The sequence below is a fragment of the Fringilla coelebs genome (assembly GCF_963513975.1).
Source record: "Fringilla coelebs genome assembly, chromosome: 1".
NCBI classification, from domain to species: domain Eukaryota; kingdom Metazoa; phylum Chordata; class Aves; order Passeriformes; family Fringillidae; genus Fringilla; species Fringilla coelebs.
In genome coordinates, this window is record NC_140028.1 from 129,921,260 (window position 1) to 130,209,617 (window position 288,358).

General features: G+C 37.4%; 5 protein-coding genes across 14 annotated transcripts in view; 2 read left to right on the top strand and 3 right to left on the bottom strand.

Annotated features, from left to right (window-relative positions):
- GATAD1 (GATA zinc finger domain containing 1) overlaps nt 1-502 on the bottom strand; it is a 4,754-nt gene extending 4,252 nt beyond the window's left edge. The window contains exons 1-2 of the mRNA XM_084221790.1: nt 207-502; nt 1-91 (exon numbers count right to left, since the gene is read on the bottom strand). The exon at nt 1-91 is cut by the window's left edge and continues 35 nt beyond it. Of these exons, the coding sequence (XP_084077916.1) occupies nt 1-91; nt 207-422 (307 nt within the window). The 5' untranslated portion in view covers nt 423-502. The remainder of the gene's footprint in view (nt 92-206) is intronic.
- A 4,350-nt stretch (nt 503-4,852) lies between these two features.
- Nucleotides 4,853-93,081, bottom strand: ANKIB1 (ankyrin repeat and IBR domain containing 1). 6 transcript variants are annotated; one of them, XM_084218959.1, is made up of 20 exons: nt 92,684-93,081; nt 60,115-60,380; nt 46,960-47,260; nt 40,699-40,881; nt 34,730-34,847; nt 31,084-31,292; nt 28,782-28,870; nt 26,935-27,079; nt 25,496-25,662; nt 21,183-21,271; nt 20,039-20,169; nt 15,903-16,037; nt 15,258-15,344; nt 15,031-15,097; nt 14,518-14,663; nt 13,747-13,925; nt 13,151-13,202; nt 10,102-10,213; nt 8,466-8,509; nt 4,853-8,027 (listed from the first exon to the last, which is right to left on the bottom strand). In XM_084218959.1, exons 2-20 carry the CDS (start codon nt 60,300-60,302, stop codon nt 7,275-7,277), a joined length of 3,195 nt encoding a protein of 1,064 aa, XP_084075085.1. In that variant the 5' UTR covers nt 60,303-60,380; nt 92,684-93,081; the 3' UTR covers nt 4,853-7,274. The 6 variants fall into 6 exon arrangements, with proteins under 6 accessions (XP_084075085.1, XP_084075084.1, XP_084075080.1 ...); XM_084218958.1 differs by having other exon boundaries at nt 8,376-8,509; nt 10,102-10,195; nt 92,684-93,078; XM_084218954.1 differs by having other exon boundaries at nt 8,376-8,509; nt 92,684-93,078.
- A 107-nt stretch (nt 93,082-93,188) lies between these two features.
- KRIT1 (KRIT1 ankyrin repeat containing) lies at nt 93,189-114,499 on the top strand. Of its 4 annotated transcripts, XM_084215425.1 has the most exons (19): nt 93,202-93,265; nt 94,361-94,685; nt 94,760-94,816; nt 95,356-95,477; nt 95,759-95,918; nt 96,995-97,087; nt 98,019-98,148; nt 100,249-100,492; nt 100,772-100,887; nt 101,316-101,459; nt 102,579-102,735; nt 103,002-103,109; nt 104,724-104,880; nt 107,008-107,159; nt 107,870-108,036; nt 109,890-109,977; nt 111,673-111,879; nt 112,186-112,302; nt 112,760-114,499. In XM_084215425.1, exons 4-19 carry the CDS (start codon nt 95,376-95,378, stop codon nt 112,826-112,828), a joined length of 2,211 nt encoding a protein of 736 aa, XP_084071551.1. In that variant the 5' UTR covers nt 93,202-93,265; nt 94,361-94,685; nt 94,760-94,816; nt 95,356-95,375; the 3' UTR covers nt 112,829-114,499. The 4 variants fall into 4 exon arrangements, with proteins under 4 accessions (XP_084071550.1, XP_084071551.1, XP_084071549.1 ...); XM_084215424.1 differs by lacking the exon at nt 94,760-94,816 and having other exon boundaries at nt 93,189-93,246; XM_084215423.1 differs by lacking the exon at nt 94,760-94,816.
- Nucleotides 114,500-116,875: 2,376 nt separating this feature from the next.
- On the top strand, nt 116,876-128,613 carry CYP51A1 (cytochrome P450 family 51 subfamily A member 1). Its single transcript, XM_084206645.1, has 10 exons — nt 116,876-117,125; nt 118,186-118,284; nt 119,275-119,451; nt 122,905-123,031; nt 123,922-124,096; nt 124,276-124,395; nt 124,866-125,061; nt 125,645-125,740; nt 126,633-126,801; nt 127,460-128,613. Exons 1-10 carry the CDS (start codon nt 116,952-116,954, stop codon nt 127,636-127,638), a joined length of 1,512 nt encoding a protein of 503 aa, XP_084062771.1. The 5' UTR covers nt 116,876-116,951; the 3' UTR covers nt 127,639-128,613.
- Nucleotides 128,614-128,937: 324 nt separating this feature from the next.
- AKAP9 (A-kinase anchoring protein 9) lies at nt 128,938-233,918 on the bottom strand. 2 transcript variants are annotated; one of them, XM_084214815.1, is made up of 51 exons: nt 233,768-233,918; nt 209,413-209,667; nt 201,337-201,381; nt 195,146-195,199; nt 194,574-194,744; nt 191,994-192,149; nt 190,887-191,084; nt 187,790-190,213; nt 186,013-186,226; nt 185,157-185,236; nt 183,389-183,515; nt 182,879-183,000; nt 182,260-182,365; nt 181,527-181,725; nt 180,892-180,988; nt 179,958-180,050; nt 178,238-178,609; nt 177,443-177,673; nt 175,711-175,851; nt 175,076-175,179; nt 174,158-174,363; nt 167,303-167,514; nt 163,026-163,188; nt 160,019-160,231; nt 158,786-158,824; nt 157,363-157,595; nt 156,586-156,705; nt 153,362-153,538; nt 153,149-153,253; nt 152,591-152,743; nt 152,148-152,327; nt 148,101-149,189; nt 146,953-147,093; nt 146,102-146,587; nt 145,635-145,698; nt 144,805-144,923; nt 143,831-144,022; nt 142,834-143,022; nt 142,052-142,196; nt 141,073-141,292; nt 139,936-140,086; nt 138,363-139,031; nt 136,432-136,631; nt 135,437-135,545; nt 134,408-134,593; nt 133,647-133,847; nt 133,018-133,250; nt 131,957-132,042; nt 131,179-131,254; nt 130,187-130,326; nt 128,938-129,553 (listed from the first exon to the last, which is right to left on the bottom strand). In XM_084214815.1, the coding sequence occupies exons 1-51, from the start codon at nt 233,813-233,815 to the stop codon at nt 129,510-129,512; spliced, it is 11,778 nt and encodes a 3,925-aa protein (XP_084070941.1). In that variant the 5' UTR covers nt 233,816-233,918; the 3' UTR covers nt 128,938-129,509. The 2 variants fall into 2 exon arrangements, with proteins under 2 accessions (XP_084070941.1, XP_084070942.1); XM_084214816.1 differs by lacking the exon at nt 158,786-158,824.
- Between the last annotated feature and the right edge of the window lie 54,440 nt (nt 233,919-288,358).

Below are 288,358 nucleotides of genomic sequence, written 5' to 3' on the forward strand. Positions count from 1 at the left end.
CCTTCGTGGAAACCTTCTTCTCCGCGGCGGGCGCAGACTTGTACTTGGTGTTCCTGAGCCGCGCGGAGCGGCGGTGGATCTCCTGCTTGCTCTGCGGGGAACAGCGGGATGAATACGAGGGGGGCGGCCCGAACACCCCGGCCCCAGCCCCGCCCGGCCCCGCCCGGCCCCGGCCGCTGCATCGCCCTCGCCCTCAGCCTCCTCACCTGCTTCCCGCCGCCGCCGCCTCCGCCGCCGCTGCCGCCGCCGCCGTTGCTGTGCTGGGCGGCGGCCGCCGAGGTGGTGGCGAAGGCGGCGGGGGGCGGCGGCGCCGAGCGGGCCGTGCAGTTGTTGCACAGGATCTCGCCCTGCCCGCCCTTCTTCCACATGGAGGAGGACGTGCTGCGGCACACGCTGCAGGTGGGCTTCAGCCCCAGCGGCATCCTGAGGCCGGCGCGGGGCCCGCGGGCCCGACAGCGAGCGGCGGGAGCGCGGCGCCCACAGCGGCCCCGGAGCCGGCCCCTTCCCGGCGGCGGCGGATGTGGCTGCGGCGGGGCCGGGAGCGGCGGGGCCGGGCCTGCCCTCTGCTGGCGGCGGCCGGGCCCCGGCCCCGGGGACAAACGGAGCGCGGCCCGCTCAGGGGCTGCTCTCGCCTCGGCCGGAGCCGTGGCGCAGAGAGGGGGGTCCCGGCGGTCCCGGCGAGGGACGGAGGCGGGCGGGGGGAGGCCCGATGGTGCAGCTGGGGTTGGTCAGCCTGGAGAAGGTCGTGTGGAGACCTCGCAGCGCCTTCCAGTATCTGAAGGGGATCTACGGGGAAGCCAGAGGGGCACTTTGTCAGGAACAGCTTTGACAGGACAGGGGAGAATGGGTACACATTGAAAGGTGGAGCTTTTATATTAGATGTTAGGAAGAAATTCTCTACTGGGAATGTGGTGAGATACTGAAACTGGTTGCCCAGGGAAGCTGTGGATGCCTCGAACCTGGCAGTGTTCAGAACTGTGCTGATAAGACCTGGTCTAGTGGGATGTGTCCCTGCTCATGGCAGGGGGTTGGGACTAGATCTTTAAGGCAGCTTCCAGCCCATAACGTTCTGTGATTCTGTGCAGCAGAAGCTGCCTCTGGTGCTGTCCCTGTGTGCAGGGGATGCCAGGTGCTGTCATTCAAGGATTTATAGCTGTCACTCTTCTGACTCAACAGAAAATCAGGGGACAGGAGATGGATTGCAATGATTGTCCTGATTCAGGAGAAAGTGTTGGTGGATATTACCATCAACATATGCCAGTTTTGGCCTTCATTTAGATTAAATATTTGGAAAAAATCCTCTGCTTTGAAGGTGGTGAGGTACTGAAACAGGCTGCCCAGAGAAGTTGTGGATGCCCCATCCCTGGAAGTGTTCAAGGTCAGGTTGGGTGGAGCCCTGAACCTGTTCTAATGGAAGGTGACCCTGCCCCTGGCATGGGTGGTTAGAACTAAAGGATTTTAAAGATCCCCTTCAAACACAAAACTCAATGACTCTATGCCCCTCTTACATGAAGCCTCAGTCATGTTTCAGTAGTTTAAAAGGTTGGGGAATGAACTTGTGCCTTTGTGAAACTTTGAGACCCAAATGTAGGAACCATGGATCCAACAGTGCATCCTCACCTACTGCCACTCACGTGGCCATGGGCCATCCCATGTAGATGTTTTTGTAGTCAGATGTTAGGAAAGAAATGCCCAGTCATGAAAGAGGATTTGCAGTCTCTTAGTTCCCATATTCAGTTTCCATCCTTAGGGTTTATTTAAAGCTTTGGTGCAAATGAAATTGATTTTTGTCTTGTCCTTAGTGGACAAAAGGAGACATAATTTGCAGGGATCTATTAATAGATGCTCCCCTCATGCAGCCTGCTGTGGATGCAGGGTGTGCCTGGGTTGCTACTGGCTCATGGACAGCTATGTTTCACCTCTTGCATACCTCTTTCCCACCAAATTTGACTTTCTTTTCTCAGATGCCAAATTTATTCCTCAATTTTGATTTAAATCCTGATTTATCCTCATCTCTTTCCAAGCTGTTTATACTTACCGGGTGCATTTTTTTGTTTTGTTTTGTTTCTTGAATGCATCTCTCTGTAGTTGTATTTTGCAGATCAGTGATCTCTCAGAGCCCTTAAGCTCTTCCCACCACTTTTTTTTGCAGCTTCTGCCTGCTTTTGTTCCCAACCACCCACCTCAGCAATCCTCCACTGCTGGGCCCCTCTCACTGCCATCACGTGTGCATATCTTCACTAGTCTGCATAGAAACAGGCTAGAAATGAGTGACAATGTCCATTTCTGTCCAGATAAGTATCTAATACTTTGTGAAGGTTTTTATTTTGTGAATTTTTATAAGATTTACTGTTAATGGATAGCAAATAAATATTGCAATAGTTGTTTCTTTCAACTCCAGTTCTACCATCTTCCTGACTCCTGGCTTCTAAGCCCTTGGTCTTTCTGAATCCATGTGCAGGATCTTTTCTGTCACAAATATAGAATGTGTGTGATTTACATGTATGTGTATACTCTTAATTAAATATGCTACTGTATAATGTGGATAATTTACCCACTGTGATTATTCTTTCTTTTAAATAATAACTTGAATAAAAAAAACCCCAAATGAACAAAGCTTAAGCTTTAAGAAACCTAATCTGAGGTGGTAGTTTAAGATAATTTAAAAATGGTTTAGACAACCATTTTTATGTTGTCAAAAAGTTTTAGTTTAGTATTTCTTGACAAGTGTGGTTCTGTCATTTCAATGGAGCCACAGTAAAACAACACCTTGAAATTACAGTCTTCTTGGTATGATTATTCTGTTGGCCTTGTGTAAGAACAGAGAGAGGCAGGGATTGCTGTCAGTGCAGTCTGATCATCCCTACCTCTCTTGGAAGGTGACACAAAGAACAGTGGTTATGATGTTCTGTCAGAAATTACACCCAGCATGTCTTTTATCTTGGGCAATAGCTGAAATGTTCTGAGAGTTGCTGAATACCTGGTAGTTATGGGTAGGAGAGGTGAGGCTCAGGACTTTACTTAAAGTACCCTCTCTCCAGAGGATCTCTACCCTTAAAATGTCAGTCCCAAATTTTGAGCATCCTCTTCAGTTTCCTGATTCTCCTTAACAGAACTAGCCTCAGAGCTGGAGTGGGTTGACTCACTCTGAGGCCTGACTGGAAGTGCCTGATGCAGCTGAGATATTTTGCACTGTGTAAGCTCAGCTAAAGTTGCAGAGTAAATGTTTTCTTCCAATTAATGTGTATTTCCAGTTTATTTTTTTTACCCCAGTAAGAGGAAGGGCTGCCCTTGGGAGTTATCAGAGCCCATTCCCGCTCTGTGAAACTTCCAATGTAGTCTCCACAAAGAAGTGGAGGAAATAAAATGTTGGCTTCACCTGTGGAGGGCGGGGACTGTGTTAGACACACTGGCTGTCACTACAGAACCGTTTCTCCTCAGGAGCTCTCAGTGGGAGTGGTTTTTATTGGAAGTGATGCAAATCCGCACACACTGCTCATTTCCTGCTTCAGTAGTTGAATTGTTCTGCAGTGGATTTAATTGCATTGCTTCCTCCTAGCTTCTTACTGCTACCCTGCAGTCAGCTGGCTCACAGCTGAAGAATCCTTTATTCTTACTATGTGTGTGTCACTGTTCCACAGTCAGCTGCAGGGGATGCACATGGACTGCTTCTCCAGAACTATTTATGTTGTAAATGCCTGAAATTGGGTGTAAATCTGATGGACTGGTGCACTCTGCATTTCCACATGGTTCTGTTCTAAGGTTCTATACTTAACAGCTCTCTTGTGAGAAAAGCAGCTCGTATTCCCTTAATTCCCAGAGCCACAACTGACGCTGTTCTTGAGGTGTGTTGCACAGTTATTACTTGCATAAGTAACATGCATCTGTCTTTGCAGCTTTTGGGTCATGATTACTCATTTGAGGTTGTAGTAGAGCCAGGAATTCACCCTGGATTTTGTGAGGTCTTTGGTTTTTGGGCCTCATGAGGGACATGGGTAGGTAAAGCAATGGCAGAGATGACATAAAATGACCACGAGTACTTGGTTCTTTCAAGGCATGTTAAAGCTGTCTCTTGTGCCAGACAAGCTGTCTCTAGAGCTTGTAAAGAAACATGGCTATCATTGTGTCCATGTTTTGGCTTCCATTGTCACCACCCTTCCTGAGTATTACAGTGGGATGCCTTCTGTGAGGGTGATGAGGCACTGGAACAGGTTGCCCAGAGAAGCTGGGAATGCTCCATCACTGGAAGTGTTCAAGGCTGGGTTGGATGGAGCTCTGAGCAGCTTGGTGTAATGAAAGGTGTCCCTGTGCATAGAAGGGGGATTGGGGATTGGAACAACATGGTCTTTAAGGTCCCTTCCAACCCAAACCAGTCTGTGATTCCATGATCTTGGCATGCTTGGTGGAGGAAGCTGATGACATTACTGTAACAATGAACAAAATAGTTTAGCGCTATTAATGTAACAGAGGCACTCTGGAATTTCCAGGTAAAAATGGACAGTGGATATTAAGTGGCACTTAAGTAACTTAAGCAGCACTTAAGCAACAGTACTTAACAGATCTTTCACAAAAATTAGCCCCCCCCTCTTCAGCAACACTACTCATAGTGACAAGGCATTACTCTACAAAGAACAAGTGCACAATATGGCTGTAGCAATTAAGACAAATTCTATTTTAGATTTTTTTCAAAGCTTAATGGTGGTACTTTATATTTACAAATCAAAACATTCAGCTTACTATATGGTGTCCAACTAATCTGGCACAGTACTGAACATACCCTAAAAATGTCTGTCAGCAGTCTCAAGGACCTGCTACAGTAAGTCTAAGATGTAATGAGAGAGAACGGAATTAGTTTAAGTAATAAATGTTTAATCAAAGAATTTTACATATTATTAACAGCATTCATTTGGCCAAACATCTACATGGTTGTAGTATCCTACCTGTATATAAAGTGGGAATGTATCAAGTATAGACTATGAAAGTGCAAATAACAATTCAAGGTTAGAGTAATTTTTTTACATTATAAAATTAACAGGTTTACAAAATAGTCTTGCCAAACTTTTATTTTTGAATTGTAAAGTCAATGACTATGGTGTTAAAATAAGTACCAAGAAAATACAAATTTAATAAGTCTAATTTCATGCTCATAAGAGTAACACGGAAACAATGGATATACTGCACAACCTAACCAAATTACATAAAACCAGAACCCACAAACTTCACTATCTTCACAGAGAGCACTCTTACATATCTTACTGCAACTTTGCAAGACATCTCAATGCAATACACAATCTTCTTGTGAGAATCTTTCTAGTCAGAAATTACCATTCAAGGAAGCTATGTGAGTTAAACAACTTTCAGACCAATTCATGATGACAGTTCATGAAGGACCATTTCAGCTGAAGGACTTTATACCTATAGGTATTTTTCAAAGGCTCAATATTATGTCAGAAGTAGGGTGGCTAGAGGAAAAGTTGGAAAATTATTTAGACTATTCTAATTCATTCTCTCTAAAGATGCTTGAAAATGGACAAAGTTTTTATGGGGCAAGGGTAAAATATTCTTATTTCATTTTTTACTAATATGAACCTTGTAACTGCAAGGTTCCAAAGCTGGATTTGCATGAATTAGTTACCAAAACACTCACTTGAACTCACAGTAATCAATACATAAACTTTGCTATCATGACACTTGCCTATACACACTCAGTAGTAATAAACTTTTATATCATATCAACAAATCTCTGGTAACAGTTAAGCAAAACTTAAAATGGAGTGTATGTAATTTGCTCATGTTATGAAAAGTTTTGATTATATGTAATTAAAACAGCCATTTGAACAACTTATTCTAGTTGTAATTACATATTGTACCATTGTATCTCACTAACTGTAGATTGATGCTTTTAAGCAAATCTAAAACCAGTATTTTTGTTTTTCACGGTACAACAACTAGGAAAAGGTTTTTTTGTGTTTTTTTTTAATTTTATTTTTTTCTTACACTAAACAGTAATCACACAGCAAATGAATATTGTGCAATTGAACAAATACCTAGTAGTGTTTTGTATATGCAAAAACACTGACTGAACGTTTAGTTATTTACTGTAAAGGCAAGGCCATGGGTGGTTTTATGGAGGTCTTTGCAATTAATAGCATAGTTACTCCAGAACAAACACTGAATTTGAATTACTTGTTTAACTGTGGCAACTATCCAGTTGGGTTAGGCAAAGGCACCGTAACATGTTGAGCAGGATGTGTTATCTGAACTTTTAATAGTGGGACTGACTAATATATGAAAATTCTGTATTCCTATATTTTTATAAAATGTTATCATTAAAAGTAATTGCACTATTAGTGCATAAAATGCTTTGTAGAATTATGAAAACAAAGAACTATGATTGCACTTCCATTAAAGTGTCTCTTAAAATACAGCATAGCTGTTGCTAACTCACTGTATTTTAATATTTAAAATAACTGTTTAACAGCAGCATTAGGTTTTATTAACTTAAGATACAGGCTACATTTAATTAAATGCAGTCACCATGGCAATATATGCCAGTTAAATTTGGAGATGCAATGCTACCCAGTGGTTTCTTCCATCGCTAAGAATTGTGGGATTAGTTGGATCGAGTAACACTGCTCTGTTTCATTAGGCTACTGCCAGTTAACTTTTCACAGTTTGGCACATTTGGACTGTAAATAGACATGAAAAAATCTTTGATTTTAAAGGGAAAGAATATCCCCTAAAAATTGTTCCTGGAGCAGTACTACAGAGAAGCATTAAATACCTCCGTTCACACTGCTAACAAAAATGAAAAATGACTAAGGAAAAGTTATGGAAAACAAAACCAAAATGCAAATGAACTGCTAGATGTTATTTTGGTGAAATTACGAGTTCTAAAAAATGGAATAAACTATTTCTTAGGAAAACCAAACAAAATAATCAGTGTAAGCCTTTAATCCATACTTTCAAGTTAAGGATCATCAACCTAAGGCTAAACAGATGCTGCATTGTATTAGGAATGTGGAATACAACCTACTTATTCCTTTCTCTTGAGAGCAAAAAGGCAAATACTACCTAATTAAATGCAAAGGATATTCCTTGAAAGGTTCACATCATTATGAAGAACTGCAATTCAAGAGAACTCCTAAATATCCGTTGTTATGTCAGTGGTTACAACTGAGCTGCAATTATGTGGATCAAAGCCTCCATAATGCTTACTCCACATACTGTACCATCTGTCACTGCCATTCTTTTACTCCAGATTTAGTTTTTATTCATACCAGATGCACATGTTCAGTCCATTCACTTGAGGTTTGAGGAGTCTGACTTGAACTATCTCCTAAAGTATCTAGGGTGCTTGTTACCTCCCTGTTATTATCACCAATTTGTGATACTGTTTCACTTGGAATAATATTTTCTTCAGAAGTGCTTTCCTCTGTTTGGGTTCCTCTGCCTTCGTTTTTGAGTGCATCCTCAAACAGTGCATGCTCTTCCTGAGGCTCCAGCCCTGTGTCTGTAAGATTTGGCTGCCCTGCTGACCCATCTTCAGTGCTGGGTTGCTGTGACTCCTCATCTGTTTCTGTACTTGTTGAGGGGATCAGGGCAATACTCTGTGGATTCATGTCATGAAACCAGGCCATAATATTTCCAAGCAGATTTTCATTGGTATTGGGATCTTGACTGCTGGAATCAGCATCGCTTGAAGTTGAGTATAATCCACTTCTTGTCTCGCTGCAGGGGTGGGAATGAAGACGATCGGCTGAGAAGGGATCACTGCCTGCACCCAGTCTCATCAGACTGTCACCAAGTTCTAGCAGCTCAGAGCTGCTCAAAGCACCCCTTGGGTTGTCTATACTTATGGGAGCAGAGTCCAGTCTTGTAGGCAAAGAGGTACCTATTGCTCCTAAAGATGCCTCATTATTTAGAAAGTCTCTAGTTTCTTCATCTATGGCTAAGCCAGATTCTTGTAATGACAGCTGAATAGCTAGCAGGATGTTTGGGTCATCTTCATCCAGAGAACTCAGAGCCTGTGGAAATACATAAGGATGCTCTCAGAATAAAACTTGCATCTTGTTACATATTTTGGATAAAAAGCAATTTTGGCCCAAATCTGAAATTCATTCATTATTCCTACATGTCCTTTATCAGAATCAATTTTTACCAAGAGAGCTGACAACACAATTTAAAAGGTAACAATCGTTATGTTAGTGATTGTTTAGCAATTCTTGCCATTGTGAATGTATAATTTGTTGTCCTAGATTCTCCCTTTCTCCTTGAAGAATTAAGAAAATTTGCAGAGACAAAATGACACAGAAAGGCAGAGCAGAAGAGAGCAAGCAAAGCAGAGAGAATGGAAAAGAGATTAGGGGAGATACCTGAAGAGAATCCTGGTTTTCAGAGCGACTGACAGGGGTATAGTCATGAAGCGAAGAGCTGTGCAGAATACCCATAGAAGCTGAACTCACCATGGAGGTGCCATGTCTTCTACTGCTGCCACCTTCCTGAGTGTCTGTTTGGGCAACCAAAACAAAAGCAGTTGAAGAACCAGTGAGGAAGCCTCCTCTACTATGATTTACTCATAGAATCTCTTCCTTCCTTTCTGGATTCTAGCTGTGTAATTTTACTCCTTTATTCACTCTGAACAAAAGAATCCAAACCACTCCTTCCCATCAGCTCTTACACAGTGGTGAAACACCAATCCCACTGCATTAGGAGTGACTCCCTGCCTCATTTGTCCTTTCTGCCCTCAATACCCTTCTCTGTGAAAGCATGGGCTATGCCATTGGGAGCATGGGCAGAAGGGGCAAAGTGCTTCTAAGGCACATACACGATTTATAGAAAGCCCTGAAAATTACTGCATGTGGACACAAATACAGGATGCACTTACAGGCGGATTACAAATCACGTTTGCCCGTTTCTCTGTTCTTTCAAAGATAAAACTTCAACTATACTGTTAACATTATAATAATCTTTACTGTAACATTGCAGCACAATTAAGAGTAGAGTTGTTAGGGAATACTTCAGCAATTACTGACATTGCTATTTTCTTAAAACCAACAAAAAATAAAAGATGCTGCTTCCAGAAAAAATTGTGCTGTAATAAAAATAAATGTAAATATTTTGAGTTTGGAAAATGGAATTTTCCACTTCAAAACTCAAAATGTGATAGACTGAAATAAAATAATCTCTTGCATGCTTTGACAGTGTGCTCTTGGCCATCACTACTATATCCAAAGCATTCAGTCAAAATCTAGTCCTTGAACTAACAAGATGGTTTTGTATTTTATTTGTAATAGGGAAGAACCAAAGTTCACCAAAATTTTGATTACTTTTTCTAAAATAAAGGATGCATGTGATCCTTTCTCCTCAATAAAGGGTCTCTTCTCTTGGTTTTAAAGAACAAGCTATGTGTTAAGTTCCTGAGACATAGCAATGAGAGTTTGTGCAGCATGGCATGAAGAGACTGAGCACACAGACTGGTGTCTTTGCAGAAACAGTGTCACAGTATTATTTGGATTCAAGCAATTTCTGGACCTGTGCTAAGGTTCTGGCAGAACTGAGCCAGCCCAGACAGCCAAGTCACAGAGAGACCTTAAAGGACTGCACTACCAGCCCTCAGAAGAGCAGCACTCTGGAAGTCACAGCTCAGGCCAATTTTTTTCCTAGCTGCCTTTGCCAATACAGCTTCTGAGCAGAGTTTTGGAATACAGCCTTAGGATGCTCTTCCACAGGCCTCTACATGTATGCCTCTACATTCTATGCACAATTGGTTCTTTTCATTGGTATAGAGGACTTGTGTATGTATGAGTGACCTTCAGCATTTCTTCAGAAAAGCAAACCTGCGCTGGACAGCTGAGAAGTTGTTAGTGGGAAGATCAAGGCATTTTTCTTTTAGAACAGCAGCAGCCACAGTGAAGTCAACAACACTTCTAAGATCACATAAAAAAACTGCAGAGACAAGCCTTTATGTTGTATCCTGGAAAATACAGCAATGTATTTGAAACTTCTTTAAAGTGTATCCACAGAAGAAGAAGCACCGTGGTCACTACTAGTGATTTCTGAAGCAGGAAGAGAAAGAAGCCAGCCCAGAGAGGTCCGTACCTAATGTACTCTCACTGGGGTCATCGGGGTCTGGAGTATTACTCAGCAGACTGTGCATGTCTCCACGTCGACGCTGTCTGTGCCTCCTCCGATACTGAAATTCAGCATATTCCTGCATAAACCAAAGGTTACAAAACACAGGGCAGCATGCAGCACTATTTTTCTGAGTAACAAGCACCACATTTTTATCAAAAATGTGTGATTTTATACGCTTTTTATAAAATCACCCGCTTTCAGAAAAATGAATTGCAACTTGTATCATGCGACGCTTAACATAAATAACAAAAAAATCCAAGGTAATCCTAGATCTATAAAACAATGAATTAGCAAAAAAAAAAAATTAGATGTACTACTAACATTTTAATACTTGCAATCTCCTTTTTTACCAATTCCAGGAACACATTTCTTGTTTAAAATCTTTGATGCCAAACTTTATATATGCACCTATTGACACACTTCTAAATAAATGCATACTCACTGATTTTAGAACATAAAAACAATTGATGTGAATTAGACCAACAGATTATCTCAGAATCTCTGCCAGCAACTGGCAGTAGAAAAGAACCTTGAAAAGACAACAGAAAGCTGTTAGACATACACTGGAACTTGATATATTTTTCTGAGCTTCCAGGACACTATGGCTTCAGAATGTCTTAAGCCACATCTGACACTCTTCTACTGGACAGTCTATGATGGATTTTTATTCCATGGATTTTTAAATTTTTATTACAAATCTCCTCTACTTTTGCTTAACTTGAGCTGCTAATGAGCCATACCATATGGATTTGAACTCCTGCAGCCTGTATTTTCTCATATTGTGTGCTTAGACATTTCATATAGCATTTATGGAAAAGACTCTTGACCATATCAAGCTAACATCCTAAGGGTTAATTATCTTAATACTTGGATCAATTTGCCTATCTTTCCTAATATGAAGGAACTAGTTTTATGCTTGAAAGGAAATTTCCAGGTATCTTTTCTGGTATGTGCAGCTGACACTGAACCTGTGTAGGTAGCACTTTGTGTAATTTCAGTTATTCCTACACACAAGGCAATAAAACTATGCACACAGGTACTCGCTCTCCTCTTCAAAAGAATATTGTTCTTTATTTCTGTGAGTTCCCAGTTGGGAAATCTGTAATCCAGAGGATTCACTTGGCCAAATGAATTGGTAAAGATAACAGTACCATTAGATTTCCTTTTCTATATTAACTCTTCAACATCTAAAGCACCTAAAACTTAAATCCAGAAGTGTTATTTCTCTTACACAATGACCTTATTAGTGTAGATGGTATTATGAGAGTATGTTTTCTTCCATGAACTTTCTCAGACCAAGTGCTTACTCATAAGGACATATGCAAGACAAAAGGAATAGTCACAAAATCATAGGTGTGGGCAGATTTTAATCCATGGAAATTGTGAGAACGTCAACAAGTAGCTTTATTGGACCAGACAAAAGGTCCATTTAGCCCAATATAATGTCTTCAACAGCAGTTAGTAGTACATGCTTGTTAGTCTGTGGAACACCATAAAGAAACAGGGCAAACATGAGGTGATTCTTCTCTAAAATGCTCTTCCAGCTTTTAGGGATCTCAGGGATTTTCTAAATGCAAGGCAGAGCCTCAAACAACAGAAAATCAAACCTTGATATAGAATAATATAACTGAATTATTCAAAAATATATAATTATATCACTCTGAATCAGAAAAGGAATAATGGGAAGTGATCGTTGAACACTAAGATTTATTCATCATACCAGATCTTAGCTCTCATTTTTTTGCAATAAGTACAGCTCTATGTAAAATACTTTGCAGTGAAATTCACTAAAATAAACAAAGATGATCATTATTAATTCTATACAATTCCTTTAGCATAGGTGGTTGCAAGTATTCGTGATAGCTACGTAGCAGAGAAACCAACTTGCATCACACAGTGCCACATTTAGGCAAATCATAGAAACTCAGAAGCAGATCATCTAAGCACAGCTGCAATTGCACCTCCTGCTAAACAGCTTTTCAACACATTTCTTACCAGCTTCTTCTCATAGCCAGTTCCACTGTCATCAGTAACATCACAATCAATCATACGGTAACATCACAATGAGTTTGATGTGTCAGATGTGGGATTATTTCAAAAAAACTAAAGGAAGGAACTGGACAGGAGAAGCAGCTGATTTTCTGTAGAGAAGCGAGCCATGTTCTCACCAGCGTGACGCTCACCAACAATAGCAAAGGAAATATATGGAAAAAAGTACATGGAGTTTTCTAGGATGTTTAACAATGACTAGCTAGAAAGAAAACAGCAAACAAGGAAATGTTGAAATGAAGTTTCCTTCCTGACTGAATGCTTTAATCTAATGTTCTCAAAACATTAACTAAAAATTAAGATGATAAAGGAAATCTTTATAGGAATCTCCTCCTTTTTTTGAGCAGAGTCTCAAAAACTACTTACTCTTTCCCATATACAGATCATAGAATATGAATTAAAAAATTATAATTTTCATTCTTGGTAAAGTAGCAGAAATTAATGTCACTCGAGTATGCAATTTCCATCCTGCTTTAATACCTAACAATAAAAATAAATATTTGAAGTATTTAACAATATTTAGGAGTATGACTGCATGTTTTTGTTGGGATTTTGACAGAAGATGGAAATTTCATAAACTTTTTGTCAAATTCTGCTGAACTGATATTGCATTCAAAAGTAATCTAAATAATTTCATACATTTATTACTTTAAGGCTCTCCAGCACACAGACAGCAGTTTATATTCAATTTTAAAACTGCTTTTGTACTTGGAAAATGAATGTGAAATAGCTTGTCTAATGCCACCTTAGATAACTACATCCATGTTAGAGGCATTGTTTATAGTCATTGCACAATTAGCTACGAATATATTTCCTTCTATTGTGAAATAAATGAAATGGAAAGCTTAACCAACTTGAAATGCTTTGACTCAAGATAAGGAAGCTCTTCATGCAGATTGTGATCATACCTGTGTTTCTAGCATATGCAGAACTAAGTTAAAAAAATTAAAAAGAAATAGTTTACCTCAGGGGATGCAAATCCTAAATACTCCCAATCCCATGTTCCACCAGCAAAGCTATAAAATGGAAAGACACACCATTAAATTTAGAAATAGAACAAATATGAAAAACATCCAGAGCTTCAAAACCTATTGAAATCTGAAAACTAGTGCAACTGTAGCTCTCTAAACTTAAAAAGTCTTCCCCCTTAATTCAAAATTAATTTTGAAAACCCTACAGTTAAGTTGTTGACTATTCCAGAACTGCCTGACGTGTTTAGCAAATACTTAAAAGATTTTTGAAGTGTAGCAGGGATTTATTGACAATCTTGATGGAAAAAAGTAAAACGGAAGCCATGACATCTAATTATTACTATAGCACAAATGGGGAAGCAATTTAGGTTGCAACACACATAGCAGTGATCCTCGAAAAGAAAAATATGTTTTTCCCCAAAGGCTGTAATTCCACAAGGATGGAATGCCCAAGAAAGTATCACTATCACAGTGATTTACCACCATCACACTCAGCATCTCCCTCATAGTCAGAGAACAGCAGTGGATTCCCCCACTTTGGCAGCTACCAAAAGAACTTCTGCCTTGGGCAGCGTTCTGGGCGGATTACCTGCGCCTGGGTGCTTCTGGAGAGTCTGCAGGAGCAACGCCCCGGGCCACAGAGGCCAGGAACTCCTGGCGCTTCTGCTGCACCAGGCAAGCGGCTCGGATGATCTTATGGCGAGGTGTCCGAAGGTAAGGCCTGTTCACTTTCTGTGCAAGGTCTTCAGTGACCATTTCTAGGTCTGTCTGCAAGAGTTAATAATACAGAAAAAAGAGTTTTACAGGGAAATGCAAATCAGGAAGAGCTCTTCTCCATAAATACTGATGGGAATTATATCCATTTTCCTGAAAATACCTTATAAAATACTGAAATACCCCAAAATATCTGTCCCATAGCCTACTCTTTTTCTGACCTACATTCTGTCCTCCAGCTTGGAGCAGGATTTCCCTGCACTGTGAAATACTGAACATCTTCAAGGGACTCAAGGGACAGCAAAGGAGGCAGCAGTCCCAGGTACTCCCCCTCTTTTGCTTCCTCCCAGATGTCAAGCACATCAGATGGGAAAGAAAGGAGAAGCTAGAGAAGGAGATGAAGACTGAAGCTAAAATGTTACCCTCAGAAGCAGATTAACAGGAAATTTTCTTACTTTCCCCTTCCATCTGTCCTTATCCTTTTCCTTTGCAAAGGGATATAAAAAAAATGCTACTTTTTCAAACTTGGTTACAAATATAAAACAGGCATGTCAGTTTTATACTACAGAAATGGCAAAAAGACACTGAAAACTAATATCAAAAAAATAAAGTGCCATTAGGAAAGTAAAATATATCCATGTATTACCTGCATAAGTTCAAATATTTCTTTCTTTGTGCTTTTAGGCTCCAAAAAGAATCCATATGGATAAGAACACTTAAGAATGCGGCGAGTTTTTAGAAGTTCTTGCACTGCATCTTCAATGAATGTGGTATCAGGACAGCCTCCCTCAGCTGCAATATGAAACAAGCATTGGGAAAGTATTTTCCTGCTGATGTCAGCATTACTTTTGTGTATATCAGTTAAATATTTTACAAGTAAAGAGCAGCAAGTTCACAATAACTGCACAGTGTTCTTAGGAAAAGAAATAAGCACAGAACATTAGCTTCTACCTTACTAATGCTACTTCCTCCTTGAGGCTTTGGAACAGTTAAGATTTACTGAACATTTAACTTTTATCCAGTGTTTACAAATTCTAGTACTGGAGGGATGACATCACACAGCAGACTTGATGTGAGCACTGTCCAAAAAAGAACAGTTTAGCCATAACTGTGTTGATGTGATTTCAAATCAAAGGCACAGATCACAGCAAATACTTACTTCCACTTAGAGCTCTACTCAGCTGCTCCATCTTTTCTTTGGCTGTTTTTAGAAGGCGCTGCTCTAACTAGAAAAAGAAAATAAATAAAATAAAATAAAAAAATTATTTTTGGATTAATAAAACAGGAACAAACATCAGTAAAAATGGCTTGAGAAAATAAATAAAATAAAAGAAAAGAATTATTTTTGGATTAATAAAACAGAAACAAACATGGCTTGACCCACACCTGGTAGCTAAGTTCATGGTTCTTAAATCTTGTATAATAGTGCATAAACCTATCAAGCTCTTGAAATCTTCTATGCTTCTTTTCAGCCTGGAAAATAATGGAGAGACAAAAGAAACCAAAATAAGTCTTATAATTTAATACAACAATCACCATTAAATATAATTAAATAGTGAACTGTTTCTATTCAGACTATATTTAAAACAATGTGCACAGTGTTTACTGCCATGTAAGTAGAGAGGCAAAATTACTTTTTGACATTCACAACGCTGCAAATACTGCACCCAAAGAATTGATACACTGACAGTCCCTGCTATTTAAAGCAACTTTCCAAAAGCCAAAATTAAGGCATGTCTTCTGTAGTGCACAGCAGCTAATTGCAGGAGCAGCATGCTCATTTCACAAAAGGAAACCATGTCACAGAGAAGTAAAATGACTGGTAAAGTCACCAGTGGTTGTTAACAAAGTCAAAAGCAGAAATCTTATGCATCCACCAATAAGTAGTGCTTTCTTTCTGTCTCTTTGGTATGTTTAAGGTTGTATTTTTCCATTTGGAACTCTGGTTTGCAAGAATTTTGATTACACTTATCCTGAATGGAGAATTGCAACCTTAGTGCTACTTTTCAAATACACACATTCATTTGTTACCTCTACTGTCATCTCCTTGGACTGCTCCTCTACATGCTGAATAACTTCATAGCGAGTGCATCTGTAGTAGCCTCCAGTGGAAGAGCTGTGCTTCTTCCATTCTTCTAAGCATATCCAGCAAAAGTCATATTTGCACTTCAGAACAAAACACGAAAAAAAAAAAAAAAAAGTTGAAATGTCTTAGATTTGTAGTTAGGCATCATCATTCAACTATGGACAACTTAATTAACAGCATTCTGAGTGTAAAAAAAATGCTGAGGAGCCTCCTTCCTATTTTACTTAGTCAGGAGATCTGTTTATCAAACCACATCAAACTGTGTCAGTCATCATTTTTGTTCCTTGGATCATTAGACTGTGTTGGATGTACATGTAAAGTTTGAACGGAGGAAATAAACCAAATGGTAAATACAGCTGATCAGGCCTGTTTTTTTGTTATTGTTAGAAAATCAGTCCCATTTCTTTAAGTAACATAGAAACTATTCATGAGAAAGAATTATCTTTTTTTCCCCTACTATTACTTAAAAACCATGATTACCGGTGTATTTGTCATGTGTTGTTGCTGACACAAAATATTAATAACAACTACTAAAGCAAGAGAGAAGAAGTCTGAACATAAAATTTGATGAGTGATTACTTCCAGGTGAGCCTTTTCTGCACTGACTGAATAAAGTGCTTTCAAAATAGGTAAAACCTTACAAGGAAGTGTAAGGGGACTTATTCAGGCTTCTCTGCATCAGAGAAGATCAAAATGTGTTAAATATTCTCAATTCAGCGGTGAGTGTTCAGCTAGTTGATTTCAAAATAACTGGAAGCTATTTATGGACAGATAAGCAAAAGACTTCACAATTTGGTGAACCATGTTTATCTGTTTTATAGATGAGGAGAGAAAATTTACATTAATTAATATTAAGCCTTGAGTATTATTAGTGGCATTTGATAAATTAAATTGGATTTATTCTCTCTTTGGTAATTTTAACCTTTCCAGGAATACCTACTTCATTCCACATGTGTTTGTCTGTAGTTATTTCATACAATCACTTAGCTGTATTACAGGAAGGAATGAAATCCAATTCTTGCACTATACTTTTGCTTATTTTGTCTCAAAAATCAGTAGGGCTGATTTTCTTCTAAAAAGCAATGAAGACTAGAATATTTCTTCTTGTTATTGTGCTGTTGCACAACATTTTTTAAAGCTGCTGGCTTATGAAAAATGTTGAGAAGTGTTGAGAAGGAAATGCCAGAAGACCTGTGTATTAAGTGTTAAGTATCACTGAATCATTTGCCTACCATTCAAACCCATTCATATTCATTATAAAAAAAAGAATCCTTACAAAATATTTAAAAGATCATATAAAACAAGATGTTTCACAAGCAACTGAACTAATAAAGCTCAACTTCCTATTATTTTATGTATATATGCTCCTACTGCAACAATCTCAGCTCTCCCAAATTATCTTCCATCTGACCACTCTATTATATTTATCTTTTAATATCTCAAAGCCTCCTCAAAACCCAAGATTCACAGAGTGTGCCCAGACCCTCCTCCCAGTATCTCAGTCTCATGAGACATTCAAAACCACATCAGCTGTTTCTACACACCTCCCAAACCCAAAATCATTTTCAAGAAGGGTAAGAAGGACAACCCTGAAAACCACTGCGTGTCAGGCTCGCTTCAGTGCACGGTAAAGCCACGGAGAAGATTACTCTGGGAGGTACTGAAAAACACCTGGAGGACAATGCAGTCATTGGTCACAGCCAGCACAGCTTCCTGAGGGGAAGTCCTGCTGGTTGAACCTGACCCCCTTCTGTGACAGGGTGACCCACCCAGCTGAACAAGGGGAGCCAGGTGATGTAACCTTTCTGGACTTCAGCAGAACTTTTGGTACTCTCTCACAGCCTCCTTCGGGACAAAACATCCAGCACAGCACTGGATAACCGTGTTACACCATGGCTTCCCTGGACTCAGGACTTAAAAGAATATTTGAGTTTGAGTTTGTGTAATTGAGTTTGTGTAATTGAGTTTGCACTAAATTGGGAGGAGCTGTCCACTCCTTCGAAGGCAGGGAAAGGTTCTTCACCCACAGGGTGGCTGGGGCCTGGAACAGGCTTCCCAGGGAAGCAGTCACTGCACCAGGCCTGACAAATTTCAAGAAGTGTTTGGACAACGCTCTCAGGCACATGGTGTGACTCTTGGGGTGTCCTGCACAGGGCCAGGAGTTGGACTTGTTAATCCTGGTGGATCCCTTCCAACTCAGCATATGATTAGCTATCTATGATTAACTCCTCAGCTCTGTTGTATTTGTCTTTATGATCACTGTATCATCACTACCTGGGCTTAACAAATCCCATCTGCTGCCTGGCCATGGTCTGAGCCAAGCAGAACAAGTAACTGCGGAGTAACTGGGTCGGTATTTCAGCCTCTCTCTTGGTGGCAGTACAAATGAAGTCTCTGCACCATACAGCTACCAAGTTTCATGAAACTTGCAGCAATTTATTATCTATGAACCTCCTCCTGTTCGTTGAAATCAAAGTATCCATAAGCTTAAAAAATTACTATAGATAGTGGAGTGAGAGAGCAGGACTGTGTAAGCCTGCCTCATTAGAAGCTGCACTCATAAAACAACAAGAAAATGCCTGCTTAAGTACAGAAAACAGGGTTTTATGAGTAAGGAGTCTTCTCTACACCAAGGTGCATGCTGGATGCTAAGAAGCAGCCATAGCCCACCATGTAGTGAGCTTGAGCTCAAAAAAAGGCAGAAGCTCCATCACCAGGGATTGTAACTTCAGCAGAGGAAGCAACAAGTGAGGTCACCACTATTCCTTGTGTCCAAGCCCTGCAATGATCTTGAGGATGCCCTTCCTCACCTTCCTCACCAGGCTGAGGGGAGGCAGCTGCTGTCTGTGCAGAGATTTCTCCATGACAAAAGAACCAGACTGTTTTAAGGACACTTCAAGCTGCCTATAACCATCAAAAAGCAAAAGAGACCTCTGGTTGCCAGCTAGTGCCTTAGAATGGCAAATTATCCACATTCATCAGTGTTTATTGGCCAAAGCCTTCTCCAGCCTGAAGCCACAACTGAGCTCACTGGCAACAGCTGCAACAAACGTACCTTATAGAGTTTTTAGAAGTATGGAATCTATGAGCTCTTTTTAAAATAATTTAAGACAAAAAAACCCAAAAAACAGCAATCTTGGCATAAATCAAAGTGTAGGAGAATGTTCTCTGCTGCCAAAGATACCAAGAAAAGCCCCAATCTTCAATTTGTATCACAGAGAGAGAATATGTGACTACACAAAGAAAATGGGATCTGCACAGCAATGGAGAAAGACCTGCACATTTTCAGAAAAATAAAGAGAATTACTTTTTAAATCTGTTAGCCTTTTATTGTAGGCCAACTATGTTAAGTATTCACTACTTTCTTATTTTTAATGATGCTCCTCAAAGAGGTAATAGTTGTAGTTATCTAAGGTATTTCTGACATAAAGAAATGCCTAAATATGCTGCTTTTAACTAACTTGAGTGAAAAAGCATTTTCAAATGATACTGAACTCATGGCAAAAATATTTTTTCTATTTTGGTAGCACAGTGCAAACTTGTGACTAATTCTCTGGCTGCTGTCATCAATAAATTTTCTTTGGAATCACTCTGCTGTCTTTTCATTCCTACTGATTAATTCCTGTTTACAGTTTTCCACCTAAACTTCTCTGCTTTGTTGCTATGTTAGAGAAATAATGCAAAAGAAAAATATAGTAAGGCAAAACCTTCATTAGACCTAAGCCTTCCTTAAAATTTTACATCTGCCAGTTAAAACTGTTCTTTCTCTTCTGCATTATTAATGATGATTAACCCATCAATTATTTATTTCATACTGTACTGGTAATTATTCTTAGGTTTTTATGAAATTTCAATCATTATAAAGTATACCTGTCAGCCAAACAGATTTCAGTAAACATTAAAATATTTTCTTTATACATGGAACCTGCCATTTGCTCATTATCTAATTCTTGCAACAGGTTCCACTAGCTACCAGGCATGACCCTTCAGAGGTTTTGGACCTCTGTGATCCTAAAATATATACAGGACATACAAGGCTGAATCTGATTCCTCAAGAAATCCCACGATGGGTCCTTCTTACCTTTGCACACTGCATGTGGTTGCAGCCCTCGTTCTTCTGGATTGGGGACTTGCAGTTGGCGCAAGGTTTGGAGTTGGTCAGTAACCACAGGCAGTTGGCAGCGTCCTCATAGGCCTCACTCACTCCCACAACTTTTTGAGGGTGACAGGAGGATATGGAGCATGCAAAAGCAGAAAGGTTGAAATTGTACTTGTGTAATCTTTTGTGAGAATCAGATTAGGAATGATGCACATTTCCCTGTTTCTTGATAAAATATTGAAGTTTCTCACTATACATATTTCTCACATATATTTTATTATTACACTTTCTAGTTTATACATATACAATATTAATACTTATTATTTCAATGTATTTCCATACATCTATTTTAATACAAATTTATATACAGTATATGTGACAATTACAGTATATAAAGGGCCAAATACATATATGAAAGAAACAGGTATAGTTTCAAAAAGCAGGGTGTATTTTGCCTCTATATAAAATTTTTTATGCTTTCCAGAATATTTACAATACACTATGGAAAGGCTCTGAGCTGTGGTAACCAAGACAATATGTATTCGAATTGCTGTCATCTTTACTATTTTTGTTAATGTTGACTAAGAAAATACCTGTCCTGTGTAAACCCAACCTTTATTAGTTTTTTTTAGTAAATGTTACCTATCATTAAGCCATTTCCTACAACTCCCTTGCAGCTCCCCCCCAACCTTACTATTATTATCACCTATTGGCTTGAATTAAGCAATAAAAATCTTCATGGAACACTACTCAATCACAAGAGCAGATTGGGCTAAAAATCAAAATTGGACAGGGCAAATGAAGTTATATGCAGGAATAAACTGAGTAGTTAATAAAACAAAGCTTTAAAAGGAAGGGAAGGAGTTTTGCATACCCTGACTGAACCACGTATGTATTTGTGGGGAGGAATGTTCTACAAAGAAGAGTCTACCATGGTGCTGCAAGTAAAGTGTAAGCAGCCTCTCATTTAAGAGTATAGTTTTCTTCCCCTTTTACCCTATTTTTCAACCAATGCTGAAGCCAGTTTTTACTTTATGCAACTAAAAAAAAAGCCTGTCTAAAACCAAAAGATCAAAATGGCATCAGAAGAGCCACGCCCTCCCTGTTGGCCCTGCATGGCTCTTACGTTCTTCTGGTTTCATTTCAGATATTTTCTGCAGCCAGTCCTTCCAGGTCTGGCAGTCACAGGGTTCGTGTGCTTCACCAAGGCATTCCCTGAAAAAGAAGGTATATACACAGTTACTTATAACTCAGAGATTTAGAATTAAAGACAAAATTGGCTCAAGCTAAAAGGAAAAAACCAACACTCCTCTGCTCCCCCCCAACCCGCCGCCGAAAAAAAAACAACAAAAAGAAACATGTCCAGAATTTAATTAAGTCAGGAAACCAAAAGCCAGCTAAATAACATTGTTTTAAAATACACTTAGACTACTTGCTCACAAGCATAGATGACTATTATTGATAAAGAATTTAAACGGGACAGGAAAGGAAAGAAGCTTCTTAAAATTACAAACTGAAATCAATCAGCTGGCTTGCAGTTTGTTCTTATACCTGGGTATTATTTTAGTGCCACAAAAGTGCTCGTATAGTTTCTTTGAAAAAGGTAAACTAGATTTCAGAGTTTATCCATAAGTAGGTAGCTTGCTATAACAGAAATGTATTTTATGTACAATTTCTTGCATCTGTTCAGTTGCAATAATCAACCTTTAACTAGATTCAAGCTTTTAATCTAGAAGAAGATAGAAGCCCTTCAACACCAGCACTAAGTATTTATGGATGTTTACTCCTTCCACCAGAGCCTCCTAAATGGGTGCTTGAACTTATTTAGATGGACACAGTGGAGTAATGAGTCCCTTGAGCTTCTCCTGAAGTTCCTACTAGGATTAAGGATGGCAATCACTACTACACAGTGGCAGCAGATATATGGCTTCCAGATGGTGCTGCCGTGTGGATGTGTCAATATGCACTCTGGATTTGTAACTCCTTTTTTCCTACTGGAATGGCTGCAAATAGCCTCAGACATCTGCCATATCAAAGCAAATAATTTCAGAGGGGCACCAGCTGCATCAGAGCCTACACAAGTTTGCTGCAGATCCAGTGTGAACTGCTCTCCTGCAGTGCAGGTTCAGAAGCTACATCAATACTCTTCTGATTGCCCTTGTCCACATTTTAAGCAGGAATTCACAAAGAAAGAAAAGGTTATGGGAACAGTTTTGAACTTTTTCTACCCTCAGCTAGTCTGCAAACAAAAAAGCTTAAATTTGGCACACGTGCATCTCTGGTTTGGACTTAAGATCTTAGCTGGGAAAGACTGTACTAGAATGAATAACTGGTCTGTAATAAGGTGATGTCAGCCTTGGTTGAAAGTTAACACCTTTCACATCCGTGGGACAGTAGGACACTTATATCATTGACTTCAACAGTGCCAAGACCCTCTCACAGTATATAGTATTAGTTGCCAGAAAGGACTGAAATAGCACAGATTTAACATTGACAAGCTCAGTTTTAAGTTAAAAGCTGATTGATTAGTCAATCTTTTATGGGAGGTGGAAGGAAAGTCATGTGTCTTTGATGTGTCATGTGTCAAATTTGTAGATTTGTGGATTTTTAATGAAGTTCAGTCATATCTGTATCTAAACCTTTATATCTGTATCTATCTATATATGACAGTTACAAAAGTTGTTCAAAAACAACTCCTCATGGAAGAAGCTCTTTCCTCAGCCCACCCCAAAACAAGCATTTGTATGCTGGGATGTCATTTTACTAGAGTAAGAGCATTGAGCCTATTGTTCATGAAAGTTTTTATGGAAGTTGTATTTTGGATAGACTTCCTGGCAGCAGGGGATGAAAGGAACTAACACGAGCAGCTGTGCCAGTTAACAGCAGGAGCCTCCCCAGACGCCTCGCTCCATACTCAGCAGGATGATTTATATGACAGCACAGTACATACTTATTAAAATCCTAGCAAGTTTCAACACAACAAGTTAAAATTCATGGAAGGGCTACAAGAAGAATGTAATTCTGGATTTTTTCCCTCTCATGATCATGTACTTTGAACCAAAACAGCAAAACACTGTTGCAACTTAAAACTGGCATCCCAAATGCACCTGAGGAGTTGTCACTCCTGCAGAATGAGACTGTGCCCCTTGCCCTTACCTCGGGTGAAAGGAGTGAGGACTGATGGTACAAAACTAAGTGTGCACTGCCTGCTAAGACTATTTTCCACAAGTGTCTGCTTGCTACAATTCCTTGTGCTTCTGAAACTGCATGAAGGGGGTTCTAACATGTTGAATGGATCTGATAATAAACTGATGTAGGATTTGTGCACAGTTTTAATGTATGCTACATTTAAATAATTCAGAATACTTTTTCTGAAAGGGAATCAAATTTTGTATTTGCCACAACTGATTACATTTTGTTGAAGATACTGTTAGTGGTGCAAAATGAAAACCGAGTAAATTCCAGGAAACTCTGCATTGAAGAGGAATATTCCTACTTCCACACTAAAAAGAGAAAAAAATGCTCAATAGACTCAGAGAACTTTCTTGCTTTTATGAGCAGGAAGGCTATAGATATGAAAACAGTGATTATCTAGGGGCTGCTTTCTAATACATAAATTCAGAAGAATCTCATACCTAATGCAGTATCAATTACTAATACAATGTCTAAGCTGTAGATTACTGGGGTAATACTTGCAGAACTGACAGAAATATGGGACTGTGAGATGTGCTGACTGAAATTTAAAGAGACAAAGCAAGCTCCCTTTAAACACACAGTAATGATGAAAACTCTTGAACTGAGAATACATTTTTTCTCCAGAAAAACATCCATGGAACTCCAGGAACACATTCATATATCGAGTTTTTGTACTGTAAGACTAGTGGGGTGTCCTTAGCAAATGGTTCTGATTTGACGTTCTGCAGGATGCTTTCACTGCTAGCAGAACTTTCTTGCCATTGCTGAAACTCTCCATTCACTTTTGTGGGGATGAAAAAAAAGGCTTTGGAAAGGCCTTCTTGAACATTTTGTTGATAACTTGAAGTATTTTTCAAGACATTAACCATATTTGCTTGTGCAGTTTTTCAAAGCATTAATGTAAAAAGAATATTCAGAAATATTATCAGGAAACATAAAAACCCCATTTCTCCTAAAAAATAGTCATTCAGAGGACATTTTCATTCTCAGAGAACATTCTGGGAACGCCACTACATTCAGTCCATGTAAAGGAAGCAGAAGCTGCCATTGTCTGAAGGTTCATGTCAGTATGACACTGAAGTGGTGTCAGGTTCCTTCAGGTTAATGGAAAAATTGATTCTCTACCATCAGAAGCTAGGCTGAGAGGATGATACATGCTTGTGGAATAGCATTAAGTTTTATTGCATGTTCACTGGTAGAAAACATATTCTGGTTTGTTTCCATGGGATTTGCTTCTTTCTGAGTTGTCCATCCATTGTAAATAATCTCTTCCAAGGAAGTAATGTTTTCTGGCTTTTGTGGTTGTTTCATTAGGTCTGTTTTCTTTTTTCTCCCTTCTTCCTTTCATCCATATGGGAAAAGAACTAAAATCAGAAGCATCTTTCATGAAGAATTATGGTACTTGGAATCAAGCAGATGATTTAGGATGTCCTTGTATAATGGTTTCAATTGAAAAATGAGAAGAATTGCTGAACTTGTGTGAATGTCTGTATTTTGGTTGACCCTTTCCCATTTTCCAAAAACACAAAGATGCCCCACTACAATAGTCATAAATTGTCAGTCTGATAATGTCAAGGAAAAATATGCCTTTTTTTTTACTTTTGTTGATGCTCTTACATCCTTGTCTAGGAAGTGCTGAAGATCAGCAAATCTGAGGGATGTTTTAAAAAATATCTGGCTTTTTGTTCCTTCTTGAGCTTGTTTTCATCTTAAAACCCAGGAGAAGAGAACAGGAAGAAAAAATGCTGAACCTCAAGTGACACAAAGATTGGGGTGATGTTGCAAACAGAACAGCCATGTGTGAAGGAAATGGTCCTTCATGGCCCCATTTCAACTCCAGCTTCTTTGATGTGATTCTAGCAAAGTTCAGGAAGAGCAAAACATTGCTGGTTTTCTACACTACAATAGAGAATGTGCCATGGTTTGATTATACAGCTATCCAGACACAAAAACCCCTGTTCCAGTACCCACATTTCCTCTGTTCCCTCAGAACAGAACATCACAACGCTCCATGTTGTTGTTTTGCACCTAACAGAGACAATAATGATTACTGGATTATAAATCTTTGCAGTGCCCCAAAATACTACAGTGTTTGTGTAGTGCATGGATAGAGGATAGAACAGTCATTTACCATTCCATACTAATTTCTGTTGCACTCCTGGTGCCATGTGGGACTTTTTATTAGTCCCTGGAAGAGCAGTGACTGTGAGTTTATGTGGAGGCAGGTAAGTTTCCAGTACTAACCAGCAGAAAAGATGTCCTTTTCCACAATCTACTGCAGGGGCTTTTAGCATAGGGAAGCTAAGAGTATCTGATCCTGTGGAATTTGACCCTTGTCTTGTCAGCCTTACTGCTCTTTCACAGCCAGGTATAGGACACCATTTAATAGCAGGATTATTTTCAACAAAGGCCTGTGGGGGAAAAAAAAGAAAAAATTTTACCATGTAAGATCCGATTTCATCCTTGATATAAAACAAACTGTATACATAGTCCTCCTTTGAAGGAACAAAGAAAAAAAACTATAAGGACTGTCTTGTAGCTACAAGGATAGACTTTTAAATATAGTTATAGAAAGGGAGTAATTGAATTTCCACTCTTTTTTTAGTAACAACAGTACTTCAGACTTACACTAAGAATGAAATTACTTACATTTCAAACAAATGTTCAATCTCTGCAAGTTAATTCCTTTTGTTATGTGGCTTACAGTAAGCTACTATATACACTGGCAATACACTCATTAGCAGAACTGATTCTTTCAGTTGGAAAGAAGGAAAACCTTACTGATTAAATAAAAATCCCCCAATAAACCAGAAATCAGAACTAGACTAACTCAGTGATTTATTTCCCATCTTTTTGGTTAATGTAACAGGCCTTATTTTGTAAAAACTGTATCTAAGAAATGAGGAGAAAAAAGGAACTTAGACTACTTTGCTTCAAACCTATTCTGATCAACAGCCACTTAAAATAAAATATGCAAAAGATGAGTCAGATCTGGTAATTTAATTTTGCATCTCACTGTGCAATAGAGACTTGTTGCAGAGAAAGTACTGTACTGTAAATGAAAAAGATATTCCTCTACCTCTGCCCTGCCACCACTGATAAAGTAGCACATTTCTCAAGACTAGTTCATCACTACACTAGTATAAAAGAAAGCTGAATTAAAAGATTGCTTTTAAAAATAAATTGCAATTATGAAAACAAATACATTAAAAAACCCAGGAAAACCAAATCAAGCTTTCCCACTCCTCTATCCATATACAGCAATCATATCAAGCATTGTACTAGGAAGTTTTTTAAAAGGAATGCAGTAAAAACAATCTGAAAACTTTTAAAATTTCAGATTGCAAACACAAACAACTCTGACTGATTAAAACCTTCATATCACATGTTACAAAAATGAGTTTGGTCAAATTATTTTATTAATACCGCTTTAGGCAACAGACAATGGAAATATGGCTTTTCTACTTAAGCAATACATGAAATGTTCTTTCTTTTTTTTCTCTGTGGTACAGCAAACATCGATATTTTGGTATAGAAGAGCCAATACATATTTGCACATATTTGTTTATGAATTTCTACTTGGAAAGTTACAGTTATATTGCAGCATTTCACATAGAAGCTTTAAGTTACTTTTTATAAAATGGAATAGAGTTCAAGGGTACAAGAACAGTTTGATAATTTACCTTAATGTCAAATTGAAGGTATCGCTTGTCCATCTCCTTGGAAACCACACTTTCTATGATGTCTACAGGCACAAGCTGGAAACAATCATATGCTGGGCAAAAAATGTTGTGAGCTTCACCCTCCTGAATTTTCAGATTCAAAAATCTGCCAGAATTTTGCCAGTCAGTATTTGTGAATAAAAAGTAAAAGTTAAAAGTCTGTTGAGTACTTTGCACTATGTTCACAGGTATTCACAATGATTACTTTTCAAATAGAGAAATAGAAGTACCCCTTTCTGCTTAAAAGAGCTACAAATTTGATGAACAGCATAATTAAAAAACATAACACTGTCATGGTTCAAATGTGAGCATCATCAGCAATATTTAGCCCTATGTTTGTGGTTGCCATCCTTGCCATTTATCACAAAGCTCTGTATTGTTTAATTAAATTGAGCATTACCTCTACCTTAAATCAGAAACAGAATATGTAAGTGTAATTAATCTAGGAAATAATTAATTTAATATGCAATTATTTTCTACAACTGTGCTAATAAAACTAGGCCTGTTTTTGGACATGAATGTCTGAATACAGAACAAGCTGAAAAATCTGCTGAAAGCTGGACTTTAACAGTTGTTGTTTAGTTTCAAAGCTGTAACAGGCTTATTAATCTGACAAGGATGATACCATTCTAATTTAATCATTTAAAGGATAGGCAGTTATTCCAAGGCAGTCACCTGAGATCCTTTAATAGTTAAGGTAGAGATACCTGTCAATCCATCCCATCTTAGATTCGTATCTTAGAGTTGGGTAACCCAGTCCTGGCTATGCTCCAAGTGGCTTAGGAATGACTGGCTCAGAAAGCTGAATTCCACCCTCAGTGTGCCACCACAAACACTTGCCATGGAACTGTGGCTCTGAGCCTGTGGCTCTGAGCTGGCCCCTGTGTCCTGCACAAAGGACACACAGTCCAGCAGCCAAATTAGAAGCACCACGTCAAACCAGTGATCTCTGGTAACTCCTACATCCTGCCCAGGGATTTGCAAGGCAAGAGAAGCACGACTAACAATTTTCTTGCCACCAAAAAGAACTGCCTTTGGAAAGCTCCTATGGAAAAGAAAGTTCTCTTCCTTAGCACCAGGCCTGGGGGTTCATAGGAATGGGGCTGATTGCAGTAGGAATAGCTGTGCAGAAATGGTGCTGTAACAAGACACGACAGGGGTAGAGATCAAGTAGTACAATCTCCTGAATGGGGACACAGATGAATACAAAGCACTGCACACAGATATAATTATTGCTGGGAAATATGATTAATATTTATACTACCATAATTATGCATGTCTGAGTTTTTCACTAGCATGACTACTCTGACCTATGCAGTAACAAGAGCATTGGATTAACAGAACTTCTAAGTGAAATCTACCCTTCAGTTATTAACCTTCACCATAAAGAAATAATTTAAATTGCTTTTCTGATTGGGAAAGGATTCACAATGCCTAAGTTTAGTGTGCTAAACTCAGAGATGGAATTAAGCATGTGCTTAATTTAGAAACTGTAAACCCCAATGCTGCCAACACCACACACACACTCTGATGGAATCAAGAGTAGGCTTATCTATTTACACACAAGCGTAAAACAGTTGATTAAGAATTTTGCTTAGTCAGAACCTAAACAAACATTACATAAGCCTAAACCAGCTGGTAACAGTTATCTGAACGACAACTAAAATGTTCCATAGGTTCAAACCAGCAACTCTTTGAAACCCAAACAGTACTTCAGCATTAGCTGTTTATTTATGGTCTCTGTTCTTTCCTCTTCAACACAGCAAGTATGAAAGTTTCCCACATGATAGACAAGTACAGATACTCACGCCTCCCAGCAAGCTCTGCAGAAGTCATGTCCACAAGGCATATCCACTGGGTCTTCAAACACAGAAATATTACACATGCAAATGTCACACTGTAAATGACAAAAATGCTTTTGATTAAGAAATACCCTAAAGCTTTTTGTATTGTTAGCAGAATGAGTTAGGCTGGAAAATCTCAGCAAAAATTCAAAGCAGCACTCAGTAAGGGAAAACAATCAAGTTGTATCCAGAAAAAAAGTTATTTCAGCTATAGGAATGGGAAAGATTTGTTATCTCTGTTTCTATAAGTCCCTATGCAGAGGGCATATTTTGGGCTGCTTTTTGCAGTGTCCTTGAGCTCAGGAAGTCCTTCACCCTGCAGAGTGTTGGAATCTCAGAGCTCTAGGTGCAAATGGAGCCGTGTTTTTCATCAGCTTCACACACAGGTAGAAGCGAGTTTGGAGATGATAGAGGCTACAGGAAATGTTTAGCATCTCACACAGTCAGGTCTGAATCAAGGTGGAGCAGTTTGAGTGTGCAGCAGCAGCAAATACTTTTAAGAAATTACCTACATATATACAATTTTTTAAAAAAGACTTTGAGGTTTTTGATCAAAATGAAGAGTAAGTTACACTACAAATACTCCAACATAAGATATAATTGCCGAATTATACAGAAGTAGGTACCAAAAGAAAAATAACACTGAATACTGAGACCCTTACTCTGAAAGAGTTTAAGAGTAGGGATGAAAATACTTACTGTTTATGGTTATGTGTGGAAATAACTACCCATGCTCTTCAAGAAATACAAATGGATTTTTCTTTTCATTGAAACAAAGATACCATGAAAATATATTTCAACTTTCAATGCATTAGATATTATATACACATAGGACATTTTCAGAAAGTTAGCCTGTGGTATGCCATTTTAAAAGCACTTACAGCCAAAACAAAATCGAACAAAAAAATAAAGGCCTTTTAAGTGTAAAACTCAGTGAAGATATGTATTATTACTTCATTCATTGAACCTTGTTGTCTTGCCAAAATTAAATATTTTAGAAGTTGACAATGCATTAAAAAATAATCTCTTAAATTTATATGAGCTGAAAATTTTGTTTAAAATGTATCTTTGAAGTAAGGAATTTAATGAAGCCCTGAGTTAAAACATCAAATAAAAACATTTACTAGAACTGTTTATAAAGTAAAATGCAAATGTAAATGTTTATATTGTAAAGTGCAAAACATGTAAAGGAGCTTTATACCTTGTGGCTTTATTTTATCTATTCCTTTTAGTTTTCATTTTCCTGGCAAAATGAGATTTGATAGTTCAGACAAGATTCTTAAACAAACAGGAACATTAAATGTGTAACTCTGGACTTGGATTGAGACACACTAGATCTATAATGGCAATCATCATCCACTCCTGCATTCCTGATCTATGGACCATCAATGGAAAACAAAACACACAATGTAAAACTGAGGATATATAATCTCCTGTTCAACATTTTAATTAGGAATTATTCACGGACAATATTTAACTGCTAATGGAAATTAATGTACAGTAACAATATACCTTCTATACAGCTCCTTTTACAGCGCTTCACAATTAAAGAAATAAAATATTTCTATGCAGGAATGTGAGATCTTAATTTTAATATGAGATTTAGGGGTGATCCATCTAAAAGACTGCATGTAATATTCTAAAAAAAATGCTTAGATCATGGAGCAATAGTTTTATAATGCTGCAGCTGTGGATTATTAAAAAGAGAACTCTGTCTTCCAAAAGAGCCACACTGATTTTAATGAAAGGCGCTTTCATATTTCAAATTTGCAATAGCTTTGTAAACGGCTTGAAGCAGCCCACACATAGTAAAAGTAATTATAAGCTTACAGTACACTAGTGGGCTGACATTTCAAAATGCAGACAAAGACAATTTTGTTTTCTAAAGAAAAAATTTTCAAAAGGCAGGGTTCACAGAACTGCGTACATTCGGGGAAATGGATACAATGAAAGTGAACATCTTGATAGGGATGAGATGAAAAGTTCAAAAGAGCCAAATGCACTGATGTGACTGTAGCTGTCTAAAATGAGAGTTTGTGAATGACAGCCAAGGTAAAAACAGAATGGTTTGTATTTGCCAGATGCTCAACTGTTTTATCATATAGAACGTTTAAGGTGTCAACTTCCCTGTTCACCACTTTTGGAAAGCAAAACATTGTATACTTTCACAAAGGTATTTTTGGCAGCTCCCCTGTCTACACAGGTGCACAGTGTTTAGAAATCAGCTGTTTAGCCCTGCTGGTTTAAGATCTATTTATAAATTTACCACAGCTGTCTCCATGTCTCCTGGTGAGGGGCTGATTTCATCAGGGGAGGTGACAGAGGAGCGAGTAGTGCGCGGCGTTCGCGGAGAAGGGAGCGTGTCCCACGCGTTGTATCCGCTCGGAGGGGGGGTTGGCATCTGAACCCCCGAGCGCTGGCAGCAGTTCTCTGGGTTACACATCCACGCTTCGAGCAACTTCTCCCTGTCCCAGTCTTCAATAAACAAAGAGATACAGAAAATGATGCACCTGACAGTCTTTAAAATATATTCCTAACTGCACCCTCAAAAGAACACTAAACAAAACCAATTAAAATAAATAACTATAATGAAGTGTGATTGAATGGAACTTTAGCCATTACATTTCAGAGAACAAACTCCAAGATAGTATGTAATGCAATGCATTTTTGTAAATAATTGCATCTCTTTTCCCTGTAATATGTCTTAACATTATTTTTGTTATTTATTTACAGCAGTTGTAGTAACTAGAAGACTTGGTTGAAAACCAGAACTGTACTGACTATCACAGATGAAAATATAGCAGCCCTCACACCAAAGAATTTTCATTATTTTTTCATTCTATTAAAAAGTAATTATTTAATATGGATTCCATTTTATCTGTTGTGTTTTTGTTTGTTTATTTTTTAATGAAGCCAGGAAATATAGGAAGAAGACTAAAATTACAAGAAGATTTGTGACTTAATGAGTTTCCACTCCTTATATATATGCATATAAATGATGTGTTTCTAGGGGGGGAAAAATACATCTGAGTACAAAGGAAATTTCATATATTCTCACTACATTTTATTCTATAATTGCTAGTGAATGTTTTACTTGTATTCATAATTAACACTGCCCATTTATATACAAAAAACAACTAGTGAAACAACATATAGTATCTTTAAACTAAATCAAATTTTTCTTCACAACTGTTTGAAGTGCATTCTGTTTCTGATTTCTAAGATTAATACTAAAGATATCTTCAGAATAGCAGTTTTTTCTACCAAAAATATGAAAAAGTTCTCATTTAAGTATAAATCTATCAAATTTCTATACCAATTCGAATCAAAACTCATGAACACTTCATGCATATCAGACAAACTCGAATTGCATAAACTATTAGAAATTTCCCAGTTTTTCCTACTGCTTTAAATAACTATTTTAAAGTTTGGGGATTTTTTTAAGTGCTTGGTACTCCCAAAGAAACATCAATGTTACTAACAAAAGATATTTTATTTTTATTTAGTTTTATTTTCATAAGGAAAAGATAGTTCTCTTACCCTATATTAGGGCTGGCAAAAAAAGATATGTGTTCTAAGCACCAGACTTAGTAAAAATATTGCCTCTATAAAAAAATTCTTAGAACTGTAGATGATTTATTGATCAGATCCTTACTTATCTAAGCTAAAATATATCACAGATTAGTTTAATTTAATTTGTTTAAAGATATGGACCCACACACTTACACGTCAAAATTTCCAAATTTTATCAGCATTTTTCTCATATTACCCTGAGTTTATAACCTTTCAGAGAGGGGCTGACTGATGTTAAGATACAGATAAAATTTGTTTGACATTTCCTTAACCTTCTTTGTTGCACTGTATCTTTAAAATAGGCAAGGGATAAGACATGTCACTAAATGGATCCGCTTTGCTCTCTTCACCAACTTATGAATTTTAGTAAAACTCAAGGTATATTTGTTGAGTTACCTATTTTTTATCCTGAAATCCATTGCTGTATACTGAATTAGAAGAGAAACAATGTTGAAAAAACACTTGTAAAAAACTGTAAAGTTATCTGCTTTTCTGATTGCCACAATAATATTTTTTAAATCTTGGTTTTAATACTACATACTTCTGTCTCTCAAGTAAAAGAAAAAAGGAAAATACACTCTTAATGTCTGTGTCAATAAATTGATATAGTTGTACAATAAAAGAAAGCAAAATTTGGTGGATTAAATATATGCCTGTAAACTATTAAACTTAGTATATATGTATGATCTTTCCAAGAATTTAAAACATGCTTTTCATACCTTGTGTGAATTAAACCAAGATTTCACATTATTCGTTTGTGAATTTCAAGATTTAATGCAAAAAAAATTACAATTTGTCGTTAGATGTTAACTCTCTAAACCTCTGTAAATACCTGAGTTATTTCCTTTACTAAGCTGAATCAATACAGCTACAGACAAAATAGTTGACTTTCTCATGACTTGCTAATTGTCCGTGCTTCTTTCTGTGCATTGGCCAATTGCATTAAGTTACCAGAACATCACTAAGGCAACATCAGTAGAATGACCTTTCCAACACACACTGATTTCTTCTCAATTTTCAATTCCTGCTTGCTAGATGCTGGCAGACATTTCTCCACCATTTACATCAATCTCACTGATTTTCAACTAATTGCAGACTGAGCTGAGAGTTTGAACAGTATTGCCACAATTTTCCTCTTCAAAATATCTGCACAGGTTACGGAGCCTACTCAGTCAAGTATTTATAATTTTTAGCCTTACTGAGACTATTCTGGGAATACAACATAGCATTCAAATATTGCACATATTTTAAATACAATATAAGAATTAAACAAAGAATCAACATCAATTTATATGCAAGGACTGTGCCTTAAATATTATCATACTGGCACATGCTCATGTTTACTTAACTCAATGTTAAAAGGAACACAAACACCAGCTATGGAAATAATGTAAAAGAGATGAGTTTCAGGTACCACAACTCCTCATAAAAGTGTACTAAAAGCTGTGGGTTTAAAATAATGTCTTTCTATTTCACTTTTCTCTCTCCCATTGACTTTAACAAGGAGCCCACAAAAATAAGAGGGTATGAAAGCTTGATCCAGCAACACAGTGATGAGCACACAGACCATTAACTGCCTGAGTAGTTCCTTTGGCATAAAGTAACAATGCAGATGCTTCAGTAAGCATAAGTTTTGAATCATTGAATCAAAGCCTAAAGCTTACACCGTGTTTCAGAGATACTTTTGTCTTGAGAAAACACACTGAATCCAGTATATGCGCTTTCTGACAACCCCAGTTTAACTTTAACAAGAATACAGACTTATTTCAGTGAAAATAAACGAGTTACAGATATGCACATGGAAAAGCATACCCTGTATGAAAAGTGTAACTATAAAAAATCCTCCAAAGGACATACACTCATATAATTCAAACCCCAAGGCAATTTCCAACCACTTATTACAATGGGCAGACTGCTTTTATTGCAAGAAAAAATAAATTTTAAAATGTTGATTTGGTTTTATACACAAATACATAGTGGCAAAAAAGCAATGGTCAGACAAAACCAGGTTTGATGAATTTGACTTTTTTGACATATAAAACCATGTAAGTTTTACTCCTGTGTCTCTCACCAAAATAGGGTGGTTCTGTTTTCCACACTGCTTAAGTTAAACTGTCTTCAATTATAATTCCTAGTTTGAATGACTTTTCTATCATCTTCCCTGTCTGCCTCAATGTTTTTTGACATACTGCAGCTGTATTTCTTTCTGAAGTACTGTGTGGTCTGTTTCCAGCTATTAACCATTACTTCTCTTTTCCTTGGAAATAAAGCGCAAACATAAAACTGTGGTTTTGAATTTGCTGAAAGCAGTTTTTTTAGCCTTTAAGGTTTGGGATTACCATGTGCCCGAAGTAGAGCCTCTGCAGTAAAGAGTGGGGCTTGAAGCATGTCAGCAGATTCCACGATCAGCATGTCCTTAAGCCTTCGCAGGTCTTGAAGTCTAAGCCCCTCATATGGCTTGAGAAGAAGAAGAAAAAAGATAATTTATGTCTAATGTTTTCAAGTTAGTCTCTAATACAATATTAAGAAGAAAGCATTCAAAGCACTGTTACTGATCACCACATACTGTGAGGCAGTATGGGACAAAATTTGTTCACCATGCACACCAATGACCATGCAGAGCTACATGGAAACACTGTCATTTTGTAATATTTATAGTATGATTTTTGTAAACTTCAAAATCTAAAAACATTTTTCCAGGTATAATGGAGAACTCTCTAAAGTTCTCCATTATAGCAGGAAGCATCTTCAAATGATGAGCTAGCCTAACACTCTCACTCTCTCTCTCCCCCAAGGAAAAGCGAGATTTTCACAGAATCTTGATGAACTTTGATTCAGTGATTAGGTAGGCCTCAGGTATTGTGGAACAGGTATGAGAATGCATGACTAGATTTGAACTAAGGATTTAGAGAAGAGCTAGACAAAGGACAGGTTATCATGCATTGCATATAGATTCTCTGACTATACATTAATGGAGACCCGTTAATTCTGAATTGGTTTGGAGGAGGATACATTGAGACATTAGACAGTGAGAAGTTTGTGAGCAGAATCCAGTATCTGGATCTTCTGAGGCAATATCCACCCTTTCAGAAGCACAGTCAGTCCTGAATGGGACAGATGAGACATGCAATTAGATGATCATAGAAACACTATGAGGGTTGAGGTTGGAAGGGACCTTCAAATGTCATTTGCTCCAGCCTTCCTCCTCAATCAGAGTCAGTCAGAGCCAGCTGCCCTGGACAATGCCCAGATGGCTTTTGGATATCTCCAAGGCTGGGGATATATTGTACATGGAGGTACCAAAACTTTTTGAAGTATGCATGCATACATAGCCAGAAAGCAAGACTGGTTCTGTCCTTGGAAGGTTACAGTAAAAGTCTGCTGTCCCCTTTAAGGATAACAAGCCAAAGGCAGAAGTGATGGAGAGAATGAATACCCTGGGTTTCAAAATGATTTTGTTCTTTTGAGACACCTACCCTAAAAATGTAACTTGCTTCCTGTATTCCAGACATCATAATTAACTCCACAATGTATCTAAAACTTATGACTGACTCACATCAGTTCCTGTTACCTAATCAGTGAAATAAAGAGGTGCTTCTCCATACTAGGAACTTTGTCATCAGCAAGAGTAATGCTCCACAGACCTGCACTGGGTCTCTGCTCTTGTTGAGAAAGCAAGCAAAGCAGAAGAAAAATGACCTGTGAATGTCCTGACCTTATCTTGATTGCTCAAGTTCAGGCAGTTTCTCTATGTCCTTCCAGTGCTGATCATGCATGACTCAGTAAAGGACAATCTGAACGTTAATGGCTTGCACTGAAATAAATCTGGGCCACTTGGATTAACAGCATGCTGGAATTTGACTGACCTTCTTAACTCATTACAAAAGAGATAATTTTTAAAAAACATTTCAGAGAGACAGGGATAGAAACAACTGTGTGCCAGAATGATTATAATTGTGCTGCATGTACAGCAAAAAAAAATAGAAGCAGAATGGTCATGACTGAATCTGAACTCCATTTTGAATTGCAATTGTAAAGGAATCAGCTGTGTCAGCACAACGGTACTCAATTCTTGAAGACTATACACATCATAAGAAAAAATACATTTTCTGTTAAATTTGCAACATATAAGCACATTTTAGGACTTGGTATTTTATCCTAAAATGCAGATATGTTCAGAATTATATTTAACTGATTGGTTATAGGTCAAACACTGCCAAGTATCCCCCCCTGAGTAACAGACTACTATATTACCTCAGCTGGAGCATTCCACAGAACCTAGCAGGGAGCTTTGGATCTTCAGTTTTTAAGAATCCTAATTTTATCTTTTTAAGTAATGAGGGAAATATTCCCTAAGAATGTGTTTGAAACATCAGACATTTGTTTCATAAAATAACATATGAGCCCACAGAAGAAGCTCTAAGTAAATAAATTTTAGACTGGCACTATTAAGGAGGTTAATCTGGAAATTCCAGAGTGAAGACTTATACAAGGGGAACCTTAAAAATGTAATGTGTACAAGACAGTCTTGTAGAGATTTGTGAAGATACAGTCTTTAGTTATGAGGATGCACATCCAGGATGTAATATCACAGGTTTGTTTTTAACTACTTTGAACACTAATGACTTATCTCTGCAAGGCCATAAAGGATTGCATCCATGTAAAGGATTTTGATTACAGTTTATGATGCTTGGTGACCTCCTTTAATGGTCATTTATGGAGGAACTCTTTATTGGCATTTGCTGCGAAAAATACATTGTTCAATATTAGCATTATTTAACTATATAATGATTTTGAAATATACTATAAGACTTACTACTTTAATGTATTGCTGAGCTTCTCACTACAGATTGCAACACTTCTGTATTTTCAAAAGCCCTTCTTTGAAATTCTTTTCTTCTCCAATTCTTACTACTAACATTTAGATATCATAAATTATACTTTTTTTTCTCCTGAAAGTACTTTTAGTATGTAAGCTGATTATTTTAACACTTCATTTCAAACGATTATTACCTTCTTCACTTTTAAAGCCCCATTAAAATAGACAGGGGCAAAGTAACTCTGCTACAGTGATGACTGTATAATTAAATGGTGACAAAACACTTCGTGTAAACATCCTTCCTTATGGGTGGATGGAGTTCTGCAGTTAATGGAGTAATATATTAAAAAATTACTTATACTCCATTTAACTCATTCAAGTAAAATTATATGCACTATATGTATATTGAGACTACATATATCTTAAGAAAATGTAGTCCCCTTCTCTCCTTTCACTTCATAAACCATTCTCTATCTGTAGAGATAAAATAAATTTGAATAATTTAAGATAACTCTTTGTACTAATCATATTTATATTACTTATATATTTATGTGACATCAATTCAGGAATTGGAAAAATCATTCCAATTTTATACACTCAGTAAATCTATGATACACTCACTAGCAGTGTATTTCTTCAGTATTCAGTGGAACATATGAATGAAGAAATGAAGAAATTATATATTTTGCTATTGCATGAGGTAATTCACAGGTCTGACTGAGAGCCAAAACTGTTCTGGATGATCTGCTCTGAGGTACTGCTCATTCCCAGGTGTTTCTTATATAAATTTAAAACATTACAGGATTTGTTTGAAAGGAAGGACCCTTTCAGGCTGAGCACTCCCAGGGATACATCACCAAGACAAATATGCTCTCGTGCTACAACAAATCGCAATGTAAAAGACTGCGCAAAAGAACAACCAAAATCTATAAAACCAGCTTAAGAACAAGCACTTCATGTCATATTATTTAGTGGATCTTCAATTAGATTTAAAAGATAGATTTAGATTTTACATAGCAAAGATTTTTTTCTGAGATTATTCAACAAACTAAGAGCAAAGAATCAAGTAAAGAAGGATTGTATTCTCCTGTAAACATGGCAGGCTCTGAAGGGGAGATACTGGGTACTATCATTCCAGAGACTACTGTGCAGATCTTAAACACTGGAGTTAAGCCCATTTAGCTGTTCTGCCTAGGAAGAAATCCTATTCATGGCTTTCAAATGTTTTATCTTTTCCTGTAACCTTCATTAAAAAGATGCAGTTCCTTTGAAAAATGCATTTCTTACAGTTCAAAGTTTTTTAATTATTCATGAATGAATATTTTCTGTTTTGGAAGGATGTTGAATGGCAACAATTACAAGCTGAATACTATGCTAAACAAGCATTTTGTACACTCCATCCCTCAGTGTTTAATAATATATAAAAGTGAAACAGAGAGAAAAAAAGTAGAGGATCATCCTTGAGAGGCAATTTTGGTGAAGCATCTGTGCTCTAGGGCTTTTGAGAGGCATCACCATAGGCAGTGGTAAGTGCAGCTGTCACTGCCCATCCCAGACATTTGTATACCGACTTGGAGGATGAGGACATGCAGTCATTTGGACTGCAGCTCAGTGCAACTCTTCCCAAGGCAGTTTTTTCAACTGGTTTTAGCCACTCTGAGGGCTAGGACTGAAAGATTAACTTCTCCTGGCTACATGCTCTTAGCATCTCCCTTGTGCCAGCACTTACTCTCTTAGAGATAAGATGTTAGAGAAATAACCCCACTGGAAAGTCATAAAGAAAGGGGAAAAAATCAGCAGGGAGAATGTGAAGACATAATTGCTCAATGTAAATCCCCAAGGTCATCAATTGGTGTACCAAATTCCAGGCTGACATTTTTTGGCTTGTGAACATTTAGAACACATGGGAAAGCTGCCCTGGTATGTGAAATGGACAACTGTACAGTCCCTTGTATCAAGGCTTTCAGCTGGTTTTGCTCAGCATCTACCTTAAACAGGCATGAGACAACATCTTCTCTTGCAGAAAAGCCTATTCGAGTGGCTCTTGATTTGTCCCACCCAAATTTGTTCCTTGTCTTCTTACCTGTGCTGGTATATATGCCAGCAAACCCCTGGTATAAATATGATGATAACAATTATTCAACTTAAATAATACAGTTACATATTGCCACTCTTTAATTTTTTTTTCTTCTTTTAAGCCAAAACATCACTATGATCCAGCTGAAAACATAACCCTCCAAATAGTTCCACTTGCATAACCAAAGGAGTGGCAAACTGCAGTTGTGGTAAGAAACTGCTGCAGACTTTTGAAATGTTTCTGCCAAGACAGAATGTAAGTTCAAACTCTCTTCTTACAATTTGGATGCCTCTACACGGAAATATTCAGAGAAATTAAAATGAGTTAATTACATTTGCTATTTCAATGTACTAAGTACATTAAACCTCATCTCTAAATGTCTCATCTAGGAATAAACTATCTAATTAAGGCTGTTTATAGTTGAATTTATCCAAGAAAAAATGGTTAAAAAATTAAATGGACACTACAAGGACTTTCTTACTTTCAAATAAAAGTGACAACAAGTGGCATTTTTCAGGGGAACAGTTAATGTGATCTGAGCCTATTCAGTATTTTCTTTTAAACATCATTAGGTCATAAATGGGCCCAGTTAGTAAAAGACCAAGCCACGCTATTTCTGAAGGGCGTAGCCATAGAAAAATCTATTGTCCTTTAATTTAAACAGAATTTGTAATATTTACTGAATTATATAATTTATATATGTATTCTTATTTAGAATTTTAGTTAACTAAAATCTGGTCTTTTAAATTATCTTTATGGAATCACAGTTGCCTTTAAGGCATAACAAAATTCAAGCCAATTTTCTGTCAGTGAATTGTCTCTCTCTTTCAAAAGTTTACTTGGAAGTAACACCACTTGTTATTACCTGTTTTTCATACAAACTCTGGTATGCAGTAGCTTCAGGCATCATTTTATAAAACAAGAAAGTAAATGCACTATGTTGAAGTCCTGCACTAGTCAGTTTTGACTGTTTTTTGTAACATTCAACCCAGTCTCAGTCCAGGAAGATCCAGGAAAAGTCTCCCCACCCTATTCCACAGATCTTCTCCTTTTCAGAATTTCGTTTGTCCTAATTTTTGAGACAAAAAGGCATCTTAAGAAATTTTTAAAAAATTAAATAATATTTGGTTTAGAGAAACTTTCTGAGCTTACTGGCCTCACTGTATCTCTTCCAGCCTCACAGCCCACAAGACAGTCCACATAATTAAGATATGAATAAAATTTCTGTTTACTTTTGACAATGCACTTGTTATGTTCTCAGAGCTTAACTTGAAAATTATACAGAGCTGTGCTAAAACTGTTTACAAAGTACAAAGTACAGTACCTACTGAAATACTTGTAGACTTGTGTCACAGTGTAACTGCTACAAGTATAAATGTGCAAAATACTTCAGAATTAAAGTATCCTCTGACCTCTTTTTTGTCTAAAGCAGCATACTCAGCTTCAATGCTTTCAGCTTCAGGATCACGTGAAAATACCATTCGAGATTCCAGGTTAAGAGCCAGCTCTTTGTGGTGCTGTTTCTCTGCACAGTCACATGGGGTATCTTTATTTTCATTTTCTGCAAACAAATCTCCACCATGTTTAACTAGAAGCTGAAAAATAAAATGGCAAAGTAAGCAGTTATTTATTAGCAACTCTAATATCACCCTGAAGAAAAGGCATGTGAGTTAAGAAGAAAACAAAAAAATATAACAAGAAGAATAGAACAATTATTACAATAATAATAATAATGGTCTTTAGAAACAATGATTATCTATTGTTATGAAATAAATTACTGCTTGCTCTCACACATAATTATATCTATATCCACAGTAATTCCACAGAACCACAAACTCTAAGAAACACATTACAAGGTAATGTTGCACAATATATTAGCTAGGTTTTAACGACTAAAATTCTGCTTTACTGATGTGGTCAGTGCCATACAGAGAATGAGGGGTCTGAGGCCCTCGAGCATGTGTCAAGATGGAGCTAAAAACACCTTTAAATATTCTTTCTACATGGGTACAACTCCACCATTTGTACACTGACAGAAAAGAAGAGATTCCTTGGGTAGGACAGATCAGAGGATACTCATTCACAGGGAGCACAAAATACTACTGACAGCTCTACTTTTTTTTGAGAACTTGAAAAAAGTGAAATGAAATAATGCTAATTCTGGCAATTCTAATACAGTGCAGTATTGTGCCATTTCACCAGCCTTGTTTCTTGCCAGTTGCCCTCCCAAAATGCAGTCTCCAACTATTAAACCTTTGTGCTGCTCTCCTTAACTTGCTAATTTGGTCTCCTGCTATAAACTGACCTGATGCAAGGACAGCATATGCAAGGACAGCATATGCCACAGATTTTAAAGGCCCAGGTGGACCATTCTGCTGATTTATTATGACACCTTTATATCATTACTAAAATGATTCATCTTGTTTCTAAATAAAGTCTATAAACATTATCTTGCCTTCAGAGCATGATGTCTGAAACAACACTATCCAGGGTACTTAAAAACTCAGGTTATAATTTTTGTACTTCTAAAAACCCCAAAGCTTCTCTAAAATTATCTCTTCTTCATATACACATTTTAGATCATGATCAGATTTTCCTTAATTTTTTCTTCAGTAGAAGAGAAAATTTCCTTCATCTCTCACTGCAGAATACAGAATGTCTTTGTCAAACCTGGAATCATTCTTGTAGATTTGGGAACCTTTCCCACAATCTTCAAAATAAAAAAAAAAAAAGCAAACCCAAAAGTACCACAAACGAGTGCAACTACAAGATTTAGTTGAGAAGATATTAGTGTCACTGTGTATTTGATCTTCATAGCAGAGTCTCAGGCAGAAATACAGAAGATACTGGGACAATAACCAAGATACACAGCCAACAGTTAACCTTTGTTCTATCTAAACTTCTTAACATTGCCAAAACTTTGTTAACCTGAGTATCATATTCTGTCTGTTCATTTTAACCCCTAAGAGAAATTTAACTGAGGCAACTGAGACACCTTCTGAGGAAAAAGAATAATAAATATATTTGAAAGAACATTCCATAGACTCATGCAGCTCAAAATCAAAACTGAAAGATGAGGAATATGTAAAGCAACAAGTTTTTAATAATGATGCCACATTTCTCTAGAAGCACTGTTAAAAAGTCTTGTCTTGCTTGAGTGAGATTAATAATCTAAACAATCATATTAGCAATTTAAACAATGTAAAAGTGCCATTTAATATTCCAAATATACTGTGATAATGTGGAATGTATCTGCATAAAACCAAATCTGTTCAGCACAAAAGTTATTATTGTCTATTCAGTAGTTTGAGGTAAGCACATAATTTTACCCAAACTATCTTTAGCAATGGGTTCCACACAGCTGTTCTGCTTAAAGATCTAACACATGTGAATGGAGCAGTATCAAGACTGCACATTTGACTATCCACTTGGAACAAGTCAAGTTGTAGGTACTTCACCCAAGAGGATCTATATTTGGGGTTTCCTTTTCTTATTTGGGTGTGTTGGAGATAGGCAAAGATACAGATCTGGGGTTTTTCTGAAAAGAGGTGGAAAGTAAAGGAGACAGTAAAAAGGAATGCTGCTCTGAAGTGAGAATAACCACCACAAAAAATGGGAAAAAGGCACTCCTGGGGTTCTAAGAGACCTTCAGTTTCTGGAGAGAGGGTGGACAGCTTGAGGATTAGGATCAGGTTTTTTGTCTCTCTATTTTTTTTTTGTTTTGTTAAGAATTTTAATCCTCAAATACTTCTAGGAACAAAGAGGTAATTGTTAAACTCCTTCACTCTTTTACTGATCTCTTGGTTTCAGGCTTGGTGAAGGCATGTAGTGTTTCTGTTCATAAACCTGTTCCTGCTGAAGGAGTTAGAAGGACTACAGACCCCAGACTGGAGAATTTAGGATATCTCAGATCCAAGGTCTTCTATCCCATGGTAGGGCAAATAAAGAAGTTTGAACTTGGGGGTGCACACTGCATTTTTAATGCAGAAACCTTGATTAGCTAGGACTACATAACTCTGGCCAACAACAATCCATGTGGATCAGACTATAAATTCTTCTTCAAAGACAAACTGGAAGCAAATTAGAGTCAGAAATGGTTTACTCAATTACAATAGGTATTGTCAAGACAACATAACCCATATAATTAAATGGGCAACTAGCAGTCTAGTACCTGGATTTATCAAATGAATCACATTACAGACACTGAGAAATAGAACCATAATTTGTAAAGAACCACAAACCATGAACTTTTATGAGGAGTTTTGACTTCAGTCTGCAGTTAAAAGCTGCAGCCCAGCTCCAGAGCCACAATTCACTCTGCAGCAGCTGTGACTCTTTCTAACATTACAGCCTGCCTGGATTTTACTGCAGGAGCCCACTTGCTTCAGGCTCTTGAAATTGAAACTTTTTTAACTGGTGTGTCTATCTCTAACACCACTGTATAGCACCATGCAGGGACATGAAGGCTGAAACAGGCAGAAGACTCCTTGCTCAAATCCCTTGTAAATCTGAAGTCTAAGTTTGTTAATACTAGATATTGAAATATGTTGTAAACTTGTTACTAAAATTTTCTTCTGTTTACCATTTCTCTACCAGAAACAACCTTTCTTATGTGAAATAATTTTATGTATGTGTTTTTCAGCAACACTTTTCAGAGATCATTTGATGCTAATTGCTATCTCCCATTTTCTCATATGAAATGCACATTTGTCCTCTATCATAATAATGTAAATAAAAATATGTTGAAAAGCAAGTGTCTCATCTTAAGGAAGGATAGGTAAAGCACCTGTGAGTGAAATGCCTACAGGCAGAATTTATCAGGAAGTTGTATCAAATAAGTGGCACTGAAACAAGAGAACATGAGCAACTTATATAGTCCTTTGCATTTAGTTTCTTTACCAAATCTGAAAGAATAAAAATTTGGCAATCAACATAAAAACAGTAGTAACACAGACCTAGGATATAGCCTGATATTTGTTTACAAATAAATTACGTCACAAGAGGCTCTAAATCAGTTTTAAAACCATGACTTATTTTGGATGAAAGAAAGAGCCAGACAACACTCTATGTCATTCAGTTACCATGTATATAGTTAACTGGGTCTGAGCATACTTCAACTAGCAAAGACTGCATGGTGACTTGCCTCCCTGGTGAAAATCACTAAGTATGTAAATAATTTCCAAGCACATGTTGTAGGCAAACTGCTGGTGTGGAGCTTGAGGAGCTATAACAACATGGGGCAGCAGAAAGGGAAGGTAAAGGGGCAAGGTTCAGGCTGTATTACTGGAGCATCCAACAGCAGCATCCTCTTAACTCCTCTCAGCACCGAGCAGAGAACCAGAGAGGCAGAATCTTAAATAATAGCATAGAAAATGGCAACAGGAAGCTGAGTTTTCATTCATTAGAAGCTCAAAAAAGTAAGTATGATCTGTATACTAACAGAATGGAAGAAGGGTTGGATATTGGAAATAAAAACACACTATCTGAACTTCTATAGAAAGGACTAATGAAAAACCAGAAGGTAAAGAAGAACAGTCAGTTCTGGCGGGTGTATAGCTGAGGCTGGGAAATTGAAATGACAAACTTAAATATTTCCAGACAATATCTGGAAACTTGGTAGAATACAATCAGCAAGCATAGTGTGAGAATCATAGAGAAGGTGATGCTATATACTGTTTTTTAAATAAACCCCAAACAAACTGATAAATAAACAAACTAACTCTATCAGGAATACAATTCTGTAATTAAAAGAAGAAGAAGAAGAAAAAAAAGGCTTTGGTGAATGACCTGACTAAAACCATAACAATAAAGGTAACATGGCTACTAAGAATAGAAGTGCTGCAAGGAAGAAAACACAAAATAAAGGGAGCTTCTGTCACTGCATCTCCCAAGTATATTTAGAAAATATATAAGCTAATAAAGGACTCTTAAATTAAAATTTCAGACTGCATAGGTGACTAGATAATAGACAAAACAGTCAGCAAACACATGAGAAGAGAAGCAACTCCTGATTTCATCCAGAGTAAGACCTAATTCAAAATGTTGCTATCAAAGAACCAATCACTAACAATTCCCAAGGATTCATTAAACTTGCAGAAGCAGTAAAAAGACAAGAAATCCACTGCCTACTTTCAAAAACTGGTACTAAGCAAGTGTGGAAAAAATTCCAGAAACATCAGAAGAATCTGTGAAGAGAGAAAAACAGGACAGAATTGTATGGAAAATAAGAAGCTGAAGTTGTCTCCAGATTAAGAATATGTAAAGAACAAAGTCTGGGAAAGGTAAATGCAAAATCACAATAAACAAGACTCTGACCGTTTTTTGAGCTGTATACCATATGCATAAAAATGCAGAATAAATAATTTTAAAACATCACACAGTAAATCTTTCAATGTTTTTGTAAAGTTGGTTGCTGGACAAAGTGTAAAAGCAATATCATATTACATATAGCAGAAAATTGGTATGAAGTGTCAGATTCTCTGTGGATGTACTACACACACTTTATGAAGGACATAAAAGAAAGTCTTTCAAATTGAAGTCTCAGCACAAGAGGTTCTAGAAAAATCAATAAACCAAATACTAATATAAATACCCAGCATCAGATGGTACTTGTATTCATGAGTCCTAATGAAACTCAAATACGAAACTTCTGAACTATTTATTAGAATATGCAGCTTACTGATTAAATCTCTCACGGTACAAAATTAGAAGATGGTAAAAGTAACACCAATACTTAAAAACAGCTCCAGAGAATATTAAGAAAGATCATCAGGTTTTTACTTCAGAGAGAGGTCACTAGTGAAGTCCCAGAGGTTCTGGGACATGACTGTTTAAGATATGAAGTTGTAATCTAGAAGAGAAGGTGAAAAAAGAGGTGCTAAACTTTGCTGATGATGCTAAGTTACTGAGCACAGTTTGAATAAACACGAAATTATGAAAAGAAGAAAAAAAAAGTAAACTTCACATGCAAATGCTGAACTCTGAAGTAATTGTTGCCATTGAAAAAACAAATCTTGATGTTAAAATAGGCAGACTTATGAAGATGTTAGGTGTTTTTGAAAATGTTAGATGTCTGCTCCTGTTCTTTATATCAAATTACCAGCACAATTAAATACTAGTTCTCATTACTTGATATAGTTTAAAAATAAATCTAAGGCAAGATGTTTGAAAGTCGTTCCAAATTAGTCATTACTATCCACTACTTTCACAAACATTAAAAAAGCTGGACACTGTTAATTAAAGACATCAATTCTGTTCTTGAAACATGGACAGCATTTCCAGTCTCATCTGCAAAGCAAAATAAAAAGAGCTCTAATTTTCTCTCAGGTTGTTATTTCACTTCTCTTTACACAGGATAGGATAGGATGCCTATGCCTACCTTGAAAGCTTTTTCTCCACTGTTAGAGTCATGTAATTAATTCCAATTTTTATATGCCTACATGAGTCTTCTTCATGTTGAGGAGTTATTTTCATGAAGTTAATGTACATGTAATCAATTTCTTTCATTTTTCTCTACAGTGTATGTTTTGGGATGTTTATCTTTGCAGTTTTTCCAATTAACAGTTAATTCAATATAACATAACAGATTCCCTCCCCTACAAAAAAAAAACTTTATGAAACATGGTGCATGTCAATTCCTCATAACATATATAAACTTATAGATGAACTTTTACCTCAACACAGGTTTTCATCCCTGAGGCAGCAGCATAGTGCAAAGGTGTATTTTTTTTGTTATCAACAGCATCAATGGCTGCTCGTTCATACTGTCCTTCATCCAGCTTTGCTCCCTTCCACTTCAGGATCATCTGCAGACAATCAGCTCTTCTGCAGTCGTCTTCTGAGGGTCGTGTCAGGCGAGGATGAAGAGCTCCCTCTGAGATCATGATCTGAGGTCCCATACACAGTAAGTGCATAGATGTCTCATTGTGCACATTCCTTTTATTTGGGTTACCATCTCGAACAAAAAGGAACGTTCTGCAACGGGGGAAAGAAATAGAAGAAAACGAATTAGCAAACAATTCCATTCATTTCCTTGAAGTGGGAATGGTGGATTATGGATTACTCTCCTTCTTGCAAAGATTTTGATCACCCACACTAGTGACAAATGTTCTTTAACAGAGAAATGTGACCATGATCGCACGGGTCTCAGAATGAGGGAAGAGATGAGAAAGTTGACTCCATGTTCAGAAGCCTTGGTTTATTATTTTATGATATATATTATATGAAAAGAATAGAAGGAAGGATTTCATCAGATGGCTTAGCTAAGAATAGAAAAAGAATGAATAACAAAGGTTCAGACTGACCGAAACAGTCCGAGACAGCTGGACTGTGATTGGCCATTAACTGGAAATAACCACAGGACACCAATCACAGATCCACCTGTTGCATTCCACAGCAGCAGATAAGAATAGTTTACATTTTGTTCCTGAGGCCTCTCAGCTTCTCAGGAGGAAAAATCCTAAGGAAAGGATTTTTCATAAAATATCATGGCTACAGAGAAATACTACTGGACAGCTCTCCTCCTTCTCTCTTAGGAGTCAAGAGCCAAGACCTGGATGAACTATTGAAATATCACTAAATACCATACACAATTACTTTGTCAGGATATGAGAAAGTTTATTCTACAATTCTGTGTTGCATTGTGATAAATGTTTTAAAGGCACAGGATTGATGAAACAGGTACTTTATTTCTTTTGCTCTGTCCTGAATAGTCGTGCATTTGGTAGTTTGCAAATAGGTAATGACAGAGCAATTTGTAAAAAATTCATTCTCCTTTGCCATATCTTTAGTCAGATGTAAATGCAGCACTTACTACTTAAAATATTATAAATACTATTCCTGCCAGCACTGCATGCATTCAGGAATGACTATTGACTTTTTCAATATGGAAGTACAACATAATGCAAACTCTACCCTATAAAGGTGACAGAAGCTGGCAAGAATTTAAATGTTCTCTTGAATACTTTAGAGCCAGTTCAAAGTGGACCAGCAAAAAGAATCACCTTAGGAATGAAAGGCTGATTCTTAGAATCACAACAATCTCTGAATCCTAACAACACCTGAGACAATGCAGCTCCCTTGCTGCTTCTTGCCAGCAAGCATTACAGAAATTACAATCCAGATCTGAAATGGAAAAAACTGAGACAAATCACACAAGCCCTGCGCATCCAAATGTGCTTTAGCTTTTTGAGGTATACAATTTTTTTTTTTAAGGGAGAGTAAATGGTAGGCAATGACAGAGAGGAAAGATCACCTCTTTGAAGGGCTGGGACTGGGGTCAGAGAGACAGCAATGGTAAAAGAACTCCATGTGAAACGAGGAGTAACAGGTATTGTTCCTGTTCCCTCAGGCTCCCAGGAAGTAATACCAAGATACATCTGAAGCATGGCACATACATTCAAGAAGTCACTGCAAAATGCCTGCACTGCTCCCATAAACCCCCTCACATAAAAAGCCTGCACAAGTCACTGTATGACTCCTCTCCAGGCTGTTCCCTGATTCCAAACAGCTTGCAAATATTAAAAAAAACCCAGTTATTCTGGAACCCCATTAAGTTAGTGCAGGGAACCAGGTTCCACCCTCCCTGACCCCACCCCTAAGACTAATAAAAACCAGTTTCAACCACTTCAGGCAGCTCAGCCACCTAAAAGCAGGTGCTGCCTACATACGAAATCAGATAATACTGCTTCTGGTGAACAGTGCTGAGAAGAACTTGACAAACTTACTCAATGTGACAAAAAAAAAAGTTATTTATCTCAATTATTGCCTTATGCTATAGCTACAAGTGTAAATACCATTTCCTCTTTCTGTTGTCCCTGCATACATACCACCTTTCTCTCTCTCAGAGTACACTCATGCTTTGTTCAGAACAAAGAATAATCCTGAAACTATTTTATTAATAAAGGAAGAGGCTATACAGTGTATGTGGGAATTTCCCTTTCAGACATTATTGAAAATAGTCTGGACAAGTATTGAGTAGAAAAAACTAGGCAGAGATGATCTGGTCCTGCAATGGAAGAATGTCTTGATAGCTGTTTGGTCAGTTGGGTTTCTGTCCTTTCTTCCTCCTGAAAATCTGAGCGGTTTGAATTTAAAATAAAGCTTATTATTAAAACACCATTCTTTTAAATATATGGCAACAAAGTATTCAGAGGAAAACACAAAACAGTCTCCTCTATGTTGCCCTATTTTGACAGCAAAAATGTTCCTTAGAGAAATCTCTCTTTCATTCCATGATAGCTGTCATGATAGATGCATTTTTTATGAAATATGAGTACACCAAACTTGCGATTAAAGATCTTATCAAAAAAAGTAACAGCATATTTTGTTTCCTTGAGTCTTTTTGTTTGTTTTCAGAGGCAAGGGATTTAGCTACACAGGCAAAATTCTTCAGAGTCAATTACATGAAATGGTAAGACTAACCAGTATCAAACACTATCCAAAGTGCATTTGTTTGCTTGTATTAGCTTTACAGGGTATTAAATTAGAGACTGAAAGAAAGGAGGGGAAGGAAGGCGGGAAAGTCAAAGACAAAAGAGAAATGAGAAGGAGAGAGAGAAGAAGATGGGGACAAGAAGATAGATTCTGTAGAGGCACTTGGATATGATCAGCTCTTCAGCATAAGGGGAAGTCAAGCCAGTCCTGAAAAGCCCAGCCAAACCCATGACTTAAAGTTCAGAAATTACAAGTAACCAAAAATGGGCAAATAATACATTTTACATCCACAGATTCATTACTCAACAAGGCTCCATTTTTAACAGTGGTATTTTGTGCATAAGACTTTCACAGAGCAGTGCTGTAGATCCCTGCAATTTGGCTCACAACTTCAGAGGCATAAGAAGCTAAATTTTGCCTGGAAATGTACTGATAGAGTGAAAATATGCATTGCCTATGGGAAATATCACTTAACCACAAGGCAGACAGACTTTACTCTAGTTGCAGTTTCCAGATTTTGCTGCAATCTGTAGCACTTTGCAGAATCCAAACTTGAGGTGACAAAAGTATCATAAAAGTGTTGAAAAAGTGACAAAAAGGAAAGGGCTATAACACTCACACCTACTACTATCTGTATTTGCAAAAAAACAGCAAGAAACTCAGGATCACAAGGCTGGGAACTTGAATAATAAACAACTGGGACATGTCCTCACTTGGGGAAACTAACAACACAACTATTTCTTCAGGTTTGGATAAAATCTTTGATGTTTGGGGCATGAAAACCACCATATTTACAGTTTATTTCTCCCTCTAAACAAATGCTATATATAGATACACATTGCTGGGACTAGATGATCTTTAAGATCTCTTCCAATCCAAACCATTCTGTGATTCTGTGCTCTATTTGTATGCATAAAAACATGCAAAAATACGCTCACGTGTGGAAAAATAAAAATTAAAAACTGGTGTAAAATGAAATTATGAAACTAGTTCTGACAGCTGGAGGCTAAAGCATGTCTGAATGCTCAAAGACAGTGAAAGTAACAATTTTTGAAAGCAAAACAGTGACACATACTGTATAAAGTAGACAGCCCTTGTAAGTACAGCTTGCTAAAGAAAGTTACGCTGCAAACTCCAGTGCAGGCATGAACTTAAAGCTCACGGCTTTAAGAGAAGCATTAGTATTAATAGAAGAATTTTAAGAGCATTAAGAGAAGCATGGGTAAGCCAAGAGTTAAAACAACACATAGAAGAGCCAAGTCATGTTATCCACTAATTTAAAGCTCATTTGCAATGACTTAATTCATACTATTATTGAATCATTCAGCTTTCAACACAGTAGGCCAATACTGATGCATTCAACTTGGAATAACTATGATTATTTCACTAAAAGTACTTTTCTCCCAAGTATACTATAAGAAAACAACCACAGTATACTAGTAACCACTGGAAGAAATCTTTTTAGTCATTACTGTTTTAAATAATTTTGGGAAGAGTACTGTTTTTTACCTGATACTGAAAGCCACATCCAGTAAATATAATTATTGTTATTCATTGTACAGAGTTAGAAAGTTCTTTATTAGTACTTCCAAGTTTCTTTTCTGTTTCACTAGGATTCTTAAGTATTTCTTACATTAATCCTTACATTTGTTATATTGCAGGCCAAAGAAAAATTATGCTTTACTTATGGTTCCTACATCTGTTAGGAGGAACAGCAGCATCAAAACAGAGATGAAACAATTCCTAATGCAAAAATGTATCAATTACTTCTGTAAGTTTCTTGTAACCAGAGCACTATTGTTTTTATTTATGAGTTACTTAAGTTTAGCATTCCCTTGGACAGTCAGGAATACTGTTTCCAAGATCCCATGCCTCTTCTGGCTTTTATTTCAATATTCTGAGTGGGATTTCAAAAGAAATAGAGCTGAATGCCAAATCAGAAGTGGCTTCCACTGAAGCTGGCTGCTTCCCAGCAGCTTTTGTGACAGTCCTCTGTAAAGCAAAATCTGTGTGATTTGCATCTCTTTCTCTGCCCTTTCTTATATACATCTCTTGATGGCTAGAACTAATTCTAGGTGCTATCCTTCCAGCCTTGTCTCCAAATCCTTCCTGTGAACACAGATTTTTTCTGAGACCATCCATGCTTAATTCTCTTCCCACATAAATGTTGCCTATTAGTTTTAGATTGGTGTCAGACAAATGTGAGATGAAATAATAAACATGAAACTTCCAACAAGTGTGTTCATTGTCACCTTTTAAACACACAGCTTTGTATTTCTGCACAGGACAACTATCTTTGTATCAGTTTGTAAATGACCTGGCAGTGTATGCTATCTAGTGTTGATATTATTTAAATAGCAATAATGAAGAAATTACACAGTGATTTGCATCATTTATATTTCTTAAAAACCATAAATGTATTACAGAAATTATCTCATCTTTATCTCTCCCACCATAAAAATGTTTTCAATTTGTATGTCCCCTTATCTTTAATGACATTATTTTCCTTACATGTCCCAATGACGTAACTTTATTACATTAAACAGAAAAAAAAAAAGTGTGAATTTAAAAAAATCAAATCATCCATGATCTGTACCTTGGCCAAAAGGAAAACTGCGCCTATATACAATGTCACTGAATATTTTGCTTGGATTTTGCAATTAGATATAAAAATTAATGAGTTATTTCTGGAAAATTTGAGCCAACAGATCTGTCTGGTAAGGAAGGCACATGTGCCTCTAACCCCAGGGTGAAGTGAAGCCATTTGACACAATGATCCAGTATTTACCAATCAACTCGACAGAGTCACAAACTCTACCTGGCAACAAAATTAGTTGAAATAAAGATGTGGTCATTCTGGTTGGCAAGGGCCAAAGCTGTACTCCTCTACAAACCAAACAAAATTTTACTTTGCCTGTGGTAAAATGTTCACGATGGCTCTACTAAGGAGAACAGACAATATAGAATAAAAAACCTTTAAGAGTGTACTGCATTAATAGATCTCATTTCACCAATCACTAACAAGGAGTCTTACTCTGCAATGTGTGATTTCCACCAAGGAAAGTAAAATTAGAACAGTTTCCTCTGGGTGCAAAAAAACCTAGCAGCAAGAAGAAGCAATAACACACTCAAGAGTGGCAGCTGTAACTGGAGAGCAAAGGCTCTGCTGTGAGCAACAAACTCATAAGCATCATGTCTCTTTAACCTACTAAGGTTAAAATAATCGAAGTCAGACAGAAAAAAGTCAGCTTTGAAACCTAAAAACACAGCAGCTGACTTGCTCTGATCTTTGCTTGTAGATCAGACTGTGATTAGGATAAAGTCTACTTTCTGTTTCGCATTTTGTGAGGAAGTCATGAGGAACGCCAGGGGAGATACCTTGGGAGGCCAGACACATCTGCTCAGTGAGAACTGCTTTTAACTGAGATTTTGAGCTCTAGGGAAAGGAAAACAATGAAGTCAGCCAGATAAAGGTCTGAGTTTTTCAGCCTGCCTTAGTGTACTTTAGAAGACAGTGCCCAACTGGGTGGCAGCCTTTGAGGAACAAAGCAAATGCTACTGCTGCTACTTCACATCTGCAACTGCTCCTCTAAGTGTTTCCTCTGGTTTTTCTGTCTTTGGCAGTTTTTTCCAGGATTTAGTCACAGCAAAAACCTGATCACTTTTAAAGGCTTCCTATTTATACTTTGTCCATCATCTTGACATCTTTTTAGAATGACTATGATGAAAATGACCTTATAAAATACTATTTTCTACCACCCAGTCAGATGCTCTGCTACTGAAATCAGGGCACTTCAATTCACTTGGACCTCCTGCTTCTTTATAATCATGCCCAAAAAGCCCTGAGAGATCATATTCTTCATTTATTATTCTCCTTCATCTAATCAAGATCTCCCTACAGTATTTCATATTCCAACGAATTTGAAAGGTGACCAAGACTTACAACAACACAAAATAACTAATCTAAAAAGGACCTTACAGAACCAATTCAGCAGCTGAGTGCAATGACAACAAAGCAATCTGATAAACACCTATGCTCCCACTTGGACAGATCCAAACACTGCACAGATCATTTACCACACACCAACAAAGGAAAACATTTAACACTGTACCACAAGCAGTATCTCCCACAAGAAGCATTCATGTCTCATATTGTAAAATCATCAAAGTTTTAAATTTACAACTTTACAGGTGCATACTATTCAATTTTACATATTTAGTATAATGTAGGATGAGATTAATCTTCTCAGCTCCAGTGACCTACAGTGCAGACAACTATAGCTGTTACAGTTCTCTTAAATTCCCTTTGAATCAATGGGAAGAAACAGGCACTGCTGGCACACCCTTAATTTAAAACACTTTATGGTCACCTTCACAATACATGAATTGTGCTGTTGCCTTCACTAATTATTCTGACTAGATTTATTACCTATTTCTATACTGACTATAAAGGAGATCTAGTAGGAATAATTCCAGTGGAGATATACTTACTTTTCTGAATAAAATTAATTTAAACAAAAGTATGTTTGAAATGGCTACCTTTATAATTGTTGATAATTAAAAACAAGCTTGCTTTCTGTTGCTCAAAGTGAATGATCTAGACAATGACATTCTAATAAATTATTCAGATGAAATAGTGTATCATACACTTTAAGTTATTAAACCAGAACAGAATTATTTTGTTATGTGGAAGAAAGGGAATATAGTTGGGAGGTTTTCTTTTATATTAAAATCAGAAGCCAAAACTTAAAAACCCCCTACTTTTAGAAGAGTAGCTTAGGCAACTATTATACCTTCATGATTTTTCTTCCAATGAGCTTTAAAATTGGAAAACACCAAGCAAATGTAGTAATTCAGAGAATTACTATGATGAACAAAAAAAAAAGGAGGAAAAAAAAGACTCCTCCAGTTGTTTTCTGAACCACCTACTTGGAAACATCCATACATTCAATACAAACTTCCTTACACTGGGATCCTGTAGTTTTGGTTAATAACCCCACATTTTTCCCATTTGCCCTTATTAGACAAAGAGCTGCTATGAAACTTATTATTTTTCTTTTGCTCAAATTTATATCAGAAGTACTGTAAGGAAAGTAGTGTAAAAAGGAAAACTAGACTTACTGTCAAAGCACTGAATAGATGTTCAGAAATTCAATAAAGAAAAAATATGAATTTTAGCACCTTTCTGAAGATTTCAGCATGAATCATTTAGGTCTATTTGCATCTCAAAGTTTAAATATTTACAGAACTTCTGTCTGTCAAAACAGTGAAGTAGCCTCTTGTTGATTTCCATCTCCAGAAAAAAACAATATCAAAAATTCAGAGCAGCTTCAACCTTATCAGAACACAAGCAACTACAGCACTTCTCTGAAGGCGGATGACCTGCAAAGAACAGGATTTTCATCAATACTTTTCCTTAACATCTATTTTTGCAGCATAAAAATCCTCTAATACCCTCTAAACTTCAGAGAAATCTTGTTCTGAAAAACAGTCTACACACATGTCCCTCAAAATCATCCAAAACTAATTTTCAACATGACTGCAAATGGATGAAAAGCCAACAAAACCTGGCATGGGAAGACACATTCCTGAATGTGCTTTGTCGAATGCAACATTCCCTTTGGGGTCAACAAGTTTTCTGGCAAATTCACCCTCCATAACATGCTGGAAATATCAGCATACTTTTTTGACTGCATTACAATTGCTTGGACTAGTCCTTATTGAAACCTCTTTAACAGGCAGAACAAAAGGGGACTGTAGCTGAAATTCCAAGAGATGCATAGCCTAGAGGAAACCATCACTATTTTGATGTTCTGTCATTCTTCTGAAGCAAAATTTACTTCCCAAATTATAGCAATGAAACAAGAGATATTGCTTATGGACAAATCCCAGGCACATTTACCAACATTTCTCTCTGACTGCCTTAGCTATGCCTTAATTGCCAGAGTTGCTTGACCACTATTACTGAACAGCAGACATCAAGAATGTTAAAAGAAGTGGGTTTGGGTTTGATTTTTTTTTCTTTAGTTTCAGCAATCACCTCAATTTCCAGAATCTCTGCAAGAAGAAAGGCTTGTATTTCTTGTTCTAGGAAAAAATCAGCTTTGTAAACCTGTCCTGTCTCCACAAAGTTCCATGTTTCTGTCATCTCTTCCTCCCCCCCTCTTCAGGCCAGGACCAGCAGCAACTGCTACAACAATCCACTTTTGGCTTGAATACTCACAAAGTGCTCAGATATAGCAGTATGAAACACACAATGAGGAAAATCTGTCACTGATCCAAAAAGCTTCCCAGCAAAGCTGCAAAACTGAAAGTCACACCACATATATTGCAAAATGACAGTTTATCTAAGGGGTTTTTTTCCCTTTCAGCGTCAAGCAAGTCCTCGTGATTTCCAGTCACTCCATCTCAAGCAGCCTCTGGAAAGTCTGTTCTCATGTCATAGCTCAGAGTGCTTCACCAACAGCCAGACTCCAGTGAGTAACTTTCCACATTGATAGCAATCCTTTCAAACTAAGCAGTCAGATGGTCTAAAACGTACCTTAGGCAAAAAAGAAAAACAAAAAGCCTGAGGGCATTGGATGTGTTTTATCATCTGAAGACTGCCTTTTCTAAAGAAAACATATTTCCATATATGCTTTCCAGACATGCTTAGTCTGTAATATTTTTATACACATTTGGGGAGTGAAATTTAAACTATCTTCTTAAATATGAATCTTCTGTCAAGACCTTAATTCATAGGGAAACATGAAAAATGTTTGTAGTGGGATGAGACCAGTGTGGATGTTGTATAAAGCTCTCAAAATCCCTAGGTGGAGTGCTTCATGAACTGCTCCAGTGTGGGCTCCTCCACAGGGTACAGTCCTGCAGAAACACTCAGCTGCAGTGTGGGTCCCACACAGGGTCACAGGTCCTGCCAGAAATCCTGCTTCTGTATGGGCTGCTCTCCACAGGCTGGGCAGCTCCTGCAGGAGCCTGATCCGGCATGGGCTCTCCATGGGCTGCAGGCTCCTTCAGGGCACATCCACCTGTTCTGCTGTGGGGTCCTCCAGGGGCTGTGGGTACCTCTCTGCTCTCTGTGGATGTCCAGGGGCTGTGGGAGGACATCCTGCCTCAGCCCAGCCTGCACCACGGGCTGCAGGGGATCTCTGCTCCAGTGCCTGCAGCACCTCCTGCCCCTCCTTCTCTGTCCTGGGGTCTCTGCAGGGCTGTTTTCCTCGTTTTATTTTTTTTCACTCCTCTCTCACAGATGCTGTTCAGCATTTTTCATCCTTTCCTACGTGTGCAATCACAGAGGTACCACCAGCATCACCACAGTCTCAGCTTTGGCCACTGGGGGGGCAGGTTTGGAGCTGGCAGACACCAGCTGTGCCTGGTGTGGGGCACACTGATCTCTTCTCACAGATGCCATCCCTGCAGCCCCCTGCTACCAAAACCTTGCCCCATGAACCCTTCTGTCAACTCCTCCTGACAGGTGCCACGGCTGGGGGCTGAGGGTTATCCTGTGGCAGCCTTGGGGCTTCTCTCTGCTGATGAGCTTACTGGTCTGAGATCAAGTCTTCGAAAATTCTCGTTTGAGCTAATTAGCTGTGGCCAGCAATTTTTGGTTTTTAAACATTAAATGCTATGTTAAAACAAACTGGTACGTCAGGTAAACATTATTCAGGGCTGCAGACCAAGTTATACATTAATGGAATGTTGACTATGTTTTGGTTTTCATTTCAACATTGCTAGTATACTAAAGTTTCCTATGATACTTATTAAAATGATCAAGAAACAATCCTAGCATTTTAACAAAATCTTGCTGGATCTTGTGAAAAGAAATGAACAACAAATTTTCAAATTTTTTCATCTTGATTCTATTTCTGGGCTGTAAATATTGGATGAAAAGTGCAGCAGCCATATGACTCAGATACTTGCTGCATAATAACTGTGCAGCTCAAAATCATTGAGAAATTTTTGTTGGCTTAAGTTTCTGCCAGTAGACTTCATGCTGGATTAAATCAAGTTTGTGCAGGTTGGCAGTTTTGCTTTGTGACCCTTTCACCTCTTCTCCAGTTTCTTGGTTCTTTCCTTTTGAGATCACTGCAGCAGGATGTCCCCAAGTCCCTTTCACTGCAAACTTGGTGCCTGTGCCTTCACTGTGCCTTTGGCCAGTCACACCACCCTCAGCACTGCCAGATAGGATATTTCTAAACATCCCAAAATATCTCTGTCAGTTCAGTCTGTAATGCAAAAGGTGTACCAACAACTGTATCACACTACTCTATTTTGAGAAAATCTCCCACAGTAAACTGTAAACACACGTCAGTTTATATCCACCTACAATAATACTATTGCCTATAATGAAAAACTGAATTATACAGTGTGCATGCAAGTAAATGCTACAGCTGGTAGTTACTGGTGCTACAGATTCCCCAATATTTAAAATGTTTTATGAAGAGAAAAACAGAAAATATTATACTACTATGGACATCTCATAATTGTAAATTTCTCTCAGAATACAAAGAGATTAATTTATATTTACATGCTGAACTTTATCAGTAAATCAAAGCATTCCTTTTAATAATCAGCTCATTTAACCCCTGCCATATCCAGGACTTTCTGCATCAAAAAAGAAGCAGCTTAACTCCAAAGCACTTGTGCCCCTCCTGCTATCAACTTAGCAAACAGACACAAGTAAGGCTTATATTTATTCACTTTTACTACTTTATTTAGATAAAAAGGTCACATTTATGTCCAGCACATCTTAAAGAGAAACCCTTAGAAAGACATCAGAAAAGTTAATAGTCAACAACTTCAGTAAGTTGTTCCTCACAAGTGCTACAATTCTAACAGTCTGGGTTTTCAGAACCAGACTCCAGCAGATAAAGGCACCTACCCTATGTTTAGGGACAAAAAATGTATTACAAAGCCTTGATTCAAACAAGGCAAAAGAATGATTCTTTTGATCATTAGTTTGCAATGTGTGAAAAAAATAGGTTCTCTTGTGAGACTTAGATGTTGAAGGTCCTATGCAGCTAGTAGCAAAATGGCATTTCTAAATGACTTTAAAAAAAAATACAAAGCAGTTATTTGAGATTCCATCATAATGATGCAATATGAATTAACTAATGCACTGCTCAGAAGTCAGTAATTATGACTATTTCTTTTCATATGTGCAATTTCACATGTCCTTTTTGTCTCAATGAGGCTATAATTTCTTAAGACCTATTTTCTTGAGAGAAATCTGAAAATCTCAGGAAAAAAATCACATGGAAAGTGTAAGTAAAAACTGGACACTATTTTAAATTCATTTTAGTTAACTCTTTTCTATAATTCAAGAATAAGGAATGGGGGAAAAAATAAACAAAAAAGTTTCAGTGATAAAATGAAAACAAATTAAAAATAGAAATACAGAATACATAGGGAAGAAGAGAAAAATATTTAGCCAAAACTGAGGTAAATTAGAAATTATAAAATAAAAATCTGGTTAGATGAATCTAAAACACTGAGGAAAAAATTATGGTGAGAGGCCAGAAAGCTAGTAAAGTTAAGCATACGAGGTACAAAACAAGCCTTATGACTACTACAGGCCCTTTTAGACATAAACACAACAATGAAAAGAATTTTACCAATAACACAGTTTAGAATTTCTTTCTGTTCTGTTTCCTAATATGAAGAAGAGGATATTTATGAAATTCTCTCTAATAGTGCTTGCTGAAGAAGAGGTTTAGCAATGTCTGCTTGGTCCTACCTTCACAAAATACTAGATGAGAATGGCTTGTGTCTGCAATGTCTGGATATGGGTAAGATGTTAATCTTTAATTGATCTTAGAGAACTGACAAAAATACAAAAGAATGGAAATAGCTAATATTAGGGATTGCTGTCCATGTTGACTGCAGCAACAATAAACTTACTTATTATCAAGATATTAATGTTCACTGTTATTATCCAACTCAAAAAATAAAAGCTGCCTGAATAACAGAAGAATAAATATATATTGTATCATCTAGAAGAAGTTACAATCAGCGTAATATCCACAAAGCTTTGCAAACAGATTATTTAAAGACAGGAAAACACATCAAGAATGGTGGCACAGTAACTATTTTCAAAGAACCACAGTACAGGAGTCTTCAGGAAGCAAGCTAAAACTGCCCAAGACTAATTTTACAAGAAAGGAACAGATACTGAAATAAAATGAAAGACTGTTTATCAGCCTGTGATTATAGACTAATTTGCATGTTTTCTATTCCTGCTTGAACTCGTTACAAATTCTGTCTGTGCAACACACACATGCACATATATGTGTACACCTATGCACACACACATCAGGTGTTTATAACCTGGCTGACACTCCTGCAGTTGCTAGGTCAGTTTTTCACAGCCAAGCCAAATTTCAATCACTGCTTACCCCAGGATACGATTCATTCCATGCCTAGCAGCATAATGGAGTGGAGTATTGTGCTGGTACGTTTCTCCATAAGAAGTATTTGGGTCAAGAGTTTCTTTCAGTTGAGGGTTGCTCTCATAGATTTGGCAGGCCAAGTTTTCATCTCCATTTATAAGAGCTTTGCGGAATTTGGTGGTTGTATTTCCCATGTTGCTATCCTAGCTATCAATGGCACTTCCTTTCCCCTTCATCCACTTGTTGTACAGTTCTGTAACATGCTTCACAGCCTAAAAAAGACAAAAAAAATTCCAGTTAGTCTGTAATATATTTTCTCCTTGATGAAAAGAAAAAATGCAGAGCACTGTAAATAGGCAGCCATTCTCCTCATGAATGGCTGAAATCTTTCTAGGTAAATGCACACAAATTCCCAATTCTTCACAGATCCTTCCACTGATAAATTGTGGATCTCCCTCCCTCTGCAAATATCTTCACTACCTACACTCTTGAAACCTATGGAAAAGAAATGGCAAATATCAACCTGTATTAGAAGACTGCCATGAACATTGAATTTCCAGGAATGAGAAATGAATTAAAAATTAGATGTTACTTCAAAAACAGAATAGATCTAAAGCAAAATTCTTACACAAGGAAGAAAACTTCTTCAAAAGTATGCAATAAAGCAGACATTAGTTTAACTTTTAATTAAAGAAAAGCATATTGAAATATGCTTGAAGCACCCGAGCTTGTACAGGTGGGTGTACACAGCACCCTTCCGTGCCAGTAAGACAAATGCCCATGAACAGAGGAATTACCATGGCCCCATCTTAACAGCTCTGCTAAGCAGACTGTTTTAAACACCTAGCCCCTTACACTTAGATCTACAATGAATGGGTCCATACAACATCTGGCATTTGTACTGGCACAAACCAGCTGCACCTTACGGTACTTTGAAATACTTTCCAGCTGCTGTGCTCCCCTACCTCTCACCTTTACCTGATGGAGGCACCCAGCAGATTATGCTGCAAAAAGACAGGGCAGACAGAGCGTCTCTGCTCATGACACAGGACAGCAGGAGCTTATCTGGATGCGCAGCTGGAGAGAGCACATGTTGGTTTATGTCAGGGCACAGACAGGGGAGTCAGCACTGGCTGCAGCTGGTAGCACAGTGAACCTTCTAGGAGGTCCCTTTTGTGCATGAGTCATTCCATCCACACTGCTCCATGCCAGACCTTTCACCCCACAAAGCACACACAGGGATCCAAATATGCCAGGCACAGCAGGTGAGGGGATGAGTCTATGTTGTGCACATAAAATCAGACAGGGCAGGAGCTACCCAGTACCTTATATTCAACTGGCTGGGACTATCTCAAAGCTACTGTTTCTATATTGGCATTCCAACACATTACTGGTGCCCCTCCAGCCTTGTAGACAGACAAAACAGAGGAATCCAAGGGATCTAGAACTGCAGAGAATCCAAGGGAATTAGGATGTGGATAAAATTCACACTAAAAGCAGTTGAGGAAGCCTGGTGAACAGCTGCAGTGACACTTTTGTTTCCCCAGAGCTGTTCTCACCAGTTGCCTCATCAGCATGGTCAGGTCTGTTCAAGAAGGAGGGAGGTGGCCTTGGTGGCCTTCATTTTAAACCTTTGTCCTACAAAATCGTGGTAAGGCAACCTTTATTTTGAGGTAGCAATGTTGTGAGGTAGCAATGACTCTGCTGTATCAGCTGCCTCTACGTACTAAACATGCTGTCTGAGACCAGAGTTACCTAAAGAAGAACCAAGTAGGCACTCATCCAAATGCAAAGGGACATCCTTCATATATCTAATTATATCCACAAACCAAAACCTAGATTATTCAATCACACCACAGATTCTGCAGCATTTTGTATCCTTCTGTCATTAATATATTTTAAAATACAAACATGCAGATACAACCCAGATATAATATTTAGATTCTTCAAGAAAGTCACTGCATATTCACATTACTATGTCACAACTCTCAGTGCCATAAATTAATTTGTTTTCAGATGCAAAATTAGTTGCATTACTCTACGTACTGGGTAGTTTCAGGCTTTAGTCTATGAACCCTTTAGTCTACGAAGAAAAGTTCTGCACTCTTTTCAGTCAGCCAGCAGTTCATATTACATTCAACAGACAGGATCTCAGGAATAACTTGAAAGAATGATTTCACTTAAGTTTAACAAGATTAGTTTGTGGTATTATATTATCTGTCAATCCCTATCTACCACCAGTAGCTCTCAAGACTATAAACTAAATTAATGAGAACAAATGCCTAAAAGATATCCGAATCGTCATGGAAATCAATAATGAAGATCCCACTAATGGCTGTAACACTAAGAAAAGCACAAATCATTTGAAATTAGAACGTAACAGCACTGATTTCCATGCATTTATTTCTGGAAATTAGCACACAGATAACTTGCATCAGCTGCAGAACAGGCTGCTTCTTGTCCAAACTGGAGCATTAAACAAACCTGGGTAGGGATGAATGAGAACACTGAGAGTGGAAGGAGATAAGATGGTGCCCCCAGGCACCTGAGAGAAATCTGGGACAGGGTGGTTGCTGAGATGTTGAAGATGAGATCCGAATGGATTTAGGCAAGGGTATGGAAATGCATGGGAGAAGTGATGGTCTCTGTGGGGGGGAGTTAAAAAGGTCCCCAAAAATGAAAACATTTTTGTGCAGAAAAGGCAAAAATCATTAATTCTATTGTACACTGAATAAACTTTATTTACTTTTGATGCAGTATGGATGGATATATTAGAATGTTGTACTGTCATCAGTGACCACGAATATAAAAGATGTAGGCACATTGCTTGAACTATTATGTACATTATCATATCATCCAGAAATTTTAGGAACATGCAGACTGCACTATGTAAGTCACTGAAAACAGCAGTGACATCTGCTTTCTTTAAAAAAGCTGACAGCTTATGTGTCCAATAAAGGGCTTAATATGATACAGACACGATACAGAAAGGTGAATGAAATAAAAAGAGTAAAAAACTTATTTGTATAGAAGGACCAAACTCCAAAGGAAATGAATCTCAGTCAAAGGAAAGGGAGAATTTGGAGGATTATGAGACAGAGCTATGATATGGCTTTGAAAAGACACAAGTGAACTCCAACACAAAACCAAGAATGAATGCAGAGGTATTGAAAATTTAGCAAAGGCTAATGTAAATATAGCCATCACATTATCAAAATAAAATGAAAGATGATAGAATGGGGATAGTCAATGAAGGCCCTTCAGGTGATGGCGAACAGCTTATATTTGATGTGATAGCAAGAAACTGATCTCTGGAAGAATGGAAAGAGAGAAGTGACAGGGTCAAAATTAACCCAGAAAACAATTCTCTACTTAAAACACATGATATGATAAACTGTATAAATGTCTGTCACCTTCATACAGTATCCACAAAGTTTTTCATTTTTAACACTACAACAGGCATTAGCTTTTTATGCTTTGGAAATTTGGTGGGCCACATGGTAGTATTTTTTGTTTTCTGAATTGCAATTAAACAGGTCAGCAGAAACACAGAAAGACAAGGGAGAAGCTGTCTCTGTACCCTGGCTCTAACAGTTGGCTCCCAACATGTTTGGAAGTCCAGAAGAAAGAAAGATGTGACAGCTGCTGCCTCTCTCAAGCTGTTGTAGTTGATGAGTGCCCTTCCGTAAAATATTCAAGATTTGCCCATTTGCAGTCATCAGTTCATCTTCCAGCAAACAGCCCCACTGTATCCACAACCAAAGAAGCCTCTGCCTCAACTGAAGGAGAAAAAGGACAAAATATCAGCTGATGCAACAAAATTCTGACCTGAGAAAGGCTGAAAGGGGCCCAGTCTGATGCCTTTTAGTGTAGCTATCTTTCATGAAGGGCTTCCAACCTGTTACATTCTCAGAGAATAGCAAGTTAACGAGCAAAGATGGAACCAGACATTCGGGGAAAGAAACAGTTCACTCCTTCAGTTAGTCATTTTGTGGTTTTAGAGGTGAAGGGCATATAATACATACATTTCCTCTGACAAAGGTGGCAGGGAAGTGGTCTGGAAGGTTATCAGCCAGTCAGCCTCAAAGACCTGGAGAGCTGAACTCAGGTGTGGCTAAAGCAGTTTCAGCAGCTCCTGGGCTCACATGGGTAGTGTGCAGTATCAGTGTCACTGGCCTTGCTTCCTTCATTGTATAAACCCAGCATTTAAAATCCTTAGCCTATTTTTTGGTGTCCACATCACAGTGGAAAAAAACAGACCACACAAACATGACAATATTCTAGTGTTTTATCTAAATAAAATGAGACGAATAGAATTTTATAGGACAAATACAAGATTATTTTTTTGGTAGGGAGATCTATTCACTGAATTGTCAAGTTCTGTGCTAACAGAAAGACTGTATCATGGCCTTTAGCATAACCTTAAACCATTTATCATAAACACAAACATCATTTTACACCAAAGAACTCAGGAAAAACTAAATGTAATGTTTGAAAAATATATCCCATATTATTTCTGAATTCCAAACATCAAGTTCTACTTTTGAAAGTATATTTATTACTGTATTGCCAAATAGAAGTTCCAGCCTAACAAAACCCAAAAACCACCCTAAAGTTTAGGGAAAGATTCATATAAACTCCATCAGGGCCATCACACTTCTCTGCCTTAGCAATGAACAGTAATTTCTATGGCTTTTTAGCAACACTTGGTATCAGAACTCTATAAAAATATACCAAAGAGACAGCCACTCTCATAGGAGCTTGACGATTGAGTACAAGATTATAAAAGTGGATAAAGAAAGACATGAGTAGAGCAAGGAAGCAATGAGATTCTGAGAGCAGTTGCACCAGCTACCCAGTTACTGTTGATTTTTCCATGGGCATCATCATAGAAGTGAGCGTGAAGAAGAATGGCAATGACATCATAGGATTTTAGAAGGAGCTCCTCCTTTCTAGGTGCTTGCTAGAAATTTGCCAAAAATAGTAAAATATTGCACAAGGGGGATCAGGTAAGTATTTTGGAAACATCATACATCTAACACTCATTTAGGAACCATTGAACACAAAAGTCTTTCGTGACACGGCACATCTTTCTCAATTTACATTTTAATTGCTTTAATACTAAAGCAGAATTTCTTACTGAATGGAGGACTAGCACATGTTGATGCAGCAACTATTCTAAACCTTAGGGAAAGAAAAAAAGGGAGACAGACTGTACTGCATCACACTGCTTAAAAATTTATCAAAACCCGTAACAAAATACTCAGGTTTAACAATGAGAAGAAAATGCTATATATTTCTTGCACCAAAAAAACCCTACTGTTTATATAATGAGCAAAGAACAGGACTGAACTAATAATAATGTGTAACTTTTTTTTTTACAATGTAACAATTCATAATTACACAGCTTAACCTTAAAAAGTTTAAGTACAATTTGCAGATTAAAAACCTTAAAAACTACTTCTTAAGTAGTTTGTCAAGAAACTATAAGAATATTCTTCTGGAAAAACTAAGTGAACCAAGATCAAAGACTATGTAGCTCCTCATATTTAAATCTTAATATTAGTAAAATAAAATACATTAACTAAAACTAGTGTACATTACATGGCTTCTAAACCCTTCAAAAGACAAGTGATAACAAATTAGTTACACAAAAAAGATAAAAAGATATCAAAAATACTAGTTTTTACCTGGCTTTTGATGAAACTATGAAGTAGTTTGAAATTATATTCTAAAAGCATCTTCTGTTTCAAGCACAGTTAGCTCAAAAGGTAGCTATTTTATTTGCTTTGGATACTGCAGTTAAACAGCTCATTTTTAAAAGCTGAGTTTCTAAACTGTTTACTCCAGAGTCTGTCCTACATTATAAATAATATTTTTTTTGCAGATGGGAACCACAAACAACTTAATGGTTTAGGAGAAAGCCTCATGACCTGTACGCTTAGGACGAGTGTCACATTATAATGTTGGCAATTTGTATCCTCACGTCTGGGACAGACTAACACAAATAAAGCAAGCCAAAAGTTATGTTCAAGAACCCTCAGAATACCAGGCTGTCTCCTAGAAACAGCAGAAAACCCCCTGGTTAGTGCTCTTCTTCCTGTCTTACCTTCTCCCCTCTACACAAAGTTAAAAAAAAAATAAAATCTCCCTTTACCAAGAAGACAAAATTAAGAGTGAAGCCTTCAAATGTGCATGCCTATTTTACATATGGATGGCACAGATGCCTGTAATTAAGATGCAGCAGAAAAAGTTAGGCTAAATCTAATTTTTACATGTTTATAGTCAAGATTTAAGATTTGTCAAATTTTAATTAATTACAAACTGTTCTCTCTGGATACCTGTATCTGGGGCAACTTTTCTGCAAAGTCTGAAATAACAAATGCGCTTGTAAAGCTTGAGAACTGGTTATAGAAAAGAGTGGTGGTGTTTAGGGGATTTTTTTACGCATTGCAATATGCTAAGGTTTGTGCCAAAAGTTCTAAGTCATCAACAGGAAATAATGAAAGCGTCTCTGCCACTTTAAACCCCTGTGAATAGGACTTAACATTATCAAACTCTTATTACATTTTACACATCAAAATGCGGAACAAAAAAAAAATTTGCCATGCCAACATCTCACCCTTCAAACAATGATCACCAATATAACTGTCTCTATGATTTAAATACCAAGGTTGGAAAGTGGTAAAAATGTTGAGAGTTGACTTGAATAAAACGTAGTGTGGGCTAGTGAGAGAATTAATTATTTCCTCATTTATATGCTTGTGGGATAGAGAGTCTAGCAACTTAGGTTACAATCTCTTTATGCTAGCATATGAACCCACAAGTTGAAGGTTAAAGTTATTGCTCAATTTAGTAATTTGAGACTTTGGCTTACTGACTCAGCCATAAAGACTTTCATCCAGGTGGAGTATTTTCTTTCAGACACTCTTCTTTCACAACTGTAGTTTGTGGATTAAAAGGATTTTAAGAATGGCCTTGGTTTTCTTTGCACTGTTGCATTTAAAGGGATGCAACTAGGCCAGCTGCAGCATAGACTAGAAGCAGTTTAAGAAAAAACTGCTTAGATGTAGCTAAAGTAATAGCTACATTAATTTCAACTGTGTTGTCTACAATACTTGCATTCATCATTTTAATAAAATGTGGTAAATTCACTGTGGGGTAGGTACATACACACATGGCAGAAAAGACAAGATACTGTGCAGCCAAATCAAAGGTACACTGTGATAGCTGCACAACGACTGCATTCCTGCAGGTAGTCAGGGAGAAAAAAAATCCAGCAGCACAAGTTAAAAGGTGGAATCTGTTGTGGTGTATACTTTTTTCTTCCCCTTTAGTGAACAGCAATTCAGTACAATGGAACAAAAGAATCATCATCCTATAATCATGCTCTGGAATATCCATTGGTCTCACCTGTAATTGTGAATTAATTTCAAAATTTTTTCCAGGACCTCACATCTGTAGATTTTTTTTTTTAAATAACAACAAAACCCTCAAAGTTCTGTGCAATTCAGATAACACTTTGGAGTTGTTCCCAATGCAACTGTCTGTCAAGACCTTAATAATCTTAGTAATTTAATTTGCTGCATTTTAGTCAGTGATATGAGAGAAATCAGAGAATCATAGAACATTTTGAAGGGACCCACAAGGATCATCGAGTCCAAGTCTCAGCCCTGCACAGGACAACCTCAGGAATCACACCATTGTTGAGAGTGATGTCCAAAAGTTTCTTAACTCTGTCAGGCTTGGTGCCATGACTGCTTCCCTGGGGAGTGTGTTCCAGTGCTCAACCACCCTCCAGGTGAAGATGTTCTTAATGGTATTTTTAAGTTCCAGACATAAAATACAGCAGAACTTTTTTAGGGCTAGCTCTTCAATCTTCAGGTTATGTAGACTACTCAAATCTAAAAACCAAAAGATTTGTACCTAGTCTACCAACACTAGCACCATAAGCCCTTCTCTGTCTAGATCAGAAGGGGAAGAAGCAGAAAAAGAAATGTTTGATGTTTTATTAGATTAAGTCAGTCTACAGACAGACATAGTTCTGGCATTTTAATCCCAAGCACACTGTTTTAGTATAAAAAGCTCACTGCAGACTGTTCCACTGACTAAAGTAACAGTACACTTTAGGCACTGTGCATAAAATATCATCAGTTTATTAAGGATCTATAAAAGTGACTTCTGTGTTACAGGCCAATGCTGATAGCATCACCTTTTCATCACAAAGAAGTGAACAAGTGTCACCCAGCACCTGTATAAAGAAGTAGCAGCAGCTGATGACTCACAGGACACAGCATCAGTGAGAAACTAAAGAATATGAACCAGAGACTGGTAATGTTCTTAATCAGTGCAACACCTCCCATGCTGGCAGCATGGGAACACACTTCAGTTACAGTGTTAACTCTCTGGTTTCTCCCTACCCTCACACACACATAAAGCCCACAGGATGGGAGCCTCTCTGCAAAAAACATCCAAACACACTTTGCTTAGCTGTGAGATGAACTGAACTGAGCTGGGTTGCTGCTTAAGACAAATGTGTGTTCTCTCTGAAATCAGATTCAATAGCCAAAAACTACAGAGAAACCACCACCAAGAGCTACAAGGCAACAGTTCACAGAGCAAGGGACAGATGGGACTCACAGACTGACACTGTATGGGGCAGAAAGTCTGAAGAAATTTGTGTATTTCTGTCAGACTGATCCGCCTAGAAAAAGTGAGAGTAAAGCCAATCTGTACTGGTACAGAGCACTGCTAGAACATGAAAGGAGAAATGAAGATGGCAACATAAAGAACCACAGAAAATCTCGTGGGGAACTTGACCGACCAATCTCTATAGGGTGCAATGTGCCTGGACCCTGGCCTTGACTGGATGTATTTTTCAAGTACATTAGCACAGGTAAACAAATTTGAAACTGCATGAGGGCCCAAAACCAACCTCCTGGAGAACCTCTGATAGAATCTGGCCAGCCAAAAGTTTTAATGCCAACTTCATTTTCAGTGGTGTTAAACTGACAAAATTGAAAACAAAACTTACCATCTGCCAAGGCACATCCACAGAAAGTGAAACTAAACAGGATGGCAACACAGGGATGCGCACGATGACACTCCACAGTAAAATCTGAAAATCCTTTATACATTTAGAAACCTTAGCATCTTCCTGAAGCAGAAGTTTCTCAGTTTGAGGAAGCTTTTTCATATGCAAGAGTATCACTTTGTAGTTTGTCATACTCTTGTAAATATGAAAGAGGCTCGTATGGTAAATCATCAAATGTAAGGATAGCTATACAAGGTCAGGCACCTGCAATAAGACTGCAAACAACAAGCATCATGCCTTCCAAAAAGCATACAGTCTCATTTGGAAAAAATGACTATCTAAAGTCAATAAATTTCAACATAAAACCTACTGGTTTTATAATCAGCAATGTATTTCAAATAAAGGAAAAACATGAAGAAACAAATAAATCTAGATTTTTCAATGTCCAATCTCATAACACATGCTGTATTTGAGAATGTCAGAGGAAAGCAACAATCACCATGTACTACCACTGACTCTTGGCTCATAAGAATACTACTGGGAGGACGAGTACTCTACATGTAGATTCTATCTGTGATAGTTTGATGGGTTGCATGTTCTGAATAAAATAATCAACACTTAGTGTATTTCCTCTATTATTACCCAAGTAACTTAAAGCACTGAAAAGAACACTGCACACCATTTCAAGGAATATGTCAGAGTTCCCTACTTACACTTAAGCAAGCTACACTTTGAAGACTAGACTAAATCTTTATATAGTGCAGTATATTAATAGCATAAATATCTCTGGATGAAATTTTGTAAAATACACTCTGATTACATGAAAGGACTATCTGTTTCCATGTTTTCAAGTGGGAGGTGAAGAAAGCACATTCAACTGTCTGAGACAGTTGACAAGCATTGTTCACAAATGTACCGGACCAGAAAGAAACACGCACATACTTTTATTGTTTCCTGGAGGCATTCTTACGTGCTGGTTTTGTTCCATGTAAAGCTAAAAGACAATGTGACCCTGCTGATCTTTCAAAGAGATCTTGATTTTTTTCAGATGAATGAACAAATCAATTTCCTTTTAACAAAGAGGTAATTTAACTCGTCAGCACTCCTTCAAAGCAATACATTCATTTAAGGTCTAAACACAGAATCTGGGAGATCATTGTGTGTCTAAAATGAGATGGATTCCTGTAACAAAGTATGTTTTCTACACAGTATTTAAGAAGCATTTTACAACATTTCTGAGAGACAACTTCAGGAACAATTTAACTCTTTTAGTCCAAGCACCCTGCTTATCATGGTGCTGACTCCCCAGAATCTTAAGAGTCATCCCTGCTAACTAAGAAACTAAGAATGAGCCATTCAGGTAACTGCAGTGACAAGGATCATCACTTGCATCTTATGTACAGCAGAAAATTAGGAGAACTGCAACTGCTGAACTTCTGATAAAATGTCTAATAAACTCACCAATAAAATTCTATGGCAGGGAAATGGTGAAAGATATATTGGATCTAATCTAAAGTTAATTTAAACAAGCACATAACTTGAAGAAGTATTTTTAACTTTTGCCAGAACACCTCTGCTGAAATATTTGGCTGGTTTTTCTACTGCATACAAACAGTTTAACAATTTACATAAAGGCCATAGATAACAAAATTTCATTATAGTACATCATATACAGTCTGTATTTAGGAAGATTATTCTTGACACCAGTGTAATTACAATGAAACACAATCCTGTTGTATAATGATTTTTGGCTCTAAGATGAGTATTAAGCCAAAGAACACAGAAAGAGAATAAAGATTTTAAGGAAATCCAATATTACCTGAGCTTGAATCACAGAAGGGTTTGTACTGGAGAGAATCTTTAAAGATCAAAATGTCAACCCTTCTGTCCTGGGCAGGGATATCTTTCAGTAGACCGGACTGCTCAAAGTCCTGTTCAACCTGAGCTCAATCATGGGGCATCCCCAGCTTCGGAGAACCTGTTTCAGTGCCTTGCCACCCTCATCATAAAATATTTCTTCCTTATGTCCAATCCACATCTACTTCTTAATGTTTAAAGTCAATGCCTCTTGCCTTGTCAAAACTGGCCTTGGTAAAAAGCCTCTATCTCTTTTATAGAACCCCCTTTAATTACTGAAATGCTGCAACAAGGTCTCCCCAGAGCCTTCTCAACTCTGCTTCTGGGCTGAACAATCCGAGCCCTTTCAGCATTTCTTCATAGGAGAGGTGTTTCAGGCCTCTGACCATTTTTGTGACAGTCCTCTGGACTCACTCCAACAGGCCCATTCTTGTACTGGAGACCCCAGAGCTGGACACAGTGCTCCAAGTGGCATCTCAAAAGAGCAGAGTTGAGCAGAGGGGGGTAACCTCCCTCGACCTGCTGGCCATGCAGTTCTATTACTTCTTTTATCAGTTCTTCTACTAACATAATCAACATACCTAGGGACTGATGCAGACACTATTACAATACAAATGACTGCTCTTCAGTGTAGAACTGACTGTTACTGACCTTTCCCATGTAAGGCAAGGAACGGAAGAAGGAGAAATGCAAGGTACCAGAGCACTTACTTCGCAAAATCTGACCTATTTGGCATCAGTATTACATTAAATTGAATATTATACAGGCTTAATATTAGAAAGATTTTCAAGAACCTGTCTGAAAAAAATACTCTGTTTTACCCAAGTAGTAAAAATCTTTATCATTTTAATAGAGAAGTTCTTCAACTATTTCCATGAAGCTTTCACCAGAAGTAACTGTACAGACACTGGGATCATAAATAACTGTACAGACATGATGCCTGATGCTTAGTGGAATTTTCCCTGTGATCACATCCAGGGGTCATGCTGAAGCCAGAGAAGACAGTAACAGCACTCATGCCATTTCTCCTACGCTCTCACTATTCCTGCTGGCAACCAGATAAGACAGTGGAAAAAGAGCAGCAGAAGTAACAAGCCTGGCTTAACTGTCAGGAACAAGAAAAATGCAGGAAACAAAGGAAAACAGCAGTAGGTTTAAAGGAGAAAGGACTCCACACAACTTTCCTCATCCATGGGCCATTGTCATGTGAGACAAATAAGGCAGAACTAGTCTGTGTTTATTTTAACTAAAGGACATATTAATAATGGGCCTACACAAGTAGGTGAATTGTGATTATTCTGACCAAACATTCCTTATTCTGGCTTTTTTTTTTTTCCTAGGAAAGGGCTGACGCTGCATAAGTATCTTATGATTATTTTTTTTTCTGCTGAATCTTTCTAAATTAGTATGTACCTATGAGGTTTATCAATACAATGCCCCTTCCAGTCAGGACAATGAAGTTTCCTTCAGAAACAAAGAGAAATATAAACTAACAATTAATATTACTACCCTTCCTGACGTCCAAGCTTAAGGAAAAAGAAATATTACAATGTGCTTTAAAGTTAATATTTATATGAAAAATCTAAGCCATAAGTAAAGAAAACAGATGTTCTATGATAGAAGTGAAAGATCTTTTAATTTTCTCCATTCTTTTCACAGCTAATATTGCTGAGAAGTTTGGGAGCATCAGCTGGGAAGTTTTTTGCTCACTGCTGCCTGGCATAAACTTCAGCTCACATGCCGAAAGAATATTACAGAATCACAGATGTAATATTTTTTTTAATCATTCTTTTAAAAGTCTTGTTACATTTATCTCTTACAGTCTTTCTTAAATAGCAAAACTTTTATATAAACCCCATACTTTATATTCAGAACCACAGCATCCAGGTCACCAGATTCTTACATCTTGTGTCTGCTGGAACATTTCACTATCGCATCCACTGTTTCAATTTCTTATTATGCCTGAAAACAAAAAACTCTCTGTTCATGCAGAAATGTGTCATAACAATAAAAGAGCATCTGTGCTCCAACAAATCCAGTGTCATTTGTACTGGCTAAGGCTAACCAGTTTGCAATAAATTTTCATCTTAAATTATTGCAATAAAGTTGTAGAAAGCTAGGAATGGTTTTGTTTTACTGGTTTAGCACAGACAGACTACATCATACTTCACATAATCGGCCTATATAATCAAATTATTAACCTTTCAAAGTATTTTAACAGTTTTCCACTTTAACAGCAATTTTCATAAGAGTGAGTTAAACCAGATCCAGACATCTCTTTGGACATCATCCTGTGGTTATGCTAAAAGATAAAGGCAGGTAGACAAGGCTGTTCAAAGGTATCTGAGGCAAGATATAATCTCAGCCAGACTTGATGATCCGAAACTATTATGTCAAAGCAATGTCTGACCTAGGTAAATGGTAAATGGCTACTTGATACAGCAAAAGATAAAGATGTAGACCAGCAGATTCTAGATGAAAACTAGTGCCCAGATTTGTGAAACTGTCCATGATTTTCCAGAGAAGAAAGAGAGCAAGTTTTTAGGTATTGAAAAAAAAAGAATCCTTGATGGCAGTAAGGGCTCCTATCCCCTAATAATCTGCTAAGGGAAGAAATTTCTTTAGTCCAGCACCTTAGTGATTGATCTTGTCCTGAAATCAGAGTTCTCCATTCAACACTTTTATTTACTCATGAGTCTTCTTAGTGTTTGCACTGTTTCCACAGTGTCCAATGCTTAAAAAATTGTGATAGATTCTTGGAGCCAATGTGCTCTTGAGATTCTGAGTTCAACTGATTTTCAGTTTGGAAATTTGAAAAATTACCTGGCAAAAAAAAAGCCTACAGAAGTAAAACCTTTAACCTTTTACAGCTCCATCACACAACTTAAAAAAGAGGAATTACAAAAGTATGAAACAAGCCTTTGTTTACAAAACTAAAAAAGCAAAACCTACAGGTTTTTTTCAGCTCTGTAGATTTAGAAGGGTTGTGGCATAAATTAAAAATTAGGTCTGACAAAGACTGGTAAGAATCCTCTGCTGTTTTGGAAGTTATTTCAGACTGACTTGTAAAAAAAAAGTGTTAATCCTCAAAAATAAATCTGAATTTTGCTTAGGAATAAATATCTGTGAGTTTATTCCTACTTTGAAAGAATTTGATTCCTAACAGCAATTCTCTTTCAAGACATTAGCTAAGGCAAGCTGAAAATAATTTTCATAATATACATACTCAAATGTTATTAATGATAACTAGATAATCTAATTATCTCATTTACCACTTCCACTATTTATACATCCACATTTTAATAATGAATACAATTTATTGTGCGCTTTCACGAAACAGCTTCATATCTGGTTGGCAGCCAAATTTCTATTTGTTTTAGACCTCACAAATAAAAAATCAAGCAGACAATATTTAACTTCAGTTTTTTTAAAAGTTTGTCGTTACTAATAGATGCATTTTTATTTCCCATTTTGTTTTCACGTATGTAAACATAATAATGGTTATACTGGATCAGATAATTCCTTGTCTTCTCATCTCATTCCTTGTCCAGAGTTAATTGCAGAGTGTACCAATGAAAAGTAGTAAAGCTGGGCAAGAACAGATGGACACTTCTATACAACACTCTCCCAGTTTCCAGCAATTTACCACTCGACAAATTTTTGAGGTAGATATGCTAGGTTTATATTAATAACCTGTATTGCATTTTTCTTTCACTATGTTGTTCAAAACCGCCCCAAATCTATGGAAAATTTTAACAGACAGAGCATCCTGAAATTTCACAGCTTAATTATTCATTGTGAAGAAATATCTGGTTTTAACTGGCAATTTGTTAAATTTCATTTTAACTGTCTACAAGAACTGAGAGGCAGACAGCAAAGAAACTTTCCATATTTGCTGTCTCCATTCCACTAGCGATTTTAGAGATTTCTATCACATCACCTTCTGTAGGTGGTCACCCTTACATCATACCAATCTTTTCCTCTTTCACAGATTCATTAGCCCTAATTCTGAAGTGGATTCTGTGCCATTTTTAGGATTATTTATGCTTTTTCTGATCTATTTCCAATGCCTCTAACACCTTTTTAATTTAAGACATGCAAAATGAACGGATTCACATCATGGCAGCATAGCTTCTATTTTGACACTTCATTTACTTTTTTGGAGTGATACTAAGGACTAAGCAAATTTTCTTCAGAGTTTTTAATATAACCTCGAGATTTTGTTTATGAACTGTAATAATTAAGAGGAAAATATTCTATATAAATTTAGGACCCTTTTTTCCTCCCAACCAGATGAATCTTTCAGCTTTAGCTATATTGAATTTTATATCCACCATTGTGTCTCATAAAATGCTTTTGCAGTGGGCCCTGTTTGTTGCAATCACTGATTATCATCTTTTCTATACTATTCATCCTCACATGCAACAGCAGTGGTCCTAGCACTGATCTATCTGGGACTCTATCAGTAACCTTCAACCACTGTGAAAACTGACTCTTTATTTCCATCCATATCCATAACCATCTTTAAACCAGTCACTTCTGCATGCAACGAACCCTTGTTCTTTCCCAGTGCTGTTTGGATTGTTTAAGACTTCTAAGTAAGGGATCATGGGATACCACACTTGAAAATTCAACCAGGTTATAGAAATGTATTTTGCCAACTTCTTCAAAGAATTTAAGTAAGTTTGTGAGATCAGACTTTCCATTATGGTATTAGATTGACAGATCCTCAGGACATCACATTTATTGACATGTCTGCTAATTATTACATCATATTACATCATTTCTACTAATATTCCAGGAACAGATTAAGGCATCTGTTGTCCAACAAGCCTGTCTTGGAATCTTTTAAAAATTGCATTGTGTATACCCACCTCCAGTAATAAGGCACAAAGTTAAGTTCTTAAGAATATGACAAAATGCAGGGGGGTTGCACTGTTTTAATTAACAAAGAGTTCAAAAGAAAATAATATTTGCCCTGAAAAAATAACCCAAAACAGAACTTTCACAGTTTCTCCACAAGAATCAACACAGACTGTCAGTTATGAGATTAGACCTACAAAATCAGACCCTGGCTCTCATCACCAAGTACTTTGGCAAATGATACTTGAAAAAGGGATGATGTCTGCTAATCTCCTTTTACCTTGCTAGATTCAGCCAGAATGCAGGAAACCTCTAAAGTGCATCCAAAATATTTTTTACATTGAGATGGAAGAGTGATATTCTGTCATTTAAGAATGTTTAATTATTTTAGACTTCCCTCCCCATTTTCTCATGAAAGACCTCTTTCTCTGAGAAATGCTGAATTAATTATCAAGGAAAGACTACAGCTAGATGCTATGAAGGAGAGAGGAAAGCATATGCAGTCTTATGAGTCTTTTCTCTTACGCTGGCAATGTTCAAAGTATCTCACATGCAGACCTTGCTTCTTTTTGCTCCTCTCTACTTCACTGCAACAACAAATAAAAGGAAACTTCCTCCCAAAATTGCCTCTCTTCCACCAATTTTCTTGTTCCCATGTTCTTCTGTAGTCTGTAAAGCTTGTCATTCTCTTTACTGTTCTTCACTTCATATTTCCTGGGGAAGAACAAGGAGACACCTCACCTTGCATAGCTGAAGCATACCTGAAAAATTTCTTCAGGTTTCCCAATATGAAGAAAATTTCTCTATTCAGAAACAGATTTAAGCATTCAACACTATTTATACAGTCAGAAAATATTTTACTTTTTATTCTTTGAACCAGAACACTGGACTCCCTAAAAAAGGGAGTCATTATAAAACGATTTAGATTGTAATTGACAGTTACGCTGGACTGTCACAGAACCAGATCACCTGAGGTACCAGATTCAAGCCCCTTCAATCTCAGATTGCTAGTGGTCATATGGGTAATGCTTCCCTCCTAAGCAAAAGCCTTTGGCTTGGTATCCAGTACCTAAGATTCTCTGATGCCTTGCCCATGCATTGACCCTCGTGTATTGCCCAGATTTTGGTAAGATGTTTCTGCTGTTTGGGGTTTTTCATGGAAAACTGCTGCCTTATCTTTTTTTTACAGATGGTTACTGGGCTGGCAAGCAAGCATTCTGAAAAGCAGCATTCACTAGACTTACATTCCCTTTGTTTCTAATACTGCTTGCTCACACCACCAGCTACTATCAAAATCCATAATGGGGAGTTCACACAGTTTATGTTCATGACTGCCTCTGTTCCATCCACATCTACTTCACAGAATTCCTGGAGTCATAAGAAAAGAATGACTTAGAGTGCTGAAGCACAGCTACCTCACCCCTGGATCCAGTACTTCTTGTTAGGTAAGGTGACTTTTAGGACCTCTGTGTCCCTTATTTCCTGCTACATGAGACAGGGAGGTCCTGCAGAACAGAAAGATCCAGGTCACCCTCCTGACGCGGGAGGTGTCAGTGACACTGCACAGGAGGTTCTCAGCCAGTGCTATTTCCGAATGCCGCTCACAAAGTCACAGAGGACAAATGCACATGGGCTTTCCCTGCTGTGGTGGTGCTGCTGGGACTGGGACATGCGTTCCCTTCCGGCTGCCTCCACAGCTAGGCATGACTCCTCACAGAAGGGAAGACTTTAAAGTCTACCAAACCTGCCTGCAAAGCAGTGACAGCAGATATCCAGCCCAAGATGGTGCATGGCCACCTGAGACTATGGAATCCAGCCTGCTGATGTAGAAGAGTAAATTTACTGCTGTCTGTTAAGTCACCACATTTCTTTTACAGCTTGACAAGCCCATTCAGCCTCTCCTACCATGACTCAGGAAGTAGTTCTTATGCAGCCTGACCTACGCCTAGGAAAAGTTCAATCATCAATCCAGCATTTACTAGATACTAGCAAACTTATATTTGGCCGTCTGAAAATGAGACAGAAATCCACTGGAGTAAGGTCCAAGAATAGAGTTTGTTAAAAGAAAAATCTCACTGCCAGTTGCAAAGATTTGCAGGAGCAAGGACAAGCAGTGGCAGACGAGACGAAAGCTGGGCGAACCAGCTGTATTCGTCTCAGCAGCTTGCAGAGCTGTGATGCTCAGGAATCCCTTGGTGACTGCCTTATGAAAAACCTGCTCCAGTGCCAATGTAACACGCAGGCACTTAAGAATAGTTCTTTCTGCTTGTAAAGTAAAAGGCACCACAAGAGAACATTTCCAACCCCCACTCTCCACCAGAAAAAAGCCACAAAAAAGTGCATTTCTTTTTTCTCTATACTACTTCTTTTCTTGGGTTGTTCTCCTCCCCAGGGCCCACTTCCCTGACCAGAGCAGTTTGAGACCTCTATCAGACTTCCCTGAAAGCTTCAGAATTTATGAAGTAACTTTTATAGTTACTATGAAGCATGTACTTAGCAAGCAGGAAATCTGCCTCCAGTATCTTTTTATGACACAAATGTTGCTTGAGAAACTTACACTGTAGTTTCTTAAGTGGTTTTAATTGACACCAGAGCTGATACTGCCCTTTTTGTTTCTGATCCACCCCCTCTGTTCATCCATATTTCCACAATTTCCCTTGTTGGTTTATTTTGGTGACCTATTTTGGTGATCTAACTCAGATTAATTCCCTCTTCTGGGTTTTGTTCCTGGATGCTGATGGTCCAAACAGCCAGAGCATGGCAGCAGTGTTAGGGAGGCAGGACTATTTGTGGCCTGCATACTGTATGGAGTGGAAATACTTTCAAAACAGTGTTTAGACATACTGAAGTGCAGACAGAGGCAGAAACACCACCAATGTGCAAACTGTGCAGAGCCCACAGTTGGCTGCTAGAGGCTAAGCTGTACCACTGCATTAGCGAAAGTCAAAACAGTTTTTATGAAATTTCTTTTGTAGCCCAGCATTATTTTATCAGCTGTAACTCTGACAGCAGCCATACACACAGAAAGGGACAGTGGATGGAGCATGAACTAGATGTTGCTGGGTGGAGTGGGCATGCAGAGAGATGGTGGGAGAGGTGCATGCAGAGCAGGCATCACAGTACCAAGGGCAGTAGCACTGGCTGCTGCAAACTGCACCTAAGCCTGCAATAACCCATGTTGGGCAGTGTACAAAAGAGTATCATATTATATCAGGATACAAACTCACAACAAATAATTGATATAGCAACTTCACCTCAACCCTTTACAAAAATGTCAGCAAAACAGGTACCCCTGTCTGAGTCCAGCTTTAATTTCACAAAGCAAAACCTCACAATTGTTAATAGCAGCAGCTGATGCTGTTCAGGTGTCTGACACTGGGCAAGCAGGACCTGTGTGGAAAGACAACTATAATCCCTCTCAAACAGGCAGTGAAAGGACAAGGTGAGCATGCATTTACTAAAGGGAAAAATTCAAGCCCTGACAGTCAAAAAGCAGGTATTGGTGAAAAAGGTTTAGTGTAGCTGCAGGGGACCAGCAGGACTCCAGTGAGAATAAAGTCTACTAAACTGGCACAAAGCTTTTTGAACAAATACAGTCTTGAAAGGCAGAGAGATGAGAAATATATCTAATTTAGTCCCTCTCCACCTGCACTTTGGGAAAGAGAGATGTTTAAGAACAATATCTTCCTTCCCCCCTATAATGCTAATCCTGTTGCACCATATTTCATAATATACTTAAAACTTGCTGGGAGAACAATCTGTGGAGCTAATTTTTCAATTGCTGCTAGACATGAAGAAACAATACTTTATCAGTAGGGTTGAAATATTCATCAGAGGATTTAAGTTTTAAGGTCTTCTGAAAATTTCAACAGGCACAAACAGCTTTAAAAATCTACTCTGGTATCACTCTGTGTACTGATACAGCATCCTGCACAGCAAGAAGGATGTTCCAATTGCACTAAACTACTCTCTAGAAAATACAGAAGGTGAAAAAAGCAATAGACAAGAAATGGGAGAAATTGAAGACTATTTGTTATAAAGTAAAGTAAATATCTCTGAAGCAAACATCTAACAGCTTAAAAACCAGCCATGACTAATAATATACAGTAATCAAAACATACCTCTGTAAAGAAAGGAAATAAATAAAAGAGACTCCCTTTTCAAAGGTTTGAGTGGTTTGCATGAAAAGCTATTGTGTTGCAACAGAAAGGCATGAAGCTGGAATGTTCCAGGAAACGGGAATGATGGAACCACCTACTCTAAAAGGCATATACTCCACCTATGCAAAAGCTTGCTCATTTTTTCAGGATGTAATCAAGTGTCTGAGTGACATGGAAATCTTATTTCCTAATCAATTAGAATGGCAAATTGTATCTTAAAAAGCCCCAAACTTTGCATTTTGCAGCCTCCTATCTAATTTTGAAAACAGAATACCGCTCTCATATCTTCAACTCTGTGTGGATAGATTTTAAAGCCACTTTCATTTCACAGAATGTAGCAGATTTAAATAAAAATTATTTGTTATCCCTCAGCTGTAGGGAACTGGGGCCACAATGTACAATTATTGCATCAGAACACTGTGTGCCCTCAGCTGTTTGGATACAGCAGCGAGGTGGGCAGTTTAGAAAGAGAAGAGGAATCATTACAGTAAGCAGGCTCAGGCAGTACAGGGAAAAATAAAGTATACAATAACTAAAACAAGGCATGATTAGGGTGGACTGTCTGGCTTTTAGGAATGTGAAAGGATTTAGTTTCACAGTAAGCCATGGGTAGACTGTTTCAAGAATATTTTTCTGTTCAAAGTTCGTACTGAGGTTTTATGCTTCAAAAACCTTTTTTGAATACCTCCATTTAGCACTAACCCAGTGTGCTTTGATCTAAATGTCACCATTCCTTTGAAGAAGCTAAAACATGCTGAAGATTCACAGAAAATACTGTTTGGTTTTCCTAGAAATTATATTATTCATACAGAAGTTATTCCCAAGAAATACATGAATTTGGGTTGTAGGATTTCTTCCCTTGCACTCATGAGTAGATTCTAAAATTGAGAACATTTGTATATTTGCAAAATAATGAAGGACATAATTATCAGTAACTCTTCACAGCTACCCTAATACCGCAACCTAACAAAATTGAAATTAATTCAGTATACTTTTCAAGCTTGTGACTAATTAAAGAGAAATTTGACTCATTGTCTTCATCATCTGTTTATATAGTAGAAAATTATACACATAGCTAAAAGAAGGGGGAATGGATAAAAAAGTTTACCAGTCATCTTCTTAAGGACTTATTTCAAAACTCTGGTTCTCCATATTGATTTCTTACTCATATATACATGAAGCAAAATATATGCAGCAACAAACCCCAGGATATCTGAAGGAACTTAAAAGGTATTACTATGAAATAAAGACAAATCAAGAGGCAACTTACATCACATTTATAGTAAAATAATATGACTGTTTTATTAAGGTTTGCACACTTTACATTGCAAATACATCCAGAGCAACAAAGACTAAACCATCCAAATTATCCCTTTGTAATTAAAGATTACAACAAAGTATTTTATACTAGAACATGCTGCCTGTCTAACTCCTATTCCAGACAAGTGAATTTAACTTTCTATGTTAGTAATAATAAACTTTCTTTATTAAGTGAGTAATTATAAACTTAAAGCAGCTTGCTTATTGAGAAAGTCTGAATTCATGAGTTTTGGAGGGAAAAAACCCAAACACACCAACCACACAAAAAATACCCAACCTCAACAAACAAATAAAACCCAGAATAAGCCAGTATTCCAATTACAATTATTAATTTATTTCATTGCCTGAAAGAGTGCACCAGTAATTGCTCTACTTCTACTAATAGTAAGCCATATTACAGAAAAAAATGCCTAACATTCAACATTCTGGAAAAAAATCTCATTAAGGATTAGTCTATTTCATGACAGACTCATGGAAATTCAAAACATTAAACTGATCACTTAAAATCTTTGACTACACAGAAGTCAGGTTAAAAATCAGGGTTTGAGCCAAACACTACACTTTATTTAAGATGACAATGTTGTTCTCTTCTACAGAACTCCACACCTCTCTGGGCCAAACACATCATCTGGGTCAGACCCAGTTGTATGCAGAGGAGGGAGAAAACAGTTGTGCAACCATGAGATATGGAGCAAGCACTTATTTACTTTAGAAGGAACCTCTGGAGGTCAACAGCTTCTATCCTTTATTCAAGGCAATCTTCAGAGCTTCAAAGGCTCCTCAATGCCATTCTCACTGAAGTTCAGAGTATCTCACAGTGTGGAGATCCCACAGCCTCTTCAGACTACTTATCCCAACATCTGACCACCTCAATAATGATAATTTTTCCTAATGTCTAATCGAGACATCCCTTGCTTCAACTTTTTCTGTTGTCTCTAGCCCTATCACCCAGCTCCTCCAACAAGAGTCTGGTTCTGTCTTTTCTGTACCCTCCCATAGTCTCCTTTGAACAGAGGACACTCAGCTCTTCCAGCTTTTCTTTTTACATTATGTGCTTCTGTACCCTAATTATCCTGGCAGTCTTCCTCTAGGCCTGCTTCAGAACGTCAGCTCCTCTCCTACACCAAGAAGCACAAAACTAGACACTGTTTTTGATGCCGTCACACAAATGTCAAGCTGACAGAAATACTCACTTCTCTCAGTGACTGGCTTCATTCTTGCTCAAAGGTACCTTGCTGACTCATATTCAACCCAGTGTCCACCAGCAAGCGATGTCATTTGCTGCGATGCTGCTCTCCAGCCATCAGTTCCTAGCCTGAACTACTGTGTAGAGCTATTCTGTTCCTATGTTCAGATTCTGCTGAACACCAACCACAAGGCTCTTGTCAGCTCATTTCTCCAGCCTGTCAAGGTCTCTCAGAGGAGGAGCCCTGCCCTCCAGCCCACAACCTTGGTGTCATCAACAAGCTTGCTGACGGTGCACTCCATCACCTCATCTAGGTAGTTAATTAATATTGCAAACCTGCACTACTTAATTTTACTGAATACTAATTATCATGTCCTGAAAAGGATAAAGGACTTCCATGCAGTTTAATTTTAACTAATTAACAGGTTGGTAAATGGGATGTTACAAAGAACTTGTACTTCAACACACAAGTCACTAAAAAAACCTCTTCAGTATTTTTTTAATGGGCAGTTTGCACTTGGTGACTCACTGAAATAGCTCCAATGAAAGATTTCTCTCCAATCCATCCTTCTAAATATGGAGAAGTAAATACACAAAGTATCTGTGTCAGTGACTCTCAAGAAGTCTGGGAAAAGGGCCTAAATTAACAGCCACTGTATATTTATACTGCAATAAGCTACAGAGCTATTAGTAATGCCTCAGTACTGCAGGCTGTGTACTTCCATACACAAACTTTCAGAGAATGCAAGTAACAGGAATTCTTTCAGAAAGAACAAATGCTTTGTCTTTGAATATTTAACTCACAATGCTTCATAGACCTAGATTTGCTAGTACAATTTTGCAGTAGATCTATTTCTACAGAATAAATGTGCCAGATCATTGCTGAAGAATTGTGTTTCACTATCATGAAGTCTGCCATACAGCTGGGTCTCAAGATTTGAGCTTTAAAATATCAAAATCCCCAACCTATGGATATATAGATAACTCCATCAGTTTGTGAAGTTCTTAGAATTTTAAAATGCATAACCTGCATTATTAGTGTGGCTGGAACTTTCTTCTTCATAGTTTAGTAGGTACATATTTCTGCAGTTTCTTCACAACATTGATGAAATTCACCATTCTTCATTCAAGAAAGTAACAATATATTTTCTGGAATCTACTCTACCAGAACATTTCTATGTGTCTAACTGTAGTCTTTCAACATAGAAGAGATAAACAAAGATGAACACATTCCCTTGTCCCTCAGCTGCTTAGAGATCTAGAACACAACAGAGCCACCTGGATTAAAAAATAAAAAATGCTAAAAAAATGACAATTCTGCAAGTAATTTACAAAGGCAAGAAATAAGAAATATTTTTTTTTTTTAATGAGAAAAATATACTTATGGGGAAAATTCCATTGCAACAGCATTTACAGGTTGCTACTGTCAAAAATTAGTCCTGATGTGTGCATCCAGCCTTGCACATCTTACACACATAGTTACTAACAGAAATACAAAGAAAAACACACAACTGCATATCACAGCAGTACAGTAACAGTCAAGCCCTTAGTAGAGAGAAGAGTTCATTAATAAACTACAACTGTCCTACAATTCCTAAGTCCACAATAAATTTGAATAGTACGAGTATTTGATGAATTTTAGTTGCAAAAACATTGACAAGTATGTATCATGACATTTTCTCATAGTTTTTCAGCTATTTCTCCAAAGGCTGGTTCATAATATTTCAATTATCATCAGTGTTTCATCTGAGCATCCTAAAAAAAATATAATTTTGTTTTTTTTTTAATACAGTCAGTTTTGAGTTTCTACACAACATTTTTGTACCATTTTACACCACAACATTTGTACCAAATATACCATTTATAACTTTGTCATCAAAAATTCCTCTTAGAAATCCATTTGAAATAAAAGGGCAGAAATCCATTTGAAATAAAACTAACATCTATGGAACTTCCCTGAAGCAGAAATCTGAAGTGGACTAAAACTAATAAATATATCAAATAGAATTTTCTCCTTGAAGTTATTTCATTTGTAGTAATTTACAACCAAGGTCAAAACCAGGACACAAACAGGACACAATGTTCCTACCATCTCTTATAGTACCTGCTATAAGAACAAAAAGGGCTTGTTTAAAAAGCAGAATTATAAACTAGAAAAATCGAACTATTTTCTCTATGCTAAATTCCAAGAAAAGTGATTATCAGGTGAAGTACTTGTGGCAGAAAATCAGTTTCCAACATATGTCCATTTAATCACAATTGATCAGAGACTATATAAACCAGTCAAGAAATATGCCATTAAAACATATATAATTAGCATTATACATTAGGTGTATTTCCCCCAAAAAAGCTTTGATATCTCCAGAACTACATCTTTACTCAAGAAAGGTGGGGATGGGAGGGGGGAAGTAAGAGATTACTAACATTCCTATAGGACATTTTACAAAAGTAATTATTTTAATTAAGAAAATTACCACAAAAATTAAACTGTGTAAGAATTTTCACAATTAGACACAATAATTTTTACCACTTTTCCACTAAGTTATATCACAGGCTACCCCTGGCTGACATCATGTTGACCAAAGCCCCAGGTTCTTTTCTGGCAGGCAGCTTTCCAGCCACTCATGCCATGCCTGCAGTGCTCCATCGGGCTGTAGGGACCCAAGGGCAGGATCCAGCACTCCCCCTTGTTGAACCTCATACCACTGGCCTCAGCCATCGATCCAGCTTGTCCAGCTCCTGCTGCAGAGCCTTCCTACCCTCCAGCAAATCAACACTTTCACACAGCTTGGTGCTGTCTCCAAACTGACTGAGGGTACACTGGACCCCATCCTCCAGATCATCAGTGAAGACATTCAATAGGACAGACCACAACAGTGAGCCTTGGGGAACACTAGTGACCAGCCACCAACTGGATGTAACTCTATTCACCATCACTCTGTGAGCCTGGACATCCAGACACTTTTCTTTTGCCCAGAGAAGAGTATGCCAGAGGAAACAGTTTCTCCAGGACAATGTTGTGAGAAATGGTGTCAAAGGCTTTACCAACGTGTATGTAGACAACTCCTGCAGCCTTTTACTCATCCACTAAGCAGGTTACTCTGTCCTAGAAGACACACTTAGTCTAGCAGGACCTGGCTTTCAAAAACCCATGCTGGCTGGGCCTGATCCCCTAGCTGTCCTGTATGTGCCAAGGGATGGCTTTCAAGATGATCTGCTCCATGACATTCCTTGGCCCTGAGGTCAGGCTGATAGGCCTGTAGCTCCCCAGATGCTCCTTCCAACCCTTCTTGTACATGAGTGTCAGATTTGCTAACTTCCAGTCACCTGAGATCTCCACTGTTAACCAGGATTGCTGGCAAATGATGGAAAGTGGTTCAGTGAGCACTTCTGCCAGTGCCATCTGTACCCTTGAGTTGATCCCACCCAGCCTCACAGACTTGAGAGTGTGCCAGTGGCATAGAAGATCTCTGAGCCTTTCCCTTTGGATTACAGAGCCTTCATTCTGCTCCTCGTCTCTTTATTCCAGCTCAGGGCACTGGGTACCCAGAGCACAGCTGGTCATGCTATTAAAAACTGCGGAAAAGAATGCATTAAGTACCTCTGACTATTTCCTCATCTTTTGTCACTTTGTTTGCCCCCCCCATCCAATAAAGAATGAGGATTCTCTTAGACCTTCCTTTTGTTACTGTTACATTAACAGAAACACTTTTTATCAACTTTTACAGCAGTAGCCAGATTAAGTTCTAATTGGCCCTTCTAATTTTCTCCCTGGATAACCTCATGATATCCTTGTAGTCCTCCTGAGCTGCTGGCCTGTTCTTCCAGAGGCCATCGACTCTCCTGTTTCTCCTGATCTCAGACCAGAACACTCTATTCAGTCAGGCTGGTCTTCTTCCCCAACAGCTCTTCTTTAGGCAAATGGGGACAGGCCCTTCTGCACCTCTAGGATTTCTTTCTTCAAAAATGTCTATCTTCCCTGGACTTCTCTCCCTTTTAGGAATGCCTCCCAGATGTTTTTCAACCAGCCTCCTCAATATGCTGGTCTGCCCTCCAGAAGTCCAAGGTAACACATCTGCTGACTCCCTCCTTACTTCTCCAAAAATTGAAAACTGTTATTTCCCAACCACTGTGCCCAAGACAGCCTCCAATCACTGCATCACCCACAAATGCTTCTCTGTTTGCGAGTAAGTCCAGCAGGACATCTTCCCTAGCTGGCTTACTCGCCAACTGAGTCAGGAAGTTCTCCTCCAGACACTCAGGGATCTGCTTCCTCTAGACTGTTTCCTTTCCACTGCATTGTATTTCCAGGAGACATCTGGAGATTTCAAGTTCCCCAGGAGAACAAGGGCTAGTGATAGTAAAACTTCTCACAGCTGCTCAGAGAATATTTTGTTTGCTTCTGCAAGCTGGCTAGATGTAAGAGACTTCCAACCAGAATATCTGCACTGCTGGCCTTACCACTGATTCTCACCCATCAATAACCCTATTGGCACCATAATTAAGTTCTAGAGAATACCAGCACTCCCTAAAACACAGGGCTATTCCACTGCTTCTCCTTCCTTGCCTATCCCTTCTGAAGAGTTTACAGCCACTCACTGCAGCCCTCCAGTTGTGAGTCATCACACAATGACCAGTTTCCGTAATGACAATTATACCGTAATTTTCCTGCTGCACAATGGCTTCCAGCTCCTCTTGTTTGTTGCCTGTGCTGTGTGCACTGGAGCAGAAGCACTTCAGTCAGGCTATTTATACCTGCACCTTTTTTGGGGAAGAAGTCCTAATTCCTGTACGACCAATCTCAGATGCTTCTGTGGTTTCTAACACATAGATAACCATTGGTCTTTGCTGCCACATGGATCTTTATCCCGTCTTCACTGAAATGGAAGATCAAAGGACATCACTAGCACACCGTCCCTCAGACATGGGTGTGCTGCCCCTAGGCTTATCTCTAGTGAGCCTGGTTTTATTGGTTTACTCCTTCAAGTCTAGTTTAGGCTTTTCTAATGAGCCCTTGCAACTCCTGTGCAAAGATATTTTTCTCCCTTTGAGATAGGTGTACACTGTTGCCAGAAGGCCTGGCAACATAATCATCATTCCCTGCAACTGGAAGGATAGAGAAACACACTACTTGTGCTGGTTTCTTAACCAAGGCCCTGAAGTTTCTCTTCACTGTCCTCATACTTCTTGATACAACTTCACAGCTGCCTACCTGAAAAAAATAAAATAAAATCAATACCGGATATTAGTCTGAGTGCCATACCAGAATAGGGCACTTTCTCCCCACATCTTTAACCCAGGCCTCAGGGAAGCAAGAAACTTCCCCAAGAAGTGGGTCCTTCTCCTTGAGCCTTCTGCTCCCTTCAGAAGGGAGTCTCCTGTGACAATGAGCCATCCTTTTTGCTTAGTAGACTTGATGCAGGGTACAGGTCAACTTAACCTTGGCAGCACCAAGCTAGATGAACGATCATCCTTGTTACTGTTTGGTTTCATGTGCAGAGGCTCCTAAGTATTATGTAAGGGCATTTGTAAGGCAGTCACAGAAGAGCCTCACCTCTATGGCATTGGGCAGGAACTTGTCACCATTGCCTCATACCCCTTAAAGCCACTGCACTCAGCTGGGCAGAGAGAGCATAGGGAGTCTTCCATATCGTGCCTACTGCAAGTTTTTCAGGTGTGTCAAAATGGTAATCACAAGCCACTGGGAAACTCCTTTAAGTAGGGAAAATCCTCAAGAAATTTAATGAATGTTTTCCAACATAGAAGCCTGCACATAAAAACTATTTTTATACAGAATTAGTATTATAATGCCTCAGTTGTGACTATGTAATATATAAACTACACTAAGCTATTGTCAAAGAATAATGCTATTATACTGAAGGTTGTGTGCATTGATTTCTAGGTGTAAATTTATGCACAAATATATACCTTGCTTTTAGAGGACTAATTTTGTCCCCTGGTCTTCCTTGTCAGTACAGAATTAAACAGGAAAAGTTACAAGAGTAACTTTCTTTGCAACACTGTAAGACAGCTGCTCGATAAACCCCCACCCATTTCATATATTAAATGCAATTATCCTGTGACGGGAAGAGTTCAGAATTTACCTCGTTTAAAATACTAATCTAAGGAAACCATCAAATGAAAATCTCTCTTGAGATTTTTGAGAACAAAATCCCATAAAGAAAATTCAGTTCCTGCAAAGAATATTAGTAGTACTACAAATAAGCTTTAGGTCAAAAGAAGTGTTTGCCTTATCTAAAAGTTAAAAACTCTTGTTCCTTGTCCTGTAAAAACAGGCCCCAGTAAAAACTTTTTCTTGTGGACTCCCTTTACACATCTAAAGCTTGCAACAGCATCTCCTCAGAGCCTTTTCTGATCCAAGGTGAGCAACCCCAACTCTCTCAGCCTTTCCTCACAGGAGAGTGTGCTGGCAAACAGCAGGCCTGTATAAGGCCTCACAAACTAAATCCTAGTCTGACATAGCTGGGGGAAAACTAACAGCTCTTCATGAAAACAAAAGCCTGCAACAGCAGAAAACTACTTGCTTCCCTGAGAAAGAATTCTACAGATTAAGACTCTTTTCCTCCACCTGTTTCAACAATTCCAGCTGTCTCAGCTTTAAGAATGAAAACAGTATCTCAAAAACAACCCTTCCTTACACAGTCCAAGACTGACCAATTACTATGAGATGACAGCTTGTTACCATAGACGCAGGAGGGTTTTTAAAACTCTGTATAAAGGGATATATAAAATAAAGTTCTAGCTTTTTTTGCTCCTTAAAAGATTGAGCCTTGTCTCTCTGAAATGAGGTCAACAGCAACAAGAGAGCTGCTCCACGTTTGTGTCCCTCCCCCAGACCCACTCCCAGAGGTTCATGTCTTTGCTGTTTGAGGGGCCCCAGAGCTGGATAAAGCATCCTAGGTGGGGTCTCTCTCACCAGGGCAGAGCAGAGCAGAGGGGCAGAATCCCCTCCCTCATCCTGTTGGCCATGCTGCTTTTGATGCAGCCCAGGATACAATTGGCTTTCTGGGCTTCAAGTGCAGACTGCCAGTTTACGTCCAGTTTTTCATCCAAAAGTACTCTCGAGTTCTCAGCAGGGCTGCACTCAACCCCTTCACCCCCCAGCCTGTATCAATACCAGGAGTTGCCCTGACCCAGGTGGAGACCTTGCACTTGGCCTTCCATTGTCACAAACGAAGACTAATGTGTCCGTTTCCAATAATTCTGGAGGACATGTAGCAGTTATGAAGAAAACAGCAGTTGTTAAACATTAGCTAGACACCTCTGGCTTGAACTTTCAGTGTAAAATGTAATATAATCCTGCATGAAATTCTCCTTCCCCCTAAAATTTACACATAAGTGTGATTTCCATAATGGTCCATGGAACACTACTTGGTATTATATTTTGGGATGAGGAAGCAAAAGCAGTAAAAGTCTTGCCTGATGATAATGATGTTGAAAACAGAACTTTCCATGTCATTTTGAACATTTCAGAATTTCTACAGGGCTGCTCTTCAAGTAAAACAGATCTGTCTTTGCTATGTGTCATTACCAATTATGCAAACACAGTAATATGATTAGAAACTTAACTGGTTCAGCACACGTATCAGTAACCTCCAGCTTCTCAATTTTCCTTCTTACTGGCATGAGTCACCTTAGCAAAGCTGACAAAACTTCAACAGTGACAACTGCCGACAGCAACCTCTAGTTACCAGATTCCAAGGAGAAGTTAATGAACTACTCAGGTAACGGTAACTACATGACATCTGAACAGCAAAAATAAATCCAACAAACAAAACACCTCAAAAACAAATGAACAACACACCCAATACAAAAAAAAAGCCAGCAAAAATATCCCTCCAGTACACAAAACAAAAAGGATCTTAAAAAACCACAAATAAACAAAAATAAAAAGAAATCACAAAACTTGCTAGCCAAACTAGTTAATGATTAATAAACAAAGCCCTACTACTGAAACAAAAAGAAACATAGTGATAAGCAATCACAGCAGAGATGTCACAGACCAGGAGTGATAAATTGTTCAGGACAGAATAAAACAATCATAGTGTTAACAAGGTTTTATACAGCGAACAAAAACATAATGACATTTTGTAAAACGATTTTTATAGTTGTTCCACTATATTTATTCCACTGAATAAAAGCTGACAGCTTTAGAAGGCATTCCTTTTCATATTTACATGCTTAGTTTTCTTTAATTATCTGAAGTTAGTAGCCCAGATAGGAAAACATAAGAAATACAAGTAAACTCACATGCAATCTGTAACTATGTCCAGGAAACTCCGTGTTTTGTGCAAAAAGCCAAATCATGTACTTACATACATACATACCTAGTCCTATCTAGATGTGTATGGCACAAGCAGAAATAAAAGGGACTGCATAAAACTTACTTGCATAACTTTTGGGTTTTGGCTATTGATATTATTATTATAGCACTACTGTTGTAATACTTCTTTTAAAATTAATCTTCATTCATAATACTCTGCTGATGCATATATACATGAATACAGAGCACCACCAACATTGTTTGGCTTTTTAGTAGACTTATAGGAACACTGTAATTCAGGAATAATAGACTGTATTATTAAAATATATTATTCTTTTGATTAAGGACTGAAGTAAAATTTGTTGAAGGAGGAATTGACAGAGTACAGAATCACAGAAAAGCCTGGAATGAAAGTTTTCAGAAACCTCTTCTGTTATTTGTAAATACAACCATTTATTCTTTCCCCATACACAAAAAAAAAAGAAAAAAAAAAGTTGCTATAAATTCTACCAATTTGTTTCTATGTAGAAACAAGTCACATGTTCTAAGTAGTTGAAAAACGCTGTTGCTTTCCTTATGACTAAAGCCTGTTTCCCCCCCAAGGAAGAAGAGGAATTTTCCTCTGTACGCAAAAGAGATTAAAGAGAAATTAATCCACCACACTTCACATCGAAAATCAAAAAGATGAAAGTAAGGATAAAACAGCCATACATGTAAGGAAGACACAGCCTCTTCTCATTGCTAACCTCTACAGCCAAAATCCTCTCAAGAGCCGTCTCTCTCTTTAGTGAATGTACTTAAATTACAGCACATTATTGATGTTACGTCTACAACTAAAGCTCCATTTCTGGAACTGGCAAGCACAGAAATGCACTCAAAGAAGGTGCAATCAAGGACGGTTAGTCATAATGGAGGGATCCGTGCAAACAATTTAAGCTGTAGTATTAGTTCTTTACTCTGCCGAGTACGTTTTCCTGACTCTGTATATCCTCTGCATACTATATAAACTGTAAATAAGAGGTAGACTGACTAGTCATGAATTATCAAGATTAATTTTTAAAAGTTGCCCAATTTCCAGTATGTGCTTAGACATGCCTGGGAGAGGGACACAGCTACTTACATAAAAATGCTATGGTATCAAAACTAAATTATTTCCACTGGGTTAAAAAAGAAAAAAAGAAAAAAAAACAATAAAAAAACCCCCAAAACCCCACACCCCCGAGATCGCGAGCATTTAAATTCATTCAAGGGCTGCTCTGACGGCGTTACCGAGCCAGGAAGCCAGGTCACTCTGTCACAGCTCGCCCCCAGCACACGCTCCCACTCTGACCACTCACACTTTTCGCTTCTGCATTCCAGGCAAGATTTCCCGGCTACGAACACGGTGGGCATGAGCCCAGCAGCGGGACCTGGCTGCCTGGCTGAAGCCAGACCATCGGGCAGCTCCAAACTTTACGACAGTCCCGGCAACCTTGGGGCAGCTGCCACCACCGGCCAGTTCCCGGGCGAGCCCTCCGCCGGCCGAGACCCCGAGCCGGAGGCGGCCTCTCTTCCCCGTTATCCCCCGGCCCAGGGGCCCGTGGCTCCCGCCATCCCCTTTCCGCACAGCCCCCTGCGCACTAACCTCGGTAGCCTGCCGCTTGTTCACCTCCGCACTCCGGCCGCTCCCTCCTCCCGCTCTCCGCTCCCCTCGCCTGCCGACGGCACCGAGGCGCCCCCGGAGCCGCCTCCCGGCCCGGCCCCCCCGCGATGCGCGGCGCTGCCGACGCCCCGATGTGCGGAGCCTCCAGACTTCACCCGCGAGCGGGCTCCGCTGGCCGCGCTCTCCCGCAGCCCCCGCCTGAACCTCGCCCAGCACCGCGGACACTCACCGGCTCCTCACAGGGGCTCTGCCCGGCCCTTCCCGGCGCCTCCGCGCCCGCCACTCAGAGCTTCCATGTGCCCAGCGGCCGCTCCTCTCTCCCGCTCCACTCCGGGTACGGCGCCCTCTGGAGTGCCCGCTCCAGTGGGAGCCTCACGGGCAGCCGGGGCTGTCACTCAGCTCGCCGGGGCCCCCGGCGCGGGCAGGCGCTGCGGCTGCCGCCTGCTCGCTACCCCTTTGTTCGGCGGCGGTGCTGACAGCTGCTGCCGGCGGCGCTCCGTGGGCCGCTCCGCCTCGCCGCCTCCCCGCCCGTCAGCCGCACCTCCTGCTCCCGACGCGGCCGGCAGCCCCGGCTTGCTCCCTCCTTCTCCGCCCGCGGTCAACAACCGGCGGCGGCAACACAAGTTCAGGCCGCCGACCCGGAAACTCATCGGCAGCCGAGGCCCGCGGGGCTCCGACGGGAAGCGGATCCACCGCGCCGTGGGAGGGAGCGGGGCGGGGACGGGGCGGAGCAGGCCGGGACGCGGGGCCTGGGCGGCGGGCGCGGCGGGAGGATGCGGCGGGCAGGCGGCGGTAGGCGCCACCGAGGAAGGCAAGGCAGGCAGGCAGGGAGGGAGCGGGGCCGGGGCGACCTCCCTCACCCTGGTCTCGGGGCGTCCTGAGCGCGGGGCAGCCGCTCTCGCCCCTCGGGGATTCAGCGGGAGTACCCCTCGGGGGCCGCTGCCCGGCGGCTTCTGGGCGCGGCCGGGGAAGTTCGGGGGCGTTTCCCGGCCGGGCAGTGCCGGGCGGGAGATGCTGGGGCGCGGAGCCGCCTCCCGCCCGTCGCCCTCCGGCCGTGCCGAGGCGAGGTAGCGCTGCGGGGCTTCCGATATCCCCGGCCTCTCTCCTGCCTGGCCGGGGTGGCGCGGCCGGGAGTCCCGGAGGGAGCCGCCCTCCGTCTCCTCCCGGCGGGTCCTGCGGGAGGCGGGAAGGGTCGGTGGTGCTGGGAGAAGCCTGGGTGAGGCGTATCCCTTAGACCGGCAGCCTTTGGAATGGGGCCGCGTTGTTAGCACCTGGCTTTGGTCAGAATCAGTTCGTGGTGGTGTCTTCTGAAGCTGGTTGTGTTTATTGTCACATCCTTACAGCACCCCTCCCCGCCCCCTTCATCCTCACTTTTTGTTTTCTGGAGTCATATTGCAAGTCTCAGCGCTGTCGGTTTCACAGACGTGCTCATTCTGCGCTGAATTTAGTGCAGAGCAGTGGCAGAGGGAGTTCACCCACTGCTTATTCACCTGACCCGCCGCCTGTCATCCAGGCCGTACCAGTGCAGGTTCCCTCCACACAAGCCTATGACCCAAACCCTGTGTATCCAAGCGCGTGTAAGGAAACCCAAGGAGCAGGCCTTTCCCAGCTGAGCATTAAAGGATGGTTGTTTCTTTTTTCTTTTAAAATTCTTAATATCCTAAAATATGAGTTCTTGTAAGTCAACATGTTATTTCATGTTTTTAGATGCTACTGTAAATAGCATACTAAATACTTAAATACTGTAAATTTGCTACTGTGAATCATTAGCTGTTTCTCTTCAGATATTATACTGTTCGCATACCATTATTGATTCCTCTAACTAATGTATTTATCTTAACTGATGGTGAAAATATCAATGCTTATTGTTGTTATTTAGGTTGAGACTTTTTCAATATCTTTTCAGGTAGTCTTGATCCCAGGAAAAATACTGGAACTAAGGGCATAGGAATCTGAAGACCTCTGTTTCTTCTAGAAGAGGTGGAGAAGCTAGAACACTAACATTTACAATATGTGGAGGAATTAATCTGCAAAAAGCATAAGCTTACTGATGCTATGGAATGAAAGGGTGTTCATGTGCAGATGAAGAAAATGATCAGCTGGAAGGTGGAAATGGTCAGACATAACCTTCTTTCTGGAAGCTGATATGTGATTTTGCTTTAGGAGGTTTTCCATATAATTTCCATACAATTTTGTGATTTTAGGAATTGTCACCTTGGTTTAACAGAAGGGTAAGCAAAGCTTTTTCTTAAATCTAAATGCTTCTATTCATTTTTTCTAGAAACTAAAGGTGTATTCCTTTCAGAAACTTGATTTGAATGAATTGTGCACCAGTTTTGCAGCCCCACTGAAACAAAACTAAGTAAATGAATCCATATTATAGTTTATTTTTATCAGCTTTGTTACTTGGCTGTAGGCAAGACTTTGTTCTACTTTGTGGAGGGAGAAGAAAAGCAGGTATTTTCTTGAAATCCATCCAGAACTCATAGAAGTGCAATACTTGTTACAGCACAATTTATAAATCACAGTGCTTGTCACTTTGAAATGGTTTTCTTTTTCAATTTCACATCTTTTCCAGAGTTCAAAATTTCTTTGGCCTTTTGTCTGGTTTGCAAGATGGGGAAGATAGTTACAAAGTGGAAAAAAAAAATACATTGCTTTTATTTAAAAGATGGGTTAGAGAACAAGCTTATTTGTATCCAATCTATATGACATCCTATTTTCCCCTTTCATAAAAAGGAAGTAGAATTGTATCAGCCATTGGCATTTCTCCAGCTAAAAAAACAATAAATGAATAATGCAAAGTATGAATGGATACGAGCACTGCATCCTGAAGTTTGGTGTGCTGTTGGATGTTTTTTTCAGCTGAACCTTTTCTTCCTGTTTATTCATTATTTCCAGTGATAAAGTAAGAAGGAGAGATGGGAAACCCAGAAAACATTGGAGATGCATATGTTGCTGTGATTCGTCCAAAAAATACTGCTAGCCTCAATTCTCGGGAATATCGAGCTAAATCCTACGAAGTAAAACTATTTCTTTTCTTTATGTATTAGTTATTTGGTTTTTTAAATAGTATAGTAAATAAGCAATAATATAACAGAAGAGAATGTAGCCTTGTCTTTTACTCTTTAGTCTGCTGCAGAGGTCATTCTGACTTCACCATTCTGCTCCTCAACATTTAGTACTTCTTGAATTTTGTTACTACTTTTACAGTAGCATAATAAATAATAATAATAATTTTTTAAAAGTTCTGTGCTTCTTTCAGCTGTGCTTAAACTTCTTTGGTTTCATTATTGTTTGAAAGATTTTGCTCCTTGAAGTTCCCATTGAAGGCCAAAAGAAAAAAAGAAAGAAAGTTTTGCTAGAAACTAAACTTCAAGGAGGCACTGAGATAACCCAGAGCATTTTGGATTACGTATTGGAAGCCACCAAACCAATTTCACCAGCCAATCAGGGTATTAAAGGTAAAACCATTTTAATCCAATACACTATTGACAGCACTATAAAAATGTTTTCTAAATTGGCATGGCAAAGTTATACAAAAGCATGAAATTAGTATAAAGAAAGAAGATGCATTTTGAAGTTCATAAAAAAAACCTAAGCCAGCTATACAGCTAAAACCTTTGTTTTTCTTTTCTTTCCAACTCTATAAAGTGTTTACTAAATGATTGTTAATAAATGAATCTTTGTCTGTGCTGCTGCTTCACCTCAAGTTTAGATTTATAGCTAAACTTCCAGTAAACCAGATCAAAGTGGCTTTTGTATCATTAACTTCAGCTAAAACTTGCCTTGGATTAGAGAATTGATAGATTATTAAATCAGTTGTTCAGAAGACAGTATATATATGAAAATATTTCTAGCAAAACTGTACCCTTAGAGATGGAATTTGATGAGTACATTTTTTCCCTTGTTGTTACATCTAGCAGAGAACATCACACTTGTGCTGACAAATTTGTTTTAGCCAGCCTATTACATTTCCAGGTTGGTATAAAGTATAATGACTAAAGGACTTCTGGTCTTTGCTGTGGACTTCATCTCTGTTGTTTAAGTGGTAAAATGTTGCAGGTGGCAATAGCTGCAGCTGAGTGGGCGTAACAGAGCTAATAATGCAGCAAACACAGAGTAACAGAATTAATACACATAGAGGAATACCTTCTAAAAGCAAATACTCTGTTCCTTGCATAGTTTGGAGAGTTTTAATTCGACTCACTCAGATGGCCCAAGCATTAATTATGCACAGCTTAGTTTGTACACTGCTAAAATATGCAGCTGAGGTTGGAAAAGTTAAAAAGGGCTCCAGTCATATAATTTTTTCATGTTAATGGGTATATACATGTTCATGTTCTTTAGTTTTTCATATGTATTTAAATTTTACTTGCTTTCTTTGGATTATAGCTCATAATTTTTTCTTCCTGGAAAGTAGGAAGATTGAGTCTGGTAAGCTTTCAGATAGCTAACTCTAGATTATTTTTCTTTGTTTTGATGATTAATTAATTTTTTTGTGGTTTGTCTGTTTTTTTGTTTTTAAATAATGTGCTAGGAAAGCGTGTGGTGTTAATGAAGAAGTTTCCTCTAGATGGAGAGAAAGCAGGCCAGGAAGCATCTCTTTACATTGTTCCAACTGTTGTGAAAGGTAACACTGAGCATGATTTGTGAAGCTGCACCCATTTTAGCAGTAGTTCACTTGACGGTTTATTTTTTATATGACTTATTTGAGTTGTATATATCTATCTCATTGATATATGATTATATTTATAATTATATATATAATATATGAGCTATTGATATATTTTAATATTATATATGGCTTTTTCTGTATTTAAACATTAAAAGTTGCAGGCAGGTGCAAAACTCTGAATATTTTAAACTTTGAAGAAGTCTAAAATCAAGGAAGAAACCTTTGGTTTAATGTATTGCCTTTGTTTTTGTAAAAATAGCACACTTCTGGTTTAAGCAGTATTTGTTAATTTGGTTATATTTCAAAACACAGGCCTTGTGTAGAATTTGCTGAATGCAACTCTAAGACATCCTATTCAGTTCAGTGTTCTGTACTCAGAGAAGAATAAGTAAGTCTCTAAACAGTAAACAGATTATTTAGAAATCCAAGTAAATGACTTGTCAAGAAAGTGTTTCTAAAAATACTGAAGTAAAATATGTGCTTTTGGGGAAATTTCTTCATTTTTGCCTTACTTATAAGACTTGATAAAATCTATCAAATAGATACCATTGGGGAGTTACCACTGCCAATACATACCCCTCCTAGTCCTGAGTCATAGTCCTTTTTTTTATGGTAACAGGATGCATTTAACATTTATTCCTCAAATGAACCTGATCACACTGATGGAATAGTGACAGAATATGCATGGATTTTAAGGCTAACCTGTTGGGTTGTGAATTGCTATGTAAGGATTGTATGTAATTGCTATCAATTATTATTTGGAGAAAATTAAGTCACTCTAGTCTAAAGTTATAGTCTTCATTAGGGATGTGTAACTACAAAAGATGCAGGAGGGAAAATAAGATTCTTCTCACGGATGTGTCTTCAGAGAATGTTTCTTTTTTAGATAATACGAAATATACATACAGTCCTGGATGCCCTGTGTTCTACTGTTTACAAGACATCATGAGAGTCTGCAGTGAATCCAGCACACACTTTGCTACACTTACTGCAAAAATGTTAATTGCCTTGGATAAGTAAGAGACACCATCAGTAAAAATACATTAAAATGAAAACTTAGATATTCTATATCAAAATATAAATATATATTAAAAAGATAATTTGTCAATGTAACACATAGTTTTTATAGCATTCTTGTGGTTAAGAAGGAAATCATCATGGTATTTTCTTCACATTTATCAGAGATTGAAACCTTGAGAACATATTTCTAAATTCTTTTTGCAAACTCAAGAATGGTGTGTTTATCTAAATCAAGTAGCTTTTTGGAAGTTCATGTGAATGTTTTGTAAAATCATAATATTTAATCTTCTGTAAATGACATAATTGTCATTTGAGTAAGAGCATTTGCCAGAGTGAAGTAAAAATATCCTCTAATTGTATACCATTAAGATTTGCATTTAAATTAAATCTCCCTGTAGAAAGGGAGTGCATCTTCCCCAGACACACAAATTTATTTGCAGCAGGGAATTAACTTTCAGAAAGGTCATTAGTTGTTTAGTCAGATTTATAGTAGTTTGAATACATGAACAGGTTTTTTGTTGTTTTAGTGGGGTTTTTTTTTGTTGTTGTTCTTTTGGGGTTTTTCGTTGTTTTTTTTTTTTTTAATGTACCCTTAACTAAGAAATACCAGACACACTTGTGTATGAACTTATTTACAGTAATAAAGTTAGCTGAAACCTCTGGCTAATGTAAAAAATCATGCTACAGGCTCTTACCTAAAAGGTTCTGTGTGAAGGGTTTTTACAATTTATTAGTAGAGTTGTAGTATTTCCATGTATACCATCATACCAGTTAAATTTATTTGCTGCTTGCTGAATGCCTTCAAGCTCTAAGTTCTGCTTAAAAGTGTTTCAAGCCTCACAAGAAGCCTTGGAGGTATAATAGAAAATGGTTTATATTTTTTATTCTTTATGTACATAATCTGAAACAATCCTTCTCAAAGATTCAAACTGCCATAACTAATTTATCTACCAAATATTTAGAGAAAATGCCTGAAAATACCTTAGAGTGTGTTTATAGCACAATGACTACAATTCTACTGTTCTTTCTGCCAGGACCATGAGTAAGTGAAGAGAATGCTGCTTTTGCAGGACATAATAGCTTGGATTTAGGACTTAAAAATAGGCCTAAGCATATGCACAGAACTTCAGGTTACCTTCTGCCATCCTCACATATGCTTCTGGGACAGACAAGATCCAAGTGGTCTGTCAGTGGATGTCCTAAGCATGTACTTACTTCTCTTCTATTTTCAGGCTCAATCACTAAACAGAATTTATTGTATTTCAGCAAAGCACATTTTTACCTCAAGCTTGTGAGAAAGCATGTGCAGAAACCTAAATAGAAACCTGCCTTTAGACCTTTAATGCCCCACTTAATATAACACTAAAACAATTTAACAATTTGGTAAAAATATATTTATCCAAAACTTGAGATGAACAACTTGTCCTGAGCCCTGTGTTATATTGCATATGTGGTGGGAAAAATGCAGCAGGTGTACAGTACTGACTTCCCCTGGTAGCACAGAATAAGAGAGCTCTAAAGCTCTTCAATACTGTCAGCAGGAGTGCACTGAGAAGAGAATAAACTTCAGCAGAGCTTTATAAAAAGTCAGGTGGTAGCCTATGTGAAAGAGACTTAGCAGTTTAAAAACTGAACCTTCTGGTTTGCTGCCTTTTCCTGTCTTTCCCTAATGAAACATGTGAGTTGAAAAGCTTAAGTCAGTACAGATATTGAAACTCACCCTTAAAAAAACTGCTTTAAGTTTCAGAATTTATTCAGAGCAGTACTGTTAATAAACTGAAAGTAAATGAAGTGTTGGTGTGGTTTTGTGGTTATAACCCGTGTTAGTCTTAGTGTATAATTTCCTTCTCTTAAAGAGTTTGCATCCACACAGAATTGAGCAAATACAACTGGTAAACTGACTGTGGTTAACACATTTCACATTCAGGGAGTAATTTAGTCTTATAAAATTGTCTGTGCAAATTATAATTATTTTTTAAAATTCAAATGTGTGATTATCATATATGCAATCCCTAATCAAACAAAATAATGGACAGCATGACCAAAATGATCCTTTTCTACGTGAAAATTAAGTACTTGCCCATTCTCTCCTGCAGGTGGTTGGATGAACGGCACACCCAGTCTCACTCCATCCCAGCTTTATTCAGACCATCTCCTCTTGAAAGAATTAAAACAAATGTGATAAACCCTGCCTATGCTATAGAACCGGGTCAAACAGAGAGCTCATTGCACATGGGTTATACTGCCCTGGAAATAAAGAGTAAAATGCTGGCATTGGAGAAAGCAGATATGTGTATCTATAATCCTTTGTTTGGATCTGACCTTCAGTATACCAATAGGGTAAGAACTATATTTTCATTTTGTGTTTGTGAAACATATATACATTTTTGAGTTCATTCATTTGTTTGATATGAGTGTGTGCTCATATCAGAGTTGTTTATTTAGCAGTAAGTGTGCACTAGTTTTTCAAATTCTCATATTTGATCGTAATTCTCTTTCATTATAAAATGTTACTATCATAACTTTGTTTTTAAGAGAATACATGACCAGAATGGGGGATTGTGTAGCCAGATCTTAGCAAGATATTTTTTCAGTTGTGTTTAAATTATGTCTTTGCAGGTTGACAAGGTGGTAATAAATCCATACTTTGGCCTTGGAGCCCCAGACTATTCAAAGATTCAGATTCCTAAAAGAGAAAAGTGGCAACGTAGCATGAGCAGTGTCACAGAGGACAAGTATTATGTTACATTTCTTCTTCATTAATGAATAATTTTGTTTTGTTTTATTACAGTAGCACTTGGTAGACGTAAAATGAGATTCCTATTATTTTATGCTTCACTGTAGAAATACATATTTTAAATGAAATTCTATTTGAAATCTTAAAGTGTTGAAACACAACAGTAAAAGGATGAATCAAGAAGGGTGTGAATTATAAACATTAGAGGAGCATTTCTTACTCTAATAAATACAGCTATGGCTTGATTTCTGCATGACAAAAACCCTATTTGTGTGAATACTGGCATATTTTAACTGCATGAACTTCCCCTTTACTCGTCATGTAGACCTATGGTTAGTGCTATGTTAGTAACTTTTAAAAAGTTGATGTTCTTGATTGCAATATTTCTGAAAGGTTTTTTTTCCTGCTTCCCCTTTTAATTTGTAGGGAACACCAGTGGGTAGATGATTTCCCTCTTCACCGCAGTGCTTGTGAAGGAGACTCTGATTTACTAAGCCACCTTCTGGATAAAAAGTTTTCTGTTAATCAGTTGGATAGTGACCACTGGGCACCAATCCATTATGCATGCTGGTGAGTCAAGCATAGTTGTGCCAATCAAGTGCATTCTACCTGTCATGATTCTTTAGTGCTATCATTTATGTAATTTATCAGCCTCCAAAAGAAGAAATAAAAAAAAAAACACCTCTAGACTTTGTATGCTTTCATTATAATATATGCTAGTGTTAACCTTCTGAAGAGAGACATTGCTTCAGGCTTTGCGATTATTTTAATTTGAATGGTTTTTGGGGAGACCAGTTGTGGAGATCATGTCATCACTTACTTATTGCCTCTTGTATCTCTCCTGACTATTCTGATTCCTGCTGGAGGCACTGGTCTACTTCAGCATGGTAACTTTCACAGTCTGTGTTGGCTTAAGCCTGTTAGCAGTTTTACAGCACAGCGGTAGCTGAGCTGAGCATGTTTTGGTGCTGGACACACTTTAAGTGGGAAGTTGGACTAGGTGATTTACAGAGGTCAACATGTCTGACTATAACTCTGTGATTTAATCTGTAAAAGCTTGAAAGCTTTTCTCAGTCACAAAAATGCTTTTGTTTTATCTTCATGGAAGCTAGTCTTAGGTACATACAGTGGTCAGTATGTCTGATGATAGGAATAACATGAAAATCAAACTTGATTATAAAAAGTTCACATTCTTACTTGATTTTTAGTGTTTCTCAGAAAGTTTGTAAATACCTTATACATCAAATATACACAAGAGTTACCAGTTATAAGCATGGGGGTTAAGAATCCTCAAGATCCATCTGCATGACAAGCAGAAGCTGAACTCTGGTTCTCACACTGATTATTTTTTTCCAGACAAAGCTGGACTCTGTTCTGCCATGACTGAATTGCTGCAACTACCCAAACTTAGCTAGCTTAAAGCAAGGTTCTGTTTGTCTCTCATGAATCCAATCAATGGTTACTAGACCAGTGATTACCAAAGAAGTGTAAAACTGATATTAATTTCTACAAACTTAATTATATTCCATTGTATCTGGTGTAATTTGAAAGCTAAAAACTTTTCAGTGTGGAAAAAACCACACTTTTTCATACAGGACCATCTGAAGAAACACTTTTTCATAATTGGGAACATCTGAAAAAAATTATTATATATTTCCTATGTCTGTTCTGATTTAAACATGTCTGCAGGTATGGAAAAGTTGAAGCCACTCGAATGCTGTTGGAGAAAGGGAAATGCAATCCAAATCTTTTGAATGGTCAACTTAGCTCTCCTCTTCATTTTGCTGCTGGAGGTGGGCATGCTGAAATAGTGCAAATTCTACTAAATCATCCTGAAATTGACAGAGTAAGTTCTGTTTGTGTACAGAAATAGCCGATTTAGCAACATTTTCTAACTTGTGTATGAGAAATATTTTGGTGTCAGATCGCTGATCTTGTTTAGCAATTACTGAAAAATGGTTAAGTGTTTTTGATGACCTCTGCTTTTCCTATTGTGTATCAATTAAATGTTTGAACTCTGGTGTCAAGAATTTTAATTATCTCAAAAATGTGTAAATATTTACCTGTCTCCAGTGAAATCAATGTAGAATTGGTGTTTCTGTTTGTTTGTAGCACATTACTGATCAACAAGGAAGATCTCCGCTGAATGTCTGTGAAGAGAACAAACAAAATGAATGGGAAGAAGCTGCAAAACTACTGAAGGAAGCCATAAATAAACCTGTATGTGTTAATTTTCTAAATATTTTAAAGTTTATAGTTAATTTACACTTAATCTTTTTGAAGAGCTAGAGTCACTTCTGGCTGTTACTGGAAACGTGCAGAACCTTGAAATTTTTAGTGTAAATATTGGCAAACTGGCATTTTGTCTCTTTAAATGTTTCTGCTCTGTTTCATGGCTCAAGAAATACATGTAAAACATATAAACATGATGCTCCAATTTATTGGTAGGAGCATCACATCAGCTACTAATTTTATATGTTTATGCATTCTTATCTTATATGTTGATAGGCAGGAGCATTCACCTGGCTACATGTAGGCTTCTATGAAATAGGCTTTTCATCAGTTAAAGCCTCAGTGCAGGCTTCCTTGGCAGCCAGTGGAGCTTTAGCCAGGATAGGAAACAAAATTTACAATGCAATTTCTCTTATCCTGAAGTAGATTTAAAATTAGTCAAATGATATAAACCCACTTGTTTCTTTTCTTTGACTTCAGATGCAACCTATATCCCTGTAAGTAGGTGGTACTAAACCTGTCAGTTTTTCAAGATGTTTTAAATTATCTTCATTTCACTCTGCATGAATGATTTCCAAAATAATTAAGGAAGGAACTGACTTTCATTTTAAGGATCTTATTGTGCAGTAGATGATGTGATGGTGTGTCTAATGACTCTAAAGACTAATGGACATGTTTTAAGTAGATTTCAGAGTGTAATGCGTGATGTTATGTTGTCACTTATTACTATTTAATTATATCAACGTATAAACTCCCCCTATAAACTACTGCAGTAGGAATGACAGTGACTACTGCAGCAAAAAATAGCCTGATGTTTTCCATTCCGACCTCATTTTCAATCAGTTGTCATTTTCCAAGCTATCCATCTTTTTTTTCTAGAAGTTTTTAGGAACTCAATTCTTGATGGCTTAGTAGATTTGAGGAAGAGAAATAACAAATTCCTGAAACCTTTTTATTCAAGCAGCTGAAACATCTAATCTGTTACAGAAATGAAAACAAGACACTTCACTGATTTATGACTTGTTCATGTATGCTTTAAGCACCTGATATATGTTTATGTATGTCTTTCAGGAGACATACTGTGGGCTCACATGCAATTCAGGGAAAGCTATGGGAGTTCTGAAGGGAAAATGATTTATTATTTATAAGATTTATTTAGAGGAGCACTATACAGGAGCACTATAAGATTTAGTGAGATTGTATTCTTGTAGTGGGTTCTGAGTAAAGGGTCGTGCTTCCCTCTAAAAATTAGTCTTTTTAGTATAGGGTGGAAAAATTCATAACCATAATAGCAAAGTGAACATTTTGGGATATGCATAGGCAGCTGAGCCCAGATCCCTCAGGGAACTTTTAAATACCTGCTTGCCTTGGAGTTCAACAGAAATCCTCAGAATACCATCAAGATCTTTCTTGGAGTTACTGTTGTAAAAAACACAGTATAAGAACTTGCACAGAACATGAAACAAGCAATTTGGGTAAATAATAAATACGTAGGAGTTGTGCAGTGTTCTTTTTCCCAGCATTATAGATGTTGCTGATAAAACCACAAACAGAAGGGATTTTAACAAATTGTTTGTGTAATATATTCCTGTTTTTATGTAGTATGAGAAGGCACGGATTTATCGTATGGATGGGTCATATCGCTCTGTGGAGCTGAAACACGGAAACAACACAACTGTGCAGCAGATAATGGAGGGCATGCGCCTGTCTCAAGAAACTCAGCAGTACTTCACTATCTGGATCTGTTCTGAGAACCTCAGTAAGTAAAAGGGACAATGGTAATACTTGAGGGTTTATCATAGTTTATTTCTGCTTGCCTTTAGGAAAAAGTAATGCTGTCTTAGGAGAGTAGGAGACATGCTCTGACAGGCTTCACAGCCTGATGTCTCCAAACTGCTCTCAGAGCTGTTGAGAGATTCTCTGTTTTAGCTTTTACTTTGGGTACCCTCAACAGGTCTGACTGTATCATTCTGGCACCTATAATGTATTTCATCCAGGAAGATGAGGCTTCCAAGTTGCCTTTCTGTTACAGGGCAGCTTGCCTGTCATAGGCCTTACCAGTAGCTTATCCTGGATTTATCCATATTTTTCTTCCCAGATTGAGTTTGGATGCATGTAGTTGTTTTTACCAATGTTTAGTTTTTTTAAAACTACTCATTAAAGTAAGATGATTAATGTTTTTTCATTAGGTCCTTTAATCATATGAATTTTTCTGTGTTTTGTACCAAAATAATTTTTGATAAACAAGTTTTCAAATGTATTTGATGGGAGACAATGCTGATGTAAAATGTCATGTTTATATTTATGGTATTTTTTGGTATTTCTGATCTAAATAAAAAAGATATTATAGTTTTTATTTGAGATATATACTAGAAGATAAGTAGAAGCCCAAGAGTCAACAAGTGTGGCTGGGTATTTTCAGCTAATGTGGTCAACAGTACTGCTGCAACGAGATAGCTATGGGACACCTTGTGGATTACAAAGCTCAGTTGTGGTCTGATAGGATACTGTGTTGAAAGTGTTATTAACACAGAAGCCTTGCACTTAAAATTTTATTTACTGTTGCCAATGCTGCACTACAGTGGTATTGTTACTTTTTTTTTTTAAGTAACTCTAATTATTGAAGGAAATCTTTTCTTTAGTTTTCTTTTAATCTTTTTCTTTCAGTGTCATACCATTGGCCTTTTTACTTTGCTGTATTGCCACATGACTGCTGTAACCCTCAGCTAAACATAGATGTTAATGTGAAGAAAAGGAAGTGTTTGAGGGTTAAAGTCTTGCTGCTTTTGCCTTTTCTAAATATGTATGTAATGTTTTCCTAGAATCATTGAGGTATTACCCTTGCATTTGAGGGGTAAATTGTTTGTGTAACATCAAGTAATTCTCTAGATATTTAGCCTAGATTTGAAAATGAGCTCCTGATTTATGGCTTCAAACAACTAATGGATAAGTTTCATTTAAAGTATGTTGCATTTTGTGTACAACTGTAAGGACAGTAGGTTTCTTGCTTGTAGAACAGATGATGCTTTTCTGTGTTTGAATGTAAGATGGATAAGTTGAATGAACAGATTGTTCCCAGTGGAAGATGTTGTGCTATAATGTATCCATTTACGATTTTCACATGGTGGGAAATGCCACAGTGTGAAAGCCAAAGCAGTGAGGGTGAGGCAGATAGAGCCTCCTAGAACCTCACTCCTAGGAAAAGTCAAGTGATAATCCAAGGACAGGCAGGGTGAGTGAGTAAGCCAAAGATACAGGCTCTAGTACATAATACGACTGTAGCTGAAAGCTCTGTATTAATTTCTCAGCTCTCATATACACAAGAGAATATGAAACATTGATTGACTTTAGCTTGTTAAGAATCAAGAGATTTTACAGATTAAAAAGAAGAATGTCTTCTGAAAAGAAGAATGTCTGTTCTGAAAAGTTTATGGTTTTTATATATAAACAAAAAGGGCAAATACATTTAGAAGATAAATTATATCTGTATTTTTCTGTCAGAAATAAGATTATTGAACTTTATATTTCTCTATATTTCTCTACAATAATAGAGACAAGAGTCTCTCATGTTTTACTATTGTGTTTTTAAGGCCAGTCTTGGTACTCCATTAAATTTTTAAATAGCATTCACTCCTGAGAAACTGAAACAAAGTTTTACCACTATTGCATTTAGTGAATTGTTGCTAAGAGTTTTGTCAATAAATCCGTATTTTCAAAATCTTTCTATATAGCAGTTTAGAAAACATAGGAAAATGTTTGTTAATGAGTCCTCAATTTGAGGTACTCTGGGTTTGGTGCAGCATTTAATAATTTATGTGTATGTGTGTGTGTGTATGTGCTGGGTTATTCAGTTTGTTTATTTGGAAACAAACCTGTTATTTTTCAGGTCTCCAGCTGAAGCCATATCACAAACCTTTGCAGCATATTCGAGACTGGCCCGAAATATTCACTGAACTGACAAACTTGGATCCTCAAAGGGAAACTTCACAGCTTTTCCTGAGAAGGGATGTGAGACTTCCACTGGAAATAGAAAAAAAGGTCAGTACTTGGAAGTGACTGAAATTATGGTCAGACTCAGAACACCTGGACCATCAACACTCAGTGTTTATGGTGACTGTAATAATTTCCAAACTTTTTAAACTGACAACTCCTTTTCTGTAATGGTTTGAGTCTTCACATTCTTGCCTTCCTTTTCTGTAATGGTTTGAGTCTTCACATTCTTGCCTTCCTTTTCTGTAATGGTTTGAGTCTTCACATTCTTGCCTTCCTCTCTCTTGCCTTCCTATCATCTCTTTGTTCTCTTTCTTTCTCACCCTCTCTGTTGGGTTTATCCATTATCTCCATGTGTCAGTCTCTGTCTGTCATACAGCTAAAAACAACTTGCGTGATTTTATTCCTTATGCTGTTGTTTTTCAGTTATTTAATTGGTTGATTTCAATGGGATTATGCAAACATATTACCGAAAATGAATTTATGGGGGAAGAAATCTGCAGATACCAATATTTCTGTGAACTTTTTGATTGGGCATGGTGTGCTAGTTGCCTTTCATTTGTGTGTTAGATCAGTGAAGTGTTAAAGGAAGTGAATGAAAAACAATGCTTCTATTACAAAGCACCACTAAAATGTACACTTCAGTCAGGATCACACCTTTGTTTTCTGTCTCTGAATCAGTGAGAAATGCCGTTCATAGTTTCTAAGCTTACTTTCCTTTTTACAAAGAAATAATATTATTTAAATATTTTTAACAGATTGAGGATCCCTTGGCTATTCTTATACTTTTTGATGAGGCCAGATATAATTTACTCAAAGGTTTTTATACATCACCTGATGCAAAGCTGATTACACTGGCAAGCCTGCTTCTACAAATAGTCTATGGAAATTATGAGAGCAAGAAACATAAACAGGGCTTTCTAAAGTAAGTATGTGTTTAAAATTTAAAATTATGGGTTAGATTAAGTATTTTTAGATAGCACTTCCTATGGAACCCTCAAACTTTAGGTATAATATATTTGTTGGTTTTCTTCATCACTGAGCTATAGTTCAGAGTAACCATGTAACCCTTAAAGCATTAATAGAAGTTGGGCACTGTGTGTGAAAATGTATTAATCTTAAATATTGCAGTCCTAGACAGAGGGGTGGAGGTTCTGTAGTGTGTAAAATCTGTCCTGAGATACAGTAATACCAAAATAAACAACAGTATTTATTGAAGGGTTCTGACAGAACTGAGGCCTTGAGCAATGTTGAAGAAACATCTTACTATGGCAGTTGGACCAATGTCTGGGATTGGTTTTCTGTCTTTGGACAGACCATGCAGTGATATTGTCTCTTCTGTCATTTGTAGGAGAAATGCTGTACTAAATTAGTCAAACCCATAGCACCAGTAGGGCTCAGCCAGATGGTATTTTTCTTTCTCCTTCTCTCTGCATGCCAGCAGAACAGTAGCTGAGCTATTTTGGGATGGCTTGTTCTTCCCACATACATTTCTGCAGCAGTATCTGAGCCCATGAGGATTCCAGTTCTCTACTGTGTGCACTTTCACCCCCTGCCATCTCCACCTCACTTAATTCATTCAACAGCAGCTGTGCTGTTCTGGAATGCTGCTATGCTTCTCATCTTCTCTTATTCACAGCATTAGCTGAGCTGCCTTGGCCTGATGAGTTTTTGCATGTACTGTCCTGCAGTTGCACAGCCAGTCAATGGAGTATAAGGAGAACAGGATTTAAGTGGGACTGCCCTCCTGTACAAGTGTGCAGTTCAGTATGGCTGAGTTTTGTTTGAAACTACTCCCTGCTGGCTCCCAGCAGCTGCAGAGTGGTGTTCCTCTCAACTCTGAGGCCTATCAGTACTGTGGTTCCAAGTTCATCCTGCTCAATGGAAGTGTTTGGCTCTACAGACAGGACTACCTGCAAAGATAGTTCGGGCTAGATAAAAAGCCATTTGGACGTGCTTTCCATCCACATTCACATAATTCTTCTTCGTGTAGATGAGGAGTTTCATAATCTGTTTTTCTTTTTGTAGTAGACATGAATGTTCATTAAAAGACTAGTAATTCCAAAAATATATCCCTAGTTATTGTTTGTATGAGAGTATCCTTGACCTTAAAGATCTGATGCACTGTCCTGTGCACGTTTTTGCTTGGCAGATCATATATACTGCCAAATACAGTTTAAATAGGTTACATCACTAGGTCTTGGCACTGTCTTAATTGTACATAAAAGCAAACTAGTAAAGGTTTGCATCCTTTCTTTTAGTTTTTTTTGTTTCCTACATTTTGGCTTTTTAAAAAAAGCAGTTGATGTAAGTAGCTTCTCTTTCGTGTCATGTAATATATAACTTAAACGTGGAAATTAATTGAGCTGAGTCCTTGGTAGTGCTGACTGCAGGAGTGGAAGGAAGAGTATCTACAGTCTGTCACATTTTCTGAGTATGTGCTATGTTGATGTAAATGGCATTTTGTATGTAATTTTGGCTTCCAACCTGGAATTCAGCAAACTGCTCTCTAGCCAAATATGAGTTGTGTGTTCTGCTGGCATTTCCTCTCCATGCTATGTCCATGATGTTTGACACAGAGTGTATAATGTAAAGGTGGATCTTCATTAACTGAGAATTGCAGTGTATCTCAGGAAACTATCTCATCTGATGAGGCAAGATGGAGTAGGAACTGTCTAGCTCAGTATATGACTTGAAGGTACACTGTGGCAGACATTTTTCTTTTTTCTTACTTTGTTTAGTGAAGAAAGACTTTGTTCCTCTTTGTTTTTCTCTTAGTGAAGAAAATCTTAAATCTATCGTACCAATAACTAAACTAAAAAGCAAAGCTCCTCATTGGACAAACAGGATACTTCATGAATACAAGGTAAGATAAATAAGCAGGTAGTAGAAAATCCTGTTCTTTAACATTTTTGACTGTTTGGTTGTCAATTAATGAACAGAAATACTGGTATAAAAAGCTAAAAATGTGTATACTCTGAATTTTTGGGATGGGTTGTTAGAATATATTTCTTGTACAGTTGCAGATCTCTTTGTTAGAAGTAAATATGTTTGTTATCTGTTCATTTACCTTCAGTGTTAGCTCTGTATTGGGCACAATTCCAATTTGGGCATAGGTGTGAAAAAATCTACTCTGATTTAAATTTCTCTGTCCACTTGTAGCAATGGATCCCCAAGTCCTTTTTGTCAGTGTAACTTGTATCTTAAGGACCTGGTGGTGCTGCTGATGTGCATGTGCACACACACACATACATGCACACAGAGACCCCTTTGTTTAGAGCAGTTAATTGAGCAAAAATTTTAAAGTTTTTGGACTTGGGCTGCTTGTGTAAAAATGCATCTAACTGAGGCCTGTGGGTCCCAAATGAGGTCAGATTAAATTTGTGGCCTTCACAAGTAATTGTGGAAAAAGTGAGGCGTGTCAGAAAGAGAACTGTACCAGCTGATGTTGGTAGCTGGCTAAAGGTGGCTGCCGGGAAGCATTGCAGAGGCAGCTAGTGAATGTTTTCAAACCTTGCTGCTCTTTTTGAGATGAGATTACTCGGTCATAAACTTTGTTTTGGTGCTCACACCTTTTTTGTCAGAAATTAGCAGATCATTCCTATTCTTTCTAATAGAGATGAAGGAGGGGGGGATGGTGGTCTAATACTATGGTGTAGCAAAGTCATCTACTCTGTCATCAAATTATATGTAAGGATGAGCATAGCTTTCTTGACTTCTGCTTTTGAGACATTGTTTTGGAGTGTGGGGCATGGGGGGAAGGGGAAAGAAGTTCCAATCCTTTGTTCTGAAGATTTTACATGTTAGAAATGGCTGTGTAGAATTCAGCTGTAAGGCAGGGAATGGATCCAGAGAGACTGATACTGTCTACCACACACAGTCATGGCCCCTTAACTGTTGAAGATTTGTGTTCTCCCCCGTGTCTGTGCCTTCTGATCTTGTCCATGGCCCAACCAATTTTTATTTGTTAGATTGGTTGTTATCATTCTGGTTTGAGGAGCACTCCAGCAATAGTTTGTTCTGACTGCTGCACTCTACTGAAGAGGAAGGAACAGAAGCCTGTCTCATTCTGAACGAAGGCTCCACTAATGAAAAGAGATCTACACCTCTCTTTTGCTTAGAAAAGAAAAAACAATCAATGTTTTTGGAAGGACGTGTTTGCTTCTCTTACCATGTCTCACTGGACTGGACTCCTTAAAAGAAGGAAGAATACTTAGTTCTAAAGATTGTGATGCATTTGGTGTCAGATGGGTGCATAGCTGCTCCCATCCCAACTCCCAGTTACTTCTGGGAGAGGCAAAGCTGTGGGGCCCTTCAGAGGTTGTGCGTTTGTGCTCAGATTTCCAAGGCTCTTACAGGTGTCTGGGTTTTGCCTCAGTCTCTTCTAGCACTTGAGCCTTTCCATGGCTCTAAGGTTTAATTTAGCTGTAGGAAGATGGTTGATGGGAAAGCACTTTGGAAATAAACATTTAGTAGGGATTGTGCTGAACAGTGAATTTTCCTCAATCAATCCCAACTGTTTGGAAGGACTTGTTGATTGCCATTGTTTCTTTATTTTTAGAATCTCAGCACCAGTGAAGGTGTCAGTAAGGAGATGCATCACCTTCAGCGCATGTTCTTGCAGAATTGCTGGGAAATTCCGACTTATGGAGCAGCTTTTTTCACAGGACAGATATTCACCAAAGCAAGTTCAAGTAGCCATAAAGTCATCAAAGTGTACGTAGGAGTAAACGTAAAAGGGCTGCACCTCCTCAACATGGAAACAAAGGTCAGCTTAAGTGAACTGCCAGTGATAACTATAAAATTTCATTCTCTCCTCTTAAAATCTTTGTACTAGAAGTGATTTCCCATCCAACTGTTTAGTTAAACTTGACTGAAAATTTCCAAGATTTTAAGATTTTTATACGTCACTAGTGAAGTCTTATATTTTTTCACTTTACTACTTTATGAGCTACAACTGCATTGTAGAACGTAGTGGTTTAAGTCTGAATCTAGTCTTTGTGAATGAAGGGAAGTTCAGTTTGCAAGTATGGAGGATATTTTCTGAGTGACAGTTTCCTACATTTGGTCATAGGCTTTACTCCTCAGCCTAAAGTATGGTTGCTTTATGTGGCAGTTGGGAGATGGAGATACATGTTTTCAAATCCACAGTCTGGAAAACAAAATGAGCTTTATTGTACATACCAAACAGGTAAGCACTATGATTTTACATCCTTTATGTTCAAATATTTTTTCCCTAAAGTAGATACACAACCCTCTTTTCTCTTGAGATTAACCACCCTTGCACAATATAAAAGAAGCCTAAACCAAGCCCCTACAAAAATTATTTTAAAACTTTTTATTAGTATTTCAGAATGTTTGCTTGTTTTCTTAGCATGTGATGCATTCAGAATTCAAAATACATAAAATGCATCTATAATCATTAGGATAAACCTTTTGTTTAATTGAAACTTTCTTGCATATGCCCAATCCCTCATTCTCTTAGGTTAATTCCAAATATAATGAAATTCAGAGAGCCAGAGACACTAACTTTGTGATCAAAAGTTATGGAGTTTGAGATTGGATAAAGCTGAGAATTGCATTTGTCATGTACTTGGTTGTCATAGTTCTGAAATGCTGATAGAATTTAATTGCATCCCCTTACATAGGCAGGACTCGTTGTAAAACTCCTGATGAAATTAAATGGCCAGCTAATGCCAACTGAAAGAAACGAGTGATGGAAATGAACAATAGTTATGAGATGGCATCTGATGGCTGAGCAAAAAACAACTTGTTCCTCCTCATAACAGGACTTCCATGTATATGAATTTTACACAATAGAAAAGTCAATTTGTACAGTTTTTTAACTTTGTACAGAAGCTGCATGGTTTATTTTTTTAAAAAAACTATACAACATATCTATTATTTTTATAAGTATTTTTGTGTTTCATATATTAACTATTGTAGGGCTTGAGCTTAACCAATAAAGCTGATGAAATCTAAATGGTTTACCGAGTTCGACAAGCATGAATCCAGTAAAGCTGTTGTTCCCAGAGAAATATGGGACTATCAGTGCCATTAAGCAAGTCTCAGTTAACCTGTTTACCTTTTGTGTCATTGTGTGGAACATCAAGGAGGTGGTATATGTTGCAGTATTTTGTAGATACCCTCTATTTTTAAGATACTATTGATAAACACGCTTAAAAGACCAGTTAGACCTTTGTGCAACTACTTTTGATAAACTCTTGTTTTTTATTTGGTTTCTGGCAAACATTTTAGCTTGCTTTATTTTTACTCTTAACTTTCTCATACTTTGTATTCATATTTATTCTAAAATACTGCATGAGGATGCCAAAAGGGAAATACTTTAAATCATTCAGAAGCCATATTGAATGTTTAGCATGCTTGTTTTGTAAAATGGATTTTTACTTTTGCTGTGCAATATAAAATATATGTATGGAGGAGAGGGAGACAGGGATTTACAGATGAACCTTACTCAGAGGACTTCAGAAAGTTTTATAAATCCTACCCTGGATTGCAACACATATGCAGTAACAAAAGCTTCGACAGGAGGTACTAAGTTATTTCTCTTAAATTAATTTTCTTACTAATTAATTAAGTTTCTTCAGGCTAAGAGCAGTGCAGGATGCAAGAATGAAGATGACAAGGAAGTCAGAAACAGTTTGTAAGCATTCTGCCTGCTCTTTGTAGAGTCAGGGTTGGGGCTCCACAAGTTGGGTCTCAAGTGTAAGGTGGGGTTCTATGCAGTCTGAAATATATCCTTGTACATTAAAATAGAATCTATAACATAAATCTTTGAAGTTTCTGGTTGTATTTCAGGGTTTTAAGTGCACTTGACTATTTCTTCCGTGTAAACTGCATGCTAAAAATAGTGTGCAATATTTTGTAAAAAAAAGCTTTTATAAAAAATAAAAATTAGCACTTGCCTCTAAGTTTTCAAATAAAAGCTAAAATGAATGTGAAGAACTGTGCTGTTGTATAGTAACTTTACTCATTCCTTACTAGTAACTGCAGTTTAAGAAATTAAAGTAGTAAGCTGTTAAAAACATGAACGGGAGACTTGTATTTTGTATTCTTCTTAGCAAGCTGTAATTTTTTACTTAAACTTCACAGGCCTAAATAACAGTACATTTTCATGGATTGTTATGCTTTATTTAAAGTAAATAATGCAACAATCAGGTCCTTCATCGTGCATCCCTGCTATCACTTGGCGCTGGTAGCAGAAATACATTTCTCTACATAGCACTTTCTTAGAAAACTAGAGGAAAATGTTAGGAAGGTGTGTCAGTTGCCTATATAACTATACTATCAATATGCCTTATCACTGTATAGTCCTTTCTGCTAAATTCTTATTTATTACTACCTAATAAATTGTTTGCAACAAGTCATACTTGGTGTTTCTATTTTTGTAGCCAGCATGAAAGTGGTGTCAAATGTTGCACCAAGCAGGTGTTATTACAAAGAGCAGTAGTTTGTAACAGGCTGATCTTTGTAAGGTATGTAAGAAGAGCATCAGAGAGGACCAGAGAAAGAGTCCCATCATGACTCTAGATTAAGGTAGTGCACCTTGGAAACTGCTCAGGAATTTACTGGGTGAACTGGAAACTGTTCATTTTGGCGGGACAGAGGTTTGCAGATGTTGCATATCAGTGGAGCCACTAAGCAGCAAGAGCCCAACTCTGCAGTCCCAGAGGCTTCTGGCACCTGGGTACACAGGAGCTTGCACTGCCCTGCTGGGACAAGGCAAGTGTGTGCTCCCCTTTCACCTGGAAGCAGGGAAATAAAAAACAGGAACACAGAGAAATCCAACACCACTGAGACAGACCATTAGTAACAGCCCTCATATCACTACCAAAAAAACCCCAATGAAAATGAGCTGCAAGATGGGCAAAGCTGACACTTGTGCCTTTGTAAACATGAGATGCCCACCTACAGTCCATCTAACAAGCACTTTCTTAAAAAGCAAGAACCTCTACAGCTGCCAAAAGCAAAGATTTGAGTAGAACACTCAGCCAGGCCCTGTAAGGCAGAAGAGTAACTGAGAACTTTAAACTGTGAAAAACAGGCAGGATTTTACCAAGTAGAATAACTGACCCCAGTGAGCGGCTTGTTCAAGAGGGAAGCCTTTGGTCCTGGGGTGATGTCCTGTTGCTGCTGCTGCTGCTTGGTGCAGGGAACAATTGCTCCAGGGAGGTGGGAGTTTCCCAATCATTGTCAGCTTACAGCTGGATGCAGTTTGAAGCTGGGCTGTTGATTGAAAAAAGAGATACAGGTTCAAGAGAAACAACATACATAGTTTGCAAAAGCTCTGCTTTACCTTAGTTGTTAATACAATAGGGTAAAGATATAAAAATAATGTACTAATTTGCTATTCTATATAAATTTAAATATAATTAGTAATTACATAAAAATTAAGTAAAACCTATATTCATATATAGGTAATTAATCTGGAAATCCTCTCCCTTGGAAGAAATAGACTGACGCTATTGCACCAAAAATGTGCTTACTTCATACACTGACAGAGCAGAATGTCAATAACAACCAGTGACAGCTCTCATGTCCCCCGAAAGAATTGTCAAGGCTTGCAAATACGAAGGAACTCTTAAAGAACTCTTTCTCAATCACTACACTGATGAATTTCCTTTGGCCCTGAAATTGAGAGCTTGCAGTCAACAAATGGGAAACTTTACTAGATCCCATAGCTGACAGGAAGAGTTTGAAGATACTCAAGATTGATTCCATGCACATCTCAGCATTCACCAGTGTTCTCTGCTACCTCCACTCATCTAGTAATACTCAGCACTTGCGAGACCTTGATACAGGGTTTGCCACACACATTAAAAAAACCTACAAGAATATTAATTCAGTAACAAGCTTGTTTTTGCCTGTGCACCTTTTCCAGTTGACAAAACTAAAAGTACTCAGAACTGATGACAACAAATAGTTTATTTCAGATGAAGGAGGGAATTTATGAGAATTTAGGTTTCTGAACTTTACAAAAATTTATTTAAAAGCATTACAGATAATCTTTGCAACCGTACCCTGTTGAAATGTCTTGTTGTATGTAATTCCTGCTTACTATTCGCAGATTTACACACTTAAACTTTAGAAGCTGACTGGACTCACTGGATGAGCAAATACTGCCTCTAAAAGACCTACTCAAACCAGAATTTTCTGGAAATGCATAAAGATACACTCCCGTTGAATTGAAAAATTGTATGTGGACAACAAGCTGATCTCAGCTGTGATGAGCTCTGTTTCCAAATGCAGCTTTGTGTACTATTTGATCTTAAACCCTCAGATCTTAGTTGAAACTCATTTCAAAAACAATACGCGGGTTTTCTGACATTAAACATTTGGCGCATCCGGAATTAAACACAAATAAGCCATCCTCGTTCTCCGGCTGCTGTGCAGCTTTACAAACGAGCGCCCTGTGCTGCCAGCGGGGCCGCCGCCAGTGATGCCCGAGGGACGGCTCACCGTCATAAGCCTCATTTCCCGGAGGAGAACCGCGTTGTCCGGGTGTTCGAGGACACCGAGCGTTTCAAACACCCAGGCGCCGAGCGCCGCGGGGCCGCTGGGGCCGTGCCCTGAGGCGGCGGGCCGAGCCCTGAGGCGGCAGGGCGGGCCCGGCTCACGGTTCCCGCCCGCCGCCCGCCGCCCGCCAATGGCGCGGGCCGCAGCCCGGGCGATGCCGTCACCCCGCGCAGCGCGGCCGCGGGTTGGCTGCGGCGCCGGCAATCGTCACATGGGCAGAGATCAGCCCAGCGCCGGGAGCCGCCGCACGGGCTCGGACCAGCCCGGCCCACCGCGCCGCCCTGCCCCGCGGAGCCACGGCCGATGGCGGCGGGCGCCGAGAAGATGCTGAACCTCATGGAGGTCGGCGGGTCCCTGCTGGAGCGGGTGGCCGTCGGCAACCCCCTCTCCCTGGTGCTGGCCGCCTCCGCCTTCGCGCTCAGCCTCGGTTACCTGTTCCAGCTCGGCTACCGGCGACACCTCGGCTCCGACAAGAAGGTGAGCGCGGCGGCCGGGCCGCAGCGGGGACGGTGCCCGCGGGCCGGGAGAGCCGGGCGGGCGCTGCAGGGCACGGGCCCGGGGAGCGGCCTCGGGACAGCCCTCGGGAGCGCGGGGGAAGCGGCGCTGGGAGCCGGGCGGGGGGAGCGGCGGCTCCTGGGGCAGCCGCACCTGGGGCAGCCGCGCCTGGGGCAGCCGCGCCTGGGGCAGCCGCGCCTGGGGCAGCCGCGCCTGGGGCAGCCGCGCCTGGGGCAGCCGCGCCTGGGGCAGCCGCGCCTGGGGCAGCCGCGCCTGGGGCAGCCGCGCCTGGGGCAGCCGCGCCTGGGGCAGCCGCGCCTGGGGCAGCCGCGCCTGGGGCAGCCGCGCCTGGGGCAGCCGCGCCTGGGGCAGCCTCGCCGGGCCGGTCGGTACCGCGGGGCGCAGAGGCACTCGCGGCTGGCGGAACCCAGGGGCGTTCCCGGTACTGTTTCATCGATGGAGCTTAAGAGAAAGTGTCCGCTAATGTATAAAACACAGTGCTAACCCCTGAAGGTGCTGTTGAGGGGCTGTTTAACAAATCCTCCAGCACTACCTCGTTTCTGGCTGCCTTCTTTTCGGGTGCAATATCGTTGTTCTTCACGTTCAGAGGAGCACAGGAAGGATCTTAATCATATTAACTTTATTTTAACCTTTGCTGCTTTAAATATAGTTCTATCTAAACAACTGAATATTTTTTTAAAGTTGGCCTTTTCAAAAAAGAGTTGAAACAAATATATATAAAACTTCCCCTGTGGTTAGTTTTTATGTAAATGGACGTGATTTTATTCCTTTTGGGCATTGGCACACGCCAGGAAAGTGGTCAGAGCACCAAGCCTGGCAGAGTTCAAGAAGCGTTTGGACAGCTCTGTCAAGGACGTGCTGTCACAGCCATGCTGTCACCCCTGTGGATGGTCCTGTGCAGGGCCAGGAGTTGGACTCCGATCCTTGTGGGTCCCTTCCAGCTTAGGATATTCTATTAGGTCATGAGTCTGTGATAATCTCTGAAGAAAATTCAGTGTTTATTTTTCTCTTTCCTCTACAGAACTACCCACCTTTTATTTCATCAGGCATCCCTTTCCTTGGTCATGCAATTGCATTTGGAAAAAGTCCCATTGAATTTTTGGAAAATGCTTATGACAAGGTATGTTTTCCCACATGATTGGCTGAGCATATCCAAAAATATTTTTGTGTATCTCTTAAGTTGTCTGTCTGGGGCCTGTTTAAAATCAGTTCATTCTCATTTACCACTGCAAATATGGAATGGAGTGTGCACAGTAGGCTCTGTGATCTTCAGATCTCTTTATGTAGCAGTAGTGTTTTCTGAGCTCTCGTGATTCACATCACAAATATGCTTGTACATTTGGGTAATACTCATAGCTGAATCACAAGTTAATTAAAAAGTCATTTGCATGAAATTATTTCTTACTGTAATTGGTAACTTCTACTCACATTCTTTACCAATCTATGACCAGGTTGGAATGTAGCTGACCACCTCTGTGGGCAACTTGATGAATTTTAAGGCCTCTCTGATGTTAAAAGAGCTGGTGTATAAAACCTCAGTAATTTTTATACTGTACATCCTGGAAGGAATTAACAAAATCAGTAGAGCCTTAATTTCAATTAATTTAAATTTATCAAGCAGTTTCACGTTGTCTAAAACTAGATTATAAGCTTAAATCTTAGCTTTGTTAGCTAAGAGAAAGCCAAATCTGGTGCATGAAGGTCTGCTGGAGATGACTTTTAAACTTCAAAATCACATTTACCCCTAATTATCTATGTATAACTCCATAAATCCAGAATTTTTCAAGACAGTGTTTGTAGATTACTGGGGTCAATGTATGCCGCAGTCTCTCTGCTAGTTTTTTTAGTGTGATTGATCTTTTATTAATGTTATGTAAAATAAATGGTTTTAAAATGTGCATGCTCAGATGTGTTCGTTATAACATTAGATATCACTGGTATGTACATTGAGAATGGATTTAAATGTGTTTTAAAATATATTTATCTTTCTTAAATGTCTGGATACTTCTTGGGAGAAAAAGTAATTTATGAAAGACTGTACGAGATTGGGATTTAATGACTTTTCTTCTTATTTCAAATAAATTGTTTTTTTGTTTATTCTCTCTCTTAGTATGGACCTGTGTTCAGTTTCACTATGGTTGGCAAGACATTCACATACTTGCTGGGTAGCGATGCTGCTGCCCTGCTCTTCAATAGCAAGAACGAAGACCTGAACGCGGAGGATGTGTACTCGCGGCTGACCACGCCGGTCTTCGGCAAGGGCGTTGCGTACGACGTCCCGAACGCGGTTTGTGTCTGCAGTTCCACAGCAGGGGAACAGCAGGGCAGTTTCAGTGCTGAGTAGGCAGCCCTGAGCTCTCGGCTCTGTGTGGCAGGGTTGTGTTCATATGATGGCGTATTGCAGTAGGTAAACAGTCTCATGTGGATAATCTGGTATGTTCAGGTTGCTTTCTTTATCACCTGGCCATTTATCACTCTAGATGTTATCTTTTCTTCTTGACACCATCTAATCTATCTGACTATAGAGGAATAACTAGTGAGTCACGTTTTTCTTCCCTTGCAGCATGCCACAGCCTACATCTTGCTTTTTCCTTCCAAGCAACTTCAGGTCTTTCTTCTGAGAAAGCCCTAAGAGTGGTAACTTTATATTTATGCCATGCCAAATCTAGACATGGGAGTAATAATTTAAGAGTTTGAACCCAAGGTTTGTTTTGCTCAGACAGAAATCATTCTGTGTATGTTTGCGGAATACAGTCTGTATGAGAGCACGGGGGCTGTGTCACGTGGCATTGTATCTGAGCTAAGCATTGGCTGCTTTCTTGTTTGTGAGGGTGGCCTGTCACCTCAGACTCTCAAAGTGCAGAAGCCAACTTTTCTGGGGTCCCGCTTGCTCCACTGGCACTCGGTGTTCAGTGCATGTTGCATAGCAGAGTAGTTGGGTGGAAGAAACAGCACTGTGATGTACTTTATTTTAGATCTTCAGTTCTGATGTCATTTTGTTAGTATGAATGCCAGTCATTCGATTAGTTTCTGTGACCATCAATTTATTTTCTTCCTTAGCATTCTTCTTCATTCATCCCTGCCTACGTGCTGTGATTGTTGCCCTATTAATGATTGGCTTAGGGGCAATAATCACTACTCTCGTTGTCTCCACGCTGGCATTTTGCAATGAGCCACCATAATGCACAGAATAAGCATGTTGTCCTTACCCTGTTCTTTTGGAGATCTCATACACAGCTAGCTACCTACAACTTGCTACTTTCTAAGTAGGTAAAGGAGAACTTGGTTTTCTCCTCCTTTGTCAGAAGTACTAAATTGTGGATAGCAGTCTGGGGGAGAATTTGTTGGTTGGGTGGTAGGTTCTTTGCCACTTGATGGATTTGCATAGCTCCTCATCCCTTTGAGAACCAGCAGGGTAACAAGGAGGGGATCATTTTTTATGTCTTAGGAGATCTCTTCCCTGAGTAGGGCCATTCTAACGGACTTGTTTCTGCCAGTTCACATAGTCAGAGGTCTTCCTCAAAAAGTCAGGGATGGAGTTGTGAATCACTTTTGCAGCTGCTGGAGTGTGGGGGATGCACAATTCTCTGCAGTACATCTCATGTTCTTTTCTGGTATATACTTGTTTCAGAAGAGTATCTGTGAATCAGGCTGCTAAGCTAGCCAGACTTTCACTGTGTTGTGCTTGTTTTGTGGATTCTGACTGTCTTGGGATGTCTGCTTGAAACTTAAAGGTCATGGTTTGTCCTTAATTCTGGGAAAGGTAACCCACTTGTTACAGATGGTTTGACTTCTGCTTTCATGCCTTTCATTTGTGGATGGATTTAAATGTCTCTCTTCATGCAAGAGCTAGTTCTTTGATGTGATCTAATCTTATCCATCTGTTTTGTAGAATTTTCTGTAAGCTCCTTGGAAATGTGCATTTCTTACTACCATGTATTTCAGGAGCATAGGGACTATTAAGGCCTACCTCATTGGCCCACCATATACAGCTTTTTGTTGCTTTTTTCCTGAAATCAGGTATTTTTGTACAGTCACCTTAGGTTTTCTTTTTCCCTAGAGTGCACTTGAATTCTGCTTTAGTCAAGAGATGAACCATTTTACTCAGTAAGCCTTGGGTATCTGTGGATGTGTTTGCTTAATTCATACTTTTGATACCAGAAGGATGTCTTTCCTATTATCTCTGCAGATTCAGGTGCCTCAGAAAAATCCTTTTTTCCCACCAAAATTACTCTTTTTCCACAGCAAGGAGATGCAGGGAGTTTGCTATTGACCTTTAAATTATCTCTGACAGATTATCTTTACTTTCCCTCTGTGAAGCTAGAGAGGTAGCACAGCCAGTTGTGGCCAGAATGCATTCTGCTAGAGGTAAGCTGGGTTTTTTTTGCACAGTATCACCACCACAATTTCATTTCAGACATCTAATAGGAAGGCATTTAGAGAGCCATGGAAAATTTCGTTGGCATTCTACAACTGATGGGTCACCCTGAAGTTTCTTTTGAGACCCCCTTTTCTCTGCTTAAGCTGCTAACTGTCTATTAATTCTGTGACTTGCAGTCATGTGTTTGGAAGAGCCATCCCTTATTCTTCAAAATTAGTAACTTGCTTGCTTACCAGTGATTCTGGTAATTGTTAATATCCATAGTCAATATGTCAGCTCATATTCACTCTCTCTCTTCTCACTCCAAGCCTCTTGCAGATAGTTTTTTGTTGAGAGGAGCTGAAATTCCAGAGGATGTGTTCACTCCTATGTGCTATTCCTGTCTCCATCAAGCTAGAGACTGGCTAGCATGCTGCAAGGGAAAATGTGCTTGTCTCTGCTCTGTGGCATGTGTGCCCTCTGACAGACTGCTGGGGTCCTCACTGCATTCTCAAAACAGAAGCTTCTGGGAAGTAGCTTTTCCCTTAATGCCTTTAGTTCTGTATTGTACATGCAGAGCCCTTGGTGGGAAGACAGTTTTTGGTGTATTACTCATGGTACAGTGCAGAGCTATAGGGCAGATGCCTCACTCATAATTAGGGCTTAAAAATCTAATAAATAATTTTCTGAGTCAATGTCTGTCAATGACATTGGATGGTTCTCATCTAACAAAGGGCTTTTCACCAGTAGGTTTGTTAGCTGTGAACCTATACATAGAAAAAGAGGAAGACCTGAGAAGGGTGTGAAACTCACCATTTTCCTAGGAAGCAGTTTGCATCCTGCCTGTCTGACTTCCTGGGCAGTGAGATCAGAGGGCTCTGTAAAAGAAAGGCTCATCTCTAGTTCAAGGTCCTTTTGCCTGAGAGAACACAGGAGAGGGAGAGAAAGTGAGGAGGCCACACGTCAGGGGACACAGGCTAAATCCAGATTTTGCCAAGATAGGGCTGGTTATGCTTGTGATTACATATCTAAAGGGCATTTCATAGTTCAACTTTGCATGCATCTTGTATCTTCAGGGATAAAGCTTAATTAAGATATTAAAATATTTTTTTTGCTTGGTACTGCAAAAGAGAGAACTGCAGCTCCTTTGAGCTATTATTTTACTTGAATGTTTCTGAACTATTGCTTGAAAGACAAAGAAGTGAAAAACAGAGTATTACCTATTAGTAAAAACTGAGTATCTGCTGTACCCTGCAGTCCTAATCATAATCCCCGTTTACTTTTGGATGTTCTTATAGTAGAAATTCTAATAAGTTTTAATCATATTAATATGATGATCCTTGTACTTACTGACTGCGTATTCTGTCTTGGTTCTTTTAGATATTTTTGGAACAGAAGAAGATGCTCAAAACTGGACTAAACATTGCCCAGTTTAGACAGCATGTATCTGTGATTGAAGAAGAAACAAAGGAGTATTTCAAAGCATGGGGAGAATGTGGAGAGAAAAGTAAGCAGGATCAAATGCATTTTTCCACCAGTTTTCTGGGAAGTACTTAAGGCCAATGTAGTATATTTTTGTAAAAGATGTACTGCAATATAAAAGAAATTAAAAATAATTACATAGGTAAAAGTGTACTGAATATCAGAAGAAAGAAAATACAGGTTTTTCAAAATCAAGTATAAGACTATTGGAGAACACAGCTGCTCAGAAAATCACTGAAAGGAATGAAGGACTATCTTAGTTCTGCTTTCGTAGTCAGCTCATAGTGCACCAGTTTTGCTCATTTTGGGTGGTATCAGTCAGCTCAGTGTAACCACTTCTTAGTCCCTGGGAAAAGCTGCAGCTCTGACTTCCTAGAGAGCCTGTGCTGAAGATCTTGGCTCTGGGAGTTTCTGCAGTGAAAAACTGTCTTTGAAGCTGATATGGTTACATTAGTGACCAAAGTGCAAGCTCAGAGTTGCATAACAGTGTCAAATATTCTTTAAACATACAAACTTACATTTAAATGCATAAAAATTATCTAATACATGTCATGTTTTAATATATTGAATTATTTTGAATGTATATGATTTATATGTAAATATAGTTAATAATATGGTAATATATAAATTTATATTTAAGTGTCAAAGGACTACTATAAAAAATAATTCAGTGAGCAGCAAAATTAACTGATTTCCTATGGATTTGGATTTCAGGGTTAAATCTTTGTATGACTTATATTTATTAAGGATTGAGCTTATGATGTATGGCTTGCTTTGGAAGAATTACTAACTCTGCTAAAAAATTTCTAGAAAGAAATACCTTAGAAAAAAGGTATCCGTGATCTAATTAAAGAGTTGTTCAAAGAGACATCTGGTCAGCCACACTTCAGTAATGTTTTTCAAACCCTTCCTCAGACCTGTTTGAAGCCCTTTCAGAGCTGATCATTTTGACGGCAAGCCATTGCTTGCATGGGAAGGAGATCCGAGGCCTGCTGGACGAGAAGGTGGCTCAGCTGTACGCCGACCTGGATGGGGGTTTCACTCACGCTGCCTGGCTGCTGCCAGGCTGGCTGCCTCTGCCGAGCTTCAGGTACCAGCACTGACAGAGGAAGCAACTTTAGCATTTTATCTAAACATTATTGTTGTTTGGATTGCCCCCCATCCCCACCACTTCTTCTTTGCAAGCTATTCTAGACATCCCAATAAATGCTCATAAGCATTTTGTGTTATGTTGTGTAAAGTTGCTAATGGAAGTGTTTTAAATCGCAGGCGACGAGATCGAGCACACAGAGAAATAAAGAATATTTTCTACAAGGTTATCCAGAAACGTCGAAAGTCTGAGAAAAAGGAGGATGACATGCTCCAAACTCTACTTGATGCTTCATACAAGTAAGCCAAGAGTTTAAAGACTTGTTTGAAGATTTACATTAGCTTTGAGCTCTTTAGTTAGAACTATCTACCACAGCCCAAGAAACAGTTTCGCATGTTCTGAATTGGTTTTGTTGCATGCAATTTGTTCTAGTTGTATTCTTAAAACCAGGTTTAAAACTTCAGTTGTCAATGGTTATTCACAATTCTGAGATTCTCATTGGTGGTCATGAGGTGACTGAGGTTGCTTCCTTTATCTTTGCTGGCTGTTGAGGAATGATTTTCTTTAAGGCCCCTATAGAGTCACTCTCCCTCTGTTATCCCTTCTCCCTACCCTTGGATCTTTTGCCTCTTCATTTAGGGTAGGCAGTAAAAGAGTAGCAGGAATAAGGAGTACCTTAGAAGAAATTGTAGATGCTACTGTGTAAATAGCAATGCTGCATAGTGAAATGTGACCAGATGAAGCTCCAGCGTGGTTCCGTTCGCTGCAGGGACGGGCGGCCGCTGACGGACGATGAGATTGCGGGGATGCTGATCGGGCTGCTGCTGGCAGGGCAGCACACCTCCTCCACCACCAGCGCCTGGCTCGGCTTCTTCCTCGCCAGGGACAAAGCCCTACAGGAGCAGTGCTATGCAGAACAGAAAGCAGTGTGTGGGGAGGACTTGCCACCCTTAACTTACGACCAGGTCTGTATGTTACATTAGTCTGAGGGGTATTTTCATACTTTTAGATGCTTATTTAAAAAAAAAAAAATTAAAAGCTCATTGGACCTGAAATACAGTCACATGCTTTTGTGTTAAAATAATAATTGGCACAGTCATTCTCTGATAAATGCTGTTTGCCAGTACATTTCCTCTTCTCTTCCTGTCCAAGTAAGTTTTCAGCTTGGTACTGTTTTTTTAACCAGTGTTCATTAGGGAAATTGCATTTCCTATGTTTATTTAATAAATGACAGTTCTGTAGAAGATCCTCCTATTTTCACTGAGGAAAGCAATGCAGTGTGACCTTGTTCTTTAATTAAGCAACAGAAGATACTTAAGGGACAAATCACTAAGACAGTAGTTGTATTTTATTGCACTGGTGAGTGATTTTTTTCCTTCTTAATTGAATCAAATGGAAAAAAATAATCAGTGTAGCCAATGAAGTACAGGTAAATAGAAACTGCTTACTCTTCACTATTTTATGTTTTTAAATGGTATAAAATAGCATTTTGTTTGTGTTGAATAAACTTGGCTATATTTTGGTACATCATTTTCTCTCTATTTTCAGATCAAGGACCTCAGTTTGCTGGATCGCTGTCTAAAAGAAACTTTAAGGCTTAGACCTCCTATAATGACCATGATGAGAATGGCCAGAACTCCTCAGGTGAGGACACTTTTTAGAGCTAATTTCACTGCAGCAGCACAGGTGAGGTCAGAGGTATCTCAGCTGGCAGAAGGAAACACAAGTGAGCTGTGTTTGCTGGCAGGGAGGAAAGCTGATGGCATTCTGGGGTTCTGTCAGTGCTAGCATAGCCAGTGTTGAGTTAGGAAAACAATTGATACCTTGAACTTGGTATTTTTTTACCTTCATGTGGAATTGTGTCCAGTTTCAGACCCCTGCAGCCCCCAGCAAGCAAAAGACTGATGAAGTGAAACAAGCAGAGGGCCACCTGACTGGGAGGGGGCTGCAGCACTGGTGGTGAGAGGCTGAGGGAACAGGGATTGTTCCACCCGGAAAAGGGCAGCTCTGGGATCCAGCAACAGCCATGTGCAGCGTTCTTCAGCAAAACCGGCCCTTTCTCGTAGTTACCAGTCTTATTTGAGCTTAGTTTGGTGCCACCATTATTTTGTTTGCCATGTACTTTTAATTGCCCTAATAGAAAAATTTGGCATGCAATTAATACAAGCTAGGTAAATCTGAAAGAAAACTTGCTATTTGTACAAGTACGGTACCATGTCAAAAAATGCAAGTATTTTTTTAATTATGTCTCTTCAATGTCAAAGGCTTTCAATAAATTTTAATTTAATTCTTTTTTTTTAAAACCTCCTTCTGTAGAATTGTCAGCCTTACTAAAATAGCTGGAAGGTTCCTGCAAATACTTCAGCACTGTGTCCTGTTAAAGTATGAGAGGAATTTGTTAGGTTGCAGTAATTTTAAATGCACTTGGCCAAAAACTCTTGAAATTTAAAGCCTCATGATATAACACTTCAGGTAACATTTTAAAAAGAATAATGGAGACATTTTGTCATGTGCGGTCTTGTCTCTTCTCTTGTAGACTGTTGCTGGATACAATATTCCCCCTGGCCATCAAGTGTGCGTATCTCCCACTGTTAATCACAGGCTCAGAGACTCCTGGAATGATGCTCTGGACTTCAAGCCTGACAGATACCTCCAAGATAACCCAGCAGCTGGAGAGAAGTTTACATACATCCCATTTGGTGCTGGTGAGTAAGAGAATGCAGCACCTTGTGTGAGGTTGTGCTGAGGTGGCTCACACCAGCTATCTCCTACAGCACCTCTCCACACTGCAGCAGCTGAGGATAGAGTTTTTTTTTCTGTTTTTGCCTGAAAAGTTTCTTACTCTGAAGGTGTTGTTAAAGGAATAAAGTTAATAGTTCTGCATTAGTCATAGCTGTATATGTCTCTCACAGCAGTTATCAAAACACCTTCAGGTTAGTGTGAGTGACACTTGACTCACATCTTTTCAAATCAAGGACAAACCTGGTAACACAAGTTCAGTTGAAGGCAGAGAAAAAGTCTGCAGAGTCCCAACTTTTAGAACAGTTTGCAAATATTGCTGTGATAGTGTTAGAGCTGATCTAATTTCTGTGTTGCAAATGCTTCTTTCCTGATACATAAATTAATGCTCTCTAGTGGGGACAGAACAGCGCAATCTCATTCCACTTACTCGTCTGTTTTATGCAGTGACAACTTGGAAAAATAAGACTTGGGTGGAACTATAGAATGGGGTATGTGAAACATCAGAGTCTCAGATTGCTGAGAAAGGGGCAACTACTGTCTGCATAAAACTTCTGAAGTTTTGTGATTGTCAAAGGCAATCCAGTAAAATATTCAAACTGAATTTTATGGCTTTCTTTTTAGGCCGTCATCGCTGCATTGGAGAAAACTTCGCTTATGTTCAAATTAAGACTATTTGGTCTACTTTGCTTCGTTTGTATGAATTTGATCTCATCAATGACTATTTTCCAACTATAAATTATACAACAATGATACACACACCTAACAACCCTGTTATCAGATACAAGAGGCGGTCACTGTAAACTCTGGCACTAAAACCTTACTTTTTAAATTTGTGTGAACTAACAGACTTCTGAATAAAATTGTGACAGAATAAGTGGCAAATGGAAGCTGATGAATCTACTGTTATGAAAGCAGCAGTAGTCTACCAAATGCAGAAGTTTTGCATCTATTTTGTTTGCCCACACTGTTTACTGCTGCTGTGTATAATTGCTTGTTCTACAATTTTCTCATTGCATTTTTAAAGCAAAAGCATCTTTTCTATTGATGTAACACTTTTAAGGTGCATGCCAGATCCTCTTAATGAAGAAAAAAGTAATTTCTACAAGTGGAGCTCCTTCCTTTTGAAAAATAATTGAAGATTACTTTCCCCAGATAATCAAGGGGCAAGGCTGCCTACCTTGCCTCTGTACCCCATTTCAGCAAACCCATCTGGGAACAGGCACCACAGGGGACTGTACTTGGTGGTGCCCTTCCTCTGGCATTTATGATTCTGTTCCAAGTGAGTGATGATCTTGGCTGATTTAAGAAAATGTTACTGTACAGCTAAGTGGTAGGCAGAGTTCAAAGTGTTCACAGGTAAGTCATTTCAAGAATGAGCCATTTAACTGTCTAACTTGAAGTAGTTATAAAATGCTTATGTTCAGAAAGCAACAAGTAATTCTCTAAAAAAAATTTGAAAGTGGTGATCTCTGGAAGCTTGATGTCAAGTGTAAGAGTAACAATATGAAGATACCAACAACATGAATTTTGTAAATAACATGTTTTTGTGTAAAAAGGTGAAATAGCTGACTGTTGTCTGGGTTTGTACTGACTCATGCAGCTTTGTTAAATGGTGTTTGGTTCAAGAGTGCTTATGATAAATGGTAATGAGCTCTGACTCATGGGAATTTTGAATTAAATTTGTAAACAAACATCTTGGGGAAGTTTTCCATGCTCAACTCTGTACTTCTTTTTGAAAAAGTTTCATCAGTAAATTTGTAACTCTCTCTTGAAGTGGGCAGTGACCCCCTTCAGCAGAGCTCCATGTAACCAGGGTTTTGTCTTGTCCTTCCTGGCCTAAATTCGGTGTAACTGTTCTAAAACCTTGTATTTGTATCAGTCATGGCAGATGAGGGAGCACAGGCTCTTCCCTCCCAGCCCTGTCAGATGTGACCAAGGTCTGCAGAAACCAGGCTTGCCCCTCTCCCTCTCTCTGAAAGCAGTACTTTGGAATCTGTAAAAAGTCTAGATGCAGTCACTACAAGCAGGAGGAATTCAGGCAGGACCAACCTGTTCCATGTGAATAAGGGAGCGTTTCTTCAACACACTTAGAAGCATGAAGTCATGTTTATTTCAGTACTTTGACAAAATACCCATAAAATTCAAAACTTCTACCATTACAAAAATAGGTCTCTACAAGTGATATTCTGTCTGCACTGCCAGTAGCAAATATTACGAGAGTCAATGTAACTTCAGTAGCCTTGCCAGAAAAAGTGCAAGAAAATTTTGCTGAATGTAGCTCAATTTAATTAATACACAAGTTTCATCTTCGCACCCTTTTGATAAATACACACTTCATAAGTTAATCATTTAAATTAGCATTCCACAAATATACATGTAATTTAATGGTTGGGGGGGGTGTTTTGGGTTTGGAGGGATTTTTTTGGCGGGGCGGGGGGCGGGTTTGGGGATTTTTTTTGTCCAGATTTTTTTTCCCCATAAACACAAAGTGCCTACATCCATAAATCCCAGTCTCTGTGGGTGTGCCAGGATGGAACTGTATACAATCATACAGCAGTGTTCATATTGGTCCCACAATATACACATTATACAAAAGCACAGAAAGAGCACAGATTTACAGAAGGCAATCTGTTAGCATCACTGCCAGTGATGGAGATGTTGAAGGGTATTATTATCTTCTTATACCCATGTGCAACTGAGTGTATGAAGTCGAACCTGTAAAATGGAGAAAAACTCATCAGGATTACTTGGAACAAGTACATATGTTCATTCAGCTGAATAAGCAGGAAAGATTTTACAGGGGAAGTAATAGAATAGGGACTTTTATAGATCAAATCTTTTTAAGAATAAAACTTCCCAAATGAGGAGGAAGACAAACACAAGAACTTCAAAACTCAAGTTCGATAAATTTCATCCCATTGTCCTGACAATTTTCTTGATGTATTCCTCTTTCAGTACAAAAATTGTCTTCATATATGGGACAAATTGACTGTAACTTCTGTAATCAAAGTGGTAGGAGAAAAAATTCCACTCCCATATCCCAATTTTCTGGGTACATTTTTCTCCATATAACTTAAACTCTTAGCAAGATGCCAACTGAATCCTTGCTGTGCATTTATTAGAGATCAGGGAAGTAAAGTGTTACAAATAATTTCAAAACCTATACTGAAGGCACGCTTGTGTCGCTTTTCAAAGAATTTTACAATCTTCTTGTAAGCTTTTTGCTACAGCTCAGAAATGCCTCTTGTTTAAGGCTGAAAATTGAAATGGAAGTTGTTTGTTACGTATCTCAGAGAACCAGCAGCCCTGTGCTGCCCAGAGGTGCTGGGGAGGGTGCCTGAGCCCCACCTGACTGCACGCTGCCGAGCCGCTTCTGCAGTGCCTCCAGGCGGTGGATGTAATCTGTCAGAGCCCTTTCGGGGTCGTAGTTCTGCAGCTGGGGACAGGCGAAGGACACTGGGTTTAAATCAGCATGCATCCCCTGCAGCCTAGGGGCACAACAACACACACCGTTTCAAAAAGGGAAATTTGGAGTAAAAATATCAGCAACACAGCAAAATACTGTAGGCAGGGATACTTTATGGCCTCCATATCCATGTAGTAGCAAGCACATAAAACTCATTTAACCTCCCTGCCACTTACTGCCCAAGTCAGAGAAACTGACTTTTTGTTTCTGGCCTTTTCTTTCTACTGCACAGGATTTGTTGCTGCATTTTTTTGAGACAAAGACTGACCAGCAAATTCCTAGTGAGATTGCAGAAGAATCCATGGTAGATTGAAGTTTAGTTTTCTATTAAGAAGCTTGTGTCAACAAGGACACTGCCATCTTTACAGGATTCTGCCTCTTGTCATTACTCTCTGTAAGTAAAAGTGAATAGTGGCTAAAATAGATTAAAGGTTTTTACCATGGAAACTGTTATGGTTATGACAAACTAAGACAATACAAATATTGAGGTGGTTTACATGAAAATGAAACCCAAAAATGGCTAAAATTTGATATTCAGTGAAGATCTGAACTCACAACTTCATATAAGCTCACCAAAGTACGATGGCACTCATAAAAATGTTGCCTGTGATGAAAAATACCCAGTTTCACTGGCAGAGGTGTGCAAGCTTTGCCTCAATCATGTGATGAGTAATCACACACTGAATGCCTGAGACACCATTTTTGACATATTCTTACAAAAAAGTTAGATCTTGCAGCATCAAAGGTTACAAACCTTAGCTGTACACACTGAGGCTTCCAGTTATTTAAACAGTGCCTGAAAGAGAATAATAATAAAAACCCAAATATGTTGAAAGCTTATAGGAGATGTAGGAGATTCCATGCCTGGACTGACCTGGCTCTAGAAGAATGCCTCTGTTCTCCATAAAGATCCATGCCACCAGAAAATGAATCAGGCCGTAATTCATTACCTAGAAATACAAAACATACAGAATATTAGAAATACAAAAAGCAGTGCCTTGAAAACGAAAAAAGAGAAAACCTTTTGCACTTTACTGGGAATCTCAGATAGGAGTTTTCTGTTTGCATATCACAAAAATGGCATTTAACAAGTGTAGGCCACTTTCAGACTTCCTCAAGCAAAAGCAGAGGTGAAATCCTGGCCTCACTGACGTCAATGAGAAAACTCTCAAAGACTGTGCAAAGATTTTAGTGCAGGCCTAAACAGACAGTAAATAATAAAGAAGCTTCTGATTCTCCTTAGACTCCTACAAAAAGCAAACAGGAAACTGTTATTTCCCAGACTTAAACCTGTAACAAAAGAATGACAAGCTTTTGTTCTAAGGACCCCATGGTGCAGCTCTCCTACAAAAACTCCAATGACTCAGCTAAAACTGCTTTCATGAACATGCTCCATAGGGAAACCTTCCATATATTTTTTAAATCCCACCCACGATGGAGCAAAACAAAACTGAAGAGAAATCAAATAGGTTAGTGTCTGTGCTGAGCATGAAAATGAGAAATAGGTTAATCCAAACAACTATAGAAAAAGAAAGAGGGAACAGCCCCCATTCATTCCACATGAGGACAACACAAATTAAAACCCATCTCCATTAAGCAGTGGTATGACTTGTGAATATCATTTTATCAGTCATTACTGGACTGTGACGTACCTGTGTTCTGGCTAAAGACATCCCTATTGATAGTCAGAATACCAGAACCTGTAACTCTGTGCCATCGACGAACCAGGAACTTCATTCTACATTTGAAATTTAAAAAAAAACCAAAAAACAAACAGCTTCAGGATAAATGAAATAGTCTGATAAAAGTAATCTGCTTCTTGTATTCTAGAAAGTATAAGAATTTCTTGCTATTTCCAGCAAGCAAAATTAACAGATGGGCATCTAAAACCTGAGTATCAAGTACAAAACATCTTTTTGCATGTCCTTAAGAAAGACCATCTTTTGTCCAAACCTGCTTTCAGTTTCACCTGCACAATTCCAGAGGCGCTGTATATGTCCAAGTGGACAGTAAATGGCTCAAACACCTAAGCTACAGCACACCAGTATTTTAAAATCATACTAAATATACTTTTTTGCTCTCTTGCAGCTCCAAAACTGCAACTGCAGAGCACTATGAGTAAAATTCTCACAACAGGTACGTGAACGCTTCCTTGAATTTATATAACACACAAGGTTCAGAACAACAGCAAGCAGAAGTGCCTGGGGGTTTGTAAGCAACATGGCAGTACTATGCAGTAATAAACTTTACTTTTTCTTTCTCACCAATTCCTGCTCAGCCTTAGTCTTGTGAAATTCAAAGGACTACCTAGATTAAGAAAATTAATTCCTAAATCTATATTATACTTACATGTAAGACTTTAATCTTTAAAGGAAATTTAGTTGCAGAAAAAACCTTTGTAAATAAGTGCAATCCTTAGAATTGTAATAAAGTTTTTTAATAATATGACTTTATCCAGTACACTCCATCTGAGATGATCAGATACTGAGCCCTTTTCAGCTACAATAGACTGCTTATTCCTATTACAAAATTTCCCTACACTCTGCTCACCTTGTCACCCTACAAGTATCTACTATATTCACGACCACCAAAAATATGCCATTTATACAGGATGGAATTTCTAGACAATTTCTAGATTTCACTAGAGAGCAAGAAAAGTATATATTAAGCAGCACAGTCATATCTGTTAGAAATGTAACTTCCTGCAGGTTACCTTGAAATTGCAATGGACACTCTGACTGCAGAGCGAAATCGTGTGAAACCCTTTGAATGCTGTGTGATGATTTCAAGGTCTGTGTAGGAAGGCTGTCCCCCCATCCGTGCTATGAGGGCCAGCGTGGCCTCTTCACACTCCTGGAATCCTCCTAGTAACAGCAGCAAATATTTTTTCTGATATATGAGAGCTTTCCGAAAGCTCTCTGCTCGTAGGTATTTGCCATAAATTCTCTACAACAAGAGAAAAAGACAAAAAGCTCCATAAACTTCGAGAATCACAACAGTCCCAAGACCTTTGACATTGTTACTTCTACAGCATTTCTATGATTATTCATTTCTCAGTTCCATGAAGAAAACTGTGCTGCTGCTCGCACTTGTTGAATGCAACTTCATATACTGAGGGTCACCTAAACAGCAAGAAATAGCACACACACAAAAGGACAACATAGGTGTTTATGTGTCATTCTTGGAGAGAAAAAACAGTCAGGTACCTGAATATGAAAATTTTAAAACTGAATTAGTATCTTTTTACTCAGAATAAAGCCGATTGAACACAATGAAAAATAAGCCCAAATCAAAATTTTAAAGCAGCTGTAGTTACTATGTGGGAAAAAAAAATCTTCTTACCCTTAGAACAGCATTATCAGTATCTGATCCCAGTTCTCTGAGGAAAGCCTCACTCCTGAGCTCTGCTCTCAGCTTGGAGAGTTCTGCATCGGCTTGTTTCAAAGATTTCTGCAGTGACAGCCTTTCTCTGTTCCAAATTTCCTTCTCAGAAGCAACAAGAGTGTCTATATTAACTCCAACATCTGATGAGTGCCTGGAAGACTGAAGACAAAGGAAACTGAATTTGAATAACACAATTTGGAGAAGCTTAGGCCATGTCATTCTAGTCACTGGTTCAGTGGAGAGCTCATAAAATTAATGAGAAAAACTATTCAGTGCTTGGATCTGAAGCCACCCTTGCACTCTTGACATCTCAAAAGGAGTGACTTTAGGAGCCCAATCAATGTCCCAGAAAAATACAGCTTCTCTAAAAAAACTTCCCCTCAACTGGATCATACTAGCTTCTTAATCTTGAAGCCTATCTGGATCTATCTGGATCTGCTTATCATGGTGATAAGATAGAGATAAAAAAGAAAGGCACAAAGAGTTTAAAATAAAGAGTAGTTAACAAAAAGAAGCTGGGTAAAATCACAAAGCTTTACACTCAACAGAGTTGACACATACTGACCACTGAACAAGAATAACTCACACCAATTTACTCTGTAAAGGGAAGCCAAGAAAGATAGATAGCTTGATCACTCTCAACTGGGTGACTAGGACAAGAAATTAGGCTTTCATGTCTGTGTACATAACTCATTAGATCAGCACCACCAGGGACATACATAGTCTGCAGAAGGCTGCCTGTGCTGGTATCTTCTCAGTTCTTCCTCCAGTTTCATAACAGCATTCCTCAAATTATTCTTCTCTTCACTCAGTCTGCTGACAAAGCCTGTCAGCTCAGCATTTTGCCTGAGCAGCCTCTCAGTCAGAGAGCTGGATGGAGTCCCTGGCGGCAGCACCATCTTCAGCTACGAGGAAGAAAGAAAACCAAACTCAACTTCTATTAGATCCAAATTGCCAGTTTGAAAGTAACTGGCTTAAACGTGAAAAACATTTATAGATAATGGTAATAGCTTTGTATCAACTTCATATTAAAAACTTCAGTGTACATTTGTAAGCTACAAATCATGGTGACTTTCTTGTCTATACTTACCCTGTACATTACAACAGAGTATTTTCATACAAGCTCAATTGTACCAGCTATAACACTTGGCAGAGTTTTCTACTATGTTTATGTTTATGTTTACCTAACTTAGAGGAAAAGAAAAAAGCTTTTTTCAAGTTACATATAGGGACTAAATCAAGCTCACTTAAAAATCAAATATTGCCGAATTCTTTGCAACAGATTACCTCACTTCATTTTTTTTACATTAGTGCATGCCACTCAATCTTCAGTGGCCTTTCATTTGGTAAATATAGGGCAGTTTAAGTAAATGTGTTGTGTCAACACAATACAGTAAATACTAAATGCTGATTTTAATATCACGAAGTACTGAGGAAAGTTTCCTCAGTTATAGGATTACTGCTGAAAGGAAAATATCTTAAAGAAAAAGCCATAAGATGCAGAAATTTAAAATGAAATTGGAAAAGTTTTGATTTGAAAAATCCCTTTTAAAGTATTAAAAACTGAAAAAAAAAAAAAAAAAAAAAAAGGAAAGGGGTTTTTACACTTTACAAACTCCAGTCAGAACACTTGCTGGAATTTTCCTCTATAAAGATCTGAAAAAGTACAGGCTTACAAACTCCTTGCAGTTTCTGCTCACAGTTCTTCATCCTAAATCTCCCATCAAAGTTACAGCATTGACTCTCACCTCTTCCAGACTGGGCAACCCAGGCAGTATTTTCAGTTCTGAAATAACTTCTTCAATAGCATTTTGTACTGAAATGAAATCCTGATCATCTGCTGTTTCAAACTGCAATCTGAAACAAAAGGGGTTTCAACAGCAGATCAACTGTGACATCACGAGCCAGACTAACAGGACTTTCCATGGATCCAGTGTGCATTTCCTATGCACACTGTATCTATAGCAAGTCACTGCAGCAGTACTGGAGACAGGGCAGTATTTTCAAGACTGCTAAGTGACTCTAAACAAAATTGTCTTGATTTAAAAAAAAAAGTGTATAGAACTGTTTGCACTCATTTTTAGACAGGGATATTCTACATGAAGCACATTTAAAATAGTGGTTCTGCTTCCCACAAATCTTTTGAATTTGTGTGATCAAAATCCTAGGGTATTTTCAGATATACTGCATTCTGCTTTGCCCAAATGTTTCAAAAGGAATGTTTAATATTAAACGACCATCACAGCAAAATAAAAACAGATTCAAACCTCCCATGGACCATGGGAGGTACCATGATATTTTTTAATCTTATGTAGATAGTAACCTTCCAAAAATAAGAATCAAGATCAGTTTCACTTGACCATAATACTTTTTTCCCCAAGGAGGATGATTCAGAACAATAATCCCGATATTCATCCCCTTAAGCATGATGAATTATTTAATTAATATTTAAAATTCATCTACCTATACCATACCCAGATAAACCTTATCACTTTTCAGAGGAAAAAAAGACTATTTTGCTGTGCCTTAGAAAGGACCCTATTAAAACATATAGGATTTACAGCAGCACTTGATACTCTGTGATCCTGTCATCCATCAGTATATCTCAAGTAACAACATACACGATAAAACTAACAACCCCAAACTCAATTAAATCCTGCAGTCTATGAATTAGGATTCAAACCCAATATATTAGCTTGCTGGCTGCTATTTACTAAACCAAATAGCTGAAGACTGGTCTAACCTGCTAGCAGCTTTCCGAGCCAGCTGCTTCAGCTTTGGAGATGCATTTTGCAGCTTTTGTCTGACTTTTTCCAGAATTTCAGTGGCAGCAGAGAGATCTCCTGTCATTGTGCGGTAAGTCAACTCATTCGTCTCAGCTCCTTCCATTTTTTGCTGGAGAACCCAATTTCTTGTTCTGTCATTGGATGTATCCCAGGTAGTCTGGAAACAAATAGTTATTTTTTTATATACATATTTTTATATATATATATATATATATATATATATATATATATATATATATATATAAAAATAAAAATATATAGTATGTGATCCAGTGCTGTAAAATGAAAACATATGATTTTGAAACATACTCAGAAACCGAAGAACAGAAAATTCTGACAGAGAAAGAAATTTAGTGTGACTACAACACCGCTGTAATGTAGCACTAAACTATCATTCATGAAAGGTCTAGTGTCTTTCTTGACTAAGAACTAGCAATCATCCAGTCAAAAAACTCATCAGGATGTCACCAAGCCTTTCTGTTTCTTCCCCTAGCAGCTCCTTTACCAGTTGTGCAAGGAATCTGGGAAACTGGGCCTATGTGTTTTTGTAACCAATTTATAGTCAGAAGAACAGGGCTGAAAGAGACCACCATGGTCATGGAGATCAGTCCAGTCACAGGCAAACACACCACTGATGCTACCACAAGCAAAACTGAAGAGGTGTTCCTAGGTAACAGCCTCCCAACACTGCCATGGAAGAACTGCTATCCCTCACAAAGAAACTTGAGTCCATGGCTCTGCCTTTGGCTGTTTCCCCTACAGGATAGTACCAAAGAAGAAGGTCAGAGTGTTTCAAATGTCACAGGAAACAGCAGTAGATTCATTATTTGAAATTCCAGGCAGGTCCTGGAAAGCAGATCAGACTATCTGCTGATGAGGAAGGCAAAAAACCCCAACAGCTGCTGATAACCTGATCCAAGGGAAGACTCTGCTGACCACAGTGCTGGCAGTTCTTTCTGTGCAGAAGAACAAGGTGCACGAAATGAGCATCGCAGGAAGGCTGCTGCTGTTACCAATACACTCAACAGCCTGCTAGATGTGGGTAGTTTCCACTGCTGCAGAAGATAAAAACCAGTAGTCAAAGTAGATGAAAAGAAAAATTTCCTTCTTGGCTCCACATACAATTAACTGGTAAAACAAATGATGTCAGGATGGGCAAAAACATGGTCAGCAAAGAGGCAAGCAAGTCTCCCGTCAGTCCTCTCAGCGATTATCCACAAATCACTCACCCAGCAACGCTTACCTCTTACAGGCAAGTTTCTAAAAAAGTTCTAAAAGTAATTTAAAAACTCTCCTAACCTTTTATGACAGTGAAAAATTTAGAGGCAATAGAGACAGCACTTTCACTCATCTAAAAATTAGGATAATTCTTAAATTGATTTTTTACCTTGATTTCTTTCTTCTATTTTGTTTGCTATCATATACATATTCATACATATGCTTGTTTGATTGCTTACTCGTTTCTTTACTGAAGCTGTTGGAACATCACTTATGATGTTTCAAAGACCCCTTGAAGTTTATGAACTAAAGATTAAGGGCAGTGACCTGGGGCATTCCTCAGTAGGAACAGCTCATTCCTGCAACTGCTTGCAAGGAACGTTCTTCTCCTGTACAGAGACGCAAAGTGTGTGTATAGACCCAGATGCATTTCTCCTGCTCGTGCTCCTCCTTATACACTTCTCTAACTTCATTCTCAGGAGGAAGCATGTGAATAGTTTTAGGAAGCAAACTGGAATGCTTTCCCTTTTCCATTCTCTGGTGCCCATGTTCTGTAAACTGCAGGCTATTTTATAGACTGAGTCAAGGCATAGTGACATATAATTGAGCAAAAGAATGAAAGCTAAATTGTATATTTCAATATTACACATTACTTTCAATCCTACTGTACCTCATTTGGGTTGTGGCTTGGTGTCCTTTTGGCTTCCTTTCTTCCTTCATCCTCCTTCTCTTTTTTCTGTAGATCTTGGATTATTTCCTGCAACTTCTTTGTTTCATTCCCTAATTTATGAACTTCTTGCTTCTTTTCTCCAAGTTGCCACTGAAGATCTTCTACTTTGGACTCCAGTTCATGGAGTTTCTTTTGTACTATTATGTTAGCATCTTGTTCTGCTTGTAGTGCTTGCCTCTGAATCTGCCTTTCTTTTTCCATTTGCTGTCTCACTTGCACAGATTCCAGTTTATACTTCTCCATCTCACTTACTAACTCCACTATACGGTCATGCTTTTCATCCATTTGCTTCTGCAGCTCTTTAAGCATTTCCTCAGATGGATTAGGTGTTCCAGCTTGTCCCTTATCTTCAGCACTTTGAAGCTGAGCACACAGCTCTTTTTCCCTTTCTAGGGCACTGCTTATTTCGAGAGCTCGAACCTTCTCTGATTCAAGAAGCACCTGCAACTCAGAATTACGGCCTCGCTCACGTGACAGCTGGGCAGCACTGAGTGCTTCTTGGGATTCAATTCTCTGCTGCAGATCACTTGAGAGCTGCTTCTCTTGCTCCAGAAGTTTACTTAACTCCAAGTTCTTTTGTTTTTGATCTTCAAGAGAAAACTTTAGGTCCTTTCAAAAGAAAACATAAGAACTGATCAAAGCCATTTCTGCATACTTTCCATTATCTTCTGCAAACTGCAAATATGCTACCTCTACGCACGCTGCTTTTGACAGGTTTTGCTATTCCCAAGTAATGGCACAATACTCTGAATGCTGCAGTTACATCTGATACTAAAATACATTATAGATGTCTTTATTCTAAAATCAGATTATTTCATAAAAGAATCTTTTTAACACATACTTTATAGTGAATACAAACAACTGTAGTTCTGAAGTTGAAGACAGCCAGCTGCTTTTACTTTCTAAAGCTGTGAAAATGATTTTTCAGCTTTGGATTTCAAGATGCAAATAAATTGATGCTGTTGAAATGATTGCTTTTTTGTCTTTTGTCTTGTACCAGGATACCTACTCTCCCCTTCACTCTACCAAATACTGCAGAGGTACCAAGGAAGATACTAATGAAGCATTTTCTCCTAAAGTAAACTCCCTAGTTTGATTTTCATGAGGTGAAACTGCAGACTTTTTAAACTGCAGACTTTATAAAGGTGACAAACAATATGTCTCCTTAAATCATATTCTTAAATACTATATTTTACAAGTTAGGCTGTGGTGGGGGCTGAGTGTAGCCATCAACAGTTCCTGTCCCCCTGAATAACTGAGATTATAGAATCTTTTAATATTGGGCCTGAAAAGCACAGTAAAATTCCTATTGATTTAAATGGAATGTCCATCAGGCCTTTTTCATACTTTGCCATACAGCTTCTGTATATTTTTCTTCACCTCTAGATGCTACAGCTGAAGACAGAACAATGAAGCACACATTGGACAGAAGATGTTAACCGAGATGCAATGTTAACCAAAAGAATATTTTCATGCTCCTTGATGTCCCAGGCTGCTTGGGATTATGGAATACCTCAAGCTCTTCTCTTCCTCTCTCCTCACTGCGTTCCATTTTAGCCTTTTCTTTTTCCAAAGCCCACTGTAGCTCTCTTGATTTTTTCTGTTCATTGGCCATTGTATCCTTGAGAATATCTAGCTCAGCTGCTTTTTCTTTAACTTCAGTCCTAAAAGAAAAATGGAGCAAACTTTACATTAGGCAGTGACTCTAATCCTACCATGATGCAGTCAGTTACTTGGCATTTATTCCATCCTGTGCACTGAAAACACTGCTAGTCTAGTAGAGTAACAGTGAAAAGCCTATTTAGAAAGACAAGACTAACTCAAACCCAAAAGAGTTGCATAGTTCAAGAAGTACAACAAGTGTGTCAGTCCTGCTACCTTTGTAGCTGCCACTTGTGGGGCTCAGAGGCAGTTAGTGTTCAACCTTATCCAGTCACAGGCCAAAATCTTAAAGAATGCCATGGAAGTGCATCTTGCTGCCATGTTTCTCAAGGGGAAAAAAATAAATTGGGGGAAAAGGAAAAATCTGTGATCCTAAATTTTCATTCTTTTGCAAATAAATTTTGCATCTGTTTTGAAAAAGAAACTTGCTCCTGATGGTCTGTAAAGGTTTAAAGTAATCTGTAAAGTAATTTCAATTTAAACTCCAGCCTAATTTGTTATCTCTGAGCTGAACATTAAGATACTGTTCATGGGTGCATCCCTCTGGTTCAGGCATAAATAATAATGGTTTTCCTAAGTGCCAAATCTGTGGCTTCTGCTATCAATCATGTCAAAACAACATTTAAGAGTATTTCATATGGAAGTACTTGCAAAGTCACCTTAACTTCGCATTTTTTTTCTCCATGATCATAGAGATTAAAAACCTTTAATAAGTATGGTCTATTATTAGCTTGTATACAGTAGCCTAATGTGACAAATTTTAAAAAGGAACTTGATAATTAATAGAGTATTAAATCAAATTATGAATTGAAATATATCCTTTGTCAAATGTAAAAAGTCTATTTCTGTCAGGTAGGTTTTACAGAAATACTGAGAAGCAATTATACTACATGAGATCAAGCCCCTTAAGAAAATCAGTATTATGGTTTCAGATTAGGAAAGATAATCTTCACAGCCAACACAGACAGCTTGGCACTGAAAGCCACACCTGATAGTTTCTAGGTCCTTGAAGTGCTTGTGCTGTGCTTTAAGGGTTGCTTCAAGCTCTAGTCTGGCTTGTGCAAGTTCATTCTTCATCTCTGCACCCATCATCCTCTCTGAATTCAGCTGCTCCTGAAGCTCTGCTGCTCGGTCCTTCATACTCCGGAGCTCCACTTGCATCTCCAGAATCTGCAACTGCTTCTGCTGCATATTATACTCCAGCATTTCTAATGAGAGATCATTCAGATGGAAATTACTTCATGAAAAAACACTGTGATTGGGTAAAGCTTCTCCTAGCCAGAGCATGACCACTATTAGGCTATTATTAAGAGTGATATTTTAAAATAATATTTTATTTCAGTACTGCAATAAAAGCAAACCCATGACTTTTATGCTTGAATACATTTCGGACTTTGAAGAAATCACTTCAACTTCTTTACTTTTTAAAGGCCCTAAGATGTGTGCGACTATATCAATATGCATCATTTGGATAATGAATAACACAATTTAAGTTAGTTATATTACGTATGTATACTTGTGACCTAATATCTGTAACTAAACACTGACAGTGAGCTTTACTTAATTTTAAAGTATACCTGTTCTCTGAACCTTTTGTTCTTCATTCTAATTGCTCCTTAGTTTCTGCATTATGACTGACTATCCAACTTAGATAATTTCAAAGCTGCTGAACCTAAACAGTGAAGCATATACATGGAAAATAGCCTTAAAATTCAAGCTCCATTTTTATAGCAATTGAACATAACTTTGTATCACTTTCAGTTTGATACAAGTCATAGGAACACAGACTATATCTTAATTTTTGCAAAAGTAGTCAAATAAGATTGAAGAAGATGAAAAATATGCATGTTCAAAACACGCATATCAAAATCAGAGACCAAAAAAAGTCACCATTTTTGTCACTTAAAACATTATGAGCACTGCCTTGAAAGCATTTGGAAACAGACAAATATTACCACAGAAGTCACCTTGGCTTTTTGAATCAATCTCTTGTTCTCTCTTGGGGTTACTTTTCTTACTGTTCATCTGAGCATGTAATACTTGAATCTCCATCAGCAAACTTCTTCTGTCTGCATTTTGAAGACTGTCCATTGCTGCTCTCTGGTTAGTAGCCTATTAGCATTAAAAACATTTCAAAGTAAAACTCCAGATCTTATGAGAATAACTATGGTGCTGACATCACATTTATTTATATATTCATAGTCCACATATATTCAAAACATTTTCAATGAAGTCAGTATTACAATATTTGGAAAAACTACTTATTTTTTAGCTCTCTTCTAGGCATCAAAATTACAGACTGAAAATTGCTATCACTTTTCTGGCAAACTGCAATTTTCTCACTAATCCTTCCATGTTCCAGAGGAGATAACTGACTTCCCTCTGTCCCATAGCAGCCTTATCACCTTCTCTTCTCACAAATTATTTTGTATAAATAAGATACCTTTTCTCTTAGACAGTGTAACTTAATTCTAATTAACTTAATGACATCAAGTTCAGGACAACTGTGTTCAATGCAAACTGATCTCTGCAAGCTGTATATATTCTGTACCTTATGTACCCAAAAGTTTCTTTCCCATGCCACATAATTTTTTTTTTTAAAGATACCAGTTCTTTCTGCAAGTCTGACTTTGTTTTCATCCTTAGACTGTCAAAACTACCATTAATACATATATTTATAACGGATTTATAAAATTAAATTCAAATCTAATGTAGACAAACACTTTGACTACAGTACAGTTTATATTACCTGCTCTTGTAGTCTGTGCTCTAACTGATTCATCAACATCACTGCATCTCTTGTGCCCATTTCTGCAAGTTCAGTTTGAAAAGCAGCAAGGAGAACATTTTGTTCCCTCACAAAAAGCTGTTGAACGGCATGCAGAAGTTCTCCTCGCCAGTCTGACACACCTTCAGGAGATTCAGTACTTGCATAGATCTGCAGTGGTATAAAAACAATTTAAAGAGCCAAATGGAAAGATTACATCATTATAATTTCTATGTATAGTGTGTGTTTTCATTGGAATGTTTACCTTTCTTAATAACTGTGTAAATTTCATCCATACAAATGGATGTGTTTACTGTACACATTACAAATTTTTCCGCATTCACAAATCTAATAAAACTTTTAGCTTTATTTTAGATGGAGGCAATTTAGGGTTTTGTAACTGAAAACTTAGCCCTGTGTAGTTACTACTGAGGTTACTATATCACACTATTCTTTAATTTTTCACATATTACATGTCTCTCCCTAGGCTCTCACAAAGCTATGTGGTATTGTGCAGACACTGTGTATGAAAAAGATTTAATTTTAAGTGACACAAAGCTCATCTGCCCACTTTGCATGCTAAAGAAAATGCTGAAGTAATAGAAACTACCTGCATATATCCAAGAGTCTAATTGGGGTAATTTAACAAGCAAAAGTTTTAGCAGGTTACTGAATAATGAGCCAATAAATAACAGCATTAAAAATTCTATTTAAACTGCTACTGAACATGTTTCAAAATAGAATTCTTCTTAGAAGGTGGATCTATATGGTCAAAAGTTATCAATGCACAGAACATAATATAATATAAATATAAGCTGTAATACCATGAAGGGCAATATGGATTTTTATGGCACATTTAAAAAAATATTTTGCCTTGTAATAGGATATTTAAGCATTTAAACCTGAACAGTGGATGTGCCTTAGAAGGCTATAATAAATTACTTTTTATTTAGATAGAATCTTAAGATATTTTTTATACCTCAGCTTCTCTATGAACTTGCATTTTTGCAATTAGGTCTTTCAAAGATGAGATGGTGCTTAGGAAAGCTTTTCTTTCTTCTAGCCAAGATTCTGGCTCTTGCTTATGAGGTGACAGATCTTTTTCACTACATGGAAATTCAGTGAGAGACAGCACCTGTATGCCTTCATGATGGACTGCTCTCAGCAAACCCTACAATAAAAGCAAAAAGAAATCAGTAATGCCAGCAATAATAATATATAACAATAATACAATAATAATATATAACAATAATAATTGCAATCTTATTTAATATGTATTGGAAAACTGGCACTTCTAATTTGAACAGCACAAGGAAACTATGCTTTCTCATATCAAGGACAGAAGAGTCACCCAGTCCTTTATATGTGTCACACAGAAACTTATTAAATAGTTATAGTTTTCCTCAGTTTCAAATAAAATTTTCCAGTGTACATCCGTCAAATCAATTTTTTATTTAAAAACAGCTACTAATGTGAACTGACATTTTCAAAACAGTCATGGGAAGGCTTCCAGGTGAGCTTAGGCTTCACTTTTTGTAATTACTATGAAGCTAGGGCTTTGTCACAAAATACTTTTTAAAAAATGTAATTCAAACATGATACCCTTACTGTTTATAATAAACAATTTGCTTTCATAACATAGTTATAAAAATAGAATCCATAAAATTGTGTAATATGTGATCATGACATTATTGTTAATACAACGAAATTGCAATAAATTATAACTATTTTTATTTCTCATAATCATAACTGAGAACAAGCCTACAGATATAATACTCATATTTAGCCTAATTTAAAAGGCAAAAATGCACATCGCTGTGAGAAAATGTACTAAAATAGTCAACACTAAAACTTATCAAAATGGCTCTGTTATCAATGTTCAAGCAGAAGCTAATCTCAATTTCAGTAGTATCACTCTTGTTCCTTAAAAGAAAAAGATTGAGTCTAAGTTACCTTAATTTTTTTCGGAAGTAAATCTGTTGAAGTTTCACCTTCATCTATTCCTTCAGATACTGTGTCAGATCCCTGGGTCTGAGCAAGATACATTCCTTGACTCCAGTCTGAACTGGAGTCTAAAATAAAAGGAGAGAACAACATGAAAGCTGGATTACTGTGAAGCTTTGAAGAACAGGCATCAAAAAAGTATTTTTCATCTGTTGTTTTAACAGGTAGTTCCATGTCACTAAGGGTTCATTCTAAGCCTGGAGACTACTTGTTTTATAGTTTGTCTTTCTCAGTTTCAGAGAAGTAACAGCAAAACAAAACTAAAATATAAAACCACAACCAAACTTTAAAATCCTTATTTTGTTTTACAAGACAAAGAACTACTTGCATAAACACTTGTGCCAAACAACCCCTCTTAATGTGCTTTGCATTGCCTATGTCAAGAATAAATGGAATAATTTTATTACACTTGGAGAAGTCAATCCCTGTCATCATCTCCCACTGCTACAGAGCTGTAGCTTTAAATACTATCAAGAGATGATGAAAGTATGCTGAAGAGATCATGTAATAGCTAAGAAGGATACAGAAACTCTGATGGAAAGGAGAATAATTAGCATCTGATGCTTCAACTAAAACCCATCTCTGCTCCAGACATTTTCCTTTTGTACCAAATTAACAGACATGGCATGCCCAGAACCTTTTGCTGGTGCAACAGGCTTCTGTTTCAAGCTGTGCAGTAGCTGTTTTGATTTCTAAGAATACAAACTCCTTAACTTAATATCAAAAGAGCAGATTTAATTTATAATGCTGTTTGAAATCTGTACAAACAAATTTCTTACCACTAGAACCTCCATCTCTAGCTTGATGTGGTGGAGAATGTGCTAATCCAGAAACTGGGATTCTCTGTATTTAGAAAAGAAAACAATCAAGTCTTTAACCCCTCACCCACTCTCAGTAAGAGAGAAACTTTTAAGGAGCAGGAAATGTGAACCAATTCCCCTGCAATCAAAGCAATAAAACTGAATATGAGAGAAATGGCATTCCACAGGGCGACCTACATTTCCTAGAGCAGGGCAGGTTCAAGGCACAAGCACAAGGAAACACCTGATAGTTGAGCACATTGCAAACTTTAGCGCTGAGAAAGGAGTTCACAATCTCTCCCAGGGCCATGGAACCATTAGAACTTTAAATTTTTTTTACTGAGCATGTGGTGGTTCACACTTTACAGATTTTCAATGGGAATTTCTGTAGCAAGAGCAAAAGTTTCAACTGAAGTATTTCAGTAATTATAAAATAAAATACATACTTCTTTGGCTTGTAGAGTTTCTATAACTTCCTTTAAAGTATTACATTCTTCAGTCAATACTTGTACTGCAACAAACTTCTCTCTCTTTAATGCTTCAGATTCAGATATATGCCTTGTCTCCATGTCCATGATTTCAGCAGCATGGAGTTCCTGCATTTGGTCAATTTTTTCAGTAAATTCTCTTACAATCTCTGCAATCTCTTCTGAAGAGCATCCATTTTGCAAATCAATTTGGATTTCCGCATTTTTAAGAAGGACTGGTGAGACTTCCACAGTCTTGCCTGTTTGTGATGAGGAGCTGTTTCCAGTTAGAGTAGACTCACTGGCTGGCAAATCACACGATATTTCTGCATCCTTCTTGCTTTCAGTTTTCACCATTTCTTTGTTCTTTCTCAGGTAACTTGCAAGCTTCTCCTCTGCTTGAACCAGGTTCTCTTTGACTTTGCACAGGTCTTCCTGAAGATGTATCAGACTTGCCTCTTTTACCTGTAAATATGGAAAATCTCAACTGCAATCCTTCCAAATACTTAAAACAGCTAAAATCCAATTAGAGCTCAGTTTAGTTCTATTTTAAAGCAGTTATGACACATGGTAGCACATATTATCTCCTAAGAAATACAGCTCTAGATCCACTGTTGCACTGCAGTAAAACTAAGTACTTTGGCAATGAGTGAATATTTGATCTACAGCCTCAGCTCTGTTCCACTCACAGTAGGCACTGACTGGCTGCTTTTCTTGGTGGCATTCTCAGTAAAATATTAAAAAATCCCAAACTATAGCACACATATTTGAACTGTAAGTCCTGTACAACTATTTGATTTAAATACAATATGAAACATTCTGGTTCTTACTGTTAGTTCTTGCTGAAGTTTTTCTGCCTTTTCTCTGTAACTGTTAAGCTCTTCCTTAGCAGCAGCTGCCTCTTCTTTCACTTGCTCAAGCTCAGTAATAAGCACTTTTTCTTTTTGACTTTCCATGAGCTGTGCTTCTACCTATATGGCAACACAAAACATGGAAAATGATAAAGATTCAAGTTTTAATAGCACTGATCACTTTCACACCAACTTACAAAGTGAAAAGACCAAAGGGGAAAACAAATGCATGTAATGTGGGTTAACACAGCTTCAAAAAAATAAGACTAAGACCATGGGAGGAAAGACTATCTTACAGTTCACTGAACTCAAGCATAAATTGGATACACCACACAGCACAGGGAGGAAGGTAAACAGAGAGTAGGAAATGATAATATTATTTAACTTATAAGACATTTCTGACATTCATTAAATTTGTATTTGGATGAAAGATCTTAGAATCTTTTCTTATCCAGTACTAGGCTCCATGACTTCCGAAACTCTCACATTCAGAGACATCAAGCCCATTTTTGGACTATAAAACACAGTCAATTTTGACTGATGGTTCTAAATTGAGAGGCAATTAAACCACTGCTGCATGGAAATCTAGACAAACTAATATTGGAAAAGCCACTGAAGGGAAGTATCTTTGGAACTCCAACAGGACAACAAGAAAACAAATCAAGATCAAAACATATATAAATAAACAACCTCCATTCCAAAAACACCTGTATAGAAAATCAGCATAATTTCTCTTATCATTCTGAATCCTGTGTGTGTCTTAAGACACTTTTTATCATTTTAATTTTTATGTCTCTACTTCCACACCATGTAAAAGTGTACTACATTCCATTCTATGTCAAGTCAAATTAGGAATAAGAAATTTTATGTCAAAAATTTAAAACCACCTTACAATCATGAAAAGGTAAGGTGTTTTTAATACATAATTTAAAATTGATAGTGGGGTTTTCCTAAAATAACATCCTTCTCTTCTCTGTAACTGTAGGAGTAATATTGAAATATGAAAGTGCTACACAGAGCAGAATATGCCTACAGTCATTCTCATTAAGAGCCATTTCATTCATTATACTTAGATAAAATAGCAGGTTTTAGTGAAAACAAGACAAAAGAAAATAGTGTCTATCTACCTGATACGTCTGCATTTCTTCTTGCTTAATATATTTCTGAATCTCTCCTTTATGTTTTTCTTTAACCTCTTCTAGCAATTGCTGAAGCTCTAAGAACCTCTCTTCTTTCACTGTAGCTTCCCTTTGTGCAACTTTCACATTTTCTTTTTCTAGCTCCAAGCTACGATTTACCATTGCCAGTTGGTCTTCCATCTCACTAAGCCTCTGTGTTAAGAGTGATAATTTTGATTCTGTCTCATTTTCAGTTCTATCACTTGAACCCTCTGTTGGGGCATTTTTGCTTGCTTCATCCACACACTTTGAAGCTTCCTGAATTTCCTGCATGAATCTTCTCTGCTCTTGAACTGCATTTAGCTGAACCTGACTCACAAGAGCAGCAGCAACTTTCTCCATTAGTGTCTTTTCCAGTTCTAATATCCTCTTTTTAAGTGTTTCTTTTTCAGCCTTGCTTTGCTCTTTCAGGTCTTTTATTTCATTGTAGCACTGGCACAGTTCTGAATCTTTTTGCTTAATGCATGCCTGAAGTTGCTGCAGTTGTATCTCCATCTTGCTAATGGTGACTGTTGCATTTTCATCTGAAGTCCTAAGCTGGGACTGATCTGGCAAGTCTATCTCCTGACATAAGTCTCCTTCCATTTGTTCAGTTTTTCCATTGCTCCTGTCTTCTGGTTTTGACTTATCACCTTGGACCAGTGCACACTTATATTTCTCTGTTATTCCTGCATGCTCTTTTTTTAATATACTTATTTCTTGCTTTAACTGGATCATTTTTAATTTTGTTTCCTCAAGCTCATTCTTTGTTTGAGACGCCTCTGCATTTATGTTTTCTACTTGCTTTTCCAAAGCTTCCTTTTCTGCCAGAACTGCTTCAAGTATGTGTTTTGGACTGTCAGCATCTTCTTGAAAACCAGCAACATCTGTTGGTATCTTTTGTTCAATAATTGCCAGCTCCTGCTGAAGCTTATCAATTACATCATTCAACTGCTCTACTTCTTCATCGTTTTTCTTCTTCACACGTTCTTGATCACTTTTCAGACATTCTACCTGGGCTTCAAGCTCCCGTATATGCTCATTTTGCTCTTCAATAACCTGGGGGGAAAAAAGCCAAACAAAACCACCCTGATCATGTTGGTTCTGGACTTCACAGAAATAGTTTAATCAAACTTTGAAAGATCTCATAAAAGACAGTTCTCAATGAATTTCTTAACGTGATGTCTCTTGTAAAGCTTTAATGAGAATTGAGACATCTTCAAATAGGACTGAGAAAGTAGCCCATGACCTTAAAGAACTGAAAAATAGGTATTAAATCACCAGATGAAGTGAAAGCATTTGTAACATTCACAGAGCTAGGGAACACTGAATTTGAAGCTAATACTTGCTTATTTAAGACACACCCAATTTAGATAAATATGTATTTTAAATACAAATAGACCTTTTAACTAATTGTGTTGAAAAATGCCAATATAACATGCTTTTTAATCTGAGGCCATAGAAAACACCTATCAGTTGACTGTGACATTTTCTGTCACAATCCTAAATATGTGTTTGTGTGTTTATGTGTGCACCCACACGTGCATGCAGATGTGCACACAAACACACAGGGCAAATAGTACACACAGACCCAGAGCACAATCATTTCTTTGTGCCATAGTTTAAATCAAAGTAAAAAGAGACAAAGTTACAGAAGTATTTATTTGATAATGCATATGACTATCCAAACAAAAATCAGAGAGTCATGAAAACATGAAGAGAGTAAGAGTAATACTTTCCTAGATTACTTCTAGAGACTGAAATTAGACACTTGAAATTAGACGCTGTGCAAGGGGATCAAAATTCCAAGAAATTTATAAAATTATGTAACTGATCAAATACGAAGGTGACAACTTTATGATGCAGAAAAGAGAAGGCATCTTATATTGGCTTCTAATAAATGAGTAGAAACAAAAAATGGAATAACTGGTGTTGATGAACTCTAAATTCAATAAATAAAAAGTCTCAGCAAAAGGAATAAAAATTAGTTTAAAAACCTTCTTGTTAAATTGCAGTGGAAGCAAATTTCATTTCAGTGTAGAAGAAAGACAAAACTTTATCTTTATGAAGGCAAAATAAAGGCAGACCAGACTGTAAGTAGTAAGCCTAAGAAACAAAATTGATTTTTTTTCTAAAGTGAATGTTTGGAGATCTAAAGTGAACAGTGCTTCTACAGTGGAAATGCAGAAGGCAGAAGAAGATATGTCAAATAATCCAGAAAAAATAATATAAAATAAAACAAAATCAGTTATGGTATCTGAAATAGGTAAGAACTCTATTAGAGTCTTTTCAAATATGAAAAAAACATGTAGAAAAGATGAAAGATTACAAAATTCATTACTCAAATAGCCATGTTTTTTCTTTTATGACTTAATACTTCACTACACTGAGTTAGTTAAGTACAATAACAAGATGACTCTGTAATAAGTATAATATGTACAAAAATAAATGTGAACATACAAATTAGAAAGGCTAGTTTGCCAACCAAAAACTTAATTTCAAAAATCCTCAGACTACAGGAAGCTCAGAAACACTAAATAAAATCTGAATGAGTCATAAAATCATAAAATGGCTTGGGTTGGAAGTGACCTTAAAGATCAAATATTTTCAACCCCACTGCCAAAGGCACAGTGATCCTGATGACTGCTATCAACTCAGCATAACAGTTTCTGTTCTTGATAACATAATGGAATAAAGGCCCACAGAATGCAGACAAAGTAATTAAAAGAAAAGCACTTAGTGGGATGAAGATGTCTAAGGGACTTAGAAAAGGGATTAACCTAAGAATAATCTATTAATATTTAATAATGCTCTCATAACCAAGCAGAGTAATTATTTCATGTCCTGGAAAATAAAAGCAAGTCAGAGGATGAAATTAAGAAAATCAAGCTTCATGCACCAGGAGAAGAACCAATTCATCAAAATGAATTAAAACTGAATCCTAGGTATTTTTCTGAAGGCAAGAACTGTAACTCTATTACTGGGGTCATTGTATAGAGCAGAACTCTTCTGGATTCTTGAAGTATGATATTTCTTAAATCCAGTTTCCTAAATCCAATTCAAAGTTTCATCATTATTCACTGACTTTCACTATAACTGAATTTTGAACTAAAGACTCAGTGAAATTATTTATCTCAGTCAGAACCCACTATTTTAGTGGATTCAATATGTTGTAGTAGAATGTTAGCCTAAATGTTCAGTCAGCTTCCAAGGGACAACATAAATCCTGTTCTTTACTTGCTTTTGAGTGAAAGCTTATGACTAATAAATAACATTTAAAATAGTCAGAATGTAAAATTCAGCCACTGAAAAAATCAGTGTGTTTTATCTGTATAAAATGAAAATAAGCCAAAAGAAGATGAAGCTGATAATCAAAAAAACCACATAATTGAAAAATAATGGAAAGCTACAGGTGTTAAAGCTCAGTAAATAAAAGATAAATCGGCTTCTTTCTTTCTTTCTTTCTCTCTCTCTCTCTCTCCTTCTAATAAAACACAGCATTTTGTTTGCCCCTCCATGCTTGAAATTAGACAGAAGGTGTTGCCAACACCACTATGAGAACAATGCATTCACACAAGCTCATGGAGCTCAGAAGTTCAGCTGCTAAAAATGCATTAAAATCTCACATGATCCAGCAGATGTCACTGGAGCGCAACACTGAATGTAAGTCAAGTGAGGGAAGCTGCTAAAATGAATGTGGAGATTGAATTCAGCTACCTAAATAGTATTAAATATTCAGAAGTATTGGAACAAGGAATGAAGAAGAACTTAAGACAAGAACTCAAGCAGAAATAAAAGAGAATAACTAAAAAGAAAAGCAAGCAAAAAGCAGCTGTCACAAATGAGACTAAAAAGGAAAAAGAGATTAGATTTAAAGCATTGCTTGAAATAGAAGCATTACATTTTTAAATTAAGGCGGCAATAGAAGATAATGGAACTGGTGAGGGACAGAGGGTTTTTTTCCTTTAAACTAGCAGCACAAAGTAGGACTCTGAAATGGATTTCAGAAGTATGTACCTTGTTGTCAGTTGTGACTTCAAGTTGCTGTTGCAGTTTTGCTATTTGTTCATGAAGATGATATATTTCCTGATCCTTTTCTTGCATGATGTGAGCGAGCCTCCCAGCCACTAAGTGATGGTCCTTTATGGCAGCATCTTCAGATTTCTGGATAGCTAGTCCTAGTATTTCCATTTCATCCTGCCCAAAAACCCCCCAAAAAACATGTTACAGTTGTATATAGCATTTTCTGCATATTCTTGTGTGAGTATTTCAAGTGTAGGAAATAAAATACACAAATTTCAGGGAATGACAAGTAATCATATGAGCCTTTTAGTATTTTGGCAAGTTGAATGGTGAAATGCTTGAGAAAGGGAAAGAATTTGATGTCTTGGCATTTTCAAAGAACTTATTTCTGTGAAGGAAGTAGACTAAATCTTTAGGCTTCTCTGTTGCACAGTTACCTTAAATAATTTGTTCTCTTGTTCAAGTTCCTGCAAGTGTGTAGTGGACTCCTTTCGCTGAATTTCCAGCTGCATGTGCAATTGCTGAACTTCTTCATTTTTATTTTCTAGCTCCTCTCGAAACTGCTCCAATTGTTCCTCAAGGTTCGTGACCTATGTTTCCAACAAAAAGAGCAGGAAAAGGAGTAGGAAGCCACACTAAAAATTAAATGCTATAAATTTCTCTACACTAAACTGGTTGGATATGCACAAACAAAATAACAGGTATTTGGTGATATTCTGAGTCCTTAAACTGAATGGAATTTTAAACACCACTAAAAAAATCAGTTTTCCTTACTTGGGCTGAATTTCTATTTCAGAAACACTCATGCAAGTCATAAATATTACTATAAAACAACAACTATCATGGATCATGAGAGACTTTCAAAGGGATTTGGACTGCTGTCTCTCTAACTGTAAAAAAAAAATCATCTTTTCAGTTCACTAAGCTCAACAAAAAGCAAAATCTGACAAACCAAGATCTAAGTGGAAAGATGGATATTTTCACAGGTATTTTACCTCCTTTTCCTTTCTGTCCACAGCTTCTCGTTCAGCTTGCAGTTGTACTTCAAGAGGTAACTCTCCCTTTACTATGATGGTGCCAAACTGTTTCCTTTCCTCCACCTATAAACAGAAATAATACTAATAGTTATCAGATTAAAAAATACACTATTTTGCTCTCAAGAAAATAAGAAAGCAGGAAATCCTTGATAAATTTCAACCAAGCAATACCTTTTGCAAGTGGTCTGCACTAATGATTAAGGCTTGTTCCAGTTCTCTTATCCTGCATTCTAGCTTCTCAATTTCTTCATTTCGTTCTTGTACATCTCTCTGAAGCTGCTCCTTAGAGAGCAAAAGCTCACTGCATTTGTCTGTTTTTTCTTTGAGATGATTTGTTAACTGTTCAACCTGATGACAAGATGGCAAGATTATTATATTGTACTGCACTGGAAGGGTTGGCTAGCAATAGCAACACCATGCATTTCTGACAGGAAGAAAATATTCCTCTTTTTCTCCCATAACAAAACTCCTACTCCTTAGGTGAAACAGAACATACAGTCAGAATACTGCGGTACTACATCCAACAAATACAAACAGCATTATTTAAGAAGTGGTATGTTCTGTGCCACACCGCCTGCTCTCTAGATCTGATCTTGTTCTTCTGAAGCCCTCAGACTCTGCAGTCAGTTAAAAGCAAGCAGCACAACATCCCTATGCAGCCCACTAAAATGATGCCTTTAACACCTATGGATGAAATGTCTTGACCCTATGGTCAAGAAGCTATTTGACTCAGAGGAAAATCATAGTTCTAAAAATCTGTGACAAAATTATTCAAAAGAAGGAGCTGATTAGTGACATACAGGAATATCCTAAAACTCAATGGATCTTTAACATTGAAGAGAATAGCTATACTTAAATCACAAAAGACAGGAAGCTTTGTTTTTTTGCTGTGTTCCTTAAATGGGACCAAAGAGATGTCATGGATGTAATAAATTCACTTTCTATGGGGACTGAACATTCTGAATCTCAGTAGGTCAGAGGTATGTGTCTCAGAAGCAACACATTAAAAGATTAATTAAAGTAGCAGAGATAGTAATATCTATCCATTTCTAGCTGTATTTCAGAAATTATTAATTGAAATTACAGATAAGAAAGACGCATTAACAAATCCATAGTATGATGTACAGAGATAAGACCTGAGTAATTGAGCAAGAGATAGGGAAAGTAATCTTTGTCCCACTCAAGAAACTGATTTCAGTATTTACAATTAGGAAGTTACGATGTAGCCAAAAGGTAGAAGACTCAAAGCATTTCAAGAGATAGGAGAGAAGAGGACCAGAACATAAAGCTGACAGGATGGTATTTTTGACGTTATCCATCCATCAGTAACATCACAGTCTGAAGTGACCTCAGAAAAGTCCTGAGAGAGAAATGGAAAAATAAAAATCAAGTCTGGAGCAGACTCTATGACGACCCTCCCTGGAATAAGTTGACAAAGCTGAAACAACAGTAAGAAACAAATTTAGTTATCAACCAAAAATGGTCATGGCATTCCCTCAAAGCAGAAGAGGATTTTAAAAAATACGCAACTACGGAAAATAAAACAGCTCTCTCAAAAGCATGATAAATAATGAAAATATGGATATTTACAAAATATTTCAAGGAACATTGTGACATCAAAATAGACAATCTAGTAAGAATATGTACTGCATTTGGTAAGATAAATGTAAGTCTAATACATTACTGAAAATCCCATCTATAATTTCTAGTGTATCACATTTAACATAACCTATATCTAAACCAGCTCCGACATCTGTAGTGCTTGCAGACTTATCTTACTGTCTTTCTTACTGTCTTTCTACCTATTATCTTACTGTCTTTCTTACTGTCTTTCCACCTATTATCTTACTGTCTTTCTACCTATTAAAAAATTCTAATTTAAAAAGGCCAAGTACAAATCTCAACATTTTAATCACAGTTAAAGCATGTCTTTACAGCATTTTACAGCTTTTAATTTCCATTGTAGCATATCTGCCACCTTAAGAGTGTACACATATGTGTACATGTACAAATAAATCAGGATGATTTTCATATATAGATTCTGAAAAAATAGGACAATTTTTATTATGCAATCAAATTTGAACTTTTCTTGGGAGAATTTTTTAATGTGAGAATTTTAACCAGGAATTCATATGCTATTCATGCCAAAAATAATAAACAGACACATAACAAAGTGAACATCCTGGATTCATGAAAACTAATTGTGCTAGAGCCACCTCCATCTGTGTAAAATGTCAGCAGGAGTGAAATGTGCACACTCTTGGCAACAGAAGGAAAGAGATGTAGAATTGCCCTGTATGTTTTGTTTAACATGTATCCAGCTAATTCCAGATGATTCATTGTTCACAGAGGCTGATGACAACCACATCCCACAGTACTAAATGAACACTGTCAAATTTCATACAAATCTTTGTACTAAAATATATTTAGAAACCCAATAAAACACAGTTCTAAACCTGCAAATTCCAAATAGGTAGGTACATTGACATGCTTATCTCACAAATAGAAATGTATGTCCTATTACTGTCTGTGGTCCTAAACTATAGCCTAGAATCATAAAATGGTTTTGGTTGGAAGGAACCTTAAATGTCACCCAGTTCCAATACACCTGCCATAGGCAGGGACACCTTCCTCTCTTTAATGTAATACAGAATACTAATTATTGCTAATATTAAAGAATTGAATGACAGCAACTGAACTACTCCAGTAATACCTTTGATTTGAAAATGATAGTCTAACATAAAAGAGGGCATTTTAATGCTTAAAATAAAGTAACAAAAAAATGCACAAGTATCAGCCTTGATCAAAAGGCAGTACACAAAAAATAAAATGTAATTTAATTGATTAACAGTTCATCAAATAAAATCTGCAAAAGCATTATAATAGATAGCATTTACACTACTGCCACTTCTTGATTTTGCTGAGTCTAAGAGCTTTCTGTGATTCCCTTGAGCTGCTGTTCTACAATCACTACATTTTTCAGTGCCAACAGGTGTTAAACTTCAGTAACTTGAAGTTTAACTTCAGTGGTGCACCTGTGCTATAAAAACAGGATGTCAAATAACTCCATAAGAACATGCAAAATTGCTAAAATAGTCTTGAATGTTTCCACAAACTCTTGAGAACAGTGGATTTTCTAAGTTAAGTTACAGGAGAGAGCCTTATTGAAAGTCACGAAGTTTCTGTATGTCTGCTACTAAAACCAAACAGCCTAAAAAAACCCCAAAACACCATTCCACCACTTTCCTGAAACATCTTTAATCTCAGAGCATTTACTTTCCTGGCTTGCAAATGGCTGCAGAGTAGGTACACCATAAAATAGCTTCGTTATAATATCTTAAAAGCTGTCAACTTGTCATTTATATTCATTGAGTACAAGTAACAAAATGTGTTACCTCTCTGTTTTGATGTTCATTGACAGGCTGACTCCTTTGTGGAATCTTAAGCTGTTGTTCCAGCTTCTGTATCTCTTGCTGGAATACATCTCTCTCATGCTCTCGGTCAATTGCTTGCTCCTGAAAGTTAAGAAATTATGTGGATACACCATTTGATTTAAAACTATGCAAGTTAAGTGTCATCACTTCTAACTTGCATTCATATGAGGCTGGTAACAGCAATATCAGAATTTATAAGGTAGCACAACCTATTGCAGATACCATTAACATCTTAATCATTTGGGGCAATAAATTTCATATTTTTAATCAAAAAATGAGCAAATTTTAATTAAAAAATTAGCACAGCACAGACACATCAAGTAATATTTCATAAAAATGGAAGGTTTGTTTCTTCTGTTCCAGGTACAGTGCACAAACGACAGCAAGCAAATATTTTATGATTTCTTCCCTACAGTTTGTCTTTAATAAATAAATAAAAAATAGAAATTAAAAACAAAAATTAACTCTGGGTTAATCTAATAAAAAGCCATCAGAAAAAGAGAGCTATAAATCACTTGAAATACAGAGCTGTCCTAAGCAAGCACTTCCAATTAATTTTCAACTTTTAAAATGTTACTAAATTCTTGGGCTGGAACCTGAAACAGAGCTGATGTTTGCTATCATCTACCTATGTTTGCTCAAAATCTGAAAAAAATTAGCATTTCTCCTTGTACCAAACTTCAGCAGCAGTGCTACCCACCCCACATCTTCATTATATCTGCCTTGTAGCATACTTACATCTAGAAACTTTCTTGTTTTCTCCAGCTGCTTCTCCAAGGCCTGGTTTTGCTGCCTTAAGTCCATTAGTTCTTCATTTTTCTCTCGTTCTAGCTCTATGAAACGACTGACTTGTTCTTCCAAGTCTATTTCCAAGACTTTAACTTGCTTCTGAAGGTCATCATACTCTTTTTCAGCTTGACGTTGTACTTCAATTTTTTCCTTCATTAGCTTTTCTGTTTCCTCCAGTAATTCTGAGTATAATAAAAGCATCACTACTTTTAGATACAAATAGTAAGCAATGTTATGAAGCAAAACCACTCCCCAAGGTATCCATGCTGTAATCTGCAGAAGGATGTGAACTGGCTTGGGTTTTAACTATTTTTCTTTTTTTGAAAATGTATTTTTTTCTGAGAAATAATCATGATATGACTGAAGCAAATTCATATTAAAATTACTATTCTTTAGGTAGTCTTCAAAGGACTGTTACTGAAGTTGTATCAGAGCACTCCCCTGTTTAAGTTTCATATCAATTAAAAGACCTTTGTACAATTAGAAAGAAAAGAAAATGTATGGGGTCAAACCACAGCTAGAGTCAGCACAGGAGATAGCAGTGATGTACTGAAAACCCAACCCTCTTCTCATCCCCATCGCCAGTAAAATCAATCCACTCCCAGATTCCATTATTTAATGTGATACATATAAATAATTTGAGGGAAATACTGAAAGACTTAGCGAGGTTGCTGGGCAGACAGAGAGGAAAATTACTGACCTGCAACTGGAGCTTGCAAAATCAGTGACTGCATGAATGCCCAATTTTGAGTCATCATGAAAAAGCCAGCAAGCACATATACTGGAAAGCCCCAAACCACTCTAAGACTCTTAAGCCACAGCCCACTGAAGTGCCTATTAATTAACCACATGAACCCCTTCAGGTAAAACCCAAACGGCAAAGTGCACTTACTTTTGGAGAATCTTAAAAACAGGATTGATATTTAGATAGAAATAATAAAATTTACTTTCACTACAGAAGAAAGATCCTTCAGGCACCATCATCTTACATCGTATTTAACCAATTCTAGGTAACCATTATATATCAATGTAATAAGATGTTTAATTATCACAGTGAATGACTCAGCTGTATTTGGAAATAAAAAGAAATAAAAGACTACAAAAATATCTCTCGAATATCATCTAAGTAACTGTAATTCATAGGTGAATAAGATGATGGTTATTGATGAATTTGCTTATTATGTTTAGAAATTATAAGAAATGTTGTTAGCAAAATGTAGAACTGAGTATGAAATACAACATCAAAGCTGCAGGCCAGTAAGAATTACAAGTAACGTCAGTAAGCCAAAAGCCCAATAATCCTGATTAACAATGTCAGTACGTGTGAGTCTTCCACCCAGTTACAGATTGGCCATGCAACATACAAACACACCTGCTTGGGAAGCTGCATCGATTGCAGCATCTACTAGGCCTAGGAGAATAGAGAGAGAGAAAACAAAAAAAAGAAGCAAAGTAATTCACATGCCAGCTATAGTTTTCTTGTGGTGCAACAATGTAAGAGAAAATGAAGCCAAAGATAGATGTGGCATTTAATGACAAAGTTGTTGAGATAACTTAGGGAATGTGACAAGTTATTCTGGTATGCATGATATAAGTACCTACACATATTTATAGAATTGTTTGTCCTTACAGCTCTTAAACATGAAAATAACTATTATATTTAGAAGCCTAAACCATACAAAAATAACTAAAGTGGAATCATAGATATGGATCTTCCTCATTACAGAGTAGGAAGCAGCAGGTTGTTCTTAAAATTTTGTTGTTATAGAAAATTGCAGGAAATTGCAAATACACAAGATGTGCAATCTATAAAAATGGCAACATTATAAAGTGGAATAAACTTCTAGAAATTATTATTTCATTCTGCTATTTAAAATGTAAGCACTGCAATCCTTGAATGATCAATACTTCTTTAAACACTAGAGTTCTCATTTTCTTCCCCTCTCAAACATGAAGTATTAATTTCAGTTATTAGTTTAAGGAAGAATTAAAAGACACTTTTACTTCATGAGGGTGAAAGCTTTTTTGAGTAAGCAGTTAGTTAGATTATACTGACATGGTATATATCTGAAATTTTCACCATCAGGACTGAAAGTTTTCATTACTGGTAGATAAAAGGCTTTCCTTATCATGCAACTGTTGCGCTATTCTTCCCTGAAAGAGGAATTTATTAGAAAAATTTATCTTCTGTGACTAAAAGAAATACAGCTATCACATGTAGCACAATTTTGTTCTGGTAGGTGTGCTTCCTAGCCTGTCTTTAAGTCTGTTTGTAAAGTATTTAGACAGTATTTTTATCCATTGTTGCTATTCCATCTCCAGTGGTAATCTAAATGAAAGCAGATTTTTGGAGAGAAAGCTTTTTCTGGCTTAAAGAACAACTGTAATTTCTCAACATTTCTAAAAATTCAGTCATTTCATGTTTAAAAATCAAGAAAAGTTATCATGCTAACATTAGGCAACAGGTGTGAAAACGTCACAGTTGGCCCTATCGCATTTTTATTAAGGATCACAAAGGCAATGGGGAGAAGCCTTTGCCAAGACCACTTATTATTTTTCTGGAAGTATAAGCAAACGTCACAGAAAGATTGTGATGAATACATACGCTGCTCTACTGGCCCCGCCTCTGCTCTCATGGCATCCTTCTGTCTGGAGAGTAATTCCTTTTCTTCCTGGACCTGCTGCTGCTCAGCCTCTAACTCCTGCAATTTGTTACCTGTACACAGCAGCTCTTGTTCTAGATGGTCAATTACATCTATTTTTTCCTGGAGTTGTTTTTCCAGAAATGCTTTCTCATCTGCATAACCATCAATGAGGCCTGTAAAACATCAGTTTGGAGGCAGATTTAATAGACAATCAAAAGCAATTTTTTCTTGTTGAAGTCACTATTGTATTCTGACGTGCAAGCACATGTCTGTTAGATGCTCAACACCTGACAATTTCTACTCCTGCCCTTGCTATCATTTCATCATGAACAAATTACAGGAAAGATACCAGAACACCAAATATAGCTCTTAATTTTTACTCAGCACAAATCCTCTGGAGCAAACAGGAACTCCAAAGTCAAGGAAAAATATTTATGTAATAAACACAGGAGAAATAAGAAATTTAAATAAATTCAGTATAAATCACTTAAAATCCAGTCTTGAATCAGTATTAAAATGGATTTTCCCCTGTCTTGAGAATGTAGAAAAACTAAAGGTATTTACATTCATTAACCATGTAGACCCATCTTTTCATATTTGAATTCACAGAGAACACATAGGACTGAACATATAGGACTGGATATTGAAACAGAAAATACTGAATGAGTAACATAATTTATAACTTTTCAGAACTTTGAGACAATACAAACTTCAGTGGTTATTCCCACCAGATCAGATGCTGTTCACAATGAATACTTAACAGATTTGAAGTTGAGAGGGCATTCCCAGGCTAAATGGAATGCACACTCCCACAAAAAAGTCATGAAGATGCTAAAATCACAGGTTGTGGTATTTACTTCTGCCAGTTTGTTTTTTTTTTAATTTTTTGAGATGCAATGAAAATTGTCAGAGTTCAGTGAACAAATTTGCATTAGCTTTTCCATCACATCAGATAAGTCATATCTGACACCACTAAAACACAAGAGGTTAGAAAATGTCTCAGCTGCAGGAGTTTTTGTGATAAGAAAGAAATGATCACAAATGACACATTTAATCTCCAGAGAAGACAGAGTACCATCAGATGTATAATGAACTAAGACATTGTTCTGCATACCTACCTAAGGAACTCAATAAAAGAATGTAGTTTGTCAGAGTATGCTCACAACTCAGTTCAATGGGCAGAAATCAAATAAAACGAGTTCTATGACATCTTGTTTTGTTATATCAACACCAACAAAAGAAGGTGCCAGACATTTGAAAGTGCATTAATTTCAAATGCACCTAACTTACAACTGTGCAATATATTTATCAAAGGCTAACACTAACATCTAATTGTCTCTCATATTCTAGAACTGTTAATGAACCAAATCAATAAAGCCACTCTGTTCTCAGATATTAGGCATTTTTACTTAATTTTATTCAAGATTTGTGAATAAAATTTCTATCAAGACAAAATATTATCCTCCAAAGAAAGCAGCAATATATAACTGCCTACATTCTGAAATTCTTCAACATTAAACATTTTGTAATTCCATCTGTGTCAGAATATAAATTCTTAGTCATTTATATCTTGTTGAAGAGTTCATATTCTTCATGTTTTTGCATCATGTTAAGGTGTGTTCTAAACAATCTTTTTTTACTCTTAATTTAATCTTGGGGGAAAAAAAAGTAGCAATGCCTATTTCAGATTTTAATCTATTCCCTCTGAAACAAATTTTCATCCTTTCTGGTTTTGCCAAAGCTACTGAATTGTTGCAGCCAGTACTGCTGTTGCTGATACACAACATTTATGCTGTATGAACTGACAGGCCATCAACTGTCCCTCACACCACATTTTAGACACATGGCTTAGAAATCTGCACTGCTTTTCAGCTTATGTGCATCCCAGCTATTAATAGCATGTGAAATCATGATGGATTATCTGTCTGTGTAAAAAGAAGAGGAAGCCTGGCAGGGTAGCATTCTCCAGGAGTAAAGTAACATTTGACTATCAAACTTCACTCTATACTCCCACTTTGAAACAGAGAAGCCTGATGAGCTTCAAAACTATGAAAAATATCTTTCTGCTTACTACTACAGAGATCCTATCTATAGAGCAGGTGTTTTTTGCATATTTTCCAGACGCTAATCAGATATAATGACAGAAATGTTGGGTGGCTACAAAACATTGAGCTATCAAAACAAGAGAACAAATTAAGTGTCTGTCAGATTTGAACATATTTTCCTGATGTCCCAATAGATTATTAGATTTCCCCTGTTCTAAGACACTATAATTTTTAATTGCTTCCTTAATGCAGATGCAAATACACTTTTTAAAAGATCACTTCAAACAATGCAAACTGAAACATACCACCACCATATAATCACACTCAGAATAAAGATTCTGTGTCAAGGTCAAGAGGCAGCAGACACAAACTGAAATACAAGAAACTGCACTTCAACATACGAAAATAAGTTTGGCATTTTTTCCTTTCCCCTCATTGATGCTAGGTGGACACTGGAACAGCCACTCAGAGAGGCTGTGGATATTCAAAACCTGGATGAACAGGGTCCCAGGCAAGCTGCTCTACCTGACCTTGCTTTGAGCAAGGGGCAGGAATAGCTGATCTCCAGAAGTGCCTTCCAGCCACAACTATTTATGATTCTAAGCTGTTGACATTTAAGCTTGTCTGCACAAACATGTTATGATGAAATAAATTCATTTTGAGCATCCAAACACATACACAACCTATTATTTTTAATATTGTCATGCATATTATTAGACAGTAAGTGAGTCAAAACTGGAAAACAGAATGACAGTGTGGCTCATGTTGGTAGGGATCTCCAGAGGTCATCATGACCCCAACTATCCAGTAGGCTGATAACATTCCAAAATTTACAAAGAAATTGATCAAATTTGCAATTTCTTTACCCAATTAATAAGGAAGTAGGTACAAAGTCCAACAACTCATAAAAAAAGCTACTCACCTTCAGCTTTACTGAGCTCCAAAGCCAACTGCTCTCTGGCTTTGGTTTCCTCATTGAGACGTTCTTGTAGCTCTTCCTGATACCTGATAAATTCTGTGGCCTCTTGTTGCTTCTTGAAGGATTCTCGCATGAGCTCTGTCTGAGTAATTTTAGCATGTTCAAGCTATCACAGGAAAAAAATTACAGAAATTAGATAAACACCAACTCTATCACTCCTATTTAATTCACTGTTTCTTTACAGTGTGATGGGAAGCCTCACGTAACTTCACTAAACATTTGATAAAATCTTTATTGAACACTCATTTGCAGAGCACAAGATGAAGAGTGACTTATAAAAGTCTCAGCAAACAGGCTTTGTCAGTACAGTGAACTCCATGAGCCACCTGGCTAAATCCGTGTCTTTGTTCCGGTAATTCCTGATTTATGAGTTTACACTAGATTCACCTTTGTTTACACGAGTTTTGCACTAAATAAGAGTAAGCTACCACTCACCATACGCTTAGAATGGCCAAAAAACATTGTATAAAACTGGCAGAATCCTTATTATAAATTGATGAAACGGTGCTTCTCCTCTTTTTCTCTTTAACATGAAAATTGATGAGAACACCAGGAAAATGTGAATTTTCAGAGTATTGCACATTTCAACCAACAAGGGAGTAAAGCAATGCTTCTTCCAATAGTGTCAACCTAGCAGAATTCCTAATCATCTTTTTTATTCTTCTCCACTTGTCTGGTGGGTTAATATTTAACATGTACTGACACGGACACAGCACAGTTTCACTGTGCCACTATCCTGAAGTACTGGAAAACCATGTCACGTGAAATTGCATATTTACAGTGTAGACATATCCAAAACTATAATTTCAAAACGAATTAAAATTAGAATTACAAAAGGAAAATAATGCATAAAGATTAAACATTGTTAGAAGTTTTGATTACACGAAGTGTTTTGATTACACAAAACATATTTTCTGTTCCTTTGGTTTTTTGGTGTTTTGTTTTTGTTTTTTTTAACTTTTTAATATTCTGGTTATTGGCAGATATTTGAAAGATAGTGACATCTATGGTTTCTATAAATTATTCTGTCTCTTGATTTCTTAAAATATACAAGCTTTCTCACTAAGTCCCACTGAGATCATGAATATGAGGAGTTTGCTTTAAAAGCTCAGAAAAATGGGTTAAGGAACATTAAATAGAACAATGCACACAAAATTATCCACTTACACTTTGAAAAGAAAATCTGAGTCATCAATACATTCCCTTTTATAATACATTGAATTTAAATACTCAATTTCTTTTCTACAGCATTTCTTTTCAGATGGGCATCATTAACATGTTCATGTTAATTATTTATTCTGACAAGAGTTAAAGAAAGAACTAAGTACTGCAACTATCTGCACTAGTTTGAGATATTTTTTAAAATCACAGCACATCCTTCCTTTATCCTTATACATTCAAGTGCTTAATGAAAGACCCACTTTGGATAAAAGGGCAACATATGATAGATTTACTGTACATAGGCAACTGTAAAAGTGGCTTCCTGAAATGCATGAGATTTTTTTGCTTAAAACTCACAACAGAAATTATTCTCCAGCTTTTTTCAGTAATAACAACACAAAGTATTGTTAAAAATATCACAGGACAAAACCAAAAAGAAGTAAAAACACAAACATGATTTTTTAACATTAACAATTTCTCCACAGGATCACTGAAAGCACACTGCCAGCTTGTGCTAGTTACTGTTACTAGTCAGTGCACCAAAATTAAAGGGAACAACTTTGGCTGCAGTCTCTCCCCCATTTTGAATTACCCTCAGTGAGAAAAATGAAATGTAGTAACTAACACTGAAGTGCTTTAAAACAAGATCCCAAATATCTGGAATTTAACATATTTCTGTGTCTGATAAATTTCTTGTATTACAAATGATCAGAGAATTGTATAATTAAGTGCCCACTTCAGTGCCCACTGAAAACTGACTAGGAAAAGGGCCTCTCAGAAGTACAATTTTAACAAGAGACAATTTTATATCATTTTTCACTGCATTCTCTTCTTTTTAAGCTTAATTTCTTTTAAAAACTTGTATACTTACTGAATAGGGAGGTGTAGGCAATGAGATTTTAGAGACAACTTTCAAAATGTGCCCATTTTTTTTGTGGCTGAAGTGAAAAATTGAAGTATTTACAACTACAGAATTATTCTCATCCAAGTGTTCCGTGAAAGGAAAAGGGTATGGCAAAGGCACACGAGATTCAACCTCATATGTATCTTCTTCTTGGCCTTCAGTCCACAAACCATTAAACAGATTAGATGCCCAATAGGTGCGGTAAGAATCCATTCCAAAAAATATTGCTCTTGTTGTCTTCTCAACCGTCCTGTGGGTATTTTTCACTAGCTAGGCTGGCTTTAGAAATTTCTGACAGGAATTTGTAACAGAACACGTGTGTTTAACAGTCTGAAGACACACATCAGTACAGTCGGTGACAAACCTACTCAGAATCAGTAGGAAGCCTCAGATCCCTTATCAAGCTGAGTAATTCAGGGGTGGATTAATCCCAAACAAAGAGGAACAGGAAAACTTCATATGGTCACTCCTAAAAAAGTCCTTCTTCGAGAAGTTTCACATAAAAAAGCAACAGAAATTTTCCAATAGCAAATGGCAAGTAATTCCCAAGGCAAGGAAGCAGAATTTTCTTCTACCTGCACAGGAACGCTGCAGCAGACAAGCAAGCTAACAAAACTGAAACTAAAAATTTTTCAACTCCACTATGGCAAATGAAAGAAAAATACAGCTATGTCATTATTTGCATTCATTCTTGTTGCTGGAGTTAATTCAACAGGAAGAACTTTCTCAAGCTCTGCTAGTTTAAAGGCTTCCTGCTAGTATCTCCCAACTGAAAGAGTTCAGGGGAGTGGCCCAGTTTATTTACCTATACATAACACCAGCAGGTGGAATTTGAATTAATACACCCACTATATGCCTTGCTCAAGTTTCAAACTGCACTTCAGGTCTGAAAGTCTGTGTTCAGACAGGTTTCATAAAGTTACTTTGAAGATTTTGCCAGGTTTTCTCTAACTCTTTAAAGTTTATTTGAAGAAATGGGTACATGTCTGTATGCAAAACACAACTGATTAGAGGAAAGGTTAAAATCTTTTCTACCCGTAACCAGTTTAGGATTATAAAATACTGCAGACTGGAAAAAAATAATAATGGATTCAGTTTCTGTATATTTAAAAATAATTTTCAAGTCACCTTTATATCCATGGTATATACAAGAACTGTATATACTCCAATAAGCAGACATTGCAAAGCAGACAAACTTGAGAAGTCCCTTTACAGAACAGCTAGAGAGGTGTCAATATTTATACTGTGAGAAAATGTGTAAACAGAAGGATTTTTTTATTAACTTAAGGAAAAAAAAAAAGCCAAACATATGTGATCATCAGGGATAAATCCATCTTTGTATAATAGGTATTCATGAAGAAAATGTGTCTGTATGTGTTTGAGCCATAACTCTTGCTGGTATTGGCAAAGTCTCAGCTACAAAGCTATGAAGGAAAATACTCTGACACCTTCAACTTGCAATGTACACAATCTAAAAGTAAAGCACGTGATAAAAGCAGTGTGATTTGAACTGACCTAGGTATATAGTTCCTCTTTCAGTTAACAAGGAAGTACTCCAGACAGCAACTAGCATCCCACCATAGAAAGTACTCCAATAGCATACTGCCTCTTTTCTGGATTCTATTCCTGAATCACATACCTCACATAAATGCTGGAGTGCAGACTCATTTTCTGATAGCAAGGTGGATATGTGCTTAACTGGCCATGTTTAAATCACAGTTGGAAGAGACAGCCGGAGAGCTCCACCTTTTTTGTCAATTGACTAAAATGCTTGTCAAGAGAACTAGACATAGTTCCCCTCAATCCTCCCTCTTCACAAGCTCTGTGTGCTCTGACACCTCCTGTCTCATCTCTCAGCTGTAGCAGAATGCAGATGATCCACATGAGTAATGAAAGATTGCCCTACATTGGTAAGAATGCCCAAATTCAGGCTTCCTCTGCAGACCAAAGCAGATTTCCAGCAGGAAAATAAATTCATTCAGGGAATTCAAGCTGGAGCAGTCTTTTTTTGGGTGGAGGCACCTGAAGCATTGTTACAGCTGTCAAAATGAACCTATGGGTTTTAGGTTTACGAAAATACAATCACAAGAATAATAAAGAAAAAGGCCCAATTGAGACACAGAGTTTAAAGTGCATCTGTATTAAATCACCCCACCTGATTTGAAGTTTCATTAATAGCTTCCAGAAGCTTTTCAACAGCCGCCTGCAGTCGAGAACTAATATTCAGAATGAGCTCTTCATTTTCGGGATCTATTTCCATCCCACTTTCTGCAAGATGTTGGCTCAGCAATCCTTCACCTGCTGCTCCTGACCACATGTTAATATCATCATCTCCCATACTACTACCATGATATAAGGAGCAGGACTCTGAGAAAAAAAAAAAAAGTTACCTTTTCACACAGACTCTTAGCAATTGCAAACATGAAAAGCTGTGCAACTCAGTTACAATAAGAAAGACAAGTCCAAAAATTATTAAAATATTCATCTTAGTCACAAAAACAGAAAGGGAAATACTGTATACTAAAATTCACAAACAAGATTAACAATGTGTTAATTAAAAGGAAGCAGAAGTGCAAGAGAAAAGGAGATATTAACAGACAATATTTTAGACATACTTTCAGTATGCCAAGGGGCTCTGACGCTCATCTTTGAACCTTTGTTACAATCAGTAATCCTTACTACTTAGAATAACTTGCAATAATACTTGCAAGATTGTCTTTAAAATATAAATCAGTTTAAAAACCCCAAACAAAACCAACACCAGACTTTCAGTCCCTGTTTCACCAACATCCAATTATGTTACTCTGCATTAACACAAAACTGTTCAAGTCAGTGAATCAAACTCAAGTGAGTAAAAGGAAAGGCATGCATGCAATTCAGACAGCTTCTTAGGACAAACAGACTGGAATACAGAACAACAATATTCAGCATGGTTATTAGTGAACTGAAAATTTACTAAAATGGGCAGCTGAACAAATCAAGTAGAGTGCAGCAGGACTGCAACCGTTCCTGCTGCTGGGCCACCTGGCACCTGCCTGCTTCTCAATCTTCCTGAGGTCTGATGCCATTTAAGGACATTACTCATTCTTTCTGAAAAGCCAGACACACAAAGTTTGCCTATGGTATTAGGCTGATAGCAATTCCTCTAGAAAACAGCAAATTTGCCATATTTAGAATTCAAGGCTGTATTTAGGCAATGCAAGTGAAAGCAAAGTCTTGAGATGTTTTAAAATCACACTTTTGGTATGAAAGAACAATACAGTAGGTATATCGTGACAGTTGAAACTATTGTTGATAAAGTCTTTTAAAAATAAAGAAGTGTTATGCCCTTAGACTGACAGATCTGAAATGTCAGAAATAAATGCTATTGTGGAGAGTTTTTAAAATGACAATTTATTTAAATGAAGTATATTTCTGGAATATAGTTAAAGTAAATATTTTGGTATGGTGCATTTTTTTAACAATTAGATGTTTTTGCTTAGGATTTTCTCAAAAATATCTTATTTTTCTGTAAAAGCATTATGACTAAATGAATTAAGAATACTGAATGCCTGTTTAGCATTGAAGTTTCAATACTGGGTTATCTTTGAATTCAAGTTCCTGGTTACTCCGCAAATTGTGACTGCTGAACTAGAACAGTTTGTTTAGCTACAGAAATTGAATTGAAATTACAACAGGTCAATCTCACAAATTGCCTTTAAAAATGTAGTTAGGTCTTGTTGGTTTTGCCTCCTAACCAGGCAGGCAAATAATATTGGCAGGCATATAATAATATGAGCACTCTTGCTGATGTTGTCTGAACCTATCAAGCAATTCAGATTCTAGTCTGAGGTTTGGTTTTAGCTTTTTTGTAACAAGCTGCAACATGATTCACCACCTGGTGTACTTAATACACATTCCTACCTGCAGGTATTCTGACAATAATATCTGCAGCCATTTATATGACCCATACACAACAAACTAATCTGTAGTGATTTTAATTTAGGAAGGTTTTCACTTGGTTTACTTTTCTCTTAAAATTGCTAAGATTTTTCAAATGCAGATGCATTTAGTATTTTTTTTTCTTCTAGTTGTATTATCACTGTTTCATATCTCCTTTTAAATATGAGGGATATAATGTTACAAACTGTTTTCACACTCCAAAGGGAAAAAACAGAAGCACACTATATGCATGAACAGAACGAAAAACCAGATGAACAGAAGATACATTCACATGGCACCTTTCATCTACACAGGATTTCAAAGCACTTTTGAGTACTGCACTTTGGAATGGCAGTCAAACTCCTGTAGTGGAATCACCCTAGCAGGGGCTGGCAGTCATTTTCTGCCAGCACACTAAATATTTGCAATGGGTTTATAGACCATAAAAGCTTTCCCACAACACCCTAATATTCCAACCCCCTGCAGTATAAGGAAGGCTGCAAAATAACAATTTCACTTTTTATGTTATAGCTATAGCATTTTGATATCTTACCACCCAAATTTGGACTGCATTTGGGTGTTTCAAAATATATCAATAGTGATGCAGAAGCTTTAATATCCTCAGAGTAGAAAGGACCTTCATTTGAGACGGATATCGAGCAGCATAAATATTTCCAAATGCTGTGCCAAAGTATTGGTTAAAGACTGAGTTGAAGGGAAATATTCTCCCTACTGAGGCACCAACACACTTACTGAAGCACCTGATGCTCTTTGGAGGCCACCCATCTTAAGAACTGACCAGGTAAGACCCTGCTTAGCTTCAGAGATCTCACAAAATAAAAGCTCACAGTACAGTAGCACAGCTATAAATAAGATAAAACAATGACATATTAGTTATTGCACAATCTAATTCTTTCCTGATGGAGTACAAATGATCTTGGTAATGTTCCTGTTGTCTTTCTCAGGTTTAACCCATAATTCATGTCCTGTCACCCTTCCATTTCAGTACACGATTTGCTTGTGAGGTACATCTGAATTGTGCAATGATGACTGTGTGTAAAATACAAAAATAAAGATTATACAAAATGTCTGCAGAAATGTGCAGTGGGTTGCAGAATCATCTGAACTGTCTGTCTGGAAACTTCTGAAGAAAAACTTAAAAACACTGATGGCAGCTCAGAATGTAAATTTTAAAAACCAGGTTCAGAATATATCTTTTACATTAATAATGTCACTAATATTATTATTTCTTCTTGCCAGTGACCAGAACAGTACCAATGGGCCTCCACAAACTCATAACATGACTTAAGACTCCTGTTTTGTTTATGACAATTCTTTTGCAATTTGCTTCCATTTCTTCTTGATAAATACAAAATAAATCGACATTAAATATCATTTTGTTATATGAAATATCTCAAAAGAAAACATCATAATTTGCCTGAAACATAACTATAAAAAATGAAGAAAGAAAGAGTGAGCTGTCACCAAAAGTATAATTTGGCACATGAAAACTTTAGTAGTCTCAAAGTTATCATAAAACCCCAACAAGCATCAAATGCACAAAAAACTTGTAATAATTCTGTTTATACAATGGGGTTGGCAACCTAATTGATAAAAGTAGACAACCATATTATGATTTCTACAAAGTGGAACTTAAGACCACAAATTCACATTAAATGTCTTCCTAAGTGCACAGTAAAAGTCTCTGTATCTTTTTCCCCTCAAAATGGTCTTAGTACAAAGCAGCTTGGTACAGCATCTTTCCACACAATTTTCAATAGTGGAAACAAGAAATAGAAACATTGCCCAGTCTCATTAATCACCCCTTGCAGCTTAATGTCTAATCCCCATTTTTGCAAATCTTTATATGGTTGTTCAGTCTCCCACCCTGACAGAACTAAATCAAATTCCACTGCCCTGTAATTTTGTTTTTCAGTCAATACAAAATAACAAATATAATATAACTGACTTAAGTAAAACTATCATCTCTTTGTGTAAACTCTCCCCTGGTAACGAAAAAAAAAAAAAATTAACCAAAGAAACAAAGGTTTATATTGTTTCCTTTGCCATGGAGCATGCAGTTCAGCACATCAGATGACATGGCCCACTAAATCTTAAGAAAAGTGCTCAATTATAGCGTGCTTGCTCAGAAGTTTCAGATACAGAAGTTGTTTATGAGCTGCCAACTGACATTTATGAAGCAATACATATTTTGCGTCACGTAGAACCAGTATCTCAGTTTACTCCTGGGATTCCACTTGAATTGAGCTTAGGGGTTACAAGAAGGAATTGAGCTTAGGGGTTACAAGCTGAAAACAATAAATCAGTCTTGTGGCAGCACAGTGTTTAGCTATTTACTACCTTTTTTCCTGGTACACTGCTCAGAAATAAGGAGCTCAGAAGCTCAGAAGGCAAGAGGGTTTAATGGTCAAGGAATGCTGTAACCTCACAGGCTTCTCCAGAGCAACCTGCATTACTGCAGTCCCTCTACCCAAGTAAACTCACCAGATTACTGAGCACAAATGCCATTCCAGTGATATGTTTTATGACTGAAATTTGAACTTTACTCACTCCTCTAGAAATAAAATCCTGTGCTTGCAGATAACCTAGTCAATGTCCCTCTATAAATGTGCTCTATAAATCAGGTGTGGTTATAAGTAGATGATGTTAATGATTCAGCTTTTAAAAATGCTGAAACTCAGCAAAAACAGTAAACTGAGTTTTGCTTGTCAATAGATATGGAATATGCTCAGAAGGTCAGAGAGAATTCCCTTCAAGAAACACATTATTTTACTACTTTATTATTAGATTAGATTTTTATTGGTATAAATTTATTCCTACAGATTTCCTAACTAATTAAAAAGGAAGATCTGTTTGGCTGGGTACTAGAAAATACAATAACATGCACAGTTTAAAAAAAAACCCAACAGAGTCTACATATTTCTAACTTCCATAAAATAATGGGGAAAAAATTTAAAATTTGTACTCTCAAGCCATTTAGTGTTAGTATAGAAAATAAATAATTACAATCCCAACATTGCTGAAAACACTAACAGAATTGGTCATCTAATTCCATTTGAAGAAAGACCAAATACTTTAGCTGATGAAACAGTACCACTATTACTATGGCTGCATGACCCCAGTGGCAGAAAGGATGCTCCAGTATCATTTTGAGAGCAAAAAAGGAGAACTGTGAATACAGCCCCAGAGATAGATTACAAACCATACATTCAGCCATTATAGGTACTCTAAGCTTAGCTCGTCTTTAATTTTCACTTTTTACTTTGGTTACTCCTTCCTTCATTGTTATTTCTGAATGTAAGGAAACATGCAAAAAGGATATTGGAATAATCAACTGGTAGGTGGGCAGCCCAAATGCTACTCTGTACCAAGGAGGGGCACTTGCTTTCTTAGAGGAGAGAGAAACCTTACATACCTCTTCAAAATACACTAATAACAAACACATCCTGTCACTAACAGAATGGAATTGAGCTCTTTTTCTACCTGAAGAGACTCCTCTTTCATCAGAAGACTTCACAAGAAATAAGCAAATCAATCCAATCACAGGGCATGTTGTGTGTTTAGACTGTAGCATTATGAGAGCCAAATAAGTAAAAATGACAAAAAGAGATATTTTTAAACTGTGTTTTGCTACATATATGTAATGCATTAAGAATTGTTAATGACAATAATTAGTGACAAGTACAAGTATACACACTGATAAGCAGAAGCAGGCAAAAGTGAAAGTACCAAAAAATAAGAGCAGAAGCTTAGTTATCCTATCTGCAATTTGAGGGAAAAGGCAAAGCCTCAAAAGCCTTAAGTTTGAAAAGATAAATTTTCTCACAACTAAATACAATTATATATATAGAAAATAAAAGTTACTTCTTTTAAAAAATGAAACAGAAGTACAAGAAAAAAACTGCTGTTAACTTGAAAACTTCAGGAATTGTTAGACTACAACTTTATATATGTCATTGCAGATAACCTTTTGAGTGATCAACTGAAGATGTGTCTGTGCTACAAATTCATGCAACCTTTCTAAACTTGCCCCAAGGCTTAATGTGACCTATATTTAAAGCCAGATGGAATCAATAACATGAAACAATCTACAATTAGAAAGAAAGAGGTAAAGTTCACTTGCATTTACCAGTTGTATTATTATCCTGTAATAGACACTTTCTATACTGAAATGTTGTATTTGACTTCCAGTTCTTTTTCTCATTCCTAGTAGTTCAAATTCCAGCCAAATCCAGATGTATAATGTGTTTGAGGTTGAACTGATCTGTTGTTCATTAGCTCCCCACAAGATCCAGGATGTACCTGCAAAACCTTAATGTACCTAAATGGCAGTACAATCAAGCACCTACTCTTGCCCAAAAGAGAAATGGACAGACACTATCCTAGGGCAGTCACATGAAAATAAACAGAGCCCACTAGAGTTCTTTGACACTGGTATGCAGCTAACCATAACATCAAAATGCTCCTTCAGCCTTCTGCCAACTACTGCTCCTGGAAATGGCTGATGGGCAAGTGTTGGCAGTTGAGAAGTTCTTGGAACTGTGTCCAAAACTGGATTTGCACGCAAACACTTCTTTAGGAAGCTAATGAAGTCCATAAACACACATATACAGGCTTGCCCCCTGCCAGCTTGGCCTCAGTGACCAGCAGCATACCTCTGTACTTTTAGTGCAGCGGTGGAGACACAGCCCTTGACGCTAGTTCCCATTCCCCACACACACAGGAGCGTGTAAGTGGTGCAATATGCCATGGAGCTGTTTCTTTTTTTTTTGCCTCCATCAACAGAAACTTTTTTTTTCCTTGACTTCTCAATCACTTTCCCATTCTGTTGCAGGCTTTGCAACAGGACCCTAGATGTGAGTTGTAACTGGTGTGGAGCATGACCCAAACAACTCCTGAAACGTTTTCTCTTAAGCAGAGGTGTCATGTGCATTCAAACGAAAAATAGGTTGTGGGGTTTTTTCCCTTAAAAAAAGTTTAATTTAAAATATCAAAGCTCAGAGTATTTAAATATATCATTAAAACATGCAAATGATACTTATGAAATATAAAACCATACAATCAGTACCTTTTTCATACCCCACACGGATGCAGGGTTTTATTGACTCCTCTGTCTCAGTGTCCCAACCAACTTGTTTGGAAGCCTGCACTTTCCCAGACCGGTCCAGTAACCCAAGAACATGCTGACCAATTGTCTCCTCCATTGCTACAGTTGTCTTCACAACTTCTAAAAGAATCTTCATAAGTTTTTCATTAGCCTTCTGAAAAACATGCCTGCAGGACAGAAATTAATCAATCCTCTGATCTTTCCCTTATTTCCAAGTGGGTTTAGCCTTTACACACCCTTGCAACCAAAGAAGATTTGCAACTGAAATAACAAAATTAAGATTTCTTTTTTGAGGCTAAACCCTACATCATATAAATACTGAATACACATTTGTGTTAAAAGTCAGTTCTTTTTACAAAATATGTAATAAGTAAAAGTATTTATCACTACTTCTACTTTTATCTCGGCATTTTATCTAGTTATTCTTTTATAGCAGAGGTCTGCTTTCACCTGGCATTCATTACAAAATTAGTCCTTTCTCAAAATGACAGCTGAGAAAATTGTCCCTCTACACATATCAAAAACTTTAAAGAAGAGTCCACTGGTGTTACAAAATAAAACAAATATACTAATGTAAACTTAATTCACATATGTACATACAATATGTATATAAATAATGTTTATGATTCAACATGTGTAATACAAAATATATAGTAAAATAGGCAAAGATTTGTCTCATCCTCTATAACATTATATTCTTAGGCTTTATAAAAAATATACTATTTAACCTAAAGTACATAAACTTACAAATATGGTTTTCTAGAACAAAATGTGCACATTATCGTCAGTCAGAATAAAGCTTATAAATATTATTAATCTAACAGCAAAAACATGATTATCAAAATTTAAGAAGAATATTTTCTTAACAGTTCTAAGCACCTTTCTTTAGAAAGAAGAGCTGAAGGTGTTTCATCAGGCTTCCTTCCCCCATCTTCATGCTCAAAGAGCTGATCTCTCACATCGTTTGGGTTTTCATTTTCATTCTGATTAAGTTTTGGCAGAGGGAGAGAAAACAAAAATGACAGGAATCCTGTCATGTCAGAATCAACATATTCTTATATATGGCAGGACATGAAATTGTCATTTCTTTCCTTTTTAATACTTCTGCACCAAATTACAAATCATGTAATACTCTCACTATGTGGAAAAAAATATTAACATAAACAAACCAGGAAATCTAAGGCAGGACCAATTAGAAGGAACTTTGTTACACTGATTAAGCAGCTGTTGTACTGTCTGTTTGTGTTGCTATAGCAATATGAAAAAGTGAGTTTACTTAAGGAAATAGCTGTAGTAATAATCCCCACCTTCAAGCTGTTCAACCAGCTTCTGCTTACCTGAATTCAAAAAGTTATGTTTACCACTACCATCTCTTGAATCTTACAGCTGCTCTGCTCCAGCAATACCCAACATCTTTTAGGAAAATATATTACACAGAACGAGTAACAGCAAACAGGAATCTTTTACTGGTTTTACATGCCACAGTCACCCAGAAAGTCAAAGTCCATATTTACCTCTGTCTGTGTGCTGTTGTTTTGTAACTCACAAGACAGCCTCTCTTTTCCGGGTCCGGAATGTTGTTTTAATGATTCCAGTTCTTCTAAAAGCATTCTCTCTCTCTCTGCAACCAGGCTGTCATTCTCCATTGAGACACGCTAAGAAAGAAGTGTTATAGAGGCTCACACAGTTTTTTAAGCTTCTGAGTCAAGTGAGTCCAGTCACTTCTAATTCTTTACAGACACTGAACAATGAAATTTCAGTCTATCTTGTTAAATCATTACAAGAACAATGAAAGCTCTCTAGAATGGAATACAGCTAAAAAATACTTAAACTTCCTTAATATTTTCATACCATTTTTATGTTTTTTAGGAAATACAATGGTCACAATGCAAACTGGAATTTCTAAATATTCCATGCTATAAATGTTTTGCACAAGAAAAAAAGAAAATAACAACTTATTTTTATAAAAACCCTACACACATTCTCTTTTAGAAGAGCTAGAAGTGTTCATGGCTTAAACAAAATGCATACATTTGTATGTAGTTCTTATGAACATACATACTTGGCATTAAAAACCAAAAAAAACCCAGCAGCCTAAGTTCTACTTAGTGATTTTTATCAGTTACAGGAATTTGCAACCCTGACAAAGATGCAGTTACAAACCAGAAAAAAAAAAGGTAAAAGGAGAAAGTATGCACATATCAAAAGAAAAGATTATCAGGATAAATTATTCTAGGACACCTTCAAAGCAGCTAGGCGAGACAGCTGATGTTGCTGGAAAGGATCCCTAAGGTACAAGTGACTGGCTTCTAGATTCCAGAACTCCTTAAGCCCAAACTTAAACAGAGCAGAACCAGGTTTGGAAAAGGTCTGAAGCTCCACTTCACAGTGACAGCAAAGAATTCTAGAATTCACTGATTACTACCTTCATGTGCATTTTGGTAATGTTACACTGTTGAAATTAAATCAGAGCAAGATATACTGTTCTGGATTCTTTCTACTTTGTCTTTCAGTGGATGGAATTCTTGAAAGACATGTCTACAAATGACATTATTTTTGAATTATTATTAATTAAGATAAGCTAATGAGTTTCATTAGCACAACTACTGTAGGCTTTGAATAGATACGGAGTGACAGCAAGTTAAGTTTGAAAAGGCAAAGAAACATTCATGTTTCCCACCAAACCCTACTGATATTGTTTCATTCTCAAAGTTGGTAAGGACTTATCTCACAAAATAAAAAAAAACCAAAATGCCAAAACACATTGTTAGAGGAAGCCACTGATAATGTTCAAATCAGAATGATGAAAAATGAAGAGTTTTATAGTATTTCTAGTCATGGCTGGTGGCTCCTTTGATGTAAATGGCTGCTAGCCTGCATCCTACACAGGGCCATGCATCTGGAAGGTGGCATGATTGGCAGTGCATCCACAATCACTCTCTTCTGGCTGCTGTGCAGCACTGCAGATTTGCTCCATGCTTACAGAAGCCTAAAAAAAATCCATCACAGCCTGAGCTTTGATTAAAGAAATATGTCTTCTATAAATATATGCATATATGGGTTTGTATGTACACACACACAGACAGAAAAAGGTATGTGTGTGTGCACGAGAGTGTATGCATGCACATGATAAACACATGCATGCCTCTTTCTCCCTCTAAATAGATACAAATGCATAAATATGAATCTGCCTGGTGGTGTTCCTTTGTTAACCCATATTAGCTCACTGGTTGAACTCTGTATTACCTCAGCTAATTGCACCTTAAGACTCTCCAGCTCAGCTAGGAGTTGATCTTGGTTTTCCCTCTGGCGCTCCATTTGCTGCATGTGGCCCTGTCTCAGTAACTCGGTTGCCTGCTGGTGCTCCTGGTACTGCCGCACGAGCTCCTGCCGCATGTCCTCCAGGCGCTCCTCGTACAGCAGCAGCTGACTGCATGTGCCTGTGCCTGTGTCCGTGGCCACCGCCTCACCGGAGTGCTGAAACAGGGCAACTACTTTAGCATCTTATTCTCAACAACTGTTCCTAGGATATATTTAAATAAATTTCAGAAAATGCTTTCATAAGTGAAAGTAGCTGGAATGAAAGCATTATCGTGTTGCCTGCTTCTTGGACAGTCCAGGCTTAGAATTACTCTCCATTTAAAAAGATAATTTTTTCCAATAACTCTAAATCATATTTATCATATTTATTTTAGCTTGGCCCCACCCCATGTCTGTGAAATGTGCTATATGCTTTACATTACTTCAATAATTTTTGTATTCAGCTGATATCCTTTATCACAAGAGACTAAACTGTTTAAGCACTATTTTTAGCCTGTTCTTTGTATAAACACTAAAATATAACCTAGCTTACAAAAAATCTTTAAACAATTTATTGTCTGCAATATAGCTGGCATCATATTCCCTTCCTCAGGCATTGCACACAGTAAAGAAGGGTAGATCATTCTGGTCTGAAGCTGTCAACTCTTTGAAAGGGAAAAGAAAATATTTAAATGGAATTTTCATCTTGATCTTTTCTCTGCTGTTTTTTTTAACACTTACTGGTGTTTCCTCTGCTGTAAGACCTTTGCTATGGGAAAGAAGTTCTTCAGAAATCACTGACTTATGTGTTGCCTGTCCTAATATGCAATCAGGGCTGCTATTAGAATGAAGCTGTTCTCCAAGTGAATTGATCTCTCCAGACTCTTCACTGAGTTCCTTGCAAAGTGATTTCAATCCTTCTTCATTCCTACTGCCTTCTCCAGTTGCTTTCCTAATAAGCGTGTCAACCTCTTCCTCATTGCGCTGCTTCTTAATTCCAAAATGTATTCTCTCTGGATGCCCAATCTGCATTGGTGCTTCTTCTTCCTTCTGCCTAGCAATTCCTGACAATTCAGTCTGTTTGGCAAATGCTACACTCATTGACACAATAACCTGAAAAAATAAGAGAAGTCTACATTAGTTTATGCTTCACAGCATCTCCTAGTACTGAAGAAATCTCATAGCTGACCATCAACAATAAAAATGTAAGTATTAAAAGTTCCCAGAGGAAAACAAAAAGATAAAGATATCTTGTCAATCTTGAAAATGTTCATGTCTTAAAATACAGACACGCTGTATTTAAGGTAGTTTAATGAACTACAATGCTGTCTTCAGTTACAATAGACTATTTAGGATGGAAATATCGAAGTGTTTTTTTTAAAAAAAGATCCTATTAGATGATTTCAAAAAGTGCTGGCAAACAGACTTAAGAGCAGCTGTGCCAAACTTTCTCTATCTAGCCAAGCATCCTATGCAAAAGTTTGACTGACATGGAATTTTGGGCTGTATCAAGAAAATAGTGCCATGTGCTTGATACTTAGCACAGGAACTTTACTTAACCAGAAAGAAATTACTGGCATTAACCAGCTGCAGTTGCAGTTACAACAGGCTGCTAACTTTTGTGTTGCTAAGTATCTCTAATAAATAAATCTCATTTCCACTCATGTGAGTAATTCTGTCCTAAATTTAGAATACAATTATTTACAGCATAAGCTACAAAAAGTGTGAAAAAATAGTATAATAAATACAGAATTGTTACACTTGAAAACACCAAAATCTTTCTTTCCAGAAAATGTGAGTTTGTCTTTTGAACTTAAACTGATCTTAATCAATGCAACATTTGTTTCCTCATAAAGAAGGGTTTTCTTGGCAGCAGATTAGAGAATAACTTTTTTTTACTTTGCAAAAAAATGGAAACTTTTTTGAAAAGCAGAAAGTAAGCAAATCTACATATATACCCTACCTATAAAATCTTACTTTTACTTTTAATGTTTTAGTCACCAGCTTGAAAGAAAAGCAATGCATTTTATTCAGCATATTAAAATGTACAATAAAATATGACAAGAAATAATACTAAACTATTAAGTGCAAAAGTCTTTTGAACTGACCTGCTGATAAGCCTATGGTAACAAGAAATGCACTCTAAGTCTCTGGATTTTAAAAATAAATTCTAGTGCAGAATATGGTAGCATGTCGCCTATTTCCTTTAAGTTTTAATTACCACTACGACCCATGTGAAGAGAAATTATGAGTTAGGAATAGGAAAGATAGTTAAGAAAACCCAAAATATACCAGAATTTTTTAAGACTTTTCCATTCAGAAGCAAAATTAAACTATTCCTTGTAAATAAATCATACAAAAGTTAGCACATGCTACAGCAATTGCCTAAATAGTTGAAAACAGCAAATAAAAATGACAGATTTTTTAAACATATTTTAAAATAATAAAATAAAAGTAATACCTTTGCTACTTCTTCTTCTAATCTTTCTTGGTACTGTTTTTGGAGCAACTGAACAACATCCAAATCATTCTGCATTTCCATCTCCCTGCCAAGCTGTAAGGAAAACATGAAATCTCAGATCATGTATTTGTGATTTTACTTCATTAGTTTCAAGTTTAAATCCAGATTTTTTCCCTTAATTAGGTTTTTTTCATCTCATACAAATCAAGTAATTTTGTACCACAACACAGAAGAACTGGGTAGAACACTTTGCCTTGTTTCTGCTTCAAAATGAATTTTAGAAGTTGAGTTTGCAACAACTCTCCTTCCAGCACTATCTGAGATGTTAAATGCAGCGAAACCAGGTCAGTAAGCACAGAATGACAGTACAAAACCATGTTAGTATTTTGCAAAATGCAGAATTTTTGAGCCAGGTTTCCAGCACTCCTAGGGGAGGAATCCATGGGGTCTTTCCCCTTTGCACTTGGTCTCTTAAAATCTTTGGGGCTACTTTTCCAAAATTTCTCCTAAACTGTGCAGCCTGTATGACAGAAGTCCCGGTATTTCACTTTAATTGCTCCTTTCATAACTCGTGTTTAAAAAAAGTCACAATATTTTAAAGATTCCTGAAGAAACTTCAGAATTTGAACACTAATTCTCTCCCACTTTAGTAAGAAGCAGCCAACTGAAACGTCTTGTTTCAGAGATACAATAAATGCAAACCCAGCATCAATAAAGCAAGTTTTCTTGATCATAATTCCCAGATACGTTTTTCAGAAAAATTTAAATATTTTGCCCCTAACATGGACTGTCTAATAGTATAGTACAATACTAAGACAACAACTACCTTAATCTACTAAGTATTAGTATTTTCTATTTCAATTTCATCTAAGAAACCAAAGCATCCAATTTCTGCCACTCATATATATTAGCTATCAACTGAGTTACATCATACCTCTAATGCTTTATCTGTTTTTTTCTGATGAAGATTTTCTGTGCACTTTACTTTCATGAAGACTTCTTTTAATTTTTTTTCGGAATCTGTGGATAAACTAAAAAAGGTACAAAAAGCAGAGAGGGGAAATAATAATTTTTAAAAAGTCAATATTTTGCCCATGACTTGATGAAAACCAGAATGTGTTAACTGGACCTAAACTTCACCACAAACTTTATTATTATCTATCATTCTAGAAAATAATTCATTTCAGCCAATTAAATCTACACAAGATGTTTTTAGATTTAAAGGATAATGCCTGGAGTTTTGAGGACTAAATGTGGTCTACTGAGTTAAGTTTTGAAATTGCTGCTATGAAGCTCATATATATTAAATTACTTTTATACATTATTCCGTTTATCAAATCTTCCTCTAGTAACTATAAATGCTGCACTACTTAATTTGCAATGTTTATGTCATTTCTTTATAAGACTCTTAACAACACTTGAAGGAACAAAACTACAGAGCAGCAGAGCAGTATGTTTCTAAAGAATTGCTCCAGTTCTGAAGCAGAACGCAGAGCTTTACACAAACGGTTATTTGAAACACTTCTTCAATGAGTGTGAAGTTATAAGCATTGAAAAACTGATGAATACCTTATGTGGTCAGAGGACACCCCAGCCATCTGAAGCTTATCCTGCAGATGGACAAGCTCTGTAGTGTATCTCTCTTGACTTTCTCTCAGCTGCTGCTGGAAATAGGACCGGAGGTGTTCCAGTTCTTGAGCATGCTGCTCCTCAAGTTGTTTTTTAAGGTTCCCTATCTCCTTTGAACAGTATTCTTGAATTGTAGGATCTGTATATAGGTTGTGTGAAACAGGGGGTGAGAAGGAGAGACAGACAGAAGGAAAAAGAAAGAAAGAACAAAAGAAAAAAAAGCACAAAACAAAGAAAGAACGGAAGAAAAAACAAACAAAATGAAAGAACAAAAGAACGAAAGAATGAAAGAAAGAAACTATATTAACTTCTTCACAAATATTTAGCAATGACTGAATAATTCATGTAGTTTAAAAAAATTTCTGACATCCTGTCAACTATTTTCTGTAACAAAGAATGATAACCTAACCTTCCATTTTGCAAAATAATATTTGATATGGGTAACAAATTGTTACTGTGGAAAACTAAGAAGTACTAAACCAAAAACGTATCACAGAATCTTCTTCTGAAAGAATTTAGAGAATTAAGAAAATCAGAGTATTGTACTGCAAAACTGGAAAAAATCTGTTATGTTCTAGCTGTAGTAAGATATAAATCAGTTAAAATTTAAAGTCATTGTCTTTTCTTTCTCTCTGAATATACATACATTAAAAACAGCATATACATCTTTTACCCATTAGATTCTGTGAAGGAGTCTGCAGACTTTCCTTTCCTATTTCCATATGGATAGGTTTCTCTTCTTTCCTCCTTTCTGAAGAAGACACCCTTGGTTCCTTGACCTAAATAATAACCAAGTAAATGCAATTAACAACAATTTGTCTAGTAATAGCACAAAAATATTATATCCAGTGCTGCACTCCCAGTGTGAAAGGGAAACAGACATACTGGCATGAGTCCAGCAGAGAGTAACAAAGGAGATGGGAGGCTTGGAGCATTTGTTGTACTAGGAGAGGTGAAGAGCTGGACATGTATAACCTGAAGCAGGCAAAGCTGCCTACTGGGCTTGTGAAGTATCAAAATGCAGCTGGACACAGTCCTTGGCAGCCTTTCCTAGCTGACACTGCTTTGAGTGAAGGGCTGGGTTAGATGAACTCCAGAGGTGTCTCCTAACCTCAACCAGTCCACAATTCTGTGATGTGGACAGCAGCTTTCTCCATTTTCTCAAATCACTGCCTTGCTCTGCCACTCAACCAGGATACAAACATTTTCAAACACCTCCTCAGTCATCCAGAAGGAATTCATGCAACAGAGAAAATTCAAATGCTCATATACTCTATGCTATTAAAGTTTACCTGTTTACACTCTGCCATCAGCTGTGTTTGAAGTGCTTTCAGCCTGCTGTACTCTTCCATTATCTTCTGGAGAAGTGCATCCATACTTTCTTGGACAGTTAAATTACACAAAGAACCAGGGACTTTAAAAAAAGAAAAGGAACATTTTACCATAAATTTTAAGACAAGTGATTTATTCACAAGTTCTGCCCTGAAGAATTGTCTGATAAACATTACAAAATACTGAAACAAGTGAAGTCCTTCCAGATTTTGAACACATTTTTGTATGTATTGATACACATGCATTTTTTGGTAGGATTGCTAGCTTCTTCTACAAAAGGAGGAAGAGAGAGAGAAAAACCCCATGAAAACAGCGTAAGAAAATATCTGTAACAAAAATAAAGTGCTTCAGAATAATGAGGAAATCTCTAAAACAGCTATTTATGCACTTGAAAAAGTAATGGCATAATTGCCAGTCTGAAATACTTTAAATGAGTACTTTTAACCAGCATGATAGTACAAAGTCATCACCTTGAGCTGGATCTCTGTGTACTGGTAATTCTACACTCCGTTTTTCTTTTACATCAGGTTTACAGAAAATTTCTTGTTCCATATCAACAGCAGCTGAAGAATGTTCATTCTGACTGCCACACAAAACCTGCATAAAAAATCAAGCAAAGTGAAAAGTAAACAATTTATTATTATTTTATCAATCACAATTCACAAAGAAAACAAGAAAAACAGGAAAAAGTAGTATTTTGTGAGCATTTACTTCTGTGAAAATGATGGCATAAATGTTCTGTTGAATCCTAAGAATTCCACCTTGACAATCTTTAAAACTCCTGATAAAAGAAACAGATATGAAAAGACTTTTCAGCTAAAGCATAAATGCATATGTTTCTAAATTAGTATTTAATTTGGAACTGCCAAGTATTAAAATCTTGTAGAGAAAAGCCTTCTTTAGTAACGTGGAAAGCAACTTTACATTTTAAATGTCTCATTCTCATAAGCTGCAATTTTACTTTAAAAAGGAATTCCTTAAAGCAGAAATTTGTATCTTTTTAGGGATTACAGCTCATCTTGTTCTTTAAGTGCTGAATAAATCAGACAAAAGGGTATGGCATAAAAAAGCAAGTAATGAAGAGAATACCCTATGTTTGGTGGTGCTATGGGGTCAGCAGAACACTGCCATATTCACAATGGGCCCGCAAACAAAAGATTTATCCATATGATTTCTGAAGGTGATACTTGAAAAGAAACTGCTCGCTCAAAGCCCAGTGGGATTCTTCATTTAAAGATTTTGTGCTCAACAAAAACCCAATTCAACTTAGAAAAGTAAAACCATAATTTCTCCAACAGCTCTACAAAAGGATCATACAAACAGGCAGCATTTTTACACTGTGAAATAACTCATGCCAAGCATTCTCATTTAGCTGCCACATTCTGTGAGCTATCATGGAGGCCTGCTTAATCTCTCCTATGGTGGATCTCAAGTTAAAATTCTGCTATTCACTTTCCTAAAATGGTATTGAAAAAAGTCCAGCAAAGAAGGAAAAAAACCTCCAAACCACAAACCCCATCCATTCAAAGCATTTTAGACTTGAAAACTTACAATGAGTGACAAAAGCAGCTTAATTAATCTAGAAATAAGTCTAACAAGTAACTCGACTGATGGTCAAAAAGTGCCCGTAAGGGCCATCAATTACTGTTCCTCTGGAAAAAAAGATATGCCAAAATATTATTATAGGTGGCTGATGTTAGAATGAAGACTAAATATAAGCTTCAATTTTTGACTGTAGTATTTATTTATTAAAAACAATACAGACAGTAATTTTTTTAGATTGTTTGACACTTTAAACTGTTTGAAAGATAAGCTGCAGCTAAGAAAAAAATTACTATCTTATTGCAGATATGAGAGGTGATGTCCTGTGCATCAAGACACTTGTGAGTGACATAAGACTCTTAAATCAAAAACATATATCCAGAAACAAAGAGAAAGGAAAAAAGTACTTCCAACCTAGTAGAGATGAGATCAACATTAGCTAGAAGATTAGGACTATGTGTAAGACAAAAGACTCGTCTGAACAAGGGCATAAGTTTAGGGGGAAAAAAATACAAAACCATTTGCAATACTCTTTTGGAAGCTGAAGTTCAGCAGTCTCTATTTTGAGATCAATGCAAAGAGAAAAGCTGCAAAGAAAACCTGCAAAAATAATGTAGAAAAATATGATGACTCACTAACCATCATTTTTTGTTTTCCAAATTTTCATTTTGAAAAAGGCTTTTTGTTAAGTCTTACCTGAGCCAGCCTGGAACATTCCTCAGTGATGGCTTCATTCAGTTTTTCTATAAGTCTTTGTGTAGATTTCTCTTCATCATCTATGAATACAAATCATTCATATTATTTTTAAACACTAGATGCACAACAACTTTTCAGAGGTCTAATTTCCTGCCTCAGTGAGGCCACCTCTTCAGCTTGAGGAAGGACACTTTTTTGTTCCCCTCCTTATTGTTACAACACATGGACAGTTTCAATTGTCACAGTTGAGCTGCACCTTCTAGAGGAGCAAGAGATAAGAAATGACTTTGTTTATTACTGACCTCCAGAAAGATAAAAGCATACAGATGCTTAGTGGAGGGAGAAAACTTGTGCAAAAAAATTAAACAAGGACAAAACATGGTACAACAGAAAGCCTGAGACAGAAAACCATCATGATAACACAGAAGCTCACTGAGGCAAAAAGTAGTACCAGAGTTTACCTAAAGTGTGCAGGGAGTCAATGCAGCAATGCAAAGAAAAGAGAAAAGAACAAGTCCAAAAATACTTTGCTGGTGCATTTGCTTATTATTTTACCTTATAGATAAATCTACTATATTGTTCTTTACAAATAATTGAGCTAATATAAACAGCAAACAATGTGTTGTAATACTTTTGATTCCTTATTTTTTATATACTTTTTTTTCAGTAATAAGTTTCCTCAGTAATAGACTGCATTTACTGGGTAAACAAATTGTTGAAAAAAAATACTTCAAAATATGATATAAAAACAATTTATTGGACAGCTAGATGCACAAATTCTTGTGCTTGTTTGGTTAGGGTTTTTTAAGGCAGTTTTTCATACAGAGCTTCATTCTCATCATTCTGGTCAAGTTACCTGCTTGTTGAAATTTCAGAGTCTGGAGCTCCAGCTGATGCATTCTTTTAAGATCAGTCATCTCTTGTATATGATTATGAACAAGTTCCTCTTTAAGATTGCAAAGCGCACTCTCTTTTTCTGCCTTCAAGGACTCACACACCTGGTCTACATGAGCTGAATAAACCAGGGATAGACAAATCCGCTGTGCTTCCATTTGTAGTTGCAAATCAGTCTTTGAATATAAAGACACAATTTAAAAGAGTTAGAAACAAGAAAATAGAAAGGCCCATCTTTGGAAATTTCTGACATTAATAATGTGCTGAATGGAATGCTGCACATATGGTATGCATAAAGTAAATTTAAACATACATAGTTTGGAAAATTGAGTTTTAACAAAATAGTAAAACACTTCTTCAACTTAGAATAAAAATCAAATTAAAATAAACAAAACTCAATATGCTTCAATTCCTGCTTTGCAGCAATAAAACCCCCAATGAATTTTAACCCAGTGAAGCAAGAGCAATATCATTATTAACAGAGTAGTTAAGGAAGTGTACTCTAAACACAGAAAAAAGATTGCATTATTAGCAGGCATTAAAAACATTGATTTTCGAGGCTTGTAGTTCCAGTCTGCACTTTGGGGATGTTATTGGTAAAGAAAAAAGATGTTTGGGATATGCCAACAGGGACCTACTTAGAGCAGAAGTTTGAAAAGGTTTTTAGACGCCTCTGGACAACAATTTTTAGTTGTATGGCAGGAAATTGTAAGACCCTTAGCACAGCCTTATAAAAAACAAATCAACCAATCAATCAAACAAACAAAAAAAGCCTAAACCAAACCATCACAAAGCTAAAGCTCTTTTTTATAATCTCACAACTGTTTCCAATGTGGCTTTGCTTGTGATTTTATTTCTTAGGAAATGAATGAACTACAATGCAATATTAGGCAGTTGGTGGTATTAGTTCACTGTTAGGTTGATTTTCCTAAAACAAAAAACAAAGAAAAAAGCTTAAAAAATAGTAGAAGTCTGCTTAACATCTATTTCCACAGAACACTTAGTTGCATACACCTTGCAGCATGCTATTGAACTTCACCAGCGTACATAAATTTAAATTTACATATAGATTTATGATTCCACCACCTATTTAAATACTGGTAGCTCAGTACTTAGCTATTTATATTGACCAATAAGAATCCTTCCCATGGTACATACAATTAATTTACAATACTGAGAAATACAAGCAAAATTGTGCCAACAATAGTTAGAATCACATTATATGCATTCTCATGATCACATCCAGGATACATTTCTTAAAACAAAATATTTGATAATGCAATTTTGGTATTTCACAAGTTTGATACTTCAAAAGTTTGGTCAATGATGGCTGATGAAGTTTTATTGTTCTTTATATTGTTTGAGTGAGTACTTAAGAGAACTGAAAAACTAATCACAGAATAAAAACTTTTGTCCAAAATAAATTTTTCCCTTAAGAAAGTGAAATGCTGCATCAAAATATGAAGTGCTCTGGTAGTCTTCTTACATTTTTGTTGTTGCTGTTGACTTAATTAAACACAAGGGAAGAGGTTTTTTTCATTCAAAAAGCATTCTCATACATGAATTCTGGTCATTCATGTAATCCCTTTCAACCACTGGCCACAACCCTTTCCTCCACTGACACGCACACCTATATTTCAAAGCAGCCAATTGGAAAAAATATGATGCAAATTTTCAAGTGTAAGTTCCTACAAATTGTCATAGTTAAAGTATTTTCTATACTGTTTTATGTCACATACCTGCTCTGATTTTAAGGCATCCACTTGCTGCTGAAGGTTATTTTCACTCTGTGTAATGGTTGGGGTCGGCCTGTCCGGCATGCCATGCAAATGTTCCACAACACACTGCTGTTCTGGTTTCTGCTGGACCTCCTTCCTTTTTGTTACCTCATGGCTGCAGTCTTTACCAGAACTTAGATTACCTCTTGAATTTCTTCCTTCATCAGCTTTACTCCTTGAACCAGGGGATTTATTCCTACTTTCAGATGCTGGAGTAGCAGTCTTTAGAGATTTTCCTTTGGAGCATTTTTTCTTAGAGTCATTACTACTACTATTTCTTCTCTGAACATGACTAATTGTGACTTCTAGTTCTTTACATTTTACTAGAATTTGCTCTTTCTCATCTTTTAAGGATTTGACTTTTTCATTTAAATGACAGATTTCACTATCCTTTGACTTCAACTGTTCAGAGAGATCAGAAAGTTTCAGGGATAATTCCACTTTCTCACGCTGAGTAACCTGGAGCTTTTCCATAAGTTCTGTTGCATCTTTCTCAACAACTTCTCCAGCCTCAAATATGTCTTCCCTGGACACCTTTATTTCTTTACTCCCTTCAAAACCAGAGGGTTTAGTTTTAAATAAAACTGGTCTAGTGCTTTGTAAGTGGCTTATCTTTTCATTCAAAGCTTTGAGTTTGCTTTTATATTCTGCTTCCTGCTTTTTCTTGTTTTCCTCTAACTCAGTTTTTGCCTTCAGAAGACTTGAACATTCTTTCTGTAGTTCCTTATAGCTAGCTTCAAGTTTTTTCTCAGTCAATGAAAAGACACTCTTCTGCCTTTCAGTATCCTCTTGGAGGATACTGTTTTGGTTTTTAAGTTGCTCATTTTCAGTAATCAACTTTTCTATTCTTTTTTGCAACTCCAAAATTTCTGTCTTAGAGCTAACACTACTATTACAAAGTAAGTTTTCTTCAGAGCATACCAACATATTTTTTAATTTCTCTTCCAGAGTTTCATTTTCCCCCTTAAGAACATTATTTTGTGTTTCTAGTTCTGAACATTTTTTTTGAAGGGTATCTTCTCTCTCCCTCATTTGTTCCTGCATCAACTCAGTTTTAAGCTGTAGCTCTTGTATTTCTTGTTCAAGGGTACCCTTCTCTTTTTCCTCTTGCCTAAGCACTTCAATCTCCTTCTCCAGTTCATGGATTTGTAGTGTCATTTCTTCAGATTTAGAATTTACAATAGACTGCTGTAAATCTTTCAGGTTCGTAATCTCTAAAATCAACTGATTTTGCTTTGTGATTAAGTTGTCCTTTTCATATTGCATGGCTTCTATCTTTTGACTCATTTTATTTTTTACTTCATCTAATTGCTCCTTATGGTGCATATTCAAGTTATGTTTAAGGCTTTCCATGTTCACCATGTGCTCTTTTTCTAAGTCTTCTTTAAGCCTGGAAAGTTCTTCTTCATGACTAAACAGAAGATTTGTCCTCAGTCTCTCTAATTCTGCTTCTTGAGATTCTGCCATCCTGTCCAAAACTGCATCTTTCTCCCTTTCCAGCATTTCAAGTTTTATTTTGTAATTTGTGATTTCTGCCTCATGTTTTAATTCCAAGTCTTTCCTAAATTCAGAGGCAGAAGCCAGCTGAGTTTTTAAATCTTCAATCACAAACCGGTATTTTTCAGCTTCATTTAATCTACATTCCATATCCACTATAGTCTGCTTGGCTCTTTGAACCTGCTCTCTTGAAAAATTCAGTTCTTGAAGAAGATTGTCAATTCTCGCTTGTTGAAGAGATTTCTCTGTTGCAATAACTTCCATCTGTTGTGACAATTCTTGCTTTATTTTTTCCCTTTCCTTATCAGCATCCTGCAATTTTGCATTCAATTCATTAATTTTAATATTCATTAAATGCATTTGATCTTTATTAACATTCTCATTAAAACACAGACTCGAAGTTTGCTCCAATTCTACTTTTTGTTGCAAAAGACGCTGCTCTATTTCTACTGCATGCTGCTTAATTAATTCTTGCTTCATTTGTACAATCTGCTGGCCATGCATTTCATCTAATTCAGCCTGAAGTTGTGCCAGTCTCCTTTGTGTTTCTAATTCCATTCTTTGCACAATGTCAGCTTCAGACTGGCTGTCTTTATAACATCTTTTCTGCAGTTCTTCCACAGTTCCCATTAATTGTTTTATTTCATCAGAACATTGTCTTTCTTTCTGTTTGTAGGTGGTAAGTTCAACTTTCATATTACTTATCTGCTGGTTCCTTAGGGAAATCTCTTCTTTTAAATCTTCAAGCAATTTGCTGACATCTGATAGTTTTTCCTTTAGCTGAAATGAATTTTTTTCCTCTTCTCCAAGTTTTGCTTCCAGCTCTTCAACTAATGCTTCTTTTTCTTGTAATTTACTCAAATCTTCCCCCTCCTTTCTCTGTTTCTCCTTAACAAAAAAGAGGGAAACCATGTTCTTATTTTTAGCTAATTATGTGAACATGTAACAACATTTACAGACTTAGATATTTAGTCTTTCTTAGAAGGCTAAAAGGTTACGTTAGTTATAAAACATAAATATAAATTATTTGCTACCTCATTTGGAGGTTTCCTGTATCCTTGGAATACTGAGAACCCCTACCCTACCCATGTCATCATGCCTCTCCCCTGTTCTTTCTGACCTCCCACTGTCTCTATCACTTTTAGTAATATTTGATTTTTTAGGTGGTTTTAAAATGTTTTCCCAGAAGGATAATAAAAAAAGTACACAAAGGAAAAAATTCATCCTTTGCTTAATGCACAGAAAAATGTTCAAGTAGATAATGTTATTATTTTTTCCAAAATAATGTAATTTATTGAAGGTGTTTTAACACATGAAACATAGTTTCAAAACTTGCTCTAAATATTTCTACAACTCTTATAAAAATAATACATAATACTGACATAAAATTTTCAGTTTTAAATTATATACATATTATGTATTAGTTAACAGAAACAGTGTCAAAAACTTAAAATCGTTGTATGCATTCTATGCAGCAAACTCATTACCTGTGCTTTGGCCTTTTTTTTTTTCTTTCCTAAAAAGTGTTTAGGAAAAGAGATCTTTAGAGTAAGGAACATACCATTTCATATGTCACTATTTTCTCTTGAAGATGTGTAATCTGCTCTTCAAATTCTTCATTCTTCTTTTGGTAATTCTTAAGCAGGCTTTCTTGTTCTTCTAGCTGTTGCTGATGTGAAAGTATCTGTTGCTTGGCTTGCAGTAAATCAGCAGCTGTGCAACTATGGCTGCTGTTCCTTAGGGCTTCACTTGCCTGCAACTTGAATTTTAAAGAAATAAAACCCAAAATACATCAGGTTTTTCAGAAAAAGCTTGTGCTACATACAGAAAAGTGATCTTTACTTTCTTCTTCAACATCACAAGTCAAAGAAATCTAAGCTCTTTTAGAGAAAGTCAAACATCCTTATTCATTTGGGATGGCCAGCCAATACTTATTTCATATTAATTAAATATTCATGGTGAGCTAACATAGGACAGCAGTATCTCAGATACATCAGTGTATAGTAAAACTAACTACTTGCAGCTATGGAGCCCATAATCAGATTTTTCATAATAAATCTCAGGCTTTAGAATATAATCCACTTGAAGCTCAAAATAAGCTATATAATGCTCCTAAACAGCATTAAATACTACAATATCCAACTGCACCACTGTAAGGTGTAGACTGTGTGCTTGTGGCACCTCAATCACCATGCTTTTTAGAAGAAATGTCTTTCTGAAGCTTCCCTTTGTTATTTAAACTACCTTTTAATAATGCCACAAAGGAAGCTTTTATTCAAAAATATAAGAACTGGAGTGTGAAGCTGTGGCCCATGGAAGTTGATGGCTGGATATTTTGATTTCAAAGGGAACATTTCTTCCCAAAGGTCTGAGAACTAACTACCCAAGTATTTTTTCCCCAGGATAACTGCCACAATTAAGTATTTATCAGAAGCTATTACCACATAATAGGAAAGAAAACAGACTAACATTTATCATTTTACAGTTAATTATTATGTATTGTGACAACAACTAGGAAAGGAAGCACCAGGAAAATGACTGATCTATGCTAAGAGACTGATCCTTGAAAAATACACAAAAAAATTTCTGCAGGAAGTAGCTTTTTATGGAGCCTCCAAATGACAACTGTTGTCAAACCCAAATAAATGTTGGCAGCTGTATTACTTACATGCTGAAACTGAATTTGCAGTTTTTGACTTTGCTCAGTAAGCTCCAAGAACTCCCTCATGGTTTCATCCTTCTCTTTCCGTGCCTGCTGTAGGTTAGTAGTGAGCTGAGTGATAATGTCATCTCTTTTTTTGATAGCAGCTTCAAATTCTTGCAGCTGTAAAAGATAAAATTCAGATTATTAATGCACATGAAAACCACAGTCAAAAATACTAGCTGATTTTAGTTAAGTAGGAATAAGTCAACCCTAACCTCTCTGTTTAAAAGGTGTTTTCACTAGTGTAGTTTTTATATTTTCACAAGCTTTATTTGTAAAAATTTAAGAAAGAGGGCTTTTTCACCCTCATTGAACAATACATGATCTCTCCATAAAATATAGTTAACAAATAACAAAATCTGAACTTTTAAGGTTAATTAGTTAAATATATAACTTGCTTTTAAAATAAAAAGTGTGGCCACATAAACAAACCATCATAAAGGAAGCCAGAATATCTATTAATAGTGTTTCAGCAGTTTTGTACAACTGCTCATATTCACACACTTTTCCCACAATAAATGCAAGTTATATCATCTCTCACTTGAAGTGCAACAAATAGCATTCAGTGTACTAAAGCAGGTAATTTGATACCATGCAGTACCCTACACTGTGAACCCAGGGAAATCATTCATAACTACACAAGAAAATCAGTTCAAGCTGCAAAATGGATACAGCATATTTAACAGATGTATCTTTTGTAATTTGCAATGATGAAGAAATTATAAGAGTACAAAAAAAATTCTTTGCCAACTGTTTTAATTTTTTGTAGAATTACATTCAAGCAGTCAGAATTTCTACAATATTGATTTGCAATATTTTTGTGTGCATTTATATAATCATGTATCAGTATAAAGTTTCTTTCTCAATTTGAACTTGCTTAAGGCTAGTGGAAGCCTTCTCTCTACATGTGGCAAATTTCTTAAACCATTGGTAATCTTCTGTAACTGCTTTGTTTACAATGTTCCCCAAAAAAACCTTCACCAAGTTATGGACTGAATCTTGGTTTTTAACATAGTAATGCTTCCTGATAAAGCTCTTTTTAGAACACTGGAGTCAACTCCCAAAAAAAAAAAAAGCACAGGCCTAATGAAAATACTAAATGTTTGTTATAGTAGAGAAACTTAGGAACAGATCAGGAAATTAAGTGTGCTACACTTTTGCTTTTGTAACTGTCCAATGAAACCAAATATGTAAATATGTTAGTTCCAAAGCACATCATGTTACATAATTTCCAACTATTTAAATTCAATCTCTGTTGTCCACAAAGGCAGAACTAAAGCACACAACTATCTTTCCCACTCCCCTTTTACAATTCTTTTGTATCTTCTGAAAAATAAACCATATGCATTTCTCAACTGAGATACTATGCACTGTAAACAAAAATACACTTCAACAATTAAATTATTGTACCACAGCCCCAAACTCAAAAATGCTCAATTTTGTTTAAGTAAATTTTTATTTTATTTTTAAAATTGTAATTATAGCCATTTTAAAAATGCAGTTTTAAAAAACATTTTCACTTTCTACTCTTTCAGAAAAAATTAACAGTAGTTACAATCATTAGAAATACTTATTTTCTTTATTATGTTCTGATTATGACTATTATATTTAGCACAACAGATACAAGACACAGTAATTAAAATTCAACACCAGACAAAGAAATAATAAACCATGTCTTCTGGGGCAACCACCTAACTGGTGCTATGATGGATAAAATGACATCTATTATCACAGATAAAATAATAATAATAGTAATAGTAATAGTAATAGTAATAGTAATAGTAATAGTAATAATAATAATAATAATAATGCTGCAATGGTGAAAAGAACTGAATATTAGAATTTTTAAAAAATTTTATAGTACTTTGCAAAAAAATAGCAAAATACAGTGAATCCAAATGATCTGAATCCAAATTAGGATAGAGACAAGTAAGAACAAAGCACAACAAAGCACTGACTTGAGTGCACTGTACCACTGGCTTAAACTGGAAGAATATTCTTTACTTTAAAACTTAAGTTTATATTCCAATGGTATTTTTAAAGTAAGAAATGTTTTCCCATAAACCCAAATTATTAGGTGTTTTAAATTAAAACATTCTGACACTGCTGGTTTTGTATTTCACACTGTGAAGTCTGACATATAAATACATTTTGGTTCAGTTATATTATTCCTTAGGGAGTAAAACCTGAGGTTTTTTTGATCTTGGAGGAGCAGGAAGACATGAAAGTCTTAGCATAAGTAGAGAAGAATTAGGACTTTTCTTGAAGAAAATTGTCTTTCCATTCCTAATTTGAAGAATCTCACTGCAAAGACAATTCGAATTTTAGTCGCAAAATACAGAGAAAAAGGACACACAATGGAAATGCCATTCAAAGTAACAGAACACATGGCATATGACTGAAAGAAATTACAGGTAAATAATTCTGTATCACACATTGAGTGCATTCTAAACAGCTATCATTAGTGTGAACTCCTTCCAGTGAAGCTCCGCATTTTTGCATGAAACCAAACAGCAAGCAGAAAGCAACATAAGGTAATTATACCTGTTGCAATCCTTCTGTACCATAGGCTGCCCTCATTTCTTCTGTCTCTCTGCTTAGCTCTTCAATCTCTTGCTGTTTCCCAGCCAACTGATTCTCCATCACCTCTAGCTGTGTGTGTGAGTGCTGCATTCCATGCTCTGAATGAATGTCTCCAACTCCAAATTCTTCTTCCTAAATCAATCCAAGTTCCTTTACATGCCAATTTTTATGTTTTATCACAGTAAATAAAGTCAAGCATCAAATTCTGCACCAAATGCCACCTTAGAACATTAACACACAATAGAACATCAAATATCTTATTGCCATGGTAACCTCCTTTGTTAGTATAATTCACACCTCAAAAGCACTGACACAAAACGTTTCTGTGAGTTGTGCTCTATAACTTTAGCCTAAATAGATGGACTAAACTGGTTTGCATTTCAAATTTAAGGATACACTATATTAATACAGCAAACAGTGCAGATGTAGAGCACAGCATGCAAAATAAAGTATTAGTCAGCAACAGTTTTTGTTCAAAACTGAGGTGTTTAGTATTCTCCATTAGTATTCCGATTCAATTTGCAATACTGTACCCTGATTAAGTCTGCAGGTATAGCTGTTCTTGTCACAAAACTGCAACCATTAACCTGTATAAAGACAATTTCTAAATACATTATTTGAAATAAAGCTTGAGTTTTATTTCCCACTTACTTGAATCTTACATGGCAATTTCTGCAGATCCATGGGAATTGTTATGTGACAAAAATTTATTTAATTTGAAATCCAAAATAGCTTTTATATAGCAAATTGCATCAAAGTAAGCATAGATAACAGGTAAAATACCCAAAATTGCAAAAATAAATACCATTGTCTAAAACCAAAAAACCTTATTGCCAATCAACATCTAGAGAGAAAACAAAGGACTTCAGATTTAAAGGTCAATGCAAAGCTTTATCTTTTAAATCGTTAAAATACAGCACTATTTCATTTTAAATTGCATTTATATATTACTAAACACAGTTATGTTTTCTGAAGGATTTTTATACACCACAAGATTTAGTCTTTCTGAAAGTCACCTATCTCTTGATAGGAGATGAAAGGCAGTATCATAGACTTTCATTCTCCATTTGAAGGAATTTCATGAAATTGAAAAAAAAAAAGAAATTATACATTTAACATAAGACATTTGAAAATAAATCCTCTTTCACTCACCTAACACTGCAAGCCCTTTCCGCTTCTATGAGAACTTTGGTTCTACTGACTGTACAAACCAAAACCAGCAAATCTCCAAAAGGCAAGCACAAGCCAAAGCAGCAGTTTTAGGAAAAAAAAAATCCAAATGAAAAGAACATGCTGTGTACACATGAGTAATGATCAACAGACAGGCAGGCTTTTAAAACAGCAGACCAATGTTCAAAAATGAGAAAGCGAGAGAAGCTGCATTTCTCCTCAGAGCTCATTATTACATCAGAGTCTGAAACAAAAATAATGGTACTAGAAATGGAAAGGCAGCATAGTATTTCAGATCCAGATATTATGTTTAAATCAAAAAAGAAGCTGTACTGCTCAGATGTCTGCCATAGCCTGGATCAGGACTTACTGACAAATAACTATCACGCCTGAGCAAATCAATAAGTGCACTGTTATAAATGGGATCAATACAGTCATTGAATTTGTATTAGGCGAATGAATAAATCTGCATTAGAGAATGCGCAGAGCTGATACAGTGCCCTTTCCATTTCTGATTTTCCCAGTAAAAAAAAGACACCACAGAGATTACTACCTTAGTTTAGAAGGAATAGAGAAAATTGCAGCAAACAGCAGTCCAGGCAACTCATAGAGGCACTCTGTATCATTTGTGTATTGCCAGATGTTTGCTCTACTTTCAGACACACAAATGTCTTCGCAGTGCCTGGCACCAACATCTTTATACAGATTTTGGCACATGTCCCAGATTAACAACACTAGTAGTTTAATAGAAACTATTATGAAATCCTTCCTTTCCCCTTTGCAACTCCCATTTTACTTAGGCTTAATTGAAAAAGATGCAGTGTACAATCACTGTAATCTACCACAGTGGATACACTTCTCTTCCCATGAATCATGGCTATGTGCGACTACCAGACACTTTACAACAACAGCTAACAGGAAAGGCACAAAAGTCTTATCTCATTAGCTGTTCCAGACTGCTCAGCAGCTGAAAATTCTACAAAAGACCTTTAACTTTGAGATTTTGCTACACACATTCAAATCAACTGTGTGGAATGTCAGAAATCCTGCTCCATTTCATGGGAGTGCAATTCTTCGACATCACACAAGTGACCCACACAGTAGCATGGTAGTCCATGCTCTTCTCATCTGATACCTTCTTCTTTCAAAAGTCTCCTGGCAAAGTGCAAGTGGAAACATGAAAAGGCAACAAACTGCACAGCAATCTGTGAAAAACACCCCAGCCAGACAGCCGCAGCAGGGAGCTGGGTTGAGGGAAACCTTGGGAGTAGCCTGGCAACCCCTAGCATAACAAATTCTGCTGTGTAAGACCAGGCAAACAGTTGGTAATGAGTTACTAGCTTCAAAATATCTTAATTAAAAATTAATTTTCCACTCATCTGAAATATATGAATTCAGTAGTTCAGATGCCAACTTGAGTATCAGTAGATGGCCAAACAAGGCCGGCAGGACTCTTGTGTTTTGGATTATGTTCCCAGTGATTTACCCATTTAAAGATCTTCTGCAAGTCTATAAATGCTCTTCATGCAGATTCTTATAATTTCTTCTTTAAAAGCTTTGCAGTTCACCTTTAAAACTGAAACATTCTTATGCCTTAATTACTTACTATGTGCTTAGTTACATACTCCAGGAAACAATTAAACATTGAAAGAATCAAACCACATACCATTTTAACATAATGGAACCAAGAAGTAACAAGAGCTCTGGATAAAATTGCATGAGCAAATAATCACAAAAGAAGAATAGATTAAATTTTACAATACATTACTCAGCCGTCACAGTTTTGGGTGAACAAACAATATGAAACAAGTGAACATTATGGAAGTTTCAAAGGACATTATGTGTGATTGTTCTTCCTTCCTTGCATATTCAAAATAATTCACAGAAATGTTATTTAGCATTATAAAGTAAAATATAATCTGTAGTCTAATGGCTAAAAATAAAGGTTTCATTTCTATAGCATCAGTTAATACATATGCTTAAGGCAAATGAAAGGAATCCTCTTTCTGAGAAACACAAGGAAAATCAACCTCCACCACTGGATTAAGGCAGTGATTCATGACAAATGCCACCAGAGGTCAGGATTACATTTATGAAATCACTGTACCCTATCTAATCTTTCTTAGACCTTGGAAGACTCAAATTTGTATCTCAAAAATAGCAGTAATAATATATAATGTGTAACTACTAACAACATTAATACCATTACTACAGAGATTTCCCTCTATAAATAATAAATTCATGCTCAGCATAAATCAATACATACTGTTCTGCTTAAAAGACTTGTTTGATTTGGTAGTAGAAACATACAGAAGTATCTGGAACATATTAACAATTTTACCTCACGTTTTCTTTCCCCCATCACCCATTATTGTACATTTTGGACACCTGATTCCTTCCTAAAAATTAATATTTAGATCTTGATCACTGCTTGTCAACGTTCTTAGCCTCTCCTGAATTTTCTAGTTATGTCACAACTGACTATATGGAACTTAGATAAAATTAGCAATCAGGTTACCTTGGGAAAATTAATTTCAGCATATTTTGGAGGTTTTGGTGGGGAGGGTTTATACTCCATAAACAAAGGCCATTTTTAGATTGTAGCGAAAATAGTTACAATCCTGTAACTAAGGTTAGTAACTTGTAAAGGAGTACCACTGATGACTTTTTAAAATATCATGGCTTAATCTATTTTTCTATATAGTAACAGATTAGCAACTGATTTCTTTATGCAGTAGTTAAGGTTGAGGTATAGAATTTCATTAAAATTTATAGAACCAAACAACTTTCTAGACTTTGTATTAACCATCTTTTTAGAGATATATTTTGCATTTTGGAAAAAGAACCAAGAAGAGAAAAAAATCAGACAGAACAGCTTTTCAGTTATACCATAAAACTGAGGCATATGGAAAATGAATGGGGGCAACTTTACCTTACACAGTTATAAAATCCCTCAAAATGTCAACAGTTAGGAAAAACCTAACTTCCCTTAGTTCTGAGTTCCAACCATAACCTTAAACAGCTAACCACCATTTAAGACTATGCAGGTAGGTGTCATTGCTGCTCACATGGAGGAAGTTGTCCCAAAAGACAAGCTGGACATATGAAGGATTTACCAGTCTTCAGTCAGCTACTACCTTGATAGTATAGGTATTAGAAAGATGGCTGAGCAAAACTGAACAGAAGACTTTATTTACAATAAACTTCCTTTAATACGAGAATTCTTATATAAACATATCTTCAGTTTTGCTTAGATAACTGTATTGCCCTTTAATTTTGTGTTTGGTAAGTCTACTAAAGGGGGAAATACCTTATCACTTAGTTTTATCAATTCCTCAGGAGAAGGGGCTGAAGAATTAACACCATCTCATTTAATTTATCAACAACAACAAAACAACCTATTTACAACCTATTTGAATTCGAAGCATGACAACCTCAATTCAACCCAATTTCTGGCAAAACCACTTAAAATAATACAGATGTTCTAAACTATAAGGAAAATGATGGATCAATAGGCCCATGTCTATTCAAATATGGGTTTTCTTAGTGTTATGAAAAAGAAATAATGTATTTGAAAAAAAACATAAGCTCAATATTTTATATATCTGCATAATTATGATGCTACAGAAAAAATTAATTTATTCTCATCTTCAACTGAAAAGTCTTCACATCATTTTATTTACAGTGTGTACATGAATGGAAGCAGAGCTTTTAAAAGTAACATTACAGATTATATGAAACATATTGAAAAATTAGCTCCTTAAATATCTGCATTCCTAAATGTGAAGTCTCTCCATTTCAGATACCAGCTAATTGTAATGAAATGGAATTAAAAATAGTTTATTAGAAAAGATGGCAAATCTGATGGCTTGAGCTTGCTCTTCCTCAGAGTCATTATCATGCTACTATTCATGAGTTTTGTGTTGCCTATCTATGTCTTAGAAAATAACTCTCAGCAAGGTAAAAAGTCTTTTTGCAGGAATAAGAACTGCCTAGTAATGTATCTGCCACTACGTTTTTTAGGAAATCTGTAATTTTTTTAAGGAATATTCAGATATTCCTATTCTTCCTATTCCTATTCTTCCTATTCAGCAATTCTATTCTTCTATGTCTTCAGTATCTGAAAGTTTGCTCCCTAATATCCTCTGCAGGTTTTCTATGGAAATCTTTGAAGAATGAAGTGCTTAGATGTGGAACTTCATGTTAAAATGAGAGCTTTAAATTCAACTGAAACTGAAGCCCCAAGCACTAAAATCAGAACACATCTGCAATTACCATGAGCCATCATACCAGATGTTTTCTGTATTTTATTGCCCTGTGCAAAGACATGTTTTCTTCAGCTTTTGCAATCAGTCTCCAGCACTCCTTCCTACCACCTTAGAAGTGATCAGAATTTAATCTATACTTCATTATATACGTAATATGTCTCACTTGTCAAAATACACCAGTATCAATGACATTGTCAACTGCTTTCAAGGGTACATTCTTCACATACTGCAAATTCCATGTAGAAGTAACCACACACCATGGTGATGCATATTCTAAAAAGGTACTCTATAACCATGGCAGTTCTTCAAAACTATGTCTGCTACACTCTTGATGGCAAACAGCAATGAGACAAATTTGATTTACTTCATCCCCTCTTACTTTTTGCCAAGCTTAAGATTCTGGGTGAGTTTGTTCTAAACTGTTTAGCACAGAGCGTTGCAAAATAAAACCCAGACTGCCCCTACACAAAGTGATTGTTTGAGACATGAAAAATAAGGTTTTCAAACTAAAACCAATTCCTTCTGTATTTAGATGTTCCATAGCTATTTCTTACTGGCATGTTCTTGACCAACATTTATGCATGAGGCAGTTTACTCCTTACAAACATAACTGTTTTATCTGACAGGACCCAAGTTCCACACACACAACTACCCTTTAATGTGACAGAGATGAGCTGTAGATGCCAATGTGTGGGCTTACTCTGGCTAGCAGCTAAGCCCCCACTTCAGTCACTCACTCCCACACCAGCAGGGTGGAAAGAGAGAACTGGAAGGGCAAAAGCAACTGAAATTCATGGGCTGAGATACAGTCAGCTTAATAAGTGAAAGAAAACAAACCAGCCAAACAACAAGTGATGCACAGGCAATCATTCATCATCTCCCACCAGCAGACTGACACTCAGCCAGTCACTGAGGCTGCTTTGAAACTCATTAAAATGTAATCGACTTGTTAAATAGTCTCTCACAGAAAATTAGTAGAGATTATGCACAGCCAATACTCCCATGGCAATACAAAGGATTAATACGACCTTAAGGATGACATGCCACAACAGTTTATGCATACACTGCATTATTTATTACTGGAGCCAGCCCATTATGGAGTTGACATAATGCCTGCTTTAATGGTACATTGATCATACCAGTAATAACATGCAACAGATTTGTCCATAATATCACATCTGCTCTTTCTTTCCTTCTCCTTTTGAAAAACTATGCACAGCATTGCAGCAAACATGTAACAGAAAAGGTTGAAAGAAAAGCTAGGAAAAGGATTACTTCAGTCTTACCTCAGAACTGTAATCTTCTACTGTGGTGGAAATTTCACTTTCCGGCTAAAATAAAATATTAAAATATTTACAATGATGGCACTCTAAAAATACTAAGCAAGACATTTTCCATTTTACAATATTTGAAAACAACAAGGTGTATGTGAATTTAATAAGTACAGCAATGATCTCCCTCACTTGCTTGAAATCCCAGCTTTAACAAAGTCATTTTGCTGTTGAACTATGATCACAGACCACTATAATTACCTGAAAAAATCTTCACACAACTACAGGTACAAAACAATATTTTGAAAATTTAACTTACTTTCCTGGGATTTATTTTTGGCTTTTTAAAAAGAACTGAGAAGTACCATGAAAAGAACTTGTCTCTGCTATATCAATTTTAGCCAGAAACTTTGCTGGCTTAAGAACACAACCTTGTATAAAACATAATTTTCATACATGCAAGACTTTTGATGCTGACTAGAATTTTAAAACAAACACTCATCCTTCAGCTTCCAAGGGAAAATAAGACAAAGACTCAAGTCTTGTGATCTAACGAAGTAGAGGAATGAAGGGAACAAAGCCTTAACAAACTGAGCATAGATGTGCCATGGCAGATGCCTGAATGAAACACAGTGTATCCTGATGAGCTACATAAACTGTGTGAAGTTTGAGAACCAAAATGTTTGTGGGAAAAGATGCAAATTATGCAGATAAGATGCACGATCATGGAATAAGTGTACTTGAAAGAAACGCCTGAAAACTTGAGAAGTGTCACCGTGAGTTAGAACTACTTTGGCAAAAATGATGTGCACATAATAGAGCTTGTCAAAAATTCACTTAACATGTTAGCCAGCCTCACATTAAATTTCTCAATTTTATATTGAGTTCTTTCAGGCTTATTTTCAAAGGAACATGGTATATATTTTGCATCAGTAGACACAGGTAAAATTTGGAAGGTCAGCAGTGTTTTGTTTTGTTTTTTTCAAAGTAATCTACCACTCAGACCTCCTGAAGTTCTGCAGTTTTTACAATCCTAACAACATTGATTCTACATATTTTGAATCCAATATGCAGCTCCAGAATGTAATTAACCTAAACAAAGGGTATTGTTTCATGTACAGAGTGCACAATATTGCCTTAAAATCTTTATTTGGAAGTTAAAATTCATGCAGCGCATATAATTTTAAAAAATAAAAACAGGTCCACCTCAAAAATAAGACACGAACTGAAACAGAAATCAAAATTATGTTTTAAAACTCTAGGACAACAAAAGTATTTCTGCTATGAATTACAAAATTAATTTTTTAAAATATTTCAATTTCACACAAATATATTTTATTAATATTATTTATATTTATATCAATATTTGTGTATATATACATTCATACAAAAAAATTGCATCTTGTTTGTAGTCTATGTCCTTGGTCTAGGACAAAATCCTCTGGAAGAAATAAAATCAGAGAAAATAACTTTTTTTTTCATAACAGAGATAACAAATATATGGTAGTTATCTTCTTAGAGCTTTTCATGGTTTGTTCTAATTCAGGAGTCTTCACAAAGAATGATTGGAAGTATTCCTATAGAAGCTCAGAAGAGTTACTATAAATGTGTATATATATAGCTAGATCTAAGAACTCTTCAAGAAATCTTTACATACAGCATGAAATATAGGCACTTCTCCAAGATATAAAAATCAGGAATAAGCAGTCCCACTTCTTCAATAGTTTTTCCTTGTAGAAATTCCTTTTTAAATTATAAAAACAGTCTTGTTCATAACAGAGATGAAAAATGAATTTGTACATCCTCAGATAAACTATAGATAGATAAACCTAGTAGGTAATTGTAGAAAAAGAAAAATAATTTGTAGGTCAAAGCTTAGGCTGAAGTGAGAAAATATTAAATGAAAATATTAAATCTCATAGGAAGTTGATTATTGAAAATAATTCCCCTGTTTTGCTAATTTGGCCAGATATGACATTTTAAAAAAAGTTAATACACTGCTGGTCCTTTCTGAATACCAATCTAAAATTTTTTTTTTAAGCCTATAATAATTTTACAAAATTGTCAAAACCACATAGTGCTCCATGAGTTTAGGTGTACATTATCTGTTAGCAGCATAAGCAATCTTTCTAAACTGCCAACTTCAGTCCTTGGTCTAGATAGTTATTTGCATATTGAAACCAAGTCATTTTGCCGAGGGATTCTATGATTTTAAGAACAGAAAGACGGCCAAATGAACTCCAGTTAAATGTACTGTCTCCTGTGCTAAGGGGATCTTCCAAACCCTGCTCAAAACCAGTTAAAGAGAATTAAATCCTATGAACTCACACATTACACTCCAGACTGTAAGACTTCATGACATTCTTTCACTATCAGAATCTGTAACATTACAAATACATTTTACAGGCAGTCATCTTGCCCTCCAAGCAGCTATGCTACCTCCTAAGACCTGACCAACTTTATTTCAAATACAGTTCCTTCCATTATCAAGCTACCTGTTCTGTATGCTTCAATTCTTCTTTGGTGAACAAAAGTAATTAAGTTATACATAGCTCATTTGAACCACAGGAGTCCAGTCTCAATGGAAATAATTTCAAAAAATTCTTACTAGACACTCTTAGCAACACAAAATCTTTGACAGGATAATGCCAAGAAAGCTATTTATCAGGTTATTTATTTATGCTTCATGGAATTTGAAACAGGTGTTTGTTACACCCTCACAGTTGTTCTGCACATATTCTATTAACTATGTCCCACAGTAATTTCTTGCTGCAAACAGTTAGTCTCTTCTGACAAAATACTTAAACACCTTATTAAGTATTTTCTTCACTGACAATGTAGTTGATTGCTAAAATACATTGAAGAGACATCACAAAGCCTCTTTATAGGCAACAATCTCCATAATTCTGCAGATGGTACCTTTAATGGCAACAGTATTCAGAAAATTTAAAAAAGTTCTGTCTATATACATCAGAGGAAATACTGCAAGATGATTAAAAAAAAAAAAAAAAAAAAAAAAGGACTATCAGCCTGTGGAATACAGCAGGCCCATTTCAAAGATTTCAAAGTAATTTGTTTCTGTATGCAGTTAAGCACCGCTCAAAAGTTATGTTCTTGGACACTGGGCACCACCCAATACCCCAGGATTCACAAAAGAACTCATATACAAAATTGGCCACAAAAACTGCAAAGTGATTTACATATTTCTTTGGAAAACTTCCATAGGTGACAATAAAATGTTTTGCAAGAACCAACATACAGTTGGTTCTAAACTACTTGAATTGCAATGGATGAAGGCATAGATTGAATATTCACAGAACAGAACTCTACCTGAAGGAAACTACTGACTTTTTTATGGCCTCTGTGAAAACTGTCACAAAAATGTAACTTACAGAAGGCTGGATTAATTATAGACCAAGTTATTTTGACTTGTCCATTTTCAGATGGGTTTATAGCAATTCATAGAGGATCAAGTAAGTCTAATTAAGGAGACCACGACTAGAAGTGAGGCAAAGAGAATGTAAACAGAATATCCTAGACATAAAACCCTCTCTTCAGGTAATCCTGAACCGTATGGGCCTTTCATACTTGTAGAACATTATGAATATGAAGGGCTACTCTTTTATATTGCCTTATCATGTCTTCCTTAGCTCCTAATATAAAAAAACGATTCAACTCAAATTCTCTAGTAATTTATGATCCAAACCAATTTACTATGATCAAATTGAAACTGAATGCATTTTAGTGGAGAAAAACCGCTGCCAAACTGAACATAACCTGAACTCTGCAGTGTGTAAACCTCTGATGGTATCAGAAAACACCATCAACAGTGGTAACCAACACATTTAATTAGGTTTCTATTCTTTGGTAACATGGCTTTATAAATGTTTAATCTAAAGTGATATACCCTGTAATTGCAGAGACCATTCTCCAATACAGGTAATTTCTGTGCCAGTAAATCTATTACATATGAGTATTTACAGAGATAAAGGAAGGCGTAATACCAGAGGTTATCTTATGAATCAAATAAAATCGACAAGTTATCCTGGCAATTTTCTGGCCAGATGGTGAACAGAAAGAATGACTGGCTTCAATCAGAACCATATGCTGCTGAGAATTTACTACCTTCTCTTGTGACACTGACTTTACTACTGAACAGACTATTTCCAAACATTTGCTTTTCTTCATTCTTCGATTTCAAAACATGTTTCAATGGATGCTGTATTATCTGAAGAGACTGGGCTAATTTTTACTACATTTTATTTATCCATGTTTTTTTCAATTCCTCCACCTTACTGTACACCCCAGAATAGGTCTTTTCTAGTCAAAGCCCTTAGCTGCTCTTTGCTTTCATGCTTCCGTCACAGGAATGTCTTACCACGTTCACCACTTATGCCTTTCCTCACTGAGGCATCCTCACTGTTTCTCCATACTGCTTACATACTTTGATTTCTCTCACTTTTCTTCATCAGTTCTCAAGAATCCTGCCCAGAGCCTTCTTAATCACTTGCTGATCAGACACTAACAACTGGAATACCTTAGAGAAATGAAACAACATGGAGCTTTACCACTTTACAACTGTTAACTTTACCACTTTACAACTGTTAACTGTTAACTGTTAACAGTTAAGCTATTCTAAAACTATTATCAAAAGGACCTTTAAAAACCAAAAGACGAGTTACTAATCCAACCTTAGTCAATTAGCAGGTATTCTTCATCACAGAACTTCGAACTTTTCTTTTCTAAGAAGCTTTGTATAATAGCTTTTACTACCCAGGTGACTCAAGGACAATTTTACTGTGACACACGGTTAATTTCTTTTGCTTTTCTGACATTAGGACATTCTTGCAAAGCAGTGAGCAGTGTGCTCCAATCCATCGTTTCAAGGCTTCCCAGAAAAGGTGATCTCAGCAATTATCTACCTTAGAAGTGACTTTTGTTTCCTTCCATTTTTAGCTGCAGAAGTCACAAAAAGAAGCAGTCCTAAACCCAAGATTTTAATTGATTCCAGTTCATTTTATTATGCGGTCTAGGTTATTTTTACCTCTATATAGAAAAGGACACCATGAATGTCAACACCTAACGGACACTATGGATGTCAACATCTAAAGATATCAGGGTGCAAGAGAAGAAAGACAAAAAATATTCTCTTTGTGAAAAAAAAAAAGACAAAAAGCATTCAACATGAAACAAGAGACCCAATAAATACCAACTAGCATTTCTCTAAGAAATCTTTTATATTGTTCCTCCAACAGTGGATGGAAACTTTAGAGATTACAAATGAGTTCAGATGGAATGTAAAATGTAATGGCTAAACAATGATAGTTCTTCCAGAGTTTTTCCAATTAGTTTCTGCAACTGAAGAGAACACAGGAGGATAGAGGAACCCACCCTTAGGAACACAGAAGGAAAAAAAAAAGTAATTGTATGACTGTAAAAAAAAAACTCTTTGTACTCTAAACACTTTTGTCCTCTCTGAAAAGAAACTCTTCTGCCTTCACAAGGGAAATAAGCTCTCAGAGGAGTATCTCTCTTTCACTTTCTGATATTCATATTGAGTAAGAGAACTCTTTTTTACTTGTATTTGGACATGCTAATTCCACTGGGGACTTAAAATCATACTAGAAGAACTGCAGAGAGATAAACTTCTACTCACAAAACCACCACAGAGAAGCCCAGCCAAGATTTTTAGAGAGACAGGCATTATAGTCAGATGTTCTGAGTCTGTATTTTGTGGTACAGAAAGAGCAATTTTAAATATCAGTTCCAGTAAAAGATGAAATAAATAAGAAGAATCAAAGTTTAGCTAGAAAATGATCGTGCATAATGCTTCCAGTAATCCTGTCTCACTCTTCTGACACAGCAACCTACAAAGACTTAATGTTGGGTGAAAAAGCAAACAGCTCAGAGCTGTAATTCTCCATGGCAGAGATTAGCCTGAAACTGCCTATTACAGTGGCTGCCATTTCAACTCAGCAAGCTCCAATCCAATTACTGTAATACAGGCTCTCTGTCCAAATCATTGCACTTGTAAGACTAAAACCAGTAAATTATGAGATTCACCGAAACACTTTCAGAGTTTTTCCTCTTCTATTAATATTGAAAAGACTTTCGCCATCACCTCCCAACTACAAAATGCCAATTTTTTATTTAGGTAATATGAGTAAGGAGGCTACAAACCACATTTAACAAAGAAAAATGCTCTCCCAATTGGGAGCGGGGTTTTTTTTTCTTTTTTGTGGAAATGAATACTGGTTTAAAAGTCACTAAGTAACTCAACAGAGTCAAATTACAAATTCACATGATTCTAATGCTTATTCTTTCAAAGCTACATTTTAAAAAAGAAACAAACCACCTCCACCAGCAAACCAGAAACCCCAGTGCATCTCCATATTTATTTATTTAAACAAAAAATAAGTTGCTTTGGGACTAAGACAGACCTCAGAAAAATCATACCCCATCTTAAGATGTATCATACATACAATCTTTAGCAACTGAAATGCAGATATTTTTTCCATTTCTAAAATCATCTATGTGTTGTATTGTATGCATTTAGAGGCCAACACAGGCTACTAGGACCAACCTGATCTAATTAGACCCGCTCTGAGCACAGGATCGGACTAGACGACCTCAAAGGTCCCTTTTAACCCAAGTTATTCTATGATCCTGTACTTTACCCTGTTTTTCCAACTGTACTAGAGATATTTATCCTAACAAAGGAAATAGATTAGCAGAGTCCATCTGCAACTTCAAAATATATTTGATCAAGGAAATTACTTCATACAGTTGTCCATTTATGCATTATTAAAACAACAGTTTAAGTGAGTCTCTCTAAACACCTCTGTTCCCTAGCAGTCCTCTCTCATTAGCCATAGATAATCCTTTTCATTTCATAAAATACATCTTTCTCTTCTCCTAGAAGGCAAAGAAGTCATATCTTCATCGTCTAAGAAAATAGTTATTCTATTATAAAATTTCTTACCTCCTCAATCTGAGTTGAACAGACAGTTTTATTGAGTTACTACAGTTTTGAAGTTCTAACATTAACTTTCTAATAATTAAAAGCTACATATTAAAGGCACATACCTACAAGGTTCAAAATGTCTAGTGTATTGATATATTATATATATATTATTGATATATATAATCCAGTGTATTATAGGCTTAAAACTGTAAAATAAATGGATCAATCACTTTACAAGTTTTCATTTGCATGTATGATTTAGTCTGTCTGCCTCTCCACCAAGGTAAGTTTGGGGGTTTTGGTAACAAAAATGCAAAAACGTTTCAAAAATTGTAATTTCTCAGTTAGTCCTCAGTTGCTGGAAATTCAATAATGGAGCCAAAATCGTTACAAATAGACTATCCCAGCACAAGACTGGCAAGTCAAAATGAAGAGCATTCATCTGTACCACATCTCTCAAAAATTAATGTAGTCATCTGCACAGAGCTGGGAATTTGCATTGAGATGCTTCCTCAGAACGCCACTTATGTCATTGCAGAAGCACTGGTTTCACAAGTTATTCTGTAAATAATATCAGCCTTTCTTGTCCTTTCTATCTGTAATGACATTACATGAATTCATGTCCACTCAGAACTAAATTGGACTGCCACTGTATGTCACACAGCATCTTCCAAACTTCCCAGAGCAAGTACCTTCAGCCAATGGCAATTAGGATTATATTTCATTAAGTAGTAAAAGTCCTTGTCCTCCTTAACCAGGGTGACTCAAATTACATCATGAATACAAGAAAGATGTTTAGTTTTGCATTTTGGTGTAGCCATAAGCGCAGAAATCAAAAATACACTTCAATCCACAAGTTCTAATAAAACAGAATTAATTTATGCACATTTAAGGAGTATAGCAATACAAACACACTATCCATACCCTACAGGAAACTGACTATAATAAAAAAATTATGCCAGCAGGCAAGTAGAAACTGTCTTCTCTGGACATACTAAGTCAGACAGAAGAAGAAAGGAAATTGCGTGCAAAATCTCATCCAATTCCTTTATTTCCACTCTCAAAATGAATGGATTATTTTATGCCCACTTACCCCCAAAAGTGCCTGTAGCCTGAGACAAACTTACCTCAATGGTGTAAGCTGGGGTGTGTTTGATAATTTCTCCACTATGCAAAGTCCTGATAATAGCAAAGTCAGCAGTAGCAGCTCCTCCCCTTCGACTGCTGCATGTGGATATTTCATCACTTCGAGATCGATCAGTTTCAATCCCATCTTGTATTGATTCTTCATCTTTGATGTTTGCTGTTTTCTTCTTCTTTTTCTGCTTCTTTGATCCATTTTGACCATCAGTTTGTGCCTTCCGCTGCCTAAATTGGGCAAGCTGTAGAGAAGACAAAATCTTGTTAAAGGTGAAAGTTTTCCTCTTTATTACCAATGACATCCTCTACAAAGCCTTACCCACTATTCTATATAAAGCTTCAAATTAATCACTAGTGAAAACAAGGTGGAAGTTAATATTGCATATGTGAGACAGACACAGATTATTTTTCCATTTAGATACTTTGCTTTAACAAAATCTTAAATGTAAACCAACATTCAGTTAATTAATTCCTTTTCAGTTCCATACTTGCAAGTTACTCTTCCATAGACTGATACCTAAAAATCAAGACAGTCAAAGGTAAAGGTACAAATGCCATTATAGAAGACAAATGCAATGAAATAACCTGATCCCATTTTTTAATTTTATAGGAACTTGAAAATAATTTACAGAAATTCCTATTAATTTTTATTTCAGAGACAGATAAGAGCAAACTTCTCTTCAAGCAAGTATCATACGAAGCTTTTAAAAAAGTTTGCTATAACACAAAAAGTGATCAAGTTACTGAAAACATAAAGAAATAGCGAAGTAGCAAAATACCTCTTAAGGGAATACTCTAAAACCAGAAAGTGAGCAGATTACAAGACACACTACCTTGTAGCAAAACATGCTGATGAACAAAAAGTCACAGGTGAGCCAGGCACACAGTTTAAAAACCAATTAGTATGTAAGCTATTCAAATACGGTAAGACACTGCCTTTTGAAGAGCTTATCACTTTTAATCACTTTACAGTGGTTTACACAAGAAAATCCATTTAAATTTTTTTTTCTTAACAAGAACAGAAGCTTTGTTCAAATAAATAAAACAAGTACATTGGGGTTTACCAATTAAAATTCAAAACTAAAAATATCTCATCAATAAAATCTGAAAACAAGAATCATTACTTTCCAATTGAAGCATCCAACATTATGTACTACAATACATTTCATAAATGTAGCTCCAGTATACAAATAAAGACCCTAAAACTTTAAACTTTCAACATCAACTAATACTCAAATACCAGGGTTTTTTAAATAAATATGCTGCAATTTTAAGAAAACAAATCTAGAAAAGACAGTATATTTGCTTGTGATATTCACCAGTCGAGAAAGCCAGGCTTCCATCCAACTTCTTCAGGAACATCCAAACTGAACAGGAACCACAGATCCCTTTTCCCAGTCACTGTTTGGTTACAGTGCAAGATGTCACCTGAAGAGCTTTCCAGTTCTCATTGGGCCCCAAGAGAGCTGAGAAGCCACAGTCTGAATGCATCACTGAGAGATCAGTTCTGACTTATGACTGGTTTATGCTTTTGTCCCTTTATTTGTATTTCTTTGAGGGTTTCTTCAGCCTCCTCTCCTTCCTTAGGACGACAGCTTGGCATATGGCTCCTGCTCTGTTTAGAGGAGGAGGACCCGAACATGTGCTGAGCCAAATATGCTCACCTAAGTACTTAATACTTACCTCCTCCCTACTACTTTTCTAATTAGTTCAACTTTGTGATTTTTTTTCTATTTTAAAAATATGTATCTTTTGTTATTTCACAAAAAATCCATTAAATTCAAAAATTTAAATTCTAAACAAGAAAAGAAAGATAAGTCTTCTACTTCAAAGTGTAAGAGAAAAAAAAAAAAACAAAACAGCCAAACAACCACCCCTAAACCCAACTAAAGACAGATTTAGTTTCTCAAAAATGGGAAGGGTAAAGGTTCCAGTTGCTCCCTTAGGATATTACTACAGTCTCCTAAAACTGTACGTTTATCTCAATAAAATACTTTCAGTTTATCCAAAAGAAAAGCAGAATTTGTACAAATGTCCCAATGACAGAAAGCAAACAACCTGACTTCAAGTGTAACTACTGAGAGATTTTGCCTTTTTCGTGTTATTTCTAAGTAATACATGACACGTAGTGTCACTGGTCAAAACTCTCTACCCCAACTTGATTGAAATCTTCTGTAATGGAAAGTTAAGTTGGCTTTTTTAAAGCAGCTTTACAGTCTTTATTTGTCTACAAAATTAGATGTGTAGCTCAAGGACAAATGAATTACTCCTTGTCTCTCCTCAAGTATTTTGCATATTTTAACTGAAGCATCTGGGCATGCCAGATTTCCCTGCTTTCAAAGTTGTTGACTTTCACTTCTTCAGAATTAACAGATTAAAACCTACCATGGCAGTTACAAGCAGATCCTATTTTTTTTTTCTGTTTAAACACTGATGAAGATGAGCACATATGAAAGCTAAACACATGTGAAAATGAAAATGTTACATTCTTGTATTACAGAAGTTCTTAACTGATAAATCCATATGAGGATCTAGGACTTTGGAAATAACGGGACTAGTAGTGATGGATGCATGCACAAATCATAGCACTTTTAACCCTACACGTTCAGGTACACAAAGAACTGTCTAGCTCCTAATGCAACATAACTTTAAATTCGTATTTTTAATCAAATTTTAAAAGCTAGAAATAGTGTGATGCTCATATGAAAACAAGGGAGGCTCAGATACCAAATTCCTTCTCATAAACTACAGTCGAGGATCTATCATTGTTCCAATGACAAGCAGGGAGAAGTCCACCAGCAGTCATGGGAGCCAAGGAAAACAAATTCTTTAGAACTAAAATTTTCAATTAAAAATACTTCCAGATTTTGTATTTCTAGAAAAACAGATTTTACTGGTGTGAACAAAATGTGAAACAAATAGACACTGATACCGTGTCTTATCCTGTCTTCCAGGCACACCAGCTTAATTATGCCACAACTAAGCTTGTGGAGAACTTAATGCTGTGTCCATCAGTTCTGAATCTGCAGTTTTGAAACAATTCAATGTCAAGTCTCTGCTGAGTTACAAAAATTGCAAGCGAGAGCCAAGTATGTAAACGCAGGAAGTACTCATGGAGGAGGAAGGATGCAAAGAAACAGAAGCTGAAGGACACTCAGAACAGGCTCTCTGCATTGATACTCCTCTGAGAACCAACAGAGAATGAGCACCTTACCCTGGGAAAGCATCGGGAACACAGCCATGATCCCATTAGCACATTTTTAGCACATATGAAAACCAATCCAGAGCATTTTTTAACATTATTCACCTATCTGTCAAGACACTGCCTCCAGCTTTTCCCATCATGCTGATAAGACCTTGCTTGGATCCTCCAAGCAGTACTGAATTCTGTTAAAAATGTAATCTATATATTTCAGTAGTGAAGAACAATCAATTTCTCTCCTTGACTCTCAGCTTTTGCAACTAAATAAATAACAACCTGCAATTCCCAGTTCACAGGTTTTTTCAAGTCCTGCTTCTGGGCAAAACCCCAATACTCTTGGAAACAGGCATGTTCACTTCATAGCATTTAGAAAAAAAAAGATTGTCTGAAATATTTCTATCAAATATCCAGTGCACAATGAAATGAGAATGAAAATATGTTTCTTTCCTTTTCATGCATAAAAAGGGTCAAGATAATTGTGCAGGAAGAGCTACTTGTTTATTTCCAGATTTTCAGAAGTGTCATTTACAATAGCTACTCCACTTTCCATCAGTTTGAAAAATGGGAAATGGATATTAGCACTAAATTCTGTCACAAAATGTTGTCTTTTATAAACAGAAAAATACTGAGAATCACTGGACTACAAGAGAGCAGCATGCAGACTGACAATGAGTATACTTTTCAAAATCATTTCCCACAGCAAAAGAACAACTGAATAGAAGAACTTAGGTATTTAGATGATATCTGCATTTATCTAGGTCTAATTATAACTTCCTACTCATTAATCCCAAACCAATATACTAGCACCAAAATTGCCAACACTCTGGTACAACATTACCTTCACTTTTAAATGCCAGTATGCTCCAACTGGCAGAAAGTCAGAAATGCAGAGAGGAATCAATCGCTGTTAGGAACTAAATACTTACTCTTGAGACAGAAGGGAACTAACTTGCAGAGTGGAGGGGATTATTTGTGTAAATCATGTAAGTTATGACAGCTAAAGTACTGCTTTAATTATAACAGCAGCATTATTTATTTATTCAGCTACCTTCAGCAGATTCTGACCTTTGGTACTTATGCCAGCAATCTGGATTGCTGGGTAACACTGTCCATTGATTAGTTTCGAATGTGGTCTGACTGAACTATTTCTAGAGTAAAACTCCATGGTAAAATAAAATTTGGCTCTAACATAATGTGAAACTTAATCTCTTAAGCACTTAAGAAAAAGTCTGAACAAAAGCTGTAACATTTAATCACTGCCTATATACAAGTAGAAGACAATACTGAAAAACATCCCTGAAAATCAATGAAGCTACATTTGTAAAGCATCAATAGCTGTATTTTTAGTTCACATGTAAAAAATACTCTTTAGAACATAAACATATTCAACACCATTTAAAACTGGATGCTGCTTTATGAATGCTTGCTATTCCTTAACATTCTCAGATAATGTAACAGATCTGGACAGCCTCATTTTCAGGGGTATTACAGTTAACAGAAATTGAAAGTGCTCAGTGCTTCCAAAGAAGTATGTTAGGAAATAATATAAAACATATTTGCTGTAGTTACTGTCAAAAAAACCCCTTCTAATTGTGAAGAAATTCATAAGAATAGCACATCTAGTACAAGTACAGCTGTACAGTCACACTTCATGTACCTATACACAAACATTATTAGATTCAAACTTCAACTTTCTAAAATCAAACTCATCTCCAGTTCACTGCTACCCAGGCACTTCTTACAGAAAGAGCAGGGTCTGCTCATCTCTCACAGCTTCTTGAGTACAAACCCCTATTTCTTTTTTTTCTATTCATTCAAGGAAGAAGTATAAAAGGATGAGTCACAAACTTACACACTGACAACAGAAAGGAACCTCAGACAAGCTGCTACAAGTAAGTAATTACACTTTTTTATTTTTACACAGTACAAAAACATGAATGGAGATCCAAATGATTTTGTATTTCTCAACTACTATAGCTTCAAAAGATGTTCCAGACACTGTTTAAACTTCAGAGTAACATGTCCTTGCAGACAGGAACTTATTCTTTGTCAGAAGTTCTCAAACAGTCTGCTGTCCAATGAGAAATGTTCTATGCTGGACCAGGTCATATTTATATCCCTCATCCAATGTAAGAAGACAAGGACTTCTGAATCTTCTGGTCTCTATCTAAAAACAGTAGTTAATGTCTGAAAGACAAACTGACAGCCCTGTAATATTCTTTATAGATAATATGGATGATAAAATTTAATACATCTTAAGCAAGTTCATGGATCACAACAAATGGTGGAAAGCCAGATACAGCAGAAGGAAGAACCACCATATAGTGAGACCTCAACGTGCTGGAAGCCAACAAGGACTGCATGTGGGTTAATAAAAATAAACCTCACATCCTGCACCCAGGATGGAATTATTCCACATCACAGTAACAGCTGGGGACTGATGGGAGCAGTGTGTAGCTCTGCTGAAGAGGACCAGAGAGCTAACCTGGCAAGCTACCCCAGATCAAGCAGCATGCCCTGGCAGCAATGAAGAGAAACCATTAAACTTTGAAATGCTTCTCAATCCCTACCACAGTAAGTGACTAAAACATCAGTTTGGTGATTAAATACTTATGGTATGGCTGAAAACCCCCCAGGCAATCCCATTTTGTAGAACAGAATTTGACAACAATAATACCATTTGTTTTGACTGCCTCACAATACAGCAGGAAAAGCCCAATAAGCCTAACAAACAAATCCTGGCTTCAGTGCTTCAATGCAAATACTTTATTAAAGTGTAGAAAGCATATTTTAAATTTTCTATTTAGCAGATTGAAAGTCTCCACAGGAACAGTATCTGCAACTGAGCATAATGAGGGTAATAAAAAGTGAAATAAAATATTTTGTCAGGTGTTGCTTAAAACTTTCCAACACACAAAAGGCACAAATTTGCCTCAGAAAGGTATATTTATTCTGCATTTAGAGCAAATGCTACAAAATCCACTTTAAGCTGCACATGAATGTATAGCATGCATAGTGGCAAACTGTATTGTGTAAGTGGTAACTACAATATATCCCAGACCCAGACCGACTCTGGCTGCAAGTACATAGTAACACTTGGATAGATCATGAAACTCATCGTGACAGATCATAACCAGTCCTGTGACAGAAAGGCTCAGGCTTTTCTAATTATAATGCTCCTAATCCCCCATCACTGAATGGTAATAAGGCATAAATTCTAAAAGATTACTGAGAGTGAAAGTGAAACCAAAATATGTAGACTGAGACAGACTGCCACCTGTCTTAAAAGGTGAAGGACTAATTTAAGAATCACCTGCCCTAGTCATGATAGGGCCAGTGCCTACTCCCTTTGACCACGGGTAATTATTCCTACAGAAGATTTCAGTAACACAAAAAGAACAAAAAGCAGAGCCCTGAAGTGGGATTTTGGGATTTGTTTTGATCATTTATTAAGCACATGTACGTCCCAAGAATTCTTGACTGGGGTGTCCTGCAATAGTAGTAATCAACTAAAAAATTTGAAATTTTGGCATGGTTTAGAAGTTGGACATTTGCTGTGGTTTAAGCTTATTCATCCCACCTTATCCTGGACAACTGAAAAAACACCTGCCATAATCTCTCCCTCACCCACAAGAGAGTAATGGAGACAGCAACACTGAGATTTGGACAGTAAATCTCACCTGAGCTGTTTAAAACTCATCTGCTGTTAGGCTATCAAGTTTTGTAAAAGCTAGTCTGTCCTGTGAAGAGATGTTGAACAGTTAACTGGTATTAGAGAAGAAAGTGTCACTTTGTCACTTCTGTCATATTCTCAGAAGGTCTAAGCACTAAGGGTTGTCTTGGCAAAGCACAAACTCCTGAAGTATAGGTAAGGTTATAGTGCCTGCTTCTTCTGGGTTCCTGATGTCTAAACTAAGGAAAGGATAACTGAAAGTAAGGTGAATCAAAAATTGCCAACACAGAGAATAAACAGATGTCTTCCCAGTGAAGTCTACTGATTGTATTCTGCTAATCAACAAATAAGAGTATCATAACTCTTTTCAAATCCTGAGGTAAAAACCCACTAAAAGAAGATAAATGAGGAAGCAACCTGCAAATACTTTAAACATATTATGTCATATAGCTGAAAAGCCAGCCTGTAAGTAAAGAACTAATGTTCTTTGCAAGTTTCAATCTGCTTATCTGTTGAGCCAAACAGAGCTTTAGGTTATTTGTTTTATTCAACAGATGCTGAATTTACTAAATGGGAAACATTAGGCTGAATGAACAAGAAATAATCACCCAGAAATGAAGAATTTTCAATCTACTGATTTTTATGTTGCACTCACAGCCAGGTTTTCCCAAATAGCTTGAACAAGACCTTAGAATGTCTCCCCTTATAAAAACTTAAGTGGCTCATGAGTATTAGTTGATGATAATAAGAAAATTTCCAAAGAAGAAATCCTAGTGGCTTCCTAAATAAAAGCCTGAGAGTCTTTCAGCTTCAGAGACAGCCATTTCTTTGGAGTCCTCTGAAGAAAACCAATGCTACCACCAGAATTTACAGTTATAGATAGCTATGGTATCTTAAAGGACAACACAGGATAATGAGAGGAATAGCACCTCGGGCAATTCTTTTTAGCCAGTCTTTATCAAGTTAAGAGTACTGCTGGCAGTGCTAATTACCAAGGGCGCTGAACTGGAATGAACCCCGCCAGATGGCACTGTGAGCTGGAAAGCCTCAGAATTAGTGGGGTTCTGATCTGCTCTGCTCTTCCCCGTCCCAAGAGTTTAAATAGGAACAGATCTAGGACCAGCTAAGTTCATTACTTAGCTGGGTTATTTTCTGGACACAGAATGGAAGTTAAGTGTATGAAAATTCACTCTAAGTCAGGTTACAATGACTGACACAAATATGCCAAGCACATTTCAATGCTGGACTGCTTCAACAAAAGCAATGCCTCAAACTAACTTCTAAAAAAGTTGCTCAACTTTTTTGGTCTTTAACTAAACTGCTTCTACCTAAATGATTTATATGCTGATCCTATGTACTTTTAATTTTTCTCTTTTCATATTGAATGCTGCCTCTCTCTGGTGATATTGAGGGCGAAAAAATCCTCTGAGTCACATTGGTACTAAACGACCTCAAAGCCAAGAGGAAATACCTGGATTGGGACAAGCTGTTAGTGACAAAAATGAGAGGGCAACAGAAGCTTTGTGCTGCTTTCTAAAAAGAACACAGGCCATCCGTACTTGAAGCCTGAAACATTAGGACCTTTGCTGTCTCAAAAGGCACTGTCTATCAGACACTTTTGCCATGTTTCAGAGGCTCTGTAACAACAGGAAGGCAAAAGAGTTTTGCACCAACAGAAACACACTCTTGCACCACCAGGTTTCTGTTTAACACGAGCTTTTAATTAAAAACTGGATCCTGACATATTCTTAAGCTAGGCTGAAAAAAACCCAAATGGCACAAAGTCAAGTCTTCAATGTCCTAAAACCTTTTGAAACAACTTTTGGAGGGGAGGTGGGGAAGTAGGAGGACTTATCACAATGTTAACAAATGGATTCACAAACATGTTAAAGAAAAATGTTTCTTCCTCTACTCCCTAAGCTTTTCTAAAATAATCCAACTTGCCATAGTAAGTAAATTCCAGGCCAGAGCAAAAGTTTTGCCGAATAAATTTTAATAATAATAATACAAATGTTACAATGAATTTTAACTTTTATAAAACAATGAGGGAAGAAAGGTTTTACTATTTTGCTAAATTGCAAGTTTTTAATTACTTAAATGATGTTTTCTGCTAATTTTTGAACTAGAAAACTTCACTGCTTTGCCAAGTCGTCCTTCACATCTCACAAGTCTTTTGAAAATTTACACCCAGAAGATGGCTTTATATATTAATTAATTCTTAAAAAATCATCCTAATATGAGATTTAGATACTCTGATAGCATACAGTTACAATACTGTTCATTAGACTGTATGAACACATTACCCTACCATCCTTTAAAAAAAAAAGTATCAATATTTATCTTCAGGCACTTTTCTGGGGTGTTTTGGTATCCACATAATGCAATGGGTAACTTCAGCTGTGGCATCCACTTAAGAACAGTAATCTCAAGGAAGTGCAGGACCCTAAACAAGATGTAAATGTAGATGAGATTCTATTAACTGAAACAGCTGCTGTTATAAAGTTGTATATAAGTTTACACTATGATTTTAGTATCAGTTTCCTATGAATGAAAGCACAGGATGTGATATGTTTTGCTGACACAAACAAAAGACAGACTTAAGGAAGTGCACAGAAAATTTGATCTCTGGTGTTTTAAGTCAAGCTATCAAATGATCATATCTTAGTAACACTTAATAGCTGAACAGTAAGTGGTAGAGGCTGTGACAGCCAGACTAATACATAAAATTTTTGAGCTCCAAAAGGAGACACAACCCTACCTATCATGGTCTTGATGTGTAACAACATGATGCTCCTTCATCTTAATGGAAAGCTGTCAAAATTCAAAGTTTTCAGATATTGTGTTAAAACTTAAGAATAACTAATAAAACTAAGCCACTGGTGGCATGTGTTAGACTAAATTAGGTAGGGTACACATGATACATGACACCAACCAAATGGAAGGTAGATTGCTGTGTGTTTCTACCACCTTAAGGCATACACAGCAATCAAGACAAAGCTTGTGCTCAATAAATCTGATCAGATGAAGACACAGGTAAAACAAAAGCAAACAACTAACAAACAATCAAAAATGCCTGGAACATGCAAAAGGTATCACATCTTAAAGCCCTTGGAACAGATTAATAATTGCCTACAAAACACACTTGATAGAAAAATCATTAGAGAGATGCCATAATTAGTACAATATTTCATAAAGGTGAACTCCTTAGCAAGTTTCTGCATTGACATTTTTTGTAAGATTGTACAATTACAACTATGTTTAAGATTTTAAGTCTTTTTCACAAGACTGATGAATTCAGCCTTGTGAAACAAGTTATCTTCTGAAATTAAAAGGCAGATACTGCCCTCCTGAGCAGAAGGCAAAAAGCACTTAAGCATTAAATCTATGCACTAGGTTGCAATTTTATATCTGCTATTTCTTTCAATATTGTGTTTGATTCAACAAAACTGTAGGGTTAGGCTTTACATTTATGGCAGTTGATTTCTACAGACCCAGAGAAGTCCAGTGGGTTACAAACAGGATCAACTTTTCTCATTCTTACCTCCAGAATCATACTTCATTAACTGTTCACAATTAAATATTTAAATAAACCATAGAGATGAATATGCCACAGACCACAAGAAATACAAAAAGTAATGGATTTTCACTGACAGTGAGCTTCAGTCAGGCTTATGAAAAAAATAAACCACAAACATTTCTTTTACAGCATAGTAGCAACTTAGAGGCTAAATATAAGCATTAAAACATTAATCTCTACAGAATTTCAATTTCTGGAAAGCAGCAGAGTCATCAGACATATATCAGTATGTATCACCAAAATAAATTTACCAACAACCTGAGCATTGCTTATGTCTAGGTTCAATTTATTTCTTCTTAAAGCAACTGGCTTAACACCTGTTCTTTAATAAGTATATAGTTGTATCAGCTGTTTGACTAAATATAGTTAAATCAACAGCTGGAGACGCCTTTGATTAATCCCTTGGAGTTCTTACAGGGTACTATTTTAAGAAAACAACTGCAATACAGTAACACGGTTAAGCATATAAGCATATTAATTCCACTATATTTAGGTCTTAAAAAATACTCAGTTCAGAAGAAATGTCTTACAGAATAGTTACAGCCTAAAAGGCAAAGAAACAATGTAATTAAATACTAGAAGCAGTCAGGTTGTTAGCAAATTTCTGCCTTGTTCTGTAACTTTCTTCCCATGCTACTCTTCTTCCCCAAAAAATAACCTTAGGAAAACATTCCTGAGACTGTAAGGCAGTGAAAAAGTGAGTCTACCTTTTCCTTGAGCCCAAAGCAAGGCTAAATTTCAATCTAAATTTTGGTAAAAACTGAAATAAAATGGATAGAGGCGAGCCTGGTTCTGGTAAAAGAGAAATTATTTTCATATCTCCTATGTCCTAATTTTTCTTCTCAATTATCATTTTCTTTGTATTAAACACATGTAACTGCAATTTATCACATCCTAGAATACAGACTTTAGCCCTCATTTTTAACAGGAATCTGAGAAGGGAAAGAAATTATATACCACACAGAACTTCATAGATGAGCACAACAAGCCTGGTATTTCAAACAGGGTTTCTCTAAAAGCATTTTAAACTCTAGGTAAGAGCAGTCCTAAATACTTTATGGTCTTTTGACTTTAATACCACTGAAAAAACTTATTCACTTTGTGACAGAACATTCTTTATTATCAGCATAATAAAGATGACAAATCAGAGTAATTTTTTTCAAGAAAAGTTTAAACAACTTCTACTACCACAAAATAACACTGAGCGCTTAATGAAAACAAATTTTCTTCTTATTGGTTCTAACTTCCCAATTAATATGAAAACCCGTATAGAGTAATTAACAAAGGATATTGACACAATAAAATTTAAAGTACCATATAAATGTTATATTTAATTCAGAAATACACAAAAATCGTAACCTATGGCCATCTGTGCCTGCCAGTTGGAAGGCAACTCTAAAAATACAAAAGTATGCAGAAGCATCAGTTGCCAGTAACTCCACACAGTGCTTGTCAATCAAATTACTGGCAACTTGCAAGTTTGTATGTAACACAGACACTTCATTCTAAATCTTATTAATTCTTACATGTTAAAAAGTTAGAGTTGACATTTTTCATTTTAATAAAGATTGAACTATTAACACTAAAACTATGAAAAGAGAACATAAAAAGCTTTGACAAGTAATGATTCTCATGTTTCTAACAATGGTATCCTAAAAACAAATTACTTACACTATAGTTGATTTTGAGCATTACCAGACTCATTTATGTTTTTGCTTACATGCATTTATGTAAGAAATAACTATAAGCAAAATCTATATGTTTTCAACGGAAGAAAAATCCCCAGAATAAATTCACTTTCACTTGTTTTAGAGCATTCTGTACATTACTTCAAGTGGGTTTCTAGTAAAACACTTGAAATCCATTTTCCTCACACAACTAGTTATATGGACATTATGGTCCAAGTTAAAGAGGTGTTCTTCCCCAACCTAAATCGATGAAGATAACACCTAAAAATACAGACTTATTTTAGGGAGTATGGAAAGAGTGAAACAGTATCATAAATTATCATAATTGATAGTCATCTTACCACATTACATCAAAAAAATGCAGTTTTTATATAATCCTTTTGTTGCACAGATTAACCCAGCTCCTTTGTATACAGTACAGTACTGAACTAGAGTATATGTCTATTTATTTGTATTTTTTAAAATTAGCTTTATATTGTGTCTAATCTGGCACTGTGAAATCAAGTATTTGAATGAGATTTTCCCCACACAAAGGATTATCTTATTGCAGTTGCTTGGGAAGAATAAACTTGTATCTATTTCCTCCATTCTCCCACCACCCCAATATGTGCTGCAATGAAATAGTTACATGGGGAGGAGCAGGAGAGAGGTAAAACAGAACTCCTTTATTTCTCATTTAGTATTTGCTCACATCAGCCCATTACCATCCAGATAACAGCTATAATGCTATTAAATAACATAATTCTGTTCCTCAAGTTATTCTTACCTTGTTTCAGGTAAAACCCAAGAATTTTACCTACCCAAGTTGACCACATTAGAAAAGCACAACTTGGGTTAAAGAAGTCCTGAGAACAAAAAATATTCCAAAATTGGGATTGTAGGCAGAAATCAATTTTGGGGGTCCTCCTCCTGTTTCAGGATACGAAAACAACACTGCTGGCTACTACTGAGAAATGCAGGATCCCTTCCTGACTTCAAAGCAGATCACACAGTATCACCTCTTTCTTTTAGTCACTGGAATATTCTGTAGGCTACTTTTACAGCCCTGTAATGAAAAGGAATTAAAAATTCCTCCTTTCTGCCAATGGGAAAGTGTGTGAACTTTCCTCTACCATCTTTCATGCTGTTAAGACTTGATGAATTTTCTGCCAGTCTGTTCTTTCAGACTGCCAAAGTGTCTCCGATAAGAAGCCCTATACCTCAATTCATTAACCTCTCCCTAAGGCAGTATCATCCATGAGCACACAGAAGGCACACTCTCTCCAATGCAGGTCATTTACACAATATCTAACTGTACACCTGAAGAATGCTACTTACTACCAGCTGGACTTTGCTTCAGCAATGTAAGCAGAGCAGTCCAGATAATTTTCTGCCCACCTTGCAGACTATGTACCCAAGCCACCTATCTCCAGTTTGTACAAAGAGATCTAAGAGATCTAAGAGATCACATCAAATGCCTTCCTAAAGTCAAGGTAAACAACATCCACCATTCTCTCCCCACCTATTGAGACATTCAGCTTATCACAGAGGACAATTAGCTTGCCCTTGATAAACTCCAATCGTGCTCTTGGCCTTTCTGTGCCTGAACATGGGTTCCAGGAAGATCTGCTCCATCGTCTTCCAGACACGACAGCCAGGCTGACCTGACTACAGATCCTGATACTCCTTCTCACCCTCCTTGAATATGGAGCTGATGTTTGCTTTTCTCGTCCTGCTTCACTTGAAATTTCTGAAGGCAATGACCTTTCAAAGATGAGTAAGGAAACAGCCTTGTAACAATACCACCCAGCTTATGCAGGATGCTGGGACGCACTATACTCAGTCCCATAAATGTTTTTACATCAAAATTGCTTAAGTGGTCCCCATTTTGACCTGTAGAGCAGATAATACATCAGCCTTCCAATTCTGCCATTAAACTCAGGGACCTGGAAAGCCCAAGGACAGTCCTTACCACAAAGAAGCAAAAAAAAAGCCTTGAGTGTTGCTTCCACATCCTTTTGCACCAGATTTTATTTTGAAGTCTAAGCCTCTTCACCACGTTTGCCACCCACTTTAGTACAGTACTGTGTACATACAAACACACATTCTTTCCACAGCTAATAATGTAAATACTGAGTGACAGAAGCTTTGTGGAAGACTGAATGACCACCTACTTTGAGAGTAAGCCATTAAAACAAATAACACTAAGTCAAATTTTTCTACTCATTTGTAACATGAAATGATGATTGTACCCTAACCAAGTCTTTAGTTTGCTTATAAGACGATGTCACACAGTGTCAAAAGTCTTTAACACTTTCAGCAAGTTCTGTGGGATCAGCCCTAGTTACCTAAAAAGGGTCTCCTATCAACAGTTGTGCAGATCCCCAAGGACCTTAATGTTGATCATTCATTCAGAGAAGTCTGTTTCGTTTAAAGAGCAGTCTTTGCCAGTCTTTTGACACTCCCTAATGAGTATACACAGAGTCTTACTGACAACTGCAGGATAATTGCAGCTGTGGTTACAGTGTATTATCAAGCATCAATGCGCCTTCCAGGAGGCCAAGGTTGGGGATAATCAACTGTTTCTCAAAAATCATGAATACTGATGAGAATCCCACAACAAAAATCTTGACACATCTACAGAAAATTGTAGTCAGACAACTACAACATCCTGTGGGATCCTAATCAATACTCCATTCCAGCTCCCATAGTTCCTCCTTCCACAACACACTGCAATTATTCAACTGCAAATTCTAATCAATTAACTACAAAAAACTACCATTTCTAGAGCACGGGGCTTTAATAATGCAACAATACTGCAACACATAAATAATTGCATGGAGAGGATCTGTATCTGAAGAGGCTTTGCCCAGACTTCTCTAGGTAGCTAATGCAAAAAAACTTGAATGACAAAAGCATTTGTCATTTGTGCTCATGCTTCAAGAAAGGGGCTGCAGCCCAATGCATGATTGTCCTGATCAGCAGAAGTCCTGCCCTGCCCAACAATGCTTATTTTTCCTTCCTCCTGCATGGTAACATTTAGTCATTATACTAAATGAAGAAGAAGAGTTTATTAGATATTGGCTGAGAAGGGCTGACAAAAGTATTTTTGGTTGTTAAAACAAGTATAAACTATTGATTTACTTTAAGTCTCTATGCACTGTTTACATTATCCTGATTCATGTAAATTTAACTTTTTCATCCTAAGAGGAAACAATTTAGTTGCATTTATGTAGAATACACCTACATTTTTCCTCTCCACATTGTCCTCTTTAGTAAAAATGTAGCTGTGGCAGAGATATTTAAAGATCAAAAATGGAGAGAAATAAAACCCAACAGGTAGAGAAAAGATGTAAAGGCACAGCAAGATCTCAAGAGTTGTGTTTGCATCTCATTTCTCATTAACCAAGAAGTCTGAAAGAAAGAGGCACCTTTAGAATGAACAGGCTATGTCTAATTAAGGCTTTATTAATAACCAACACCAGATTATAATTTTTTTCAACTTGACAAGCGCCAACTGGCACAGAATCTGAGAGGTTACATCTTTGTCAACAAGACAAACAGCCTTTCAGATTCAGATCAACTGTTTAAATTCAGTTCATGCTAAGGAGGAACTGATAGCCATTCCTTGTTAATAAAAACAAGTTATGAGATGACTTCCATCCAGTTGTCAATGCAATCTTTTCAGGAACATTGTGTTCAGTTGTCAAAAGCCAAAATTCTGGAGAATTTCAATACATTTTAAGCAATTATTCATATGCATTTTGGCCACCTCTGTGCTTAACCCCACGTAGAAACTGAACAAAACTTAAATTTTTATTTTAAGTAATGTTTATGGTTTTGATCATTTTATTTTTTATTAATTGCAAATATTTTAGAACAAATCAAACTCATTTTTGCTTCACCATTTTTCCACCTAGTTTATATCACTTTTAGATTAATTCCCACCATGTGGCACGTCTGGTACTGAATGGACAGAGAATAAAGCCCACAAACTGCAGCTTGTGAGAGAGAGACAGATCTGCAAGGAGCTGGGCAGACAGGGAAGAACCAACTGCATGAAATTTCATGCTCAGTGTGCAAGGCTTGACAGGCTTGTACTATTTTGACAGGCTTTTATCACTTTTTACAAGCTGCTGAGTTATGAGAAAAGCAAGTTCACAAAGACAGTGATATTGCTCACAAAACTGCACTTGTCTCTGGAGTCTTGTTTTTGTTCTTTGTTTGTTTGGTTTTTTTTTTTAAGAAAGCTAAATTGAATTCTTAGAATATATTCCAAATAATAAAGAAAATCTAACACATCCATCTTTAAGGAGTCGTGTATCAGGACATCCTTTACTTCTTTTAACACAGCAAATTAGGCTAGCTAACACAGCATACAACTGAACAGACCCAGACAACGTTTTCTTATCATTGTTATTGAGCATTACCTTTTATAGTAAGACATTTCTCCTATACACCTTTTACTTGAAAATATATATCCTCAATGCAAATACATAGGTTTTATGTAAAACCGGTTACCTCCCTTAGACAATCTAAATGGATTTAGAAATACTTAAATATTTTCCCCTTGTTTTGTGGTTGGACACTGGAGCTTTCTTCACAGAGAAGAGTTTAATGACAAGTAAAAAGGTTAGCAAACAAAGCCAGGATTAAGGGATAACCTCTTCTATCAAATCACAGCCTACCATTGAACTCAGATTTGAATAAAATGTTATGTAACTTACTCTGCTTATTCTCCGGAACACCTGCTTTATCAATATTTGCAAATAAACACGTTCAGTGCCAGAACAATCCCATCTACTCCATCTCTTTAACTCCACCAATCTTCTTGGGTCTTGCTTGCTATCATAGTTGCTATCATAATTTCCTGTAATTTTGCCTCAGCAGCACAGTTTTCATCAAATCTAGGCTTTCCTCTAAAAATATCACAAAAATGGTATATATTCTCTTTACCATTATTATGTCACATTGTAAAGAATTTTAAAATTTCTTCATGTTTTGAGATTTAGAAGCATAGTCCAATAGACCACCTCTTTGTTTTGCCATGATGTTACAACTGGGATTTGATCGCTCCCTCACTACCTTCAATTTAGCGTTTGGTATCTAGAGTCTCACATTCCTTTGCCCAGCTGACAACTGTTGAATTTTTTCCATCTGGAAGCTTGCTGGGGCTCCTTTTTAGAAGAGGAGAGAAGGAGGAGAACTCATTCCATACGTCCAAGAAACTAAGAATTCTAAGAAATTTGAACATTTTTATTAATTGTTCAGTCTTTTCTGCACGAGTTGTAGGAAAGGTAGTTATAAATGTTGGCATCTCAAGAAATCACAGGAAAACAAAGATTAAGGTTTCCTTCAATAAACAGGAACACCAGAACCATCAACACAATAGGGTGTGCCAACTCTTTGCAGTCAACAGACAAGCACCTCCTCAAGATAAATTTCAAGAACTATTTCTGTTTCAGAATAGCAGTTAAAAGATCAGTTGTGTTTTGTTGAACTGTGGTGCATTTATCATACCAAATTCAAAGTGACACAGTAGCATGTATCAGTAACAAAATTATTTTGAAACAAATACTTGAAATCTCTCTCTGTGGGGCAGATATTCAAGACATAGCTTTCAGACCCTAAATTAGGATTTCCAACAATTGTGCTGCTAGTATATAATCTTATGTTGCAATATAAGGTAGTTCAACAAAGTTGGACCTACTTCGGCAACCTTATTTTCTTTTGTCCTCATTTTCATCAGATTTTTCACTATTCCAAACTCTAAAATGCAAAGGTATTCTACAGTTAATACCTTTGTACATCAGTATTTAAAAGCACCGAGTTCTCTGGTTATTCCCTGTCAGGAAAAACCACAGGATTTCCTGGCAACACCTACCTATGCCAAAAAGTCCAACTACCTTGGAGTATCAGATACACTTTACTGAAAGTCCTTAAGAATGAATCTGTGGTGGTGATCAAGCTTATTTCCAAGTAAGTACCAACAAACAAACTTTTCTAGATTCTAGTTATAATAGAGAAACAAATTTTGCAGTCATCTCTGTTTTGCTCTTGCAACACACATACTAAGAAAATAAGTAGTTAGAAAGAAGACCACAGAAATGAAGGAGAGACTCACGGGAAAACGAAGAAAGTCTTGAAAGTAGGCAAAGAGCAACTCTCTGCTTTCTTTTCTGAAATTCCTTCTCCTTACACAATGAACAAGAAAACATTTAAAACATTTTAAACTGCAGTTTTACAATGCCATTTCTTGCCTTTACGGGACTACTAACAATACTGTGTTGACTTGCTCTATTTTTGTGAAATTCACTAGTATTTTGGATTAAAGAACAATTCTGTCTAAACTGGCAAAATAATAAGGATTATTTTGAAGTGATACTTCTCTGCATTCACAGAAGAAAACACATATAAATTACAACTTGTTCTACCTTGCACCACCATTGGAAAGCAGAGAGCTACTTTAAAAACTTGAATAAAAGAGTACATTGATAATAACATCTAAAACCAATAATCAAGCCCTGTATGAAAAGCAAGGACAGATCTCTGGAATGAGGGAAATAGACATCAAAACAACAATATGAAAAAAACCCACTCCCAGAAACAGGAAGACTTCTAGTAGTTTCAATTTGAGAGTTTGAAATCCCAGATTTCAGTTGAAGTACCTTTTTTTTTTAACAAATACCCAATAGAGTTGATAAAAATTTGAACATGTGAGAAAAAAATTACAATTTCTTTTTATTTTTTCAAAGCAACAAAAAAAAAAAAAAAAAAGAACACTGAGTAATGTTTATAATGAAAATATACACATGTAATTCCACATAATTTCTATTATTTGCATTTAAAATTGACAGAGATGCAGACTGGAGTGAGCAGATTGAAATGATTGTAAATGAAAGGAAGTCAAACCTCACAAGTTCAGAAGGACCTAGGAAAAAAACAGCTTTGCAGCACAACAAAAGAATGCCTAGGAACTAGATACAAATAAGAACAGATTTCTGAGGATCTTCATGTGCAAGAAAAATAGTTCCTTAAAATAAATTGTTCATTATAGTATTTTTTCAGTTTCACTGTACTCTCAAGCCAAAGCCTTCCCATACCTTTCCAGGAAACTCTTGAAAGATCCAGTTGGTTCCTGTCTTGTCCATTAATACACACCAGCATCTTCAGATATAGACAAAGCACCACTGCCATGCTGTGAACTTTTAACTCAAAAAGCTTCTTCTGTCCATAATTTATGAAGAGTGACCACAATGACTAGGGCTTTATGATGAAATCAGCACTTCGTGATATGGCAAATACGACTTCTTTTAAGAGAAAAGCAGAGTAGGAAAATACAGACTGAAAAGTAAATTTTTCCTTCCATAATTCCTTATTTTTTTGCTCAAGTTATTTGAGACAGACAGGATAAACAAAATGAACAGTCTACACTTGAAAGCAAATGATGATGTGTTAATAGCCCAGCTAGTTAATGACATGTAAGTTTTAAATCTATTTCATTTGACTGACCCTTAATCCCCATACATAACTGTCTTAAATCACTTAAAAGTTGAATTTGATGATCCTCGTAGGTCCCTTTCAACCCAGAATATTCAGTGATCTGTGACTTCAGTGATGAAAAACTCTTTAATAACTACTGTGATACTTCTTTTTTTCCTCTTCAGGTAAATTACAGGGAGTTAAAAAAGACTGTGTTTTACACTCAATCTACACTTTGAGTTCTTCTGGGGGATTTAAATTAGAGCTTTAATCACTGAGTCACATAACTATTCCATGTTTGCTTGAGTGTTTTATTTAAAAAAAACTCAACATATCGACAACTTTCCTTGAGACTTCTGAAACTACTCAGTCCAAAGAGGCTAGAGATGGGTGAGGATTTTTCTCCCCTCAAAAAAGAAAGACATAGAAATGCAAACAAACATTCCCAGACTCTTAGACAATGCTATTTTAATAATACATATCATTTTCATCTTCAGCCATCTGAAATATTTACATGCATGACCAGATGACAAAATACGCAATTATTTCTTTTGACTATTCAATTTGTGAAGATAACTTGCCAAATTAGTTATACAACCTGTAATACTTGTCCACTGAGAGCCATTAGAGCTTCCCCAGCCGACATCACTGTTCCATCTGCTCAGTGATTTTCTGGTATAGATCAAAAGCAGTATCAACCTCGGTTCTCAAGTGTTTAAACTAAACCGACTCACTAATTTCTTCAGGTTCTCAAACAATTACACAGTTTCTTAGAACACTGCAATAATGTATTTCAAACATTCATAAAAGCTTTGAAAAACAAAACACTAAATTATGTATTTCTGACATTAGACCTGAAATCCTAGACCAACCCAAGAGAACTTACAAAGTGTATTAGTATCTTTCCTTTGTTCACCCCTCCCATAGGAAAAACAAGCATACAACTAAGGAGTGCCCGTTGCTCACTAGAAATTTAAACACTTACTTAAATACTTTGCCAACTAAATTTCAGTACTGTAAAATGGATCATTCCATAAAACTTGCTATTGATGGCTTCATCTCAATTTTGCCAATTATAATAGCTGTGCCTTTCATGTGCATCTGTGTGCACAGAAATTAAAATATTTTTATAAATTTCAAAAGCTTTACACCAAAATACCCTCAACCACTTTCTGACAAGGGCATCCAATCCGTGGTTTTATTCTGAAGCTATCAAACTACTCTCTGTAGTTTTAAAAGTTGATCAAAAGTGTCCCAAACTATAATAGGAAAAGCCGGTTACTAAGCTGCTAAATACATACATGAAATTAAAATACCCAACCCAACTACCATAAATAGTACCCTTTCTAATGTTAGATGAGCTTTCCAAGCAAACTGATGCACACAGGAATCCACATGTAGTATGCTGTGTCAAGATCTTCAACCACCAGGCTCCGTAGTCCTTTTTTAAGACCAGATACACATTCACTATCTCAGGCCACCAACAATATTCCAAATATCCTCAGCAAGGCACAAAACACATTTGGTGCATTTCTAATGTCACTGTGTTTTAGGGCACTGATCAACCTTACAGCACACATCTATATTTCTGTTGCTGGCACACATCTTCTCCCTTCCACTTTCCATCACAGTCAACACTGTTTGCCTTAACTAGCCTTTCTAACACACTCTTCTTGCTTCCATAATGACATCACGAGATAAGATAAACAAATGGACTGTTTGGGCGAGAAAGGAGCTCTATAGAGGAACTGAGAGATCATTTTCCATGGAAGGGAGACAGACATTTATAGAGGCTGGGTTAATATTCAGCAGATTTACTCACGGCAAAAGAAAATGAATGACTGACTACAGGTCTGGAAAAAGGAGCATGAAATTTACTAACTTCGTGCCTCCCTTGCCCTTGCAGACTTGTAACAGACAGAACAACAACATATGGCGCAAACTGCTTCATAATGCAGACTTGGGTGTAGTCTCTGAAGATCAGCAGGTACACATGAATATTGGTGAGCCTCCATCAAGAGTTTTTATTCCAATTTTCAAATTATGTACTGGTAAAGGCTATGTGTTCACACTGAGACCTGTTCTGCAGGCTTGAGTACACTTAGCACTATTCAATCAAAGTAAGATTCACAACAGAGCTTCTCATTTCCAGTAACAATAAAGGAGGACTCAGAAGAAAATTAATTTGCAGAAAATCTACTTTTAATACACTTTTCTGTAAAAGATCTATGTGGGGGGGACAGTGTCTTAGAAGTCATCAAGAAGAAGTTCCATTGTAGATAAATTCACACAAAAGCAAATGCCACATTTGCCTACTTGATATTAGAAAACAACCAAATGGTTGCTTTACAAGCAAGTTCATATGGTTTAATATGCAGACCCTGAGATTTAGCAGTGCTGACTTTACAAGGAAAAAACCAAATGAAACCAGAATCCAGATCTCAATTGTGAATAGTAACTCCACTGTTAGCAATGTACCAGCCACCTTCATGGCAACTGCTAGGCTCTTTTACCAGATTCACAATTACCTACACTCATGCTGCAGTTTATGGAACATCTTATTTAAAGTTTGTAATTTCAGGTGGATGGTTTAAGGTGTCCGCAGTATAGCAACACCTGCCCTTTTTGGTACAATAACAACATCTACTTAAACACATTTTCTCAGTTACTTTATTTTAATAACTCTCAAGTGACAAAGCTCAAAGGTTTTCTGGATGCTTGTTGCTGTGATTTGCAGAAAATATACACTGGAGCCAAGCAATTTTAGGAGATGCACTTATTACACTATTGTGAATGTGCTTGAAAACGAGAAAAGCAGCTGCAGGAGCAACTCCTGCTTCCATTCTCTACTAACAAAATTTCTTCTTTTCTGCTTTTATCAGTGACATTTGTCACTGAAAGATTGTGACCTAATCTCTGCTATACAGCACATTTTTACATTCACATGTAAAAAGGGGGGAAATGCAACATAGAGCACAAACAAAAAAATCTGAAAAAACTCACATTGCTTTTATAGTCCCTTTTCACATAAACCATGTATAGCTTTAAAGAGTGATAATGACTTAAATCACAGGGGACATTTAAAAGCATAGAGTACCAAAGTCTTCAGGCAAAAACTTACAAGAACAGCATTAGGTTTTAGTCAGAAAAGACTAGAACAATAGTGAAAGTTATGACGGTACTCTTAAAATACAGAATAAATTAGTAAACTGTACGTCTTTTTTCAAAGTTTGAAGGAAGCCACTGAATTCCTGCTAGAGTCCTGTCTTTTGGTTCAATTTTCAGTAATTTTTATTAATTTTTCTGCGTTAATCCCAGGCCAAAATAAGCAAAAAAAATCTAAATTCTTTATTGTGCCTTATAATACTGGTAAATCTACTTCAACCATTTTCTTTATGAACTACTTTCTAATTTTCTGCAAAAAGAATTAGCCAGTCTGTGACAGAATGTACTGCCACCAGGATCTAATTTGTCCCAGTGCCTTTTATGAGTACTATATAATGTGCAAACACCACTCTTGCACTAAGCATTTAAGGAACAGGTTTTTCTATATAAGCATAAAACTCCATCCAGGAGATTTTCCCAACAGACATTTTGAAACACACTAAGTTTTTTTTACTAGTACAGCAAAATACCTATTCAATACTTTGCAGATGAACTATATCCTTTCTATAGTCTGCATAAATAAGATGTGAAAATGTTTCATAGTTTCATCTTTAGCTTGTCTTCGTTTTGCCTGTACTATTAGCTCCTGCCAAGTTACATGCATATCTTTAGCGTGAATGACTGACCAACTTCTAAACTCTTATCATTTAGCTATGACTACAGGAAGGAAATAGATGATACCTAACGTCAAAACACTAATTTTATCTAGAATGCCATTAATTAGCTTATCTCGTTGACCACACTAAAGCTTTCTTTGAAGTTAAAAAGAGTTCCTCCTGAAGTGTAGTCTGGTCTGCTGCCCAGAAGGCGAAACGCTGTGCAGCCGCTGTGTACTGAACCACGCTTAGAATAAAAAGATAAACTCCCCGCCTAACCCTTGGGTTAGCCCGCAGAGCAGCGTCTGAGCCGCCTGACAGTCCCGAGGCGGTGACGGCTGCGCGCAGCTCCGCGGGCACCGGGGGTGCCGGCGCACACGGCGGGGTCCCGCGGGTGAGTCACGGCATTCCCCGCCCGCCGGCACGGGCAGCGCGCCGCACCACTGGAGGCACCGCTAATCCCCTGCCTCCTAAGGCTCTCTCACGGCATTAGTTCCACACTGAGAACAGCTGCCGGTTTCATAAACTTCCTTAAAGGTTCACAGGGTTTCCCAGGCTTATGAGGTAAACGGGATTCGCGCCTCGGCTGCGAAGGGTAATGAGGTTAAGGCTCCTTCTCCTCTTCCTCCTTGGCTCATCCTCCGTCCGGCGCCGCAGCGGGCGCTGTCCGGGCTGTCACCGTCCGGCCCCGTGACTGGCACCTGTGGCATGCCAGGTGTCGGGGGCCGGTGTCGCCGGGCACCGGCACCCACCGCCCGGCCCGGAGCGCAGCCCGGCCCCGCGGCGGGCGGGGGAGCGCGGGGCGGGCGGCACAAAGCGCCTCCTCCGCCCGCGGCTTTGTTCGCGGCGGGGCCTCGCGCCAAGCCCCTGCCGCAGCCCCGCTCCGCCGCCGCACGGCGCGGCTCGGCCCGGCCCCGCTGACAACCTCCCTCGCCCTCACCCCGCTGCCTCCCCGCCACGCCACCGCCTCCTCCTCCTACCTTAGCTTTCCCAGCCTCCAGCTTCTTCAGCCGCTCCTCGTCCTCCATGGCCTCTTTGCGGGAGAGTAGGGTGTTACCGGCAGCAGGAGGAGGAGCGCGCCCCGCGCCCTCCCCTTAGCCGGGGCGCACACGCTCGCTGTCCGGTCCGGTCCGGTCCGGTCCCGTCCCGCCTCACAGCGACGACAGCTGCCGTGGCGGGGCCACCGGCGCCGCCATCTTCAGCTCCACGTAAACACGCGGCCGGGGAAAGTGACGTCTGGCCGCCTGCTCCTCCTCCCGCCGCCGGCGGCCCTTCCTCCCCGAGCCCTGGACGCTCCCGGCCCCTCTGCTCGCCGGCGACCCCCGCCCGCCCGGCTGCCGCCGAGTCCCGCCGGAGCCGCCCCTGGAGGAGCGCGTTTGACCCCTGCAGGGCGGCGGCGGCGCCGGGGGCAGCGGGCGCGGACTGCACCGGTGGGCACACCCCCCTCCACACCCCCGTCCACACCCCCGCGCCCTGCGGGCAGAGGCGGGGGCTCCCGCTGCCCACAAAAGAACAGCACCGCCGAGGCGGCCGGCGCTCGCTGGACTGCGACACGGGGCTCTGAATGGGCAGCACCTGAGTTCTGCTGCCCCGCCAATCCCGTGTCTCTGGCCAGAAGGCTAATTCTGACAGTTCTGGTTTTCCAGGTGCTGTCCTGCTCCGGCGCGCGGCTCGCACAATTGCAGGGATCCTACAGCTCGATCTAAGGCTTGGCAATACAACGAGCTTCCCGAGCGTGTGCCGCAGACTGTGTAAGGATGACAACAAAGGATGTGTAGCCCCCTCTCTTAAAATTACTTACCATGCACTCGTCGTGCCAGACGGGCTGGAAGAAGTGTGTTAAAAGCACAATGGGGAATATGGCACGTGGCAATTAAATGCTCATACAATTTCTATACCTCAGCAAATACAGAGCAATATTCTGAGATAATTTAATAGTCTACTTAATGTGCGCCTTGAAAGGCTAATAGCACTTTGTATCACGTGGTCCTATTGTGCTTTTTCTTTCAGTTCCCCCTGAGGTGGGTTCCGTTTGTGATGGCGCGATGGATGGCACAGGCTTACACACAAAGGAAGGAAAAAGGCTTCCCTGGAACGTGTACCAGCTGCAATGGGAACGGATTCCTTATTCTGCATTTGGAATCATGCTGCTTTACTAAATGCAAAACTCAAAAGTCTTTCGGAATTAACTTAGATCTCAGCTTTGCTGATCTTTTGAATATGGTTCCTTTAGTATACATTCTTTCCTTGCCTGAATTTTCCAGCAAAGACAGGGTACACCCAAAGCCCCAAACAAACAAAAATACAAAAGAAAACACTATTTGCACAGTATTACTGACCAGGAACAAGTTTTTTAAAAAGTCAATTAGGTGTCCTAGCAACAAAACACCCATATTACTACCAAAGTAAACTAAACCTACAATCTGACATTTTAAAGGATTTTCCTTTCCTCCTCCATTACATTTAATGGAAAAGTCTGAAATATGTGCATTCCTGTGTTTACAAAACACTGTTCTCAACCTTTAGTCAAAAAGGAATGTATACCATTTATGTAAAAAGAAAACACCATTCATCATAGGGAATGAAAAATGTCTGCATAATCTGTTGTTTTATATTTGAAGCAAGACATTTGTTTCAGGTAAAGTTCTCAGACTTTGCCATTTCACTACAGGAAAATCATGCTATAGAGGAAAGCAGGAAATGAATGAGAAGAATTAATTAAATAGGAAAGATTTTTATAGGAGCATAAATTTGAGTTCATTTCTTAAAAATATGTTCTAAGTCAGAAAATTGAAGTACCTCCTCAAAGCCTGTACAAATAGAATTTTTTTTTCCCAGTGACTACAAAGGCCCAGAGACCCCTGAGGGAAAAATAAATCCCCATTTCTGTGTCAGTGACACTCCTCTTGACTGTTAGAGCCCCCTGTAATAGAACTAGCAATCAGATGTCAGTAAAATTTCACACACACATGACACTTAGATAATAATTTATCAGTAAATATCCCATTTAGAACATAATTACAAACTTTCCAAATCCTATAATTAAATGAGTTCTTGAGATAATGCTTAGAATTGATGGGCCTAATTTTCCTTTTACTTACAGACTTATATCCATGTAATTCTATTGGATTTTAGCTTAACACCTAATTCATGACTATGAAAGTCATGATAACCATACTGACAAACTATAATAGAATACTGTGAAAACTACTAGATAGAATATCTCAAGGAGTTATATTTCCATATCCTCTCAACATAGGAAGAACAGGACTTTCTCCCAAACCTATACAGTATGATTTCCTACTTCAGCTATTTTAATTGCTATTGTATCATTCATGCAGGACAAGCTGTCTGGAATTCACAACTTGGTTAGCCAATTAAACTTTCAGTTACAGAAAAGTATTCATCTTGTTTGCTTAATTCTCAGAACTGTTCACTTGTCCAAGAATGTAAGAAAGTGCTGAATAACTCAAACATTCATTAAATTCACATAAGTTAAACATGTAAACTGCTTTTGACAGCATATGTGAAGTAAAACAGATTAACAAGGAAAGAAATACAGATCAGACATTCTCCAAAACAAGAAGAACTCGTGTTTTGGCCTAGTATTATTTTTATTTATAACTAAATTTATTATTGAAAAATATTAATATATAAAATGGCACTGAACCACCTTCAAATATCAGACCTAATTTTTAGTTGTGTCTGTCTGTGGACAGGGACAAAGGCTTCTTCATCTACAGCATTTTCTCTAACAATAAAACTCCACATTTTTCCTACCTCTTCTGTTTTCTTTATTCACTGTTCAGAGAATGTATGGTGACTTTCATTGTGGCACTTTAGTGGACTATAAAGCCAGAAGATGAAGCCTAAAAGACCATGTGTGATAATCACAAAGTTCTGATTAGGAGATTCAAGTTCTGTCACATTTCACTGAAGCCAGAATCAGAGGGCTGTCAGATCACAACATGCTGCTGGTAAATCACAAATAATATGCTAAAATATAAAAAATATCACAGGCATATACAGCCTCTTCCAACATGTAAGGAGCACAGATATTGTGTATTCTCAGGTGTTATAACTTCATCAATACCTCTTAATAGCAATACTATTTAACTCTAATTTAATTTCTTCCACAAAAATATGTATCAGAATGAAAGACTCCTATATGGATCACATAAGATTCCCTGATCCACCTTGTAAGAAAAAAATACCTGACAGCAGTCAGATGTTTTCCTAGCAGCAATACAATGACCACGCCATTTTCTAGTTTTTAATTTTAAACTTAAGTTCTTACTTTTTTTTTTTAGGTTTGTTTGTTTATTTTTCTGGGTTTTTTTCCTTTGTTGTTTGTTTGGGGTTTTTTTTTGTTTTTTTTTTTTTTTCAATTTTGAATGTCTGTATTTGGTCAATATAATTCCTAAAGGAGTAATCCTCCTGTTAATGGATATGACCTTCTTATATGTATGTGTAGTAGAGTGATAAAGAGAAGACTCTTGGTCAGGCACAAGAAATATGACACTGAATATGTAGATTATTATTATTAGATTTGTTGCTAATACAGAACTTAAATGTTGTCAATACAGTATATAATATAAGCAGGTTTGGCTACAAATGAACAGGCTTACAGTCTTCAGCCTTGCAGAATTCAGAATTACAAAGCATCTATGTAGTTACTTCAGGATTTTATCTTTGTGTTTTACCAGATCTTAGCGCCTTTACTCACCCACCCAAAAGCGAGTGTTCCCTGTCTTAGGGGTGGACATGCAGATGTCCCTGTGGGGCTGGGGATTCACCAGATAGCCGCCTGCAAACTCAGGATACCAGTTTACTCAGCTGGCCCAGTCTGCAGGAGCATTTTATGGATTTTGCAGGCTGATGCGTACCAAAGTCAATAGTAATCACCCCAACTCCCCTATCTCTGGAATGGATTGATTATGTGAGCATCCAAATCATTCCTCCTCCAATTCCCACCCGGTGTTCTTGCCTTAAGACAAATCCTATTGCCCATCAGAGACTATGGCAAGGGAGAGGGGGATGTCTTTCGTCACCATCACAGCATGTCCAACCATTCTGCTGTGGCTCTTGACTTGCTGTTCAAAACCCACCTGGTGGGATAACACTTTCTATTATAGTGAATATTAAAGGGATCAAGTGTGAAAGTAAGAGACACCTCTGAGAAATGACCACAGTGAAAGTTTTATTTGACCAGGACACGCACCCGCTTCCTCTGGACCTAGTGGGAGTTCTATGGCAGATGGTACTGCCAGTACAGAAATGCCTCAGAGCATACCCATCATAGTGCATGGTAACCAAAGGCATTTACCTCCACCTCAGTGTGAGCTTGCACGAAGAATATGAAGTTGACTTAATGACTATTTCACCTGTGCCTTTATCACAGTCTGTCCCCTACCATCTTCTCTTCAGCTGCACTGAGCCTTGGCATTGGAGTCTCCCAGAATGCTGCTTAGTTGGCTTGCTTGAACCAGGCAGGTGATTCAGGTGAAATATGCAAAGTTCCCGATTTCACAGACCCATTGTAGGTACTGCTGATTACTGATTACCTATTTATGTTAATTGGCTGTTAGCAAGTGGAAGTTAACTCAAATTTCAGGTAGAACTTGATTTGTTGTATTAAGCTAGTCTGACTCCATGTTATAAAAACTTTTGCCACAGGGACACTTAGGCATGTTATTTATGTTAGGACCAGCTTGTGTTTTGGAAAGAGACAAATAGTCTCTCCTTCAAAGCAGAGCAGAACAGATACCATTACAGAACAAACAGTGACTAAAAAGTAGGTGGGCTGGAGAGGTAAGGAAGACGTGCTTTTAAAGCATGGGTGTTTTTATTGCTGGGGTTTTTTTCTGTTTCTTTGCATCTGTTTTCTTTTGGAAATCACTGGTGAGGCATAGTAGTATGAAAATTATTAAATGAGGCAACTGATGAATATTTTAGAATCAAGTTCCTATGTAACAGCTAAAATTTCTATTCTCCTATATGTATTTCTAAATGAAAGTACCAAAGCTGATGAAAAAAACCAGCACTGCGGATGGAAATGAAATGTTCCTACGTGAGAAGAAACAGTAAGAAAAAAAATGTAATTTTAACCCCTGTCTGCAGCTGTGAAGTTAGACAAATCTATATTAACCATTGCAACCAGCGTCCCACCAAATGTCTGTACAGCAAGCTTTTTTTTTCCTAAATGAAAGTAAATTTTCTTATAAGAGTTGACAGAAGAAATGAGACACTAAAGCTTTCCATGTATATGATCCAGGTATTCCCTTAATACTTGAATAATTGTGGGCTTGCTAGCACGCTTCAATCAGACACAATCAAGCTGAGCCCACCAAAGTGTTTTTCTTGTTTCCAAAACCAAGCACTTTTCATCTTGCTGAAATACAGTAAAATAACTCAGACAGAAATGTTGAAACACAGATCTCTTGTGCTATTACAGTAACACAGACCTTCTGGAAATGTGTGTCTTTTCTGAATGCTGGAATTGTACAGCTTCTAGTTTGACTAATTGTAAGCTCCACATATCTTTTTGGATGCATATTTGATTCTGTTCCTTATAATTTAATTAATTAAGAGAAATACTCTGGTATTTGTGTGTTGCTTTGATGAAAATACTGTAACTAGGAAGAGGCAAGACTCTTCACCTAAGAAGTTTTGTGTGATAAATAATTTATTCTCCAGGTATAATATATCAAGGAAGGTAATTTAAGTAAGATTGCAACTAATACAACTAATTAGTTAAATGACCCTGAAGCTTCAAATAGGCACTTGATATTTGAGGTACCAACAAAGATCTATTTCTAGTGAAAATCAGTTATTTGTATGTGAAATATGTAGAACTATTATAGTACATATTTCTTTGATTGGTCCCAATTGTCCAAGTTTACACGAAGGTTCAGAATAAGAATCTCTTCAGCCTATTGTGTAGGAAGGTATAAAAGCAAGTTGTTTTCCTACTATTCTGCTATTTTATATGGTCAAGTGTAATTCATGAAACTCCATTTAGAACATGGCAGAAATTAATAATTTAATGGAATTTCCCCATTTCAGCACAGTGGCACTCACCAGTGAGTATGCCAGTTTCTCTTCAAATTTGTCCAGACTGTTCACCTGACATCCCCAGTGTATTTTTTGAAATTCCAGAATTTCTGACAGTATCTGAGATGAAGTGCTCCAGGCAACAATTACAAAATCTGAAGAAGCTATAGCTTCCTAAACCTTTAACTATTTTGATATATTTTGGTGCTAGAATGGAAAATACTTGGGGTTTTTTCATATTTCAGCAAGTCTCAAAATACATTAAAAGTGTCATCACTTAATACGGATGACTTCTAAATCATTGTACCACCCTGAAACTCATGCCTTTTTGAGTATTATTTATGGCGAAAAAAGAGCTGGTATGTTGAGTCAGGTAATCCCATAAGTGCTAGTAAGAACAAAGAACTCCCTAGACTTTACTTTAGTACTCATAGGAAAATCTTCTGCCACTTCATATAAAGAGTTCTGCAGACACAGCAGAGCTGGGAGCGCTTAGGATTTCCAAAGACCTCACTAACACCCTGGAAAAAGGATTTATTTCAGCCTGGAGAAGAAAAGGCTTTGGGATGACCTTATTGCAGCTTTACAGTACCTGAAGAGAGATGGAAAGGGACTTTTCCCAAGAGCATGTAGTGACAGGACAAGGAGGCATGCCTTCAAACAGAAAGACAGCAGGGTTAGATTAGATACTAGGAAAAAAATCTTTACTGTGAGAATAGTGAGGCACTGGAACAGGCTGCCCACAGAAATTGTGGATGCCCCATCCATGGAAGTATTCAAGGCCAGGTTGGATGGGGCTCTGAGCAACCTGCCCATGGTAGTGGGGTTGGAAATAGATAATCTCTGAGGTCCCTTCCAACTCAGGCCACTGTATGATTCTGTGTTTCTATGATGACTGAACTGCTGTGAGAATATGTTGTGTGCACTGCAAACCCAGCCAGACCTAACCCACTGAGGTGTGCATCAGGAGATGGGAATGTGGTACGGTCGCTTTCCCATGGAGCCACATGCTGCTCCTGCTTTACCCACAAAATATTGCGCATCAGCGCCTGGCTGGGCGCTGCAGATGTACTCATGAGGACTTTACAGCAGATCTAATTGTTTACCTGTTGAGAGAGATTTATTGTTTTTTCTTGTTAGCCCTTCTGTGAAGACAGGGCTGAGTGCTGCCAGGTTCCACGGCAGCAGATGCTCAAGGCCGGGCTGGAAGGGGCTTTGAGCAGCCTGTTCTAGTGGAAGGTGCCCCGGCCCATGGTGGACGGGTTGGAGCTGGATGACCTTTAAAAGGTCCCTTCCAGCCCAAATAATGCGACGATTTCAAAGCCCCACGCCCTGGAGCTGGCCAGCCTGCGTTCCTGGCTCCTGCTCCCTGCCATGACTCCAGCTTTTGTTGTCACCAAACTTGATCATTCTTTAAAGAACCACTTGTTTTCTACCTGCTGCTATAAACCCGACGGCTTAAAAACTACGTGAGTTGAGCACAAGCGGTTTGTAGCCCACCGCTTGCTGCAGTGAATCGAAGGCTTTCCGGGGAACAAATCTTTGCGGGCAACATCTGGGACCAAAATTCAGGACTTATTTTATCGTCTGCTGCCATCTTCTGGCGACTGGCTCAGCGACAAAAGAACTGCTGGGTCAAACGGCTCTGGAAATGCGGCCGCGCCTCTCGGCGGGCCCCGCCTGAGGCGGCCCGAGGGCACGGGCCGGGCCTGCTCCGGCAGCGCCGCGACTGTCGGACACCCGCCGCTGGTTTTAGATCCACAGGCTCAGAAGATTTGTGGTCAGTGCTCGTAGTCCATGAGGTGAAAGCAGATCCTCCATGGGGTTTGATGTGTTCGTGTAAAGGTGTGTGCTGCTTCAGCAGGACCGTCTAACCGGGCAAAGGGGCGACACACGGGGCCGCTCTTCTGTGCAGGCGCAAGGGAAGAGGGCAAACCAGACAATCTCTCTGCAAGAGCGACGGTGAGGAGCCCAAGTGCAGCTGCAGCACATCGGGGAATTGTTAGAAAAATTCCCTTCCCTAATAATTGTATGTCAGTCTTTCCAGTGTGAAGTTTAGTTAATATATATGTTAGTTCATGTATACATTATGTACTGTAATGCAATGGAATAGTGCTATTTCACTGGATGCTGTGGTATTGTTCATGGTTCAGTAAAACAAACTAAAGCACTACCTGGCCCTAGAAGTAAATGCCTTTGCTTCTGGGAAGCTTAGAGCTGTCTGTGGAGGATAAAAGATATGCCTGGACAAGCAAGATAACCACCAGCATCCCAGCCTCTCTGACACCTCTGTGAAACCCTCTCAGTGTCATTTGTATCATAGATAACTGGCAAGACTGACTCCAGGGACATCTGGATCAGCAGACAAGCAGCAAGAATCCTGGAAAAATAGAGCTGCTTTGCGAAGTTTTACTATGATTGCTAATCAGCAGCGAGGGTGTCAGTGATTATTCAAGTTGTGTCGTACCTGAATGTATGACGGCTAAAAAAACCTGTATAAAGCCACATTCATACAGCCCCATGTTGGCTGGTACACCTCATGTGCATGAATAAATATTTACCCTTGCAATTCCATACAGTTCCTAACTTCTCTCCTCCATTGACATGGGCCAGTTGTGTATTTTTATGATAGAGGTGAGCAGAATTGTGACACAACTGCTGTGACCCTTCCCCCCCCCTCCCCCTGCTGTGATCAGCACTGGAAATGGCAGATCCATGATTATCCAGGGCCAATCTGTATTGTTTATCTCTTTGTTGGGGTTATAGTTCAGTGTAAACAAAATAAAGCACTTACTGGACCATTTGCGCAGGTAAATTTAAAGCCTGGGAAGTTTGCTTTAGGGGAGGAAAAAACCAGCTAATCATTAGAAAAACTGCTTCTTTCACTTGCCCCAGTGAAGGGACTTTGGGTAATTTTCCACTCACTTTACTCTTCCTTTGGAGGTGTAAATTGCAGCAGTTCTGTAGAAGCATGGCTGATGTGTAGCTGGGTTGTCATGAACAGGTTCTGATGCCAAGACAGAAAAAAACCCCCATTATTGGTGTAGAGAAATAAGCAATACTGCTTAACTAGTAAACTTCTTTGCAGGACATTAGAAGCGAGAGAACTCTGAAGGGAGAGAACAAAACAGTGCCAGAACTTCATTTATATTTGCTAAAGGAGTAGCCTCAGTCATATTGTTCCAGAATATTGCATGACCTCATGTTCACTGTATGTTCCAAGAAGTAAGCTCTGAAGTGGTTCTCCACAAGCTCTTCAACTTCTGTGGAACTGGAAGTGATGCATGGTGCTTCATATTCCTGTAATGCCACAAGTTTAGCTCTTGTAAGGACTGACATTGTATTGCTGAAACACGCTGAACATTTACAAACATGAGGAGACCTCGTGGCACTCACTGTTGATTAAAAAATTGTGGTGATTTTTATCAGTGTTCTGTTTGATGTGCTCTGGGTGTTGTGAATTAAGTTTTTTATGCCCCAGTAGGGGAAGGACAAAGACTGATGGATGTATATATCTGCTACTTCAAGAAAATTAACAGGTTGATTCTATGTTCTTAAAGGGTTACCACTGGGCTTTTTATGCTTCTTGGTCTAAATTCACTGACCTGGTTTAACAGTGTGAGAATTCAGTGTCATGAGTATTATTTATAACTTGGCTTCATGACATTTGGGGAAACAAAAAAAGAAAAAAAAAGAAAAAAAGAAGAAAAAGATTTGTGGAAGAAATAAAAGAAACAGAAGAAACAGATGGGATCAGGTACTGTTTTGGTGGGATCGTAGCTTAAGGCCTCTCCTCATGTCATGCATGAGTTGCAAAACAGTGAAGAGAGACTGGAATCAGCTTACCCTAAAGTAAACACATACTGGATAATCCCCTGGATTGGACCATAATTTTGATCTCCATTAAGTATATTAATATATAGCTAGCTACATTTAGATTACTCTGCTGGGGTGTGTTGATCTTCGGCTAAAGCGTTTCCTAAATTGTTGATAGAACACTTGGGGAAAGAAGTGGCTTCTTAGTGTTCTTTTTGGTGTTACTGCAGTGGCTATTTTCTGTTCTGAATCTTCATGATTGTTGGCAATTATTACAAAGTAAGGGATAATATTATGAACATGGGGTTTTTTAAAAGTAAAAATAGGTTGCTATTTAAAAATCAATGCCAGAAGGAACATTGTCAGAAGTTAAACCTGAAAAGCCTGAATCCCATTCCAGACCCTATTTTGTCACTTTTGAGATTTTTACCTTTTGAAACTTAATTCCTGAATATATTCAACAGGTAGATTTTGTAGAGCTCTTGAAAAAGGCACAAAAATCCAAGTTTCATTGAATAGGACAAAGGTTTCATTCATTTTAGCAGGCTGCTTGCGTCACTGGCTGAGAAAGTGTGCTGAGATTTAGGACTTCCAATCTGATTTTTGGCACTAGGAGAGTGATGTCATTTCCTGAGCTGTGTGTCCATGCTGGAAAATTAGAAAACATGGGCTTTTTGTACAACCAACTTTATTTAAAAGCCCAAGAAATGACACATTATGGAGAAACTCGATTGAAATACATTGAAAATTATTTCAGTAATTTTCAATTACTGAAGTAAATAATAACTTATATGTAGTAAAGAGGATCTCTGAAAAGGCATGCTTTTCACAGTTATAAATTTTTAGATCTTATTGCCATAATAAGATTTTGTAAAATAGTTAACCTTTACAAAATAGAATGTCTTATTTCTTAGTAACCATGAAACAAAGTGAACCAGAATCAGGTGTTGTGATATCCCATTTTTATTGACAAAACCTCCTTTGGAATGATATTGCTGTGGGAAAAAACCTAGATGCTGTCCTTACAGGACTCCTTCTTAAACTCTTATGTAGAACACTTATTTATAAGGCATAAGTGGGGAGTGTCTGGGGAAAATATTAATGGAAAATTCTGGATGGCATTTCAGAGGCTATAATTTATACTTGTTCTCAGGAAGGAGTGCATGAAGCTGAATAGTCTGAGACTGAGGTCATGCAGAACTGGGGAAGTTTAGCAGAAGATTAAATTCATATTAGCTATTCCTCCTTTGAGGGTGGGAGATTCTGTTTTACATTTCTTTAAAATGATGCTTTGAAACTTTAATGTAATGTAATTTGGCTCCATAGTAAGATCAAACATTCATGTGTTGCACTTTCAAGTTTGAAGTACAAATTAACTTTTTAACACTTTAGGCTACTAGTAACTTGTAAGATCATTTTTAGCTGTTTAAAAATAATTGTTTGCCTTTTCTTATTTTAGTTAGAGTTTTTTCTTTTTTTTAATCTGCAGCCAATGTGAAAATTAAAATAAGCCTCAGTATATTGTTTTTTCATCTAACTTGGTTGTGTGGTTTTTCTTTATCTTACCTCCACAGGAAGAACCATTCAAGAAGAGTCCTGTGAGGGTATATGGAGTTTCTGATCCCCATGGCAGTCAGCTGATCAACCCTCTTGAAGAATACTTTGCTTCTCTAATGTAAGTGATTTCTAGCTATTATATCTCTAATGACTTAAGCTATCGGATTTTCTGTGTGGGCTGTATTCAGTGGTGCCTACTTTGGCTCCAGAAAGAAGGTAATGGAGTAGTGGTGGTGCAGAATCACATGAAGAGCAATTTGGCATGTGCCAGAGTGGATGTCAAAATAGACAACAGCCATTGTGTGTTCTTAGGAGCTTGATCACAAGTAGGGCCTGAAGCAATTCCTGAAGACCGAAGAAGCTAGCAGCATCATCTAACACTTACTCATCCTATGAGTTTCTTGGAAAACATTGGGAAAAACATTACCATGGGTGATGTGAAAATTAAAAATACTCTGGAAAATTGGATAGAGTCCTTTCTTTATTCGCGTAGTAACAGCAATGTGGAGAAAAAAATACTGGTTTTCACTTTCCTGGGTTGTTATCTAAAACCCCTTGTAATCAATTGAACAGAGCACAAATATTTTTGAGCAGATTAGAACTGGTAGGTGACATACCCACTGCCTGAGGTTGCCTGTGTGCAGTGAAAACCAAGTGGCTTTTTAAAGACCATTTCTAGAAATGTTTTGGTCACTTGGAGCAGAAAGTGACTGTAGGAAGTTTCTCCAGACATTTTTCAAAGAGAGCAACTGAGAACTGCTATCTCTGGTTGTGTGGCTGGTATTTTAACCTTATCTAATGCACACATTGAAAGATATCTTACAGGTATCAAGGAAAAAATTCCATCCATTGATTGTACTGAAAGGATTGTGAATAGACTTGTTCTTCCCTAACTTCAAGTCCTTTTTCCTTCGTCCAGAAGCTTCAGTGATAAAATAGTTCATCTCATACAACTGGAAGTCTGCATTAAAAATATAATAATAAACCCTTCTATTTTCTGTAAAGTACATTAGGCAGCTGGATCAAAGGACTGGAAAAGCTTGATTATAACTGACATTTATAGAAATGGCAATTTTGTCCAAATAAAAGGAAATTTGAAGCCAAAATGAAAATAAGTCTTGTAGCTTAATTTGGTATAGCTATTATTCATGAGTAGAGAACCTGTTGTTCTCTACTCATTTCATTGTGTGAAAATTCCTTGGCCAGATTATGTAATTTTAAAAAGTTATATTGTTTTGAAAAAGTTTAAAAATATTTTTCCCCCTAAACAAACAGCTGTAAGAAAATGTTCTGACATTAGTACTGGAATGGTCTGCAGTGGCCATGAGAAAGTTTTCATGCTTGACCTTGTCAAAAGTGAAGGTAACTGACCTGTAGAGATGTGTTGCTGTGCTTCTGCTGAGGATTCCAATGGAATTTGTGATGGCACAGACTGTAATGAATGACTGAAGGAGATGTAAGAAAAGTGGGTCTGTTACCTACAGTAACTTGGGGGCAGTTTCACTAAAGGCTACAGAAGCCTTTGTGGCTGATCAGACTACTCTAAGAGGTTTCTTACCATGAACAAATAAGTAACATGATACCCCTTAAATATAGAGAAGGCTAATTTTGTTTTTCAGATGCATTTGTTCTTACTGTTAAATTGCAAGACCTCCAAATACATACATACATGCACTTTTCTTCTGATCATACAACTGATCTTTTTGCTTAGTCTTCCTGAAAGCAAGTTTCAGTTCCTTTGTTTCCTCCTCCTTTTAAAGCTACTGTTTATAATCTTAAGCCATTTATCTTTGGTCAGAAATCTAGGAAAAATCTAATCCAGAAATTCGTGTATATGCAGTTTTTTCAATTTACTATTGTTACTGAATATTTAGTTCCACATTTGTGTTTTTCACAATTTCTGCTTATTAGGAGTGTCTGGGAAGGGCATGGGTGCCATGGAGGCTTGATCCTGATTCCTGTAAAAGAGAAATGTTGAGATAAGTTGTTTTTGTCTTTTAGTAAGAACTTGAGTTTCATTTCTGTCTCAATTGTGCTTCAAAAAGTGTTGTGATTAGAAGGCTGATCTTTCTTTGCAGCAGAAAATCAGAGTGCAAAAATAAGATTTTTTTATTGTCTAGCTGTTACTGTTTAAAGGGAAAAGTGATGCAAGAGAAAAATGATGCACATCCCTCAGGAGTTAATGGAAGTAATTGCTTTTAAAATATCAAGTTTTCTAAATTTGCAGTTGGTGCATAATTGAGATGAGAAGGGCCTTCAGGAGTTCTGAGACTGGTTTAATTTCTCATAATGCTGTTTACCAGCAACCAAAAAGGTCGACATCCTGGAGACCTTCAGTGACTGTGTGAAGACTTTTTGTCCCTTTCAACATTCATTTTTATGCAATGACATATTTTTCCTTTATAGTGTACACATAAAAATTGCCATAAGCTGCACTTTTAAGACAGTGTAAAATTGTAAGAGCAATAATTCTAATAACTCCAGTAGATCAGTGCTTGAAAACAGATACACCAGAATGTCAAGCTTCATATGTATTCCTTGGCTCTGAGAGAAACTGCAGTAAATGCTGCTTTTATAGAGAGTTTCTGTGACTGCCAGTGGAAGAACTGTAACACATTTATGGGGAGTAAAAATTGGAATGAAACATGCCAGACTAGAACAGCAATTCCTTCCTTTTTACTACTGGAAGAGGACTAATATAATAAATCATGAGGACAATAATTGGAGATATATTTAAAAGATGACTTAATTATTAGAAGTTATCATTTAAATGCATGATAAATTACAAATAATGACATCTGTATATCATTTAGCCCAACCCAGAATTTTTGCTAAGGAATATGTATTTTCTCTCTATTTATGAATGCAGAGAATGAAACAAAAAATCCTAACTTCTTTTTTATTAGTGTGTATGTGAAAGCAGAAATTTTACAAAGGCAAAATAGAACAATAGCAGCTTTTAATGGGAAAAAAATGAGTGACCATGGGTTACTAGAGAGGGTAGGGCTCATTGTATTTGACAGCAGCAAATCAGAGTGTGGAATCCTTTGGGAAGTAATTCATGAGATATTATATTCCACCTAATTACTGTACATATGAGATATAAAGTATGTTTCAAAGCAGACATGACCTTTCTTGGTAAGAAAGGACCCATCTGATGCTTTTGATTTTTAAGTGAAAATACACATCTCTGTCGATGCTCATATATCCTGCCTGATTTTCCACTGAATGCTGTTAAGGCCATCCTGATAATGGGAATGTGTTTTGAGACTATCTCTATATGAAGCTGAGATATTGATAAAATGAAAGTTTGTTGTAGGACCACTGAGACACATTCAGGGAGCTGGAGCACTTAACAAATGAGGAGATGGTAACAGAACTGCAGTTGTCCAGCCTGGTCAAAGAAAGGAGGATTTCTGATTAGATATGAAGAATCAGGATGGCTATGTGAGGCAACAGACTGCCCAGAAAATCTGTGCTATAATTGCCCTTGCAAATTTTCAGTATCTGACTGTTGCCTGTGTGACCTAACTCTGTACGTAGCATGCTGCAAGATGGAGAGAGAATGCAGTGTTTTCTAAAGATTCCTCCAAAAAAGTTATTCTTTCACTCTAGTGTCTTTTATTTGAACTTTGTAAAATACAGAAAAATATGTATCTTGTCAGTGTGGTCATTGATGTTCACCTAATAGGGAATGTAAAAAGTGCAATTGTATATGAAAAGTATGTAAGAAAGATTGGTTACTTTGTCATTGTACAGCCTTTAAAATACCTTATGGATAAGGTATGTTTCTTAAATTGCAATCTTCAGAAAAGCAGAATTATGTTTTCAGTGTTTCCATCCTTGATTTTAATCTTTCCCTGGAAAATTGATAGGAATCTTTCTGCTAATGCTTCTTCATTCTTCTTTAAAGTTTTCTTACTTCTTATCAGAGATTGTAAATGGTGGGTGCTTTATCATTGCAGAATTTTCTCAGTGGAAAAAAGCCACTTCCTCTGAAGAGGAGAAATCATTCTGAAAAGCAAACATCTTTCCTTACTTTCCTACTCTATGTGACTATACACTCTTCAATATTACTAGCATGATAGCTATTTTAAAGACTGGAACAAAAAATGGCAGTGTGTTACTGGCAGACCTGAGGAAAACTGCCACGATAGGGGAGGAATGATGGCAGAGTAGGAATTGTATAGCTGTTAAAGAAGCCACAACATAAATCATGAGAAGGTTCTATGCAGGCCTAGATTGTTAAACCCACTTTGTCTCAGCATCATGGAGAAAGGTTAAAACCCAATAAAAATCCTCTTCCTTTATTGCAGAATAATTTGCCTATATTACAGCCAAGAAGGCCAAAACCAGCCAGCCAGAGATGGTAAATGGCAGTGTTTCTTTTTCATTGAGAATAAATTTCATGAGGGAAGTAATTTTCTATCATGTTTTCTGAAGTAAAGAGATTTGTAAAAAACTTCTGGACTCTGAGATAATTGAGAGCAAAAGCCTGCACATCTACTTTGTGTAGGAAAGTGCTATGTTTTATATATGCAGTGTATACTTTTAAAAACAATTCCTTTCTTATAGAAAACAGCTTGAAAAGCTTGAATAAACCCCAGGAAAAACAAGTGATACAATTGCTCACCACCAGCCTATCCCTGAGCAGTGATCTGCAGCTGGTTGCTGACTCCCTGCAGTTCATATACTGGGAAATGACGTTTTGTGGTATGGAATGTGCCTTTAGTCAGTTCAGGTCAGCTGTCCTGGATGTGCTCCTTCCCACCTTCTTGTGCAGCTGCTCTCTGACAGGGCATGGGAAACTGAAAAGCCCTTGATTTAGGGATTAAGTTGGTGACACACTAATGTTTTCACTACTTAGCAACAATAAAAATACCAAATATTACTCTCACAAAAATTACCAAATTTACTCTCACACTGACTCCAAAACACAGCACTATATGAGCTACTAAGAATAAAATTAACTCAACCCCAAAACAAATATGAAGAAACACATTGTTTCTGGGAAGCAACCTTTTGTATAAGGTCCATTTGGTCTAGATCAGCCATTGTGTCTTTCACTGAAAGTACTTTTGGATCTGGATTTGAGAGAAAGATGAGCAAGCACAGAGCTCCCAAAGTGGTAATTGCATTAGAATCTTCAGTTTGTGTGAACTTCTAGAAGTTTCCTTCCAAATAAATTGTTCTCAACAGAAATGAGAATACTGCTCTTTCCTCTGTGGTAAAGAAGAGAATTTATATACATGTTGATAAATTTAGAGGTGAGACTGACCTCAATATCCTTCCAGAGTTTTATGCACTTTGTGGGAGGCTGCTGATGACAGAAATACTTATTTTAGTTTGGCTGCTTCAGTTAAGTAGATGTCTTAGCTTTTAGTACACTTTAGACATTGACCTGGACTTGTCTTGGGACTTATTCCTATTTGTAGACATTTCAGTGTTTGTTAAGCTTCTTACATGCCTGGTGCCCTGGGAGCCCAGTAACAGAGGTAATTAAAAAAGACAATCTATCTTATGACAGTATCTGTGGCTTGAATTCATTATACTGCATAGTGGGAGGTCATGTATTCATACACAGGAAATGTGCAGACATGAGCTATAGGAGTGCAAATCCTTTCTGCTACCAGATGATCTCAGATATAAATTTAGCTATTCAGGAAGATCCAATTTACTCTGGAGAGAGGCATCAGTGGTACCTAAAAGAGTCCCTCAGGAAGGTAGTGCTAATTTAATTTTATTTTTCTTTATTTTCCCCACGTTAGAAAGAGCAATAATACGATAAATTTTTTAAAAGTGTGGTAGTTTGTGAAAAAATAACACGTCTCAATTTTGCCTAACAATAGATTTGCTGTTGTTAGGAACGATATGTGTGAATGGCACACAGCCTTTGTTGTAAGTTGTTGAGAGTAGAATCCTTGAAAAAAGCAGTATCCTGATTTTGCAGTCAAATAAATGCACAATCAGCTTCTTCCAGACACTATCTGAAAATAGAAAATATTAAGAAGATACCTAAATATAGCAAGGCAACTGAAACTTTATTACTTGTTAATCAGTCTTAGAACAGAGTATCTAGTAAGATAGAACTTTTCTATCTGAGATTGGCCCTTAACAATGCAGTTGCAACAGAACAAGAAATCCAGCTCTCACTTCCCTTAATGAGGCTGCCTGCAACTTTCTGTCCGAAGGAATGGGTTAAAAAGGTTCTAGATTAGCTGAGGTGTTAGGAACCAGAGCAAAACAAGCAAAATGATCTGTTCAGTGGCTCCTGCCAGAGATGACTTAAAGTCTGAGGGCAAGAGGAATTCCAAATGTTTCATGTTGATAGAGCTGAAACACTGGCACACAAATTCTATGTTTATGGTATTTTTAAAAGACTTTTAATGATTAATGCTAGTTTTCTAAGATGAAGGGGACACAGAAAAAGTGCCGCTAAAAGCCTCACAATAGTTCCTTTGTATGCAAAGCCAAAAAGAAATTTTAAAACTTTATTTGGCAGTCAAAATAAAAATTACTTGGGGCTTTTTATGTCCTAGACATTTATTTTTTTTATATGCCATATGCTCCCTTAAAATTATTTGTTTTAAAAATGTTGTTTCACTTGGAGGAAATGTGGAACAGGAGGAGAATTGCCACCAGCTGAAATTCTATTATATCTGTACAAGAAACTAAAAACTATTTTAGTTTTTTTAGATCTCAGTGCTGACCAATTTGATCAAGTTGTGTGAATTTGCACGACATCCCAGGGAAGGACAGCACCTTTGACTAAGAGTGTTGGGTGTGTAATTTGTTAAAGGCTCATGCTAATTCTAATTTTTAATATTTCTTCCTAAAACAAAGCAGCTATTTAACAAAAATGAGAACACTATCCCAAAGAATTTGCAATCAGAGTTGACTATGATTCTTTATATTATGGAAACAAGCAATAGTGAGAGGATAGGATGAGGAACTAATATGGTTATTCATGAAAAAGATGTGGTTCTCGTTGAGTTCTATTTTTCTGCTAAGCTTCCAAAATCCACATTTAAACAAGAAAGTAAAGTTGATTCATTTAGCACAGGGCTTGTAGGAGAAGGAATTTTCAGGGCTGGTTTGAAGCAGAAATCACCAGTGTTGAGAGAGTAAGCTTTTATGAGATCTTCACACATGAGGGGAAATGAGGCAGTTACAGACCCCTGCTTGTTAACAACGGTACGAGTTCACTCCTGAGACAGGCTGGAGGGACTCAGCTGACTTTTCATGGCACAGCACATGTAAGCAAGCCAATGTGGCTCTAGTATTGCAACTACCATTAATTACAAAGAAACTGCTAGCAGATTTTAGAAAAAATTATAATGAGTAATAAAACTAGCCTCCTTATAGGTGAAATTTTCCCAAAAGTAAGAGCATTTTACTTACTCTAGGCTCTATGTGGAAGTCATTGCAGTTTGCTGGTTTATAGTTTTATCTTTGTCCCTGATTTCCTGCTTCTCTGCTCTCTCTCAATTGTACAGACCACCAGGCTACACCCATTATCACATTTAAGGGAATTTCTGGAGATGTGATTTCTACAGGTTGTTTCTGCTTTTTCTCACTGTCAGCAAGCTCTTTTTCAGCTATGGAGCTTATGATTGGATCCCCTACCTAAAATGAGCTGCCCTCTTTATCGGTTGTTTTCTTGAAAATGCAATGGGCAATAGGTCCTGTTTAACTTCTGGGTGAATCTTAAATGTGGGCCTCTCTTTTAACGTACAAGAAAATGTTTTAAAGAAATTTCAGTGGTTTCTAAACAGAGCAACTCATTAGGTTACCTCTTCTTTCACAAAAGGAAGCTTTTAAGTACAAAAAAGAATGCTTTTAGTATTGATTGTTATTTAATAAATTTTTATTTGAAACTATATATTTACAGTTTATTAACTGAAATTCCATCCCTTTTCACTTACCTCCTCCCTCCCCCACAGTATTTTGTTGCACTGTGGATGATTTTTTCTTTATGCCATCTACAAATGACCAATAATGTGCTACAAAAGCACAGGAAACTCTGACAACCTTTTACTAGGCAGAAGTAAATATATAACTAGTTTTTACAAACACAGTTGTTTTGTACCCTGGCTTCCTGCCAGTGTGCCCATTACTCCTGAGCCCCTTTTACCTGTGAAGTCCTATTCCTGCAGGTGTTCTAACCATGCTCATTCTCAAGTCTTCTGCTGAGCTCTCTGTTCCCTTCTCCTCTGCTCTGTATTAACTTATTCCCTTTGTGTGGCAGTGAAGACAAATGGGACAAGGGACAGGAAAGGGCAGCTCTGTTAAATTCTTTCTTAGCAAGAAGCATTGTCTGGAAATCAAAGTCTTACTAAAACTCGACTGGGAATTGGACTGTGATGGTCCTAGTGGGTCCCTTCCAACTCAGAATATTCTGTGATCTGTGATTCTGTAGAGTGGGCAGGGAAGCCTTCCCCCCATGTGCCTGGGGGCAAGGACTATGTGGTTCTCAAGGAGACTGAGACAGACAGAGGACATGGAGTGCTGCTGTGTAAGCAGATGAGAATTGAGATCATCAAGTTGTTGAACTGGTTTTGGTTTGTTCTCCATAGGGGAAGGTAGTGTTTCAAACTGATAAAAGTTTGAAACAGTGCATGCAAACTAAAGACATTACTTCTGTTTCCTAAAGAATTTTAGTTTCTAAATTTCTAAATTTCTCAGTGTGCCACTGTTCACCTTTAAGAATGCTTTTGTGACATAGATTTTCTGTAAAATGCAGAAGTGCTGCAGCTGTGCTGGTAACACACAATAGAATGTACTCTCAGTGAGTTATTAACCAGTACTGAGAGAGCACAACTCAAAATGTTGCAAGCTTTATTTCTGTAAAAAATAACATTCTGTCTTTTAGTTAAACTAGATTTGCAGTCCTTTCCATAAGGCTAGTTTTGTCTTTGTCTAGCTGGCCTTCCTGCAGTTTGCAGCTAGGTGGGGTGAGTGCAACACTAAAATTCAGTCCAAATACCAGTGCTGAATTGTGAAATAGAGTGAGTAGCTAATTTGAAAGTCTGAGAGTGTATTCAATATATGGGTACATCTTGTTGAGGTAAAACAGGCTATATTTTGATTTTTGACAATTCAGTAAACAAGGTACAACTTAGATTTTAGTTTTATGGCTACTAAATGATTTCAAACTTTTATTGCAGTCTTTATATTCATCATGGCTTACACCTACAGTACCAGGTTATATTCCTTGGCATTGTCTGTGCCTATATAATTGATTTAGGGGGTCATATGTGGAATTTAAAGGTGATGGGGAAAGGGGTGTGTTTTTACTTCTTAAAACAAATCAAATAATTCAGGGAAAACAATATTTAAAAATTTTTTCCTTAAATATTCATCCTTCAAAATCACTTAATGGAAGTAACCACTAGATAATCATCTTTCTCATTTTTATGCCCTTTTGTTAAATTTTTAACTGTTTTTTTCTTTTTTTTCAACCATGGAGAGCTGAGCCTTCATTTATCTCCTCTGTCACTTAGTTCATAAAAACATGGCAATGAAAGCATGGCAAGACTTTGAGAACAAAATGTTTTCTAATCACAAAACATTGGCAGCTAAGGGAAAGAAAAAATTGGATGCTTCAGAAAATGTTAAATAGAACCAGATGAAAGTTTTTACTTTGCAAAATGGAATACTTGCATACACTTTCTGTCTAGAAGATACAGAGCCATGGATTTTTTATCACTTATGCCCTGATAGCTATATACAATCTACAATACTTATTGTAGAATTTTTTCCCACCAATTCCTTTGTCAATCCCAGAAGCTTTGCTGGTGAAATTGCTACGTAGGGGAAGCTGAGGAATGGAAAGAGCAATTGAATAGCTCAAGGTCCTACAGGAATACGTGGTAGGGATGGCAGCTGGATCCAGGACTGCTGTATCACAGGTCAGTTTTATACAAAACAACCCATTTTCTCTAGTTAGCACAATAAAATACTGCCTTTTGTCAATGAGCAATCCTGCTGCATAAAAAAAAGTTGTCAAATCATGGTTCACTAGGGTCCAGTTCCAGAGTTAAAAAGTGCCACAGAACAACTTCATTCATGTTGGCTATCTGAGCTAGTCTGGGCTTTGGAAGGCTCCTGTGGTACTGCCTCTATGGAATATGCTTGTAGCAGTTTAATTCCATATTTTAGTTCCATCTGTATATAACCAAGCAGTTAACTATTAACATTTTTGCTGCTGTCTACAGAGTACTTTATATTTTCCAAGTGTGCTATTAATACTAGGCACACCAGTTATGTCAATGGAAAATTGAAGATGAAAAAGTCTTATGACATATTATTTTACTTTGGAGGAGAATGAGACATGCTAAGATTAAGTACTGTGATTGTAGAAACTGTGGCCTCACAATTTTCTCATGGATCTCGGTGGCAAGAGACCTGTATTTCAGCCACACCTCTGTCTGCCTCATTATGTGGCATTGATAGGTAATTTCTTGCCCTTTGTTTTGGTTTTCCTACATGCAAAAGACTCATGGTCCTTTGTGTGATGTTGCACAATGCCTTGTCCTGTGATCAATTCAATACACCAAATTTTAAATATCTTGTAAAGGAGGTTAGGTTCTAACAAAGGTTACACTACTTTCTCAGTTAAGGTGAGAGGGTTGCTATACTGCACTGCACACACTGTTTTGCCAAGGGCACTATGTACAGAGGAAATGAGCCACTTACTGACTTCCAAAATTCTGAATGACTCTGTCCTGGCTTTGGTGGTGTTTAGAGCAGTAGCTACAAGTCAGTCTGGATTTGCTGCAGTGAAGAATACTCTGTGTATTTCTCTTCTTTTTCTCATGAATCTGTGGAATAGATAATGATAAAGGGCACTCTAGTCTCAGAGAAAATTGCTGATAACAGAGTTAGGACTGTTGATTTGACCCTAGCTCATACTTTCTTCACAATAATGCTGTTCACTGATGACTGCATTGATCTGCTGTCTACTCTTTCCTACAAAAGCCAGAGGAATTGGGTTCATTGTGCATATTGTGTTTAAATACAAGGTGTATTCCTTTCAGACTTTAGAGTTGGACATCTGGCTTCATCAACAAAGGATGGCGCTTTCTCTCCTTTACATGCTCATGAAGCAGGAAATTAGTCTCACTAAAAACTGGTAAGGGCAGCTTTCCCGTCTCAAAAATTGGCTGATATGCTTTAGCCTGTCATATACACAGTGCTGGAGTGAGTGCCAGGCAGAACTCAGTGACTGCTGTCTGCACACTCTGTTACACAAACCATGGTATCTTGGTCACAAACAAGGTGTAATAAATACTACTTCCATTTTGGCATTGAAGGTGTTTTCTCACCTCTTTTGGATCTCATCTCTGAAAGATTAATCAAGCTTCCAATCAACATGAAGTGGCAAAGATTTAACAACTGTTCTTTGAAAAAAAGCCTGAATCTGGCACCTACTGTATCCTATTTGCCTGTCAGTAGGCTAGGCAAGCGGCTTCCTAATTTCAAGAGAAGTGCCTGCAGAGAGGGATGATTGCTGATGCCAGTAGCTCTCTCTGATGAAAAATGGAAAGCAATGATTATCTTCAAAAGTCCGTGAAGGTTCAGTAAAGGTAAAATATGAGACATTTGATCAAAGGACTAAAAAGTACACAAATCCCAAGTGAAGGTCTGATTCCATGACAAATAACTCTGTTCAGCCTTTACCAAGAGACATAAGGGCACCAGAAAAACCATTCTGGATGATTGAGGATACCCATCCCATAGTTTGCTTTAGGAGGATTAAGAGCACATCTGCTTCCCTTTGTCAAGCCACATATTTCCCAGACTGTTGATAGATTAGGTTAGCATCAGTGAGATGCAGACTGCCTGATATGTAACTTTTCATCCTCTTGAATCTTTTTCTTTGTTTCAAGAGTGGGAAGAACCCTGAAATGAAAAAAGTTGAACAATGTATTTTTTCTCAAAAGTTGTTTTTGTTTGTTTGCTTATTTTAGGAGTATTCAAGAACAACTCATCAATGAGATTCAAACAATTTTTTTTCAATCTATTTTATATTATTGATAGTGAACTGAAAAGTTCATCATTGGTGAAATTCAGTGACTTTTACTTCCTAATTTGTAGTTCAAGGACCTATACCCTTATCTGGTAGAGAATTCCATTAGAGATTTAGTTTGAATGAAGCTCTGAAGTCTCTCTGTGTCTGAATGAGGAATAAGGGGTTTCAGACAGAACTAAGAGCCAGGAAATTTCAGCTTTCTCTGGTTTTAATTCTGTATATTTTTCATTAAGTCCCATGTGCTTCCATGTCAGAAAAAAAAATGAAGCTATTTTCTATCATTCTTTTTCTAACCATTTGTTTTAGGACAGCCACCGGACTGCTCTAAACTAAACTGCTTCCTAATTATCCTTAAAAGACAATTTCACATGAGTGATGAAGACAATGGATGAAAGATGGAGATAAAAGAGTCACTGAAGTTCACTGTTTTTTGACCTCCTACCCTGTCTCCCGGCCCCTGTTGTTCCCAGACCTGGCAAAATGGAGACAGAATCTGGATCTTAACCTTTTTGTAGCCTGGAGCAAGTCAAATCTTGAAAGTCATTGTCTTTTTTTTTTTTTTTTCTTTTCTCACCATTGGTAGGAAATAAACTCAAAGTAGCAGGACTACCTCTGCAAATCAAAATCAAAAGTAGGACTGTAACCAGAGACTACTATTGTTTCATAGTTTGATTTAGCTATAAAGGAATATTTTGGTTAGTAATTTAATGAACAATGGAATGTCCACTAATCAGGTAGATCTTGCAAAAATTTTCAGAAAGCAGCAGTCTTTCTTCAAATGCATCATAAGAACTGAAGAAGTTGCTCTCTATGTTTACGTAATGTACAGGGATTGTCTCATGTGTGAAGTATGAGGCTTGACAAGCCTGGCACTACTCACTCTGATACTGGTTTTGACTGAATTAGCTTTTGATCTGAGTTACACAATGATAAATCTATGGAACTCTATTGAAGTTTACTCAACAAAATTAAGTATCAGAGTTTATTTTAGGAGAGTTACTCTGCATTTTACCAGATGTAATTAATCCTGTCTGAGTTATATTGTTGTCTTTGATTCTGAACACTTGAAATGTAAACAATACACCCAGCACATTTATGGAGTGATGAAAGGACAAATTCTTCTCGTACTCATATCTATGGAAAATGAATGTTTAGGACTTGACACCGGTTCCATCAAGGCAGAGAGTAGCCCTGGATGTGTATTTTAGACGAGACTCAAGCTGTGGTTGGGTGAGGCTCACCTTGACTGTAAGCTTAACCAAACCTTTTCCTCTCTTGTAGTAACTACTTTCCTCCTCCTATTGCCTTCCGCTTCTTTTTCCACATTAATGATTAATTGCTTATGTTCCTGCTCTCTTACTAAAATGCTGAGTCTTTCACCTACTGTTTCCTTTTGGTTTATTCCTTTATAGTTGTTCCAGCTAAGCACCATCTATATGCAAAGCATCTAAATGTTTATATGGAACATGTGGTTCTTATTTATCTTTGCTCCAGACATGACGTGTATGTGCATAGGAAGGAAGATGAAGTAGTTAACAGTGCTAACAGAAAATCTAGATATTTTAGAATAAAACTGCTTGCTTAAGTGAACTAAAAAAAATATAATCTTTCCAATTAAAATATTCTTAAATCAAGGAAAAAAAAAGGAGATCCTGGATTAGTACTCCAAAAGGAAATATCTTTAGCATTGCAAATTGTTGCTCTACAGTCTGAAACTACAGCAACATTTCCAAAGTCTGGTTTAAATAAGCAGGATTCTTAAGGAATGCAAAATGTAAAGCTTAAATATGGGTTCATTTCTTTGCTTTTTTCTATTTACTTTTTTTCTCCTTTTCACTTTTCTTTTTTTCCCTTTCCCTCTCTTCTATTACTTCTACTTTTGAAACTTTTTTCTACTTCTACTTCTTTTAATTTTTATTTTTTTGTATCCTTTTTTTTTCCTTTGCGCACAGACAACTTTCCAGATTAAAAAAAAAAATATCTCTTCAAGACATGGAAGGTTTTGTCTCACTTTGCATATATTAATGAGGCAGTAGTACTTTAAATCTCATTTAACAAGGAAGTAATCCATGGAGTCTCTAGTCCTTTTTACTGAGGACTCTAGAACTAGCTGACTCTAGGAAACCTTTTGCTGCAATCTATATAGAAAATAATTTACAAGGAATACTGGAGCATCAGGAGAGTATTAGCTTGACTTTACTGTGGTCTACAGTGAGGATTTATATACCTGAGAGATAGATGTTCAAGAACCTACATGCCTGTTGTGCATCTAGGAACTGATTTTTCTGCTCATTGTTGTGCAGCTGAGCTCCCATACAGGTTAAACTTCGCCTTGCCTGTCATAAGGAAAATAATTTAAAGGGAAATAAAAGTTATGTGTGTGTGTGTGTGTGAGTTCAATGCTTGCACAGACATGGAGTAAACTCTTCTTTGAAGATAATGGAGACCAAAGGTTGTGATGTACTACCATAGTTCACAGGTAGGACACAGTGGTCTCAGTTTCTGGGTTGGAGTGATGCCTCCATCCTCTTGATTTGCAAATCTCTCAGGTGGTAGGACTCTGTGTCCTACTACTTGAACACTCTCAGGTGTCCCTAGGAGAGTTTCTGTCACAGGTAGCCTCTGTGTTGCAGCTCATGGGCTTTAGAACTGGGGTTTGGATTCCACCTATTATTGCAGCATTGCCATTCTCTACAGACATCACAGCTTATGGTTTTCATGGTGCAGAGACCTGTGTCTTGTTAACCAGAGGCAAAGGGTGCAAATTCAGTCTACAGTGCTTATGACTTGCAACATCAGGTTTACTTTGCATCCCTCTCAGTACATAGAGGGAATGGAGAGCAGAAGTTAGACAACATTTCAAATGGTTTTGTTCTCTGTGTAGTGAGAAAATAGCTTCTTACTTGTTTTGGTGTTTCTGTGCCCCTCTCTGACAAAGTATATCCATTCCAGTTTTTACTTTAGGTCTTTTTGGACAGGAATGTTCTTGTTGTACAGTGTCTAGTGGAGGGGGTCCTGACCTGTAGCTGAGGCTGTGATGAGTGCCGTGAGAATGCAAACATTAAGAATATAAAAACGTACCACATAAACCCAAACCCAGCTAGCACGGACTCCTCCTTCTGATGGTGAACAATTTGGACTAGTTAGGGAACATATATATGATACAGGGCAAGTATAGCAAAAGGTTTATTCTTATTTAACTTGCTGATAGTGGAACTCAGCAGCTGTATAGGGACTTGTGTAGCTAGGGTGTGCATGTAGATCATCCAGTGCCACAGACACTATTGAACCTGCTCTCCACATCCATTCCTTTCTCTAAAAGAAAATGTAAAGTACAACTAGGTAAATACCAAAGAGTATATAAATATTAGTGCGGCTGAAAGTTAATACTATGGAGATTAAATAAGAAATCAAACTATGCGGATGAACTGTTAATGCTGTTAGAGATTTTAGGGAGTGGGGACAGTACAGCTCAGAAACCATTAGCTCACTCCTTCCAAACACATTTTTATTCCATGAGCAGGTCAGGGAACCACACCTAAATTCTACTGTTAAAAAACTTGTAATGTTTTTATTCTTTTCAGCTTTAATGGCTTAGAGCATAAGAGCAATCTGTAGGTATTATTTACTGGAAAATAATTTTCCAAAGATCTATGTATAATTTTTTTCTTTAGCAGGACCAGTATACTTGTGCCACCATATTTTTCCTGTGTGCAAGAAATGCAGTTTTATCCAAGTGAATGAAAAATTAACAGTCTTGTGTCACATTCTTCATTGGTCACTCATTTTGTAATCCCATAAGAATACCAAGCCTGTGTAACTCTAAGACTAATTTAAAGAAATGCATTAATGCAGTTTCCTATTAATAATGCAAGTGGGATTTCACATAGATAAGGAAAGTCATCTTCTGATCTGTTGCTGGACCAAGACCTCATATATACCTTAGAAAATACTATGGCTTGTAACTATCTCATTCTCTTCTATCACAAAAATCTATCAGTTTACTCACAAGGAGTTACACAGATGCTACATGCAATATTTTAAAGCCAAATAGTTTCTGCCTAACCTATTCTAAAGATATCTTATGAGATCTTTGGCTAAATAAATATTGTTACATTATTTTAAGTCTTGTATAGCTGAAGGAATAGCTGGATGTTCTTCAGGTATGTAGAGTATAACATATAGAGAACATCAGTGAGGATGGAAACCAGGAAAAACTGTTTCAGGCCAAAAGTACTAGCTGAGGAAAGGGATGAAAACTGGAACTTGGTAGCAAAATTATCTTTACAATAGAGTGAATGATGCAAAACTATAGTATTCTTCAGTGCTTTCTATCTAAGCATTTGCAGCCTAAAATAAAGTTACATTTTCCCCTATATCCCTAGGTGATAGGTAAATAATTCCAGGAATTACACTTAGTCCTAAAGTCCTTTTTCAAGGACATCCAAGCGAAATTCTCTTTGACTTGAAACAGGCATTTGCCTAAAAAAGTTTGGCAGGGCACAGCTCATTAAGAAGGTCTTGCATATATGATAAGAATAAAGCTGTGAGTGAAGATTACTTTTAAGTCATGAGGAAGATTAGCATCTTCCACATGGGGAAGAATTAAAAAAATCATATCATCAAGAACACTTAGACATTCTGTTTTTAAAGCAGCAAGTCAGTCTCAACATTGGGTGCAGAAAGTTATGTTTTCACATTTTAAATTGTGGTACTTGTACATCAACTGGCTGGAAACAAATGTTTATTTTCTGTCTGAAAAATGCACATTTTTCCAGCTTAATTGCCTAACAGTTCTTTATTTATGTTGGATGTAAATTCATAAATGGCTTTTCAGAAATAAACTTGCCTGCAGATGGCCGCTATATGTTTCTGGAAATATTTTTTGAAAAATGTCTATTTAAACTAGCTTTGGTGGAAATCTTGTAAATAAACAAAGGTTTCAGCGAATTCTTGCAAATATTCTGGAAAGAAAGCCATGTCAGGCTGATTATGTGGAGCTGCACTATCACAGGTTATATTCTCACTGAAGCTATTTTACTACGAATATTGGCTATGATGTTTCATTTTGCTTATGAATGGGCAATGGCATATATATTTTTTCATGCAGCCCCTACTTCACTATTTCTGGTAACATAAATAGTTCCTGAGTTGGTAGTTTTTCAAAGTACTCATTGAAAAAAAATCTTTGAACTTTGGTTGATTTCACTTGGAAGTGTTACTTTACATCATGTGTTAAGCAATTCTCTCCATTACTTCCAAGTCTTCAAACACAGCTGTCCCCACTTTTGTAGCTGTAAAATCAGATGGCTAATATCTGAAATGAACAGAGATGGCTACACTGCAGCAAAAGAGATCTTGTTAATTGGTTTAAATTTTCTTGGGGCTAGAGGAAGAACCTAAATCTCTGCAGCCAAATTAAAATTCAACCTTAGTGCACAGTCCCACAGTTCACAGATACATCTTGATTTTCAGAATAGATGTACCAGGTCACTTCAGATCCAAAAGCGAAAGCTTGTTCTATCTGAATTACAAATTACTTAGGGTGTTGCTCACGTGTCCTTAACCCCTTTCCTATGTCCTTCTCAACCTTTTATAGTCACACCTCATTTCTTGGATAATTTCTACTAAAAAGTCTCTGCCCATGAACAGATCATGTGGATCCCTGGAAGGGACATGGCCACATTTGCTGTTCAGTTTCTCATGGGCAGTACATTTCTTTTGGGGTGGAGAGGACTGCACCCCAAAACAAATGTACTGCCCATGAGAAACTGTTTTAGACAGCATGGTCAACCATTAAACCCAGATGAGAGAGAAAAGGTTATTGCAATTCATAACCTTCTCTTAGACTGCAAGAGAGCTGTCTGTGCTGCTAGAAAAGCAAAGATTTTACAATATAAAATGTCTGTTAGGCCCACGTAAGAGAGAGACATAGTGACTGAAGGCCAGCTTTACAACCCATAGCTCAAGTCTCAGCTTTAAGGCACTTAATACACTGATAGATGTGGTTAGGTGAGCAGAATAGAGTCCACTCTGTGACACCACCCCATCCATATGCAGTTCATTGTTAATATATAGCTGAAACAGGAAACTTCCACAATCAGATAAAGAAAGCTCTACAGTATGTGATTATGGCTTGGTCAGATGTGAGCGTCTGTATGAAAAATAATCCCTCAGGTTGGATAACAAAGAACAGCTTGTATTTGAACTTGGCTGTGGTAAATGAAAATGAATTCCCTCAGTCCCTTTGCTCATGGTAGCTTTCAATTTTGTAGCATTTTTCAACTCTTTTGCTCCTTCAGGGTTACGAGTGATTAATTTTATTGACTTAATCTCAACTTGATATTTTTACTGTAAATCCTTCCAATGTTCAGAGTATAATTATAGTTTAATGATTTAAACTTGTGGATTCTATTCCCCAGAAAGAAGACAATATTTCACTTTTACATTTTTAAGGCAATTTTTCAGTGTCTCTTACAAAATGAGCAAATAAGACATAGGGAAATTGGGAATGTTTGTTTGTTTGACATATTAATCACTACAGGTTTCATCATTGATTTTTTCTTTTGCCCTCAATTTATAATTTTATAATGACCTCTGCAAGCAATTTAGTTTTATCCTTGAGGAGAGTGAGCAGAAAAAGAATCAATAAAAGAGCTGAAGTTTAATACAGAAAGCAAAACTGTGATCCTTGAACTTCAGTATAGATCTGTACTGTGTATTCTGTACACCAAACCAGTATTGATATTAATGGAATTTCCCTGTGTGTAATGAGGGGAGAATATTCCGTGAATGAGGGAAAATATATTCACTGGAGGTTTCCAGTACAGTTGAAGGATCCACAGCATTGACTTGCCCCTAAAACTAGAGCTCTGAAAGATAGAAATACCTAAACTATCAGGCACAGTTAACATTAAATATAGTTTGTTACTATGTAACAAGTACAACAACACTGTTCAGGTAGCGTCGGAACAAGTATTGCAAATTTAGTGAAGGTCAAATTTTCAGAGACTTAGTGTGATCTCTATTCACATATGCCAAAGTCACTTTCATCATGTTCTCTTTTGTCAGTTACTGTTTGTGTTAACAAATAACAACTTTTAAACCTAGAACTCCTGTGCTCCATTTGTGGCTTTTGTGTCTGCATTTTCTTCTTCTTCTTCTTTTTTTTTTTTTTTAAATAACCTGATTGATGTAAAGGCCATTTCAATCATTTCTGCTGTCAACTGCCAACAGGAAAAAGGGTCCATGCAAGAGATTATGCTTCAAATAACTAGACACTGAGTTCAGGCACATTTTGAACATCTGGCCTATAGAGGTGTTATATTCCATAAACAGAATAAAAATTGTTTGACATAACAACTTAGGCTAATCAAGATGACTAAAATAAATATTCTTTTAGTAATGAAAGTTTTTTTCATCTTTTCTTTTCTTTGCTTTCACTGTACCTCACGTATCCAAAATGAAATATGAACCTGAAAAAACATGGTAAGTAGCTGAAAGTTTTTTCACCTTTTTTACCAGGATAATTACCTTTAGAGCATCATGCTACTCTATCAGCAAGTTACTTTGAAGGAGTCTAGGAAGATGAGTATCCAAACTGCTCTTAAGTTTTCATTTTTGTTCCAGTTACTACTATTCTAATTGAGAAGTGTTGCAACTTGAATTTTCATTATTCAAAATTGCAGCAGAACTTTGCCTCCTTTTGTGTCAGGACCCAGGACATCCCTGTGGCTGTCCTGAGCAGCCAAGACCCCTGCCAGGGCTCACAGAGACCCTGCCACAGAGCCCAAAATGCTTATGGTTTTGATTATGACCCGTGGAGCAAGTTACCAACCTTAGATGAAGCCATGACAAATTAAGTAGAATGTATCACAAGGCGAAAAAGTAGATTTTGGGGTTTTTAGAATAGGGATTCAGGGGGGCAAGATGGAGGGATCTGGGCGTGTCCAGCCTTTCTTCTTTTTCTTCTTGGCCTCCATCTTCTGCTGTGATGTTGGCACTTTTACATTGGTTTAGAGTAGAAGCTGACTGTCTGACATAGGTGATAGGTATTGGAAAGAACATAGGTGATCAGTAATGGAAAGTAATTGTAAACATTGTATATGTAGTTTTTAGTATAAAGACATAACACCGCCTTGGGGGCAGGCAGAATGCCTGTGACTGTTGTGCTGAGCAGACCTCGGCAGGCCAGGAGAAAGAATTTTATAGATAAGATACAATAAACAACCTTGAGACCGAGAACTGAAGAGCTCTGACTCCTTCTTCAAGTGCTGGGCTGGGAAAAGAGACTTTCTAACTTTTCTCAGGGTCACTCTGACCAGCTAGAGACCCTGACACTTTTGTAAAATACTGTTTCTGCCCCTGAATTTACATTTTGGGGTACATGTAGCTGGGGACATGCTCTGCAGCAGAACAATCAGTAGAAACTCTGATAAGAAACTGAAACCAGCCTAATCTGTCCCTTCTCTGAAAACAAATTGTCCCATTCCTCATTGCAACATGATTGGATGCTAGACAAATACGGGGCTCATCTTCCTTCCCCTGCCATTCTTCAGGGGTCAAGGAAATGCGAAAGGTTTTTTGGCATAATTTGTGTCAGGCAGACACAGTTAATATTGCCAGATGGCTCCTGATGGTATTCCTGAGACATTGGGCCTTGAGTGAAAGAAGTAGCACTGGCAGAGGGGATTTTGACTATAGAACTAGTACTGTGTTGGGACTTTCTGCTGATAGAAAAGTAGGACATTGTCCTACCCCTGAGTGAACACAGTTTCTTAAAAAAGGATGTGGTTTTGGTAAACCTCAAAGCATTCTCAAGTTTTCTTTTTGGAACTGACTTTCAATTCTTTCTGAGGGCCAATGACAGCTCTCCATAGTCAGTTGTGCACAGTCACTTTGTGAACAGACTTAATTGGAACTGTTTCTACATAATTCACCATCCATCCCCAAATCACTGTAGCAACAGTTTGCAACCTAGCTTTTCAAGAGAGTGATGGTGACAATAAAAAAAAAAAAAAGCCAGGAGCAACATTGTGATATATATTCTGTCCAGGTTTGCACAGACAGTGTATGAGACAGAATATGGACACTGGCTTCCAATCACTACAAGCAACTTTGCAAGTTTCATGCACAATTTAACTTTCCAGAAAGTGAGAGTCAGCTTTTAAAATTCCCATCCCACGGAAAATTCTTTGATCGAAAAGGAAGCCTTTTAGTTGGGCAAAATGAATTAAAAGGTTTGGGGTTTTACAGCTCTTATTAAAAGGATTGCCACAGTCCTTTTTCCACGTGGCCATGACATGTGTTCTGAAGATAAGTAGAGAAATGATTAGCTTATCTATCTGTCTTTTTGTCTTTAGAAAGAGCTCATCAGCTTTCAACAAGCATTGCTGAATGAACTTGAAAGGTCTTATTTAAATCATTAGGTCTAAATGAATAAACATAAATAAATGAATAAATGAAATTGTGAGGTCTGAATTTGCTGCATTTTTTCTAAGCGTAATAGAGGCTTTGATGAACTGGAGATGCAGAGAGTCCCTGGTTAACAATCTGTTTTATAATCTGTAGGAACTGTATCCTGTAGATTCTTTCTTTGTGGGATAGTAAGTAGGGGGAAAACTTTGTAAGTTGGTTTCACTTATGGATCAAGGGAAAGAGTGAGAAAGCCGACACTGAAAGAAGAAGAAATGTAAATAAAAAAAGGATATTTCAATCCCCTTATCTGCAGGTGAGTCCTTCTTTTGCTTTTGATTTTTGGAAGAAGGATCAGTCATAGAACAACACACTTGTACAAGTTTTGCTTGGAAAATTGCAGCAGTTTCTTATGAGTACAAAATGAGACTATTCTGAAAATCAAGCCTCATATGATTTTAAATGTAGCAAAGCCTAGTAGTTGTTTGTAGTGAACACAATTTTCTGTGCTTAAATACTCATTATATTTCTTTGTGGAATGATCAACTCAGTGTGTTTCACTTACTTTATATCCCTGTGGAGCTGGATAATAATAATTCTTGGAAATATTCAGAGGCACCATATATTCAAACAAACAACATTCCCTATGCATAAAGTTATAGAGAAATGCTTATTTTTTTAAGGGCATTTTTAAGAACCACTGCCCCCCACATACAGGTATAGGGGTTCTGGTCAGCAAACATTTAACAGATTCTGTATTTTTCAGGGGCACTTTCAAACCAAATTGACATACTTGTATATGACCTTACACACACTTTTTTTTTTTTTCCCCCTGAAATTGTGCCCTTATACAAATACTTGAGCTTGATAAGAGTTCTATTCTCAATTTCCACATATAATTGCTGTCTTGTGCTTGCAAAATTGAACAGGCAAATACTTTAGAGCTAGGGCTGGATGATGAATTGAAAGTGTTTCAACCTTTAACCCCTCATGTCTTTCAGTCCTGTCGACTTGCATAAAACTGACAAAACCACATTTTTATGGTTTATTTTCTGTGCAGCAGATATAAACCAGCTTACTAGAGGAAAAGGAAACTGGATCATATTCTGCTTCAATCAGTATCAACGTAAAGAGTGAATTTTGAATTACAGAAGTATTGTGTGTTATTGAAGGAAGTGTAAGAGAGAAAAAATGCCCAGCTTCTTTTTGTAAATCTGAGCTGTGCAAAAAAGGCTGACAACTTTGGGAAAGAATATTCTTCTTTCCTATAATATGGTCCTCCATGAATTGCTTAGGAGGCCATTCATTTTAGGGGTTGCCACTTACTACATTCTGCTCTCAGCTTCCCAGCTTCAGTAAGAGATTAATCAAGCAAACCATTCAGCCATCTCTGGATTATTTAATTTTTAAATCTAAGTTGCACATCAATTCACTGATATGAGACCATTTCTAGATGCCTCTTTTACCTGTTACATTGGCCATTTATTGAGCTTGCCAGAATTGAATTAAGTGAAGCTAGAGTAGCAGGGATTTTCTGATACAAATTAGATAGAGGGATAATTTCCAGCAGAAGTCTATGCAATTTACAATAATCCACAAGTCAGGCTGTCATTGCTTTTCACATTTGTGAAATCCTGCCTTTTCTGCTTTTTGTACTGTCAGCAGTTCCAATCCTCTTTGATAACTGACTAAATTTGGGGAAAAATCTCAATGGGGGAGAAATGCTGCAGATACTGAACTGAAGCCACCTTCAAAGGAAGTTGGGATACATCTTTGAAATTAATGTTGCAAGCAATGTTTTGTAATTATATGTTACAAAGAGGTTAAACTTCACTAGGGAGAAAGCAGCAACAGATGAAAAAATGCAACAGGAAGAAATAATTATTCCTGTGAAAACAAAGAAGACTAAATGTATATAAATTACTTTTTGTGCCAGAGCTAAACAGGCCCCTTAGGAAGATAATAAAGGCCTCTTGAACCTCAAAAGCTTTTTACTGCTTTCATATGCAACTTCTTCTATAATACCTGTTTTGTTCAAATTAAAACTCACGCTCCTGTTCCTCATATAGAAATCTTTTCCAGCATGCTGAAGACATAGCTCTTGGGACCACAAGTGGTGTAAAGCATTCTAAAGAAATATTTTTCCCAAAGTGAATTCATCATTTCTTTAACTCCATCCCACAAATACAAACCATAACAAGAATTTTGATAAACAGGTTTATCTTCAGAAGAGTGTAAGATGTGAATAAAACGTGTCTTGCTTTATTTCTCAGAATTAATGGTCTTGTAGTGTAAATGCTACTGATAGAGAATATTTGTGCTGAAGTAGCACAAATAGCTTATTTAACAGGTATGATAGTACAATATTAAGCCTATGTACAGTGGAAGATCTGTTTGAATAATGATGAAATTTGTGAAATTAATCATAGCCAGACTGAACAAATGAGTCCAACAATAAATTGTACATAATTTTAGTAGAGTAGTATTAATGAAGACCAACAGTTTAACTAATTGAGTGCCAACTGATGTTTTTGCTACAGGAGTTACAAACAGATCACAGATTTAATTAATTTTTTTCCATAGCAATGTTAATTTAAAAATATATATCACACAATATGATAACAATTGAAAGGTATCTTTACTGTTTGAAGAGCCCATATAAAAATGAAGGATAAGATAGTTTCCTTAGGAGACAGTCAAGATCTCATAAAGAGGAAAATGAAAGTCTAAATGAAATATCTGAAAAATTTTTAGCTCTGCAGGATTATGTCTGGAGGAAGAAAACAAGGTACCAAAGTAATGACAAACCTGATGATGACATAGCACTGCAGTTGTGGTGGTGTGGTGACATACCACTGATACTGTGGGATCATGCTTTTTTTCCAGATTGAGATGCTCTCTGGTACCAAATTTTTGGCAAAGGATCCTGGTATTACAAGTATTTTAATATTCAGATGTTTTGAAATGAAAAGTAAGGAAAAAACAACAGTAGAACTGAAAGCTGCCCTAAGCAGCAGAGATTGTGATTTAGGGTGAATGAGAACGTATGTAATTTGTAAGATGATTCTCAGAAGCAGAATGTCAGCAAAAGTGAGGAGTTATCTGGAAGCAGTAGGAAGGGTAAAGAACTGAAGACATCATCCCACATTCCAGAAGTGTGCATAATTCCACTATGGTGCAATTTGACAGTACAAAAATGTGGTGGTGAAATACTTTGGGTAAAGATAAAAGGAATAGAAACCAAAAGGAGAAATAATAACAACCATCTGTTATACTTCAGAAGATCTGGAAAATAGTGGGGGAAAAGAATTCCCTTTTTTATGCTGTGGGATGCTGCACTCCTGAGGAATGTTTACAACTCATACATTTGCTGGTTAGCAAACCCAACAATCCTGCATCACTGAAAAGGTCTGTAAACTACACAGAAAACAGATTTTGGAAGCAGTGCTTAATTCTGCTTGTAAAGTAAAGGCCTACTGTGAGGGACTGGTGAAGAATCATTCCCTTTGGCAAAACACCACATGTTTTTGATATAGTCACTTTTCTGAATTCCATCCATTTTTGGGTGGAACTTTTGATGAAGTTTTGATGACATGGCAGTCAGTTTAGGAGAGAAGTGTGGTATGAAGTGATAAACATTTATCAAGTATTTGTTCTTGCCAAGGCAGGGCTTAACTGAATGGTTCTTTGAAAGGTCCAAATCACCTGAGCCTGAGAGACTTCTCACAAATTGATAAAAGTTCAATGCAAGTTCGAGCTTTGTTGTATCACTGTGGACTTTTGTCTGCCCTTAAATGGCACACACAAGTCAGGGCACTGCACAGCTGGAAAGGTGAACTGTAAATAGAATGAAAGAGTGCTGATTTTCTAAATATACACTTGAAAGTGCTTTTCTTGCTTGAGTTCTAAAAAATGCTGAAACAGAGGTTTGAATTCTGTTTTTGCAAAATAGAGATTACTATTTGTTGCTTTTTATTATTTTCAGAGTTCCAAAAAGTCTGAATGCAAGAGATAAAGTTTTCTCTGCCTGCTTCTTTTCTCAAAGTCTCAAGTTGACTTATATGATGACAAGTTGGCATTGGGTGAGAAGTGTTCACTGACAGAAAGAAAAACACACTGTTATTTCTAAGAGAAGGGTAGAGCACAAATATATTCTTTCTTTGTTTGTATGTTTTTACAAACCCCCAAGCTAATCTGGTCAAGTTCTTCATCCGCACCAGGGTCTCCACTTCCTGTCCATAGCAATTTAGCCCCACAAGGTATGTGCTTCATTCCTGATCTATATTAAAATCTTCTCTCTATGGAGTTTGGTCAGAAATACAGATAACTGCATTTTGGTAAGGGCAGCAGCAGAACACTCTTAGAGTGTTCCTACTCTTATATTCTTAGAGTTCGTTCTTATGAATTTTTAAGTCTTGCTTAACCAAAATAAATAATTGAGTTACTTACAGAATATTCTTTAGCCCCCTTCAGTGCTAACCCTACTGGAACTCTCTTTCAAGAATCTACAGTAATGTGAACAATGCTTCACAGTAAGAAACACCTTCATAAAGAAACATGCTTGACTGGTGTGATTAATTCATTTAATAAAATTCAAAACCAAGATAAAATAGTCTGGAACAGTAATGAAAAAATTGTTGTCATATAGGAAAAATATGAAAGGACAATTTTTTTCCCTTTTTTACTTTAAGAAATCTGTGGGCAGTGCAACTGTTTCCAGGTTTTCTGAAATACAAAATTATGTGAGTAAAAGCCAAAGGATTTTTCTAAGCAAAATCAATACGGTGTTGCAATTATAATTTTTCCAGTTAATTCATATCTCTCTCAAAATCAAAGCATGCTCTTCTGAAAAGCAGTATGTTAAAGGAGCAATGAATTCTTAGAGATACTTTAAATGTCTTCAAGTTATTTATGTAGGAAGAAAGCTTTCAGTAGCAGCAAGGTAGTAACAACAACTACAATGAATATTTTTCAGGAAAACAACAGGACGTGAACTTTGCAGGTCCAATATTGGACACAACATTCATAAACTTTATGGTAAGAAGCACAGGAAAAGGGGCTTTGTCCCTATTAGAATTTGTTTAAAATTCTCCCATAAGTTACACTGAGTAGAAATATTTGCTTGGATCACAAATATCTCTCAGGCACTGCCTTATCACAGATTCCTCAAAAGCACTAACCTACATGACCTTTGTGTGAGTCTCAGATGACTCCAATTATTCTGCTGTGAGCTCTGATTCTTTTACATAGTCTGACCTTCACTTTAAAATATTGAAGAAGGAGGAGGTCTGGGGGAAATGAAAGCTGTATCACATGGCCTGACCACACTTTGTATCCTATGAGACAGGCCATTGAAATCTTGGAGAGGTAGAGGGAGGGAATTTATCTCCCAAATCTGTAGATATCAAGAGGAATGGAGTTCTACCACACTGGGTTCACCTCTGCAAAAGCCCCGTATTTTGACACAGTCACTTAAAAAGTGATGGGAAAGCGGAGATAAATGAGAAACAGAAAGTAGGTCACGAAAGGAAGCAGAAATGTGGACCAGGTTGTGCAAGAACAGAGGGGTCAAGGCTTGAACAACCTTGAAAGTTATTGGTAAAATCCTGAACTCAAATCTCAGTTTCAGAGGGAACTAAAATTATGGTGTGAACATGGGGTCAGCATGGTAACAGCAGGGGCAGCAGCAGTGGGATGAAAGTGAGATAGGATGCTTTGATAAAACGTGTTGCTGATGCAAACCCTCAAATCAATGACACTTCCATGCAGAAATCTGAGGTCAGATCCAGGTCCCACCTAACTTTCTAGCAAAACTTCCACCCAGTTCACCAAGGTCACATTTTGGCTCCTGAATTTAAATAGATACCAGAGTGCTGTGAACACACAATACACACTTCAAGGTTTCGCTTCAGGATTCTTTTGCAAAGGTTTGTGGGTTTTCTACCTCTCAAAATGCTCCAAGTACAAGACTGTCCTCTGCTCTATATGACTTGTTAATATGTGACCAAAAATAGCATAGGATGATGGACAATTCTGAACTTAGGTTTTAGCTGGAATTGGAAAGAGAATCAATTTGCCTGCTCTGTGTGAATTTCCACTATTTCAAAGACTCTTCTTGTCTAAAAACAGATTGAAAAATCAAAATGCATTTTTAAACAGGAATAATATAATTTAATGGGTAAGTAGATTGCACTAGCTAGAGGTTCACCATTCTTGCTTTCAATTCTGACCTTACAGGTTTTAGATTTTTTTGTTTTTCATACTTCAAGTAACTCCACATCTGAAATTTTAAAAAATGTGGAAAAAAGGTTAAAAAAAAAGTTTTGACAGTTTCAAAACCTTCTAGGGTTTTCTTTAAAAAGAAAAATTAATGAAACGTACTATTCTTCAGGTAGATAACTAAAACAGCATTTTCCCCTGAAAGGTCTTATGCTAAAAACATTTTCACTTGATCTTGACTTTCAGCCAAAACTCAGATCTTAAAATAAATGATTGAATTTTGGATTGCTTAGACCCACAACAGAAAACGCCTTCCTCCACTGTCAAGCTGTTATCCTGTTAGAGAAGAGCTGCCCCTTTGTGTGTGAGTGGGAGGTAATCTGCACAGGCCCAGGTGCCACATGCTGACGATTACCTTTTTCCTACACCAGCGTTGGTAAAGGGTTGCCAACACTTTTGCTGGAAGGTATGATGAGTCATTTCTATGCCTAAGCCACACAGGAGCTCTGGCTGCCAGACGTAACGCCCGTTCATGTCACCATCTGGCCTTTCTGTGGAGAGAAGGCTCTGACCACCTCAGAATCCCTCCCCAAAACGTTCAGATTGGGCAATGCATCATTCTAGCTCACACAGGCAGGTTTCTTTCCTGTGACAGCCTTGATAAGGAGGGAAATGCCTTTGGCTCTGAGTGGTGAGAAGCACACTTGCCTAAGCAAATATGTGTAGACATCGCTTATTTGAATCTACTTTTTGTTATTCTTTTTTGTTTTATTTATCAACTCCTGCTCCAAATAAAGGATTCTGATTTCATAATGTTTAACATAAATACAACTTCAAATACAACTTCTTAGGTTCAGCCATATCTAATCTACACTTTTACCCCATTTTCTATCTTAAACTGAGATTACTGGAGACAGGGAATGTTTATACTGAATTGTCATATTATGCAAATAAAACAAAAGGGGCCAGATTGTGGTTCAGAGTTTACAAATGCTTTGGGGAAGGTAAAGATGATAAAATACCAGTTTTGCTTGACCAGCAAAAAGCCATTGTCAGTACTCCCTCCAAAGAAGGAGGAGGGGAAGGGTATTGAGGAGAATGCACTGTGGTCCATAAATCCTTCCTGGATATTTCACTGTGGGTTGGCCAGTCCTCATGCTCTCTGTGGTGGCTGTGTGTAAATAGCTCTGATGGGCTATAAAAAAAAACCTGTGAAATCAGGATTACTATCATCCAACTCATCATATGACGTTAAGAAATAAATAATTATTTTTGAAGAATAATTATTTTTGAAAAAGGAATATATAAGTTATATATTTATATAACTTGGACTTTTTAAAACTAGAAATAGCAACAAATCAGCCAGAGCATGTGGGGCTCACTTAAGAGTTATACAAGAAGTTAGCTATGAAAAGAGTGAACTAATAATTTTGGCATCCAGTCTTCTAAAACTTCCCCCTTGCTTATGAAAAAATAATTATACAATTAAAAAAAAAATTGATGGAGGAGTTGAGGATATATAAATCTTAGCAAATCTGACAAGTGCATAGCAAATTGGTAGTAACTGTAATAAAGAATAGAAACAATGAGCATTTATAAGCAGAACCAGTGAACATACTTGCATATGATTTACTAGGTAGGACCCAAGCCTTGTGTTTACATAGGGAATTATTCTTAAAAATTGTAGATTTCTTTGAAGGAATCAGCCAACAACCAGTCAGCATTGGACTGGAAAATCCTGTTGATATGTTCTATTGGGTCTTCCAGAAATATTTTGAGGAAGTTCTCATCAAGTGCTTTTAAGGAAATAAAGTGCTGTGGCACAAAAGGAAGGATCCAAGCATGTCTAAATAGACAGTCTGGAGGTAGAAAATAAAATGAAAGGTTGGTTTGTTTGCTTTCCTGGTTGATGAACCAGTGCAAACCCACAGAGATCATTGCTGTACTCTGTGCTTTCAAATACATACACGTCTGGTTAAGGGAGTCAACAAAATGAGGTGACACAGCTTTATTAAACAGAACTAGCAATTCAGGGTAGTTTTGAAAATATCTTAAGGTTCTGTCTGAAGGAATGAAAACATAGGAGATACCATTCCATGTAGGAAGATGTAAACTGATGCACCAGGAGTTGACTCTGGAATTGACACTTGGAATTTTTAAAAAAAGGATAGAAAGTACTTTGTAAGTCTGTGAGTTAGACATATGTTGAAGACTGCATGTGTTCTCATCCCCTGCCTCTCAGAAAGAGTAGACCAGAGCTAGAAAAGGTTGATAGGATGCTCAAAGCTATGAAATAATTTTCAGATGAAGATTGATTACATAAACTTGGTATACTGATAGGAAAAATTTGCCTGGGAAGGAGGGAACAGAAATTATGAATGGTGAGTAGGGAGGTAGCACAAATAGGGGCATGGAATAGCAGATTTGACAAAAAAAAAAAAAAAGAGAAGCAGGGCTTTTCCAAAGAAAGCATAGTTATATTGTTGATGGCATTAGCACAAGTGTCTGAGGATGCTGGAAGTTTGCATGGCTTCAAAAGGAATCAGATAAATCCACAGAAGAAGAACCCATTGAGGGATGTAGAAGGCAGAGATGCTGGTTTTGGCTCAGAAAGCATTTCAGCTCATAGAGTGACCAGGGAGACATTACTGCATGCTTGTCCTCACTTACTTGTTTCCCCAGCCTCTCCTGGCCACTGCCAGAGGCAGGATGTGGAACCCAACATTCCTTGGTGGCACCTACCATCATTGCTGTGTGCCTACACCTGCTTTCCTCTGCCGCAGATTGGAAACTCTTTCCTTCTGCTGAGGTGTCTGGAGCAGTTGCAAGTGTTTGGGGGCAGAGGGAGGATGTCCATTCCCAGCAGCATGCTTTCCCTTGTCTTCCCCACTCTAAGAGCAGCCTTAAGGGCAGATTTCTTATCAGGCCCCCTCTGGTAGGCATAGCCCAGCTCTGAATCCTGATATTTGAGGTAGTAAATCTTCATTTTGTCTGTATTACAGGAAACTCTGCATGAACTTGTCCAGTTCTTGGGACCTTTCAGAGCCAGTAGACCTGACTGGTGGAGTCATTCTCACTTGCTGAGAGATTTTAACACTCAGCATGAAACTCCTCAGAAAGACATTCAGGAGTTTCCAGTCAAACATTTAAGTCACTCCAGGATCTACTGGAACTTGGCCTGGTTTTACTCAACCAAGCAAAGTCAGGCCAAGCCAAGCAAATAAACACTCATTTTCAAAATATATCCTGAGTCTTCAGGTGCAGACTTGAACTCCAGACAAATAGGAAGTAGCTCCTGTTTTTTACTGAAATTGTGTGAATTTTGGGGTAATAGTATAAACCAGCCTTTTTAGGGGACAGAAATTGCTTGCAAGTATGAACACCTGCAGTTAAATTCAGATGAATAAAGAGTAAAACAGATATTATATTAAAAAATAATAATTTAATTCCTGACTTTTCTGAAGAAAAAATTAGGAATGCTAAAATATTAACTTTTGATGTTTGTTAAATAAACTTATCTTTAGTGTTTAATAATGAGTCACTGAAAAAGAAAGGTTCTAAAATGAAAGAAAAAGTCATTACAAATCAGCTTAATTCTAAAAAAATACCTATTTTTCAAAAAACCAAAAAATGTCTGTTTTGATTCAAACTCAACTGATTATATTTTGTTTTCCTTTTTCTTTAGTGGCTGGATGAAAAAATCCCTACTTGTTTGTCTAGGTCTTATTTGGGTTATATTATGAAACTTTTACAAAGTGATTCACACTAAATTGAATGCCTTCATAATAAATTATGGCTGCATTTTCCAGCAAGAGTAAATACTGTTTTTCATCTTTGTTTGCAAATAGTGGTTACTGCCCTACAAATATCAATGAGTAAGGATAGAAAGGAGAAGTTCAAAAATTTAAATTTGCACAGTTATTGAAGCTTCTTGTTTTAAGTGCTTAATGCCAATTAATGCAGATGCCACATTTTCCCTTTCTTCTTCATGATCATTTTGACTTCCTCAGCTTAAGGAAAACATTCAGAAAAAATCAGTTCCCTTTTCTCCCTCCTCTCTTTTCTTCTTTTTTAACTGGGTATGGCTTCCCTAATTCGTCTCTTTCTTTGAATCTTTCAGTGCTGATAAATTCTTTTAAACTAAAATTTGTTTAATGACTTCACGGAAAATTTGCTTTGTTGATTCCTTTTTAAAAAAATTAGTTTATTTTAACAGAAGAATAACTGACTTTTTGTGTAATCGTTCACTTCAGTGGGTGCTTGCCAAAAGGCCCACACAAATGAAATGCTGTCTCTAATCTCACTTGGCCATGCAGAGGAGTGAGCTCCCCACATGCTCATTTGCAAGTTGATTTGAGGGAGAGCTGTGAGTGAAGGAAGCTTCCCTGTGAGACTGTGGAGCCCCATGAGGCAGAGCTGCTACTGCTTTTTTCCTCTAGCTAGATACCTGTGAGGACAGGAGGTGGCATAAGCCCAGAGAACATGTTAGTCCTCACAGACATTACCAGCAAGGACTCAGGACTCCCTCTCTCCCATGCATGGTACTTCTGGCTGAGCCAAGTGCCCTTTTCCACCTTCCCCTGGAGCAGCAGATGTTTGGCACTGCTATTGATATTGTGCTGGTCTACTGCTGGTATGTCACAAATGAGTGATGATTTTCTCTCACAGAAACCCCTTGGCAAGTACATAACATAGGCTAAACCCCCTCCTTTCATCCCAAGACCCAGTGGTATGGCACTCACTGCACCTGTTCTCTTTCCACTCAAACCAGGGTAGCTTCACTCCTGCAGTTCCTTATCCTTTGAACGATGCCCAGCCCAGGAGTGCGTTCTGCACCCTCCCCATGGGCAGCTCAGGGTTTCATCCCTTGGCCTGTTTCTTTACATTTATGGATGTGGTCATTGTGATTGGAGCTATGTGGAGGGCTGGTCCTGTGGCCTCTGCTGTGCCACACATAGGGATGTAGCAGAATGCATCTTCCTCTTGTAAAGCTGGAGGTATTTTCACAGATGAGCAGTACCTGACACCATCACTACCACTCACTGCCATTGAGAGATGAGAGCTACATCCCAGAGGAAACCAGACACGATCTATATCTGTATCTAAGCAATTTCTAATTTAAAGGCCCTGATCCTATGCTGCCTTCTATGCTGTGTGCCGTATATATTTGCATTATGTCTTTACCCAGACTTACCTTCAGAGTTTATCAACATTTGACAGGGTGCTGAGAGTCTCTGTAAAGGCAGGATAACTTCTAGAGAGAGATTTGCAGAGCATGGACTCATGTAAAGCTCCTGAACCACCACTGTAGCTTACAACAGAAAGTTTACTCTTCTTTTTAGCCTCATTCATAACTGCTCCAAAATATGTATTGTCATATTTAATCTTCACCTACTTTAATACTTCTTGCTTTCTATAGTATTTGCATTTTTATTTCCTTCAATGTTGGTCATTGAGATTTCCCTTTCATTCTCTATCAAAGTTCAGTTTTCACTTCTCTTTTCCTCTTTTCAGTGGTGAAGGTTGTCTTCAACCAAATATTAACATTTTAGTTAGTGATGATTTTCTGATAGAGTTTTTAAAAAAGTATAACCTATTGTTGGTGTGGAAAAATATTGCAGGTTTTATTCCCTTGAGTGGTTTTTACCCAAATTTACCTTTTGTATACCTATATCTGGTTGCTATCACTGACGTGACTGAACAAGGAAGAGCCATTCTCATGAAATGGCTGTGCGATCAAGTCTTTAATTACCTTTAATCACTGAGAGACATTAAAGTCTGAAGTAAAAAAGACATTTTCCTTTTACAACACATTTCCAAACCCAAGGTGGCACATAGTAATTTTCTGTTGTTGGACTGTGTTAGTTTCTGGTGTAGTCTCATAAAATGTTGTAGTATTACACCAAGAAGGAATTTAGAGCCCCAACTTGAAATGTCAGTTTTGCTTCACAGCGCTATAAATTACAGTTGTCTGGCATAAGCATCAGTGGAAACACTAATTTCTTAAACTAAATGTATATTGTTGTGTACAAGGAGCTCACATAGCTCTACTTACTTTTTTGTGATTGTTTACTTTAAACATCCAAGCAGGAATAGCAGACCATGCCATATACATGAAAATACTTTAATGGCCACAGCAATGAATGATTTAGTGCAGATTATCTAAGAGATATGTTCATATTTTGCATTTTAAACACTGCCATGTTGTCTGAAAATTCTGGGACACGTCCATGAACAACTGCAGAGGATTTTGTCAGAAGCACAGGAAACTAATGGCAATTTGGAGTAACAAACTCTAATTTTCAGTTTGTGAAGGATGATTTCAGTGCATTAAGGGTTATTATGTATAGTACAGTTAAGCTTAGGGGCTTCGATGAATTTGGCACCTCATTAAATAAGGCATAGTAGAAGCACATAATGAGAGGCAATATTTTCTAAAAATGTTACTTATAATCTACAAGACAAGAATGAAAGAGAAGCACAGAAAAATGAAGCATGTGAAGAATATAGTGCAGATCAGTGTCTGACTCAAGAATATAAACAGAGTTTTCAAACTCTTTACTGATCCTTTTCTTTCTTTGAATCCCACTGCCATATTCATGAGATTAAATCTAAGCATTGGGAACCAAAAGCTTAATTTTTCTGTAATCATAGCAATCAATAACATGGAATGGCCACAACTGCAAATAAATGAGTTCAACTTTGGAACTTTCTGTATAAAAATTGATGGATTTTGCCACTTCTAATCCCACCATATGCATTTCTTGTGCATTATGCACAATATTGCTGCCAGCTACATGGAGATCACAGGGAAACTTATGCATGAAAAGCTAAAGGAATTTCCACAACTGTTCCACAATGAGGCTGGCATTGTCATTTTTGTCTGGTCTAGTGGCACACTGAAGGATTCAGCCACAACATAAATAACTCTAAACCTTCCCAGTACATCTGAAAAAAAAAAGTAGACATGCTAAAATATCATTCCCCTGCAAATAGTAGTGCAGAAAAAGCAGTGTCATATTACTCCAACAGAAGCATTTAACATTTTTACTGACAGAATCTAAAGCATGTGGTTATGGAGTGTGAAATCCTCATTAAAATTCCTCAAGGAAAATCAGTTGAATAAATATCCAGAAATTGTTGCAGTGCCCTTATTGCTGTAGCTTTACAATACAATAATTCTTTCCATTGATCAGCTTTATTCTCGTATCATATAGAGAGCTCAAATTCTTGTTCAGGAATTTATTACCCACCAGGGACAATTCTGATCTTTCTAACTCTAAAGCTGTATAAATATGCTGCAATAATAAATATGGTCATGCCAGTGCATTTAAGGAGCTTCCCTGTGCTACTCCTCTGGAGCAATGGCTGTTGCTTCTCCCTGCACACTTTTCCCACTTTCCCCTTCACATGGTGCATACAGAGAATGTGGATGATGCAAGTGAAGTTCTGAAACAGGCTGATGAATCAGAAGTGGGAAAAAACACCAATTTCATTCATTGTGCTCAAGTCCTCTTTGAGTTCCTGCCTTTGCTGGTCTCCTCTGTAGAGGGGATTTCTGCAGACCGCAGTGCGCTGTTGGACCATGCAACCTGGAGCTGCAGGGGTGGGTTACTGAGCTAATACACAATGGGTGTGCCCTCCTTACAAATGATCCTGAATGGGTGAAGATTTGAGGGAAAACTTTAGAACCTTGAAATAAGCCCAAGAGTTTCTTCAAAAGTGAAAAGGAATGGCCAAACCCTGCTACTGGGTGAAGGGTACTGGAGAAATTTGATGTGTATGTGTGTCCAGTATTAACTCTTCCAACTATTGCATTTAATAAGCAGTATTATGTCTTTACCTGGATCCTGTCTCTATTGTAGAGTGCTTGGCGGTTCAAAAGGACCAGAGGAGAGGAGAGAGGTATTGAATTTATCTTAAAAGAGCTGCTGGCTTCCCCAGTGGCAAATTATTTTGGTTAAACTGGAAAATATTTAAATCCTTCATATCTCCAAGCTGTTATGAAAATGTCTCTGCATGTTGCAGAGTTAAAAGTTTTTAGCTATATTACTCTAATAACACATGAGGCTCTCAAGAGAAAATTCACAAAAGCCTAATCTTAAAACATTTTTGCTGCCAAAATTGCTAAATCTTTGAACAAGGAAACATTATTAAAAAATCTGATACTCTATGAAAAATGAGTGTTTAAAAATTGGAGGCCAAACCCCATTGCTAGAATATGAAATAGAGAGATTCTTGTCTAAAGATGCAAACCTGCACTGAAATTTAACTGTTGAGTAGCAAGATTCTGCCTCTAGTCTGGGATGGACTACTCCAGAAAATTCCATAGGGGATATACTGGGATCTGCCAGTCCAAACAATTGACTGTATGGGTGTTGTGAATTCATACACAAACGGATCTAGTTATGCACATGTGTAAACAGGTAATTGTTCAACACAAAGCTGGTATATTTTTCTACACATTTTAACCAGAAGGTGGCATTGTGTCATGTCTTTTGGAAGTAAACCATCTTTGTTTTATTTTTATTTTTCCTTTGTAAGACTTAGACTTCAGAAATAACACTAACTCATGTTTTTCTCTATTGTTGTTTTGGGGCGATTTATTTATTTTTACAGATGTGATGAATTGTCACTCATGCATGTTTCATCCTTACTGCAAATGTGTTCTTTGCTGCCAGTCTGATACTCATTGTTTTATTAGCCAGATACATTTCTGGTCAAAATAAATTGAAGAACTTAATCTAGAATACTGCCTGTATATATTGTTGTGAAATGTTATTTCAGTTCACAGCTATGTTTGAAATAATTGATAGTGATGCCAATAGAAATTACATTGCGTAAATTCACAGCCAGGGCAATTGCATACCACTGAAGTACAAACTTCTTTATTTTGGTGACTCAGTGATTCTGTTGTCCTAGAACAGATACTACATTTAACAGATAGAGTGCCTGGTAGAAGTCAGAAACCAAAACAGGCATTGAAATGGTCTGAATGAGTGGGAGAGATTTACATTTTACAAACTGCTTAATCAGAGTCCTCAGAGGTTTGAGAGGTATCCAAAATCATGAAGGAAGGTCAGCTGTTTTAAAACACTTGTTTGTGTGTGTGTATGATTTTTGAAAGGCACAGGATTGGCAGATCCTGTTGATCAGATGTCATGCTCCATGTAGTCCAAGGACTCATATAAATTGTAGGAAAAGATTTCTATAGGGGATGGCAGTCTCAAAAATTGGATCAGTCTCTTCAGCCTCCTGTCATGTGCAATGTCTTCTCCTGTGACTGTGTGCTAATTTGAGTTGTGTCTGGTGCAGTATGAGCAGTGCTCCATTAGAAGCCACACAGCAACCAAGCATAAGAGGTTGACAGCTGTTTATCATCTGAACTGATCCACCATCCTCCATGCTGAATTTATCCATTCTTAATCAGGCTTTCCTTGATTTCATACAGGACTGGCAAATAGTGGGCCAACAAACACATTCTGCTGACAGTCTGTTGAGCTGCAGACCTACCCCATACAGGAAGAAAGCATCTGTCTAAAACTGATTTTCTTTATTGGTGGCTGATAACAATTATTGATGGCTGATAATGATTTACTGATAACAACTTGTCTGGTACTTTGGTAGAGTACTTTCATATAAAAATGGAAATAGAGCTGTGTCTGAAAGTGAAATGTATTTAACTTTTTGATGGCCCCATCACCAGCATCTCTGCTTTTCACATTGGGAGAGGCATATGATTGTGTGGTTTGGTTCCTTATGTACGTATGGGGTCAGGGGCAGTACATAATGACATTCATCCAAACCTTTCTAATCCAAGCAAAAGCCAAAGCAAAGAATAGGTGTCCAAATCAGAAATGCTATTGCCCTAACCATGAAAAGGGTCTGTGGACAATATGGCTGATTAAGAATTCTGACTTCCAGAAATAGCAGCTTGACTCACCACAAGGGACTCATAAATGCTTTTAGAAACAGCCATCATAATCATCTCCTTAACCACTGATTAGCAAATCATGTTGACACTCTGACATAGAAATATCCCTGCAGCAGCAAGTAACAAAGATTGTATCACATAATCAACAGGTTTGATGTTTTCCTGTGCTGTAGATGGTTGTACACTATATTTATCCTCTACAATGTGTAATGTAATCCAAGATATTCCACTAAAACAGTTGAGATACCTACTGATACTGTACTGCATCAGCTTCAAAATTCTGGCATGATCTGTATTTATTATTTTGAGGAACAACTACAGGTATTGCCAAATCCTAGAATCTATGGATTGCATGCTTTCATTGTATCTCAGTACTGAACCAAACCTTCTATCTGTATTCCGGAGAGTACTGCAAGCACGCAGCTAAGACCTTTCCATTTCTAATTATATATGATGGAAAAGGTCATGAGACAGATGAGAAACCATATTCAATCAATACCAGACAGATTTTTTTCCCCCCACTGATTTTGGAAAGTATTTCCATGGTTAGTAACACTCCGGGATACATAGAGAAAAAACAGTAAACTGGTGTGCCTGTAAACATATTTATTTGGCATTTTGCTTCACTGAGCATAGAAGTCATCTGGCCAATCTTAATTTTTTTCTAAGGGACCATCACAAAAAGACCTGTAATACAAAGGAAAAAACAATCTGCAAATGCTCCCTTGAAATGTGGCCTTTCCTGCCTAGTTACAGAATGAAATCGATACACAGCTGCAGATTTGTTGACCTGCACATGAGATTGAAACTATAATACAAAAAAAGTGAAATTCTTTCCTGATGATAGGATTTTCTCTATTTAGATACCAGTAGTGGGAACAATATAATGACTGTAAGGATCTGCAGACCCCTGTATAATGTTAGAGAATGTCATGTTGAGAAAGGGCATATGTTCTCTACATCACTGCTTCTTAATCTTCTCAGGTTTTCACAAAGAAATCATATTAATCAAATCTGCTTTCAGCTATATAAAAGTGTAGTTTGAATGGTTCACAGCTTAGGAAGGAATTGAATGTAGAGGGAAACCCTGGATAGAAATAAGCCCAAAACTTAAAATAACTTGGTGTTGTCAGTATCTTACTTTATGATTCTGAATAGATGTGACAATTTTGCACCAGAAAGCTCCGAAACTGCCCCATGCTGTGGCTGTGGAGTGGTTCACGAAGGCAATGCAGGAGCAGGGAAATTGCCAGATGAAATCTGACTGGTGAGCCATCTGCTACTGGCTTGGAAAGAAAAAAAAAAACAACAAAAAAAACCCCAACAAAACATCCTACCCAGAAATACATCAGCAAGGGGCAGAATTCTGCCTGGCACTAAAAGACACTCTGCTCTCCTACCTCATTTGAAAATCTGCTTGAGAGTTTGAGGGAAGCTGGGCTGCATACCTATGAGGTGAAGGTCTGACTCCTTTTCCATTGTCCCAGAGAGGACAAAGTGAGGGGGCAGAGAGGGGAAGAGAAAAGGACATCCCTTTGGTTCTGTGCAGCAGGGGGATGGGTTGGAAGGGAAAGTGGTTGGCCCTTGGAAGTGGTCTGGAGAAGCCAGTGTACTCCTCCATGCGTGGGGGCTGTCTGGGATCCTTCATGCTTTCATAAAACAGGATAACTTTCCAGTCTCCTTCTGACATTGTGCCACCTTCTCATTTTGGGTTCTTTTGGAGACAGTCTTATACCCATAGAAATACGTTGGTATATTAAATATACCAGATGAACCCCACAACACTTGTATGTGGTTTCCTCTCTCCTGTTAGTGTTTAGTATTTACCTGTCACAGCTTTTGTGTTTGGCACCTTTCTGACTACAGGGAGAGATTTGATCCCTGTGCCCAAAAACTGATGTTCTGATGATTTAGTCTTGTTCTCATGGAAATGGGGATTCCTGCTGCTGACTTTGGATATGAAGAACAGGGAGGCCATGAGGCCTTTCCTCTCCTTTCCTCCCTGCTGAATTTGAATATCAGACTTCTAGTTAGATGATCATTATATCACAAAATAAACTGAGATAGAAATGACAGAATGTTGGTTCTGGCAGTAAGATCTAAGGAGCACTTCTCTGTCACTTAAAACAAAAGCAACAGCATTTCTTTTGAAAGCAAAATATATTTAATTGTAGAAAAAAATCCACAAATAAAAAAGAGGCAGCAATCTAATGAGAAATATATTTTAAATTGGTGCCAGATAAACAGGATATTCCTGAGGTCTTTCTGAATGTGTCTACTTCTGTCTGGACTCTGGAGAAAATCTACTAATAGCAAAGGCATGACATTAGATTACAACCACAAAATTGCAGTCTTAAGACTGTAAAGAAAATGGGTTAAGTCTATACCATTTATTTGTATTATAATCCCTTCCATAAGAATAGCCTTTCCTGGAATTATTGAAAAGGAAATTCTCTCATGCTTGTAAACGTAATTTTATTATTCCTCTCACTATATTTGTAAAGATAGCTGAAAATGTTTAGATTACCACTTTTCAGAATGCTATCCAAATCTGAGGGTGGTTGCTATAAAGGGAATCTAGCATGGGCTAATGATTATTATGCTGTGGTATTTGAAATCAGAAATGTTTAATTATGTGCAACACATGTTAAAGTCAAACTTCTAAGGAGAAATGAGATTTGCAGTCTATGGGGCTTGCAGATGGTCAGAGGATCAGGCTTCAAGAGCTCTGTCTGCTCTGACTGCTGTTGGTATTGACCACTTGTGTATTCCATAGGATTCCCTGTTCATTACAGGAAGACAACCTTCAGATTTACAGATCTTCTAGGTGGAATAGAATGGCTATCAGTAAAACAGTAAAACAAAAACCTAATTCTACAACAACATGATCTCATAGAAGAACTCTAAGCAGAGAAGTGACTGAGAGCAGCCCTGCAGAGAAAGACTTGGGGGTGGTGGTTGATGAAAAACTCAACATGAGCCACAGCCCAGAAAGCCAAAGGAATCCTGGGCTGCATCCAAAGAAGTGTGGCCAGCAGGCTGAGGGAAGATTCTGCCCCTCTCTGCTGCTCTCTTGAGAACCCGTCTGGAACACTGTGCACAGCTCTGGTGGCCCCAGTGTAAGAAGGACATGGAGCTGTTGGAGCACATCCAGAGGAGGATACAGAGTTGATAAGAGAGCTGGAGCATCTACCCTACAAAGATAGGCTGAGAAAGTTTGGGCTGTTCAGCTGGAGAAGAGAAGGTTGAGTGAAGACTTCATGGCAACTTTCCAGTGTCTGAAAGGGCCCTACAGGGAAGCCAGAGTTAGACTCTTCATCAGGAACTGTAGTGACAGGACAAGGGGAAAGGGCTCAGACTCAAAGAGAGTAGGTTTTGATTAGATGTTAGGAACAAATTCAGGGTGGTTAGGGTGGTAAGGCACTGGAACAGGTTGCCCAGAGTAGCTGTGGATGCCCCAGCTCTTGCAGTGTTCAAGGCCAGGTTGGACTGCTACTTGGAGCAACCAGGTCTAGTGGGAGGTGTCCTTGCCCATGGCTGGGGGCTGGAATCTGATGATCTGTGATGCCCCTTTCAACCCAAACTATTCTATGCTAGAATTTATATTTTCCCTTAAGGAAGTCCCAATTCTCAAGAAGTCGAAAGAGGAGTAACTTATTGTAGTTAAAGCAAAATGTGTACAACACATAGCTGTGAGTTAAGTCTCATGATTGAGGAGCAGGAGATGCCGTGGGCCTCAGAAGTATACAGCACTGTTTTCTTTGAAACAATCACTCAGCCATAAGTGACTCACTGTGAGGTGCTGGAAGTCATGCTGGTTGGCGTAGCACTCAGCAGTCTAACAGCCTCAAGCTCCATGCAGGAAAAAAAAAGACAAATTTTTCATGGGATTCATCAAAAAGTAAAGAGAGGAACATGCTGCTCAGATTGCCTTTTTGATGCTACTGGAAATCAGCCTATCTAGAAATTGTACTAGACAATCTGAGGTGAGCTATAATGCTTCAAAATTACTGACTGAAGGAGATGATGAAGGTTGCTCACATAGAGTCAAGCTTGCTGGCATGTTAAAATCACTGGCTGAAAATGTAGAAAAAAACCTATTTGATTTGGGAGAAAGAATTGGATTCTGATTGGAATGATTTACATTATTTTTATATTATAATCACTGACTTTGGGTAGCCAGCTGACATGCAAAGATGAGCATTGAAGGCAACTTAGCAGAAAACCACGATTCCATTCTACATGCCTCTTCAAATTTGCTTTTTGCCCAGGGAAGTGGCTGAGAGTTGAAGCTGACTCTTCAGAGCTGTACTGAGTGCAACACTGCTGGCAGCAGTGGAGGGGGGCTGAACTCATCCAGGTGTCATGTCTTTCCAAGCACTTTGTGATGGTGGTGGTGAAGAGCAAAGGGTTTGGGACGTTCTCATTCCAGGTGTACCGTGTGCAGTGTAGCGTCTGTATATATAGATTCACCAGTGAAATTGACAGGTTCCCCAGGAAAAGTAGAATCATAACAGATTGTTATCTCTCTGCATGCTTCCATTTGGACTCACTTCAGCTCTCTCTATAGCAGAGATGACTTGTTAAAGAGATAAAACTATGTGTTCATATCCTTCTTGATGCAGCGCTTGACTCTTTGCTCAGCACGAGATACTGTCACTTGGCCATTTTATCTGTCACATAGGGACAGCAGAGGGAATTGGCAAATGTGACTATGCTTCAGATTTTTAACTCTCTTAGGTAGAGATGTGAGCCAGACATAAATCCAGAGGAGGAGGACATAACATGGCTGGACCCTTCTTTGGGTGGGAGTGCTCTGTAAGCCTCCATCTGAGCTGTGATTTTTGGGTGCCTGATCCTTATGATAAAATGTGCTAAAAACTGGGTACACATGAAGCATAGAAGTTGCCCCCCACCCCTGACATTTTCAGACAGAAGGTTAGAAAATTTAAACCATTAAATTTCATTTTGAATTTTTTTCAATTCAAAATGAAAAGATAAAATTGTTTTATTGATAGCCAAACACAGTCTATTCAACAAGGGAATCAGATACAGCTCTGTTCATGACTGCTAACTTACTCTGTCTCAAGAAGGCTTTCCTCCCAGGCAGCTCTGCAGAAAGTACATAATAGGCAGAGGTCACTTTGTACCTGCCGTCTTTCTTCTGCTTTTTGTCTAAGGTATTAATCACTGTCAGATGCAGGATACTGGGCTGAGAGAGTCTTTGCTCTGACTCAGTAGTGTTCTAAAGTTATATTTTTATGCATCTCAGTTTCCATACCAACTGCTTGATGTTGCATACTCTTGGGAAATGCTTGCTGCAGACATGGTTTTCTAGCAACTGAAACCTGAGACTCTCTTATATAAACTTTGTAGATCTCCCATTTTATAAATCTCTGCCTTTCTCCTCACGCAAGTCTACTTTTCCACCTTCCTTTTTATTCCTGCCATTGCATCCTCTAAAATGTCAGGTGTCCTTCTCCTTTTCCAGATGCATTCCTGAATGCTGGTAATGGAAATTTTTTTGCCTGTTTCCATCTCATC

Bases quoted from the DNA above. Each gene is read 5' to 3' on its own strand.
- ANKIB1 (XM_084218954.1), bottom strand. From the start codon at position 60,302: ATGGGAAATACAACCACCAAATTCCGCAAAGCTCTTATAAATGGAGAT. The intron at 27,080-28,781 runs GTGAGTATCTGT...AAATTCTGGCAG, and splicing joins TGCAGAGCTTGCTGGGAGGC to ATTTTTGAATCTGAAAATTC. The intron at 20,170-21,182 runs GTAAGAGCCATG...ACCCTCAAAAAG, and splicing joins TGAAATGAAACCAGAAGAAC to TTGTGGGAGTGAGTGAGGCC.
- KRIT1 (XM_084215424.1), top strand. From the start codon at position 95,376: ATGGGAAACCCAGAAAACATTGGAGATGCATATGTTGCTGTGATTCGT. The intron at 98,149-100,248 runs GTAAGAGACACC...TCTCTCCTGCAG, and splicing joins ATGTTAATTGCCTTGGATAA to GTGGTTGGATGAACGGCACA. The intron at 103,110-104,723 runs GTATGTGTTAAT...GTTTTTATGTAG, and splicing joins AGGAAGCCATAAATAAACCT to TATGAGAAGGCACGGATTTA.
- CYP51A1 (XM_084206645.1), top strand. From the start codon at position 116,952: ATGGCGGCGGGCGCCGAGAAGATGCTGAACCTCATGGAGGTCGGCGGG. The intron at 124,396-124,865 runs GTAAGCCAAGAG...CGTTCGCTGCAG, and splicing joins CTACTTGATGCTTCATACAA to GGACGGGCGGCCGCTGACGG. The intron at 125,741-126,632 runs GTGAGGACACTT...CTTCTCTTGTAG, and splicing joins GAATGGCCAGAACTCCTCAG to ACTGTTGCTGGATACAATAT.
- AKAP9 (XM_084214815.1), bottom strand. From the start codon at position 233,815: ATGGAGGACGAGGAGCGGCTGAAGAAGCTGGAGGCTGGGAAAGCTAAG. The intron at 191,085-191,993 runs GTAAGTAATACA...TTAAAATTCAAG, and splicing joins TGCAAATTCAGTTTCAGCAT to TTGCAGGCAAGTGAAGCCCT. The intron at 190,214-190,886 runs GTATGTTCCTTA...TTTTTTGTTAAG, and splicing joins AAATAGTGACATATGAAATG to GAGAAACAGAGAAAGGAGGG.